The sequence below is a fragment of the Urocitellus parryii genome, chromosome 3 (assembly GCF_045843805.1).
Source record: "Urocitellus parryii isolate mUroPar1 chromosome 3, mUroPar1.hap1, whole genome shotgun sequence".
Classification (NCBI taxonomy): Eukaryota; Metazoa; Chordata; class Mammalia; order Rodentia; family Sciuridae; genus Urocitellus; species Urocitellus parryii.
In genome coordinates, this window is record NC_135533.1 from 212282265 (window position 1) to 212570622 (window position 288358).

The 288358-nt window shown below is 36.1% G+C and overlaps 5 protein-coding genes, 1 non-coding gene and 2 pseudogenes across 6 annotated transcripts; 5 read left to right on the forward strand and 3 right to left on the reverse strand.

Annotated features, from left to right (window-relative positions):
* Positions 1-4302: 4302 nt before the first annotated feature.
* LOC144253563 (olfactory receptor 7C2-like) lies at positions 4303-5157 on the reverse strand. Its single transcript, XM_077795791.1, has one exon. It carries the CDS (start codon positions 5155-5157, stop codon positions 4303-4305), a length of 855 nt encoding a protein of 284 aa, XP_077651917.1.
* Positions 5158-14405: 9248 nt separating this feature from the next.
* LOC144253891 (olfactory receptor 7A40-like) lies at positions 14406-27812 on the forward strand. The gene is made up of 2 exons (XM_077796551.1): positions 14406-14647; positions 26870-27812. The coding sequence occupies exons 1-2, from the start codon at positions 14406-14408 to the stop codon at positions 27810-27812; spliced, it is 1185 nt and encodes a 394-aa protein (XP_077652677.1).
* Positions 27813-41087: 13275 nt separating this feature from the next.
* On the forward strand, positions 41088-42017 carry LOC144253629 (olfactory receptor 7A40). The gene has a single exon (XM_077795897.1). It carries the CDS (start codon positions 41088-41090, stop codon positions 42015-42017), a length of 930 nt encoding a protein of 309 aa, XP_077652023.1.
* A 10282-nt stretch (positions 42018-52299) lies between these two features.
* LOC144253627 (olfactory receptor 7A40-like) lies at positions 52300-53229 on the forward strand (annotated as a pseudogene).
* Positions 53230-58260: 5031 nt separating this feature from the next.
* Positions 58261-59190, reverse strand: LOC144253628 (olfactory receptor 7A40-like). Its single transcript, XM_077795896.1, has one exon. The coding sequence runs from the start codon at positions 59188-59190 to the stop codon at positions 58261-58263; it is 930 nt and encodes a 309-aa protein (XP_077652022.1).
* A 23496-nt stretch (positions 59191-82686) lies between these two features.
* On the forward strand, positions 82687-193129 carry LOC144253892 (A-kinase anchor protein 9-like). The gene is made up of 35 exons (XM_077796552.1): positions 82687-82935; positions 102697-102942; positions 103466-103510; positions 107795-107848; positions 108225-108398; positions 109349-109504; positions 110276-110473; positions 115079-117439; positions 125079-125292; positions 127014-127176; positions 137546-137645; positions 138787-138879; positions 139635-139991; positions 141843-142067; positions 143120-143260; positions 143732-143835; positions 146255-146460; positions 151638-151870; positions 165978-166154; positions 166505-166609; positions 172464-172616; positions 172948-173127; positions 173514-174584; positions 176289-176429; positions 176907-177392; positions 177789-177852; positions 177985-178106; positions 178946-179137; positions 179359-179547; positions 183040-183184; positions 186949-187153; positions 189445-189530; positions 190633-190717; positions 191232-191371; positions 192478-193129. The coding sequence occupies exons 1-35, from the start codon at positions 82888-82890 to the stop codon at positions 192513-192515; spliced, it is 8697 nt and encodes a 2898-aa protein (XP_077652678.1). The 5' UTR covers positions 82687-82887; the 3' UTR covers positions 192516-193129.
* A 78200-nt stretch (positions 193130-271329) lies between these two features.
* On the reverse strand, positions 271330-279169 carry LOC144253700 (transcription termination factor 1, mitochondrial pseudogene; annotated as a pseudogene).
* On the forward strand, positions 275279-275404 carry LOC144254035 (small nucleolar RNA SNORA28). Its single transcript, XR_013343409.1, has one exon. It is a non-coding gene; the product is annotated as a small nucleolar RNA SNORA28 (small nucleolar RNA).
* Positions 279170-288358: the final 9189 nt, after the last annotated feature.

Below are 288358 nucleotides of genomic sequence, written 5' to 3' on the forward strand. Positions count from 1 at the left end.
AAAAGTGCGTCTCTCTTCATAATGGAGAGGGAGTATGGCAAGTCATTTAGTATTGTTTCTACTGTAATTTTATTCCTCTTACCAGATTATACTCAAAGGTGAATTTAAGAATGACTAAGCTTTGTTGTGAGAACATTGTGGCTGGAAACAAATGACATTATACTACGTTCAGATTATCATTCCAAAAACAGGAATTGACCTCCAGAATTTCCATTCTTTTATGCAAAAACTTTTATTCTAAAGAAAATCAGATTATGTCCATTTCTTATTAATAATATTGAGGGTAGTTTTGATTTAACATTGTTAAGAATGATTATTCCCCATGTTACATCTCCACTATTGCTATTATATGCAGAGATCTTTTTATTTTTCTTCATCGATGGAGTGTCATGCAATTTCTTAGCATTTTAGCATTAATTTTATGATGTTTTCTAAAAGTCCCCTTTGACTAAGTGATACTAATTTGTAACATGTTATCTCTTATTTCAGTTTCATTATTTTGTTTCCCAAATCCAGATCCTTGTAAAGGTTTTTTTTGTAAGATATGAAATTCTTCTATTTTTCCTTTCTTTTAAGGACATAACCCTAGAGTTTTGTCTTCTAATATGATGCTCATTCTCATATTCAAGTGTTCATATTCAATATGTAATTTTAATTTCATTAACATGCACTTTTAAAATTCCTGTATTATTTAGAGAGACTATTTAAAGACATCAATAAATGTGTCATGGCTAATTAACTATTTTGAAAACATAATCTTAAATCCAATCTGTATATCCTCAAATAAATTTCAAATATTTGATGTTGAACAAGAAACTATAGCAGCTAACTTAAGAAATCATAAGTATATACATAATATAAATTTATACAGGGACATACATTACCATGGAAAGTGGAAGCATTTCTGAGTTAATTTTTCTTGGTACAAGTAAGAAAAGTAAAGTTCAGTGATTGGATTGAAAACATCTGAAGGAGAAAAAGTGACATGCAGATAGTTAGGATGTAAAAATAACCTGGTTAGTTAAAGTTAGTATCTTAGATTTATAAAGTCTTAATGATAAATTATAGAAAGACTAATGCATTTCTTAGAAAAGGGAAGATAATATTAAAGATTCATGAAAGGAAATGTACAAAGAGTATTAAATTCTTGAGATTTTCATTCTTACCATTAATCTATGAAAGGGGAATGTATATAAGATGCCATTTTCTCTACGAAGTAGTTGTTAAAAACAGTAACTGCAAAATTCTACCATGAGAAATGGAAGTCACAGTTGAGACACAGCTACGAGTGGTGGACACTTGGTCAGGCACCGGTGCTCTTCAACGTCCAGGTGAAGCCACTCATGCCTGGCAGAGCTCAGCTGTGGGTGAGAGGATCATGGGGAATATTTACTATTTCCAGGGCCTGGGAGGTTGAATTCTCCTGAATGCTCATTAAATTAATTGTTACATTTTTATTCTATTCTCTGAGCAATTGAGTTTCCATGAATGAGGATCCAGCACTAGAAAGGTAATTGTGCATGATGCTAGCTTTGCATCCCTGGGACCATCTTGTTTGCCAGCTATGTCTGTCCTTCCCCTGGGGCTCTTGCCTCATGATGTCATTTTGTCCCTGGACTTGATCTCTACTGATGATTGTCCTTCCCCATGAGTATTTCCTCAAATGTGAGATGGATGGAGCTCCTTGGTCTCTCCCAGGCATGAGCAGGCAGTATCCAAGCCCATGTGAGTCCTACACCTCAAGTGGGAGCTGTGCACAGGACACACCAACTCCACACACAGCTCTTACAGTGACCTTGCTCTTCCAATGGCCTTGCCAAATTTTCTATGTTCACCATCACAAGTTCAGTACAGACGAAGTTCCAGGCATCTGGTTAGGAAGTGCATTGAGAGGTGGGTTGGCTGGACAGGAAAGAGTCTGTAGTCTCTAGAGCTTTGCAGTTTCGCAACAAGCTGGTTGCATGGTCCTCATTACTCCAGTGCAGAGAGTATGCCCCATCATTTACAATTCACAAGGCATTGATCTTCACACCACAAGTCAAGCATTTTAAAAACAATTCCAGATAATTATAACAGCAGGACACAAAGCATTATTTTTAGGTACACTCTTTAGTGTGAAGCAGTATTCAACAGGTGAGAGCTTCTCCCAGAAGTGAAGGCCTACCACGGGGCTCCTGATGCTCACATGTTCCAGGGTTGCACACACCTGGTCCATGCTGTGTTCCTAGATCTACTTTCCATTCTCTTCCTTTCAGGATGAAACCATCCCTTGCTCACACTTACAGAGACTTCAGTCTCTACAAAAGTGTTTCATAGGAAACAGCCTGTAGAAACCTAATGTTGGATTCAAAGAAAGAAACTCAATGGATAACGTCATAGAGTGTAATGTGCAGTGACCCCTGTTTGGGAACAATGTGGCTGACTGTTTTCATTGTCCATGTATCGGGAATGCTTGCTCTAGGGAGAACTCATATGTGCTTATTGTAGCAATGTCCTGAGTGTTGTGACACATAGTCCCCCTTCTCCCTTCTGATGTCAATGATCATAGGACCAAGTCTGTGGTCCCTCCTTAAAAGCTGTGCAAGGACTTATGGCCCCTCACTCTCAGGTGTGCCTTTGGGTTTATACTTTGTTCCTGGAAAGTGGAGGTCTCTCTGCTTCATGGTTGCCTTGTCCTCAGTCACTTTTCTCCTTGACCTCCTTCCGTCATGATGTCTGGCCTCACCGCAGCCCAGAGCTATAGTGTTGCTGACCATGGGCTGAGCCTCTGAAACTGCAAGCCCAAATAAACGTTTCCTGCTATAAGTCGTTCTTGTGAGGTCTTTTGAGAGACGAATAGGAGATTAAAAGAGGAAGTGAAATTAAAATACAATTGTGCCCTGAATAAGCACGTTTTGGTCCCTTGCCCCTCAGACATAAATGTGATCTCATACCATTTCATCACCTGGTGATATCATACTAAGCTTGTGTAGGTGGCTGTGATAAAAGGGCAGGACTTGTCCCTCCCCCATACCTCTCTGGGATCCATGTGATCTCTCCCTCTTGGGAGGGCTCCTGGCACAGCTCTCTCTACCTGGATGGGATGAAGTCAGAGCCCCCTCACCAGATATGTAGTCATGCTAATAGGACTTGATAGAATCCCAAACTGTGAGATAAATAAACTTCTTTGTAATATACCCTGTCTCTGGCACTTTGATATAGCAATGCAAGTGGACTAATACATCACATAAAGAGACATTGGGAAACCTAGTGATATGATGTGTATAAAACGTGGAAATAGTTCTGGAACATACTGAGTGTTTAATTAATATCAGCATTAGTAACTCTGAATTTCTTTTCCAGCTCAAAATATTTTATTCAACTTATAACTTTTTATTTTATGATCCATATTCTATTTTACACTTAATTACCTGCCCAACAAATTTTTATTCCATTTGATAAAGATTCAATGAGCTTTCTTAGGAAAGAGCCAATTCTCAAATTTGAGGATTCTGTACAGAAGATAAGTAGAAAAATTCAATATAATCAGCATGATGGGAAGCACAGGTCTGATATGAAGGGGAAAACTTAGAGTTATTTTTTCCACATCATTTCAGAAAACATTCCTGCAAATGAGTATTCAAGACAACATTTTCACAACACCAGAGGTACATGTCCATTCACTTCTGAGGATACATGTCACTCCAAAAGACCAGAAAACAAAGGCTGCAAGTTCTTGCTCAGGTGAGGAAGCTGATGAAGTTGATATCACACAAGTCAAGAGTGTAACAGTGGTCCCGGAAGTCAGGCAGGGTGAAGAGGAGGTTGGGTAGAGGGCGTGAAATCCAGTTGCATAACAGAAATGATTTTTAAAGTTCTACAGCACAGTAGATGGGAATGATGATTACCTTGATTTAATCACTACTCATTATACACATGGGCCCCATCAACATAGGCCAGTATTTTATATCAATAAAAATACAATGCCCAAGCCTTAGTGTAAGTAATTGCAAGTGAAAAAGCCCAGTTGTATTCATGCAAAATTACCATGACTGGGTAGATAGCGCACAGGTGATCTAATATGTTGCATAATGAAGAGTCCCTAGGTGGAAATGAGCCCAAAGGAAAATGCAAAGAATGAGGTGCCCTGAAGTACACTAAGAAGAGGTAGCCAGTGTTGGATGGAAGGGGTGAGGTCTCTGGTCTCCACCATGGTGCACACTGGGACTCAGGTGAGATGTGCACTGAGAGGAACCATCTTTCTGAGGACTCTCCCCAGGGCCACCTTGATGTCCCTGTTCCTCAGACTGTAGATGAAAGGGTTCAGCATGGGGTGAGCATGGTGTAGAGCACTGAGGCCATGAGACTCATCCTAGAGGATGGTGCAGCAGCAGAACTGAGGTAGACCCCAAGGCCAGTGCCGTAGAACAAGGAGACCACCAGGAGGTGAGACCCACAGGTGGAGAAGGCTTTGTACTTCCCCTCAGCTGATGAGATCCTCAGGATGGAGGAGAAAATCTGAGAGTAGGAGAAGAGGATGCCAGTGAGAGGGAAGACACCCAGGATGATGGCCAAAGTGTACATCACTATGTTGTTGATGAGTGTGTCAGAGCAGGCGAGCTTTAGGATTTCAGAAAGATCACAGAAAAAGTGAGGAATTTCCATGTTGGTGCAAAAAGACAGCCTCAAGACACTCAAGGAGTCTGGGAGTGTGACTAGGACGCTGACCAACCAGGACCCCAGAGCCATGAGCAGACAGAGCCGCGGGTTCATGATGGCCATGTAGTACAGCGGGTGACAGATGGCCACAAAGCGGTCATAGGCCATCACTGTCAGGAGAAAGTTGTCCTGGCATCCAAACACAAAGAAGAAGCATATCTGTGAGACGCAGCCTGCAAAGGTGATCCCTTTGCTCTGTGTCTGGATGTTCCTGAGAGCCTTGGGGATGGTGGTCGAGGTGAAGCCAATGTCAGCCAGGGACAGGTTGGAGAGGAAGAAGTACATGGGCGTGTGCAGGTGGGAGTCGGAGATGACAGCCAGGATGATGAGCAGGTTCCCTGTGACTGTGACCAGATAGATGGCCAGAAGCAAGACAAAGAGGAGGGACTGTAGATCAGGGTCATCGGTGAATCCCAGGAGGATGAAGTCTCCAGCTCCTGTTTGGTTTCTTCTTTCCATAGTGCTGGTGTGTTTGCCCAGAAGGAACTCAAAATTTACTTCAGCCAGATGCTAGGGAGGCTGTGATAGGAGGACTGCAAGTTGAAAGCCAGACTCAGCCACTTAGTAACATCCTGTCTCACAATAAAAAATGAAAAAGTGCCTGGGCATGTGACTCAGTGGTTAAGTGCCCCTAGGTTCAATTACTGGTACCAAATATAGATATATATATATCCCCAAATAGGGATTCCCATGGATGCCCCAGTGTATTTTGTTGAAATCTTGGGAACTCATGAAATCATTTATTTTATCTCATCATTTGAGTCTCTTTGCTGACAAGTTTCATTTAACACTTTTACCCCCAAAGCAACAAATGAAGACCTTCCTCTATGTCAGTTGTTCTCAAATGGTGTCCCCAAGAATACCCACCTGGGCATCACCTGGAATCTTGCTGAAAAGTACATTTTCATGCACACCTCACCTGACACCTGAACCTCCTGCTGTAGGTGTGAAGTAGCCTTCTCTGTCTTGAGAAGCCCCGTCAGGATTCAGAGGCTCACTCCTGCTTGGGAACCAGGGCTCTACACCTTGCCTGCATCCCCACCCAATCCTCCTTCCCCAGGTGCTCTGCTACGATCTGCCTGATACACATGGGAATGAGCATCTACTAGTTCCAGGCAGGTTGTCTTGTTATGGGAAGGCTCTCTATTTTACTGTGATGATTTTCTGTGATATCTACGTGTCATATCCTGTGGACGTGTGTGGTCCTTCTGCTAGAGCCCCCAACAGCCTCTGCTATTATTATTACAGTTTCCATTTCATTTTAATTACAACTTTAAACTATATGCATTCAGGAATAATAGAATTTCTAAATACAGAAATCCTAGAGCTTCTAAAAATAGGCATGAGACTTAGGCATATTTTTTAAAATCACAACAGAATATTCCATCATGGGGAAATGGCTCTTCCAATCTTACCCATTCTGGACATTTACTTCTCTAGTTTTCTTTACAAAGAAGACAGTTAAGGTTAATTTTAAGTTTATACTTTCTTCTTTTACAATAATCTTGAAAAGACTTCTGTCATTTTTTTAAAAAATCAAATATTTTCTTTTTCACATGCATATAAATGATTGACTTAAACTGACCATTCATCAGGCGGCCAAATTCATATTGTAAAAAATTGTCCATCTTCATGAGGTACTTAAGAGTTTAGTAGGAAAAGTCACCTAGCATTATTTATATCAGAATTTGATTTCTAGTTCCAGTTTATTCTTGTAGATGAATGTTAGAATCAGCACTATTGGAAGTAAAATACTATTGGAATTTTATCAGAGATTCCCTTAAAGTTTTAAATTAATTTGGAAAAAAATGACATCATAGCAACATTCAGATTCTCACATCAGTAACAAGAACTTGCCTCCATGTATTTCAATCCATTTTTAGGTAAGTATTTATGGTTTTTAAAAGAAAATGTAGATCATGTTCATTTCTTGTTGATAATATTGAGTATATTTAAGCCTTAATGCTGTTAGGAATGATAGGCCGCAATACCGTATCCACTATTGTGATTATATTCAGAAAGCATTTGTATTTTTTTTGTATTGATAAGATGTATTTTTATGAACTTTAAAAAAAAATTCATAATTTTTTAAAAAAGTCTACTTTGACTAAATAATATCACTTTATAACACCTAACCTTTTTATTTGGTTAATTCCAGATCCTTGTTAAGGTTTTGTGTAAGATAGGGAATTCTTTGTTTGCCACATAATATGATGCTCAACTCATATTAAATGGTATAATATTAACTATGTTATTTTAATACCATTAATATGCATTGCTTATCCCTGCATACTTTGAAGAAGCTTTTTGAAATTTTCGTCAGAGTGTCATGACTTACTAGCCATTTGAAAAATATAATGTTGACTGCAGTCTCCATGTTCCTAAATAAATTTCAAGACTTTAATGTGGAACAAAAGACCAAAGTAGTTACATAATGAAAACACAATATAAAAATAAAGTAAACATATACATGGTCATGAGTAATCTCTAAAAGTGGAGAAACTGAGTAAAAAATTTTTGGTAGAAGTAAAAAAAAACCTTCAGAAATTATAACTTTATATTGAAAACATCTGGAGGGAAAAAGGCACCAGGTAGAAAACTGTAAAAATAATCTACTTGGTTAGTCAAAGTTCATATATTTCATTAATAAAATCTCACTTATAAATTAACATTAATGTAATGCTTGGTAAAATGTTGAGAGAGTTAAAGATTCATTAAAGGAATATTAAAATTAAGTGTTTGAGAAGATTTTCATTCTTACCATTAATTTATAAAAGTGTGATAAAAATAAGATTCCATTTTCATGGAAGTAAGTGAGAAGTCCTTTTTTTAAAAAGATAGCCATGCCAAATTGTGTGATAGGGAAAGGAAGTAATATTTCAGGTACTGATATGTGAGGATACTTGGTCCACCTTTCTGGGCTGCAGAAATTAAATCAGCAAATAGCCCTTTCATAAATTCTACAAGAGTCACCAGCATATGACCAGGGATCTATTGAGTAGTGACATCATTGTTTCTTTTTAGATTTGTTTCTTAGTGTGTCATATAAAAACTGCAAATGAATACATATGTCATTGATCCTTAAGAAATAGCAACCTTAAAACTTAAAAAAATTGGAAATAAAAATACCATTAGGCAAAACTAAAGCAGAAAGAATCATAAAATGAAGGTAAAAGCAGAGCTAGAGAACTTAAAAGGAGAAAAATCCTAGAATAGAAAAACAAATTCCAGATCTAATTCTATAGCACCCACAACTAGAAAAAGTCAGACATCAAATGAAATGGATTAAAGGAGACAAGAGGAGGAAGGAGCAAGTGTGATGTAAGGAGCAGTAAATTCCATGCATGTGTGATTATGTAAAATGACCCCAATATTATGCATGACTGCAATGCACTAATAAAACCCTTCAAAAAGACAAAAAGTGATGGGTTGGGATTGTAGCTCAGAGGTAGAGTACTTGTATAGCATGTGTGAGGCACTGTGTTCAATCTTCAGTACCATATATAAATAAAAAAAATAAAACAAAGGTTAGAAAAAAATCTTTAAAAAAAGACAAAAAGTGAATTGAAATGTCTAGAATTAGGAATGAGGAAAATGAACACAGAGGAAAGGAAATGCTCAAACTTAAAAGATAATATTTCTTACAACTCTAAGTTGCATATACTAATTCACAGTAAGCAGGTGGGGGTTAGGGAAGAATAGATGAACTTGGGGTGAGACAGAGGGGAGTGAAGCAAGGGGAGAGGATATGGGGGTCGTAAGGAGAGTAGAATGAATTGGACATTGTTACACTATGTGCATATATGATTACACCAGCTGTGTAATCCTACATCATGTACAATCAGAAGAGTGAGAAGTTGTACTCTATTTATGTATGATGTGTAAAAATGTATCCTACTGTCATGTATGACTAATTAAAACAAATAAAAAAATAAATAAAATGAATGGGAAAAAGTATGTAACTGTCCCAGAGTAGAACTTATTTCTAGGAATTGTCCTGAGTTGATGGAGGATAACAAATCAACAACCAAGGAAAAAAAGCCAACAAATTACAAGACTTACCACAAAAAATGCTCTGGCCAGACCTTTAGGTGGGACCAGAAGCAGAATTCTCCTTTAAGTAAAGAAGAAAACTAAGTTTCTCATCACTAATTATTTGTCAATAGCCTGGAAATGCAAACCAAACCAATAGATGGAGAAAAAGGCACCAGAGACCTGATTATGGAAAATGCAAAATGTCTACTGGGGAATTATCTTGGCCAAATTCTATTGTTATATCATATGCATGTATGAATATGTACCAACAAATCCCACCTATGTACAACCAAAATGCTCATTAAGAAACAGAGAAGAGGCAAGGCGTGGTTTATGGAGGATGGAGTGGCTGCAGATGACAGATTGGTGGCTTAAGACCTATTGTAATTGGGTGTAATTTTATTAAGCCTGTTCACACAAAGCCAGTGCGTAAAGAGCAGAGGTCACTGTAGGTGGCATGGAGGCAGATAGCACATTGAGATCTTTGGCAAATATTGCTTTTTTCTATTTCTGAATTTCCATTTTCAATTTTAACCCAGAAGTCTCAGTATTCTCTTTAACTTTTCTACACATCTAACTTATTAAAAAATAAAATGTGGGCAGAAGGGGCAAAATATTGCATTTTTACATGCAGAGAATTTATTAGGAAATAGATCTCCAACATGCCAAATATTAATGAAATTTGCAATACCTAGAATGGAGACCAGAACCTTACAAACACACAGCGAATGGGAGATTTAATCTGTATAATTACTTGAGGACCTGCCTTGTGTTGTGATTTATATAACTTGATTCATTATATCATCATTGCTGTTTTTATATAACAGAAACAAAATGTGTTATGATAATGCAATGATAATAATGAGCAAGTGTAGGCACTCACTTCCTGTTAGAGAATGTTATCACTTTATCATCTGATTTACTTTCATTTCATCCCAACATGATTCCTATGAAGTAAACACTATTATGATCATTATGATCCTTATTTCATGAATATTGAAACTGAGACAAAAAACATTCGATAACATGATGTCAGAAGATGTATGGCTGGACTTGAGTTAACTATACAATATACAAAAGAAGGTACCTTGACATAATGAAGGGGTAGTTTCATACGTAAAAGAAAAAGAAGCTTCTCTGATGGAGGAGAAGAAAGTCCCCTCTAGTGGCTCCAGAACAATGGTGGAGATGTGCAGGGAACACTTGAGAGAAGGTCAGTCCCATCAGGAAGGTGAGAGATGCTCAGATCTGGGATCCAGAAAAGAGAAGTAAGATGAGAAGAGAGGGTGAGGAAGAGAAGTCGTGAGAGACAGGAGCTGACTGCACAGATGGGTCTAAGTGAGGGGCCCTCCTCACTGCAGTGTCCCCACTTGGGCCACCAAGGCTCTTCCTGTGAGGCTGTGCTGCCTCCCACCTGCTCTCACATCAGCAGCCCTGGGGCTGGTGAGCTCCTGCTCTTCCTTCCCTGGGTGATGAGGGTCAGCTCAGTTCTGATGAAGGGCAGGAGGTGGCCTCAGGCATGAGTGCTCTTCAAGGTCCAGGTGAAGCCTCTCATTCCTGGAAGAGCTGAGCTGTGGGTGAGAGGATCAGGGACATATTTACCATTTCCAGGGCCTGGGAGGTTGAATTCTCATGAATGCTCATTAAATTAATTGTTACATTGTTACTCTGTTCTCTGAGCAATTGGGTTTCCATAAGTGAGAAAACCAAACTAGAAAGATAATTTTGCATGCAGCCAGTTTTGCATCCCTGGGACACATACCTTCCTTACCCCTGGGGCCCTTGGCTCGTGGCGTTGCTTTCTCCCTGGTCTTGATCTCAGCAGATCCTTGTCTTTCCCCACGAGCATCTCCTTAATAAGTGATTCAAAGTGTGTCCATCACAGACCAGAGCAGACATTGTTTCCAAGCCCACACACACCTGTCCTAGCCCCCTCCCCCACTTTCACAGCTTCTGTCCTCACTACCAAAGGTGCAGTGTAGACAGGGTTCCAGGTGTGTGGTTAGAGAAGTATAAAGAGAGCAGCTTGTGCAGGTGGGGGTCTGCATGAATCCACATCTTCCTTAACAGGCTCACAACAAGTCCCTGTGTGGTCCTCAGTATTCCAAGCCAGAGAGTCAGGACCATCTCTAACAATTTCCAGGGCACTGCCTTTTACAGACCACGCCAAGCATTGTGAAAAATCAGTCCCACAAAATTGGAAGAGTAGGACACCAAGCATTCCTTTCACGTCCTTGTGCTGAGCATGAAGGAGTAGCCAACAGGTGAGGCCCTCAGAAGGTGCTACCTACTGGGGGCCCCCAATGCCCAGGTGTTCAAGAGTTGGAGCACTTGCTGGTCCATGCTGTACCCCTGGGTTCACTGCCCATTCTCTTCCCCTCAGGAGGGTCCTTTCCTCACTCACATAGGACACGTAGGCATCAGTCTCTACAAAGGTGTATTACAGGAAACAGCCCCGTGAAATCCTTCTATAGAGCCAAAGAAAGAACATTACTCAGGATAACGTGCAGTGATTTCTGTTTGAGATCCACGTAGCTGAGTGTTTTCATGGTCTACAGACCAGGAAGGAGTGTACTTTGAGGACTGTAATGTGCTTCTTTTATCCATGTTCTTTATCTTGTTATCAATATACTCTCCCTTCCCTCCTCTGGCTGTGCTAGATCATAGAACCAAGTCTGTGGCTCCACTTTAACCTCTGGGTGAGGATACATGTTTCATTATTTTCATATGTAAAATCTTCAGAAAAGAAGGCCAAATGCCTAGATAGACTCCCACAGGGCCTGGGGCTCTGAACTTTATTGTAATTGACACTGGTTTTTGAATGCAATCATTGAACAGGCTTTTGTTCTTTGAAGATCATACAGGAAGGACATCATCAGGATGATGAAGGAGATACCAGCTTCATCATCCCACCTAAAACCAAGTAGACACAACTATCTACACACCATAGAATCCCAGGAAGCATCTGTGACAATGCACTAGAGGTGAAAGAAAACGATAATATTCACATACAAAGGATGGCTGGTGGCATTGCCACACTTAAGATGCCAAAAGATACTAAGAACTAAGAAAAGCAGAGGCTACTGATATCATCCATGGTAGAAACCATGGTGATTTTAAGGGCATCTTGGTTGGTTCCATTGCTTGACTATTCTTAGTTGAGCTACTATAAACATTGACGTACCTGCATCACTGAAATAGGCTGATTTTAAATCCTTTGAGTATTTGTCAAGGGGTGGGATAGCTGGGTCAAATGGTGGTTCCATTCTTAGTTTTCTGAGGAATCTCCATGTGCTTTCCAGAGTGGTTGCACCAATTCGCAGTCCCACCAGCAATGTGTGAGTGTGCCTTTTCCCCCCACACCAGGGAGGAATTTTCACTTCCACAAAAAACACACTCTGAGCCATCCTGTCCAGGTGAGTCTGAGAGCCTGCCACACATTTGAGGAGAGGACCCGTGGCAAGGGAGGCTGAACTTTTCACCTACAGTCAGCTGAGAGCTGAACCAGCTTAACCCAGATCTGGGGGACAGTTGGAGCCCTGTGCTTTGTTGCTTAATTCATTCACACATTTACTAGTGATGCTGAAAAAGGAAGTCAACATTGAACCCAACAAGGCAGGGATCATTGTTAGCAATGAAATAATGGTAATATGTGCTCAATTGTATGAGGGCTTGGGAAACATATAGAGCTTCCAGTAGAAGTAGAACTATATCCAGGAAATTCTGAAATTAAGGTGAGTAGAGAAATAGATTATTAGGTGTGTAGGAATATGAAGAGATGTGGATTGTATCTTCTAAATTTTAAGGACAAGATATATTTGAATATGTTTCCATATTGACAAGAAAGTTCCAGACCAAGAGAATGCTTGTTAATGCTACCTTTTTACACCAGTTCATGAGTGTAAAAAATAGATTTCACAAAATCTTCTTTCACACTGGGTATTCACATGAAAAGAAATTAATTATTATGTGAAAAAGCATGTGTTAAAGAGCTCTACTTTGCAATTACTTCATAACCTGTGAGGTTGAAAACATGTGTGGACTTGTTAGCCATTGATTTTCTCTTTTGCAAATTTTCTACCATCTTCTGTTTTTTTTTTTTTGCATTGGGGTTAGAGTATTTTGATTTCTTTATAGTATTACTGCATTTTTTCATATAAAAATGAACACATTCACCCACTTTGATGCTGCTACTTAATTCCTCTATGCGTCTGTGGGTTTAAGATGTTTGTGTAAGGAAATGTGTGAAAATTTCTAATTTTATACCATCAAGCAATAAACACGTATAATTAAAAAAAGGAAAGGTCTCAAATAACCTAATGTCACTTTTCAAGAAACTGGAAGAACAGACTGAAAACTGAAAGACATCATGCTGAATGAAATAAGTCAGAGCCACAAAGAGAAATACTTCATGATTTCTCTTGCATGTGGAATGAAAAATGAAGCTGAATACAGAGAAACAGAGCAAGTTCATATGGGATATGACCTCTTCTGGAGACCCCATATTCTTTGGGCTACAAAGCATTTTTCAAAAGTATATTAGCTAATGTCACTCAAGGTCCTTTAAAAAAAAAACACTTGAAAACAAGATCTGTAACACCCTTGAGAGCAAGGAATGTAATTTTCTTTGAAAATGGCATGGCAGAGAAGACCTAGGACCATCCACACTTGAGTTTTTTTTTTTTCTATTTTGGGTGCTAGGGTTGGAACCCAGGGACATGCACATGCTAGATTAATGCTGTACTTACTGAGCTGCACCCTAATTCTAACAGAAGATCATAGGCTTGCTACTCAGAGTGGCCTATGGACTTGGTCCTCTAACCCTAATATGATGTGGTTAGGATGCTGAGCCTCCGACATAAAGAACTATGGCCTCATAATTCACACTTAGACTTGAATACTTGGTAATTCTTATGCATGGTGAAATTGGTCTAAAACATTTTTTTCACTATTGACATTTGGGGTCAGAATAATTATGTGTGTTGGGATTTGTCCTTTGCATCACACTTTAGATATTGCCAACTATCCCCAGGGGAAGTATATCTGTCATTGAGAACCATAGTTTGAGAACTGGAACCATTATTCCTGAAATCAAGTTCAGGCCAAATCCCTTACTCGATTGGCAACATTTGTCTGCTCCATTTCTGCACTGGAGAATGGAGTTCATAATAGCACAACTATCTCACACAATAGGATTCAAAAAATAAGATTGCACAATTCCTAGAGGGTACTAATCTCAGATTGTAGTGCTCAAAAAGAATGAAATGGATATCTTATTATTAAGATGAGCACTTTTTAACTTTTGCAAAAACTGTAAAATATTGTAGATTTGAGAAACAGACCATGAAAACAAGAAGTGTATTTCCCAAACCTTTAGTCCAGAGGACCACAATTCTCCCTCTTGTTAAAAATGGCATGACAATTTTCAAGGATATCTGGTGCTTTTTACCCACTACAGATACCTGCTTTCAAGATCCAGGAGATCCAATCAAGATGAACTCATCAGTGTCAGACTATGCGAGGAAACTGGACCTATGGAAGGCAGGTGGGTCCATGGAGGAACAATATAAACTAGTTTCACTGGACTATAAATGGGTCTCCTGGGAAAATAGAACAACAGGAAAAATTTCCTGTCTTTCTAGGCCAGTTTCCCCCAGGGTAACAAGAGGGAAATGAGCCTAGTGAGCAGATCTAGGGAGCTGTGGCTCTCTGCTGTGATGTCATCTCTCAGTGCACAGCCTTACATGGTATGGGGCTTGGTGGAGTCCTTTAAGGTCTTCAACCTGCCTGTGGACCTGACACTGACTTCTACCTGCTGTGTTTTCTGGGCACAGAACTTCAGTCACCACCAAGCCCACTCAGGAAGGACCTTGCACTTCTACAGGGAGACCTTCCTCCCAGAGCTCGTCTCCAGGTGAGTCTGAGAGCTCAGTGGACACTGCAGGAGAGCAGCAGAGAGAATGGAGCTCCAGACTCTATAGCTGAGGTCAGTGGAGAGCCAGGCTGAGCTACCAGCCTGGGCCTGGTGGGAGGGGCGACAGTGCAGGGTCCTGAGGATGGCGCTGTCCTGGCACATCCACGTTTCAAAGGAGCCCCGGGGGCAGCAAGCGTGAGCTGGTGGGTGCACAGGAGGTCCTGTCTGCGAATGCTGAGGAAGGAGCTGTCTCCTGGCTGCTGTGGAGATGCTGACATCCTCAGGAGGGGCCTTTGTTCCCCTGCCCTCTTGTGACTGTTGCTTGAGGCAGCTTTCCTGAGGTGGCTGACCCCTGAGGAGCTGCACATACTTTATGTGGATGAGAGGATAAATTCAGACACATGTGACCCTGGCTGTCCCTTTACCACTTCAGTGTCATAGATGTGCCCATCTCCTCCATGAGTGTCCCCACATCCCTTGTGTTTCTTATTTTGCTTTTTTCCCCTTTGGCAGGACCTCTTACCCTAATGTCTACCCCAACAGCGAATTTTCACCTCTATGATATTATACCATTAGTGTGGGTTCTATGCTGCACAGCAGGTGTCTGGATATTAATCCCATGTACAACTTTAACTTTACACCCTGGACACACAGCCCAAATGTCCCCTACTCCAGGCCCTGACACCACTGTTCTATTCTGTGTATCTATGAGTCTGACAACTTGAGGTATCTCATGGATGCATAATCATGCATTGTTCTGATGTCAAAGATATCCTGTGGACCAGAGTGGGTGCCTCCTCGTTTCTCTCTGTTAGTTGGGATCAGGGGTCTGTAGTATCAAGGTTTCAATTTAGCAGACAAGCACCATACAAGAGAGGAAACATTACAGCCCCATATCCTTGATGAACACAGAAGCATAGAATCTACAACAAAAGAATTGCAAAATGAGTTCAACTGTGTGTTAAAAGGATCATTCCCAATTTGGAATATATGAGCTGAAGTGCCCCTGATCTAGACTGATCTCCATAAAATCCTGCACCTCTTTTGACATTTTTTCATCTTTCTACAGAGGATTTATCCCTGGGAACATTATCACATACATGCATTTATTTTTGTGTGTTCTACATTTTGCATTATAATGTAAGGTCCAAACAAGAAGAGATTCTCCATGTTCTGTTCATTTTGTTTTTAAAGGTGCACATTTATATTGTGAAAATTTAAAGAAATACAGATTTCTACCCAGATCAACACATAGTTTCAAAACAGTATCTTTAAACTAAATTGATTGAAAATCTAAAATAAAATTTACCAGAGGTATGAAAAATTGTGCTGTATATGTGTAATAAAATTATAATGAATTCTGCTGTCATTAATTTTTAAAGAAATTAATTTAAAAATAAAATAAATTTTCCATCTAAGATTTAAAACAACAATTATTTAATTCCATCATCATGAGTAATTTGAGATTGGAAAACACCTGGATATAAAATGATAAAACATACTTTTTTTAGGAACAGAGAAAGAAGTGGAGTCCAAAGGTACAATTTCATCCTGAAAAAACGTAAGTGTGTAAAAATGTGCTTAGGACACTGGACATAGCAGCAGGAGTGATGGGGTGAGTAAAAACCAAGGTTAGAGCGTCACCTCCTCTCCCTTCATGAGTTCCCACCATGCACGTGGACCAGGAATGTCACCTGCATCTTCCCACCTATTGCCATTAGGAAGCCCATGAAGCCAGGTGCCTATCCCAACTGTGCCAAGAGGAAATCTCTGCAGATGTAATGAAACTCCTGTGTAGGAAACATGTGCTCATGAGAAGGAAACGGGAGATGTCCACTTTAATGCAATAGAGTACATTCTACAAAAGGGTGGAGGGTGATTGCTGCTCATGAAATCAGAACCAACCCAAAGGCCAAAAAGCAATAGTTCAGAAAAACCAGATGAGAAATAAGATGCAAAATGGTGTAAGAGGAACTCGATCACCATGGATCATGCAGAACTTTAAATATAAAAAGCAATGGAGGGGGGTCAGCAAGGGGACCTACTTGTAGGTTTGGCCACATAAAATTCATAAGCTCACATGTTCCCCCTCAAACTGTCAAAACATATATAAAGAACTACATGGCAAACAGGACCTTAGTGAAAATTACTTCCAATTCTATCCTTGAACTCAGAATATAAAGATGACTGTTCCCATAAAAGCAAAGAATATTTGCAATTCCAAAGAAAGAAAAAGGCTAAACACCTAAACATTTTGTTCAGCCTGTACAGCAAGATTTGAAAAATAAAGCCCTTCAATTTTCTACTTTAACCCATCAAATAAAACTTATTTCATGACCACCCAGCACGAGAGAGGATGCTGTGAGAAGTGTGTCCCCTGAAGGATGGTGGCAAGGCAGTATTTGTAATTAGCCCTAGTCTCCCCTTTGTAATGAATATGGAAGTGGCTTGAATACACTCCAGGCTGAAATTAAAGGAAGAAATGCCCTCACCTCACTGCACAACCTGCCACCCCTGAGACTCATTTTGCCCAACCTGCTACTTGGGGAGCTCCCTGGATATGTTCTCATTTTATGGAAAATACTTGATACACTTTCCCAGTCTTGTCCAATGGGACTCTGTTCCCATTATATGTTGTCAGCAATGATCTAAGCATTGCAGAGTCTGAGAGTCGCATCTCTTTTTAACATGTTAACCAGTGGCAGATGAGTGAGTCAGCACTCAGCTCTCTCAGCTCTGGGCTGGGTGGGTCCATGTTGTCAGCTTCTGTTCTTGCTGAACGTTTCCTGCAGGACTTGCCTCCAATGATGAACTGAGTGTCATGAGCTTTCCTCCTGGCCCTCCCAATTCTCCTGCTCCAGGGCACTGGTCTTCCTCCAGGCAGGATGAGGGCTCCTGGAGACGGTGGCAATGGCTGAGGAAGTTGGGGATGTTACAACTTGGGATTTGCACTGGGCCTAGCAGGTTGAGAGTGGAGAGTTTGAGAAACACTTTTCCAGACCAGAAACTTTCCAACTTCAGGGAGAATATGAATCACTTGGAGATCTGGTTGAAATGCAGGTTGTGATGGGGCAGGTTGGTGTGGCCAGAGGTTGTGGTTTTGTAAGAGCTCCCAGTTGGCATTGAGTCTGCCAGTCCTGGCTGGTGGACTCTCTTGTTTTTTGATAATACATAGTAAAATTGTGATAATGGCCTATAACAGAATGTTTTCAAGAACACATGCCCTGTGGAGTGACTGCTCCAGCTAATCATCATGTGCATCACTTCCTGTGGTTATTATTTCTGTGGTGAGACACTCGATATCCACTCACCACTGTTAAAGATTCTGTTGCTAACTATGGTCACCAGGTTGTAGGTCTCCTGAACTCTTCCTCCTGTCTAGCTGAACCTCAGATCCTTTGACCAACATCTCTCCCCACAACCCCACAAACCACATCAGTCCCTGGTGAACACCATTTCACTCTTTGTATCTATGAATTAACATTTTATGATTCCACATGTGAGTGAGATCATGCAGCATTTATCTTTCAGTCTCACTTTACCTTCCTTCGAAACTAGAATTTCCAACTGTTTTGTCACAAATGACAGGCTTTCTTCCTTTTTTTATGGTTGAATCATACTCCCTTGAGTATTCATATAGTGTTTTCTTTATCCATCCATCCATGGATAGACACCTAAGTGGATTCCATGTCTGCCTACTCTGATCAATGCTGCCCTGATTATGGAAGTGCAGAAGTCTCTGAGATGTCACCTTCATTTCCTTTGGGTGACCTTTTCCAGTGGTGGGACTGCGGGGTCACATGGTGGTTCCATTATTTTGCACTGAGGCTGTGGCCCAGGGTCAGAGTTAGGTGCAGGTGTTCTGAGGCCTCTCCACCGTGAACTATCCACTACCTCAGTTCTGAATTTAGGTGGTCAGATGTGGACCCTTTTGAGCTCAGCATCTGCCAATACAATTTGACATTTGCATCCTGAATGTTTCCCTCATGACAGGAAGTCCAACTTACTGACCGTGGCTCCTTATTTACAAACTGGGTCATTCCCCTCTTCTTTATGTTGTTTCTGTGTGAACTAAGCTGTAGGTTATAGCTCACAGGAAATGACCTACCCAGATCAGATGCTCCAGGGATAGCAGCCATTGTGACCATCACCTTGTTCCTCATTGGTTCAGGTCACTGTGACGTCACAAGGTCACAAGGGTTTCCTGGCACAGGTGCTCTACGAACCACCCTCCTGTTTTTCATGGGAATCCCCCACCTTTTAAAACATTTCTTATTTCAATCTATCTCTGCATAAGAGAGAGATCATTTGACTTGTGACTTTCTGACACTGGAGGACTTATTTCACTTAGCATGATGTCCTCCATTCTGTCCATTCACCAGAAAATGCCGTCATTGCACCCTTCTTTATGGCTGAGCAAATTTCCATTGTGTATAAACACATTATCTTTGTCTTGTGGTCTATTGATGAGCACCTGAGCTGATTTCATAACTTGGTTATTCTGCATTGTTCTGGTATAAAAATTTGTATTGGTATATGCTGATTTTACTTCTTTTGGATAAATATAGAGGAGTGGTGTTTTTAATTAACATATAATTATTGTATATATTTATGGAGTATTGTATGTATTTCTGGAGTAGACTTGCATATAAGGTGTAATGAGCAAATTTGAGTAATTAGCACATCTGTCACCTTGCATAGTTATCATTTGTGCTGAGAGCATTCAGTCCTCACTGCCAGCCATTTTGAAATGTACAACATACTATTGCTAACTATAGTCAACGCACTGTGCAACAGAACATGAGAATTTTTTCCTACTATCTGTAATCTTGTATCTATTGACTTGTATCCTCCATCTGTTAATCTCCCTTATCTTTTTAGCCTGTAGTAACCCCCCTTCTGCTTTTCACTTTCATAAGATCAAGCTTTTATAGAATCCAGAAATGACAGAGAGCATGCCACAATAGTAAGGCACTTTAATATACCACGTTTGCATAATCCACACAGAAAGTTAGGAAAACACTAGACCTCACACATTTGAGTAAATGGACCCATTATACATATACAGAACATTTTCACCATTGGCAAGAGAATACATTTTGTTCTCCAGCACACTCCCCAGGAGAGATCATGTGTTGGGCCATAAGCAAGACTTAGAAAATTGAAGCAGATTGAAATCGTATCTAGTATCTTTTCCCAAAAAAAAAAATGAGTACTGTGTATCAAAAAAGATTATACACCATGATCAAATAGGAGCAATATCCCACAATTTTTCTCACATGATGATCCTACATACACAAATCAATAAATATGACACATCACATCAATTGAATGAAGGATAAAAACCATATGATCATCTCAAAAGATACAGAAGGAGCACTTGATAAAATTTAACCTTCCTGCATGATGAAAAATACTCTCAACAAATTAGGCATAGGAGGAACATAGCTCAACACATAAAGGGTACATATGATGAACCCGCAGCCGACAGCTTAGTGAATGGGGAAAAGTTGAAAGCTTTTCCTGAAAGATGTGGAAGAAGGTGAGGGTGTTCACTCTCACCATTGTTCTTCATCAGAGTTCTGGAAGTTCCAATAATAAGGGCATCCCAACTGGACAAGAGAATGTTAGGTTGTCCCATCTGAGGTGACCTGATTTTAACACTATAGTTCTCACAATTATACATACTCATGTGATATAGTGATACTTTGATATTGTGCACAGTATGCAATAATACAATCAGCATTATCAGCCTTTCTATCACCTTAAACATGTGCTATTTATTTTGTGTGGAGCCTGCAAACTCCTCTCTTCCTAGTTCTTTATGAGACACATAATGAGATGTTGTAAAACTAAAATGAACTTACTGTGTTAGAGAACACCAGAAGTTATTCCCCTTACAAAACTATGTTTTGGTACTTCCTATCCAAGCTTCACCATCTTTTAGGTTGAAAAACTGGAAGATGTCTCTGGGAAACAATGAGAACTGATAAATCCAGGAAACCCAAAGGATACAAAGTCAACAACAGCAATTAGCAACATTTATACACAACAATAATGAAGTAGCTGAAATAGAAATCAAGAAAATAATTTAATTTACAAACAGCTCTTTAAAAACACACAATAATAAAAATAAAATAAATTAAACCAAGGAGGTAGGAGATTTCTACAATAAGTAGAAAACATTGGAGAAAGAAATTGATGAAGACACACACAGGGAAAGATAGCCCATGTTCATGCATTGGCAGTATTAATATTGTTAAAATGTTCAATCTCCACAAAACAATCCATAGATTCAATGCAATTCCTATCAAAATACCAGTGACATTCTTCACAAAAGTAAAGAAAGCAATCTTAAAGATGTTGAGGTAGCACTAAAGATCCAAACAATGAAAACAACCCTAAGCAAGAAGCATAAGGGTGAAGAAAGAGCAATATTTGTCTTCAAAACATACTACAAAGCAATAGTAATAAAACAGTACTGGCATGGGCACAGACCAATGAACAGAATAGAGAGCCGAGACATAAATTTATAAATTTAAATTCAACTAATTTCAACAAAGTTGTTAACGTACAAGGGAGAAAGAATTATATTTACAAAAAATGGTGCTGGGAACACTGGATATCTTTCTGGAGATGAAAGAAATGGGACCTATAAATTAAAAAATGCTTGCCATCACTAATGATAATTGAGATTCCAAGAAAAACTGTAATGGAGGGCTTGGGTTGTGGCTCAATAGTAGAGACTTGCCTGGCATGTGTGAGGTCCTGGGTCTGAATCTCAGCACCACATATAAATAAATAAAATAAAGGCTCATTGACAACTAAAAAAATAATTTAAAAAATGTCTGCCATATAAAAATAAAATAAAGATGTTGTGTCCGCTGAAAACTGAAAAAAAATATTAAAAAATTCTCTCTCTGTCTCTTTCTCTCTCTCCCTTCTCTCTCTCTCTCTCTCTCTCTCTCTCTCTCTCTCTCTCTCTCTCTCTTTCTCTCTCTTTTAAAAAAATAACTGCAATGGAAACCATCTAACCCCAGTTGGAGTGACTATTGTCAAACATATGCAAAAATTCTGGTGAGGATGGGGAGAAAGAGGAACTCTCTACCCTGTTAGTGGAATGTAAAATAATGCAACTATTGTGGGGAACAGTAGGGAGTTTCCTCAAACTTCTAAATATAGAACTATCTGTTTCTGCAATTCTTGCATGGGACCCGGAGTGAAGTCTTGGGAGATCTCCAAACGTGTTGATGAGTGATTCTGCTAAGGCCCTCCTGGAGTCTTTCTGGGCTAGAACTTTGGGCATTGGGTCCTGCTCCAATGCAAGGTGTCCTACTCCAACACTGAGGCCCGAAGCTCCACTAGGGGTCCCAGCGCTGGTAATTTCTGCAGAGAGCAGCTGTTTAGGGGTCCTCTAACACTCTCAGAGATGGAGTATTCTGACTAGGTGAGATTTGCTGGCTCACTCCCTTCCTGCTACCATGTTTTCCAATTCCTGCAATCTGTTTCTTTATCTGAAGATTATTTTTATTCGATTAATGCTGTCCCTTGAGTCTCATTCTCCTAAACATAAGGATTCTCCCCCATGACCTTTCTGCAGAGCCCTGACCTCAAACTAGAGGATTTATTTCATTGCTTTGCCTACCCTCCTGCAGGCTCATTCAATACACTCATAGATTCACAAGCAGAAGACATTGCTGTCCTCTGATTCTGCAATTCCCCTACCTAGGATAAATCCCATGGAAAGGAAATGAGTATGTTGAAGAGATATCTGCATTTCCTTGTTCATTTCAGGATTTTCACAATAGCTAAGATATGGAATCAACCCGAGTGCCCATTTCCAGATGAATGGATAATGAAATGTGGTATATTTACATACACATTGTAAAGTTTCAGAGCCCTGGCAATGAAAGAAATCCTGTCATTTGCAATAACATGGATAGATCCAGATAAATTATGTTACGTGAAAGAAACTGGGCACAGGAATATAAGTCCCATATCTTCTAACTCCTAAGTGGAACCTAAGAAATTTGACTTCATTGAAGTTGACAGTAGAATAGTGGTTACTAGAATTTTGGAATGGAAAGAGGGAGGGAGAATAGAAAGAAGTGTGTGATTAGGTGCAAAAATACAGTTGGGCAGAAAAGGCTCTCATCTTCTATAATACAGTAGGGTGACTAAAGGTAAAGTAATTTATGTTGGATTTGAAAAAAGCTGAAAAATATAATTTCAAGTATTTCCAATGCAAATAAATCATAAATGTTTGAGATGATGAAAATCACCCTGAATAAATCATTACACATTATGTTTATTTATAGGCTTATAAAGATAGCACACCACATACCATAAATATGTACAATTCAGCATGCATTAAAAATAACAAATGATACCCAAATAATTGGAGAGATAGAATGTGCATCTTGCCTTGGCAGTGATGCAAAAGAAATCACCACATAGTAAGTGCCTTAAAGCAACACCCATGTATTATCTTCTGGCATGTGTGAGGTCCTGGGTCTGAATCTCAGCACCACATATAAATAAATAAAATAAAGGCCCATTGACAACTAAAGAAAATAATTTTAAAAAACCTGCAATGAAACCATCTAACCCCAGTCAGAGTGACTATTATCAAATATATACAAAAATTCTGGTGAGGATGGGGAGAAAGAGGAACTCTTGCACATTGTTGGTGGAATGTAAATTAATAAATCATTGTGGGGAACAGTAGGGAGTTTCCTCAAACATCTAAAGATAGAACTATCTGATTCTGCAATTCTCCTACCTAGGAAAAATCCTGTGGGAAGGAAATGAGTATGTTGAAGAGATATCTGCATTCCCATGTTTGTTTTAGGATTTTCACAGTAGCTAAGATATGGAATCAACTGGAGTGCCCATTTCCAGATGAATTTAGGTATACATGACAGCTTTGTCTGCTCAGGGCTTCTCACACATTGGCCAAATCAAACCCCTGGCCAGGCTATGTTCTCAGCGGGAGCTCAGGAGTCTCCTCTGGGCTCATGCAGGAAATTGGCAGAATTCTGTTTTTTTTTTTTTTGCCTTGGTAGAACTAGCTCCTGTTATCTGACTGGTTATTGGACAAGGTTCACTTTCAGCACCAGGAATTGTCCTTGGTCTGTAGCCATTGGGGCCTCTCCCAACATGGCGGCTCACTATGGCAAGAACAACTGAGCAATCACCCTCTCAGGACCCCTTGTCATTGCTGGCACATTCCCTATCTCTGCATTTATAGACTTCGTTTATTTGCTGTCCCCAACCCTTTCCCCCACATTTGTAAGCCTTCTGCCTTCTTTCCCATCAGAGTGAATTCTCACTCATCCACCTTCCTCAGTATTCAGCAGCATTTCACACTAACCTCTCAAACCACTTGCTCTATCACATGATCTATGGATTAATTCATTCAGCAAGTGTCTATTGAGTACCTGCTATGTTCCAGGTACATGGAACACAGCATTCACGGTGTTTTCATTCTGTTACAGACTGCACATTTCTGAGTCCTCCTGTGTGGAGATTGGAACTCCCATTGGGCCCAATGGGGCAGACCACTTAAGCATTCTGAGACCCAATGGGTTTGAATGTAGGACAAGATTCACAAAACAGACCACAAAGAATGAGATTTTATAAAAACGAAATGAGGGAATTATTACACACTGCTAATCTCAGTGAAATGTGCATAAAAAGATCTAAATATCTCTCTTTAATTTGTAAAATTTTTATGAACATATGACCACATGATAACTTTCAGCTTGTGTTATAAGCATATTTTTTGTTTGTTTGTTGTTGTGGAAAAAGTTTCATGAAGCCAAGGGTTGTAGTAGCTTGATTCTGTATTCAGAGATCAGAGTTCATCCATGGTTGAATAGAGGAACAGTCAATTTCCTGGAGATGGGGCTCAAGCCCATGGGGACTCAAGGGGACCCGGTGAAGTAGGTTTCCCAGTCTTAGACTTAGGAAAAAACTTTTGTCAGGATTGGGGGAAGGTGTGGGAGGTTTGAAATATAGAAGGCAGAATAGTTCTTGGAGAAAAGTAATAATGACTAATTCACCTGGCACTTAATTAGTCATCTTGGGAACAGAGAATCGGCAAAAAATAAATTGCTTTTGGTGCAGAGCAAAGTCCCACAGGGAAATGATGTCTGAGTGTTGGAATAACAAGAGGGAAGTGTGCCTCATGAGCAGACACACAGGGAGTGCTTGTCTTCCTGCCCCTGTCCCCCAGCATATGTGTGGCCGTGGTCTGGGTGGAGTGGGCTTCCTTGCTTTAGAGATCTATGTCTGCTTTGGAATCTGAGCTTTGACCCCTTCCTGCAGTCTTGCCTGGCAGTGCCACTTCAGGGTCCGTTGTCAACCGTCCAGGGAGGAACTTGGACTTCCTTCCAGAATCCCATCCAGGTGAGCCTGAGAGCCCAGTGGGTGCTACAGAAAGGCTTCTGAGAGGCTGGCAGCCAAGAGCATGTTCCTAGGTTCACCCAAGTGCCAATCCAGCCTTGCCCAGAGCTGGGAGGTTTCTGTGGTTGGTTATTGAATTATTCAATAATTCACTGATGTATTTTTTTTACCATGTTGAAAAAGGAAGTGAACAGTGAGCTCAGCAATGCAGGGTCCTTGCTGACAATAAAGTGGTGACAAAGGCAGCCCCAGTAGAAGAGGGAGTGGAGGCTTTACATGTATGGTCATGTGTGTCAATTAACTAGTAAACATAGTTACTCAAGTCAACATTGAATGGTGTAGGAAACACATGTTTTCTATTTTTATATAAAATACCCATTCGTGTTGTTGTTTTGTATATTAGTTTTTTAAATTTATTCTCCCTTTGTTTTTTTTTTTAAAATATGGATATTCTACGTGTGTGTCGGCACCAAGTAGACTTATGTCTATGCTTTGATAAATGTGTGTTTCATTTCCAATTACCTTTGCTGATTCTTGTTGGAATGTAACTGGAGTTGAGATGCAGCCAGGAACAAGAAGCTCTTTCTAACAAAATTTCAGATACACCTGAGTTTAATAGACTGTTTTTATCCTGAGAGCCACTTGATTCCTCTCTTTGGTTTTATGGAGCAGAATTTCTTTTTGTTTCCTTGAATGCAGAGTGCAAAATCACCTTTCCAAATGGGAACCCACGTGTAAATGTGTGTGGCAGAGTGAGAGCTCTGAGGACTGTCTTTTCCTTTGTTGAGGAAAAATAATTTGCTGTTGAGTCTTCCCTGTCATCCTTTCATTTTAAAAAGTGTGAATAAAGGGAGAAGTACAGGGAAGACATGGGCCCAGAAGGCCGTGGATTGCAGCATGTTTTTAAGGTGTGTGTGTGTGTGTGTGTGTGTGTGTGTGTGTGTGTGTGTGCGTGCTTGCACTTGTGTGTTTGCTTTTGACTTTAGGGTTTTTAGAGGAAGGAGACCTGAGCTGAGAGTATTCCAGAAGGCGACTCATAACACACAACCCCTAGCATAAGGCCACTGAGAGAAATAAACAAGGTGCTGCCAATTCACAGAAAGCCCAGGAGGCTCCTCAAGGGGGAATCTGTGCCTTGTCACCCTGGGACACCAGCTCACGTCCCTCTCCCTCTTGCTCATCCTCCTGCCACTCTGGCTTCCTGGTTGAACCTGAACATCAGGAACAAGCCCCTTCCTCAGGCCCTCTGCAATGACCATCCTCCATTCTGCCTGACACACGTGTCTGCAGGTGACTCTGTGGCCCCCTCCCTGTCCTTCTGGTGGGGTTACATGCTGTGTCACCTAAGGGATGATCATGTCTGAGCACCCAGAAGGAAATGACACTCCTGCGGCCCTTGCTCCTTAGGAGCCTCAGTGTACTGACCTTCATCAGAATGTGGAAGGATTACTGTTTCCCCAATGAGTATTTGCTCTGACTTCCTTCCATTATTTCCCCCTCACTGGATTGCAGGGATGCTCAGTTTGTTGGGAGTGACCTATCATTGCCTAGACAGTGCCTGGACCACCATTGTCACTAACTGATATTCCTCAAACACAAGAAAGAGTTAATCTTTAGTGATCTGTACTGAAGGTTCTCTTGGGGAAAGACCGAGACAGTGAGACAGCAACTCCAAATTGGAGGTGGCCAGGGGATCCCCTAAAGAGGAACAAAGCATAGCAGTTAGTCTTGATTGTACACTTCAAAGATCCCCTTCCTTCAGGTTAGTACTGCCTAATTGTGTCAAATGATTTCTTTGTATTTTTTTTTCATTAGTCACATTAAATATTTGGAGCCAGGTAATGACACACGCATTTCAAAATTTCTACTTCTGGGAATTTCAGAGGATCCCACATTGCAACCCTTCCTCTTTGGGCTGTTTCTGTTTATGTACCTGGTTACGGTGCTGGGGAACCTGCTCATCATTGTGGCCACCATCTCAGACTCCCACCTGCACACGCCCATGTACTTCTTCCTCATCAACCTGTCCTTTGCAGACATTGGCTTCACCACAACGAGTATCCCCAAGATGCTGGTGAACATCCAGACCCAGAGCAAGGTCATCACCTATAATGGATGCATCATCCAGATATACTTTTTCATATTCTTTGGTGTTTTGGATAACTTCCTCTTGGCGGTGATGGCCTATGACCGGTATGTGGCCATCTGTCACCCCTTGCACTACATGGTCATCATGAACCGCCGGCTCTGTGGACTGCTGGTGCTGGCTTGCTGGGCCTTGACTGCTCTGAACTCCTTAATAGACATCTTAATGGCCTTGGGGCTGTCCTTCTGCACAGACCTGGAGATCCCACACTTTGTATGTGAACTCAACCAGCTGGTCCTACTTGCCTGTTCTGACACCTTTTCCATTGACATGGTAATGTATTTTGGAGCTGTCTTGCTGGGAGGTGGCCCTCTAGTTGGGGTCCTGTACTCCTACTCCAAGATTGTGTCCTCCATCCGGGCAATCTCCTCAGCTCAGGGCAAGTACAAAGCCTTCTCTACCTGTGCAACTCACCTCTCTGTGGTCTCCCTGTTCTACTCTACACTCCTGGGGGTGTACCTCAGCTCTTCCATTACCCAGAACTCACAATCAACAGCAAGAGCCTCGGTGATGTACAGCGTGGTCACCCCCATGCTGAACCCCTTCATCTACAGTCTGAGGAACAAGGACATCATGGGAGCTCTGAGGAGACTCTTCCAAGGGAAGCCATAGAGGAGACATTTCCAAGTTGTGCCTGTGGACACGGGCCTCAGAGACCCTGGACCAGACCCTGGTTCTTTATCCAGACCATGAAGTAGACCTTGTGCCTCCTGTTAATTTCCTGGAGTTCCTTTTAATCTCAACTGTGTTAATATTTAAGGAAGCTCATTAGGAAGTATCATTTTCTCTCTGATTGCCAACATTTTCTACCTTTTCAGACCTAAATTCTCAATTCTTTCCATCTCAGATCAGAAGAGATTTGCAGATTTCCGTGAGTCTGATATTCTGATGAGCTGCAGTGTCCTGTGGAATATAACCCACTGAGGCTGTTTCCTTTATTTTATGAAGGAGGAAATCTGAGACCACAGTTTTTCCATTTTCTGTTCTTTTTTTTTCCTTTCTGTGTTGCTACCTTAACTGCTCTTCCTTAATATGTAGAGGTCCACTGAGTGGTGGTTTTACAGTTGACCATGTGAGAAAGGCATGCACCAGAGTTTGTCTGCTGCCCAGGAGTGCTTCTGGGAATGAGGATTCATGCCTCAGTGGTCGTCCTGATGAAACATAATGTACTCTGTCTCCAGGTTTCCTGGAAACCCACCATGGTCATTTATGGATACCACTATCTGAAATAAATATGAACAACAAGGTAGTCAGGATTATTGCTTTTAAATATCAGAGCAAATGGTAAATATAAATGTTGCAGGTTATTCTGACTGTTTCCATTCTGCTGGCACTGGTTATGGTATCAAGCCTTTGCCATCACAAACATTATCCCAAAATAAATGATTTAAAAATAATGCATGTAGTTTTGTTTATATTGGTGTGTATGTTGGGAAATCTTCTGGCCTTTCTCCCCACCCCCCACATTTTAAAATTTTTTTTATTTGCAACATTATAGTTGCAAATTGTGATGGGATTTGTCATCACATGTTTGTAGCTGAACACAATGTAATGATTTGGCCAATATCACTCCTTATCTTCTGGTCTTTTCCATCTCTTCACATGCCTCCAGTTCCTTTCAAGGTTTGTTGTCAGGTAAGAGTCAACAGAGGACACTCTGCTAACCTTGGCTGATACTCTCAGACTTGAGGTCTTACTGGTTAGAGGCCGAGGGTGGTGATGTGCACTAGTCAACTCTGCATATCTGTAGCCAAAATACCCAAGAACAATTTAGAGGAGGGAAAGTGTTTTGGCTCCTGGTTCTAGAGATTGAGTCCATGGCTCTGGCCCAAGGTGAGAAAGGTCATCATGGCAGACATGCCTGGTGGAGAGTCAGTGCTCATCTCATGCCAGCCAGCAGACAGAGAGGGAGCAGCCGGGAAGGTGCCCAGGAAGGCTGCATCCTTCCAGGAAATGCCCCTTTGATCCGCCTCCTATAGCAATGCCCACCAGCCCAGAGCTACCACCCACTCAGTCCATTCAAACTGGGATGGATGGTTTAGGTCACAGCTCTCCCACTCCACTTTCTTTATCTCTGAGTACCCCACACAGGAGCTTTGGGGGGACACCTCATATCCAAACTACAACATATAGAACATTCTGCAAAGTTCAGTGATGGACCCTCTCCTAGTGCTCCCCTTCACTGTCCAAGCCTCAGCTTTTGGAGCCTCTGTGTCTGTTTCACAGTTTTCCAAACCCCAGGTCTGTTCTTCATCCTGCCATTCCCACTCTTGTGCCATGTATTACTCTTTCACTAGTGATGTGCATGTACTTTTATTTTATTCCAATAGTGCTAGACTCAAATATATTACTCGATAGAAAACAGTCATGCACTATATGCTTTTTGAAATGGTGTTTTCATTAATGGCATGTAATCATCCTTGATGGTGGGGTTCATCTGCATTGTCATACGTACTCATAACACAATGTGTTCCCTTTCAATCCCCAATACTTCCGCTGTTACTTCCCTCTCCTGATTCCCCTCCCCTACACTCCTGGTCCCCCTTTTATTTTTTTACATTTATGCCTTATAATTTTGTACAACTATGGTATTCATTGAGATGTGTTCATACACGCTTGCAACATCATCTTGCCAATTTCATCTTCTAGTGCCTCCTCTCTTGCTCGGTCCCCTTTCTCCACTGTGCAGAGGGAGGACAATGTGGTATACTGCAAAAAGCCAGAAGGTTTTCACCATGATGTACTAATTAAATGCTTGATTAGATAAATACAACCTGACTTGGACCTGACACAATTCGTGCATGTGTTGACCATCATCAGGAACAAAAGTGAATAAGCATATATTTTAATATTTTTGTTTTCAGCTAAATATAAATTTGAAAACTTTCAGGGACAATTGTGAAAATTGTAAAGGGAGACCAGGAGAAGGACATTATATGACCAGAAAGGGTCCTGTGTTAGAAGAGGCTATAGCAATTATAAATATCTATGCACTCAACAGTGGAGTACCCAGATGTTTAAAGCAAATATTAAAGTAGCTGAAGGGAGAAGCAGATGGCCAAATGGTGAAAATAGGGGGCTTTTATGCACCAAGTTCAGATCATCCAGACAGAAGTTATGAGATCATGAGACTTAAGTTCCACTTTAGGCCCAATGCAACCACGGCACTCATTGGACATTCCACAGAACAGCAAAACAATACCAGTTCTTCTTGAGCACAATGGAACATTCTCCAGCTGAGACCTTATATTGCACTACAAGACAAATCTTAGCAAACTCAAGAAGAAGAAAATATTATCTGGTGTCCTTTTCAACTCTAATAATGTGAAACCAGAAATCAATAATAGGAATTTCTGGGGTGTGGTGACCAGCACTGCCAAACTAGCAGGTTCTTGTGAGAGGTGATTGGAGATTGGAAGAAATAAGACTCATGTATGCAGATTGTGAAATTAACAGCTGGGATTGGGTGGAGTGCTGATCTCTGATGAAGAAGCAGGTCTAAAGAATTATGCCAGCAATCTTTATTATATATGTCTCATTAATCAGATTAAAGACTATGCAAGCATTATTCTTTGTATTCATGAAAGTTACAGAGTTAGCAACATTATGCATCTTACTCCTCAGTTACATTCTACAGTTGCAATGTGCAATGTTAGGGGCATTGTGTAGCTCTCATGAAAGGTTCAGTAGCAGCAGAACTGATGAAACATTGTAGTTTTCTTAGCAAGAGAATTCCTTCATTGCCAGGAGCTGTGGGCCTGAGAGCAAGGTGAGGCTGATAAGACTCTAGCATGGAGCCTCCCCATAAAGGGCATTGCCATAGCAACTGGGTATCTGTACCTTTGCTCAGAAACTTTCCCAGGCACCAAGGATGCCACAGCCATGAATTCATCAGGGACCCCAGTTTCAGACACTGGTCTCCAATCACTGTCACTGCTCTCCACACTTGGGGGCGGGGGTTGCTGCTCAGCAGTAGAGTGTTTGCCTAGCCCATGTGAGGCACTGGGTTCAATTCTCAGCACCATATATAACTAAGTAAAATAAAAGGTCCATTGAAAACTAAAAATAAAAAAATAGGAATTTCTGGAAATTTACAAATGCAGGGTCCTTGAAGAATATGCTCCTGAACAACCAGTGAAGAAAATAAAAGGAAATTTAAAGTATCCTGAGAGAAATAAAAATGGAAAAAGAATAAAAAGAAAATGTGTGGAGAGTGAACAAGCCTCTGGTCATCAGCTGATCCTGAAGTTTTGGCAAAAGCCAGGCCTGGGAAACATTCCTTTCCCAAAAGTGAGGATGTGAACAGCTTTGACACTTGGCTCTGATGCTAACAGGCATCAGGCGTTCCAGTACAATGGGCTTCTTGGGTGTGGCAGGGTAATAGCAGGATGTTCCTTTTATTGCAACAGTAGGATAGCTGAAAAAATGTTTCTAGCTCTGTAACTTTTAGTGCACACCATCTACAACTAAAAAAAAAAAAAAAGAAGAAGGCTCTTGGTAACTCACAAGCCTTGAATAATTTACAATGCACCTATAATTTTACTAGTTTCTCCATCAGAGGGTAGTGTCACACCTGGCCCCAGCTTTACTTAGAAATGTCTCTGTGTTCTCTTTGTTTCTGTGTTTTCCTCCATCTCCTGCAGCCCCCTACTTAAGATCCTTTGTTAATGCTGCGTAGGTCGATGCAATAATGGATGCAGTAAAATGAATTCTAAGAAGAATGTTTATAGAACTAAACAAGGACATTAAAAAAGGAGAGATTGTAAATGCAAAAACATTCTGCCTCGAAGAAATAGAAAAGGAATAAACCAACCCAAAGTTAACAGAATAAAAGAAAAACTGAAATCAGAGTTGAAATAAATGATTTAGAGAATGAAATCAACAACAAAAATCCTCACAAAAGATCAACAAAATTGGATTGTACTTTTAGAAGGTTAATGAATTGACAATCTTCTGATAGACTGAGAACAGAGAAAAGACTGAAGTAAGCCAGAAACGCAACTGGAGACATTACAAGTGATATGACAGAAATACAGATTCACAGCGGAACTGATAAAACATTGTAGTTGTCTTAGTAAGATAATTCCTTGGAACTGCTGTGAACTATTATCCACCCCAATGGAAAACCTTCAAGAAATGCATAAATCTCTGGACCTATACAACCTGCCACAAACTGGATTAGGAAGAAGCAGAAAATCTGAAAGCCTGATAATGAGAGAGGGGAATGAATCAGTAATAAGAAATTTCACATGTGGTAAAACTAGGGCCTGAGGACTTCACAGCAGAATTCCACCCAATCCTTGAAGAGCTAATAGCCACCATCTCAAACTTTTTCCAAAGGAGAAAAGAAAAGGAAGAATGGGAACTCTTCCAAACTCATTTTGCTGGGTCAGTATAATGGTGATAGCAAAGCCAGGAGAGGACACGGACAACTATACAGAAATGTCCTTGATTATAATATTTAAATTAAATTAAATTAAATTGGGATATTTAAATATCTCAATAGATGGAGAGACAACATTTGCTAAAACTCAACCTCCCTTCATGGTACAAATTCTCAACCCATTGAGTGTCAAAGGCCTAGTGTTCTCTGATAAGTGGGTGATGGTCCATAATGGGAGGTGTGTGGGGAAAATGGAGGAACTTTGACTGGGCCATGGGGAGGGAGTGTAGGGGAGGGGATGTGGGGGTAGGAAAGATGATGAAATGAGAGAAACATCATCACATGTGGTCAGACTCTACACTGTGTACAACCAGAGAAATGAACAGTTGTGTTTTATTTGTGTACAATGAATTGAAAGGTATTCTGCTGTCATATATAACTAATTAGAACAAATAAAAAATTTGAATAAAAAGATGATAACATAGTTCTCTTGTTTATCAGTGGTTGTCACTCAGCCTGAGGGCTTCCTTCTTGTCTGAGCACTGGTACTTTTAAAATTCTTTTCTGAATAAGTGAACTTTCCTGTTTCCTGGCCCCAGGTGATGCCCCGAGAGGAGCCGCCTCTCAGTCCCCTGATTTCATCTGCAGAGACCTCACCCTGCTGCTCCTGCTCTCTACTGTGGTCCTGGGCAGATGAGCTTGTGATCTTGTCCTGCAGGCAGGTGCGTGGTGCAGACAGCCGCTGTGCCCTCACCTTCAGGGGATGGAACACAGTCATGTTCCTGAGGCAGAAGAGATTTTCCTTCTGTCCTTGAATTGGTGGGTGGACGACATCAGGATGAACAGTGTGTCCTGAATTCCAGAGTCTGAATTCTCAGAGCTTCTCATCTAACTTTTTTTTAATGTTGTAATCTCTAGACAATACATATCTGCTAGGAATCTGGGGATGAGAAATGATTGGGAAATTTCCAGTCAATTTTGTCACCTTGGGGGTATCTTTAAGTCAGGAAGAATGTGGCCTTCCCACGAAGGGCATTAAAGCTGGTTATAAAAACTGTAAAGAACACAAAGTAGGACATTAAATAATGATAAAGGGTTTGATTCCACCAGAGAATATAAAAAATATTAACACATACACCCAACAGTGTTTTTAGGGTCCTGAGGGTGGATTTATAACTAATTAGAATGAATTAAAAAAAGATGATATACCATGATTAATAGAACTTATATCACACAATTTTTCTCACTTGAGGATTCTTTACAAACAAATCAATAACTGGAAAGGATCTGGGGGAAAAGTTACACTCAAACATTGCTGATGGGACTGCAAATTGGTGCAACTATTATGGAAAACAGTATGGAGATTCTTCAGAAAACTTGGACTAGAACCATTATTTGACCCAGGTATCCCACTCCTCATTTTACACCCAAAGGACTTAAAATCAGGATATTACAGTGACACAGTCACATTAATGTTTATCTCAGCTCAACTCACAATAGCTCAACTATGAAACCAAACTAAGTGCCCTTCAACAGATGAATGGATAAAGAAAATGTGGAATAAATGATGGAATATTACTCTACCTAAAAGAAGAATGAAATTATGGCTTTTGTCAGTAAATGGATGGAGCTGGAGAATATCATGTTAAATGAAATAAGCCAATCTCCAAAATCCAAAAGCTGAAAGTTTTCTTTGATATTCAGATGTTAATTCAAAATAAGTGGGGAGGTTAGGGGAAGAATAGAGTTACTTAAGATTATGCAGAGGGAAATGAAGGGGAGGGGAGGGATACAGGGGTAAGAAGGATAATAGAATGGATCAGACATTATTACTCTATGAACATATATAACTACATGACTGGAGGGATTCTACATCATGTACAACCAGAAGAATGATAAATTATACTCCATGCATTTATGATGTACCAAAGCACATTCTACTGTCATGTGTAACTAGTTAGAATGAATAAAAAAGATGATACACCACGATTAAATAGAATTTATATCACACAATTTTTCTCACATGGGGATTCTTAATACACAAATCAGTGAATGTGACACATCATGTGAATGAAATAAAGATTAAAAAATGTATGATTATCTCAAAGGATACAGAAAGAGCATTTAAGGAAATCTAACAAGTTGAAAGCTTTTCCTATAAGATGTGGAAGAAGGTGAGGGTGTTCACTCTCACCATTGTTCTTCATCATAATTCTGGAAGTTCCAATAATAAGGGCATCCAAACTGGACAGGAAAATGTCAGGTTGTCTCATTTGAGGTGACCTGATTTTTACCAGTATAGTTGTCACATAATTATACATATTCATGGGATATCATGATAATTTGATATTGTGCACAGTGTGCAATAATACAATCAGCATTATCAGCCCTTCCCTCACCTTAAACACGTGCTATTTCCTTTTGTGTGGAGCCTGCAAACTCCTCTTTTCCTAGTTTTTTATGAGATGTTGTAAAACTAAAATGAACTTACTGTGTTAGAGAATACCAGAAGATATTCCCCTTACCAAATGTTATTTTGGTACTTGTTATCCAAACTTCATGATCTTTTAGATAGAACAACTGCAAGATTTCACTGGAAAACAATTAAAACTAATAAATCCAGGAAACCTGAAGGATACAAAGTCAACAACAGAAATCGACAGCATTTATATACAACATTAATGACTAGCTGAAATAGAAATCAAGAAAACAAGCTGATTCACAATAGCTTTTTAAACACAGAGAAATAAAATAAACCAAGGGGGTAGGAGATTTCTACAATAAGTAGAAAACATTGGTGAAAGAAATTGATGAAGACACACACAAGGGAAAATATCCTATGTTCATGAATTGGAAACATAGATTGTCAAAATGTCCAATCTACACAAAGCAATCCTCAGATTCAATGCAATTCCTATCAAAATATAGCAAAGACATTATTCACAGAATTACAGAAAGTAATCTTAAAGGTTTTAAGGAAGCACTAAAAATCCCAAATAATGAAAACAATCCTGATCTGGCAGCACAGAGTTAAAGAAATGGCAACATCTGTCTTCAAAATATACTACAAAGCAAGTACTCTTAGTATAGTATGGTACTGGTATGGTACTGGTATGGTATTGGTAACCATACCAAAATAGTATGGTACACAGTTGGACCGATGGATACAATAGAGAGCCCTTACATAAATCTATAAATTTAAATCCAACTAATTTTCGTAAAGTTGTTAAGAACCTTTATGGGAGAAAGGATGGCATCTACAAAAATGGTGCCGGGAACACTAGATATCCATTTGGAGATGAGAGAAATGGGACCTGTAAATTCATAAATGTTTGCCATCACTAATTATAACGGAAATGCCAATCAAAACTGCAATAGAAACCATCTAACCTGAGTTAGAATGATTAGTCTAAAACATGCACAAAAATTCTGTTGAGGATGGGGAGAAAGAGGAACTCTTGCACATTGTTCGTAGAATGTAAATTAACACAACCATTGTGGAGAACAGTAGGGGGATTCCTAAAACATCTAAAGTCAGAACTATCTGATCCTGCAATTCTCCTACCAAGGATAAATCCTGTGGAAAGGAAATGAGTATGTTGAAGAGATATCTGCATTCCCATGTGTGTTTCAGGATTTTCACAATAACTAAGATGTGGACTCAACCTGAGTGTCCATTTACAGATGAATCGATAACAAAAATGTGGTATATTTACACATTGTAAAATTACAGAGCCCTGACAATGAAAGAAATCCTGTCATTTGAAGTAACATGTATCAAGGATATATTATTTTAAGTGAAAGAAACTGGGCACAGACATAAAAGTGTATCTTCTAATTCTTAAGTGGAAGCTAAGAAATTTGACTTCATTGAAGTTGACAGTAGAATAGTGGTTACCAGAGTCTGGGAATATAAAGAGGGAGGGAGAACAGAAAGAAGTGTGTGATTAGGTGGGAAAATACAGTTAGTGCAAAAGGCTATCATCTTCTATAACAGTAATTTATGGTGAATTTCAAAACAGCTGGAAAATAAAATTTCAAGTAATTCCAATGCAAATAAATCATAAATGTTTGAGATGATAAAATGCTAATCATCCTGAATAAATCATTAATATATATATTAATGATTATATATATATATATATATATATATATATATTTCACATCACATACCATAAATTTGTACAATTTGGCATGCATTAAAAATAAAAAAAGAAAATAGAAACAATTGGAGAGATAGAATGTGCATCTTTCTTTGGCAGTGATGCAAAAGAAATCACCACACAGTGAGTTGGGGAAAGGTGTAGGAAGTTTGATATATAGAAGGCAAGTCAGTTCTGGGAGAAAAGTAATAATGACTAATTCATCTAGCATTTAATTTGTTGTCTTGGGAACAGATAATCAGTGAAAAAGTAAATTGCTCTTGATGCAAAGCAAAGTCCCACAGGGAAATGATGTCTGAGTGTTGGAATAACAAGAGGAAAATGTGCCTCATGAGGAGACACACAGGGAGTGCTTATCTTCCTGCCCCTGTCCCCCAGCATGTGTGCAGCTGTGGTCTGGATGGTGTAGGCTTCCTTGCTTTAGAGCTCTACCTCTGCTTTGGAATCTGAGCTTTGACCCCTTCCCGCAGTCTTGCCTGGCAGTGCCACTTCAGTTTCCATCATCAACCATTCAGGGAGGAACTTGGAATTCCTTCCAGAAACCCATCCAGGTGAGCCCGAGAGCCCAGCAGGTGCTGCAGAAAGGCTTCGGAGAGGCTGGCAGCCAAGAGCATCTGCCTAAGTTCACCCAAGTGCCAATCCAGCCTTGCCCAGAGCTGGGAGGTTGCTGTGGTTGGTTATTGAATTGTTTGTTTAATTCACTGATGTGAATTAAATCTTTTCTTTTACCATATTGAAAAAGGAAGTGAACAGTGAGCTCAGCAATATGAGGTCCTTGTTCACAATAAAGGGATGGCAAACCAGCCCCACCAGAAGAAGGAGTGGAGGCTTTGGGTGAACCACCCATAACACCCATTCCTCTTCCACAGATTGCAAATCCAATGCCTCCATTTAAAATTTAAATATATAAACCCATGTCCAGAGACCTTGAGAAATGCATATTATTGAGGAGGGCCACCCAGCAAAGGGAGGGTATTATGTATTTCTGAGACAGAGCACCTTTTTGATTGCCTTGTTATTATCATAAGCCTCTTTTCTACAGTTATCAGAATTTTAATGAAATTCTCCAATTTATCATTTCTCTATTGAGTTTTGGAGTGATCTTTTTGGGGGGCACAAAATATTTTAAATTTCACTTAATATGTCTTCTTGCTCCCGAGTTTCTTGCCTTTTCCAGAATGATTTTATTCACCTGTGAACTGTACACAATGTTTCTCCAGAATTACTGTTTACTTCATTCTGTGTGGTTCATGGGACCCCTGAGAATCACCTTCCTTTTCTTCCAGATACATAGCTGTTCATGCTGGATATTGTGTAGATCTTCAAGCTTTTACTCCTCGGTTCAAAGGCAACCTTGTTGCATGTTCACTGTGCATACATATTGAAGCAGAATTCCTGTCAACAGGCATCTTCTGCATGCCCTAGCATTTGAGGAAGGTACTTTGCTATGTTCTTTAATATCTGGGCACTGACTGATTTTTCATCATTACATCTTGATAGTGTCAAATGATGTTATTGCATAATTTCTTTCACTTAATGTCTGATGCTTCATTCAATTTTGTCTGATAACACTGTTTTGAAACCACACAATTTAACCTTTCAGTTTTTGTCCATTCTTCAGAACTTTCCTTTTTCTTTAAGTTTGTTGTATATACTGCAGAAATATACACATGCCACTGTGGAAGCAGAAAGTTGAACAAAAATGCTCATTTGGGACTTGCATCTTAATGTCAAATTTATTGCAATATAATAAAAGTGTGTGTGATGTAATGCCCCTTGGGGACAGGCTACCTGCAGGATTTCATTTGGTGCCAAAGGGAGTTGTAAAAGTGCCTGCAGAATATTATAGGGTATGATCTGGAGAGACCTTTGCATGTTGCATGAAGATCACAGTCAGGATGAGGCAGTGTCCAAAGGATTTGTCCAAAGAGTTCCAAAGTAAAAGTCTGAAATAACCCAGAAAATGGAGAAATGGAGAGTCAACAAGAAAATGGAGAAAGGTGTTTGTCTCATCTGCTACTGCCCAGACAATAACCAATCTACCTTTGTCTTTCTGCCTCTGGCTTGGCAAGTCAAATGCCATTTTTTTTGCATAACATATATAGCCTTTAATGTTTTTAAATTTAAAATTTAAAACATTGAATTTCAAAAATTGATATTTTAAGAGGACACTTTAGTTATAGTTTGAATCTTTTTTATTTGTTCTTTTTAGACATTCATAACAGTAGAGTACATTGGACATATTACACTTTCATGGAGTATAGCTCATTCTAATCAGAATCCCATTCTTGTAGTTGTATAGGATGTGGTGTTAATTCACTATGTTTGTATTCATATACAAACATAGGAAAGTTATGTCCGATTAATTCTACTGTCCTTCCTATTCCCATCCTCTTCCCTTCCCTTCATTCCCCTTTGACTAGGTCAACGAACTTTTATTTTTTATTATGAAACCTGAAAAAACTTGTGCCATAGACTCACAGGGCAGAACAGTGGTTACCAGAGACTGGGGAGGGGAGAATGGGGCAGAAAGGCCAAGAATGATCAGTGGCTATAGTCTGTTGGGTTGGAGGAAGAAGTTTGGGTGAGTTATTTCACAGTAGGGTAAATATCGCTAATGATAATGGTTTATAAACTTTAAAATAGCCAGGAGAGAGGAATTTTAATTTTCTTATTATAATTAAAATATCTGAGATGGTGGATATGCTAAAACCCAGATTTCACCAATATATAATATTTCTGTCTATTAAAACATCTTGTTCCCTCTAACATTCACAGTTATATGCCAATTAAAAGTTAAAAACTTCACTTAACTCATATGAACAATGAATGTGCAGGAACAACAAGTTTTTTTCATATTTCATATAAAAATAGCCAATGTGTTGTGTTGTTTTGTATATTTCTTTTTTCATTTTTTCGTTTATTCTTCCTTTTTTTTTTAAACATGGACATTCAATCTGTGTGTTGGCACCAAGTAGATATTAGGTCTGTCCCTTGAGAAGTGTATTTTTGATTTTCTATTACTTTTGCTGGTCCTGGTTGGAATACACCTGGAGCTGGGAGGCAGCCAGAAACAAGAAGCTCTTTTTTCCTAACAAAATCTTAGACACACGGTTTTATCCTTAGAACCAACTAATTTATCTCACTCTGTTTATTGAGCAGAATTTCTTGTTACCTTGAAGGCACAGTAGGAAATCACCTTTCCAAATGGCAGCCCAAAGACAAATGTGTGTGGCAGAATGACAAATGGAGATCTCTGAGGAACCATCCTTTCCTTCTTAGAGAGAAAAATAATTTGCTGTTGACAGCTTGCTGGGCATTCTTTCATTTTAACTAGTGTGACTGAAGGTGAGAAGAACAGGGCATTGACATGGGTCCAGGACGCCTTGGATTGCAGCATGTTTTTAAGTTGTGTGTGTGAGTGTGTGTGTGTGTGTGTGTGTGTGTGTGTGTGTGTGTGTGTGTGCGTGCTTGCACTTGTGTGTTTGCTTTTGACTTTAGGGTCTTTAGAGGAAGGAGACCTGAGCTGAGAGTATTTCAGAAGGCGACTCATAACACACAACCCCTAGCATAAGGCCACTGAGAGAAATAAACAAGGTGCTGCCCATTCACAGAAAGCCCAGGAAGCTCCTCAAGGAGGAATCTGTGCCTTGTCACCCTGGGACACCAGCTCACGTCCCTCTCCCTCTTGCTCATCCTCCTGCCACTCTGGCTTCCTGGTTGAACTTGAACATCAGGAACAAGCCCCTTCCTCAGGCCCTCTGCACTGGCCATCCTCATTTTGCCTGACACACGTGTCTGCAGGTGACTCTGTGGCCCCCTCCCTGTCCTTCTGGAGGGCTTACATGCTGTGTCACCTAAGGGCTGATCTTGTCCGAACACCCAGAAGGAAATGACACTCCTGCTGCCCTTGCTCCTTAGGAGCCTCAGTGTACTGACCTTCATCAGAATGTGGAAGGATTACTGTTTCCCCTGCTAGTATTTGCTCTGACTTCCTTCCGTTATTTTCCCCTCACTGGATTGCAGGGACGCTCAGTTTGTTGGCAGTGACCTATCGTTGCCTAGACAGTGCCTGGGCCACCATTGTCACTAACTGATATTCCTCAAACACAAGAAAGAGTCAGTCTTCAGTGATCTGTAATCAAGGTTCTCTTGGGGAAAGACCGAGACAGTGAGACAGCAACTCCAAATTGGAGGTGGCCAGGGGATCCCCTAAAGAGGAACAAAGCATAGCAGTTAGTCTTGATTGTACACTTCAAAGATCCCCTTCCTTCAGGTTAGTACTGCCTAATTGTGTCAAATGATTTCTCTGTATTTTTTTTCATTAGTCACATTAAATATATGGAGCCAGGCAATGACACACGCATTTCAAAATTTCTACTTCTGGGAATTTCAGAGGACCCCACATTGCAACCCTTCCTCTTTGGGCTGTTTCTGTTTATGTACCTGGTCACGGTGCTGGGGAACCTGCTCATCATCGTGGCCACCATCTCAGACTCCCACCTGCACACGCCCATGTACTTCTTCCTTGACAACCTGTCTTTTGCAGACATCGGCTTCACCTCCACCACCGTCCCAAAGATGCTGGTGAACATCGAGACCCAGAGCAAGGTGATCACCTACACAGGCTGCATTGCCCAGATATTCTTTTTAATACTCTTTTGTGTTTTGGACAACTTCCTCCTGGCTGTGATGGCCTATGACCGATATGTGGCCATCTGTCACCCCTTGCACTACATGGTCATTATGAACCACCGGCTCTGTGGTCTGCTGGTGTTGGCTTGCTGGGCCACCACTGCTCTGAATTCCTTATTAGAATCTTTAATGGCCTTGAGGCTGTCCTTCTGCACAGATGTGGAGATCCCACACTTTGTATGTGAACTCAACCAGCTGGTCCTACTTGCCTGTTCTGACACCTTGCCCAATGTCATAGTGATGTATTTTGCAGCAGTGTTGCTGGGAGGTGGCCCCTTTGCTGGTATCCTTTACTCTTACTCCAAGATTGTGTCCTCCGTCCGTGCAATCTCATCAACTCAGGGCAAGTACAAAGCCTTCTCCACCTGTGCGTCTCACCTCTCTGTGGTCTCCCTGTTCTACTCTACACTCCTTGGGGTGTACCTCAGCTCTTCCATTACCCAGAACTCACAATCAACAGCAAGAGCCTCAGTGATGTACAGCGTGGTCACCCCCATGCTGAACCCCTTCATCTACAGTCTGAGGAATAAGGACATCATGGGAGCTCTGAGGAGACTCTTCCGAGGGAAGCCATAGAGGAGATATTTTCCAAGTCCTGCCTGTGGACACGGGCCTCAGAGACACTGGACCAGACACTGCCTTCTGTTAATTTCCTGGAGTTTCTTTTAATCTCAGTTATGCTAGTGTTTAAGTTAGCTCATTGGGAAAGGCTGTCTTCTCTCTCATTTCACCCATTCTCTCCCTTTTCAGTCCTGCTTTCTCAATGTCCTTCCCCCTCAGTTCAGAAGTGATTTGCAGATTCCCATGAGTCTGCTATTCTGATGAGTTGCAGTGTCCTGTGGAATAATGACACTTTGGCAAGTGAGAATGTTTTCTTTATTTTGTGGAGAAGAAATTATGAGATCACCTTTTATTCAATTTTCTGTTCTGGTTTCTTTCTCAATTGCTACCTTAAATGCTTTTCCTTAACATGTAGAGAACCATACAGTGGTGGCCTTATAGTTGACCCTGTGAGGAAGACATGCACAAGAGCTTGTCTCCTGCCCAGTAATGCCTCTGGGATCGAGGATTTGTACATGCAGGTTCAAAGACACCCCTCCTTGAACACACCAGTACACTCTCCCCAGGTTACACACCCATGCTCACTTTCTGATACAGTTTTCTGAAATACATTTGAACAACAAGCTAGTCATGAGTGTTGCTTTTAAATATCAGAGCAAATGGGAAAGAGAAGATAGAGCAGGTTTTTCTGAATTTCTTCAGTTTTTCTGTTCGCATGAAGAAAACTATCCCAAAATAAAGAGTTCAAAACAATGCTGTTCTTTTTATGGTCACATTGGAGTGTATGGTGGAAGTCTTCTGGCTGTTTCCATTTCTTTATGTCTCTCTGATTCCTTTATATGCCCGTGGTGGCTCTTCCATTCAAATATCACCTGGGTGATAATCTCAGATGTGGGGTTCTCTGGATGGAGTTGGAAGCTGGCTATGTGTATCACCCAACTTTGCATCACTGTGACCAAAGTACTCAAGAACTATTTAGAAGAGGAAACGTGTATTTTGGTTCCTGGTTCCAGAAGTTGTGTACATTGCTCTGGCCTAAGATGAGGAGATCAACATGGCAGACATGCCTGGTGGAGAAGCGGTGCTCATCTCATGCCAGCCAGGAGACAGAGAGGGAGCAGCAGGTGCCCAGGGAGGCTGCATCCTTCCAGGACATGCCCCTGTGATCTGCCTCCTCTAGCAGTGCCCACCTGCTTGCAGTTAGCACTGAGTCAGTCCATTCAAACTGGGGTGGACTGATTAGGTCACAGCTCCCCCAATCCACTTGCTTTACCTATGAGTCCCTAGCAAGGAGCTTTGAAGGACACCTCATATCCAATCCCTAACACTGTGGTTGGATCAACAGGGCTCTGATCCTCCTGTCTTCTCATCTTACATCAGGATAACCTGAGTTTGTCCCCGTGCCAGAGCCAGCCATACAAAGGGAGCAACAGATACCCACTTGGGACCTTGAAGCACATTGTCTTTCCATCATTTTCTGTTGGTCAACGAAAATAAGGCACTGAAGCCCAGCAAAGTTTCAGATGTGGAGAAATGGACTCCACCTCTCAAGGGAAGAGCTTCGCAGTTACATTGAAAAAGTTAGGGACATGGTAAAGGGGGTAAATTGAGGTCATCTCTGCAAGCAATCTAACACGAGTGTCCATTTCCGTTTCCTGTTTTTTACTGGAATTCTTGAAAGTCAATCGTGAGGAATGATTCCTTCCACCTCTATGGGCAGCAGCTGAGTTAATTTTTCTTGGAGAAGAGAGAGAGTGTGTCCAACTACATGTTTAATGAGAAGCTGTGGAGTTGACTTCAGAAGGTCAAGAGTCTCAGTTCTATTATTCCCCTGTCCTTCAGCCCACCTCAGCATTTCTAGACTAAGAAGAAACCAACTCCTTTTTCCCTCTAAATTCCGAGTCCAAACACCTTAAATCTGACATGGGGACCAGGAGGGATGAGGAACTGTAGTTTCACTAGGCCCATCTTACTGACCCAGGAGACCTCAGGAAGGGGTGGAGGGGAACAGGAGAGGAGCATGTTTGGTACCTGCAGAAACTCCAGGCTTCATGTGCTGGACACGGTCAGCACCATCTCCAAGTAGAACATTCTGCAAAATTTAGCTCTGGGGGCCCCTCCCATACTTGTTCTTTATCTTGCTTCCCCCACCCCCCCATGCCAAGGCTCACTCTTTCCCTGAAGAAGTACAAGCATCTTTCTTCCATTCAAATACGGCTAGACTCACATACATTATCAGATAAATGACAATACTGCACTGTGCCCTCTGCATGGTGCTTTAATTAGTGCCTTATAATCACAGGTGATAGTGGGGTTGAGTGTGGAATATTCCCCTATGCACATAACAGGTGTGTCTCCCTTTCATTCCCCATTGCTTCTCCTTTCCATGCCTCCTTCCCTCCCCTGATACCCTCTCTCTACTGGTGTCCCCTTCACTTATCATTTATTTCACATTGGTGCCTGATAATTCTGCCTATAAGAGGGATTCCTGGAGTTATTACTCACATAGCATAATTATGCCAATTTCAATCACTGGTGCCCCCATCTCCTCCTCTCCTCTCCCACCCTTGATATACCCTTAGTCTACAGAGGAGGACAGTGCTGGTGTCCTCAAAGAGCTAGGAGGAGGGATTTTGAAGTTTTTACCATGATATAATAGTAAATGTCTAGTGGATAACAATGTTTTACCTGATATGTTTTTATGTTATCAACTAAAATAAGTTTGAAATATTCCAGGCTCAATTATCGACATTGTAAAAAGAGACAAAGAAGTCCTTTGTGTGATCAGAAAGGGTCTAGTGTTAGAAGAGGACACAACCATTTAAAGATCCATGTACCCACAGTGGAGCACCTAAATATGCACGAAAATATTAAAGGAGCAGAAGGGAAGGGCAGGTTGGGAAGCCATGAGAGCAGAGGAATTTTATACACCACGTCCAGACACTTGAGACACAGAGTTAGCAAAACTCCACTTCAGACCAAGTGGACCCAAGATATTCACTGAACATTCCACACAGCTGCAAAACAGTGCAGATTCATCTCAAGCAACTGGATCATCCTACAGAAAAAAATCAAAAGCTGGGCCACAAGAGAAGTCTCAGAAAATTTAGGACTATCAAATTCATTGTATTAAACTTTCCAGTTGCAATTATTTGAAAGCCCCCATCCATGGTAGGAGGACCTGTGAATATTCACAACTGCTCCTGAACAACCCCTGGGTGAATGAATAAATTAAAAGGCAATTTAAATCATCTTGAGAGAAACAAAAAAGTGGAAACAAAACATATGAAACCTAAGGGATGCAGCAAGATCAATTCTAAGAAGAATGTTTATACAACAAGGACATCACAAAAGGAGAGATTGCCAATGAGAAACATTTTGCCTCAAGGAAATAGAAAAAGAACAAATGAAGTCTCAAGATAATAGAGGAAAAAAATCAGAGCAGAAACAAATGATACAGAGGCTGGACAAACAGTACAAAACATCCACCAAATTAGGTTGTCCTTTTAGAAGTTTAACAAATTGGCAATCATTTGATAGACTGAGAACAGAGGTAAGACTGAAATAAACCAGAAATGACACTGAAGACATTACAATGGAAACACAGAAATATAGACTCGAGGAACTCTATGAACTCTTATTATTTACCCTACTGGGAAACCTCCAAGAAATGCATAAATACCTGGGCACATTAAACCTACCATGAACTGGATCAGGAAGAAATAATAAATCTGAAAGCCTGATAATGAGAGAGGAGAATGAATCAGTAATAAGAAACTTCCCATGTGATAAAGCCAGGACCTGATGACGTCACTACAGAATTCCACCCAACACTTGAAGAGCTGATAGCAGCATTTGCAACTTATCCTACGGGAAAAAAAGAAAAGTTGGCAACTCTTCCAGAATCAGTTTACAGGGGCAACATTATGCTGATAACAAAACCAGATGGGTACCCAGGCAACTATATGGCAATGTCCTTAATGAAGGTAAATTAAAATCTCCACCAAGGAGCTAGCAAACCAAACCCACAAGTGCCAGGCTGCTAGCGATTAAAACACTCAGGGGTCACTCCAGGGCAACTGGGCTAATTGGGCTAAGCAAAATAACCACACAAGAGTCAGAAATACCTTTTTCTTTTGCTGTGATGGCTCCTCTGACTTTAAGAGTCTAAAGAAAGAGAGAGAGAGAGAGAGAGAGAGAGAGAGAGAGAGAGAGAGAGCGCAAGCACACACGTGCTGACTCCTTTTATTGAGGAGAAGCCATTCAAATGAGGCAAGGGGTCAGGTTTCAAGGGGCTGAGTCTAGCTTCATGATGTCTGCTGTCAGCAGGTTGACTGACATCTAGGAAGGCCACACCCAAGGGCAGAGTAAGAGAAGGTGTCACACAAAAGGCATTTCCAGGGAACATTCTATCCTAAACAGGGAAATGGGTAATATTACAAAGGAATAGGTGAGTACCACTCCACCCATAGGAATGTAGGAAGGCATGCCCATGCACGAAGACACAGTCACTGGAACTCTAGAAGACCAGGGTTATCTAGCAGTGTGGCAGCTGCAGGATGCCAACCTCTCATCCTGCAGTGGACTCAGTCATGTGCTAGTGCTAGTCGGTCACCCACACACAAGTATATCAGAGACTGTGCACCATGATCAGCTGGAATCTATCAAAGGGATGCAGGTGTGGTTTTTATATGCAAATCAAGAAACGGGGATCTTGAACAGAAGGAAAATTCAAATAATCTGATGATCTGACTAGATGGAGGGAAACATTTCCTGAGACTCAACTTCCTCTCATGGTACAAATCCTCAAGAAATTTAAGTGTTGAAGCCATTTATCTCCACAAAGGACGTAGATGACCAGCCCATGGCTAAGGTCACATGCCGAACTGGGAAAGACAGGCGATGTGTCCTGGAAGGTGTGGGAAGAGAAGAGGGTGCCCACTCTTAGTCACCACTGTTCTGCCCATTGTCACCATAGCAACCAAAGAAGAGGAAGAACAAGGGCTGCACATTCGGGAGGAGGAGGTCACAGGGCTCCTTGCAGATGACATGAGTGTTGAAGGCGTATTGCCCCTTGACACATCATTAGTCATATTTACAGGGAAGAGAGAGAATTTGAATTGTGCATACAAGAGGCAATGGTGAAATCAGGACTGCTGGCCTTTCCACCTCCTTAAACTCATGGATCCCAAATGTCTGCTGAGCTCTTGCTGCATTCTAAGCACCTCGTCCCTGTCTTTGTGGCCTTTGTATTCTATTATGGACTGAATATTTCTGTGTCCTCTGAACCTCTGATGTTGAGATCCTCATAGTGCAAATCACTGAGGCATTCCAAGCCCCGTGGGTATGAAAGTGCAATGAGTTCAGAGCAGTAGAGACCACAAAGTGTGGGGTTTTATGAAAACTAAATAAGAGCATTCTTAAAAGTTGCTAATATCAGGGCATAGCATGTAAAAAGATCTGAAGATATGTGTTTGAATTATCCATGTTTTATAAACCATGACTAAGTGCTCGCTCTTGACTTGGGTGATAAACATGGTATTTCTGTTGTTTTGGAAAAAAAAAATCATGAGGTCACAGATTGCAGGAGTCACCGTCATCTATCAAGGGATCCCAGTGAACCCCTAGTTGCTATCCAGGAAAATTTCTGGACATATTGGTGGTGGGGGTGTCCTCAACATAAGCCAAGCCTGGGGGAGCAATGGTCATGACAGGTTCCTTTGTCATATCCTTTGGAGAAAAATAGACTTCAGGACTGGGATAAAGTGTTAGGGTGTTATTTCTCTAGAAGGCAGAGTTATTCTTTGGGGAGTAATAAAGACCCATTGACCTGTTTTTTTTCTTTTTTTTTTTTTTACCTGGTGTCTTGGGAACAGAGAATCTGTAAGAAAAAAAAATTGCTTTTGGTGTGGAGCAATATTCCACAGGGAACTGACACCTCAGGGTTGGGATAAGAAGAGGCAAGGAGCCTAATTTGCAGACACACAGTTGTAAATCTCTCCCCTGCTGCTGTCCCTCTGTTTGTGCACAACCTTGGTCAGGATGGGACGTGATTTTGTACTTTGGGGTCCTGCATGTGAACTGTGGCTTGACCCACCTGTGCCCTCATCTGGGACAGAGCTTCAGTCTCCATGGTGCAGCATCCTGGGAGGGATCTGATTCTCCACCCAGAAACCCTCCATTCAGAACCCACCCAGGTGAGTCAGAGAGCCCAGAAGGTGCTGCAGGAAGGCATCAGAGAGGCTAGAAGCCAAGGACAGGTACCTAAGGTCACCTGAGAGCCAATCCAGCCTCGACCAGCCCTGACAGGTTGCTGAGGTGTTTGCTGTATGGTTTGATGAGTTCATTGGTGGATATGTTCACATGGTGGGAGGAGGAGTGAACAGTGAGCTCCGCAATGCCAGGTCCTTGATGACCGTGGGGTGAGGGCAAAGGCAGCCCCCTCAGAAGAGGGCTTGGAGGCTCAGGTGGTTTGAGGGTAAGTAGAGCACGTGTCCCAGGACCTTTGCAACCAATTAGGGGGAGGGACACAGAGTGAAGGGAGGGCACTTTGTATGTCTAAAATGGAGCACACTTTTTAAAATTTATAATTTTTTTTAGAGAGAGAGAGAGAGAGAGAGAGAGAGAGAAGAGAAAGAGAGAGAGAGAGAGAGAGAAGAGAGAGAGAGATTTTTAAAAATATTTATTTGTCAGATTTTGGTGGACATAACATCTTTATTTTATTTTATGTGGTGCTGAGGATCGAACCCAGTGCCCCACGCATGCCAGGTGAGCACATTACTGCTTGAGCCACATACCCAGCCCCAAGCACCCTTTTGATTGACATTTATAATGATAATCCCATTTTCTACCATTCTCCACATTTTAATTAAAATTTCCATTTTTTCCCTATATTGGGCTTTGGAATGATATTTTTGGCCTCAAAAGATTTTAAATCTTATGTAATCAAACATGTTAATCTCCTTACTTCTGAGTCATTAACTTATTCTAGGTGATTTTGTTCTTCTGTTCTCATGAATCGTAAATGACCTTTTTAGTTGATTTTTTAAAATATATTTATTTTTTAGTTGAATTTGGACTCAATACCTTTATTATTATTATTATTATTTCATTTTTCTGTGGTGCTGAGAATCGAACCCAGGCCCTCGAACATGCTAGCCAAGTGCTCTACCACGGACCACTACCCCAGTCCTTAATTGATGTTTTTTCCTAGATATGTTATTTACTCTCCTGTGGAGGTTGTTAATTTCTGTGAGGTTTTTACATATGTGAACTAGGGGACCAAATTCATTTTACCCGAGATAGATAGACATTGATGCCAGATTTTATTTTAGGATTTAAGATTTTCCCTCTCTGTTTAAACACAATATGTCACCTATTAACTGTCCAGTTTTTCAGAATCCCTGCTCAGTTTCATAAATGGGATGTGAATACCTGCTTCATGCCACAACACTCAAGGAATATTCTTCTTTGCATTCCTTATGGTGTTTGTCAATTTGCTTATTAATATAACCTGATAGAATTGAATTTTGGGTATTATATGTATTTTTTCACCGAATTGTAAAAATTCAATTCAACATTGTTTAATATAGCTTTTCTGAAACACTGGATTTCCTCTGCATTTTTTCTTTCCTTTCCTTTTTTATTGGTACACCTGATTTAACCCAGAATGGCTTAGCCACTGAGCAACATCTACAGCACTTTTTTATTTTTTATTTTGAGACAAGGTCTTGAGAAGTGGCTGTGCTGACTTTGAACTTGCGATCCTCTCGACTCAATCTCCAGGGTCCCTGGGATCACAGGTGTGAGTCACTGTGCCCAACTCCCATTCTTTTTTTATTTCACAACTTATTTTCTTTATTCTTATTCCCTATCATGAGCACATATTCCCACATCGCCATGACAACTGAAAGGTGAGTAAAGCTGGGAAATCGATGCTCTTTGAACCTACCTAGAGATGTGTGGGCACAACTCAGTGTAAGAAATGTGTGCAGAAGGTGATGTCCCCAGGGATTTGACACCAGCAGGGCTTGTTCTGGGTGGAGGGGTAGAATTGCAAAGGTGTGTGCAGGGCATTACAGAATGAGATCTGAGGGTGGCGGGGGTTGCATGAAGACCAGGTCCCTTCCTTCATTGACTCCTCTGCTATCTATTCCTGGAATTCACATGTGAACTCCATGGAGAAAATAGTGGGATTTATCTGTGGAGTTCAATTGCAAAGTCCAGGAATAGATAGCACAGGAGACAATTAAGATCGGGTCCTCTCTAATATGCTCTTGTCTGTATCATATGTGAAGGTATTTCTCCTTCACATCTGGCTTGTTATCCAGGAAACCAAATGCTAATTGGTTTCCACTGTATGCTCTATAAAAGCTGATCTCACCTGAGTAGTGGACAGAAAATGGTTACCAGGGACTGGGGGCAGAAGGGACAGGGGAGGTGGACCAGGAGCTGCAGTCACAGGTAGGCAGGAGCAGTGAGTTCTGCCGGGACATTGTTCAGGAGGATGAGCAGAGTTCACAAGCCTGTGAACTTTAAATATCCACACGAGAGCATTTGAATGTTCTCATCACAGTGAAAACTGGTGGACATGGTGGCTACACTAGTCACCCTGATTTGATCATAGTCCAATGTATGTATCTGTTGAAATGTCACCTTGAACTGTATAAATAGCCATTTTATGTATCCATTCAAAACAAAAATACCAGTGACTCAGATCAGCTGTGAATGGTGCAGGAACCCATCTCTGTTAATATTTCATATAAATTGCCCTAATTGTTCTGTTCTTTGTATATCTCCTTTTGGTTGACTCTTCCTTCATGTTTATTTTTCTCTCTATAAATATTCACTCTTTGTATTGACTTTGTTGATTGAGAAATCTGGTTTCAATATTCTATTGTTTCTGCTGATCTTCATCAAGGAGTTGGATTGCAGCCAGAAACAAGGACTTTTTTTTCTTTTTTACTGTCTTCCAGGGACACCTAAGCTTAGCAGAGCATTTTCCCCCTCTGAGTCTCCCACCACCCCCCTCCTTCTTATTGAGAAGATTGTTTATATTTCTTTAGATACTGGATGGAAAATTTCCTTGCTGAATGGAGACTGAGGATAAATGTGGGGGGAGATTTTCAACCTGGGATTTCGAGTGCCATTCAAACATTGCTTTAGGGAAAAATTATTCAATATTGACAGTTTCTCTTTTATTCATTCTTTTAAAATAGTGTGATTGGAGGTGAGAAGATCACGGTATTAAGACAACTCCCAGAGGTGATGGATTGCCGTTTTCAAGTGTTGTGTGTGTGTGTGTTGTGTGTGTGTGTTGTGTGTGTGTGTATTGTGTGTGTGTTGTGTGTTGTGTGTTGTGTGTGGGTGTGTGTTCACATTTGACTTTAGGGGTGAGAGCAGATTTCAGAGAAATGGGATCCAGGTCAAATGTATTCCAAAAGATAGCACATCATACAGAAACCAGAACATAAAGCCAGCAAGAGAAATAAATGGGAGGTGCCTTCCAACTCACAGAGAGCACCTTGGCACGCAGCTTAATGAAACACAACTTCTGGACAGAGGAATTCCTTGTGCCTTCATGCATCAGCAAAGGAGGCTTCTCAAGGGGAATCTGTGCCTTGTCACCCTGGGACACCAGCTCACATCCCTTGCCCTCTCACTCATCCTCCTGCCACTCTGTTTTCCTGGTTGAACTTGAACATCTGAAACAAGCACCTTGCTCAGGCCCTTTGCACAGACCACCCACCATTCCACAGACACACACGTCTGCAGGTGACTCTGTGGCTCTCTCCCTGTCTTCCTGGAGGGCTCACACCATGTGTCACCAATGGGCTGATCTTGTCTGAACACCCAGAAGGAAATGACACTCCCGGTGCCCTTTCTCCTCAAGACCTATGGTGTTTCTGTCACCATCTGTGTGTGCAAGGATTATTGCTCTGCCTGCATGCATCGGCTTTACCTTCGTCTGTGATTTCCCCCTCATTAGATTCAAGGGACATTCCGTTTCTTGGGAGTGACCCATCAGTGTCTAGACAGTGCCTGGACCAGCTCATGACTACTTGAGATTCCTCCAATACAAGAAGGAGTTAGTCTTTAGTGATTTGTGTACAAGACCTCGTGAGGAAAGTCTGAGAGGGAGACAGGGACTCCAAACCAGAGAAGGCAAGGCTTCCCTTAAAGGGGAACTGAATCAGAAAACAGAGAAATTAGTCTGAATACTATTAAAGATTAGATATGATTCTTATAGGTGAATATTACATAATCTGTCTCTTTCTCTGTTAGTCACATCAAGTTCATGGAGGCAGAGAACACCTCACATGTTTCAAAATTTCTCCTCCTGGGAATTTCAGAGGACCCCACATTGCAACCCTTCATCTTTGGGCTGTTTCTCTCCATGTACCTGGTCACTGTGCTGGGGAACCTGCTCATCATAGTGGCCACCATCTCAGACTCGCACCTGCACACACCCATGTACTTCTTCCTCTCCAACCTGTCCTTTGCGGACATCTGCTTCACCTCCACCACCATCCCCAAGATGCTGGTGAACATCCAGACACAGAGCAAGGCCATCACCTATGCAGGCTGCATCACCCAGATATACTTTTTCATGCTTTTGGGGGTTTTGGATAACTTCCTTCTGGCTGTGATGGCCTATGACCAGTATATGGCCATCTGTCACCCCTTGCACTACATGGTCATCATGAATCCCTGGTTCTGCATGTTGATGGTTCTGATGTCCAGCATCGCAAGCACCCTGCATTCCTTGTTACACAGCTTAATGGTTTTGCAACTGTCCTTCTGCACGGTACTGGAAATCCCACACTTTATATGTGAACTTAATCAAGTGGTTCTACTGGCTTGATCTGACACCTTGCCCAATGTCATGGTGATGTATTTTTCAGTGGTGTTTCTGGCTGGTGGCCCCATCGCTGGCATCCTGTACTCCTACTCCAAAATCGTGTCCTCTGTCCGTGCCATCTCATCAACTCAGGGCAAGTACAAAGCCTTCTCCACCTGTGCATCTCACCTCTCTGTGGTCTCCCTGTTCTACTCTACACTCTTGGGGGTGTACCTCAGCTCTTCCATGACCCAGAACTCACAATCAACAGCAAGAGCCTCAGTGATGTACAGCGTGGTCACCCCCATGCTGAACCCCTTCATCTACAGTCTGAGGAACAAGGACATCACGGGAGCCCTGAGGAGACTCTTCCGAGGGAAGCCCTAGAGGAGATATTGTCCACGTCTTGCCTGTGGACACGGGCCTCAAAGACACGGACCAGACCCTGCAGTTCTTTATCCAGAGCACAAAGTAGACCTTGTGCCTTCTGTTGATTTCCTGGAAGTCTGATTCTTTGTTTTCAACCTCTTTATTGTGTCCTAACCTCATTGGAAAGTCCCTGCTCTCCTGACACCCAACATGTCTTCCCTCTCAGGTTCCTGCTTTCCCAATGTCCTTTCCCCCAGATCAGACAGTCTGGAGGTTCCCAGGAGTCTCCCATGGTGACGAGTTGCACTGTCCAGTGGTTAGAGAACCACACTCAGAACTCAGGCTGTTTCCTTTATTTTATGAAGGAGACATGCTAAGCCTTCTGTTTTCCAGTTTTCTGTTCCTGAGTCTGGGTGTGTTGGTGCTCTTACTGCTCATGATAATCCGGGACTTCTACCCACTGGTGGTTGTACAGTAGTTCATGCTCATTTATTACGCTTACAGTGGTGCTCTTTTCTTTTCTTGGTCCTTTCCTTGTGTGTGCTATATTCTTTTGTAAAAACTACTAGTGAGGGCTGGGGTTGTGGCTCAGTGGTAGAGCACTTACCTAGCATGTGTGAGGCACTGGGTTCAATCCTCAGCACCACATAAAAATAAATAAACAAAATGAAGGTATTGTGTCCATCTACAACTAAAAAAAATTAAAAAATACTAGTAAAAAGTACTAGCCACCAAACATGCATTAAATGTATAGTCTCTCCAGAAAGGCAAATTTGCATTCATTAATTGACATTTTATGATCTTCAAGTCAGCAAATATCTTACGTATGCTAAATGTATATATTTAATCATATAAATTATCTTTTGTTGTACATTTTCTGTGAATTACCAGATTTTGATGATGTGTGTCTGCTCATTGGAATGTGAATTCCGTGTCATGCATGGACGGTCACTTCAGTGGACCTGGTGTCATTTTATGAAGTATTCCTTGCTCCATCTTTCTGTTTCTGCCCAGAAGTTTTTAGTGCTCCCTGTAATTATGCCTCTTTCCACTACCCTAAGGAAAATATTTCCCCTTATTCAAAAATTTTCCATAAACTTTAATGTGAAGTTTACCTTAATATGCACACTTCTGCATTATTCTATCTTGTTTTCTGTCTTGTCTTTGGTGTTCTGAAGTTTCTTTAATGCTCTTGAGCAAAGGATAACATGGACAAGAACTCGCATCATGCCCAAGGATTTATGCTTCAGGGGCCCAAGGTATGTCTGCACTTATCCCTGTCCTTCCAAATATCCTGGTTACCTGGAATGATAGTCATCAGTGTTCACTTTTAATACAGTTGTTTGAAGTACATGTACACAGTCAGGTCGTCATGATTATGGTCTTTGAGTATTAGAACAAACATCCAGTTTCAGACGGAGCAGGGTATTCTGAATGTCTTCTGTGTGCATTTATTATTGTATCAATGAGCTATTTATTCCTTGTAATAAACCATCCCCAAATAAATGGTTTAAGGTCACATTTTTCTTTCTTTACCTGTAGGAGCCTTGGTTGTACAGGTCTTCGGGTCTTTTTCCTGGTATGTCTCTGGCCTCTTCCTATGTATATAGTCAGGTGTGAGTCAGGTGAGATGCTCAGTTTGTCTCGGCTGACATCGCCCAGATTGGGAGGACAGCCACAGTTAGTGAAAGGGGCTCTGGTCCACACAGTCCCCATCCTGCATCAGCCCAGCCTGCATTCACTCTCGAGGTAGAGCCAGCAATGCAACAGGGAGCAGCAGGGATGCATGCAGGCACTTGAAGCACACTTGCACTCTCACCACTTTCTGTTTAACAAAGAACATTAAAACTCCTTCCACCTGCCAAGATTTAAGGTGGAGGAAAAGACCCCGTCTCTCAATGGGAAGAGCTTCACCGACAGGTTGAAAAAGTCAGGGACAAAGGAAAGGGGGCGAATGGCGGCCATCTCCTGCTAAGGGTCGAACACAAGTGTCAATTTCCATTCAGCAGATCTCTGCAGGAATCCCGAGGGATGATTCCTTGCACCTCCATCAGCAGCTGCAGAATAATTTTTTTTCTCTTGGAGAAGAGAGTGAGCATCCAACTGCATGTAGAAGGTGTAGAAATTCTACTTTGTAAGGTCAAGACTTCTCAGATATGAATACGCTCTCTTACCCTTCACCACCATCTCACCATTTCTAGACTAAGAAGAAATAAATCTTTATCCCTTGTGTCCATCTTAGCTTGGGAATCGTATGTCTAACATTCATTAACTGAACTATGGGGATGTGGACTCAATGGTACCATCTTCATGAGGCAGCAGTCACAGTAAGGGACGGAGGAAAGGAGAGCAGAGAAGGGTGGTTTGCACCTGCAGAAGCTCTGGGGACAAAAGACAGATGCGTGGTGACCAAGGTCTTCAAGTTGAACATTCTGGAAAGTTATCTAGGGTGGGCCCCTGGGATTCCCAGAGGTATACTCCTGACCTTGCTTTGCACCCCACTCCCCGCAATCTCCAAGTCTGTAGCAGGTGCTTTCCTTCCTTAGGTCTCTCTTTATCTTGTCATTCCCACTCCTATTCCAATCTTGCCGCTTCACTGGAGGTATGCATACCCTGTTCTTCATAACAAAGAATTTCTTTGCTTTAAACTCCAACAGATAACAACAATGTACCTGTATGTCAAAAATCCAGAGGAATGGGTTTTGAGTTTTCATTAAAAATAGATGAGACTGGAGATCCTCATGCTAAATGAAATAATCCAGATTCAGAAAGTCAAGGGCTGAATGCTCTCTCTCATATGCAGAAACAAGACCAAAATAGGGGAAAGACAGGGGGGAATCCTTTGAAAATAGAAGAGAGATCAATGGCGCGCAGGGGAGGGATATTGAGGGGGAGGAAGGAGGATGGGGAGAGGGAGGAATGATACAAAGAAATTGACCAAATTATGCTATGTACATAAATGAGTACACCACAGTGAATTTCACCTTTATGTATATCTATAAAGCACTAATTTAAGAAACTCTAAATAAATAAAGGGAGAGTAGTGGGAGTCAAATTCTTTTATTCCTCAGGATCTCTTCTGAGGTGTGGGATCTGAACTGCTGTAGTCCATTTGCTATCATACAGAGAGCCCAGGTAAGGATGAACTCTACACACTGAGGAAGGCAAAGTAGAAAGAATTCCAGAAAAACAGAACTGGAGGCTGAGGACTGCTAACTGCTGGTCTAAACCTCACAGATTAGAGAACTACCTTGTCTGGGGTCCATGAACCCAAAATCCCACCCCCTTTTGTTTAAATCACTTGAGTTGGTGTTTTTATCATTTGCAACTGGAAGACTTCTAACTACTTCCTACTCTATTTATTTGACTAATGGCTTTAAAAATAAATATGTGTAAGACACTGAACTACATTTTCATCTTTGATGGAGAGGATAATAAAGTATCTTTTGTAGGGAGGAAAACTAGTTTCTTACAATAATTCTACTAAATAATTATATTAAATGATATATTATTTGATCAGTCCCAAGCACTGCTTCATTATTTTTGGTACTCCCTAGAATTCATTCCATGAGGAAATTGGAGGGGAATGTTTTATTTCTATATGAAGAGTCTCAACCATTAAAAGCTGCACAAAACACAAGGACAACATTTTTCCCATTTTTTAATATCTTTATTTTTATTTGTTTATTTTTATGTGGTGCTGAGCATGGAACCCAGTGTCTCACATGTGTGAGGAATGATAGAATGAAATTGAATGAAACTGTTGAGTTTCCACGCCAGGTAATCAGCAGAGTTGGAAGGACAGGGGATAAATGCAGGAATCCTTTGGACCCCTGAGGCGTGAGTCCTCATTCCCAGGGGCATTGCTGGGCAGGAGTCCAGTTATTGTTCATGTTGACCTTTGCTTATGAGCACTAAAGAAACTTGAGAACATCAAATACAAGACGGAAAATACAATAAAGTGGATACACAGGTGTGTATTCATGTTCATTGCATGCTAAAGTTTATGGAAAAAATTTTTAAAATGGGGAAATATTTTTCTTAGAGTAACAGAAGGAATCATATTCAGAGGCAGTACTGGAAACTTCTGAGCAGAAACACCGAGATGGTGCAAGGAATACTGCAGAAGATGACACCAAGTCCTCTGATCCACTGAAGGGACCCCTCCGTGCATGACAGGGGTTTCATGTTCCAGTGAGCAGATGCACATCATCAAAAGCTTGCAATTTATGGAAAAGTTGCAACTCAGCCTAATGTATATGATTGGAAATTTAACATATATAAGGCCCTCTCAGATTTTGGGACCACAGAATGTCAACTGATTTACACAAATTTGCCTTTCTGGATAGACTACACATTCAATGCCTCTATTTATTTTTGACAACTCAGAAAAAAATATTGATCAACTGGTACTAAAGTACAAATTAATTCACCAGAAAATTAGGAGCAATTCTTTTCAGATGATCTACAAACAGTTAATTCGGTTCCACATATGTCTGTTCATTTTGAGGGCTCTGTGCTGTTGATAGCAAATTTCACCAGTACTCTCTATAGTAGAATATAGCACACACAAGAAAAGGACCAAGATAAGAAAAGAGCACCCCTGTGAGCGTAATAAATGGGCATGGTCTACTGTACAACCACCAGTGGGTAGAAGTCCGGATTATCATGAGCAGTGAGAGCACCAACACACACAGAATCAAGAACAGAAACCTTAAAAACAGAAGGCTTAGCATGTCTCCTTCATAAAATAAAGGAAACGGCACAAGTTCTGAGTGTGGTTCCCTAACCACTGGACAGTGCAACTTGTCACCATGGGAGACTCCTGGGAACCTGCAGACTGTCTGATCTGGGGGAAAGGACATTGGGAAAGCAGGAACCTGAGAGGGAAGACATGTTGGGTGTCGGGAGAGCAGGGACTTTCCAATGAGGTTAGGGCACAATAAAGAGGTTGAAAACAAAGAATCAGACTTCCAGGAAATCAACAGAAGGCACAAGGTCGACTTTGTGCTCTGGATAAAGAAGTGCAGGGTCTGGTCCATGTCTCTTCTACGGCTTCCCTCGGAAGAGTCTCCTCAGGGCTCCAGTGATGTCCTTGTTCCTCAGACTGTAGATGAAGGGGTTCAGCATGGGGGTGACCACGCTGTACATCACCGAGGCTCTTGCTGTGGATTGTGAGTTCTGGGTCATGGAAGAGCTGAGGTACACCCCCAAGAGTGTAGAGTAGAACAGGGAGACCACAGAGAGGTGAGACGCACAGGTGGAGAAGGCTTTGTACTTGCCCTGAGCTGAGGAGATGGCACGGATGGAGGACACGATTTTGGAGTAGGAGTATAGGATGCCAGCCAGGGGGCCACCTCCCAGCAACACTGCTGCAAAATACTTCACCATGACATTGGGGAAGGTGTTAGAACAGGAAAGTTGGACCAGCTGGTTGAGTTCACACATAAAATGTGGGATCTCCACGTCTGTGCAGAAGGACAGCCTCAAGGCCATTAAAGTTTCTAACAAAGAATTGAGAACAGTTGTGACCCAGCAAGCCAACACCAGCCATCCACAGAGCCAATGGTTCATGATGACCATGTAGTGCAAGGGGTGACATATGGCCACATACCGGTCATAGGCCATCACAGCCAGGAGGAAGTTGTCCAAAACACAAAAGAGTATGAAAAAGTATATCTGGGTGAGGCAGCCCGCATAGGTGATGGCCTTGCTGTGTGTCTGGATGTTCACCAGCATCTTGGGGATGCTTGTTGTGGTCAAGCCGATGTCTGCAAAGGACAGGTTGGAGAGGAAGAAGTACATGGGCGTGTGCAGGTGCGAGTCTGAGATGGTGGCCATGATGATGAGCAGATTCCCCAGCACAGTGACCAGGTACATAAACAGAAACAGCCCAAAGAGGAAGGGTTGCAATATAGGGTCCTCTGAAATTCCCAGAAGAAGAAATTGTGGAATGAGTGTGTTGTTCTTGGATTCCATATATCTGCTGTGACTAGCAAAGAATTAAACAAAACAGAAAGCGTTTGTAGTCAAGACTCTCTTTTCTAGTTTGTTTATGATTGTTTGCCCCTTTAAGGGATCCCATGCCTTCTCTGATTTGGAGTCCTGTCTTGCTCTCAGCCTCTCCCCACGTGGCCCTGTATTACAGATCACTACACACGAACTCTTTCTTGTATTTGAGGAATATCATTAGCAATGATGCTGGTCTAGGCACTGTCTGGATAATGAGGGTCCCTCCCCCAAAACGGAATGTTCCTTGAATCTATGGAAAATAGTGGAAGAAGGTAAAGTCAATGCACATAGGCAAAGCAATAATCGTCCCAAATTCAGATGGTGATGGGTACACTGAAGCTTTTAAGGTGAAGGGCACTGGAAAGTGTCATTTCCTTCTATGTGTTAGTTAAGGTCAGCCCTTAGTGACACATGATGTGAGTCCCCTGGGAACACAGGGACGGAGCCACAGAGTCACCTGCAGACACGTGTGTCAGGCAGAATGGAGGATGGTCAGGAGAGGGCCTGAGGAAGGTGCTTGTTCCTGATGTTCAAGTTCAACCAGGAAGCCAGAGTGGCAGGAGGATGAGCAAGAGGGAGAGGGACGTGAGCTGGTGTCCCAGGGTGACAAGGCACAGATTCCCCCTTGAGGAGCCTCCTGGGCTTTCTGTGAATGGGCAGCACCTTGTTTATTTCTCTCAGTGGCCTTATGCTAGGGGTTGTGTGTTATGAGTCGCCTTCTGGAATACTCTCAGCTCAGGTCCCCTCTCTCTAAAACCTGCTCTTGCCCCTAAAATCAAAAGAAAACACACAGGCTCACACACACACACATGCAGACACTCACACACACACATGCACACACATGCATGTGCACACACACACACAAGCACACACATGCATGTGCACACACACACACACACACACAAACACACACATAGCTGCAGTCCTCGTCCCCCTGGGGCCCATGCTATGCCCCATCTTTCTCACCTTCAGTTACACGAGTTACAATGAAAGGATGACAGGGAAGCTGTCAATGTCAAATTATTTTTCAACAAATTAAGGTCTGAATCACGCCAAGAATTCCCAGGTTGGTAATGACACCCACACATTCATTCTTGGGCCTCCATTTTGCAAGAACGCTTTTCACCCTGTAGTAAAAAATGAACATACAATCGGTTCAGTGGAGAGAGAGAGAGAGAGAGAGAGAGAGAGAGAGAGAGAAATGGCTCTGAGGAGAAAATGGTCTCATATGCTCAGGTGTCCATGAGAGACTGTGAGAGGGAAAGAGCGTCCCTGGATAACTGAATATAAGAAGAAAGACATAAAGAAGAGCAGGGGATTTCCATCAAATAGAATAAAGATCAGGGAGAGGGGAGGGAGGAGGGGAGAGACAGGGGAGGAAGGGGAAATACTAGGGACTGAATCAGAGCAAATATCATTCCATGATTTTGTGATTTGTTGATTATGTCAAAATGAATCCTAAAATTATATATAACTGAAAGGAAACAATAATAAAAAAGAACAGGAAAAGCTTCCTTGTTTCTGGTTGAAACTCCACTCCAATCAACCCCCATGAGGACCAGGGGAAATGATAGAAGGTCAAAATAAATAGTAGGTGAACATGATCATGTCTTGTTGGGGCCACCAATTTACAGGCTGAACATTCATATAGAAAAGCATAGGCACGAAAGAACGAGTAGCCAAAACTTCAAAAGGGGGATGTGCAGAGAGCAAGACAACTAGGGTGTTTATATGAAATATTAACAGAGATGTGTTCTTGCACCATTCACGGCTGATCTGAGTCACTGGTGTTTTGTGTTTTGAATGGATACAAAAAATGGCACCTATTTATACAGTTCAAGGTGACATTTCAACCGATACATACATTGGGCTAAGATCAAATCAGGGTCACTAGCATAGCCACCACCTCCACCAGTTTTCACTGTGATGAGAACATTCAAATGCTCTCTTGTGCATATTTAAAGTTCACAGGCTGGTGAACTCCGCTCATCCTCCTGGGCAGTGGCCCAGCAGAACTCACTGCTCCTGCCTACCTGTGACTACAACCCCTGGTCCACCTCCCCTGTCCATCCTGCCCTCAGTCCCTGGTACCACTTTCTGTCCACTACTCAGGTGAGATCAGCTTTTATAGAGCATATGGTGGAAACCAATTGGCATTTGGTTTCCTGGGTAACAAGCCAGATGTGAATGAGAAATATCAATTTGTCATTATATGGTCAGGAGCCCTTTAGACAGGACCCAGTCTTAATTGTCTCCTGAGCTATCTATTTCTGGACTTTGCAATTGAACTCCACAGGCAAATCCCACTATTTTCTCCATAGAGCTCAAATGTGACATCTGGGAATAGACAGTATAGGAGTCAATTAAGGAAGGGGCCTCACCTCATGTAACCCCCGCCACCCTCAGATCACATTCTATAATGCCCTGCACACATCATTGCAATTCCACCCCTCCACACAGAACCAGCCCTGCTGGTGGAAAATCCCTGGGGACATCTCCTCCCACACACATTTCTCACACTAAGCCCTGCCTGCACATCTTGGGGTAGGTCTGATACAGCACGGCTTTCACAGCTTTACTCACCTTTATGTTGTCATGGTGATGTGGAATATATGTTCATGACAGAGAATAAAATTAAACAAAAGAAATTGTGAAATAAAAAGAATGGGAGTTGGACACAGTGGCTGTGCCCTGTGATCCCAGGGACTCTGGAGACTGAGTTGGGAGATTTGCAAGTTCAAAGTCAGTTCAGCAACTTTGCAAGACTGTGTCTCTGAAGAAAAAACAAATGGCTGGGGATGTTGCTCAATGGTAAAGCCATTCTGTGTTAAATCAAGAATACCTAAAATAAAAAAAAAAGGAGGAGGAGGAGGAGGAGAAGGAGGAGGAGGAGGAGGAGGAGGAGGAGGAGGAGGAGAAAAACACAGAGGAAATTCAGTGTTTCAAAACAGCTATGTTAAACAAACTGAATAGAACATTTGAAGTTCAGTGTAACAATATATATAATACCAAAAATTTAATTCTATGAGAATGGATTAACAAGAAAATTGACAAACAGGTAAACACAAAAGAATGCAGCAAAGAATATTCCTTGCAAGTTGTGGCATGAAGTTGATATTCAATGCTATTTATAAAATTAAACAGGCATTCTGTAAAAGTGGACAGTTAATATTTGACAAATTTGTATATCTACATCCCCGGAAAAGCTTACATAATTAAATAAAGTCTTGCATCAGCGTCTATCTGGAGGAAATTAAGTTGGTCCTGTAATTCACATGTCAAAAAAACTGAGAGAAATTTACAACTTCCACATTTTAGAGTAAGAATACATCTTGGAAAAACAACCATTTGTTTTTCATTTGCATTTCGTGAGGGCAGCAGAACAAAATCATCTAGAATAAGATAAAGATTCGGAAGTAAGGAGACAAACATGTTTGACTACATAAAATTCAAAATCTTTTGTGGCCAGAAAAAGAAAAAATCACTCCAAAAGTCAATATAGAAAAAGAAGTGACTGAAATTTTTCAGTAAAATGTGGATAACTATAGAAAAAAGGCTTATGATAGTAAGTAGCCAATCGAAAGGGTGCCCACCTCAGAGATCCCAAGTGCCCTCCCTTCACTGTGTGTCCCTCCGTGGATGATATGCATTTCTCCTTTCCACCTAATTGGTTGCAAATTTCCAGGACACACGCTCTACTTACCCTTAAACCACCTGAGCCTCCAGGCCCTCTTCTGAGGGGGCTGCCTTTGCCCTCACCCCATGATCATCAAGGACCTGGCATTGCAGAGCTCACTGTTCACTCCTCCTCCCACCATGTGAACATATCCACCAATGAACTCATCAAACAATGCAGCAAACACCTCAGCAACCTGTCAGGGCTGGGCGAGGCTGGACTGGCTCTCAAGTGACCTTAGATACCTGTCTTTGGCTTCCAGCCTCTCTGATGCCTTCCTGCAGCACCTGCTGGGCTCTCAGACTCACCTGGGTGAGTTCTGAATGGAGAGTTTCTGGGTGGAGAATCAGATGCCTCCCAGGATGCTGCACCATGGAGACCATCTCTGTCACCAAATGAGGCCACAGGGGGGTCAAGCCACAGCCCCCAAGCCACATGCAGGACGCTGAAGTACAAAACCTGGTCCCATCCTGACCAAGGTTGTGTACAAGCAAAGGGACAGCAGCAGGGGAGAGATTTACAACTGTGTGTCTGCAAATTAGGCTCCTTTGTCTCTTCTTATCCCAACCCTGAGGTGTCAGTTCCCTGTGGAATATTGCTCCACACCAAAAGCATTTTTTTTTCTTACAGATTCTCTGTTCCCAAGACACCAGGTAAAACACCAGGTCAATTGGTCTTTACTCCTCCCCCAAGAATTCTTCTGCCTTCTAGAGAAATAACAACCTGACACTTTATTCCATTTGTGATTTCAAGTTTTCTCCAAAGTATATGACAAAGGAAACTATCATGACCATTGCTCCCCACAGGCTTGACTTGTGTTGGGGACACCCCATCACCAATATCTCCAGAAAATTTTCTCTTCCTCTCTTCAACTAGGGGTTCACCAGGATCACTTGATACATGACTATGACTCCTGCAATCTGTGACTTCATGATGCTTTTTTTCCCAAAACAACAGAAATTTCATGTTTATCACCCAAGTTAAGAGCTATCACTTAGTCTTGTGTTTATAAAAGAATGGATAATTCAAAGGCATATTTTTACAGATTTTTATATGAAATACCCTGAGGTTTACACTTTAAAATTTTCTTAATTGATTTTATTTTTTAAATACATGACAGCGGAATGCTTCACAATTCTTATTACACATATAGAACACGATTTTTCATATTTCTGTATGTAAGGTATGTTCACACCAATTCATGTCTTCATGCTTGTACTTTGGATGATGATGTCCATCACATTCCCCCATCATTACTAACCCCTGTCCTCTCCCTTCTCCTCCCACCCCTCTTCCCTATCTAGAATTCATCTATTCCTCCCAAGTTCCCTGCTCCCTACCCGACTATGAGTCAGTCACCTTATATCAGAGAAAACATTCGCCATTTTTTTTTGTGGGGGATTGAATAACTTCACTTAGCATTATCTTCTCTAATGCTATCCATTTACCTGAAAATGCCATGATTTTATTCTCTTTTATTGCTGAATAATTCCATTGTGTATGTGTGTGTGATGTGTGTGTGTGTGTGTGTGTGTGTGTGTGTGTGTGTATCACATTTTAAAAATCCATTCATCTACTGAAGGGCATCTAGTTTGGTTCCACAGTTTAGCTATTGTGAATTGTGCTGCTATAAACATTGATGTGGCTGTGTCCCTGTAGTATGCTGTTTTTAAGTCCTTTGGGTATAGACTGAGGAGAGGGATAGCTGGGTCAAATGGTGGTTCCATTCCCAGTTTTTCAAGGAATCTCTATTCTGCTTTACATATTGGCTGCATCAATTTGCAGTCCCACTAGCAATGTTTGAGTGTGCCTTTCCCCCACACTTCGTCTCCAACATTTATTGTTGTTTGTCTTCATAATAGCTGACATTCTGACTGGAGTGAGATGGTATCTTAGAGTAGTTTTGATTTGCATTTCTCTAATTGCTAGCAATGATGAACATTTTTTCATATATTTGTTGAATGATTGTGTATCCTATTCTAAGAAGTGTCTGTTCTGGTCCTTGGCCCATTTGTTGATTGGGTCATTTATGCAATTTGTGGTGTTTAGCTTTTGGAGTTTTTTTTTTATAGGCCCTAGAGATTAGTGCTCTATCTGATGAGTGAGGGATAAAAATTTGCTCTCTGTTCACCTCACAGATTGTTTCTTTTGCTGAGAAAAAAATTTTTAGTTTGATTCCATTCCATTTACTGATTCTTGATTTTAATTCTTGTGCTATAGGAGTCTTATTAAGAAAGTTGGGGTCTCATTCCACATGATGAAGATTAGGGACTACTTTTTCTTCTATTAGACATAGAGCCTCTTGATCCATTTTTTAAAATATTTTTATTTTTATTATTTATTTTATGTGGTGCTGAGGATCGAACCCAGTGCCTCATATGTGCAAAGCAATTGCTCTGCCACTGAGCCACAACCCCAGCCCTCTTGATCCATTTTGAGTTAAGTTTTGAGCATGGGGGTGAGAGATAGGGGTTTAATTTCATTTTGTTGCATATGGATTTCCAGTATTCCAAGCATGATGTGTTGAAAGTGTATCCGTTTGATGCAGGTTGAAATATTCTCTATATGCCAGTTTAGTCTAAGTTATTAAGTTCTATAATTTCTTTATTCAACTTTTGTTTGGAAGATATATCCAGTAGTGAGAGAGGAGTGTTAAAATCACTCAAGATCATTGTGTTGTGGTCAATTTCACTCTTGAACTTGAGAAGAGATTGTTTGATGAATATAGCTGCACCACTGTTTGGGGAATATATATTTATGATTGTTATGTCTTGTTGGTGTATGGTTCCCTTGAGCAGTACATATTGTCCATCTTTATCCCTTTTGATTAACTTTGGCTTGAAGTCTACTTTATTTGAAATAAGAATTGAATCCCCTGATTGCTTCCACAGACTGTGTGAGTGGTTTGATTTTTCCCAACTTTTCACCTATAGTCTGAGTATGTCTTTCCCTATCAGATGAGTCTCCTGGTGGCAGCATATTATTGGGTCTTTTTTTAAAATCCAATCTGCTAGCATATGTCTTTTGATTGGTGGGTTTAGGCCATTAACATTTAGGATTATTATTGAGACATGATTTGTATTCCCAGCCATATTTGTTTGTTTTTGTTATTTAACTTGACTTGGTTTTCCTCTTTGATTAGTTTTTCCTTTAGTGTACTACCTCTCTCTGTTCATTTTCATTGTTGTTTTCCATTTCCTCTTCACGAAATATTTTGCCAAGGATATTTTGTAGTGCCAGTTTTCTAGCTATAAATTTTTTTTTATCATGGAAGGTTTTTATTTCATCTTCAAATCTAAAGCTTAATTTTGCTGGATACAAGATTCTTGGTTGGTACGCATTATCTTTCAGAGCTTGATATATGTTGTTCAAGGATCTTCTAGCTTTCAGGGTATGTCTTGAAATATTTGCCGTTATCCTAATTGGTTTTCCCCTATATGTAATCTGATTCCTTTCTCTTGTGGCTTTTAAGATTTCCCTTCGTATCCTGTATGTTGGGCATTTTCATTACAACGTGCCTTGGTGTGGATCTGTTGTGATTTTGAACATTTGGCATCCTGTAGACTTCTTCAATTTGGATTTCCAATTCATTCTTCATGTTTGGAAAGTTTTCTGATATTATTTCATTGGATAGATTGTTCATTCCTTTGGTTTGGACCTCAATGCCTTCCTCTATCCCAATAACTCTTAAATTTGGTCTTTTTATGCTTTCCCATATTTCTTGAATGTTCTGCTTGTGGTTTCTTACCATGTGTGATCTATGTGCTTTTTGAGATAATATATGTTATCTTCATTGGCTGATGTCCTATCTTCCAAGTGGTCTACTCTGTTAGTGATTCTTTCATTTGAGCTTTTAATTTTCTTTCATTTCATAGATTTCTGTTTGTTTGTTTGTTTGTTTGTTTGTTTTTATAACCTCTATCTCCCTGTTGAGGTGATCTTTTGCTTCTTGGATTTGTTCATGTAGCTCATTATCAAAGTGATCTTTCACTGCTTGTATTTGTTCTCTTATGTCTTCTTTGAGTTCACAGAACATTTTAACCATGTATATCCTGAAATATTTCTCTGTCATTTTTTCTGCTGTAGCTGCCAATAATGATGTGTTGTCTTAATTTGTTTATGGTACTTTCATCCCTTGTCTTTTCATGTTGCCCATGTGTCTTCCTTTCCAGCTCTGTGGGTCTGGTGTGTTATTGTTTTTACCCTATAGAATTGTAGTGCTCTTGTAGGGTTCCAAGATCCCTCCTTTGTGGGGAAGGACAATGTTAACAGATCCCAATATCAACAATATATCACCTATGAATAATTGTTGTTATTAAGACATTTACAGTTTAGTCTCAATGTCCAGAAATATTGGGTTCAATTATTATTTAAAATATAACCAGCAGTTTCATAAAAAGGTTTATAGTTTCTAGCAGTGGACAATGAACTGGGGGTCAGGTATAGGATGATATGCTAAGGGGAAAAGATGTGAGGGCATACAGTTAAAAATGGGAAATGTGAAAAAAATATAATGAAGAGAGTTAGTGGCAGGGGAATAGACAGGAAGTAATTTATGGTAGACAAGTATGTGAGAAGAGAGTAGAGTACATAAAACAATCACACATATGTATTTAGAAAAATATAGGTTGTAAAAATAGTAAAATTTGGAGAGTGAAAGAAGAAGAAAGAAAAGAGGTAAAGAAAAGAGAGAAGAAAAAGAAAAAAAGCTTTATGTAACTCCTCTATATTATTCAAGTGACTCTGTCCTCAAAGTCCTATTTCATGCAAAATTCTTCGTTTCACATATGTTGGGGATGTGAGGGCCAGAGGATAAAAGGGTAGAAGAGAAAGAAGAAAAAAAAATACTTCAAAGAATAAACCAGGGCTATTGCTAGTTTTAGAGACCCGTTTCTTTCCTGCATTTCTTCTCATCCAGTAGGTGGGGTTGTCTGTTTTAAGCTGGTGTCTCTGCCCTCAGGATGGTGTAGGTAACCAGAGTGAGAAGACTGGACCTGGTGTATAGCATCTGGAAGCAGGGAGTGCAGCCCACCAATTTCAGCAGGAAAATTGCACTTCATGGGTCTCTTTTTGGGACCACTCATTTGAATTGAGCCCCCAGGTATCATCTCCCTTTCTTGCCTGGAGATTCCCCAGATCCTGGTCTCTCTGTTATGCCCCAAACTTTAGTCACCCTCCCCTCTCTTACTTAGCAGATCCCAACTGCAGGACCTCTCACCCCCAGGCTCACACTAGGCAGGCAGTGCCCTGGTTGCACTGCACACCTGCCCAACTAAGAGCTGTTTTTGTGTTGGGAGCTCATTATGCTGAGTTATTGCCTCTGGGAGGAGGGAGTTGGAAACCAGCTACCTGCTCAGATGGAGATCTCATCTAAGAGCCACGCCCACCAAATATGGCGAGAAAGGTTTCCCAAGATGGAGTTGGTCTGCTTCCAATGCCAGGGTGTCTGGTGAGGTGGGGGGAGCTGGGCGATGGCCTTGTGCTGTGGATAGGTAGCAGCCAAGTGACCTGTGTGGGAGCTGTGCACAGTCTGGAGTTCTGCAGAGGTGCTAATAGGTGATTCTGCTAAGACACTTGAGAGCCATGTGTGAGCTAGAACTCTGGGCTTTGGGTCTAGAGTCTGGAGTCCTACTCAAATGCAGAGGCTCTGATTTCTGCAGGGGGAGGGGTGTCAGAGTTCTAGTGATTTCTGCAAAAACCTGCTGTATAGGGGCCCTCTCACACTTTCTGAGATGTTGTCTTCCAACTAGGTGAGACCTGGGTCATGAAGCGACACAGGATGCTGCCTCTTTCTGGCCTGCCATCTGAGAATGTGCCCCCAGTGGGAAAATGCAGGCCCCTTTCTTGAGGCCCAGTTGGAGGACCTGGAAACCAGTGAGATAGAGTCCAAGGGTGAAGAGGACTGGGGTTGAGCACAGGAGCATCTGAGGAGAATCAGTGGTCAGTTGTGGGCCACAGTGGGAGGAATTCAAAAGACAAGAGAATCCTCATAGCAGTAATGTAGACTCTGATGGTCTACATATGTACAAGTGGTGGAGAGAGGAGGATCCCAGGCTCTTAGCCAAAAGTAGCCTGGGGATGGCTCTGTGCTTGGAAAGTGCCTGGAAACCTTGGGATCCCCTCCCCCAATGCCCATTGTAAGCTTCAGCCACGTTGCTAGGAGACTGGAGAAGACACCCCTGTCTGAACTAATTGTACTCCAAAACTTCCGCATGATGACAGGCTAAATTTTTCCCTAATTATCATTATACATTTTCTCTTTGCCTTTCCCATGTGCTGACTCTCTTGGTTATTTTGTTTGTTTTATTTTTGTTTTTTGGAACTTATGCTTCCCTATTTAAAAAAAATTTCCTTCCTCATTTTAATTCGATATATCATCCTATAGCTTATTTTTGAAATCTTACAAATCTTAAAGTATCTTTAGTTTACCCTTGTACTTGATTAAATTTGGCTGGATAAAGAATTCAGGGAGGCTGAAAATTATTTTCCCCTAATTTTTGTGACATTGATCTCTTGTCTTGCAGCTTCTAAAGTTGAGAAAGGTCATGCCATTATGATCTCTGAATTTGTTTCACCCCCCCCCACACACACACACCCTTTCTTTTAGAGCTTTTATAAGACATTCATTCACAAGTATTTATCAAGCAGCTGTGCTGTGTCTGCTTCTGTTTTAGGTACAAAAGTCCAATTGATGGAATTTGAAGGAGAGATATTTTTTTGGTTTTAAAGTGCTTTAGTATTCTATTTTCTTCATTTATTCCTTTTCCCCCACCTATAACAGTTGTAGTCAAGTGTTAGTGGCTCAGATCTTGGTTTGAATCCCATATCTGTTACTTCTTATCCATGTGATAATGGAAATATTAAGTCAACTCTCTCAGTCTCCATTTTCTTATTTGTAAGATTAATTGCTAGTATATCTATTTTACAAGGATATTATGAGGATTAACTGAAATAATGTAAACAAAACTCACAGTACCCAGTGCTATACAAACATAAAATTAATATTATCTCCCATACCTTTCTTGGTTCCTCTTCCCCAGTTTGATCCAGAGGAAGGAGTATTGAATCAGCCCTGCCACAGCAGACTATCCCCCACCATTCTTTACTATTTTCATGTCTCTGCAAGAGAAACTCTACAGAGTATATACCTTAGAGAAAGATCATGGGTTGGGCCAGGGCATTGTGGAGGTTGCTAAACTTCACTTGGAATCTTTCCGAATAGAATAGAAGACATCCTTTTTCTGAACAGAGGGGATGCTGCTTGAGCAATACTGTGTCCTTAACAAATGGGAATCTTCATAAAAAACACTTGTGTCATAGACATAGATAATATGCACCCCACCCTGAGCTATCTCCCCATAATGTATCTCAGTACTTAATCTTGCAAATAAAAGTTCAATATCAGCTTGATTTCTTTTCCCTTATGACTTTCTCATAAAGACAGAAAATTTACATTTAACTATATGATTTGCTGAACAAGAACATTAAAATAAAATGAAGTTTTCTAAGTTATTTTCTTTTTAATAAGTTCTTTAATATATTTTCTTACTTTTTAGAACCATTCAAAACATTCAAATGCTTCAACATTCATTGCCACAACTTTCTTGTTACTTTAACCCACTTTTCAAGAATGTATCTTATTTGCCTCATGGGTAATCATTATTATCTTTTATACCTTGGGAAATTATAAAAGAAATAATACTTTTTCAATAATTAAGCATTTAAATACATCTTATATTTTCTATTGATAATTAGCAATCGGTGCCGTGTGTGTGTATGTGTATGTATGTGTGTGTATAATTTCTTGTATAAATCATATATATATATGATTTATACAAGAAATTAAAAATAATTCAATAGAACAACAATTCTATTCTTGGCTCTTCCTATTCCCTAGTCCTACGGAAAATGAATAGTAAATTTTAAGTGTTGTTTCTATTTTTTGAGAATGAAGTAAGGAGTTTAGTCTATGTTTTAATCAGTTTTTTTTCATTGTTGTGACCAAAAGACATGATGATAACAATTTTAATGGAGGAAAAGATTATTTGGCTCACAGTTTCAGAAGTCTCAAAATCAACAGATGGCCAACTCCACTGCTTTGGGCCTAAGGTGAAGCATTACATCATGGCAAAAGTATGTGTTAGAGGAAAGCAGCTCAGGACATAGCAAACTGGAAGCAAAGAGCTTCACTCACCAGGAACAAAATATAAATCTATCCACAGTTACTACCAAGTTAATCCTATCAGTGGATTAATACACTGATTAGGTTAAAGCTCTTCTAACCCAATCATTTCACCTCTAAATTTTCTTGCATTATCTCACACTAGAACTTTTGGGGAACACCTCATTTCTAAGCTGTAACAGTATAATAGTGAAGCTTCAGGACCTGACCAAAAACTAGATTTTTCTAAAACATTTTAATGGGAATTTTCCAGATGCTTTAAGCAACTGAGTAGGGAGAGGGATGAGTATAGTTTTCATTTCTATGACCTCACTCTTTTCTCAAAAGGTCTCTTAATTTTTTCTTATGTGCAGGAAAGGTTATTTAATCTCACTGACTAGTTTTAATTTTGCAGTTGTGTTATTATTGTCTTTTAAAAATTATGGGTGCATGCAATAAATGCAGTGAATACTTGAAAAAATTTACCAAGACAAAATGGAAACTATTTCAGTTATCTTCAGAAAATTTCACTTAAAGATATTATACATCAGCATATTTTGAATTCTCTGAGAATTCAAATTTTGCAAATATTAACAGTTTATAACTGATCATTATTCTACTCTTTTTTTGGCTTTATTAAGATATAATAAATAAATAAATATCATTCTAATTTCTTATGCAAAGTATTACCACCTTTTAAATGCCAAAGTGAGAATAGATTATGGACTACACCCACGGACATGCAATGTGAACTACACAAACTATGATTACTAGCCACAGGTTGGTAGAGTGGTGAAGGTCAAACCTGCTTCAAACCAGGCATGATGGCCACATGGCTGTAATCCCAACAGCTCCAGAGGCTGAGGCAGGAGGATTGTGAGTTTAAAACCAGCCTCAACAACTAAGCAAGGCTCTAAGCAACTCAAGGAGACCCTGTCTCTAAATAAAAAACAAAAAGGGCTGAGCATGTTGCTCAGTGGTTAAGTGCCTCTGAATTCAATCTTCAGTATTAAAAAAAAAAAACCTTCTTCAAGTGAGTTCAGCAGAGTAGAGAAGCTGGAGACCATGAATATGAGGGGTTTTGTTGCAAAAAAGAACTACAGAAACTGTGGGATAGTTAGATGGCATAGAATCAATAGAGGTTTTTTTGTTTTGTTATTTAAGATAGGAGATATGTCATTTTTATATGCTAATGGTAATGATTCATTTAAGAGTCAATTGCAGGTGAAAAAGTATAATTACTGAAACAATACCCTAAAGCAGAAAGAGGAAAAGGGAACCAATGGAAGGATTTACCATAAATTGGAGTGAGGTGATCACTGTTAGAGGAAAGGAACTTGTACAATATGAGTACTATGCAGGTTTGTTGACTGATATGGCAGAGGGAGAATGTCAACATTTTATTATTAGAGTTATATCTACTTTCTAAGCAATTAAGAATAAAAATTATTATCTAAGAGTGAGGATCTTATAAATAGTATTGGAAGTAAGGGAAGATAAGATATGGATTGAGTTAACAAAGACAAGATAATTAACTATGAAAATGTAGCAAATTTAAAGTAAGACTGGGTAGCATAATTGAGTGTTCTGTATTAAGCCAGGTTCAACTGCTAGCATAAATTCTATTTAAGATTAGGGAGGGAGGGAGGGAGGATTGAAGGAGTTAGGGTATATGTAAAAAGTTATTATAATGACAGACCATAAATCTAAGCTGTATAATAAGACAGGAATTAAGAACATGATAAGATGCATGAAGATATGGTGGTTAATGGATTAAATATTGTGATGAAAAGAATGATTGAGAATTGGAGTCCCCAAGGAAATCAGCTGGAAAAATAAGAAGATATATTGGAGAGTGGGATACTTTTAATTGAGATATTAAGGAACAAGTTCAAGTGTTAGTAATGACAAAGTTAGCAATATAACAGTAAATGGACGACTAAGAGGGAATAAAGGACAAGATCAATGGAAGATACAAGATCAAGTAACTGAGAGGTCAGGGTATTGGAAGGGTTGCTACAATACTGAAATCATGAGAATTATGATAGGAAGTATAGTAGAGAGAGTCATTGAGGCAGGCCTAAAATCTTCAATAAATGAGGGGTTGAGATCTACAATAAGGAGGTGTTACATCTATCTAATGGCATGAATTTTAGATAGGATCATGGTCTAGGACACAGAAAAGGACAAGAGGACTTTTAGTCCACCTCTGCCTCCAGTAACATAAAGTATTTTAGGAAGCGATAGTGCCCAAGTAAGAGGACTATGGGGAAAGTGATGTTGTAGGGGAGAGCCAAGTTTTAGCAGATCAAGAAGTAAATGGAAAGAAGAGAGAAAAGGCTAGAGATATTTGGGGTTTTGCTGATTATGCTTGTGAGTTCTCAAGGGCACAATAGAAAGATTTGAGAGATAAATGAGAATGAAGGAGGAAGCAAAAGATAGGGGTTGTGTTACAGAATATGTGGGAGGTTCTCTTAAGTTACAGTGTTTGGGGGAAGAAGGAAGGCAGGAAGGAGAAAATTGAAGCCATTAGTTAGATGATTATGTTAGACAGCTTTCTATCACTATACCAAAATACCTGAGATAATCAGCTTAAAAGGAAGAAAGGGTCAGGAGCAATGGTGTGCATCTGCAGTCTCAGCTGCTTGGGAAGCTGAAAAAGGAATATCACTCAAGGTCAGGAGCCCAAGAGTTGGACACCAGCCTGGGTAAGGAGGGACCCTGTCTCCTAAGGAGAAAACAGAAAGAGTGTTGTGTGTGTTGGAGTGGGGTATTTGGGGCTCACCCTTTTGGAGATTTTAATCCATGGTTGGTTGGCCTGTTGCTTTTGAGCCTATGGCAAGGCAATATGACATGGCAGAAGCATGTGATGGGACAAGCCTGTTTACCTGAGGGCCAGGAATGAAAGAGAGGAAGAGGAAGAGTCCAGGGTACCAATATCCTCTTCAAGGGCAAGTCACTCAATGACCTAGAGACCTCCTACTAGACCCCACCTCTTAAAGGTTCTCCCACTTCCAATAGTGCCACATTGGCACCAAGTATTTACCACAGGAGCCTTTAGCAGACATTCCAAATCTAAACTATAGCAATGGTTCAGTTGTTCTACTAAAGTCTAGATTTATTAATTATTTTTAGCTCATATTATACAGATATAACTTTCATCAATTATCAATGATGAAATATGAGATTAAAGAAAAAAGATCAAAACTATATAAAAGGCTCTGTGGATTCATTTTATCCATTCTTTGTGTTTTTATCTCTAGATCCTAAGGACTGCAGATATTGCTATAATAATTTGGAAATTAAAATACACAGAATGGAAATTGTCACAAGAAATTTATTGAACACCAATTTGTTTTTCAATAACTGAATAGGTAATAAAAAGAAAAATAATCATGAAAAAGTATAGTAATACTGATAACAGAGTGTATGATCCATTTCTAATTTTATGTCATCATACATAAGGTATTTTTTTAAATCAATCCCTTGGTCAGCCTCACAGCCTTAAATTTCATCGATATGCAAACTCACATTCCCTATTGTTTAATAATGCAAAACTAATCAAATGTACATACCAGAAACAAGAACAAATTTTGTGAAATTGTTGCTTATAACAATACATGTAGTACATAACATCTTAAAGATACATTTATACAAATGGGTTACATATTTTATATTACTAGCTTTTACAGAACTATTCAGATCATCAGACTTTCTGTAAATAAAGTGAAAATAAAATACTGTCTGCCAACATGTTCAACTAAAGGCTTTCCAACCAACAAATATCATGTTGTTTTTATATACAAGAGTTGGAAACTAAAAGTGATCTATGGTGATTCCTCTAACAGTCAAAATAAATGTCTTTTGATTTACAAAAATCTATTCTATGAATACTGCCTTTCTTAGTTTTCCTCTCATAAGCATACTTCTGTTTTACATATTCCACTTCACCTAACAAAATTAACAGTAATTCTTTAACCTAGAGCTAGTCATACAAAATATCTCATGTTCTAGATTTAGATGATTGCTGTCTCACAGTGTCCTTTAACTTATTCTTTTATTGCTTGGATTTCCTATATAATAGCATTTGGATATAGAGGCTTACTTAATTAGATGGCAATGTGCTCCCTCTCTCTCTCTCTCTCTCTCTCTCTCTCTCTCTCTACTGGGGATTGAACCCAAGGGTGCTTTACCGCTGAGCTAAGTTCCCAGCCCTCTCTCTCTTTTTTTTTTTAAGGCAGTCTCACTAAGGTGCCTAGGGCCTCACTAATTTGCTAAGGCTAGTCTTGAAGTCACAATCCTCCTGCCTCAGCCTTCTGAACTGCTGGGATTACAGGTATGCAGCACCACACCTGTCAGCCATTTCTTTCTCTTTTTTAAGGCAAGAACACTGCATGGGCAGTGCTACTGCACTTTCTGTTGCATCACACCATGAGGCATTGTCTGCTTATTCCACTTTGATGATGGGTTTGATCAGTAGTTTCAGGTGGAAGAACCTTATCCCTTCATTATAAAGTTCCTGGTTAGTCTTACAACTAATGGTTTTAACACCCATTGATAAATGTTGTTCAGATTCATTATTCTGGGGGTTTACAAAAATGATTATTTTTAAATTCTATCAATTCTTCTGCACTTATCTTTTCACAATGGGGTTAAGCCACTAATTTGGTATATAGTGGGGTTCATTTGTTTCATTTTCCCTTTTTTAAGGGATTTTTTTGTTTCCATTTTTATTTAATTTCTTGTTATTGTTTTTTGGAAACAAAAAAAAAGAATTATGTACCCTTACAATGATGGATTTCATTCTTTCGTTTCTTGGATGAAAAATGCAGGGAATAAAAATTCATCAATTCTGGGGATACAGAAAGAGTTCAAATATTTTATCTTATTTTACCTATTTAGAAAAATGGTATATAGCCTATGTAAGATCTATTTTTTTAGCCTCCTGAAAAATATAAAGAAAAATTACACCCAGATTACCTTTGGAAATGGAGGCCTTGTATAAGCACATAGTGGGATGTAATATGGCCCAGGATGTTATCTTAGTTATAGAGTTACTCCAGGCACTTTGAAGATTGAGGAGCAGAGCAGGGAAGGCCTCATGGAAAATTGGAATCATGCTTAAACCCTAAGGACCTAAACTCTCTTAGTTCACAAGACCTCTGATTTCGCAAGAAGGGAATATATGATAGCATATATGATTAGGCCCACATATGCTATTCAAAATGGAGTGCTAAAATTGTTTCAAATGTTCTGCTGCTCTAACTCAACAGCAGGTTAGTCTTCTTGGTGTCACATTTTACAGTGCTCCAAACAGTTGTAGCTCAGGATAATAAGGCTGGTTTCACTCAAAACCAGCAGAAGACAAAGCACCTTCAGGGAGTTTCTGTGAGAAGAGTAACACAAAAATTAGTGGGTTTTTAACATTTCACAGAATCTTGGCTGAAACAAAAGAGATACTGAAAGACTAACAACTTGAAGTTTTCCTTCACATTTAAACTAAATACATCTTCAATATAAAAAAAAATGATATAGGCCTTTGAGACAACTCTTTGGGAACTCATTTTGTTTATATTCTGGGACTACCTAATGGTATGAAAGTCTTTGAAGACCTGAAATTACCATGCATATATTATATTATTCACTAATCAATTGAAATGTCTTAAATTGTATGCTTATAATTATGTCCTCTTTAATAGTAACACTTTAAATTTCCCAGAACATTTTATTCAATTATTGGACACTTTGAAGGAGTATTAGTTTCATTGTTATTATTTCAAAAGGGTAACCATTTGAAAACTAAACAGCTAACAAATTTGTTCTGAGTTGTATTTAATACATTCTGTAAGCATGAATTTATTCCTTTAAAAGTCAACTACTGAGCTGGGGTTGTGGCTCAGTGGTAAAGCCTTTACCTAGCATGTGTGAGGCACTGAGTTTGATTCTCAGCACTACATATAAATAAATAAAGGTCCATGAACACTGAATGAACAGTGGGTTGCAGAAGCCATCAAGGAGGAGATTTTAAAATTCTTAGAGATAAATGAGAACATAGACACAACATATTGAAATCTCTGAGATACTATAAAAGCAGTTCTAAGGGGAAAGTTCATTCCTTAAAAGAAGAAAAAGTCAACAAATAAATTACCTCACATTATATCTCAAAGCCCTAGAAAAAGAAGAACAAATCAACAGCAAAATCAGTAGAAGGCAAGAAATAATTAAAATTGGAGCTGAAATCAATTAAATTGAAACAAAAGAAACAATTGAAAAAAATGATAAAACAAGAAGTTGGTTCTTTGAAAAAATAAATAAAATTGATAGACCCTTAGCCTCGCTAACAAAAAGAAGGAGAAAACTCAAATTACCAGCATACGTGATGAAAAAGGTAATATCACAACAGATACTACAGAAATACAGAGGATAATTAGAAATTATTTTGAAAACTTATACTCCAATAAATTAGAAGATATTGAAGGCATTGGAAAATTTTTTAAGTCATACGATTTGCCCAAATTGAATCAGGAAGATATACACAATTTAAATAGAACAATATGTACATATATATATATATATATATATGTTTAAATATATATAAATTTATATGTTTATATGTATAAATATATACTTATAAATATATAAATTTATATATGTATAAATATATACTTATATATAAATAATTTATATATTCATATATATAAATTTAAAAGTCTACTATTTATTTGTTTGAAGATGCATTATGGCAAAATGGAGTAAGACTCAAATCAGATGGTTTGGAACTAGGACTTGCTAGGACTTTTGCTGCCCAACCATGGAAGGTGGTAAGTCACTTAACTTCTCATGCTTTGAGTTTTTTATTCTATAAAATGTGGAAGATGTGCCACTATGCTCCCTCCTATTTTTTTAATTTATATCTTTCACTTATATTAATTAGTACAAATCATCATAGTTGGTTTTAGCATTTAATGTCTGCTTTGTTTCCCTTCAGTTTAGCCTTAGTTACAAAGAACAACAATCACATTTACAAAAGAGCTAAATTGTAGTACCATAAATCTTTGCTTGTGAAAGCTGTGATATTGTTATGTGGATTTCTGGCAATGTGTAAAATGTCATTAATGCCTAGGGAGCATCTGTCTGACTATAATGGGAAATTGATGAATGGGAGGAATTGGAGTTAGGATCACATAGTTAAACTGAGACACATGAATGACATCTAAGAGTTTGAGATTCATTTTATGGGCAGTAGGACTCAATGGGAGAATTTAGTGAAATTTGTGTTTTAGGAAGCTAATCTGATAGAGTTATGAGGACTGGAATGTAATGGGGAAGAATGAAGCAGATGTCCTAGCCTGAATTCTTGTGATTTTCAAAATATGAGATAATAAGGGTCTGGTTTATTATGGTTGGAATGAAAAAGGACAATATGGGAAAGAGTCAAGAGACACTGGGAAAGAAAGCCAATGGGGACATAGTTCCTGATAAGCTATGATGGATGAGGAAGAGAGAAACAAAACATGAAAAGTTGAGGAGACTAGAAGAAGGTCATTGACTGAAATAGAGAAGGTTGGACGTGTTGTCACTGCAGAAAAGATGTTGGGCATAGTTTAAGGGAAGATGCTTCACCACAGGGGCATGGAAGGTCTTCAAGACCCTCCTGCTACCACATCACTACTTCCAAGACACCCAAGGCTTGATCTTGTGGTAGACAGCAGTAACAGCTTGTGAACGAGGCCCCTAGGAGCTTATTGCATTGCAGGTGATGATTAGAAATGTTCAGAGGAAATGGTACTGGCAAAGTCTTCTAAGGGGAAACAAAACCATGAAGGTGGACAAAATGGTTAAGCAACTGAGTAGATAATTACTCTGATCTACAAACCAAAGAGACAGATAGAAGTTTTCTCTAAATAATTTTGGTTTAGGTTATAGTCATATAGCAGTTTCATTACCATAGGATCTTTTATATGGATCATCTACATATTAATTTAGATTTGGAAAATTGAAGAAAGTAATCAGCAAAACTTGGCTATTTCAATTTCACAACAGATACTTTAGAAAAAGCAGGAAAAAATGAGTATATGTTTGTAAAGAGATCAGTATCAGGGATTGAACTCAGGGGCACTCAACCACTGAGCCACATCCCCAGTTGTATTTTGTATTTTATTTAGAAACAGGGTCTCACTGAATTGCTTATTGCCTCGCTTTTGCTGAGGCTGCCTTTTAACTCACAATCTTCCAGCTTCACCCTCCTGAGCTACTGGGATTACAGGCGTGTGCCACTATGCCTGGCTGCAATAAATTATTGATGAGATATTTGAAGGAATAAGACTCAGTACAAGGTAACATTTTAAACATGGTTTAGGAGTACTGCCATCTTATGGGAAAAAACTGACACCTGGCCCAGAGCAGTTGCTGCTGGTCACCAGCCACTGTAGCTTCCATCAGCCTGTGAGCATGGGGACTACCTTTGCAAATCTCTTCAAGGGCCTTTTGGTAAAAAAGAAATGTGCATCCTCATGGTGGGTCTGGATGCTGGAGGGAAGATGACAATTATGTACCAACTGAAGCTTGGTGAAATCGTGACCACCATTCTCACCTAGTTTTTCATGTGAAGACCAATAAGTACTAGAACACCAGCTTCACCACGGGGGCATGTGAGGCCTGCAAGACCCTCCTGCTACCACATTACTACTTCCAGGATACCCAAGGCTTGATCTTGTGGTAGACAGCAATGACAACTTGTGAATGAGGCCCACAGGAGCTCCTGAGAGTGCGCCAAAAATAAGCTAGGCTACTAGTGTTTGCCAACATTGTCATGGATGCAGCTTTAGCTACAGGTTTTAAATGTAATTAGTGGGTTTCCACTCAGGCTGTTTCTGATACTCTTATGCGATATTACTCAATTTTGTGCTTTTTTTTAATTATAAAAAGATAATTGACTCACTGTCAGTGCTGAGAAGGGATTTAGACATGTGAACACCTGGCATCCTGGAGCTCCTGGGCTACAGATTGGTGTTGGGATCCATTTGGTGGTTGATTTTTAACCCCAACCCAGTGCATTTTTAAAAAGTTAAAAGTACAAGATAAGGAGAACACTTGAACACACAGAAGAGAGACTACACCTTCTGTGTACATCCTGAATTTCAAACTCAAGATTTCTAAGGGTAACATTACTTCTTGGATGTCTAATTTTTATGTCTAAGCTGTATCAAAACTGAATTCTTGATCTTCAAATTTGCCCTCCTCCAAGTTACTGGCAATTACATCACTTTAGTAGCTCAGACCACAAAACACCAGAGTCATCCTTGACTCTTCTTTTCTCAAACCTCACATTCAATCTACAACTTCTATGGCACTGTTAGTTCTACATTCAGAATCTGATCCTATATCATTTCTTCTACTACTACTACTACACTATGGTTCAAATTTCCATTATCTCTTGTTTGAATTATTGCAATAAGAACAAAACATATCCCTCAGAGTCCTTTTTCCTAATAGTTGCTAGATGTCCTTTAATAACATAAGTCAGGTCAGGTCACTTATCTGCTAAGAATTTTTCAATGGCTCCTGATCTCACTCAGTAAAAGCCAAAGTTCTTACAATAACCTCCAGAATTATACAGGATCTGGCCCTGTTTCTTCTCTGTTCTACTATTTTCCTCCTTGCTTACTCCACTATACCCACCCTTGCCTCCTGCTTTTCCTTTAATATATCAGTCATACTCTAGCTTAGGGCCTTTGGATTTGCTCTTCCCTCACTTATCTTTCATCTTTTCCAAGTTCTTTATGAAATATCATCTTTTTAGGGAATGACTTGAGAGAATGAATGATGTGTCATGAACACAAATGTATGAATGGTATAACATGGTATGAATGAACAGATGCTATAATTAAGACTTAGAGCACCAATTTTACATGCTTCCTCTTTTAATGGAAGTCAACACACAACTTTCAATATTCATTGAGCACCCATTACATGTAAAACAATGTATTTGGTTGATTGCCATTAGTGAAGGGAAATATTGAATTAAACTTGTTGCTTTAGCAGATGTTCTTGAATATTTTCAAGACACACCAGAACAAATAGTTGACTTCCTCAGCTACTGAGAAAGCAGTATTCATTAACAAAAAGGAATGTCTATCAAATATCCTGGGGCTTCCTCCGTCTAGGCAATCAGAATCTACAAACACAATCTTTTAGTCCAGGCAGTATTTAAATCTCTGCACTGTTTGAAATATGATCGAGTAAATAACTTTTTTTTTTTTATCAATTCTTTGTTCCCTATGGTAAATTGTCTAACCTCATCCAATTCTCAATTCAGGTTGAGATAACAGGGCAATCAATATACCCTTGGGTGTTACAAGTTGGCAATGGGGGAACTTGAGAAAACAAAATCTTAAAATTTATAAATTTTAAAAATTAGGACTATTGCAGACTAGCTCTGTTTATGTACATTTAAGTTCTTTAAATTCTCCTTTTTTCTTTTTTAAATCCAACTTTCACTTCACACTACTTCTATGATTGAACTCATGATTCAAAAAAGGAGAAACTATCAACCTGAGACAATGCAATATGTAGTTCACCCTAGGAATGGATTTGAGGATTGGAGAGTACAGAGAAAAACAGAAGGATTAAGGGATCAGGTGAAGAGTAATGCTCAATTTATAAACACGTTTCATTTCAAGCCAACAAGTGTCTCTTGCATGCAAAGCAGTAGGCTCATCATTTCAGTAATAATGTCAAGACTCAGGATAAGTCTCTGTCATCAAGAAACTGGGAGTCCTGGAGTATTATTTAAAACATGCAGAGTAAGTGAAGAAACTACAAGGAGAGAGAGAGAGAGAGAAAAAAAACTGACTTTAAGTCAGATGTTTTAGTATACCAGGGGCAGTCAAGTACACCAACAACCCTTCCAAAAATTTCAGGTAAGGTCAGACATGATAGGTAACTTGTTTTAAGTCATTAAAGCTAGAAAGTTAATATAGATCGGCTTTGTTTCCTGCCTATTTTTCCAAGTTCAGGCTTCTTTCAGAACACTGTTGATGAACGGACGCCCCTAAGAGGTGTGCGAGGGGAGTAAATTTTGACTGGAAGTCCCAGTCACCCTGCAAAGAACAAAGAAATCAGAGCTATCTGGGGGCGGCGCTTGGGGTGGGCCTTGAAGGATGAACCCGAAATTGGGCGGGAACCAGTGTTGGGGAAAAGGGCGGGGCTCTCAGGCTAACGAAGTAACGGAGCTGTTTCCCCTGAATCCTTTGAGTCCTGGGGGAGTTAGTCTAGGTTGAAGGCTAGCACCCCGCCGCTTCCTCCCTCCCATCTTTCCCCTGGGGTTTTTCAGGAGCGTTCGCCAATTGCCCCAAGAAGCATCTGTTATTTGTGTAATTTGGAAAACCCCGGTGTTCTGGAAGCACTGAATCCCCTGCACGGTGGGGGTCGTCCGGCAGGCTGGAGCCCCCCCCCCCCCCCCACGCGCGCTGAGGACTGGGTTAGAACCTTCGGCCCCGCGAGGCCGGCGGGGCGGGGCCGGGGCGCACCTGCCAGGCAACGCGGCGTTCGAGGCGCCTGCGCGCTGTGACGTGTCTGGACTCCCGCCTCACTCTGTGTTTACGTGGAGACGCAGGTGGCGGTGGCGACCGCTGTACTCGTGTGGACGAGGACGATTCGCCAGTGATTGCAGCGACTGACTGGTTTTGTTCCGGGGGGAGGCAGCTCCCGGCCGGGCCCTGCGGCCTGGGTCGCGGAGCTAGCCGTCCCACCTCGGTCTGAACCGATTTTTCCTTTCTACCCCCCACCCCCTCCCTGTTCTTTCCCTTCCTACCCCGCAGAAGCCATGGAGGACGAAGAAAGAAGGAGAAAGATAGAAGCTGGCAGAGCGAAGGTAGGAGAGCCGGGGACCGCCGGGCCAGAGGTGGGAGGAGGTGGCCGGGAAAGGGTGGGAGGAGGCCTGGGGAACGAGTTTGCGGCAGCCGGGTGCCCTGCGCTTGGAGGGAGGTTGCTGCAGGGTCTGGGTTTCCTCCCCGCCCTCCTGTCCCTTTTCCTAGGACGTGTAAAAGCCCGGTGCTGCTACCTAGCTGAGGAGACGTCGGTGGTGATTGAATGGTGTGGCTCTTTTCTCACGACTGCCCCAATAAAACACCTCTCTCTCTCTTTTCTTTAAACCGTATTGATCATTAGGTGGTAATTAATAGCCTTTAAACCTCCAGCCCTTCACTTTTAAAGGGACTTTTATGGGTGGTGCAGGCATTGTGTTTTCCAGGGCGGGGATTTAAAGCTTTCCTTTTATTCAGTGGGGAATTTGTGCGCTGATCATCAGCTTGTCTTCCTTAGGTGGCACGCTGGCACTGGAGGACGTGTGTGAGATTGGCCTGTGACAGCTGCCTCAGCAGTGGCCTGAGTGTGCCACAAGTGCCAGCTGTGAACTTGGCTTTAGGGGCGTTTTTAAAAGCGTGTCTTTGTACGTTCCTGTTTGGAGGTCTTTGTCATGGCAGTTGGTTTTGTATCCTGTGGATTGGAAGTTCTGAAGACGGAAAGATTCCACAGAACAAAGCTTTAGAATTCCTGCTTTAAATAATTTGTTTTACGTGTGTGTGTGTGTGTGTGTGTGTGTGTGTGTAGGTGTAGTGAGTTCCGATTTTATGTGTGTGTGCGTGTGTATATGTATGGAAATTGTAACGCAAACATTACAAAACTGTATTATGCATAGATATCCTTGGGGCATCATGAAAAATTTATCGTAGACAAAATATAAATTGAATAGCATTTTTTTAAAAAAAATTACATATTTGAGCAGCTCTTTAGGCTTGCCTGAAAGGCCCCCTTCCTCCCTACTTTTTATAGGTGATATTCTTTTATAGGTGATATTCTTTTTAGAGCTAATGGATAACAATCATACTTGAAACACAATTAACTATTTTTTCCTCTCTTCCTTTCTTTCTTCATTCTTCTACATAAACAAAGGAAACCAGGTCAATGATTTCAGTAATCAATGAAAGAAAGGCCTTACTGCAGAGATGCAGTAGTAGATGTTCATCAGAAGTGTGTTAAAGGAATGTGTATGTTAACCAGCTTCATATTTCTAAAATATAATTGACTTTTTTATAATCTCCCCCTTTTAATGTTAAGACTTAAATGCTTGTATGTAAACAGGTAGATTTTGTTTTTTACTCTAGAATATATAAATGAAGGAACATTGGCATTTTCAGAAGCCCAAAATTGCTTACAGTTGTGCAACCCAAGGGACTAAGCAAACACTCTACATCTAAGGAATTGAAAGTAATTTTGTGTACCTTTTCAAAAGCATGGAAGTTCTGGTTAGATGTCTTATTTGTTACCTAAGAATGTTTACTGCCTTCTACCAAATGTATCTTTCTTAAATGTATGTAAAGCAGTTCTAGTAAACGTAGTTAACTTTGAACAGTCACATTTCATAATAATTAAATTGCTTGCTGTAAGTAGATTTGGCAAAGTAGAATTTTGATTTCTTTATGTATATATTTGTCTTTCAAAAGTCTACCTATGGGGTAAAAATCTTTTTAAGTTAATTTTTATTGTAGTTTATTTTCCTCTAGAAATGAGCCCAGTTTCCAGTAAGAGATCCTTGAGGCTTTTAAGGCAACATATGTTTGCTGCAACATTAGCTATCTGGTATAAAATACTTTACTGAGGTCATGATTCCTCAGCCATGTAAGTGCAATGGAATATTATACAATCATTAAAAGGATTAAGTCTGAGAGGGACATGGTAAATAGAGTGAAAACAACATTATTAGAAATAGTTTAGATGTTGCAGTGGTATACACCTGTAATCCCAGCTACTCAGGAGGCTGAGGCAAGATCCTGTCTGAGGGGGGAAAAAAAGGAGGGGGAGCTTAGATTATAGCTCAAAGGTAGAGCACTACTGCCCTTTATCTCCACTACTGCGCAAACAAAACTAAACAAAATATGTACATTATTTAATTTGTATAAACATATGTGCTTTTAGAATGGGATTGAAAAACTATTATAAATATAGTTATTCATGGGCTAGGGGTATAGCTCAATGGTAGAGCACAAGTTCCTAGGTTTAGTCCTCAACACCAAACAAAATTTATAAAGCAGTTCTACTAAACATAGTTAACTTTGAACAGACACATAATCAGCAAACTTAGATCAAGAGGTAGAAATAGAGAAATGGCAACAGTCTCTGCTTTCCAAAGTAGGAGAGACAGATGCTCCTGGGTAATAAGTACAGTGAGAGGTTAGATACAGTAGGATTTTGGATGTTACCCCCCCCCCCAACATTTTGTTAAAATATTTAAAATGCTACTGACTCATTTTCTAGAATATTTTATAAGGAAAACTCTCAATATCAATTAAATGCAACCTAGCATAGTGCTTTTCAAATAGCAGGTATTCAGTGTTTGGTTCTCTCCAGCTGTGCATGCTGGCAAGATGAGCTGGTCAAAAGAGCTGGCTGCAACATTAAAGTAAGGAAACAGTGAAGAAGAATCATGCAACACGTGGACATGAGTTTCTCAGGTGGAGGGTGGGCCTGCTCTGCCACCTCAAGGGTCTTCTTCCACGCTGGAAGGCAAGAGAGCGAGTGCACTTGGAACCCCTCTGTTTATTAGGGAAAAGACATTTGATAGAATGTTCCACCCAATAAGGCAGGGGATAGTGTTTCAGCAGGGGTTGCCCAATCCTGTTGGGTACCGCTCAAGCCCAGAGCTGAGGCTCTTCCTTGATGAGTGGGGGTAAAGGCCACTTGCTTGGTATAACACATGATGTGGCGTATGTTGCCAGTCCAATATCCCCTTTACTTAAGGCTTTTGGAGGGTCTTAGCTCATGCACAGGGCGGTCCCTGACATTTGCTTCTTGAATGAATGAGCAGAATGACTGAGTAAGTTCTTAATGTGCAGTGTTACTAGCTAGGTTGGAATTTAATAAGAGTAATCCAGAATTTTCCTAATCAGAAGTCTCTTATTGCTGGTATCAGAAACCACCTAAAATGATCATTTCCCAAAATTTATTCAGAGACTTGGTTCTCCAAGTATCTCATTTGTTCATAAGACTTAAGTGTTAACATTTGATAACAGTTTTACAACGTACAACTTCTTAATCTTTTCTTGGTAATTGGTCTTCTATTCCTTTCTCTCTAGATTTCTCTAAATTTCCTTTCTCAAGACCTTATAATAAATGATCATTTTAAAAATAGCTTCTCATGTATACAGTATAGTATCTAAATTTAAAAAAAGAATTTTTAGTTGTAAATGGACACAGTACCTTTATTTTATTTATTTATTTTTATGTGGTGCTGAGGATTGAAACCAGGGCTGCACATGTTGCTAGACAAGTGCTCCACCATTGAGCCACAACCCCAACCCCTACAGTATAGAAGTGTACTTTGTAAAGTATTTTATATTAACCAAAATCTGCAGTAATAGGAGAATGAATTATTTTATGTAGCCATTAAAATAATTCTACAAACACTTTTCAAGTTGGGAAAATGTCCACAGATAATGTCAGGTAAAAAAAAAAAAAAAAGAAAGGTACGTTTAAGTATTTATATATGAAGACATCTGAAAAAACATGCACCAAGATGTCAGTTGTGGTTATCTCTGGGTAGTGGGTTATAGGCTATTTTAATTTTTTTATACTTTATTTTACAAATTCTCTACAACATTATTCTTTTATGATCAGGCACAATGTTCAGGTATCATTTAAAAAACAAAGACATTACATGCAGTATGATAAACAGGTTAATGTTGTATGACTCTCATACAGAACAAGAACATGAAATGCAAAATAACTAGGTCTCCTACATTAGTGTAGTCCTGGAACTCTAATTCTTACTCCAGTACCGCTTGTATTATGTAGTCAGAATTCTATATTATTGGACATTTATGGATTGCTTTTTTTGTTTTTGTCATAAAAATCCATTTTCCTTGCTGTCAGTTTTTTGGTTTTTCCTATGAACTTGCTTGTCCAGCTTTGTATTTTCTCATTTGCCTCTTCCCCTAACTTGCTGCTTTAGATTTGTTGTAACAAAAGAACCCAGAAACTGAGGTTAATGGAATGATTTATAAGAATCAAGGGCTAATGGAACCTAGTAGAAAGGACTTCGAGGCAATTCAGTGTTTCTGATGCTTGGTAGTTCTTTGGTTTGCTGTTGGGTCCTCAGCTATCTCCTCAGTATTGATGTTGCAAGAAGCCCAATACTTGGAGATGTTAACTACATTATTAAATATTTTCAGAGCTGGGCTTGACCTCATTTACAAGTTACTGACAGAGATGGCACCACATAGGCTATCCTTGTAGTGAATCAACCAAACTATTTCAACTCCATTTTAAATGACTTCATTTTTTCCAAGTAAAATTATTTATGATTATATAAACAAAGTAATCAATTATTAGTGAACAAAATTAAATAAAGGACAGTTGTGTAGTTAGAATGAAATTAGTCTATAAATCACTTTTTGCTATATTTTTAAAAAGTTCTTCAAATGTACTAGAATTCAGCAAAACCAAAGTATTATACCTCTATAGCGTTTTATATAATTGTCATTATTTATTGAATAATTAAAATTCTTACTACATTCAGTAACTTGGAATTATATGAATTTTTTTTGTTTGTTTAACAAGCATTTTTAGTTTGTAGAGTAATGCCAGTGTTGTGTACAATGTTCTGTGTAAGCTCTCTTATTGGGTTATTGATAGGATTTTTCAATTACTGTGCTGCTGTGATAGGCAAGCTAGTTATAGTATAAAATTGTTCTTTGCATTTTCAGATATTCTGATCCACAGTGAAGAAAGCTATTCTCCCTCTCTGATTTCTTTTAAACTTTATAGTTTTTTATACTTGTGACAGGTCTTACTTAATTTTCAAAGTTACATTTGATAACAGTTTTACAACGACAATTTTTAAATCTTTTTCTGGATATAGCAATTTGATGCCTCCATCAGAGACTGGTGCATTGCTGTGATTTAAAACTAATTCATGACTTTTGGGCTTTGCTGAAATAAAAGAAAACATGGTGTTGAGGGGAAAGAATAGACATGACAGGCTTCTTGAAATGTATGTTAAATTTCTCTAAGGCAGGAAAACAGAGCATCAGTAAAATCCAGTGAAGTGATAATTTTGTTTGAGAACAATTTTTATCCCACTCCTGTTCTCATCTAGTCCCTTGGATGTGTCTTTTATTTTACTTCCTCTTTTCACTTTTCAGTTTTATTGACAGAACACCACAGACATCCTTACTGAATGATAACACACAGCAACGAGGAAACAAAAAAGATAGGATTCATCCAAAGGATGACAAGAGTGGGACAAAATTTTTTTCAAACAAAAACATTTCTTATTTTTGTTACATAAAAAGGTTTGTAGAAAGAGCTAAACTATGACTATTAAACATTTAATTTAGGCTGCTGATGATTGAAATGTGAATTAATTTCTTCTAATATGACAAATAGAAAAAAGTTCTGGTAAATTGTGAAACATTAGTGATAAGGGACATTATTTTTATTTCTTAGTAAGATTTTTCTAAAATTAAAATTAGGCATTCTATTTAATTGGTTAGCATTCTTTTAATTGGGAGCCAGGCATGGTGATGCATGCCTTTAATCCAGTGATTCAGGAGACTGAGGAAGGAAGATCACAAGTTCTAGGCCAGTCTAGGCGATTTAGTGAGACCCTTGGCCATGTAGTGAGACCCTGTCTCAAAATAATAAATAAAAAGGGCCAGGTGTAATGGTGTTTACATGTTTAGCTGTTTTCACTTAGTGTAATGTTTTGAGGTTCAGCCATTGTGTAGCATGTGTCCATGCCTCATTCCCTTTTATGACTGAATAATATTCCAGTGTGTGTATATACAGCAATGTGTTCACACTTTAATCCATTGATAGGTATTTAGATTGTTTCTATGCATCGTCTATTGTGAATAGTGCTGCTGTGAACATTTGTATACAAGCATTTGAATACCTGTTTTCATTTCTCTTGGGCGTATATTTAGAATTAAGAATTTTTCGTCTTATAGTAATTCTGTTTAACATTTTGAAGAATCTCCAAATTGCTTACCATAGTGGCTTTACCATTTTACTGTACCATTTCATTTTACATACCTACTGACAATGCATGATGATTCTAGCTTCTCTGTATCTCAACAAATTTGTTTTCTATTTTTTAAATCATAGCCATTCTAGTGAGCATAAAGGGATATCTCACTGTGGTTTTAATTCTTGTTTTCTTGATGACTAATGACACTGAGTATCTTTTTTGTGTGCTTTTTGGCCATTTGTAGATCTTCAGACTATTCAAGTCCTTTACCCATCTTGTAATTTGGTTGTTATGAACTTGTTTTACATATTATTATTAATGTGTATATATAATATATATATATATAATATATATATATATATATATATAATATATATATATATATATATATATTATATATACACATATATATATATGTGTATATATATATTATATATATTACATATATATATATGTGTATATATATATTATATATATATATTATAATATATATGTGTATATATATATTATATATAATATATATATATATATTATATATAATATATATATATATATATATGCATCGAGGGAGAGAGCATGTATGATCATGTACGAGAGGAGCAGATAATTCCAGTGGGATTATCTTCCATCTTTTTTTTTTTTTTTAAAGCTTGTTTGGCTCACCAAAATTTAAACTGGTGCTTCCTTTGAATAAGTTGTTGGTGAGTTGATTACAGTGTGATGGTGAAGTTTGAGTTTTTTTTGTGGTGCAGTGAGTCATTCCATTCCTTGACCAGCTGTTCGATAAGTACAAACAGCTGGTCAAATGGGCACCTGTTGGCCTTTTGGTCAAATGGGCACCTGTTGGCCTTTTGGCTTGATCATTACCAATACATATCAGTTATGGGGGGAAAATGACTTAGTCTTCCATAACAAAAAACCCTGTCATTTTTCTGTGTGAACACGATAGACCTGTGTATGTATTCTACTAGTACAAAGGATTTTTATTGTCATATGGACTCCCCTTTTACTTTTTGTGGTAGTTTTCACCAAAATAGAACTTAGGATATTTAATGCCCATTTAGGTACACCTCCTAAAGCTTGGTTAATTTGCTCATGGGTTTTACACTGTTCAAAAGTGTTAAACGTTAAGACTGTTCAAAAATTTAGCATTGTTCCAGGAGTAGTTTTGCCTAGGTTATTTATTTAAATCTATATTCTTTTGTTCTATGTAAAATTCCTTTATCTTACACGAACAATGTAATGCTTGTTTGCAGTTGCTGTCCTTTTTTGGGTTACTGTTTGCTCTGATTTTTATGTAATCTAAATTTTTTGTGTAATTCTAAGATTTTTTTTGTGTGTTGGTATGTTTCCCCCTTTAGAGATCATTTTTTAGAGCCTCAAGTTATTTTGATGATTCAGAACTACTCTATATATTATACAAAGTCCTATTTAAAAATTTGACTTTATAAATTGTATTGATTGATTAGATTTTCTGACTTAACAGATTTCTGAAAAACTAACAAGATCTACGGTTTCTTTCTCTAGCCACTCCCTAGCCCCTCAGCAACCCTGGGATTGAGCCCAGGGGCTCATGCATGCTAGGCCTTCTATTTCTTGATATTGCATATACTATAAAATTCCTTGTTGTTTACTAAGGATTGTTCATTGTGGGGGCTCAGTGATTAGGTTATATTTATTTCTCAGAGGTCTCAGTTTTATTCAAGTTGGTGTTTCTTTACTAGTTGTTTTCCTCAGGGAAGATAGAAAAAGGAACCAATTATAAATAAAATACTAGTTCAAGAATCAAATTTAATGTGTGAAAAGTGTGTGAGGGAGATGTGGGGGGTTGTTGCCGTAGGTGTGGTCAGTGATCTCAGTTAACTTCCTGCATCATTGATATTTTATTGAGTGCATGTGTATATGTTGATTCCTTGAAAGTTGAATAAATTAGTAGATGCTCTAAAGATTAAGGTATTAGAAAAGGTGTAAAAACTGTGTTAACAAATGTGCACTAGGAGGACATTTTTTTAAATGAAATAATGGGTTTTAGCTAAAAGTTACAGAAATTCTATTTTCTACTAATAGATAAATATTTTTGGTGTGAAATCTTTTATATTTGTCAAACTAATGTTTACTTTTGACTTGCATAAATTCCTTTTATAGTGAACTACATGTCTGAGCATTTCTAATGACTTTCATTTTTCTGCTTCAAACAACCAATACCAATTTTTAAAATAAAGTTTGATAGAAAAAGTATAATTTGAGATTTATTTTTATATATGATATTTATTTTTTGTAAATTAAAAGGATAAAATAATATTTTAAATAGGTCTCAAGATTTTAATTTTATGAAAGAAGAGTCTATACTTATTTTTTTCCTAGGATATGAACTTAAATTGTTTTAATGTTGTAAGTTTTCTCTATCTCATGCACCATCATATTTTCTATGCATAGTAGTATCTATTTCTGGACGCATCTTGGTTGAAAAATCCTTTGAACATTATGGGATTATTTTTTTATACTCATAGCCAAATCCCAAACCTAATTTTTTTTTTAATTCAAAATCTGCCTCATTCTATTCCTATCTCACACCCTAAGAAAATCAGGCCTAACTCACCTTTTATGTGCTTTTTTTTTTGACTGTTAATTTTCTCAAGTTGATTCTGTACATTGTCACTGTCTTGATCTTAAAATGTTCCTTTCATTTTGTTACTCAGGTATTTTCAGTCTTATTAATCTGTTTAATATTTTTTTAACCTCCATGCAAGTTGGTGTAGATTCAGAGATAAAAACCCCACAGGCCTGCCCCTAATGTTTTCACATTCTAATAGAGTAGAAAGTCAACCACAATACAGTAAGTGAAGTGCAGAGAATCATTTATTTACTCATTTGATAAATACATTTGTGCACTTATTGCTTGTTATATCTTGTGCTAGACTATAGAATGTGAAAGACATGGAATCTGCTAAATGCAAGCTTCATTTAGTTAGCAGGCAGAAATATAAACAGATATTTATAAATTTAGGAGTGTAATATAATTCTGGCTCTATGAAAAACACAAGGGAAGAATATCTGATTCCATTTGGCAGTTAGAGAAGGCTTCTTACATGGATAAACTCTGAATGAAGCCTTGAAGTTTCGAGAAAAACTAGGTGAAAAAGGAGAGAGGTGTGGGTAGAAACATCAGGAAAATGAGACAGGAAGAGTAAAGCACCGAGGTGTGGAACAGTTTGACTTCCTTGGGGGAAGGTATACAAGGGCTTGGTATTATTGGAGTATAAAGGTATAAGCAAGATATGGCAAGAGATGAAGCTAAAGAAGGTAGGTCTGAGCTCTATCCTGAGGGTCTTGAATTTCATGTTAAGGACATTTTTATCCTGAAGGTTGTGGGATATGTTGATGGGTTTTAAGACAAGGAGTAATATGGTTACATATACATTCATTCATTTAAATTCTTACATTTAAAAAATTATTTTTAACTGATACTTAAGAAGATTGAGTTTCAGATTGATCCATTTTGCAGCTGTATGGAGGATAGACTTGAGGGTAAAATTATTTAGAGGCTGTTGAACTACAAATGAGAGAGAGTGAAATAGGAGTGAAAGTGTAGGGATAATTAAGAAATATAGAGAGGATAAAATCAGAATGTGATTGGTTGGTAAAGGAGAGAACATGGATAGAAGGTTGGTGTTATCACTAAGAGAAAAAGAAGGAACAGTTTCAGTTGTTGACTTCAGGCAAGATTGGGAAATCAGTTTTGGATATTTTGTATTAGAAGTTCCTTATGAGACATCTGAGTGGAATTTTTCAAAAATTTGGTTGAGAAAAGTATAACCTATAGTGGCTAACCCAGATTGTCTGGGATCAAGTGTGACTTTGTCATTTAGTGGCTATATGTCTTTATGAAGTTATACTTAACCTCTCTGTAACTCAGTAACTCATCTGTAAATGTTGGTACTGGGGTTGATGTGAAGATTTAACCTTTTAGTATAAAATACTTTAGAATATTGTCAGGCTGTAATAAAAAGTCTTAAAGAATTATTAGCCATTCTTAAAATCATTGTCATGTTGGAATTTAGAAGATTAAAGCTATATAGCAGAAAACTAGAGTAGAGAAATATACTGGGATCAGATAATGAGGAGCTGTATGTATCACTTAAAAGTAGTATGAATTTTAGCCTAAATATAGCAGAAAACTTTTTTTAAGTGTGTGATATCTTAACCTCTGAAAGGGTTCTTTCCAAATAATTTATTATTTTTAGGTAGGTATGCTGCCACCAGGTGGTAAGTATGTGTTACTGTTGTACAAATGAAGCAATAAAACTATAATTTTTTTAAATGAACTATTGATTTGATTAAGATCGCTGAATATAAACAGTCTAATTCTGGTAGGACTTCTTTGTTTCAAAACAAAAACTAAGATTAGTTAAGATGAGGTAAGAGAGGGTTGTTGTAAAAATGCAGAGATTTCAGAGGAAGGACGGAGAAGTGTAGTAGGGCCTCAGAGAATCTGAAAAGCCATGGGAAATTGATGCCATTCTTGCCACCATTTCTTATCTTATTTCCATATTTTTGTATATTAACTTCCTTTATTTACATATCAGTTTGTGTATGAACAAAAATTATAGGATGAATTTCCCAACCTATGCTATATAGTGGAGTGGTTTCCCATTAAATACATTTTTAAAAATTTTTTTAAAAGGCAAAAAAATATATATAAACAGTGGAAGCAAATCTCATAAAATAAACCACTATCCAGTGGTTCCCAAATTTTGCTGTACACTCGAAGCTCCTGGTAAGCTTTTTAAAAATTCTTTTTACTGTTTAGAACACGCCCCATGCCAAAATCAGAAATATCATGGAAACCAAGTCTCACTATTTTAAAAAGATTTTCAAAGAGCAGAAAAGTTTAAAACCCATTGATAGAGCCACTTTGCATGATTTTGCAATACTTGAGTGATTATATATTATGACTTCTTATAAGCCAGGTACTTTACTTGGTGTGCTTCTGTAAGGATTATTTAATGCCAGAAGGAAAACTGGCTGTATTGGATATAGAGAAAAGTGTCTTGGGCTGCAATTTATCTTGTAGGATGATCATGTGTACTGTAATTTAGAGATCATTTTAGTGGCGTGGCTGTAATTACATGAGGATTAAGTTATGCACTAATTTTAGAATCCTTCATATAAGATATCTCTTCTCTATAACCTTTCTGGACAGCTCTGCTACTTCCTTGTTCTCTACTTTCAAGAGAAGAATCTGATTCACTTCTCTTATCAAAAGAGGGTGAAAACAGATGTTATGGATGGTAGGAGTTGTAAGTACTGGCCAGTTCCCTCAGAAGGAAGTTCTACATACTTTAAAAGTACTTCAGTGTTTCACCTACAGAAGAATGCATGGTAAATATATATATATATATGATTAAAACAAGTGAAAAAAAAGACCTCTACACCTATCACTTAGATTAAAAACATTCATGTACCAATGCATTAAAATCTTTATCTAATTCCACCCTTAGCACCTGAGCTAACTATAGTTCTGAATTTATCATCACCTTGCTTTTTATACCACATATGTGTACATAAACTATACTTAGTTTTCTGTTTTTGAACTTAATGGTTTCATTATGTGAAGTCTTCAGTGATTTTCCTTTTGTTCAATATCATTAGAGCATTTTCACTTCTGCAATAGTATTCCATTATAGAAATTTATCTCAATGTCCATTCTTATCAGTGAGCATTTAGGTCATGTCCAGTTTTGTTACTGTTACAAATACTACTACTGTGTTAGGTTTTGTCTGCAAGTGCCAAGGGTTTAGAGTCATATAGAAATCATGAGTCCTGTGAACACAGGACTTAGTCCTTGAGTACTAGAGAGTGTCTTTGAAAATGAGGTAGAAAGAGGGAGTGAAATCAAAAGCAACCTGGTGAGGCTGGGGTTGTAGCTCAGTAGTACAGCACCTGGCTAGCAGGTATGAGGCACTGGGTTTAGTCCTCAGCACCATATAAAAATAACTTAATAAAATGGGAATTGTGTTTATCTACAACTAAAAAATAAAAAATGAAAAAAGCAAAACTTGTATTTGTTAATATTATCTACATGGTTTCATTATATAAATCATCAAACAGACATCCCTGGGAACTATTGATGAACACTGGATACCCACTGACCATTAACATGGATCACTGAACTGAACAGATGTAGCAGTTCTTTTATTTTATTATTTTATTTTTTTTTAGTTGTAGATGAACACAATATCTTTATTTCCTGTGGTGGTGAGGATTAAACCCAGTGCCTCACACGTGCAAGGCAAGTGCTCTACCACTGAGCCAACCCCAGCCCAGTTCTTGTATTTTTGAGTTGATATTTCCTGCCAAAACTATATGCTTATCAGAAGGAATCATTTAAAACCTAGACTTAAAAATTAATAAATAATAAAATAGCCTGCATGACAATGAAATGAAGCAGAGGTAGGTGGTATCTGAATAACACTCTATTGGATGTGATTTCTAGTAGGTATATAGTTTTATTATTCTTTAAAATAATAGTTATTATTGAAGGTGGAATGGCAGTAGTGGGAGAAAACAGCCTGAGACATAAGCATACAAAGACTGAGTACACTATCCCAAGCAGCAATTGTAAATGATATTCTTGCTAGACATTTTCTATCAAGCATCTGAAATGAAACTCTCATATTGATTTGGATTGCCCTAGAGCCAGGAGTACTGGATTCAGTTGACTTCAGGCTAAAAAGAAAACACTCTTGTTTTCATCATAAACATAGGAACCGATGTGATAGTAAAATGAAATGAGACTCCAATATGAAACTGTAGCCACTGCTTTAGCATTTATCACTTTGTTCCTCACTTTGTCTTGGTATTCTAGTACTAATATAATTGTATTGATTCATGGAAGAAACTGAAAAGATTGTTTCATGACCTAAATTTTTTGTTGTGTATGTTTATATGTGCATATTAGATAGAGATCTCTCTGTGTGTGCATATATACTTACATGCATCTATATGTATAAAATAAGCAGATGTAAATGGAAAACATAGGCACCATAAAAAATAGTCATAGTAACACATGGAGCCATGATAATATTATCAGTGAATATTCCTTAAAGATATGTAGGGGTAGAAGGCAGTAAAGATCTTTCAAAGAAGAAAAAAATTACCTGTAGTCTCATAATCTACAAGTAAGTATTTTTAATAATTTGTTTTAATTTTTAATAGTTTGTTTCTATGCACAAATATATTTTAAAACTGCACTTGATTCATTCTATGCAGTTTTGTGCTCTTATTTTACCCAGCTTTATACTGAGAACATTTTCCCACATTAGAATTTTTTGAAAATATTTTTTGACAGCTGCATAACATTACATTGCATTAAGTAATATAGCCATGTGTAGCCCTGTACCTGAATGTATCGTCTTAGGGTTTTTTGTTTTTGTTTTTGGTTAAAGAAACTATGTAGGAGTTCTGAAGTTCTGAGAAATAATGCCTATAATTAATGCCTAGATGTGCCTCTTCCACAAAAATCAGTTTTTAAAAATTCAGCAGTTATTCAGAGCTTATATGTAGTCACTGTTCTAGACTTGGAGTGTATAATGATTGAATTTATTAAAAATCCCACCTTTCTGGAACTTTCTAGTAATTTGTTCTGAATGATACTTAATAACATGAGAACAAAATAATGTTTTGGAAATTTTATGTACTTAGATGTGATTCGTTCTGAACACTGAATCATTCCACTTTTTCTGTATCCTATACCATTTTTTAGTTGGGATTGTTTAGTAATAGCTATATATTGTTTGTTGACTTGTATTTTCAAGCAACAGTTTACAAATTTTCATAAGTAAAATGCTGGTTTCCTTAGAATTGCAGGTAAAGAAAGGAGAAAGGAAAGGAAATAATTGAAAAATTTTCTCAAAAAACCCCAAGACCTGGAGGCAAGTTTAAATGATCCTTCTAATGTATCTCTTCATTATACAGTTGAAGAAACTGAATTCTCCTTTTGTTAAGTGGCTTGTCCACTGTCACATAGCTAGTACTATATGACAGCCCAGCACTATATTATATGTAGTCCATATTGTTTTGAAATTCAAGAAGTATTTGGGTTGTGTGTATACCCAGGCCATGAAGTACACAAAATTAAGATGATTCCTTAAGCTACAGAATCTGTTTTCTTTTTAAACATGAAGGTGATTGCATTGAATGAGATTATAGGCTATAAATAGGTTTGGTCGCTCAATGATTTAAAGTCTTGTGGTCTTTTCCATTCTTGATTTCCTTAGTTTTATTTAGCACTATTTTTTTCTTACAGTTTTTTTTTTTTTGAACGGGGGGTGTGTCTTGCTGATTCTGAGGCTGACCCCAAACTCCTGCATTCAAGAGGTTCTTCTGCCTCATCCTCTCAAATAGCTGGGACTACAGGCATTCTACTAGGCCTGGTTTGTACCTTTTGGTTATTTTGGAAAATATGATTCAGAGCATCCTAAAATGTTGCTTTTATCTTTGCTCTCATTTGCCCTTCTTCAGCTGGTTTTTAGGTTAGTTGTTATGATCTTTTTGTTTCCATGGTTAGGCCACCAAAGTTTTTCTGTGATAGTTTATATACCTTCTTGTTTATCATCCATAAAGGAATATTAAAAAGGCTTAATGACAGCCCTGAAAAGAACAAATAGTCCCCATAATTAGAATTATTTGGGATTTCTTCCATTTTCTAGAGGAAAAACTTAAAAATCACTTTTTATAGTTATTTTTAAATACTATAGAGATTACCAGATTACATATTTTTGTAACATTCTCTTTGAGGTATGTGCATTTTCACGTTTGTTTTTCCTCTCGTCAAAAAACACTTGTCAGTTTGGCGATTTCATTTGTTCATGTCTTTAAAATTAATGTTCTAGGAATGTGAAATGAAAAAGGACCTAAAAATACATAGAAAGCAAATTAGTATAATGAAAGGTTGGATTTGGAGTCAGATACTCTAGTTCTGTTTTGTTTTGCTACTGATTATGATATTGATCAGGTAACATTGATTTTTTAAAATATTTTTTATTTCTACACAATACATTTATTTTATTTATTTACTTTTATGTGGTGCTGAGGGCCTCGCATGTGCTAGGCGAGCGCTCTACCGCTGAACCACAACCCCAGCCCCTAACAAATTGATTTTTATATATCAGTTTCTACATTTTTGTCTCAGTAAGATGTTTTCTGACCTCTCCCCACAGTCCCACAAATTGAGTTTCCATTGTATGCTGTCTTTAATGCATATACTTTCTCTTCAAAGCACTTTTTATAACTTGAATGTACATATTTCTTTATTTGTTTAATATTATCTTTCTGACTGGATTGCAATTCATGAGAGTTCATATATGTTATTTATCACTACATGCCCTGTCATAGCTCATGATAGGCAGTCAATAAGTATTTGTTAAATAACTGAACTATAAACTTACAACCTGACATAAATCCAATTTTTATGCTTTCCAGGCATAAAACTACAACACATCTCTTTTGGAAGGCCTTTTTAAAGAAAATTTAGGACAATACAGTTTCCTATAACACAATACACCTCTCTCTTCTCGCTGTCCATATATGTATATATGAAGGATTGTCAGGCTTAAGAAATTGTGCTTTAACCCTTATTTCTCACTCCATTTAATAATAGTTTGGCATTATACTGTGAAGTTCTACTTTTGAGACCGTGTGTTTCATTGATGTCTAGCACAGTGCCTGGCATGTAGTAAATAGTCAATGGGACACACAAAATCACACAAAAACAGACTTCAATTAGTCATTTATTTTTGAAGGAACATTATAAAAACTTGGCATGTTTTTATATATAACATTTTGAAAATGTATTGTTTTATTGAGAATGATCATTTATAAAATTATAAATATTGAGTTTAAGGAACTCAATATATTTATATTCAGTTGGTTATTCATGTTCTGGTCAAGATAAGACATTTACTTGTGATCTGGTCTACTTTTGAAAGATAAATATGTGAACATAATATCTTTCCAGTAAATCTTGCAACTATTTCTGTGACTACATCTGTTAACACTTTTATAATTGGCTTCCCTATGACAAACACAAATGGCTATAGTCTGAATTTTCAGCATGTTTTAGAATAAATGTTTTCTCAGTAATTTAAAGTGTATCATTTCAGTATCAGATGGTTATCTAATTGATTCAGATTTTTTTGCTTATCTGCTAGCTTGCCATTTTTCAAATTTAAAATAAAACTAAATAGCTATAAATAATTGAATACATGATACGATTTTATTCCTTTCACATTTTGATAAAACAGTAGTCTTGCCAGAAAGCTATTGTGGATATTATTTTTATGAGAAACTTTTTGTTCTGTTTTGGTTTTCTTGGTGGAGGAGGGAGGTTATAGTGAGAAGGATTCTTTTTATGTTCTTATTCATTTATTAGCCATTTTTGTAGTTGGTCTATTTAATAGTTACAGTAATTCTAATCATATATTTCCTCTTTTTAAGGAACAAAGAAATTTACTTAGTCTCATTCTTTTATCTTTCACCTCTTAAGAGTGATTCAAGTAATTTGAAAATTGTTCATTTTAATTTTGAAACCATGGAACATTTTAATAAAGTAGAATTAGATATGCCTTTTATATGCTCTTGCTTAGTGTGGTGACTTTTCAATTAAAAATAAATTATCCTTTTAAAAAATTCAACATAGGGGCTGGGGATGTGGCTCAGGCGGTAGCGTGCTTGCCTGGCATGCGTGTGGCCGGTTCGATCCTCAACACCACATACAAAGATGTTGTGTCTGCCTATAACTAAAAAATAAATATTAAAATTCTCTCTCTCTCTCTCTCTCTCTCTCTCTCACACACACACACACACACACTCTCTCTCTCTCTCTCTCTTTTATAAAAAATAGATAAAAAATTCAACATATATTTATTTAATATTGCTCTAGGCTTTTAATATATAGAAGTAGGGAGGAAAAAAAGTCCTTGCCCTCATGGGGTTTACCTTCTGGTTAATTTTTCTGAAAAAATAATATGACTCATAATGAATATTATAGGCCTAGAACAGTATCTTTTTAATTATGTCTGTAGAAGTGATTCATTCTAAATACTATAATGGAACTATTTCTACTTTTTATTCCATATCTGTGTGCTACTCTTTGCATTTACTAACAGATATTCTTATTTTGGAGGGTTTTTGTTGTTGTTTAAATCAAACTTTCCATTCTTTATTTATTTATCTTTCATTTTGTGCTGACAGTTGAACCTGGGCCCTGTGTGCATGCTAGGCAAGCACTCTGCCACTGAACCACATCCCCAGACCTAAGTCATTCTTTCTATAATGCAAAGTTAATAATTTTTTTCCTTTGTTATATATTTGACATTTGAATAAATATTAGATATAAATTATTGATATAATCTGACACTTGGAATTTTAAGCAAAATCTTCATCTTTGCCTTGATAAATTTTGCTGACTAAATATATTCTAATGCAGAAACATGATATTTCAAGAAGTTTCTGAAATTGAGTATAAATATTATAAATGTCATTATTAGTATTTATTTTTTGGCATTGCATTCTCTCTAAGGGATGTTTTTAAATAATGCTCCTGGATTTCTGATTCTATTTATAGATAAAGTATTTGCCAATATTCTAGTTAGTTTATTTTTAAGAATGATCTGCTAAGCTCCAAGTAGTTCAAGTACATTCCAGCAGCTTAATAATGTGCAAATAGAGGCAACTGGTCTTTCACCTGTTCCTCAATGCACTGGGTAGTTACTAAATAACTGGGAAAAAATGTTAAATGTGAAATATTTTTATACTTTGTAAGTATAATCATGAGCTATTTTTGACTTATGAATTAAATATCTTCATTAAGGGAATAGGACATGTTTATATGCTTTTCTTCATCTACAGCAGATAATTTAAGTATAAAATGTTATTTATAAATAATGTATTTGCCACATATTTTGATAGTAACATTAGCAAGATTGCTTTAATACTTTAGATAATAAGAAATTTATTTGCTGTCTTTGTAATTGATCAGGTTAATAGTTATGGTAATTCTAAGCATATATTTCCTCTTTTTAAGGCAGAAAGGAACTTACATGTGTTTTTTTTTTTTCTCTTAAGAGTGATTCAGGAGCTCAAATTAAATTTAAGAAGTCTTTGTCAGTAGTTTCTTTATATAAAAATCAGAAAACTTACTGTATTTAAAAAAATACAGTAATAGCTCAGCAATAGATCCTTTGCCTAGCACGTACAAGGCAGTGGGTTTGATCCTCAGTACTACATAAAAATAAATAAAATAAAGGTATTGTGTCCATCAAAAAAATTTTTAAGAATAAATAAATAAAATGTAAGTGAGCAATAGGAAAAATACCTGTAATCTGAACTCCAAATGTAAACAAAAGTTGTTAAGGTTGTAGTTTTCCAGAATTTACCTATGCCTATGAATATAATGACATTTAAATTCATACTGGATATAATCATTGAAAGCTATGAGCCTGAGACTTGCCTTATCTTTTTAAAAATGAAGTGTAATTTTCCTTTCATGAAAAGAAATAGATATGCAACAATACTACTTTATACCTGCTATTATATCACAAAGTCTTTAATAGCAATTGCTTGCATTGGTATTTTTAATATAAGTTCACCATAATTAGTCTAGTGTTACCTCTGGTATATAATGTGTACTTTTGATTTTAGGTGGTAAGAAAATATTTTAGGTCTTAAAAAACTTTGGATAGCATTGTAAGAAAGTTTTTACCTTTTTCAGTTTTCTTTCTGCTTATGATAACGAAAATCTGTTTGATGCTTATCTTTAACAGTCTTTTATTTTGTCCATTGTTTTCATAGCCTTCAGCAACCTCTAACTAAAATTTCAATAATAGATTTATCATTTCTTTTATTTTCAACTTATCTCTTAAAAGAAATAACAAGTGATATTAACTTTCAATTTATGCCAGAGATTACATCTCCTTTTAAAATAAATTTAAAGAAAATACACTGTTTAAAATATATTAAGTAAATGATAATGTATCGATGACTAGGGTTTGGTACAAATTCTGATGATGACAGACAAATGATAAAACACTGCTGTTTAAAATTTTAAGTTACTTGTAAGTTTCCCCCACTATAAATATGGCTGCAGTGAGCATTTGTATAGTTAATAGGCTAATTATCTTTTTTGTATAAAAAATAATTATAGACGATATCTTTGGTATAAAGTAGTAGAACAGAACAAGTGTGTTTGGAGCTCCTTGTTTTTGTGTGTATTTTCATATAATCTTAAATCCAGAGATTATACTGCGAATGAGAGTCCCTCTATTCCCCTCTTCTAGTTATAGAATAGTTATTCCCCTAACTCAGCTAATTTCCTCTTCTTTAGACTTGACATGTTCATTTCTTACCCCTCAATATTTAATAAGTTCATTCACAAGTACCTAGTTTTACAAACTTTACAACCCAAATATTCAATCCAATAGTTATTCTGAAACTGTGAAGTCATCCATGTTATTATCATCATTTTAATTTGGTGATAATTTGATCTTTTAAAGAAAGTGATCCCAAAGAAAAATTATCATTGATATTAATGATACTTTTTTCCTGTAGCTTGCCCAGTTTCGACAAAGAAGAGCTCGATTGGATGGACAAAACCCTCATAAGAAGCCAAAAAAGAAGAAAACCTCAAGCAGTAAAAATGATGTTCATGGCTTGAATATTGATCAATCAAAGAGTGAGGAGACGTTCATAAATAGTTCTCAGGGTGTTGGATCGGCTGTGATGCCTGAATCCACAATAATGAGAACTCTAAACAATGAAGAAATGCTTAAGCATGAGCAGGTCTTTTGTGTTGATGTAAGTATTCATCCAGATTTTAAAACATTCTACCTCTAACTAGAAAGTACTGGCAGTGAAAAGTCATTAGCATCCACCTGAGGGAAGCTTGACAAAGTCATTGACTTTTTAGCATCAAGAACTGATGATTCTTTTAAAGAACTTGAACTTTTCTGATGGCATGTTAAGGATTCAGTTTTATTTAAAAGAGTTACATGAATTAGAGGAATGGTGTCTTTGATGCTTTTGGCTTACAGATGACATCTACTATATATGTAAAAGTTCTTGGTACTTTTGTATTTATAACAATGCCTTGTGATAAATTTTATATGCATTATTATAAGTCATTGTAATTCATAATGAAATGAAATTTTTAAAGATTTGGATAATTTTTACCAGTTTTTTACTAGTATTTTTGTGAATTTTCTATCATTGTTACTAACAGCAACGTCTTAGTAAAGCAGGATTTTTTTTTTTTTGTAAAGTATGATATTTAGCAGGGGAAAAATGTCATAATTGTAGTCATGTTTTACTTTTGTTTTAGCCGGAAAGTGAGATTTCAACCACAGCAGATGATTACTCTTCGGAGGTAAGACTTAACATATCCCAATTAAAAACGTCATAGATAAAATTGATATTTTTTTGAAATTATTGATTGTTGGTACTTTATTTCTTATAAATTTATATGCTTCTGTATATATTTAATATAACTTAACATAATATAATATAAATGGATTGAAAAACTGAAAATTATATTTTACTGCTGTATCTTTTTCCAGTGGTTAGCTAAAGTCTTACTGTTTGAATTGCTTAATCCTTAATTATATAGCAGCCCTATTTTGGTTTTTAGGAAAGTGAGTCTGCATTTCTAGGACCCATGACCATTTTAAGATAGCCATTTAGCACAGTAAAAATTTTATAATTTAGTATGATTTTTTTTTTTATTGTTGGTCGTTCAAAACATTACATAGTTCTTAATACATCATATTTCACAGTTTGATTCAAGTGGGTTATGAACTCCCAATTTTACCCCGTATACAGATTGCTGTATCACATCAGTTACCCTTCCATTGATTGACATATTGCCTTTCTCTTGTCTGATGTATTCTGCTGTCTGTCCTATTCTCTACTATCCCCCCTCCCCTCCCCTCCCCTCCCCTCCCCTCCCTTCCCCTTTTCTCTCTCTACCCCTTCTACTGTAAATCATTTCTTCCATTTGTATTATCTTGTCTTACCCCTCCTTTCCTCTTACATGTCATTTTTGTATAACCCTGAGGATCGCCTTCCATTACCATGCGATTTCCCTTCTCACTCCCTTTCCCTCCCACCTCTCATCCCTGTTTAATGTAAATCTTCTTCTCAAGCTCTTCGTCCCTACCCTGTCCTTGTTTACTCCCCTTATATCAAAGGAGTCATTTGGTATTTGTTTTTTAAAGATTGACTAGCTTCACTTAGCATAATCTGCTCTAATGCCATCCATTTCCCTCCAAATTCTATGATTTTGTCATTTTTTAATGCAGAATAATACTCCATAGTATATAAATGCCACATATTTTTTATCCATTCATCTATTGAAGGGCATCTAGGCTGGTTCCACAGTCTTGCTATCGTGAATTGAGCTGCTATGAACATCGATGTTGCAGTGTCCCTGTAGCATGCTCTTGTTAGGGCTTTAGGGAATAGACCGAGAAGGGGAATAGCTGGGTCGAATGGTGGTTCCATTCCCAGCTTTCCGAGAAATCTCCATACTGCTTTCCAAATTGGCTGCACTAATAGTATGATTTTTATAGTAATGCTTTTTACAAATGTTTGAATACTAGATATATATATATATATATATATATATATATATATATATATATATATAATGTGTTTATTGGAATTAATGTTACTGTAGTGTTGTGTGTGTACGTGTGTGTTACTGGGCATTGAACTCAGGGCCTTGTACATGGCTAGGAAAGCACTTTATCATCAAGCTACATTCCCAGCCCTTTTTCAGTTTTATTTTAAGATAGATTCTCACTAAGTTGCCCAGGCTATCTTTGAACTTGTGATCCTCCTGTCTCATCTTCCTGAGAAGATGGGATTGACGGTGTGCATCACCATGCCTGACAATGATGATTTTTATTTTAGGTGATAAACTGTAAAATAGGCATTGGTCTCTTAAGAAATACCTGCCTTCTTTATATGTTTGCAATAAGTATCACTTTGTTATCTTATTCTTTTTAGATATGATTGTCATTTCTTTGCTCCCAAATTTAGAGTACATGGAAAATTATTCTTTACTCTGAATGTTTAAGCAACTTAGTATATTTCATAAGTCTGAATTTATTGTAGGCTTCTAATAGAAAAGCTAGGTTCTTTTTTTTTAAGAGAGTGAGAGAGAGAGAGAGAGAGAGAGAGAGAGAGAGAGAGAGAGAGAGAGAATGAATATGAATCTTTTTTGTAGATGGACACAACATGATGCCTTTATTTTATTATTTTTTTTAATGTGGTCCTGAGAATCAAACCAGTTCCCGCCCATGCTAGGCGAGCGCTCTACCACTGAGCCACAATCCCAGCTTGAAAAACTTGTTCTTAAATTAACATATTACAGTTTTTATTTTTGTTGTTTTGGTATGGGTGTGTGTTTGTTACTGGGGATTAAACCCAGGGGTGCTCTACCACTGAGCTACATTCCCAGCTGTTTTTATTTGAAACTGACTTGCTAAATTGCTCAGGCTAGCCTTGTACTTGCAAACCAGAATTATCTCAACTTTATCCATGGTGTGGTTGACTCTGAGGACCTGCCTCTGAACATCTCCCAAGAAAATGCTCCAGCAGAGCAAAATCTTGAAAGTCATTCACAAAGACATTGTTAAAATTTGCCTTGAGCTGACACAAAATAAAGAAAACTACAGGAAAAAAAAAATGTCAGAGGCATTCTCTAAAACTCTCTAAAACCTGGAAGCTCTGAGGACTCCCAATAACTACTGATGCCTTTCTGAGCTGCTTGACTATCATACCTCCCAGTCTGGAGGTGAGATCACTTTTCTGTCAAAAATATCTGTTGCCTGAAGGAGACTCAGGTCTCATCACTGATGAGAGCAAAGATCAGATAGCAACTCTGCTTTTGTGGAGGGGAGAAACAGGGCTTTCAGGTTGTGTATTGGTGAGTTTTGCATGCTGTAGCTTGGGGAATTTGGTGGGAAGGCCTGCAACTAACTAAAGATGAGGATGAGAAGAATGAAATGGAGGAGAGTGAGGTGAAGTTTGAGAACTGTTCTGCAAACTTATGAAAGAAATCTTAGATAAGAAGTTGAGAATCTTAATTATGAAGGTTGTGACAATCTCCAAGGCTGTCTTCAACCTGCTGCATTGTGACTAGCACTCAGGGCTGAACAGCGAACTCAGAGCAGATCATAACAGTCCTGGCACTTCAAGACAACTCTACAATGGGCAACATGATGGCCAGAAAGTACTTGGAGATAGATCCTAACCAACTCATTGTGGGGCATTATAAATAAGTTTAAACTGAATTAGAGGAGAACTAACTGAATATTTGCTATAGAGGTATTAGATATAATTATTATACTGGGTAAATAATTTATGTAATACTGATAATATGATATTTGACATGATCTTTGATGGATATTTACAAATATTCATTTTATTACACTGTTACTTCAAAATAGAAATTTTAGTGTGTACTAAAATCAGAATGTGTCATTTCTGAGTCATGAAAAACTAATTGAAATTTAGAAGTATTATAATTTGAAAATTATCACAAGTGACTTTATATCTAGAATTAGTATTCCTACATTCTTGTGGTTTTTCACCAATTGTAATAATGTGTTAACAAAAGTTGTTTTTTTGCCTTCCCTTTAGCTTTATTTCTCAGAGATTATTCTTAGAATAAAAGTAGAGCAATCAAACTGATTTTTTAAAAGGTTCTTAGTTAGGACCCTCCCCCCCCCCGCTTTTATTTGGCAATTGTGGGTATTGGGCCTTGCACATGCTAGGCAGATGCTCTACAACTAGGCTACATCTTCAGTCCTAGGATTTTTACTTTTTAAAGTGTCATGGCTCATATAGACTTAATCCTAACTCTAGACATTCTGACTAGTCTGACCTACATATTTCAGTGTTAACAATTTCATTCTCCTGGGTTCTATTAACATAGAATTGTGAAGACTTAAGATATGGGCAGGAATGTGGGAAGGAATGAAGTTGGTTTTTGTACTCTTAGTGGTAAAAAGGCAATTAAATGATTAATTGATAAAAAATTAATTTCCCACTCGATAAACCCTATATACATATTCTATCATCCTCCTTTCTCTTACTACAAAATATCTGTACTACAGACAAGTGGTGATATGTTAAAGAAAACCCCCACATCTGTCTGGATTGGCATGACTAGCAGTAGTACTATCCCCAGAGGAAAGTTCTTAGGGGAGTGTTCTTTACCTCTTTATTTCCCTTGGCTTGCTTACTAGTCTTTAATAAAATTTATTACCAGTAAATGGTTTTATTTGAAAATAAATAGGGCTTAATTTTAAAAATATATTTAGCTAATTTTAAGGAAGCATTTTGTAAAAGAAGATCTAGTAACTTGAAGCTTTTAGTTATCTTTCTGAAGACTAAATAGGAACTGCACTTAGAGCTTCAGTTACCTAAATGAAAGTGTCTTTTGCATTGTAAGAACTTAGATGTTTGAGGAATGATTGACATTTGATATGCCTCTTAGATACTTCAGTTAAATATAATCACCATATTTGTTTTGCTATTAAGGCATTTTCCCTAGATGTAAAAGATACACAGTTAGTAGAAATATTATTGTTAGGTAAATAAAATTTGGTCTATTATAATATATCAGGAAATTGTTTTTATACAGGTAAATGATTGCTGTAATGTGGTGAAAACAGGAAAGCCTACCAATTTATTAATGGTACAGTATATAAAACTACTCATGATACTAATGATTTTTATTATTTAAAACCATTTGACTTACTAACCAAGCTTTCTCCTGTATGTAATTCTTTCTGTATGTGATTTCTAAAAGTTACTAGATCTTCTTTACTGCTTAACAAAACAAAGTTACCTCATTTTCATTATAACATGGAATTAGAACAAAATTTGCAGGTATGCTGTTTAGGTGCTTTTAAGGTAATATCACATTAATAGCAAACCAGATTGCCATAGAAGTGAACTTCAAAGTGAAGAGTGATGTTTTAAAATGGATTTTGCTATGGAATTCAATATTCAAATTCCCCTCTCAGGAATGTTGCTAGTACTGAATTATTAAAAATATTGGATTGATTTAGGAAGAAGAATTTGGTGTCGTTGATTCTTATTCTGAACAAGGCGCACACTATAGTGAGACTCACCTAGAGTTGATAGAAAACGAATTAGTTGGGAAACCCGAACATGAGCCTGAAGAACTGAACAGAGAACTGGATGAAATGAGGGCCACCTATGGGACTGAAGGATTGCATCAGGTACATTTACCTTCTGTGGCCTTTGTTTGCTACTCACAAAAACAAAAACAGGAAAAATTTTTAAAATATTTATTTTTTAGATTTTTTTTTAGGTAGACACAGTATCTTTATTTTACATTATGTGGTGCTGAGAATCGAACCCAGTGCCTCACACATGCTACGCAAGGCACTACCACTTGAGCCACATCCCCAGCCCTCCAGGAAATTTTAATGATAGTTTATGTATTTAATGAGAATTATAGGTGTTAACTTAAGATTATCTCATTCACGAGAAAAATGGGGTTCTTGCACATAGTATTAAGAATCCCATTTTACAACTAGAATTCAACTAATAGAGGTAACATGTATGTTACTTTGTTTATTTAACTTAATAAGATAGAGTAAACTAACTTTAGTGATTTCAGGATAGATGTTTTTCTAATGAGCCTGAAAGAAAATTGTGGTATAAATCACATTTTTTAAAAAATGATGACTTAAACCCATTAAGAATATTAGCAAGTCCCTGTAAATATTCTCTGCAGTTAGAGTGACATCTCTTGTATTAAGTAATCAGTTATGAACTCAAGATGAAAATGGGACATTAATGAGGATGACAGAATAGATTTCAGTTACATCCTCTCCAAAAACAAGTTGGTGGTGTTGCCTGGTAACAGATTGGGGGAGCTCCCCAATAAAAAGGCATTTGCTTCTAGAATTAGATATATAGAAAAGCCAGAACAAGTGAAAATTTTTTGCATGTGCACATTAATTTCTTTGAGATTGATTTGGAAGTAAAACAAATTTCTTAAAGCTCATAGCTTTCAAATGTGGGAGATAGCATATAAATTGTAAGAATTCCACTAATGTGTTTTGAATCTCATATTTTTTTAAAAAGTTGCTTGTAATAATGATAATCAGTTTTATGTAAAATATAAGCCTAGAATGTAATTCTTTTCACTGATTTCCTTTAGTTACAAGAATTTGAAGCAGCAGTTAAACAAAGAGATGGTATTATCACACAGCTCACCGCCAATTTACAACAGGCAAGAAGGAAAAGGGATGAAACGGTGAGAGAATTTTTAAAGTTGACGGAGCAAAGTCAAAAATTGCAGATTCAATTCCAACAAGTAAGTATTACAAGTAGAATGAGACTTACTCGATTTTTATAACAAATTTTTAAATTTTTTCACTTTCTAGAACAAATCTGTTATAAAGCCATTTGTTTATTCGTACTGGAAAAACTAGTGAATAAGTGTTATGTTAATCAAGAATTTAATTTATACTTCTTGGGTAGTTTCTTGCTGTTGTTTTCTTTGTACTTCTTCCCTGTCTCTATTTAAAAATTCTACAAAGTCTTATCAGGTGTATTTTTGCAGAAATTAACCTGCAGTTACACCCTACTTTTTCCAACCCTGATATGGTTTTATGTTAATTAGGTTCTCAATTATAACTAGACTGACAACTGGATATATTCCATTTATCTTTAGTTGGAACTATAATCTAAATGCATTAAACAAAAGGGAGGAATTTAAGGTTAGAATCCAGGCTTGTTTATAGAACTTAAGGGCAGAAATACAATCAGAACTCTGAGAGAAATTGGAACTAGAGTTTGAAAAGTCATCAGAAATCCAGGAAGAACTTTCAGTCCGCATTTTTCTCTGCCTGTCTGCCTGTCTTATTTCTCCTATTTTCTCAGCTTTATAATGTGAAAGGTAAATTCTTTGGCTCATTACCCAAAGTGCACATTACCTATCAGCATGTTGACAGCATGGAAACTTGTTGACTGAGATTGTAAGCCTATGAAGTGAGCATAGTTTCCAGAGAACCCCTGTGGGCTGAGGGTACGATAAAGTGTCACTTCACAATTTAATATTTTGAGGTTTCTTTCTATTTTCAAGTTACAGGCTAGTGAAACTCTACGAAACAGCACTCACAGTAACACAGCTGCGGATTTACTGCAAGCCAAACAACAGATTCTCACTCATCAACAACAGCTTGAAGAACAAGACCATCTATTAGAAGATTATCAAAAAAATAAAGAAGACTTCAAAATGCAAATTAATTTCTTACAAGAGAAAATTAAAGTATATGAAATGGTATGTGTATCTTAAGGAAGCAGCTTTGTAGTTAACTTTAAAGTTTTTAATGGAGGTGTTTATCTTTTTTTATGCATATGCACCACAAAATTTCATAATTGAGACAAACTCTTTGAGTATATAAAATAATATATTTCAAAAGCATTGAGGATTTCGTAGTAATAGTTTTAAAGATGATACTACTCATTACTTTGCTCCTTAAAAGTGATCTGCCTATGTTAAACTGAAGTCTCATGAGAATCTATTTTTATAACTAGGATTTCTATCCTTTTTCCCCCCAACTAAATTTATTTCTTCTTATTTTAGCCATGATTATAAAATTCTGAAAAAGAAATTTTGTAAATTTAAACTAGAAAAAAATGTGGTTGATTCTTTTTATTCACTTGAGTTATATTCCAGTTTGGGGAAATTATTTAGTCAATAAGTGCTCCTGATAGGAAATGTATCACATGGATTGTAATCTTTAATCTTAAAAACAATTCATGCTAGTAGATTCCATTTTTTGTTTGTTTGTTTTTTGAGAAGTTGAAGTTTAGATGTGATTTGCCTGAAGCTACCCCATTAACAGGTGCCAGAGTTGAGATTCTGAGCTCCTTGCACTACACTGCACTCTGATCCTTGCCATCTCTGTCCTCTTTTTTTCTCTATGAGAGCTGAAACAAGGCAGTGTGATCACCGTGTTTGAATGTAGCTGAACATCATTTTACAGTGACTCAAATTTCTTGCCATCACTCTGTGCGTGTCTACAAATGTCTATGAAAGCACCATTGGTATGGATTTGTGGGTTTCAAATAAATTTGAGCAAGTAGGCAAATACAGAATCTGTGAATAATGAAGATGGAGAATACATATAATACAGCATATTTTATAAACTTAGAAGATTCTACAGAAAATTGAGAAATTACCAAGAAAAGAATATTGTTTGGATAACAAAAGCATTAACTAGCATTTATTAACTACTTACTCTATAACAGGCAGTATTCAAAGCCTCTTACACATATTAATGCATTGAATCATCACTACAACCCTATGAGATAAGGGTACCTTTATCATTTACATTTTACAAATGATGGTACCAAGACATGAAGGAAATAATCCAGGTGCAGAAGTGATGTATTGATAGAGCCAGATTTCAAAGCTCAGTTATCTGACTCCAGAGACTCCTCTTTGAAAAATAGGAAATGTACAAATTAAAATTATGAGAAGGGCATGCTTTTCAACTAAGGTAATTTAAAGATTATGCAAGTGTTTACAGAATACCTATTATGTAGTAACCCTTGCAAAAGATATATGATGAACCTTAAGATGTCCCCTTTCTTCACCGAACCCATGGAGAGGTGTGGCATGTACACAAGTTACCACAAAATAAAAAGTAAGTGCAGGTAACAAGTGTTACGAATGTTTTGACTAGGTCTGTTTTATGAGGAAAAGATTCAGGGTAGACATCAGCAGGGAGGTAATATTTGAGATAGATCTATAAATTGGAATAATGTGGTATTTATATTTTGTTTACCCATAAATTGGTATAATATATGGAACATAATAGCTATTCAATACCTATTTGGTAATCAAGAGAATCGTTTATGAATTCATGACAAATAGAGATAGGCAGGATATTCTTTGGGGGGTGTGGAGTGGGCATAAAGACGCAGGCTGAAATGTTGAAAATGTATAGGGAGCAAAAAATAATTTACTTAGAAAGCAATAGGCTTTGGAAGTGTCTTTCTGGAGGGTAAGAGTAGAAAGATAATCGAGGCCTAGGTTGAAAGTGCCCAGATCTAGGATTTTATTATCTCTTATTGTCACTAGGCAGTATAATTTCAGATTATCTAAAATTTATGTAATTCATTTTAGTAATGAAAATAAACTGTTTATTTGAATGTTAGCAACAATACTTTTATTGTTCTTATTATTATTATATTTTAATTTCTCAGTTTTCAAAAAATTTAATCCCTTTGAACAAGTAGTTCTGTCAGAGCAGCTGAAGTAACTATATTGATGGTCAAAGGCTCATTATCCTAATCCTCCAAACCTCCTGTGTTATAGTAGTCACAAACAGGAAGTATATTATTCCCCACTCTTTCAGGTGTAGTTCTAAAAATAGAGGATTACATCCTTGACTGAAGGGCTGTCAGTTTTGTAACATAGAACAAGTAATTGAAAACCATGTAATTTGAAAAAAGCTAAACAAAGAAAACTGTGAATTTGTGGTGTTTAATAGTTGAATGAAGAATTCTGGTTAGTTATTTATTAATCATGTTAGGTGTTGGACAGTGTTGAATTAAGTTTTCTTTTATGAGGAGTGTTCCTTTCATCTTATAGAAAATCAAGAAATAAAATTATAACAGATTTTTATATCAACGTTAACATTTTTCAAAACTAGTTATTATTTAACAGTTTAGCTAAAATTGACCATCATGAACTTACTTTACTTTTTAAAAAATTTTTTTAGTTGTAGATGGACACGATATCTTTATGTATTCATTTATTTTTATGTGGTGCTGAAAATTGAACCCAGTGCCTCACGCGTGTAAGGCAAACACTCTACCTCTGAGACCCAGCCACAGTACTGATTTTACATTTTATATAGGTTCCAAATGATTTATAAATTTCTTTCTAGTATATGAATATATTTGTATAAAGTTCAGTAAAAATAAAATACCTTAATTATTTTATTTTAGCCTCAAACACGTTCTGGGAGATAGAGGAAGTTTATCTTTATTGTACAGATAGAAATACCAGAATTAACAGATTTACTAATGTTGCATTCTAGTGTAGAAATTAAGAAGGCTCAGCACTTGGTAATAACATATGATGTAATTGGAAAAGGAATATGTGACACTAAGACAACAGCTCATAGTCTCACTCAAGAGGCTGCACAAGATAACCTTGGTTTATGTAGTGCAAAATTTGGCCTTTATTTGTTAGGCTCAGAAGTCATATTTTTTTTTCTTGAGCTATATCAGAGGTGAATTAGTTCAAGAGGTTAATGTTTAAGTCTAAATATAAGACTGTGAATTTACAATGAGAAGTAATTATCACAAACTTCAGATTTTAAGCTCATTGGATTTTATTTTTCTTTCTATGGACAGATGAATTTTAAAAGCCAGGTAATAATTTAAAAAGTTGTTTATTAAGTATTAGATGAAGGGGTGTTGGAGGAATCAGATGTTCAGTGGCATGAGGTTGAGATAACCTGTTACATCCATCTCAGAGTTGTAATGTTCATGTCTGTAGACTAAACTCCTTAAATGCTCCTTGCTGTAACTCCCAACATTGTTTTCTGCATTAAGTATGGTTTTTCGAGAGGGATCAGACTTCTCAAAGGTTGACAGTGTGTTGGTCTTCTTCCAAGAACTATACTCAATTGATCAATGCCTACATTTTCTTAGTACATTCATTCTAGGCGCCTAGAAGTCCTGTTTGGCAAGGACTCGTGTCTCCTTAAGATAACTTTACTTCCTTACCCATATTTTCATCAGTTATATGGATTTCACTTATTTCCTTGGCTTTGGGACTACAGCTCTTAACTGTTTAATAAATATGCGTTAATATGTCTTGTCTTAGCCTAATCTCCAGTTCCAAAATTGAGTCCCCAGATAGGAACTGGGGAAAATTATCTGATAGTCTTTTATATTTCTGTTTGAACTGTGGGTCTAAGCCCAAGTTGGTATGCCATAAATATACAGTAGTGGTCTTAGGTGTCACTTGATGTTCAGTCACTTAAGCATTGCATATCCCTAAATTTCTAACTCACTTGTTAGCCTAATCTCCAATTCCAAAATTGAGTACCCAGATAGGAACTGGGGAAAATTATCTGATAGTCTTTTATATTTCTGTTCGAACTGTGGGTCTAAGCCCAGGTTGGTATGCCGTAAATATACAGTAGTGGTCTTAGGTGTCACTTGATGTTCAGTCACTTAAGCATTGCATATCCCTAAATTTCTGATTCACTTAAAACAACAGGAATGAAGTTAAGGAAGACTTAAAGGAATCCACTTTAGTTCTTGTTGTTTTTCTCATTTTATAGCATTTGTCCATGAAATACCTTCAAATCACTAGAATCCAGGGGAGGACCGGTATTTATTTTTTTTGTTTGTTTCTTCTGAGAATCCAGGGGAGGACCTGTTTTTATTTTTTTGTGTCTTCTGAGAGTGTCTAGAGAGTATGTAGTACTATAACTAGCCATCAGAAATACTTAATATTTAGAATGTTGACCAGTTAATAAGAAAAATGAAAATGTGATGGTTTATATAGATATTTTAGTCAGACTGGTTTTTGTTTTGTTTTGCTTTTTTGGTGGTGCTAGAGATCAAACCCAAGGCCTCACACATGCTAGGCAAATTAGATTGTATTTTTAAATTTAAATATTTAATCACAGCACAATGTAAGAGAAATTTCTTCCCAAGAAGGGTAAAACTGTTATATTGTTTGCTCATATATACTGTCAGGTAGATAAGTCCTAGGTCTCCTTGTACTGGGAAAAACGGGGGGCAGGCCCAACAGTTGCTTTTTATAGAATTACATAAAAAGGAGACACCCATAAGAAGTTGCCAGAAGCTAATAATGTCATTCTTATATTTTCATTTTCTTTTCTTTCTAAAGGAACAAGATGAAATAGAAAAGTCAAATAAAAAAGAATTACAGGAAAAGGAGGCAATCATCCAGGCATTAAATATAAGAATAATAGAAGAAGAAAAAAAGAATCTTGAGCTAAAAGATCAAGTCACAGCCATTGAAAAATTAATGAGAGAATTACAAGAACAATTTGCAAGTATGAAATTAGAGCTGGCTAATTCTAAGCAAAAAGAAAGACAATGTTCTGAAGAAATAAAACAGTTAATGGGTACAGTTGAAGACCTTCAGAAAAGACATCATTACACAGATTGCCAGTTTGAATCTGATGTGATAGAAAGAATGGTGGAACAAGAAATGCAGAAAAGATTAGAACAACTCCGAGCAGAGATGGATGAAATGTATGGGCAACAGATAGTACAGATGAAACAAGAGTTAATAAAGCAACACATGTCACAGATAGAGGAACTTAAAGCACAACATAAGGAAGAAATTGAGAGTGTTTTAAAATCACATTTAAATATTACAATTAATGAAGATCAAATAAAGTTAATGAATGTGGCAATAAATGAACTGAATATGAAATTACAAGATACTAATGCTCAAAAGGAAAAACTCCAAGAAGAACTAGGAATAGTTTCAGGAGAAAAATCTACTCTGCAGAGACAACTTGATGACCTTTTTGAAGAATTGAACTTTTTAAGGGACCAAATTCAGAGAGCTAGAATGATAATAGCTGAACAAGAAAGTCAACTGAATGAAGCACATAAGTCCCTTAGTACAGTGGAAGCTTTAAAAGCTGAGATTGTTCTGGCATCTGAATCTAGGAAAGAACTAGAGTTAAAACATGAAGCAGAAGTTACAAATTACAAGATAAAACTGGAAATGTTGGAAAAAGAAAAAAATGCTGTATTAGACAGAATGGCTGAATCACAAGAAGCTGAATTAGAGAGGCTGAGAACACAGCTCCTATTTAGTCATGAAGAAGAACTTTCGAAACTAAAAGAAGATTTAGAAGTTGAACATCGAATAAATATTGAAAAACTTAAAGATAGCTTAGGCATTCACTATAAACAGCAGATAAATGGCTTACAAAATGAAATGAGACAAAAGATAGAAATAATGCAATTTGAAAAAGATTATTTGATAACTAAGCGGAATCAGTTGGTTTTGGAAATTTCAAAACTGAAAGATTTACAGAAGTCCATCATGGATTCAAAATCAGAAGAAATGACCCTTCAAATGCATGAACTCCAAGAGGAAATCGAAATATTAAGACAAGAAAAAAAAGAAAAAGGTACGCTTGAACAAGAAGTTCAGGAATTACAACTTAAAATTGAATTATTGGAGAAACAAATAAAGGAAAAAGAGGATGACCTTAAAGAAAAGTTTTCACAACTTGAAGCAGAAAATAACATTCTTAAAAATGAGAAAAAAGCTATTGAGGACATGTTGAAAATTTATGTTCCTGCTGAACAAGAAGAAAAATTGATTTTCATTGACTCCAGCAAGTCCATATCCAAAGATTGTAGCTGGCAAAAAGAAATGGAAATGCTTGCAAAAGAGAATGAGGCCCTCAAGCAACAGTGTATTCAGCTAAATGAAGAAATTGAAAAGCAAAGAAGTACATTTTCATTTGCTGAAAAAAATTTTGAAGTTAACTATCAAGAGTTACAGGAGGAGTATACTTGCCTTCTCAAGGTAAAAGATGATTTAGAAGATAGTAAAAACAAACAAGAATTAGAGTATAAAAGTAAACTTAAAGCACTTAATGAAGAGCTTCATTTACAAAGAATAAATCCAGCTACAATCAAATTGAAAAGTGCCATGCTTGATACTGACAAGGCTTTTGTCGCAGAGCCATTAGAAATCTGTGAAGTTGTTGAGAAAGATACAACAGAACTTATGGAAAAACTTGAGGTAACCAAGCGAGAAAAGCTAGAATTGTCAGAGAAATTGTCTGATCTCTCTGAACAATTAAAACAGAAACATGGTGAGGTTAATTTTCTCAGTCAAGAAGTCAAATCTTTAAAGCAAGAAAAAGAGAAAATTCTATTGAGATGTCAAGAGCTAGAACTCCTAATTAACCATCATAGAGCAGAAAATATAAACATGTGTGATGTTCATTTAAGCTCTTTACAAGATGGAATAGTAACTATTATAAGCAAGGATTCTCAAGGATCATTATCTAATGTAGGTGAAGATTTTGGAGAAGAATCAAAAACAGTAGTGGAAGAGAAATTTTCTTTTGAAAATGTGGCTATTAGAAGAGAAAGCAAGCAAGAACAGTTATTTTCACCATCAGTAACAAATGAATCCTCACCTGGGACAGATCAATCAAGTGAAAATGATAAACTCTATCAGGAACTTTATGTACTTAAATCAGAACAGGTATGTTTATTTATTTACATATGGTATAGCACAGTGAAAATGTACATTTCATGCTAAAAAGAGTTTTCACCTTCTTAAAACAAATTCATAAAAGAGAATGAAAGTGAATCATGTAATTCTCATTTGGATCTATCATTTATCATTTAATTTTCCTATTTTTTCTTAAACACTGTTTTTCTTTTAGCTAATCTATTATATATTCTGCTCAGGAAATAAAGCAATATTTTCTTTGTAAAGACAATAGTTTAAATATTATTGTTTAGAATCTCAACTTTACAAAAGTTATTGATTTTATAACTTAGTATTTTGTTGCAATTTCAAAGACTTTTAGAGTTTTTATTTCATACTGGCCTTTTTCAAGGTTCCACAATTGTGAACAAACTCATGAGTGTTTTAGAACCTTATGCAGTTGTTCAATAGTTATAAATTCTTTTTTCTTTGTGCAAGAAAAACACTTAAGTCCTAGAGTTTTTTGAGTTTTATACCTGAGGAGGAAAAAAATAGTATTAATTCTCTGTATAGCTAAAGAAATAAAACACATAAAATAATAGGTTGTTTCCTTTTATGTCAGCTATTGATATTAGAAATAACAGAAAAGTCTGATGTGTATCTTCAGTATGATAATGCTAAATAAACTTTTTATAATTAAAAACATCTTTTAGCTATAGATGGACATTTTACCTTTATTTTATTTATTTATAATATGGTGCTGAGGATTTAACCCAGTGCTTCACACATGCTAGGCAAGCTCTCTACCACTGAGCCACAACTGTAGCCTGCTAAATAAACTTATGTGTTTCTAAAACTTAGGTAATAAATATCTTTTGCAGATATAAGAGTTTAGTGTTGAAAGAGAGAAGAAGTTAAGGAGTATATATTTCAGTGAGGAAGGCAGGTAATAAATGAAAAAAATAAGACAGAAATATTGTTACAGTCTATGAAGAAATAAAACAGGGAAGCTCACAAAAGAAATTGAAAATGATGGGTGGAGGTGGGTGGTGGTCTGGAGCTTGGAGGAATTAACACTTGAACTGAGATTCGAATGAGAGGGAGGAAGCTGCATTATGGAAATTAGAGCAGTTGTACCATGAGTAAATTTGAGGAACTGAATTGAAGGCCTATGTAGTTGAGTTTGAGAAGAGTTTGAAGAAGGAAAAAACTCAATCATAGGGAGCCCTTATAGACTTTGTAAGTTTAGATTTTTATCCCTAAGTACAATAGGAAGTCATTGGAAAGTTTTCTGTTTTTATTTCTAATGACATGTTCGTGTTGATGATCTTATCAAATGTGGTCATACTTTACGTTTTTAATAACTTGAATAGAGCCAGGAAATTCAAATTGCTTAACTACTATTGCTATGTTAAATATTGCAAATTGTTTTTAAAACTATAAATGATGATTACTCCTAAAAAATGTCAGACATAATTTAAATTTTATTAAAAAACATTATTCGAAGAAGACCTGAATTTGAAGCACATTTGTCAAATTGGTGAAATTTTCTTAATAGGAATTTTGTTTCTGTATTGAAGATACTTGCAATGGTATTTAGATACTCTCTCCTTGAAATTAACTAAACAAAGTGAAGAAAAGCAAGTCTGTAAATTGCTCCCATTTATCATTACTAAAATAAACCCCGTCATTGATACAGAGGGGAGTAAGGTATGTATGCAGGTGGAGGGAAGCTCACAGAAGAAATTGAGCGGTGACTTACATAATGATACTGTTTACTTGTCTGAAATACTGCAGAGGCAACAAAATACTCCTACTCTCAGTATTAAACTTAGTAATTAGAGCAGATATATCTCACTGAAACCAAAATAAATGTGTCTGTTAAGAATTTTTAACTGGCCAGCTGCAGTGGCAAACGCCTGTAATCCCAGCTGAGGGAGGCTGAGGCAGGAGGCTAGTGAGTTCAAAGCCAGCCTTAGCAACAGTGAGGCGGTAAGCAACTCAGTGAGACCCTCTCTCTAAATAAAATACAAAATAAGGATGAGATGTGGTTCAGTGGTCGAGTGCCCTGAGTTCAATCCCCAGTACCAAAAAAGAAAAAGGAAAAAATAATTTTTTAACTGAAAAGAAAGAAATGAATAGTTTTGGAGTATAATTCCAGATTATCAGAGAGTCTTTTCAACATTGGGGTGCAAGAAATAAGGAGTGGCAAGAACATTATAGATATTGGCTAATTATTGATGCTGAGAGAAGCCATAAATTCAAGTGTGTGTGTTTAAAATTGGAGGTAATTATTGGTATTGTAAGAGATACTTGAGCTTAGAAACATATACTGGAGCTTAGAAACCTCAAGAGGAACCATAATATCAGTTCTGTGAGTGAAGAGACACTACTATATAGGCTATATAGACAGCTGCTATATCCCTAGTACCTAGAATAATGTTTTGCACATGATCAGCAGTTAATAATGTTTTATGAATGGACGAATGAGGGGTGAATAGGGGAAATAAACAACGCCGTTTTATCAAGAATCAGCAGTGAATCAGGATAGGCCTTCATGTTAGAATGAAAATTAGAATAGCTTTTGTCGATTGCTATTTAGCATTGTTCTATAAGCCCTAACCATTCCAAAGATAAAAAGATACATGGCATAAATAGAAATAGATAATTCACAGGTGTAATTAAGAAATTGAGAAAAAAAATCTAAGCAAATAAACCAAAAAACCTAATGTAAAATAAATGTCAAAATTAGCCAAAAATATGTAAGACCAATATAAATAAGAATACTTTAATGAAAAATATTTGAATAAATGAAAAGTCTTATTTCTGAGTGGGCAATTTTTTATATTACAGAATTTCAGTTATCTCTAGATTTATCCAACTTAAAAAGTTACGGAAATTTGACTTAATTGGTTTATAGTTCATCTGGAAGGGTAAATGCACAAGTAGAGCCATGAATATTTTTTTTAAAAGTAGAATGTATGTAACATGATATGTGAAAAATAATTTTTAGGTTTAAATATTATCAATTTAATAAATGAGATATTGAAATGAGTTAAGTATTCAACAGCATAGAAACGTGTCAAGAATATCTACATTCAAAGGAAGTAGAAGGAAGGAAATAAAGAGTAAAAATAAGAGAACTTGTAATAAACAAGTGGGAAAATTTTTCAAGAACTTTGGAGGTTTATTATTTGAAAAGATTATTTACAGGTATTAGATCTCCAAAAATATGACCAAGGGGGAAAAACACATAAGCAAAATCAAGAATGAAATAAGGATATAAGTACAGGTACCACAAGAAATTTTAAAAGTCATAAATAATGCTACAAATAATCTCTGCCAATAGATTTGAAAATATAAGCAAACTCTAGATGGTGTTCTGGAAGAATATAAATTACCAGAACTAATGCAAATAGAAATGAATAAGTTCAAATGACCATTAAATATAAATGAATAAGTCAGTAATCATTAAAGAGTTTGAAGTAGTGGTCAGAAGTTTTCCCTTTTGCCTCATCTCAAACCAAAATGCTAGACTTTTAAGACCATTTTACAAGTGATTCTTATTAACTCTCCAAGAACAAAAGTGTAATTGTCCATTAAAATAGGATTAAAGAGAGAATAGAAGAAGAAAGGAAAGAAGAAAAACTGAAGAAAGAAAAACCACCCAGTTCACCTTAGAAGGCCAATATTAATATGAAGTCCTGATAGGAATTGTAAAGAAAATAAAATTGTAGAGTAATCTAACTTGTAAGTGTGGTTGCAGAAATTCCAAATAAAATATTAGCAAGTTATACCAAGAGTGGACAAATAGCTAAACATTTGAAAAAAAATCTGTGACCGTAATCTCTACATTTTTATGTAGCAAGACAAAATCCATGATTATTTTAGTACATATCAGAAAAAAATTCATAAAAAGTTTGACAGCCCATTTGTAAGTTAAAAAAAAACTTTAGGAAATCAGGAGTAGCAGGGAAATTTTCTATGATGCTGATTTTCATCAAAATATTGACAGATTATATTTCTGATGGTGAAATTTAGAAGCATTTCCATTAGAAGCAAGTATAGGACTAGGATACATACCCATTGTCAACATTACTATTGCAACATGGTTTTGTAGTTCTTAGTGAATGCTTCTCCAGTTCTTGCAATATGACAAGAATAGGAAATGAGAAAAAATATGAACAGAACAGGCAAAACTTTAAACCCAAGATAAGATGTTTTGAGTTTTTGTTAAGAAAATTATAAAATATTGAAGGACACAAAGACCTGAATGTGTGCTAATACATATCATATCCATAATGGAAAGATACAAAGAAAAATATCAGTTCTCTCCTAATTAATAGTTCTATTCAAAATTACAATAAGGTTTCTTAATGAATGTGGAATACTGATTCTAAAATTGATATAGAAGAGTAAATAGCCAAGAATACTCAAGACAATCCTAAAAAGTATATATTTTGTTATCAAAACTTATTACAGAATCATTATAAACAATATGGTTTGATGCCAGGATGGTTAAGTAGATCAGTGGAATATAATAAAAAGCCCAGAACAGATCTATATCTTGTAAAAATTTAGTATGTGGCAAGAAGGCCCTACAAATCAATGAATCACTTAGTGAATCTCTACTACATTCCAGGCACTGTTCAAGTCATTCATAATTTAACAGTGAATAAGAATGGTCAAGGAAGAATAAAGTTTACTTTTTAGGGTTTAGATGAACATTAGAAAATACAGACAAATATTTCTGGTGGTCTTAAGTGCTATGAATAAAATTACAGTATGATAAGAAGAAAAAGATCTCCCTAAGTGAAGGGCTTTTTTTTTGCATAGGGTAGGTCAAGGAAGACTACTTTCGTGAGATATTTGAGCAGAGACAAAGGAAATCAAAAAATAAACCAAATTAGCAGAAGAAGCTTAGAGTATTCAAAATTGTTTGGGAGAAAAAAAAAAAACAAAATTGTTTGAGCACAATTGACTTTTGATACTAGAGGTTAGAAGTTAGGGAATTAGATCCTTGTTGCTTTAGGGAAAAAAATCAGGTTGGTTAAAAATGTACACATAAGAAGAAAATAGAATCTTAAGATAGGGAAAGACTTTTAATAAAGACAAAGCATGGGAAAAGATTTAAAATTTTTATTGTATTTTTTAAAAACAATAATGTAAAACAGATTTGAGGACTGGGACTAGATATTTGCCATGTATGTAAGTTGCAAACAAAAGCTATCAAGAATATAGAAAGAACAATTAATGTAACAAGAGGTCCAAAAATAAAATAATGGCAAAAGATGTGAAAGTCATGTGCCTGAAAAGGAAATCAAAGTATCTAATAAACATGGAAATATTCTTTCAACCTTACTATTCAGTGTAAAAATAAAATAACATTTTATACCCATTAAGTTGGTGAAGTTAGTCTGATATAAAGAATGGTGAGGATGTGAGTATATAAGTACTCAACCTTCTGGTGGCATTGTAAATTAGTACTGTCATATAAAAATAATTTGATCAAATCTAGCACAGTTAAAAATGCACTATCTGTGACCTAGCAGTTATATTTCTAAGTAGTTCTCAAAGTGTGGTTCCTGACCAGAAGCACAGCATTACTTGGTAACGGGTTAGAATTCAAAGCTCTTTGACCTCTCCTAAATCAGAAACCGTGGGGATGGGGATAGGTTCCTAAAGTAACCTGTTTTAATAAGCATTCCAAGTGATTCTGATGCATGTTACATTTGAGAACCACTAATTAGAAAGAAATTAGCACATTTATCTAAGGGCCTGTGTAAGAATTTAACAGCAGTATTTTTTTAAATATCCAAAAATTAGGAATAAGCCAATTTATCTCCTGAAAGGAAATGGACAAATTTTGGTATAGTCATAATACCACAGTTAAAATGAATTAACCTGTTGCCTACATGCTGCTAATTTTTTGTTTGTTTGTTTGTTTGTTTGTGGTACTGGACATTAAACCCCCGTTACCTACATGGAATAATACCAGAGACATATTGAATGAGAAAATAAATTTGTAAAATTAATATTATTTGTGTAAGTCCATAAAAATACAAAATATACAGAGCATTGAGAATGCAAAATGTATTGTAATGAGAAGTGATAATGTAAGAATTGGACTGGATTTGTAGCAAATTATGATTATGGTTGCCTGTGAGGAAGGAGTGATGAGAACATAGAAGTGTATAGGGAGTATAGAGAATGAAAAAAATAGACAAAATGTTATAGTACTTGTTAATTTGGGTTTTGAGTTTATTGCTTGCATTTTTCCATATTTAAAATAGTATTTTAAATCCAGGCATGGTGGTGCATGCCTGTAATTCCAGCTGTTTGGGAGGCTAAGGCAGAGGAGGGTTCTAAGTTCAAGACCAACCTTGGCAACTTGTTGAGACCTTGCCTCAAAAAGGGCTGGGGTTGGGATTGTGGATCAGTGGCAGAGCGCTTGCCTCACATGTGAAGCACTGGGTTCGATCCTCAGCACCACATTAGAATGAAAATATTGAAAAAAAAAAGGGCTGGAAATGTAACTCACTGGTAGAGAGCACCCCTGGGTTCAATTCCCAGTGCCATGAAAATAAAATATTATTTGAAAATAAAAATGAAAGATAAGGAAGAGCCAAGACAACATGAGAGAAATTGGTATGAAAATTTGTTCTCCTGGTCTCCTTGGCTAACTACTCTTACACAGCTGTAGTCGATCCATTGCTGATAGTCCTCTTAGGGTTTTTAATTGGACCCTGCATCTTTAACTGTTTATTTAATAAGATGTATAAAACAAAAAATACATTCTGTAAAACTGATGGTCCTCCATACTCACTACAGTATCTGTAAACCAATGATGATTAATTAATGATTTGATTAGTTCCATAAAACCAGTGGGGAATGTTATAGGCCAGGCTATATGAGCAATGACCAAACAGACTTCATTTTACCCTGAGACTCCATATTACGTAAGAAGTGTTTCTCCCATAGGAAAGCCCCATCACTGTACCACATTACCAATTGCCTAGCATAGCCTACTTGCAATACAGAATAGCAATTCTTACACGATGTAAAATTGTTCTCTTTGGTTCCCATTTTCCTTGGGCAGTGTACCTTATTGGGGAATAATTGATTAGATGTTAGTAGCCATTCTTTAATTTGTATTCAACTAGGGTCACTTTGATCCATATCTCTTTTGATTATGCAAAAATCCCAGGAGAAATGAATGAGATGAAAATTTGATTAAGACATTGCATTGTTTCGCTAATGGCTTTATTCAGCTTCTGTACTACTTCTTGCTTGCTTGCTTGCTTGCTTGCTGGTTGCCAAGTCAATCTGGATGTGGTTTTCGCCTTTAAATATCCTAAAATGTTGAGGCTCTAGGCTGTTTCCTGCAGAGACAACTTGTTCCTGTTAGGGAGCAGTCCTGGACAGTCAGAATAAAGACTCTCCAATATGGACAAATCATAAGCTATACCAAATATCAAAATTTGCTATAAAATTGAGGTAATGATACTACTCTCCTTGAAAAAGTAAGTAGCTCAGTATAACTGAATGAAGAATGAAGAAAAAAACGTCATTGGTTCTCTTATGAAGTTTTAAATTATAATTTATTTCTCCTCTTGTTTTAGTATAAGCAAAAAGTAAATAATTTTATAGTAAATTATTTTAAATTTTTCTAATATATATTCACTTTCAGAATGATTTAAGGCTACAAATGGAAGCTCAGCGCATATGCCTTTCACTGGTTTATTCAGCTCACGTGGATCAGGTTCGTGAATATATGGAAAATGAAAAAGATAAAGCTCTTTGCAGTCTTAAAGAGGAGCTTATTTCTACTCAAGAGGAAAAGATCAAGGAACTTCAGAAAATATACCAGTTAGAACTACAGAATGTAAAAACACAAGAAACAGGTAAATAGTTTCTGACTTATAATTACCATGAAGCATCACTTAGAGTCCACCATTTCATAATTCTGTCCTTAGAACTCACAGGGGAAGGTGACTTGTGTATCTAAGCCCTAGTCTTATTTGTTCATATAATCATTGGATATTCATTCAAGTGCTAGAGAAAACTAAAATTACTGAGTCATTTTCCCATAAGAAATCATAATCCATTGGGAAAGCATATATAAAATAAACTGAAAATTTCTGAAATGTAAAGAATGGAGGGAGAAAAAAGAGTCTTGTCTTTCCTGGGGAGATGAGTAGGATGAGGGTATGGACAGGAGTAATTGGGTTGGAAATTTGGGGAAGGCTATGGAGTCTTAAGCATTGAGCTCTATCTAAGATTGCATCCATTTGGGAGAACTGGGAGTTCAGGTTGTGTTAGCTAGATAAAACTGGAGAGATTGGAAGGAGCTTGATCAGGAAAGGTTTTATGTACTCTGATGAAACATGTTTATGTTTTATGCTATTGGTGATAAGACCTACAGCAGGATTTTAAATAGTGGGAGTAACAATAAGATTTTTATTTTAAGGTGATACCATTAGGATCAGTTGGAAGGGATGAAATTATTGATGGGAAGACCAGCCAGATTGAATTGAGAATGATAGAAAGTTAAGTTCAACACTTAGAGTTAGGCTCTAGTTTGTCGTTAATGTTAGCAGAAATTAAGAATGATACCCAAGTTTCTAGCTTAAGAAACTAGAGTATGGTTCTAGTCATAGAAAGGAACCAATCTGTGAAAAAAATAATAAATTCAGTTTTAAATACATTGAGTTAAGAATAGAATACTTATTGACTTTGAAAAAATATATAGGAGTTAGTTGAAAATAGAAGTCTGAAACCTGGGAGAAAAATTTAAGTATGAGGTAAAGATTTATAATCAGCATGAATGTCAAGGACAAGAGGTCAAGGACAAGAATGAGTTATCCTGGGAAACTAGAGAGTGAGTTAAAAGACCAAGATGGCATAATGGGAAGCAACAATGTTAAGGGACCATACAATGAACCATAAACAATTAGTCACAGTTAATGTTTTTCTTTCATGATTATTTGGCCAGTTAACTAGACTTCTTGTGTTCAAGGTATCTCTAGGCCTTCACTTTTGCTTTTAGTAATGAGTTTTATTATTGGAATTGCTTTGGGGAACAGAATAGAATTTCAAGCATATCAGATAATACCATGCTTTTTCACTTCAGGGGTTCTTTGAATGTAGTAATATTTTAAGTTTGTATTTTTTTTAATTGATATCTTCTTGAGATAGTCTGTCCACTATTTCCCAAATTGCATGTTAACTAATGGCTCATTTAATTGGCAAAAAAAGTTAGTTTAGTGATTAACTATCAACATTTTTTAGAAATAAAAATAAAAGAGGAAAATGAAAGGTGTGAACTACTCTCCTCTGGTCCCTTTTCAACACCTCTTTTGTTTCATGTTTCTGAATTGTTTTAAAGATATAAAATTGTTGAATTTAGAGATACTATACCATAAGGATAGGAGAAATGATCTTGAATCACACTGTTTTCTTGTTTTTATCAGTCAGAATGAGTCAAATTAAAACCTGAGTTTCACTCAAAACATTTTTCAAAGAATAAATATTTTTATACATTGAAATAAAATAATTGTTATTTCACTGAGAAGTTTGTATTGAAATGTGTATTGTCTTCTCTTCCTGTTATCTTCTCTGTAAGATACCAAAAAAATTAAACAACTTGAAGAACAAATTCAAGAATTAGAAAACTTCATATGCTTTTTTCGCCAACAATTGAAAGAAACTGAAGAAAATCATAGGGCAGAAATTTATTCTCTACAGGAGAAGCTTCAAGCCATTAGTGAGGCCACAGTGGACACAAGGTATCTATTTACTTAAAACTTCATTCAGCGGTATTTGTAGCTTAGTAACAATGATAGTATCTTCTGGAATGGTTATTTTAAGAATAAAATATAACTTTAACAAAGAGATAGGATGTAACATTTTTAAGAAATAAGAGCAGGAGATAATTCTGTATCTTTAAAATGTGTGAAATAAATGTTGGTATAAATCAAAGACATTTTATTATAGGAATTATACTTTTATAAAGATGTTATTATTAATCTATTTTCTGAATTATAATAAGTCAGGTAGTAGACATTTACTTGTTTATTCTATGCCTAGGCTTTGATATGTTGATGTGGTGAATACTTAAATAGTCTAAGTATGATCATTCCACTATGACTTGAATATACTCCATTTGATTGTCTAATGCTCAAATTCATCATGTCCCAAATAGAATCCTGATCTATGAGGAGAGAAGAAATGATCCTGAATTACCACTATTTATGTTTTCTTGGATCAGGATCTTCTAAAATTTGCTCCTTCTGTAGCCATCTTCATCCATCACGACTCCTTTCTGTCATAACTCTCTGCCATTCTATGAAAAAAATCTTGTTTTTTTTTTTTTTTAACCTTCAAAGTACATCAAAGCTGTGCCACTCCTTACTGCTCCACTGGTCCCTGCCATTGTGTGTTTCACCTGGATTACTCAACTTCTGTTTACAGTCTGTTCTCTATATAGTCAACACAAGTGCCAGAACCTTTGCTTTTATAATTTCAGTTACAGCATGTTACTCTAATCCTCTTCTGCTCTTTACAGTCTCACTAGGTCCTGAGGACCATGACATCTTTGACTTTCATTTCCTACTGACTTTCGTATCACCTACTATTCTCAAACCATATAATCCCATGGGGTTGGGGTTGGAGCTCAGCTTGCCTGGCTTGTGTGAGGCCCTCGGTTTGATTCTCAGCACCACATATAAATAAATAAAGGTCCATTGACAACTAAAAACAATTTTAAAAGATTAAAAAAAAACCTCATTCAACCCCACTGTGATCCTCAAATATATCACATATCAGTACGCTTCTGCTTTAGGGATTCATTGGCTTTTTCTTCTAACTAGAATGATTATTCTCCAGGTATTTGTATGCCCACACCCTCATCTCCTTTGGATCTTTACTTAGATGTCATGTTCTTACATAAATTAAAATTTTCCCCAAAGAGTCTGTGTCTTACTTTTCTACTTCATTTTTTCTTAAAATTATTTGTTTTATATGTACACATACATTATAATCATTGTGTGTGTGCATGTATGTGTATATATAAATAATGTATGTATGCACTTTATATATCCAAATGTATATAAATTTAGAGGAAGTATTGTTTCATTTTGTTTGTCTTCCATTAAGGAATTTAAGCCTTTTTAAAAAAATATTTTTATTAGTTGTTATTTTATTTATTTATTTATTTACATGCAGTGCTAAGAATTGAACCCAGTGCCTCATACACAGCAGTCAAGTACTTTACCACTGAGCCACAACCCCAGCCTAGGAATTTAAGCTTATCTTTGTCTATTTAAGTCACTGATATATTCTAAATCCACATGATTCCTAAATACTAATCTTACCTTATTGTTATAAGATTAGACATTTTAAGAAAACATTTTTACAAAGTATTGAATGCTTATATAACAATATAGAATTCAGACATACATACCAAAAGATATGTGGGTAGATAAAATTAAAATTAAACTAATTGTAAGTTAAAATTAAACTAACTGTAAGTTAAGAACCTTCTCTTTACTGTTGCCACATTTCATTTCCAATATAAGCAATCATTGTTACTTTTGATATGTATTCTTTCAGACATTTCCTATTTATATAGACATATGTTGAAACAGGTTTTTAATGCAAGTGAGAATTTATAAGCTTTTTTTAACTCAGTAATATATCTTAGATATATCTTTATATATATACATACATGCACGCACACACACTCATATATATATATATATATATATATATATATATATATATATATATTTTTTTTTTTGGTATCAGGGATTGAATGTAGGGGCTCTTAATCACCGAGCCACATCCTCACGCCTCTTCTTTTTTTTCAGAACTACTGTTTTTATTTAAAATAACTCATGTTCATATCTACCACATACCAGTTGGGTAATGTTAGACAAATCAAATTTAATGAACTATTATTTCTATATATGTAGTTTCAATAACTAATTTTTTTTTTAGTTCTAGCAATTTTTTTTCTTCTAACTAGTTATCTAAGACAGTAGGATGCATTTTGACATATCATACATAAATGAAGTATAACTTCTCATTCTTTGGTTGTACATGATGTAGAATATGTGATGTAATCATATATGCACCTGAGGTAATAATATCTGATTCATTCTACTGTCCTTTCTTCCCTCATAACCCTTCCCCTCCCCTCATTGCCCGTTGTCTAATCCAAAGTATGTTTATCCCCCCCTACCCCATTGTGAATTAGTATCCGCATATCAGACAAAATATTCAGCCTTTGGTTCTTTGGGATTGGCTTATTTAGCTTAGCATGATATTCTCCAGGTCCATCCATTTGCCACCAAATGCCATAATTTCATTCTTCTTTAAGGCTGAGTAATACTCCATTGGGGAGATATACATCAAACTTTCTTTATCCATTCATCTGTTGAAGGACACCTGGGTTGGTTCCGTAGTTTAGCTATTGTGAATTTAGCTGCTATAAACATGATGTGGCTGCATCACTGTATTATGCTGATTTAAAGTCCTTTGAGTATAAACCTAGGAGTGGGATAACTGGGTCAAATGATGGTTCCATTCCAAGTTTTCTTAGGAATCTCCATGCTGCTTTCTATAGTAGTTGCACCAATTTGCAGTCCCACCAGCAATGTATGAGTGTACCTTTACCCCCACATGCTTGCCAACATTTATTGTTGCATATTTTTTTCTTTCTTTCTTTCTTTCTTTCTTTCTTTCTTTCTTTCTTTCTTTCTTTCTTTCTTTCTTTCTTTCTTTCTTTTTTTTTTTTTTGTGGTGCTGAGTATTGAACTAAGGCCTTGTGCATGCGAAGCAAGCACTCTACCAACTGAGCTATGTCCCTAGGCCTGTTGCTCGTATTCTTGATAGTTGCCATTCTAACTGGAGTGAGATGGAATCTCATTGTAGTTTTGATTTGCATTTCTCTAATTGCTAGAGATGTTGAACATATTTTCACATATTTGTTGATCAATTGTATGTTTTCTGTGAAGTATCTGTTCAGTTCCTTAGCCCATTTATTGATTGGTTTGTTTTTCTGGTGTTTTTATTGTTTTTTAATTTTTTTTTAGTTGTCAATGAACCTTTATTTTTAAAATTTATTTATATATGGTGCTGAGAATCAAACCCTAGGTCCCTCACACATGCCAGGCAAGCGCTCTACCACTGAGCCACAACCCCAGTCCCTGGTGTTAAGTTTCTTGAGTTTTTTTATATATCCTGGGGATTAATGCTCTGAGGTGTATGTGGTAAAGGTTTTCTCCCATTCTGTAGGCCCTCTCTTCATGTTATTGATTGTTTGATGTGAAGAACCATTTTAGTTTGAATCTTTTTATTGATTCTTGCTTATAGTTCTTGTGCTCTAAAAGTCTTGTTAAGGAAGTCAGTTCCTAAGCTGAGATGGTAGAGTTTGGACCTACTTTTTCTTCTGTTAAGTGCCTGGTCTCTGTTCTAGTGCCTAAATCCTTGATCCACTTTGAATTGAGTTTTGTGCAAGATTAGAGATAGAGGTTTAATTTCATTTTGCTTCATGTGGATTTTCAGTTTTCCCAGCACCATTTGTTGAATAGGCTATCTTTTCTCCAGTGAGTATTTTTGGCACCTTTGTCTAGTATGAGATAACTGTATTTATATGGCTTTGTCTCTGTGTCTTCTATTCTGTATCATTGGTCTATGTGTCTGTTTTGGTGCCAGTGTCATCCCATTGTTTTTGTTGTTGTTGTTGTTGTTGTTGTTGTTGTTGTTATGGCTCTGTAGTATAATTTAAGTTCTGGTATTATGATGCCTCTTGCTTCACTTTTCTTGCTAAGGATTGCTTTGGCTATTCTGGGTCTCTTTTTTCCAAATGAATTTCATGATTGCTTTTTCTAGTTCTACAAAGAATGTCATTGGAATTTTAATAGGAATTGCATTAAATCTATATAATGCTTTTGGTAGTGTGGCCATTTTGACAGTGTTAATTCTGCCTATCCAAGAACATGGGAGATATTTCTGTCTTCTAAGGTATTCAATTTTTTTTTTTAGTGTTCTGTAGTTTTCACTGTAGAGGTCTTTCACCTCTTTTGTTAGATTGATTCCAAATATTCTATTTTATTTTTTGACGCTATTGTGAATGGGGTAGTTTTCCTAATTTCTTTTTCAGTGGCTTTATCACTGATATATAGGAATGTATTTGATGTATGGTTGTTAATTTTATGTCCTGCTACTTTGCTGAATTTCATTCATTAATTCTAGAAGTTTTCTGGTGGATTTTTTAGGTCTTCTAAATTTAGAATCATATTGTCGGCAAATAGTAATAATTTTAGTTATTTTTCTGTTCGTATCCCTTTAATTTCTTTCTTCTGTCTACTTGCTCTGGCTAGTTTCCAGGATTATATTGAATAAAAGTGGTAAAAGGAGGGTATTCTTGTCTTACTACAGTTCTTAGATGGAATGCCTTCAGTTTTTCTCCATTTAGAATGATTTTGGTCTTGGGTTTAGCATGTATAGCTTTTACAGTGTTGAGATATGTTTCTACTATCCCTAGTTTTTCTAGTGTTTTAAACATGAAAGGGTGCTTTATTTTGTCAAATGTTTTATGTACTCCTATTGAAATGATCATATGATTCTTCTTGAAGTCTATTGATGTGATGAATTACATTTATTTATTTCTGTATGTTGAACCAACCTTGAATCCCACTTGAATATGGTGCACTATTGTTTTAGTCAGCTTTTTTATTTCTGTTACTAAAGGATCTGACCAGAACAATTTTAGGAGAGGAAAAGGGCTCATGGTGTTATTTGAGGGCTCATGGTGTTTAGACGTCTTAGTCCATAGAAGGCCAGCTCCATCCCTTGGGCTTTGAGGTAAGGCAGAACATCTGGAAGAAGAGTGTGGCAGAGGGAAGGAGCTCACATAGTGATCAGGAAACAGAGAGACAGAGACTCCACTCTCCAGACACAAAATATATACTCCATACAGAGACTCCACTCTCCAGATAAAAAATGATACTCCATAGCCATCCCCCCAATTCCCATCTCCTCCAGCCATACCCTACCACTTCATTTAATTCCTATCAGGGGATAATTCACTGATTGGGTTAGTCATTTCTCCTCTGAATCTTCTTGCATTGTCTTATGTAAACTTTTGGGGGATACCTGACGACCAAACCATAACAACTATATTTTTAATGTTTTTATACGCGAGTTGCCAGAATTGTATACAGAATTTTTGCACCTATGTTCATTAGGGGTATTGGTCTGAAGTTATCTTTCCTTGATGTGTCTTTGTCTGATTTTGATATCAGGTGATACTAGCTTCATAGAATGAGTTTGGAAGAGTTCCCTCCTTTTCTGTTTCATGAAATAGTTTGAGGCTTATTGGTGTTAATTCGTCAAAGGTCTTGTAGAACTGGGTAAGAATCTGTTTCATCCTGGGCGTTACTTAAATGGTTGGCTTTTGATGGCTTCTTCTTTTTTATTGCTTGAAATTGATCTGTTTAAATTGTGTATGTCCTCCTAATTCCATTTGGGTAGCTCATTTGTCTCTAGAAATTTGTTGATGTCTTTAAAATTTTCATTTTTATTGGAGTATAAATTTTCAAAATAGCTTCTGATTCTCTACTGTATTTCAACAGTATCTGTTGTAATATTTTTTGTGACTATGAATTTTAGTGATTTGAGTTTTCTGTCTTTATTAGCACGATTGAGTTTATCAATTTTATTTATTTTTTTCAAAGAGCCAACTTTTTGTTTTGTTAATTTTTTAATTGTTCCATTTATTTCAATTTCATTTATTTCAACTCTGATTTTAATTATTTCCTGTCTTCTACTGCTTTTGGTGTTGATTTGTTTTTCTTTTTCTAGGGCTTTGAGATCTTATGTTAGGTCATTTACTCATTGACTTTCCATTCTTTTAATGAAATTAGCTTAATAGTGTCCCAGAGATTTTGACAAGTTGTATCAGTTCTCATTTATCTCTGGTAAGTATTTTAAAAATTTCATCCCTGATTTCTTCTTCTATCCATTGGTTAGTCAATAGCGTATTATTTAGTCTGTAGGTGCTGGAGTAGTTTTTATTTTTTATTGTGTCAATGATTTCTAATTTCATTCCATTATGATCTGATAGAATGCAGGGTATTATTTCTTTTTTTATTTCATAATTGTTGCTTTGTGGCATAAGATATATAGTCTATTTTAGAGAAGGGTCTGTGTGCTGCTGAGAAGAACATGTATTCGTTGATGGATGTAATACTCTTTATATGTCTGTTAAGTATAAATTATTGATTATATTATTAAGTTCTATAGTTTTTTTTGTTTAGTTTTTGTTTGACGATCTATCCAGTAGTGAGAAAGGTTTGTTAAAGTCACTCAGTATTATTGTATTATGGTCTATTTAATTCTTGAAATTGAGGGAAGGTTTGTTTGATATATGTAGATGCTCCATTGTTTGGGGCATAAATATTTAACATATTATGTCTTGTTGATGTATAATTCCCTTAAGCAGTATGAAATGTCTTCTTTGTCCCTTCTGATTAACTTTTGGCTTGAAGTACACTTTATCTGACATGGGGATAGAAACCCCTGCTTGTTTACTCAATCCATGGGAGTGATATGTTTTTTCCTGTCCTTTCATTTTCACTCTGTAGATGTCTTTGCTTATGAGGTGAGTCTCTTGGAGACAACAGATTTTGGGGTTTTGTTTTTTAATCCAATCTGCCAGTCTATGTCTTTTGGATTTATTAGTTTAGACCATTAACATTCAAGGTTATTTTTGAGATATGATTTGTGTTCCCAGTCATTTTAGTTTATTTCTGCTTTTTACTTTGAATTAATTTCTCCTTTGATTGATTATTCCTTTTGTATGGCTCCTCCCTTTGTTGATTTTGACTTTTTTTTCCATCTTCATGGAATATTTTGTTGATAATGTTTTATAGCACAGATTTTCTAGTTGTGAATTCTTTTAACTTTTGTTTATTATGGAAGGTTTTTATTTCATCTTTAAATCTGAAGTTTTATTTTGTTAGATATAGAATTCTTGGTTGGCATCCATCTTCTTGCAGAACTAGGTATATATTATTCCAGGACCTCCTGGCTTTGAGGGTCTGGGTTGAAAAATCACCTGAGATCCTAATTAGTTTCCCTCTATATATAATCTGATATTTTTTTCTCTCATACCTTTAAAGTTCAATCCTTATTTTCTATATTTGACCTTTTTCTTTATGATGTATCTTGATGTGGGTCTGTTGTGATCTTGTACATTTGAGGTCCTCTTGTATTTGATTTTCCATTTCATTCTTCAGATTTTGGAAATTTATTCATATTATTTCATTGAAAAATTGGGCATTCCTTTGGTTTGTATCTCTATGCCTTCACCTATCCCAATAAATCTTAATTTGGTCTTTTCTTGTTATTTCATCATTCTTGGAAGTTCTGTTCATGGTTTCTTACCATCTTCCCTGTGTAGTCAACTTTATTTTCAAAATTATATATTTTGTCTTCATTGCCCGAGGTTCTATCTTCTAAATGGTCTAATCTATTGATAATACTTTCCATTGAATTTTTAATTGGTTTATTGATTGTTTCATTTTGAGGATTTCTGGGGTTGTTGTTGTTGTTGTTGTTGTCATTTTCTGAGAATCTCTGCCTCTGCAATGATCTTTTACCTCCTCAAATTTATCTCTGATTTTATTCCCTTTATCATTCTTTATGAACCAGGTCAGTCTAATATGTACTTTCTAAACTCCTTTTCTACATTTCTTTTACTGTGTTGTCTATGGGTTTAATTATTGGATCATCTTAGTTTGTTTGGGCCACTTTGTTCCATTGTTTTCTCATGTTGTTTTTATGTATGCCCTTCTAGCAGTGTGGATTTCAGGCAGTACAGTTTCTACCCTGTAGATTCATAGTGTCCCTGAAGATTTCTAGTACCTCGCCTTTAAGGAAGAGACAAATAATAACTGCACCCAATACAAACAATATACAGCCTTAAACCAAATAGCTCCTATTAAGGCATCCACAGTTTTGTTCCATTAAACTGAAATGATGTGTTCAATCATTGTCTACAATATAAACAGTAAGTTTGCAAAAAAGTTTTACAGTTTCCATTGGTGGACAAAGAGAGAACAAAAGTCATGTAGGATGTTTATGAGGAAGGATCAGAAAAGATAGAAGTTAAAAAATTATAGGAAGAATGAAGGGAGGACTTAATAGAGATTGGGTGTTAGCAAGAGAAAAGTGAGAAAGAGAATCCAAGGAAACAGATAAATGAGAGGGAAAAAATATATATATATAGTAAAAAATTTTTTTAAAGAAAATAATAAACAACAAAACTGTAATGTAGTATTCAGATATCCCAGTCCTCAATAAACTGATCCATGAAAAATACTTGGTTTCAAAAATGGTAGACATGTGAGAGAAGAAAAAAAAGGAATCTGGATGAAAAATTGAACACTTTTTTCCATTGCAGTTCAAAAGTTTCTCAGCTTCTCTTCTGAGCAGTTAGGTATGTTGTCTGGAGTTTGATGCTAGCTCTACCCTCAGGGTAGTCAGGGTTGCTAAAGTGAGAGGGTTAGTCCTGGAAGTGGAACTACTAGAGCCAAGGTGTAGGCTTAGGTACGTTCCAATCTCTTCACTGCGTGCCTATTGGTCTGAAGATTTTAAGTCATCACACCTCCAAGGCTCAGCAGTTGTCTGTCCACATTGGAAGACCGCACCTGGGGAACCTCCTTTAGGTTCTACACATGTGATGTAGGAATCTGTTCTTAGCCCACTACTTTGCCTGCAGACCCCATGAACCCTGATCATCATTTGGTCTCCAAACTTGATCTCTCCTTTGCCTGTCCTTTCAAATTCACAGTCAGGCACTTCTCTTCCAGCCAGTACTGCAAGCAGCTGATTGGATGGGGAGGGGAAAGCCAGGTGGGTTTCCTTGATCAGTATTCTCCTGTGTAAATGTCCCTCCTTGCCTGATTTTCTCCTGGTCACTTTGGAACACTCTTTATCACACAGCATGGGTTTGCCTTGCACATTTTTTGGGCCAGACTTTGGTCTGCCAATAATTGACTCACCTAGCTGCAGGCCCCCCAGCCACTGCTTCACAATGGTTCTTTCTGCTATCCTCCATGCATGCCGCCAAGAAAGCTGGTGGCTTCCCTCCTGTACACAGATGCTGTGCAGCATCTGTGCACAGGATTTTTTGTTTGTTTATTTGTTTTTTGTTTTTTGAGCAGTATCTCTGAGCTCTTAAGCTCTCCATACCGCAAAACACCTCCGTTTTCCTAGGAATGGGGGTTCCTTTAGTTCCTTTATTGCTTTACTACATTCACATAGGGATTATTCTGGTTTGTACTTCCAGCTATTTTACAGCTGTGGAGTTGGGGATCTTTCCCCCTTATTTTATTATACAAGATCTCTTGAGTCCATGATCTGTTTTGAGTATCCAGTTAAGTCCTTCCTAGTTCTGAACCATTCACCCATCTTGTTGAAAAGTGGCCTTTCTGCTTTTCTTGGTTCACTCCACAGATCAGGGAAGCAAATACTTTATTCAGCCATCTTCCTGCATTTCCAACCCTTTTTTTTTTTTTTTATTTTGAAAGAGAGTCTCACTAAATTGCTAAGGTTCGTCCTGAATTTTTGATCATCCTGCCTCAACCTCCCAAATTTCTGGAGTTGCAAGCACGCACCACTGTACCTGGCTCTTTTAATATATTTAATCCAATATAATCTATTCTATATTATTATATGTTTTGTGTCTGTGTAATTTAGATATCCATGTAATATGAATAATATGTATCATATATCTTAGGGGTATATAAGTAGTGTGTAGTATCAGTATATATAGTATGTTATATTATGTACACTGTTGCTATATAAGCATATCTAAGATGTTATTTTTAAAAGACTTATTAAAAATGTTTTTTACATAATAAATTTTTTATCATACATTTATTCTGAAATTCATTAAATGACATAATATTCATTGTTACTTTTAAATGGAAAACTTGGTCAAAAATGTTTTAAGTTACAATACTTGTAACCCTGGAGGAACTATCATTTTTGTCTCTCCACTGCCTCAGTACACGTTATGCATGGTAGAAACTTTGGATAAAACACACAACACTAATTTTTTTATACTTTTTCATTTATATTTAGCTTCTCTGTTGATTCAGTGGTAATTAAAGAATCTGATGTACAGAAATCAGTAGTACATCCTGGAAGTTGTCTAAAAAAGAATATTGATGATTCAATAGAGGTATGTTATTTTTAATCTTCATTTTTAAACAGTTATGTACACTGATACTTTTTCTTACTATCAATTTTATGTCTTCAGTTTTGTAATTATGTGGTAAATATTTGGCTAAGATTAAGCATAAAGCATGAGGATAATACCTTATATAAAAGATCCAGAATGTCTATAGAAATATTTTCATAGCATAGGAAAAACACAGAGAAAGTTAAATTTGGGAATTTTCCTCCCTTGTTACAGTTTAAATTTTTTCTTTGTAACATTTCTTTATGAACTGTGTAACAAATCAGCTTCAGTACCATGGCCAACATAGTCTTTTCTTCCCCTTATGGAAGCAGAGGGTATCTTCAGAATGGTGTATAGGATTCCCTAAAATCCAAGGTGCTAGGGCTGGAATAGTGGATCAGGCTGTCTTCCAACAGAAGTAATGATAGAAAAACGCTTTTTTTACCGTGCTTGCCACTGAACCACTCTCTGCCTCTCCTCAACATTGTATTATTCAAAACTTTTTTCAAACCCCCAACTGCATCTTCATCTTCACTCAATAATTCTAAATTCTAGTAAAAATTAAAATCACTGCCTATTGCCCTTTCTCATTCTGGATATTAAGAAGAGATATGAGCCACACTCATCCCTTATTAAATGTCTGTTGGATGAAATTCAAATAATTGGTAAATAAACAAATACTTTCATGTTGACAGTACATCTACATTTCTAAAAGATTTATTTTTTAATTGATAAAAATAATTTGTATGTGGAAAATTGTGTTCTTTTAATAAATACCAAGAAGAAAATTTGCTCATAATTTCATTATCAAACATAGCCACTTGTTAACATTTTACTTAAAATAAATATACATTTATACATATGTCTTATTAATTATATTTAAGTATCCTTAACCCACCCTAGAATTTATGCTAATAATTACAGATATGTAAATATATTTCTCTCTTTGCATCTTTAAGTTTATAATAAGTGTAATTATTTCGTAGGATTATTAGATTAATATTTTTAGTTAAAAGATAACTGAAATTTATTTTTATTTGAAAGTGTCCAAAAATAGTGATATTTTTGGAATATTGAGTACATCCTTAAAATTAATGGTATAAAATCAGTGTAAATTATCATATTTCACCCTTTAATTTAGTTTTCTAATGAATGTGGAATGAAACAAGAAACAAATATGGTTAAATTGTTGGAAAAACAATACCAAGAAAGATTAGAAGAAGAAATAGCTAAGGTAAGTTTATAGTTTATCTGGAAGATTTTCTTGGTTTATAGATTTTCTTTATCTTTGAACTATCAAAAAAGCATAGATTTTATTGATGGTATGCACTTTGTTTTTATTTGTAAGTTTCATATATAGTTCATCAAACAGTTGTGTAACAGCATCAACTATAATTGCTGCTTCATAGAATGTTTTGCGGTGCTTTTCATTGAGAAGAACATTTTTTTCTTGATATAGAATAGTAATTACAGTTTTTCAGAATGCTACAAGTTTTTATATTTGTGTTACATTGTAAATAGTTACCTTGTGAAGGAGTTTGGCATTCTAAAAATGAGGGAAAAGTTATGAAGAGAAAAAGTGATTGTATTGCCCTGATAAATTATTGTAATGTTAGATAATAACTACAGATACTGATGGAGGATTGTTACGGAACATTATCACTCATGGCCAAGTGAATTTTCTTGGAAGGAAGAAATATAAAGACTTTTAGTTTTTTTTATTTTTGTACTGAGCATTTATTGATGTTATAGTTAGAAAAGTTTTGCTTGTTTTATTTTAAAAGGCAGGCAGTAAAACACTTTGATGTTAAATTTATTGAAAAATAGCCTATCTCTGTATCACTTTATCAGAGGATTTATTTTTGTTTTTAAAACTATGAGGCCAGGCTTTTTTCTAATTCATATACTTTTGAGTAATGACCCACTTTTTAAATCCAGCTGGTATTTATAAATCTAATCCTTTTTTGTTTGTTTGATTGATTTCTTTAGGTCATTGTGTCAATTAGCGTTCCATTTGCTCAACAAACTGAACTATCTAGACTATCAAAGGGAAAAGAAAATACTATGTCATCCAAACAAGCACTTACTTTCTGTCAGCAAAATGAAAAACATTATTTTAATGAAATGAAATTATCTCAGGATCAAATTGATCTTCAGACCTCTGATGCATTGGACATGAAATTTAAAGAAGAATTTAAGCCACTTAGTAAAGAGTTAGGAGAAGATGGAGAAGTTCTGTTACCAAACAGTGATCATCTTGATGATTTAGTAGAATCAGAGGTCCACCAACTAACTATTTCAGAAGAAATGTTCTCCAAAGACAAAACATTTATAGTTAGCGAATCTGTAAGTATGCTTCTTTGAATATAAAAAAGAAAAACTTATAAAAATATCTTCAGTTTAAAACAGTAGTAATAATGCTTATTAATAGAGAATGAAAGTATGAAGTCCAGTCTTGACTTTAATGTGTTTTATTAATTATAAGGTATTTGATTAAGTGAAACAATATTGGTGTGAAGTATAAAATAAGTCAGGTCATAGTATTCTTGGTTGTCTTATGGACATAGTACATGTTAAGTTCTCATTGTAAATTATACCTGTGTTAATTTTAAATTAATTGAAGATTAATTATAACTAGGTAATACCTGTGGCCAAAAGATTTGCTCAATTAAATGTAAGAAAATAAAAGGAAATTGCTACAAATTCAAGAAGACAATTCAAAGTATCTTATTATCTATATACTAATTCTTTTTTCTTGTTAGTTGAGGATCTGTTACCCCAACTAATTGTAGCCTTTATCAGAAAACAATAAATTCGGGGCTGGGGATGTGGCTCAAGCGGTAGCACGCTCGCCTGGCATGCATGCGGCCCGGGTTCGATCCTCAGCACCACATACAAACAAAGATGTTGTGTCTGCCAAAAACTAAAAAATAAATAAATAAATATTATTTTTTAAAAAAGAAAACAATAAATTCTACTTCTTTTAAAATTATCTGAATTTCAAATTTATTTTTCACAATCGATATATCTTGTTCAGAGTAGTATTCAAATAAAACTGTCAGCTTTTTATGTAATGCAAAACTTGTGAAATGTTTATGAAAACTAATTTAGCTGTAGCTGTTCAAGGCAGAATGATTTTAATTAGTATCTTAAGGGATTGAAGTATTCATAGAACCTATTGACTTGTCATGAGTGTGAGAAACTCATAAATGTAAAGCATTTATTTCCAAATAAAATTTATTATAATTTTTCTCTGAATAAGCAGTTTTCTATAATACTGTGATGACCAATGAATAAAAATTAAATAGGCAAAATTCCTTATATTTTGTGAACTTAATTTTTAAAAATATTTTTCTAGTTGTATATGGACATAATACCTTTATTTTATGTGTTTATTTTTACGTGGTTCCCGGGATTGAACCCAGTGCCTCATGCATGCTAGGCAAGTGCTCTACCACTGAGGCACAACCCTGGCCCTATAAACTTTATATATATATATATATATATATATATATATATATATATATTTTTTTTTTTGTTGTTGTTGTTGTTGTTTATATTATTTCCCCATTATAAAATATCAAGAAATATAAAGGAGTTATAACTTCATTAAGAGAATGGGCTGGAGATATAGCTTGGTAGTAGAGCACTTGCCCAGCATGTGTGAGAGGCCCTGGGATCAATCTCTAGTATGGGTGGAAAAAAAAGTGGACGGGGTGGGGGTTGGAAGGGATGGATAAAGAATCTTGAGTATTTTGTTTTTCTCTGTTAGAATTAGATTTTAGCTAAACTATCTGGTAAGTAGCTGTTTTCTTTTGGAAAATAACATATATGGTGGTAATAAATTAACTTCATGTTGTTTTGGAATTATAAGTAAGAAAAATACTTTTTTAAAAAAAGTGATTTATGGGCTGGGATTGTGGCTCAGTGGTAGAGCGCTTGCCTTGCATGGGTGAGGCACTAGGTTCGATCCTCAGCACCACAAAAATAAATGAATAAAGGTATTATGTTCATCTACAACTAAAAAATATTTTTTTAAAAAGTGATTTATGCTTTTGTTTAATAATAAAACTAAAACTCAGATGCTTTATGTTGTTAATAGAATTGTTTTCATATTCAGTTAAAATATCAATGCTGACTAATTGCCACAAAATATGTTATGATTGAGTTTTTTGCTTGTGTTTTTTCCTATCCAAGATTCATGGTAAGATGTTGGCATCAAGCATGGATGCTTCTAGACAAATGATGTCAAATGAAGAACAGTTGGAAGATACGAGGCAAGAAGTTGTACGACAGTATGAAGAACATCAACAGGCCACAGAACTGTTGAGGCAGGCACACATGAGACACATGGAGCGACAGCGGGAGGAACAGGAGCAGCTACAAGAAGAGATTAAGAGACTTAATAGACAGTTAGCCCAGGTATGGAACTTTAGAGTCTCTTTTCTCCTCAATTGAAATAATGGTATTTTTTATGTGGCTTTTTTTTAAAGTCAAAATTATTTTTCCTAGCTACAAATAAATTACAAATACTTAACATCAGGAAGTTCCTGGGATCAACTTTAGACCTTGTTAGGCACACCTAACTCAACTGGTATAATGTGCATTATCATTTTATTTAACTGCCTTTCAGGCACTGGAAATGTGACTACAATATAAATTTAAAAATTCTATTGACCATACATAGCTAAAGCACTTTGAGAATTTTGGAAATATTATACTGAGGTACTTGAGTATACAGTTGCTGTCATTCACTTTTTCCATGCTCATTTATAATTCTGTGAGTCTACCAATTACCATCTCCAAGGTTTATCTTTATCTATCTTTAATCCATCTTTTTAATCATGAATGGAAATCTTCTGAAGTAATCTGTTTCTAGAACTCTCTCCAAGGACACATCTCTTGTTGATTAGAGAAATTCAAATTTATATAACATTCTTTTCTAAATTTAAATATTTCATGGTATTTGGGAGCTATATTCTTGTCAACTGCTATATAAAATATACTCACAAAATTATTGCAGAAAAGCAAGAAATATTTACATGAAAGTTCTTATTAAAACAAATTTATTGAATTTAATTTTGAAAACTAAAACAACATGTATTTTTTAAATATAAAATAATAGGAAAATTGATATTTGAGAATAAACTATATCATTTGAAAAATCAGTTTTGCTTTTCTTCATTACATTTTGTGAATTTATTCTTCTAAAATTTCAATGCAAAAATTGACAGAGAAAATATTACTTGAACTATATAAATTCCTGAATATTTAAGTTTAAATAACTTTTTTTCTAAAGTTGCAAATTTTGCATTGAACTTCATATGTGCTTTTAATCCCTAATAATGAAATATGAATCATAAGGTAGAACCAAGGTCTCTTGGTCCCAAGGGGTTAAAAGAAATCTGCTTGATGTTTCTGCTTTTTACCTCTATCACAATCAATATTCTTCCATGACCTTTTTTCTTATTTAGAGATCCTCATTAAATAACGAAAACCTGGTTTCAGAAAGAGAAAGGGTGCTTTTAGAGGAGTTGGAAGCACTAAAGCAGCTGTCTTTAGCTGGAAGAGAGAAGCTGTGTTGTGAGCTGCGCAGCAGCAGTACGCAAACACAGGTAGTATTGACTTTGGTGCATTTAGGAACAGTAGATCAACAATGCAGTAGGATTTGTTTGTCTTTATTGTTGGTGGGAGACGTATTTTTATAGTTACTAAGCTTAACATATTGGTGATCACTTAGATGTAAGGTAGGTGGAGTCAAAATGCCTTGCTTTCTGTTCAAGATAATTTGAATCTGGCATTGCTGTAGGAGAAACTGTTGTTCTACCAAGGAGCAACCTGACAACCCTTATTGTCACACTATATAGAGTGTATTAGTTTGAAGCCATTCAAACATTTTTCATCTCTACACTTGAATGTTTTATCCTTTTTTTGATAATGCTGATCTCTTGATAAATTGTAGTTAAATATTATTTCAAGCACTTTCTGTTTCACATCATACCAGTATAGAAGAATGATATGCTGTTTCTAAGATGATAGGTTTTCTTTCTGTCTTGTCCTCTCTGCCGTTGCACAAACTTAAACAGAATGAAAATGAAAACCAAAGGGAAATTGAGGAACAGACGTTGAAAGAAAAGGAAATGGACAGAAGACCTGAAGATGTACCTCCTGATAGTCTGTCCAGTGAAAGGTATACAAAATGTGTATTTTTTCAGTGCAAAGTCAATTAAAATGGTTGTTCAAATGTAATAAACTTTATTCATCCTTATTTTTATCTTGTACATGTGTATTTTCTTAAAAATACTATCTTGTGTATGAAACGTGTCATATATTTCTGTGTATGAAACATGTCCATATATGTGTAATATATAAAAGATTATCAAATTTTAGACATTAAATTACAAATTTTTAAATCTTTTTATGTAATAAAAATTTTAATTGGCTTTTGATCATAAACTTGACTTTAAATGTTTAGAATTATTTTGACATCAAACCTTTCTTGATTAATTTTATTCTTCTTAATGCTGTTTTGTAACCTAAAAAACAAAAAAGCAGTTCTACCTGTGAGCTTTATTCCTTTTTTCCTCCTTCAGTGTATGGGCCTGGATTCAGTGTAAGCTATTCTCTGGTTTGTTTATGTTGAGAAAAAAAATTACTACATATGTAAATATTCAACATTTAGTTTCTTTCATGCTTTCATGGCATAACAGGTGAGAACTTTTAATACATATCCTAGTTTTATAAAGTAATAAATTAATGACCCAATGTTAACAAAACGTTCCTTACATTCATTTTGTAGATGTTAATATTAAAATGTACAAAACTATACTATAATTATCCCACATTAATATTAAGCACAGTATCTAAAATTTATTTTGTTCAAATGGAAATAATTTTTTAAATTTTAATTAGAACTAATATCTACTAACTTAATTTCCTCCTTTTCCAATTTCTATGACTGTCAATCCTTTTGTGTCCTCCTAACCTCCTTCCTCAGCTTGCATGGAGGAATTTGGCCCCTAAGATTTTGGCTTCCCCATTGGATCATCAGTAGGAACATAGTCAGTATGGAACTCAAACAAGAAAGACAGTGTATGAAAATTAGAGTTACCATGCCAATATAAAATAAACGTCTTGCTCATCTTTATTTCTTTTTACCATTATATCAGTTTTAATCACATTATCCAACTCCTGGGATTTAGGACTTGAACAAAACTATAAATAAAAGTTAAGGAATTAAAACCCTTACTTCCCGATAACTAAATTATTTGGGGTTTTATGTTTAAACATTCTTGATTATGTAAGCAGAGAATTTGATCTAGATACAAAAATAGAACTCTCTTTCACTTGACAAATACTAAAGGAAAACTTCTCCATTTATTACCTGATCTTAAAATAGGTCTGTCATGTGCCTGTGAAACAGATACCCTTTCAACCAGATTGTTGGTAATGTGTCAAACAACATGTGAGGTTGAGAAAGAAGTCTCTTAGGCCAGGGGACCTTACTATGAAGTTTCTTATTGTATCTTACATGTATTAAAAATAAAGATTATAACCATAGTATCCCTGTTGAATTAAACTGTTGAGTGAGTTGTTTAGTTATTCATAAAATTAACCATATAATCTTTTGAATCACCATTTATGGAAGCACATTTTTTCACATGGTAAAATGTTCATGTTAAGCTAAAAAGAAAGCTTACAAAACACATTGTCCAGTATGATCAGTTTTTGTTTTTAAAATGTATATATTTTTGAGTGAAGCAGAGGAGGAAAAAAGTCTAGAAATATAGGCATTAACATGTTCATAGTGCTAAGATATTTTGAAGGCTGATTAATGTATTTCTTATCTCTAAAAAGACAAGCTATTATTTCTACTTAGTTGAAAATATGTTTTTTTCCTACTGGCTGAGTGCAATGTGTGTAACTAGAGATATTTTTGTCTTTGGAGCAGGTATAATAACAGCCTATGATATTTCCTGTGGTGTTGACTGAGTAGTTTCACTGAAAGCCTTTTTAAAAGCAGGTCTTTGCCAGTTCTTGTAATTTAAACATCTAGTTTATCACCAAGAAATTATACAAATACTACCACTTTTTTCTAGTTGGATTCTTAATTATATATTAAAATATTGTTGTCTGACACATAAAAAGATAAACCTTATATGTATGTAAACATGAACAGTATAACCAAGACAATTATGTAGATATTGGTATTACCACACTTCTTGAAACTCAAGTTTTATGTCTCCTTAAAGTTTTCTTCCAATTTAATTACTATCTTAAAAAATATAATTATTTGATTTCTTTCAGGTCAATAAAATGCACCTTTAAAATGTTATACATTTGTTTTCTAAACAAATCACTTTTTTAAAAAATAAATTAAGAGTAAGAAGCACTTCATTGTAGGTGCTATTGTGTTATTTTAGTAGAGCAAATCTATATGATATTTTTCACCAAACACATATTTTGCATTGTGTTTTTGGTGAGATAGTAGCAAAGGCTTTATCCTATAAAAAGATTAAATATTTTAATAAATAAATATTTTAAGATTAAATGTTTTATAAAGAGATTAAATATTTTAATAAATGTGGTTTTTTTTTTAATCTGTATAGCTTTGCCCTCCAGAAAACTAATAACAGACTTCTGAAGATCCTCTTAGAAGTTGTAAAGACTACCATAGCTGTTGAAGAAACTATTGGCCGCCATGTTCTTGGGATTTTAGATAGATCTAGTAAAGGCCAGTCATCAGTCAGCCTTATTTGGAGGTCAGAATCAGAGGCATCTGTAAAGTCAACTATCCAAGAGGAACACATAAGAGGTAATACTAGTTTCATACGCTTGTAAAATAATCATCTTCAAATGATCTTGCTGAGTTCAAGGCACTTTTTCTGTGTGTAGAATATATAGGAGAGAGAATATTCAAGTATTTTTCAACAAATGCACCTCTAAACACAAAGCCACTCTGTTCCAAGCACTATATGTGTTATTGTATAGCATTTGCAAGTGAATGTTTTAGAGTTGCCATTATATACCTTGGTATGCCTACACAAACCAAGAAGACTCTTTCATTTCTCCACTTATAAAGGAAAAGTTCCTGTAAATCAGGAAAGCTTAAAATAAAGAACTTGTAGGAATCCAGCACCAGTTTTCATTGAGGTAGATAGAAGAATGTGATTATAAGAAACCAAAGACTATCCTCTGTTAGGTCCTTTCTTCCTTTTGGAAAAGTGGTTTGACAGTTTTTGTGTGTAGATATAATGATTAGGTCCTGTTATGAGATGGCTTTTTTCCTAATTCTGTCATCTTCGTGTAGCTGTGTGGGTTGGGCTCTTCTTTTAATTTCTTTTTTAATTTTATTTTTTTTAATTTTAATTTGTTATATATGACAGCAGAATGTTTTACTATTCATATTACACATATAGAACACAATTTTTTATATCTATGATTGTACACTCTTATTTTAAATTTTTACCATCACATTGCTGACCTCCAATCTGTCTTGTTTTTTCTGTTCCTTTTTCCTTGCTGGAGAAGATATCAGGAAATCAAAGAGGGGAAAGGTTAGTCAGGTGCTTCCAGAGAAATAGGCCCTGGATTCTTAAATTAGAAGGTCAAGCCTATAGTTCACTATCATTTCACATCCAACCACTTCTGCTCAGGTAGAGGGAAATATTCTGAAATGCCAGAGCTTTACAATTTTTGAAACATTCTAGTTTTTAAGCTTCATGGGGAAAAATAGAAAGTATTCCAATTACAGAAGGTTTGCTTAAGTACTAGTTAGCCATCAGTACATTTTGACTACAGAGAAAAGATTGATTTGGAATTTAAAATAAATTTGAATTAAAAACACTTCAGGTGAGTTCAAAAATAATTTTCAATGCCATTTTTAGTAAAATGCAAGATGAAATAATCCTGAATTTTAAAACCCTTTATTCCACATTTACTCTTTTCAAACTAGGTAGATATATTTTTCAAATTAACTTACTTTTGGTTAAGTTCTCAATGAAGGACTATTATGTCTATATATGGATCTTGATGTATTAAGAAGAATTAGGTAATGTTTGAAAATACCTAAAACTTATAAAAGTGACTACCAAAAAATTTTTAAGGTAATTAATTGGTTTCACTTAATCATCTAGGGAGGAATTTTGCTGTTCTGTTGGTAAGAACTGTACTAGATTGACTTCCATATTCAAAAGACACTCTAAGGAATGTTCTGTACATTGCAAAAATATTTTTTGCCTTTTTGTTAGCATTTCTCATAGATATTTCTTAAAATGGCTACTGAATATTCAGCAAACAACAGCAACTACTTAAGCAGCAGTATGCTGAGTTATAAAGACAAATTGATAATTGAGATCAAGCAAGCACAGAAGATAATGTTTATGTTCATTTTCTTGGAGAAAGCAGATCCTCTATCCACTATCTGTATCCATAGATAGTGTCTATTTTAACATATCTAGCAATAGTTTGTTAATTATAAGCAACTTTATCTGTTCAATTCTATAAACACTTATTCAGCAATTTCTGTATCATCTCTGTTTTACAGTAGTTCATAGTCTAGTAAAGGAAACACTGAGATTACTGTTCAAGGGAAGATTAAATCATACTTAATATTTTACTTACAACCATTTTGTACATAAATGAATTGATTATGATTATTATTATTGATTATTATTATTGATCTTTAAAAATGTTAACTGTTGAAATCAACTGTTGATTCAGAAAACATTAGAAGAAAAATTCAATCCAAAGTTAAGAAATACATTGTGTAAAATATTGTGGCACAGATAATTCTGCTGGTCCATTTAATTAACTCAATCTTATATTTTTGTATTTACAAATCATTCTTTGGTTTGATTTGGTACCAGGAATTGAACCCAGAGACACTTAACCACTAATCTGTAACTCAGCCCTTTTTATCTTAAGTTGTGTAGAGCCTGGTTTAAGTTGCCAAGGCTGCTCTTAAACTTCCCATACTTCTCCTGCCCAGGTTGCTGGGATTATAGGCATGTACCACCATGCCTGGCTATGTTACTTTTATTAATAAAATTAAGTATCATTGAGGTATACTTACCTAGTTTGCATCTTTAAGGATATATTGAATTAATAGAGTTTATGATTTAAAACATTTATTTTATGAAAATACTGGCTTTAAATATTGACAATATGCCCCATATGTAAGAAGTTCTTTTGACATTTCTTCACATTCTTAATGGAAGCATTTCTGTAAAAACTAAAATGCACCTTTGAAAGATTGGTGTTATTTACCATAACAAAAAAAATTAAGGCTTAATCTGATTGTGAATCAACTTTTGTTGTTGTTTTTTTTTTTAAAGTATCACTTGTGATGTAGTTTCCGCCTTCAAGCCTGAACTTGTTTAGGCTTTAAACATGTATGAACTTGTTAACACTTGAAAATAATAAATGATTGTGCTAATATTCACTTCCTCGTAAAAGCAAACTAGTTTATGAAATTGAAAGGAAACTTTGGCCAAATGTCAAATCACTTGAACCTGAGTGGATATTAGATCAGTTCATAAAAATGAGTTCCCTAGGTTATTGAAAGAAAATTTCTTTTAGGTCTGCAGTGTGATATTTTAGGGGTAGAATGCTCATCTTTCCTCTACGAGTCCATGGATTGAAGTTTGTTTGCTTCAGCTTCCTTTTGCAGCAGTGGGAAGTTATAGAAAGAATACTGGATTAGTAATGAGAAAGCTTCATTTTTTTTTTCTGCCCTAATGTGACTTTGGACAAATTTCTTTAAGTCTCCACTCCGTATCTTTTAGTACAGTTTTTATCTGTCAGACACTTGGGTCAAGCTTGATTCGCATGATTTCCAATTGGAACCATAGAGGTCTTCAGTGAGCCACTGAGGCTGGGAAGACACTATGATATTGCTCACCCTCCTTTAACCTGAAAAACTTACCATTATGCATCTGGAAATGAATGGTATAATTCATAAAGTATATGACTAAAAGACTTGATTAACTATTATTTGCTGTGTTTACAACATACATCTGAGTGGTTGGTTCACCACCCAAGTGATTCTGTTCACCAAATTGCCTGTTCTTGATTTCTGTTGGCATGTTATAAAATAGCCCTTCTTTTTTTTTGTCCTCAGATTTTTTTCCCCCAGACTAGTCATTATGGGTAATTATAATTTTGCTGTCTTTCTCTTTTGTTTCATAGGAACAAACAAATTTGTTTCTTTAATGGAACATATTCAGATTATTTCATATAATTTCTATCTTCTATTTGTGTGTGTGTGTGTGTGTGTGTGTGTGTGTGTGTGTGTGTGTGCATGCATGCTAAGAATTGAACCTAGGACCTCTCTCAGGCCAGGCAAGCACAAGCACTCTACTACTGAGCTACACCTCCAGCCCTGAAAAAATACATTAAGCTGATTGACATCTTTATCTTTTCTAGGTGCTTTATTACCTATTTTTGTTGTTGTTGTTGCCATTCCAAAAAAAACTAACACTCAGTGATCATTTATAAATGGCTTTGTTTCACCTTGTGCTTGTGTTTTCTGTAATTTGTGTTTTAGATTTATTCCCATGTATACACAGAATCTTCAGTCATTTTCTCACCATTGTTTACTTCTCTGTACCACAAAATGTCATATTGTACCATAAAATTTCATTTTATATTCATAAAAATAACTATTTGTTTCTTTTAACTTACACACACACACATCCTGCAAGGTAAACTTCAGTATACTTCATAAGAGAATAAGCAAGAAGAGACTGGGCTGGGGATATAGCTCAGTGCTTGCCTAGCACCTGTGAGGCTCTGGGTTCAATCCTCAGCACTGCATAAAAAATGTATATATAAAATGAAGGTATAAAAACTTAAAAAGAATAGACTAACTCTTGCTTTAACTGACTATAGTTTCTGTTCTTATAGTACCAACACTTCTTTCTGAGGAGAACAGTGACTTTTCAGTCATTAAATTCATAGCATAATCCTTGACTGTTTGTATTTCTAGGCAAATAACTTCGCTAAAGTCTTTTCCTTTTTGAAATGTTCTCTTCTAGAACATCCCTTTCCTGTCTATCTGATATTTCTTATATGGCTTCTTTTATTAGCTTATGATATACAGAGGCTCCAACTTTGTTTCCTCCTTTCACTAAATATCACTCCTAAAACAGATGTAACCACTTTCAGTGTTTACACTCTTACCGTTTTACAGATGACCCCTAATTCTGCACCCACATTTCTAACAGTTTATGTATCTCCACATATTCCATTAATACTCCTCTGTTCAGTTGCAAAGCTTATCATCTGCCTATGTCAACCAGATTTTCTTACGTAAGATGTAACAATAATGTTGATAGTATGGTAACAGTGTCTGTAGTTAAATTAGCACTGCTCATCATCCTAATTTCTTCCCAATATACTTTTTACAAAAATATCAAGCTACAAAATTATCTGTTTCTTTTAATCTGTAGCCAGAGCAGGTAATGTTCAAATATGTAATGCTTAAAAGTCAGGTTACTCCAAACAAATTAGGAGCACTTATTCTATTCTTCAGTAACCTGTTACATCCCACTGCACAATAGAGTTTTTTTTTCCTTATGTATATATGTGTGTTGTTTCATTATACTGTAAAGTCCTTCATGATAGGAACCAGATTTTGTCTCCTTTGTGTCCCCATTTCTTAGCAAACTCTACGTGCTTGACATTTGATAAATATCTATTAAAAGTTATCTTAAAAAGTTTTTATCAGGTTGGGAGTATAGCTCAACAATACAGCACATGCTTATTATGTGCGAGGCCCTGGGTTTTATCCCCAGTACGCCCCCCAAAAAAACCCCAAAACTTTTACTAAAGAAAAATTACTAAATAACCCAAATCTTAAATTCTGCAATTTTATAATGCTGTTATTAAAACACATGTACTTTGAAAAATGATTTCAATTTGACTAGATTTTAAAAATTTAAAGTGAAATTATTGTTATTAATGTATGCCTTTAACATTTTGTTATTCTAGTTATAGACAGATCCATACCCCCTTATTCTGGAAGTGATATGCCAAGAACTGATAATAGCATGTGTTTTAAAGTAACTGAGGAAGGAACAGAATTATCACAGCACCTTATAAGGATTGGTTTTGCTAGAACTGAAATAGATCCTGAAAATGAAGAATTAATGCTGAATATTAGTTCTCGACTACAAGCAGCAGTTGAAAAAATACTGGAAGCTCTAAGTGAAACTAGTAGTCAGGTAAACTCCTTAATTATTACTACCTACTGAATATTGCATAAGGCATAAATGAGTAAATATTTCTCTCTACTGTCCCACAGAAATTTATTTAGGCTTCTCTTTAATAATTGGCTGTGTTTGTGATAACAATATTAGTTTTAGTAGTCTTGTTTTTGGTGGTGAAGGGAATGTAATGATGAGCTCTTCCAGTTCAAAAACTCATTGATGTTTTAATATCCAGATTTTCTAGATTGTTACACATTACTTTTTTTTATATCAAAAGAGATTTTAACTTCACTATTGTGTGAAATGTTCCATTAAAATGTTATTTAATACTATAAGGAATCTCTAAAACTATATGTTGTAGTGGAAATGTCTAAAACTATATGTTGTAGTATGTCATAACATACCATTATTGTATTACATATCAAACTTGCAATTCCTTCACTTGATTTTTACATTATTTTTATAAAGATGAGTAGATTAATTCGCCTTACAAATTATCTCTTGGTAGGAAATTAGTATGAGCAATTTTTCCTTTAAAATATTGTTCTTTACAGGCTGGGGATGTGGCTCAAGCGGTAGCACGCTCGCCTGGCATGCGTGCGGCCCGGGTTCAATCCTCAGCACCACATATAAACAAAGATGTTGTGTCTGACAAAAACTAAAAAATAAATATTAAAATTCTCAAAAAAATATTGTTCTTTAAATATTAAGTTTGAGAAGTTGAAAGAATGTCTTTGAGCTCTTGTTCTGATGACTGGCTTTTCTTTGGTACTTTTTTCTCTAATAAATTATTTAATATGGCATGTTTCTGCAATAGCGGTGACTATTAGATATAGTAACTATGACAAATATATATTTTGCATTTTAATACCTGATTCATTTCTATTAGGGTTAAATTATTGACTTAAGCTGTTTCTTCAATTATTGACATTTAAAATGATTCGTTTATTCCCTACTAGTTGGTTAACTTCTCATATCAATCTACTGTCCCACCCCCTGATACTTTTAATATGCTGCTTGGATTCAATGAGGAAGGAATTATCAAAATAACATACATTTCTGTTGAAATATTTGTTCTTTGAATGGTCTTCAGATATGACACTTACCCAGAATTTTCTCCAGGTATTCTTTTCTGTTTGGAAACAAAATAAACCTTTTTTCTGTGATAGAATATGAATTATACCTTGAAAAGACTCTTGAGATACCACATATTGTAAGGGGAATTCACTAACTTGTCAGGGAAATTCATCATAATGTATTTCCTGTTATATGGCTCAGTGGTAGAGCACTTGCCCCAGTATATGCAAGGCCCTAAGTTCTATCCCCAACACTGGGGGAAAGGATAGGGAATAAATAGTTAGCTAAATATATCTTCTGGTTTGCACCTTGATTGGCCAAACTAAAGCAAACATATGCCTTATGTAGTTCCCAAAAATGTTTTCATAGATTAATTCTGAGGCCTGTGGTTAAATAGCAGATGAAATTTCTAACCTTGGGCAATTCTTGTTTCTCGAGAGCTTTCTTTTGTAGCATGTACAGAATGATTAAAGCATCTATTTCAGTAACTCAAAAATTTACTTGAGCATCACAGAGAACCAAAGACATAATATTCTTGAAAGCTCAAGAATATTATTATTTCCTACTCTTGGCAAATATTGTTATTTGCCAAGAGTAGGAAAAATGATTTAAATTTTTTAAAAAATCAGTGGTGGTCCTATATTCAAAGTTCTGAAGAGTTATTTTATTTTTCATTATCAACATCCTAAGTATTTGTAAGGAAATGAAATGGTACCCATAAAATTCAGCTTCATTTGTATTATTAAGACATTAATTTTACACTCTTGGATCAGAGAATTTTATAGTCACCTTTCCTTTAGCCCAAAGTTGAGCAGACTATTTAAACTCAAACATTGACATTGTAAATGTTGTGTTGAAATGTGATATTCCATAGTTAACATTAAAAAATACACATTTTTACCAAGATTTACTATATTTTTAAGTCTTATAATTAGCCTAGGTCTGCATTCTCTCTCTTTTAGAATGCTTATCCGTAAACCACTTCTAGAGTATGCAGGTCCACTGAGTCAGTTGAGTCAGTACTTAAAGCTTGAATGCATATGCATCTTAATTATCCCTTATATTCTATGAAAGTTGTATAGTATAGATAATTCTATATTAAATTCTTCTTTTTGATTTGTTTATGCTTATTTCAGTCATATTAGTGTTTATATTCTATGATTTATACTTTTTCTACTAGGAAAACAATTGGTAATACTTTTTCTTTCTTTCTTTTTTTAATAACCTTATTTTATTTATTTATTTATTTATTTTTTAATGTGGTGCTGAGGATGGAACCCAGTGCCTCACACACGCTAGGCAAGTGTTCTACCACTGAGCTACAATTGCATTCCTACTTTTTCTTTCTTGATCCTTATAACATACTTTTGACCTGGAACTTGACCACTGTTGATAGTGTTGCTACTCTTCAATGCCACTATAAATTATGCACATTATGGTTTATGTACTATAGTATTTATCTTTTGATAATCACCATGGAAAATGACAAGTGAGCAGTGGTTTCTACAGATTATTTGCTCTTACAGACAACTAGAGAAAACTTCGCCATAGTCATTAAAACTGCCATTAGTCAACAGTTAAGTGTGTGGGATCTTCCTGAAACACTCAGTTTCCTAGGTCAAGTCCATAACACATGACAACTCTCTGTTTATGTGACTAGGTAGTGATGTGCAGTAAGAGCCTGGTCACGGTATTTTCCAAATGAGTCTCAGTTTGTTAAGTGCTAAAGTAAGGGAATAGGAGCTTTGTGACAGTTTTTAAAACTAACTGCAGATCAATTATTAATCTTAACCATGGATAGATGTTTAAATCCAATGACTTCTTCAGAATATTGTTAATAACTAAAATATTATGAACCAAATGAATAATTTAATCGTTAAATTGACACAAAATAAAGTGTAACATCTTTGTGAAATAATTAGTATCCCATTTTCCTTTTTAATATATTATCATTTGCTTCTTCTTCCTTTAACCTTGATTTATTTTCTTCATTTTTATAACAAAATGGCACTGTTATGATATCTTTGTGCTTTCAGTTAAATACAGGCAAATAGCTCTGCACAGGATACTCTGAATAGCATCTGACAGTTTGGGGTAAGGTGCAGGCCGTAAAGCTTACTGTGGGATTTGATGTTTGAGATAAGTCATTCATTCATTCATTCATTCAGCGAAGTTTTGAGTGCCTACTATATAACAATTATTGTTCTAGATATTAGAGATACAGTGATAAGGGAAATGGACAAAATCCCTGCTCGAAGGAGCTCATAATTTAATGGTGGAGGCCAATAATAAATAGATGCACAGATGGTAATAACTGCTGTGAAAAAGAATAAAGGGAAGTACAGCATAATGGAAGAAGAGAGTATTTTATCGAGGAAAATTAGTAAAGGCCTCTCTGATAAAGTGATATAAATTCATATTCCTTAAAGAAGAGTGGGAGGCTAATACACAGGTAAATGGGAAAGAATGTTTAGGCAGGGGAATAGCAATTAGAAAAGCCAGGGGGTGTGCTTGACAGAGGACAGGGCAGCTGGAGCAAGGAGAGTGGAAAGAGGCATGGGAGAGAAGGTCAGAGGGTATCTGGAAACCAGATTATACTCTGACCTCTTCTCTCTTTAACTCTTCATGTTAAAGTCATAGGGGACAGTTTTTAACTTTTCATTCTAAAATAACTTTAAGCTTACAGAAAATTCTAAAACTATGAGAGTTTCCATGTACCAATCACTCATTCAGCTTTCCCTAACATTAACATAGTGCATAACTATAATATAATTATAAAACTAAGAAATTAAAATTGCTGCAGTACTGTTAACTAAAGTATAAACTATTTAGATTTCATTGGTTTTTCCTATAATGACGTTTTTCTGTTCCAAGATTCATTCCCAGATCCCACATTGTACTTAGTTGTCATGTCATCTTTGGTTTCACCAGTCTCTGACAATACTTTAGTCAGTTATTTTTTAGAATGTTCCTCAGTTTGGATTTGTCTGATGTTTGTTGTGATTATATGAAGCCTGTATATTTTTGATACTAGCACAAAAATGCTATGCCCATCTTGTGCTTCATGCCTGGTTATGTGAGTCAATATGTCATTATTACAGGTAATGTTAATCTTCATTGCTTGTGATATCTGCTGGGTTTCTCAACTGTAATGTTACTGTTTTCCCCTTTGTAATGAATAACTATCTTGGAGGAGGTACTTTGATACTATGCAAATAACCTTTTCTCCTTAACTTTCTTTTATCTAATATTCTTACATCCATTGTTGGATCTTGCATGCAGTAATTATTACTATGGTGTTCTAATGGTAATTTTATACTTTCCTCGTTGTTTTATTTATTTATTTAGCTATATGAGCTATATCTTCACTTCTAATCAATATCAGTATAGACTCATGACTAATTTATCACTTTAGTTGTAACCTAATCCTTTGTTTTGTTTCAGCTTTGGCATTAAGAACTTTTTGAGGTACATCCTTTTGAAGTGTACTTGCTTTTTTGAGTATTGGTACTACAAGAAGCTTCAAACCCATCTTGTATTTTTCCTACCCTAACTTTAGAATCAATCACTTCTTCATGAAATTCATATTTCTTTTATTGGAAAATACTATCTAGAAACCAAGATCTAGGTACTAGATGTTCTCATTGTTACTAGGATGTCATTACTTCTAAGCCCTGTTAGTGGATAGTTTAAAAATATATCTTTGTATGCTAATCCTTCTATCTATACCTGAATCTCTCTGTATACATGTATAATTTAAAAATCCATAAATTCATTCTGAGCCCCCAGTTCTGGTACCACAGCATTTGTTTTGCCCTGCCCTTTTTTCTTAGTTACTTTGTTCTCCAACAGTGAAAAAGAGTCTCATGTTCAATTGCATTTTTATTTGTTTGCTCAACCATAATATACACATATGTAATTTCAGAATTGCTATCCTACACCCCTGTGAAAAACAAATTCTCTAACTAGACTACATTATTTGTGTGTAGTACCTTTTGTTTTTAGCCTTATCATATACAGTCAAAATATTGTTTTTCAAGTACCTTAGTTAACTCTTTTCTCTCTCACCCTGTTGGTGTGGTTTTTTTCATATATGAATACACAAACACACATACACACACAAACACATTCACATATATATCCAAATATATATGAATATAATACATGAATATTTATATATAACAGTCATAACTCATTTGTAATTTTTATTCATATATATAACAGTCATAACTTATTTATGATTTTTTTATTCCATTGAGTTCCTCATTCTTATTAATATATGAAAAAGATCATTCTGTGGACAGTTCTTTCAGTTATGACAGGTGTGTAGAGTCATCTACATCACTTACAGTCATGATATAAAATAGTTTCATCACCCCAACATTCCCAGGTACTGCTCTTTTATAGTCAGCCACTCTGTTACCTCCTGCCTGTGGTAAACACTGGCTTGCTTTCCTTTCCTACAGTTTTGCTTTTTCCAAAGTGTCATAAATGAAAACTTGCATCATGTAATTTTGGGGTCAGGCTTTATTACCTTAATAAAGTGCATTTAAGAATCATCTATATTGTTATGTCTAATAATAGTTTGTTCCTTTTTAATAAGTGAGGGAAATTGCAGCAGTTTGTTTATTCATTTACTGTTTAAAAGACATATAGATTGTTTCCATCTTTAGATAGTTAGAGAATCTAACTTGTATTTTCCAAAATAAACACTTTGACTATCGTTAAAAAATAGAATAGAGTAGGTAGAGGGTGGTGAAAGTACAAGGAGAGCAGAAACATAGAAACCAGTTAGAGAAGTCATTTGCCCAGGTTTATAAGTTAAGGAGAGTTAGAGTGGGAACCCAGGTTAGTTTCAGAATCCATGGTCTTAACCACTACTACTTCTGCCTTCTGGGAATCTGAGGATTAAAGAGCAGACTAAGATTTTTGTTTAGTTATTCTTTAGTTTTAATCATAACTATAACTGAGAAATGAATTTTGAAATCCAGAGATTGTTGGCAAACTTAACAGGAACGATTTCAGTGGAGTTTGGTAGTTTTCCAATTTGTTGGAATAGCTTTCAACGTAATGTGACAAAACATGCTTAGAAAATCTTCTAAGGCCCTTAGAAAGATAACCCACTTGAATCAAACTGTGAAATATGATGTATTAAGAACTATGTAATGTTTTGAACGACCAACAATAAAAAAAAGAAAGATAATCTCTATAATACAATCTTTATTTAGTGGTCTTTCTCCAATTCTGCAGAAAAATTATCTTTGAGAATCAGTTCAAAAACACTTTTCAGTTAGGTGGAAATAGAAACGTCTGTTTTACGGGAGTTAATCTTTCAACAATTGAAGTTTTATGGAATCCAGAGGTTATTATTTAGAGCCAAGGAGAGTATTTACCAAAAAATATTTCTCTTAGGAAGTCTTTGGGGGAGGGGGGGTTTCAGAGAGGAGAAATAATTTTTGGTGTTCTATTACACAGCATAGTGATAATAGTTAACATATATTTCAAAATTGCTGAAGGAGAGAATTTTTAACCACAAAGAAATAATAAATATTTGAGGTGATGGATGTGTTTGATTATTCCACAGTGTGTGCATGTAAGAAAACATCACTTTGTACCTCAAAATATTCAATCATTATTTGTCAATAAAAGATAAAACTTAATGCAAATAAAAAAACAATTCCTTGGAAGAAATTAATGAATAATTTATTCTCTCAGAATGATTTTCATTATAAGGCACTATTGTGAGTTTACTAGTTCTCATTTTTTAGAATAATGGAATCAAAGCTACATGCTTCTATAATTTCTCAAAGGGGAATCTGAGAATTAAATATCAGGCTAAGCTTTTTGTTTTAATCATAATTATAAGTACTGAAACACATTTTGCCATCAAGTATTGCCCCCAGTGTGCTTAGCATTGGTCAGGTAATGTATGCAGGAGTTAGTCACTCCATTAAATAATTTAGAGAAATAAGTAAATAAAGTGAAGACCAAAAGACAGCAGCAGAAGTGTTTTACAATTTGAAGGAAATAATTTACAGGGAAAAAAAGGTTAAATGGCTTGACATTATATGATTAATGTAAACCTTTTTCATTGGGGAAATGTAGCTCAATGCTGTCAATTAATAGCCTCCTGTATATGGTAAAGTCATGATCTTCTGAAACCCGAGGATAAGGAGATAGTCTGGACAGTTAAATGTGTTTCTAGAAATTGAAGTCATTGTATTTTAAGTTTTTAATTGCAGAAAGGTTTATATGCTTTTAAACTAGAGGAAAAAGCAAAATTGAATATAACTTGAATTATTGTCAGAATCACCATATGCCATCATCCAGACTCTTCTTTACTACTTTTTGAGTCTTTTTTCATTCATTTTTAACAGTAGTTAAATTTGTAGTTAGTTTCTTACCATGACCCATGTTCCTAGTCATAAGAGGACACACCTTACTTATAAAGATTTTTGTTTTATGTTAATGGAAATAAGTTCTATGTGTTTCCAAAACTGGGGTGAAAATATTAGTATATCATTTAATTTAAAGGTATTTTATTGCTCAACTTATTACACATTTATGTTTTCAATTCTTTCATTCTTCAAAGATTTACCTATTATAGGTAAAGCAATGGTGTTTTGTTTTTGCTTTTTGTGCAGTTTTTTGTTGTTATTATTTTATTTTGTATTCTTTCTGAATATCAATTAATGTAGTATGCCACTAGTTAATATATTATTACAAAGACTGTTTGCCACATTCTGGGTCATCTTTATCTGTTACTCTTTGAGTCTATTTTTCTCCTTAGCTATTCTTTCTTTCTTTTTTCTTTCCTTGTTGTTAATTCTTATGTTGACTTAAATGCTGCTATTTATGAATAATTATTTCTTACCCACACTTTTGTTTTTACCTCAAATGAGAGAAATTGGATGATTATCAAAATAACTAATTTGCAAAAGAAGCAGAGAAAGAGTATTTTAAGAGGTATCTCATAGGCTAGGTGTGGGATCCACCAGTTCATAAAGTGTGAACAGCTAGGGTTTTGATGATTTTACGTCTGCTGGAGCTTCATTAAAATCACATTTAGCTGCTTGGGCTGGGGATATGGCTCAAGCGATAGCGCACTCGCCTGGCATGCGTGCGGCCCGGGTTCAAGCCTCAGCACCACATACAAACAAAGCATGTTGTGTCTGCCGATAACTAAAAAATAAATATTAAAATTCTCTCACTCTCCCTCTCTCACTCTCTCTTTAAAAAAAAATCACATTTAGCTGCAACAGTCATAAGGTCAGGCCTCCATCTCATATAGGTGTTAAAACATCTTGACAGACTAACTGCAGGATATAAGAAACTGTAATAAACAAAATTTTTCTTTAAGAAGCAACTGCCCCTCCCCAACTACATCTCCTTGCAACTTTGGGACTTGTATATAAAACAATTTCATTTTCTCTGCCTCAGTTACTAGTCTGCTGAGAAGGGTTTAAGTCCTAGCTCTTAGAAACTACTTTATGTAGTCAGAGTAGCTATAAAAGGCCTTTTTAAGCCTGTCACTTGCTTTAGTATGTTTTTTTTTCCATTTAGATAAAGGCTTTGTGGGTTTAGGATATTCAGTTACCAGATGGGGAAAAAAGGCACCAAAATGAAAGTCTTTTCTTTTATTTAAAACAACTTTAATCATTGAGAGTCTTTTATTAGTAATAAGTAAGTTATTTATCTTTTAAAATTATGAATGGCTGGTTCATTCAGTATTGCTCAGGCTTCTGGAACAACCTGAAGCTAACTATTATGGACAATTTGTCGCTTTTACATTTCAGTCAGGGTTCATAGGCTACCTTAAGTGGTGTAATTATCGACTTTCAAAGTGGCTCTAAAAAGAATTTTTTCCTTAATATGCACTCTATAAATAAGTCAATGTGAAAATAAGTTATAACTGAATTATCTATATTTAGCCTCAGTGGCTGCTCAAAAGTATTACATCTAAGGAATTATCAAAAAGAAATTCTAATTTAATTTCCAGAAATAATTATGATTATTTGATATGCTTGAATAGCTGATTAGTAATGTAAACTCAAACATTTTATTCACATTTTTTTAACTAAAACAATTTTTAGTAGGGTGGAAAAATACCAGCTTATCTTAGACACATTATTATAAACTTCTCTAAATAACTCTTTCAAAGATCTGACGTGGAACTTGGATCCTGTTAGGCAGGCTTTTTTTGTGGGCGTATTAATTCACATTCCACCTGTCAGTGCACATATAGGTAAAGACATTAAACCACACCCTCTGTTCTGACCTTTTCCTCAGGGGACACTCACTAGAATCCTCTGGCTCAGCCTGCAAGGCTATTTGAGCAGCTCCGTTTGGAAGAGCTTTTCCTTTTAAATAGGGCGAAGCTGCAAGACCAAGGGAAATAATGTTGCAACTACGTTTCTCAAGATTGCTACTATGGAGATTTAAAACCTGACCTTCCCTGCCAGGTTCTGCTTGGAAGGCTTACTTATTACTACAGACAAATTTGATACCGAAAGCAGTTTTATTGCTCAGCATATTACACATTTATGTTTTCATTCTTTTATTCTTCAAGGATTTACCTACTCTAGGTAAAACAGTGGTGTTTTGTTTGCATGCTTTTGGTTTTTGTGCAGTTTTTTGTTGTTTTATTTTGGATTCTTCGGATAAAGACTGGTAGACATTTAGGAGTCTTTCTGTTTTGTTTTTGTTTTTTAGATTTGTAGGTCCCCCCCCCCAGACATTTTCACCCTTTTTATTGTTCAGTAGTATGAATTAATTTTTTTATGTATTTGATAGCACTAAACAGAATGGAATATCTTGATAAACTAAAAGGAACTTTTTAAATGTAGTAGAAAACTGATAATTGAAGAAGCTTGGCTCCTTCATCTTCTAGAATGGATTCTTACAGGACCTATTTGGCAACTGTAAAACTCGATGGCTCTTGGTTGGAAGAACAAGATGAAGATATTTATGAGGTTGAATCTCGAGTGCCTTTACCGTATCCTTTTCCTTTGTGTGAACATTTGGATGAAAATAACTCAGTAATTATTAATACTTCTATTTTCCACTTGATTCATAAAAGAAATGGGCACATATTAAAGCTAATTTCTAAAATTTCACTGCCTACCCCTCCTTATTCAGTAAGTATAAAATATTAATTTAGTTTAACAAATAAGTATAATGAGAAATGAAATTTTAAGTATTGTTAATAAGGTTAACGGAATAGAACCTTATTTTGTTATTGTTTGGTATATACTGCTGCCCATTCATCCTAAATGTATCAAAGGGCTCAATTTGATCTAAAAGTCCCAACTTGGCTGTGTTCTTAATTCCAGAAAGCAGAATGAGATAATATTACATTTCTCCAGTGCCAGGTGAATTGTTTAAAAAATATTCTGCTTGTCTTTAAGATTCTTGTTTTTGTATGTTTATGAATCCAATCCTGAATAAAAATGGGAATAAAAATGGAATGATTATATCTGAGAGAATAGGTATTGTGATACCTAGACCAGCTAAATGAATTGTTTACATCCATGACATACTGACAGTAGTTCCAGGCAAGGTAAAAGCAAACTTGGATTCTAGATTTTCTTACACCATAAGGAACTTATTTTTAGTTTTCTATATGTCAACTAATTCTGTAGAGAAATATCTTTTTTCTGTTTTTAATGTGAAACTTATAAACATTGCTAAAGGTGTTTAGCATAAAGATACCTGCATATTCAGTATTCCAGGTTTATTTGATTCTCAAACATGTTGTGAATGATTGACTACAAGTTATTCAGCACTTTTTATGACTTTGGTGACTTTAACTGTACATGCTAGCTAATATTTAACAAACCAGATGGTTTTTAGAATAGTGTTGTTACCCCTTCTACAACTTTTGTTTTAAGTGTCATAATCTTTACTAAAGCTTATCCGTACTTTAAGTATAATGGTGAGTTTACTAAATACTTTGAAAATATTGAGTTTAAAATTTTTATATAATTCATACTATTATAGATATTAGGAATAAATCATACCTTAACTGGATAGAAGGTATTGTGTAAAGTATGTAAATGAGAATTTTAAGGGGGACTCTTATCCCAAATGAAGTGGATCCCAACTGCTATTGTAAATAAAATATATTAGGCTTACTTATTTGATTGCTTGAGGTTTTTGCTTTGTTTCTAAAACTGAAGGTTTTTTTCATGATTTCATGGTAAATATATAAATGTATGTGAAGGTGGTTTAGATCTTGTCATGAAATGGAGCATAAAGGCAAAGACTTATTAAATTTATCTAAAGCAAATATTTATTTTATTGTAAATATTCTATTGAATTTATGTAGTAAATTTGGAAAATAGTTCATCTTTTTTTTTTCTATCATGTGTAATTTATATACAAAGAGTATAAGAAGTTTCAGTTGGGTTTCAATTACAGTATTATAGTACCATAAAAAACATGAAAGTATTTCATCTTATTAAAGTGGAGTAATTTCTCTAAATCAAAAATTGTATAAGGGTTGTTTCAGAATGTGAATTTATAAAAAGGGTTAATGGTTAAAAAAGAGATATAAATAAGATTCAAGATGTGGAAATATATTTTAATATAAAAGGTTAATTGAACTCTATATTTCATGTATTTTCTTGGAATTTTATACCCCTTAGTATATTTAAACTGTTCCTATGAAGGTTACCCAAAGCCTCTTGGCTGTATCTAGTAATCACCTCTCTGTCTTTAATACTACTCAACCATTTGGAGACACTCATTACAGTCTTCTATAAGTATCTCCTTCTCTTGACTGCTGTGACACACCTACTGAAGAGTGTGGTCTCTCTCCTCCAGTATTTATTTGTCTTCTGCCTACCCAAAATAAATGAGGGGTGCCTCATGACTTAGTCTTAGAGTCCTCGTTCTTCCGTTTTTACATTTTCTTCCCAGTCATCTGTAAATTGCCCCACAGTTGTTCCTTTATTCCTAACATCTCTGTTGAACTCTGTACTTGAATTTTCAACTGCCTACTCTGTCTCCACATAGATGTCTCATTTTTAACATATCCAGGAATCATATTCTTGGTTCCTGATTAGCCTTTATCAAAAAGACAAGAATAAAATTATTCCTTCTTCATCTCAATAAATGTTGTGCCTTCTAAATCATCTTCTTTGCTAAGTTCTAGAATTCTTCCTCAGTCCCACTCCTTCTCAGCCCTGATCCCAAACCATTAATAGATCAGATTTATACTACATCTTTTTATTCTTTTCACCTTTATTCATTTCCCTGTGTCTTAGTTGTCATTATTATTTGCCTATATGTGTGAGGTGGCCTCCTGACCAGTCTCCCTGCTTCTACTCTGTCACTCCCACTGTCCATTTTCCTCATACAGAAAACTCTACATTTATTAAACAAATGTTACATGGGAAATATTATACATATTTATACATATATCACATATATATTTCTAAAGATGGCTTGTCCTGGTTATAAAGAGATTGTGCTTGAGATAAGGCAATCCCAGTGTGGATCATGGCTGTGCTATGTAGTAGATGTGTGACAGTAACTAAGCTACTTAACCTTTCAAATCTATTTATTCATTTCTAAAATAAAGACAGTAATAACTCCCACTGCATAGCAGTATTAGTGTGGCCCTTAGTGAACACTTAAATTCAACTACTATTATTTCTGAAAGTAATTTTATTGCTGAAAATTATCTACAATTTCTAAGAAGTTTACTTGATTCATTTCTCTTAAAAGTACCTCAATGAAGAATAAAATGCCTATAAGTTCATTGTAATGAAATGTTAAATCTGCTAGAATAGAAGTCATCATTCCCCTTGTTTGTAGTCATTGCCCTTATTTCTAACAAATGTATTTTTAGCTTTTGAAAAACAGTGACTTATTCATTGAAACTCAAAAGATAATTCAAGATCTAGAACTTTGACTGCCATTTTCTACTATATAATTTTTTAAAAAATATTTGAAAGTTGACCTATCTCGTTCATGAAACTTTAAGGTATGTTTGAGTTTCCTCAGGAACACGGTGACCCATTTGTTCTCTGCTTACCCTGCCAGAACTAATCCCAGCTTCTGATTTTCTGAAGACCCAAAAATTCCAACTGTGAATACATATTATAATATGCCATTTCATTGTACCTGTTTTATAGCATTTTCTCATGAACTTAATCCAAAACTTAGTCAACCTATTATTCTCAGTAGCTTTATTACTGTTAAAATTTAATCCTGTAATTATAATTAAGCTTGCATTTTTTTAATGTTCTGAATAATGATTGTCATTTTGTATAATTGCCTCCAAGTATTTCACTGAATAAAGGTAGTATTCTTTTATTTCTTACCATCACTTATCTTTTTAGGAACATCCTCTCCCTCTTGATCAGAACTAATTTCATAAATTATCTTATTAATCCTTCCTGTATTCTTCTATCACAGAGCCATTGAATTGAAGGCACTTGCATATCAGTCTTCAGGGATAATTTCTGGGATGTGTCATCATTTATTTTGGATGCAGGAGAAACTATTAAGACACTAAATGTACAGCTCTCTCTTACCACCCATCCTCATCTCTATTCTGGGATGGTGCAATGTATAGATTGAAAGTGCTTTGTAAATAACTATTATCAAAAAGTAATTCATGAAAGATTTTTTTTCAGGTTATCTTACTTCACATTCTGAAAGCAAGTCAGTAAGTACTCTACAAATTTGCCATCTTTAAGGACATAGGTCTTAGTATGATTGTACCATTACTAGATAATTCAACATTATTCAAAATGTGGTTTTCCCCTCTTCTTAGCTAAAGTCTTAGTCTTAAGAGAAAGAAATTTTTCTAAAAAGGGTTGAGCAAAAGCAATATTTGTTGTTTACTAGTGCTGCCTAGTTCTTATCAACTTGGGAACTATCAACCTTTGTTTGAGATAATAGTTGCTATCCTTATAAAAAATGAAATTAATATAGCATTTCAAAATGTTTTATGAAAAAAAATGATTTTTGAGATGAATTTAAAGTTATGAACTTTTCAAATTTTTAGATTTTTTTTTGTTTATTATATTTTCAGGTTGAACAATTAACAAATAATCTAAAAGAAAAAACAGACAAGTGCAGTGAGCTGCTTCTATCAAAAGAACAGCTTCAAAGAGATGTACAAGAGAGGAATGAAGAAATTGAAAAGCTAGAGTTCAGAGTGAGAGAACTGGAACAAGCCTTACTTGTTAGCACAGACAATTTTCAAAAGGTGTGACATTTTGAGTTAACTTTATTAAGTGTTTTAATGAAGAAAAGTTTGATACACAAACATCAGAGCTTGAATAAGAAAGCTTGAGGGTGGGGGCAGATGGGAAAGAGCCTTCATTTTTATCTGAGAAATGCATTTTAAGTGTCAAAAGTTCCTGTTTGACTCTATGAATGTATTCAAGACTGAATATCTGTAACTTTTTGATATTTACTAATGTAGAGTTTGTCCTCCTAACTGGTCAGAGAGAATTGCAACTTATCCAAAAGGAAACACAAACACACACACACACACACTCTGAATAATCAGTATTTAATGTCTGAAAATTTGAGAACATTCTTATATATTTAAAGGTAGAGGACCAGAAACAATTTGGAGCCTTAGAAGCTAAAGCAGAATTGTCTCTAGAAGTGCAACTGCAAGCTGAGCGAGATGCTATCTACAGAAAAGAAAAAGAGGTAAAGACTTTTTTTTTTCTTTCGTGTGTGTGTGTGTGTGTGTGTGTGTGTGTGGATTAGATGTAGATGGGCAAATATCTTTTGTTTTATTTACTTACATGGTTCTGAGGATTGAACCCAGTGCCTCACACATACTAGGCAAGCGCTCTACCACTTTATTTTTAAATGACAAAATATGTTTTGAGTTATTTTAAAATCAGTTACCTTGAAAATACCATTTGAACAAAATAAAGTTTGTGATCTAAAACCAAAGTATAGGGCTGGGGATGTGGCTCAAGCAGTAGCGCGCTTGCCTAGGGCCCGGGTTCGATCCTCAGCAGCACCACATACCAACAAAGATGTTGTGTCCGCCGAGAACTAAGAAAAATAAATAAATAAATAAATGTTAAAATTCTCTCTCCCTCTCTCTCTCTCTGTCCCCCTCTCTCTCTCACTAAAATAAAAATAATAATAATAAAATAAAACCAAAGTATAGACTTTCTCAATTCAGTGCCTAAATTGATCTTCAAGACAATAAACATGTGAACTGATAAGCTTATGAAGGAAGTGTATTCCAGGTTGAGAGGATAACTAGTGTGAGCACCTTGAAGCAAGAAGAAATTTAGAGAGGGAGAAAGGACAATTTAGCAGGTATGGGCTGAGTGCAGAGGACAGTGGAGAAATGTAGTAGTTAGGACAAAAGGCAGCATCTCTTTTCTCCTGTTCGTGCTATGGGCATTGAGTTTTTGCTCCTCTCTACTGTGAATTTGGGTTTACTTGCTTTCCTTTTTCTTTTTAAACTTTTCCCTGAGAATTGATAGTATTGTTTTACAACATATGAAGCTTGTGCTTAAAAGATTAATAATGAACTAGGAATGGGAATTTAACTCAAAGTGGGTTTGAATCTGCAGCACCACAAAATAATAATAACAAGAAAGTAACTATAAAGTTATCCTGTGTTGCCTTTCTACCTCCTTCTTAAAGAGAAGGATCCAATTAGGCATGGTGGTGCATGCCTGTAGTCCCTGCTTCTCAGGACTCTGAAGCAGGAGAATGAATCACTTGAGCCAAGGAGGTTAAGGTCAGCCTAGGCAACATAATAATACCCCTGTGAGAACAAGAAAAGAAAATTTACCTTTAGAGCTATAGTAATTTTAACTTTCTTTGTCTACTAATAGTTTTCCTAAAACATATAATACTCAACATTGTATAGTAGTAAATTTTAAATGTTTAAAATGTTTTTAATTATGTTTTTGTCTCTTTCCATAGAATTTTTCTCAGAACATTTAAATTTATTTTAACAAATACTTATTTTGCTTAAATATCGTAGAAGTATTTGTTAATAAGTACTTGAAAATCTGTTTACAAAACTAATTTAGACATCAGCTAAAATGACAGTTCAGTGAATTTGTAGTTCAAAGAAGAAAAAAGGAATCCATAGAAATTACTATAGTTGAAATGATCCGTGAGAAGGATCGTTTTCCCATTTTTATGTAACATCTGAGAAGTTCTGGTTTATTAGGTTTGGAGTTTTCATGGAAGCAGTGAGCACATTTTTTTGTGTGTAACTATTTTTGTATATTTGAAAGGAATTAATACTTAATGATTTATCTTAAATACTGAATAATCTCCTCCCCCCAAAAAATGAACCTTCACAACTGGATCTAAAAGTAGTGGTAGTTGATTAAGGATACTTGATGTAGCTTACTAGTTGTTTCTCTTCATTTGTGTGTGTGTTCTGGGGCTCAAAGGGCCTCACACAAGCATTCCATCGCTGAGTTATTTCCTTAGCCCTAATTCTATACATACATACATACACACACACACACACACACAGGTTTTTTTGTTTTTGTTTTTGTATTTTGAGATGGAAGCCATTAAGTATAGTGCCAGGCTGACTATAAACTCCAAATTACAGGGTTCAAGCAATCCTCTCACATCAGCTTCCTGAGTAGCTGGGACTACATTCATGTGCCACCATGCCCTATTATTTTTATTATCTTTTGAATGTAATATATATCTACTAACACCTTAATTTCCTGAATTAAGTTTCTAATAAACATCTACCTTTTACTCAGGATCATGGTACTAGTAGTATAGAACTATAAGAAACCATAGAGAGCATCTGTTAACTGACTTTCAGTTTTTACAGATAGAGACCCAGAGCCAAAGATGTTGAATGAATATATACAGATTAAAATAACAAGCTGACCTTCATTTACTTGCTTTAAATAACTATAATGAGTATTCTATCAGAACTCACTCTCTTACCTATAACTGAATAATGGAGGTATGAATGTAGAATTAAAACATATGTCTTTTAATGAAAATAACTTAAGCATTCTATCCTGAAAACTAGGCAAATGTTTTCAGATGTCCTATTGAGTATAAACATAAACATATCCTTATGTATCATTATAGTTGAGACGTTCAAATACTCCCAAAACCTAGATTTGTATAAAACATTTTTTTGAAAGTTCATTAGACTATTTAGAAATGTGGGATGAATAAAAAGAAGAAAACAGCTTCTTATAGGAGAAGGAAATATTGTGGAGACAATAGTTATTTTGAGAAAAGGATCAGTAAGTTTTAGCTCTCTGTAGAATTAATGAGCTCTAGTTTATAGATAGAAATAGTAAATAATAGTTAACTTTGCTGAGGGCTGAGTGCTAGAAAGTATATTAAATGCATTGTCCCATTAACCCTTAACACTCTCCCTGGGAATAGGTTCTGTTCTAAAATCTCCTAATTTGCCAATGTGTGACCTGATCCTTAAGAGAGGTTAGTACTTAGTACAGACAGAAAGAACTGATTCTGGAACCCTATGATGCTATGATGCCAGAACACTGAATATATTTTGCTTGTTAGTGAAAAATGTTAAAGACTGTCTTTCAACATTCATTATTAAGCTGTTTCTGAATGTAGAGCACTTTTGTTCAGTTGTGAAATCAACACCAGACTTCAAGGAATATGCTATCTAATTAGTGGAACATATATAAGTTTTTTTAACATTTTTTTAAAGTTGTTGATGGACCTTTATTTTATTTTTTGATTATATGTGGTGCTGAGAATCGAACACAGTGGCTCACACATGCCAGGCAAACGCTCTGCCACTGAGCCACAACCCCAGCCCCTATACTTTTTTTTTTAAGAGAAAAAAAAAAACACTTAAAAAATAAAATAAGACTCAAATAGGTACAAATCAGTGTCATCCAAATAGTCTAGATATCAATTGGTAGAAAAGTAAAACAAGTTTAAACCTTTCTAATGTTCTTCTGGTTTGGGTGTTGTTATAAGACAGCCTGAAACTAGAGTCTGCTTGAATAACAAGAATGTTCCATAGTGTCATTTGGAGAAACTAAAGTCTGATGTGATGTCTCAAGTTCAGCTACTTAAAATAAAAATGTTAGTACTTTAAACCAGTCCTTCTCTGCATATGAGTCAGCTGGGGATCTTGTTAAAGTGCAGGTCTTTTTTTTTTTTAATCTTTTTTTTTAAATTTTTAGTTGTAGAGAAACTAAATACCTTTTTTTTTTTTTAAATGTGGTGCTGAAGATCTTGTGCCTCACACATGCTAGGCAAGCGCTCTACCACTGAGCCACAACCTCAGCTCCCAAAATGCAGATCTTGAGTGCAGCACAAGATTCTGTGCATCAAACTTGCTCTCACATGATGCCTATTCTGCTGCTCCAGAGACTACACTTTGAGTAGCAGGGCTTTTAAGACATAGAGCTAAGAATTTGACTATTAAGTGATGTCACAAGGAAAAAAAAAGGTCATGTGAGGTGGGGCAGCAATTTTGAACTTAAATAACTATGTGTATGTTGATTTTATAATACCTTGTCATTAAAATTTGTTATAGAAGAGAAGAATAGATGTAAATACTGTCAGATAATTTTGAAGACGATACAGTCATCACAATTTTCAATAAACTAACCTGGAAATTATATATGTACCACCACTAAATGTATTTTAGTGTCTACAGAGTTCAATATCAGTGTTACAAAAAATTTAAGTAGAGGTCTTAGACATTAGTTATTAGAAACAGGAGGGGCTGGGGATGTGGCTCAAGCAGTAGCGTGCTCGCCTGGCATGCGTGCAGCCCAGGTTCAATCCTCAGCACCACATACAGACAAAGATGTTGTGACCACCACAAACTAAAAAAATAAATAAATAAATATTTTAAAAGAAAAAAAAAAGAAACAGGATAAATTATAGTTTAGGACTGGAACTCCCCAGGTTCAAAAGGTGGTTTCACCACATAGTAGACATGTGACCTCAGGACAAGTTACTCCTTGCTGTAACTCCCTTCCTCACTTCTGAAATGGGGTTAATCATAGAATAGAGCTCCTAAGGTTGTTACAGGCTTTTTAAAAAATAACAATATATAAAGCACTTTGTACCCATGCCTAGCAGTAATTCTCTATAAATAATAGCCATTATTTAGTATTGATACCATTTCTGTTTAAGAAATATTAGGCTGATTTTTTTTCCTTGCTGATTTCTTTTTTTAGGCTGATTTTTAAGGCCTTGCCTTGCCTGTGCTAGAATGATTCTAATTGTATGATGTATCAGTATATAAGCAAGATATGCCCCTTTTCAACTTTTAGGCACTAAATGATTTAAAGTTGGCTCTGAGCCAGTTACTACTAAACACTGCTTCTGCATCTTAGGTTGCTGTTAATGCAACATTTTTGATCATCAAGTAAATATATGTTTATAAATTCATTTATTAAATATTAAGTAGCTGTGAAGCAGTGAGCTAAAGTGACTGCTAATGTTCTCAAACCCATTTTTTTAAATAGAGCAATAATTAGCTCTTAATATTCGTCATCAGGTTCATTTTTTTTGGTATAACCATCAAAGAGGATTATTTTACTTTTATTACTAATAATCCATCTTCAAAAATTAAATTTCTGTTTTCCTATAAGTAAGAGCTCTCTGATTTTCTACTAAAATTATTTTGTTAACTTACTCTGCAATTCAGACCTAAAGATCTCTTGACCTTATTGTGTATCTCTGCTTCCATCTGCTTAATCAAACCACAAAGCAGCCAGGGCATTCAATGGATTATAATTAGATATTTGTGGGACTATATTAAGTTAGTTTTATTTGATACTAGAATAACTGAATTAATTCTACAATTTTTCTAAGCTTTTCAATAGCAACTGACTTAATTCAAACTGAATTTAACATAAGAGTTAGCATGTGGACTCTTTCTGTGACTCTTTCTGCTTATGGTAGAAAATATTTCCTGGTGTCCTTCTTTAAGGTATCTTCTGCTTGGGCAAGATAGTTTAAGAATGTGCAGTGTGACAGGCACGGTGGCACATACCTATAATCCCACAACTCAGAAGTCTGAGGCAGGAAGATTGCAAGTTTGAGGCCAGCCTCAGCAACTTAGCAAGACCCTAAGCAACTTACATAGCATGACTGTATCTAAAAACTATAAATTGAAAAAAAAGGCTGGGGATGTGGTTCCATGGTAAAGCTCCCTTGGGTTCAGTCCCCAGGGCCAAAACAAAAATAAAATAAACAAACAAAAAAACAAAAAAAAAGAATGTGCAGTGTGAGCATGTCTAGGAACCATACAGGTATGGCTGGCTTAGAAAACCACTTTATTGTTATGAATTAAGCATATGTACTTTATAAAGCAAATACAACATTCTTTTTTTTAATTTTTTTTTTTAGTTGTAGTTGGACACAATATCTTTATTTTTATGTGGTACTGAGGATCGAACCCAGTGCCTCACATGTGCACAGCAGGCGCTCTACCACTGAGCTACAGCCCCAGCCCCAACATTCTTAATTCTATCTTGACAAACATCTGTATAAAGTTTTTTTTTCTTTACTTTTCATAATTTTGATATTAAAGATAACAAACTTAGAAGAACAACTAGAGCAATTTAGAGATGAGCTTGAAAATAAAAATGAAGAAGTTCAGCAACTACATATGCAATTGGAAATACAGAAAAAGGAATCCACTACCCGTCTACAGGAACTTGAACAAGAAAATAAATTATTCAAGGTAACTGTTTTAGAAAATTTTTTTTCTATAAAGAGATAATAAGTTTTGCTCCTATGTAGTTATAATAAACATTTACTAAGTCCAGATCTAAATAATACTCGAAGAACACTAGTAAGCAAATAGATTTGCATGGAACTTATTTTCTGTTCATAATTAAATTTTTGAGATCTTTTATGAAAATATTTCAAGAATTATTGATCTACATTATGTCTAATTTTTTTTACTTGTACATTGTAGGAAATGTATTTTTTATAAGACTTAATTGAAACAATGTTGTGAAAAATGCCATGTCATGAATACATCCAACTATGATGGTTATTTTTGTCACTAGGATGAAATGGAGAAATTGAGATTTGCCATGAAGGATCCTGAGGCTATCTCTACTCATGACCAGCATATGCTATTTGGGAAATTTGCTCAAATAATACAGGAAAAAGAGGTAGAAATTGATCGATTAAATGAGCAAATTAGAGACTTTCATCAACAACTTAGACTTACAACAGATAACAAGGTATACTCATTTAAAATTGGTTATTATCTGAAATCTAATATAGTTAAATAGAGTGATTAGCTTTGGATGCCATCTGTTAAAGACTTAATTCAGTATTTTATCCTTTCCAATAAAATGTACTAATGTTGACATTTTCCTAATAGAGAATCAAATACTAAAAGCATAAGCCACTTATGTTTAATAGAACTTCCAGAATGATGTTCTAAATAAGGTCTTTGTTTGATGTGATAAGGGAGGTGTTGGTCTATATTGAAAGTAACATAATGTGTCTGACAAGCATACAGCTTTTGTGCCTGATCATCTTTAAGTTTTTACCCTAAAATAAAACAAAATTTTAAAATATGAATACATACTTTTCTGTGTTTCTCTTTTTCATTAACTAATAGGATTTTGAAGAAAAAAATGAACTGATAAGGGATCTTGAAGCCCAAATAGAATGTCTGAAGAGTGATCAAGAACGTTTGAAGAAAAATAGAGAAGAAGAAACAGACAAGCTCAATGAAGTGATTGAAAAACTTCAGGAGGAATTGTCATATATTGAACAGAGTATGTTGGTGGATACCAGTTCCCCCTCAGAACAAGAGGACAGCTTGAAACATCAGTTGGAAAAGGTTATAGCTGAAAAGCTGGCTTTGGAACAGCAAGTAGAAATCACTAATGAAGAAATGGCCTTCACAAAAAATGTACTTAAAGAAACCAATTTTAAAATGGATCAGCTAACCCAAGAATTAGTCAACTTGAAGAGAGAACATGACCCTAAGGAAAAAATCCAAAGTATACCAGATGAAAGTGTTAGCATGACTATAGATGATATCAGCAAAGACCAACCCGAACTGGAAGTAATCCATATTGAAGATGTTCTTAAACCCCCTGAGAACAATATGTATCTCAGATCTTTTGAAGAAAGCACCAAAGTTTCTAAAAATTTGGAAACAAAACTGCTACAGCTTGAGAGCTCTGTTAGCGCAAAGGACTTAGAACTTACCCAGTGTTATAAACAAATAGAAGACATAAAAGAACAAGGCCAGTCTGAAACAGAAATGCTTCAGAAGAAGATTGTAAACCTACAGAAAGTACTTGAGGAGAAAGTAGCTGCTGCTCTTACAAGTCAAGTCCAACTTGAGGCAGTTCAGGAATATGTGAAATTCTGTCAAGATAAAGGAGTAGCTTCATCAGAACTTGAAAAGGAAAATATGCAGAATTTAAATCAAATAACAGAAAACAAGATGGAGTCAGATATGTCTGCATTAACCTTGAGAATATCAGACTTAGAAAGACAAGTGATTGAAATGCATATTACTTTGATTTCAGAAAAAGAACAAGTGGAAACTGCAGAGAAAAATGCTTTGGAAAAAGAAAAGAAGCTGATAGAATTGCAGAAGTTATTGGAGGACAGTAAGAAAAAACTAGAAGGAAAAGAAAGGAAAAGAAGCCCTCATGGAGATTTTGTTCTCAAGGTTAGTTTTATATTTGAGTTTTTCACATAAATACCCTAAGAAACTCTTTTTTTTTTCCTTTGCTTATTAAGCTGATTGGTAATTTACTAAGTCAAACAGTTCTGCTGACACCTACCAATTTATACATAATGGGATTTTATTTAAAAAAACATACTGTTCTTAAAGAACTTTAGACAAACTAAGGAGTTTGTTTGAGCAAAAAGTGCTACATGCATTGTGCAACACTCAGAACCAGAAGAGATTCAAACAGTTTCACTGTGCAACAGTGGGTGGTATTTAGAGGCAGAACTCACAAATGAAATTCAGAAATTGCTTGATTGGTCATGGCTAGACCTTGTTTGGATGTGATTTGATTGGTTGATTGCCTATGATTGGCTGAAACATAGTTGCCTACTATCATTGGCTGAGACTTAGTAGTTGATTATACTCTGTTCATTTGATTTCCTACCAAGTTACATTGCAGTTTCTTACACAGAAACTCAAGGTATAGAGACCAGATTAAATTTAACACTATAGGGTCATTTTATTATCACTAGCATAATGGGCCCAAATTATATTTTGTGATCTTCAAACATCTTTATTCAATCAGGGTTGTCATTAATTAGAACAGTTCAAATAAATATGGAAACATTAAATTTAGCAAATGTCCTCTAGAATTTCTGTGGGTATTTTCCCCCTTAATGTACCTCTACTAAGTATGTTATGTCATCATCTCTTTTAAGTACCATAGTGCACCCCATAATCATCACCACCACAGTAATGTATATTCATGAGTATTCTATACATTCTAATCTTGCACCGAAGACAGTTTATTAATAGATGATTTTTAATTAATACCAGCACAATTTTTTTTGGTTGGGGGAGAGCTTCATAAAATGGTCATACCACACTTTTGCAAAAACAATTTTGGCATAAAATCTGTGAAAGTTATGTAGGTGAGATACAATTATAAAAATATCAAAATATATTCATATTGAATTAATATGAGTAACAAGTTATTAGCTTGGCAAATTTTATGCCTCATAATAGATTTTATTCTTCTTAGGAAAAATTTGTAACTGACCTAAGTCTACTTACATAAAGATCAGAAATTGCAGTTATTTCTTAGTGTATGACAGACATGACAAAGACTTTTTTCCTTCAAGTTCCCTCTCTTAATAAACTTATAATTTCAAGTACCAGAAGTTCAGTCTTATCTGCCCCAGAAGATTAATTGATACATTGGGATTTTATGTCTACTTAATTTATATTTGCAAAGGATAATAATTTCATTCACTATACTTTTTCTTCCTAGCTCATTGGAATTGCATATTACTGTAGGTAATAATTATTAAAATATTAATATAACTTTTTAGGTATAACTTATAATAATTATCTTTGAGCTGATATCTTTTGAGGAAAGTAATATAAATATGAAACTTTTGAGTGTCACAAAGAATATTTTTATCAATAATTTATAAATGTTTATATATATATATATTAATGGCATGATTTGTCTTTCATTCCCAGAAAATCTTTCTTATTTCCTTAAGAATACAAAATGATGGGTTCTTAAAATGTTTCACTATTTGTTGAAAGAGCATTTATCACTAAAACCCCTAGGCAGTCAGTCTTGGAAAAGCTTCATTAGAATGTGTAAATGCTTTGAACTTAGCTTTTTAAAAAAAAAATGGTGTATTTCTTATGTTTTTTACTGTTATCCAGACAACTACTGAGTTAATAAATGCCAGTGGAGAAAGTGGATTTTTTGAAGAACTTGAGGCTCTTAGAATCGAGTTGGTGGCTACCAAAGAAGAACTTGCCACTTTCAAAGAAAGGACAGAAAAACTTCAAAAAGAGCTTTTGGTAAGACAAGTAACATAACTCCTAATTCATTCATTTCTACCCATCTTAATTCCCTTTCAAAATGTCCTATAGAAACAAGTCCAAAGCCATAACTTAAACTAAATTTACAAGTCTTTTTGAAAAATTCCATTGTTATAAATCTATTCACCATCTCCTTGCTTGTTTTGCTAGGAATCTTTATATTAGAAGAATGCTTTTAACCTCTAGTCTTCTAGTAAAGGAAGCGGAAAAACTGCTGTTACAGAGAACTTAAATCCCTTGAGAAACAAAAGTAAAGGCTAATAAAATTAGTTCAATTTTGTAGTAACCTGTGACCATACATACATGCAAAAGTATATATGTATTACAGTTTCCAAAGTGTTTTTCCTATTATTCTGAGGCAAGTGAACATATAAATGAAATTATACTCTTTCCCTCTCCATTGTAAGTTCCTCATTTGATGTGCAAGATTTTCAACTTAATTCATCTGTGTTTCAGGTAAAAGAGACCAATATGGCATCTCTTCAGAGAGATTTAAGCCAAGTTAAGAATCAACTTGATGCGGAAAAAAAGAAATTATCCCACTTCTTATTAAAAGAGGATAAGTCTGAAGTACCAATAAACAGAAACATCTGCTTAGAGCCACTTCCTATTGAAGTAGGTAAAAACACTGCATCCCAAACGGACCAAATACTCAAGGTCAACATGAGCAACCAGACTCCACAAATTCTTGTTAAAAATGCAGGAATTCAAATTGATGTACAGACTAGCTGTTCCTCAGAAAAAGTCTCTGAAATAATTAGGCAATTTACTGAAAGAATTGAACACATACAAGAACTTCATGCCGCTGAAATTTTGGATATGGAATCCAGACATATTTCAGAAACTGAAACTTTAAAGAAGGAACATTTTGTTGCTGTTGAGTTACTGACAGAAGAGTGTGGTACATTGAAGGCAGTGATACAGTGTCTGAGACCTAAAGAGGTATTTATTTTGTTGTTGTCATGTGGGGGGAGTTTCCACTGTTGTCAACAAAATTTAAGCAAAAATTTTAAAAGAAATTTGGGAAATATCTCTTCTTTATACTATTAGAATTTAAATCTCCCCATTGTATTAGATAATAGAGTTCTTATGTAAATTTACAACTTGTTATGGTTCCTTAAATAATATCTCTTCTTACTATGGTAATATCCATAAGGAAAAAATTATAGACTTGTTATAAATCATAGATAGTTTCATTTCAAGTATGCTTAGATTGAGTTTTTTTCTTTTCTTTCCTTTTTTTTCTTTTTACAGCATTATAACAGCAAAATAGTTCATTGGGTTCTGTTTTTATTAAAACAAAAATATTTATGTATGTTGTTTCTTTTTTCTAATTAGGGATCCTTGATGCCTGAACTAATGTATTCTAATGCTTACCAAACTAGAGAAATATATTCCAGTGGTAAGTTATATAAAATTCTGAAATGTTTATAGTATTTGATTAAAACGTGTTATTTTTGTTTGGAGAGGGTATTTTTTTTTATTTTTGTTTGTTTGTTTGTTTAACAACAAATGATTGTTTTCTTTATTTTAGATTCTGGATCAGACTGGAGTCAGGGAGTTTATCTTACACAAAATCAGGGATTTGACACAGCATCAGAAGGACGAGGAGAAGAAGGTGAAAATTTAACAGAATCATTTCCAAAGAAAATAAAGGTACTAAAAGATAAATATTACTGAAACATAATATATTTTAGTAAACTTAGCCTGTATAATTTCTATGTTGAACATAGTAGTTTATTTAAAGTTATATACTGGATCTCTGATATAGCAAGAAAGATCGAAGAAAGGGAGAGAGAGAGGAAGAAAATATGCTGCCCTCCACTCCCTCCTTTCTTCCAGGATCAGTGACCAGATCTTTTTGTCAATTCTCTGTTAACTAGATATTGAGGAAAAAGGATGTTGGAAGTAGCATCCCTGGTTGCTCAAACAAAGTCTAGTACAGTCACCCATCAAATAGAAGCAAAGGGTAACACTCACCTCATGCTTCAAATGAAAACAGGCTAAAATAAATGACTTAAAAGAAAAAAAAATCCATGAGAATCTATTTCATTTTATTCCCATATTCCACAGATAATAAAATACAATATATTAAATAATTATGTTATGAAGATTTAAAAAAATAATTTTTATTATTGGTGTTTTTGTTTGCCAAAATTATAAAAGCAGTCTCAAGGAATGGAAGTTTTTCTCACAGTATTTATTTTGGTCAAATCAATGGCTAATCATTAAATCTGGGAAGAGTACATTAGCTAAACTGAAGGAACTTAGAGATGAAAGCTATGGAAATCATAGACCATCTATTGCAATTGACTTAGCTCTCCACAGGAAGAAGGCATTTAGTAAAGGTGCCTGGAGTTTCTTTTCTGCAGTTGCTTTTCTAAATCTATTTTGCTTCATAATGCTATATTGCTTAATATTTGTCTTTGTAGCTCTCATTTTTTCAGTATTTGGAGAAGTTGTCATAACTTTGGCTTTTGGATTTTGGTTTCTAGGGATTACTGAGAGCTCTTCATAATGAGGGCATGCAGGTGCTTTCTCTCACTGAGTCACCATCTGGTGATGGAGAAGATCATTCTATTCAACAGGTTTCAGAATTTTGGCTAGAAGAGAGAAGAGCTTACCTTAATATCATCTCATCTCTTAAGGATTTAATTACCAAAATACAAGTGCAAAGGGAATCTGAGGTACTCAAAGAATATTATATTCTATGTAGCATTGTTATTTTTAATGACAATAATGAACTTTGTAAATTAAATTCTTTTTTATATGAATTTTCACATAAATTATTGTATGTATTTTCAGACTCAAAAATACATACGTTCTTTTAAATACCTATTTTGGTTAGTAGAATGTTTTAAAAACATGCTTATTTGAAACCTAACTTTTGTTATTTATACTCTGCTAGGTTTATGATAATTCTCAATCTCAAGAGAGCCTCCCGGACTGGCGAGGGGAATTTCTACTTGCTCTCCAACATGTTTTCTTAAAGGAGCGCAATGTTTTGCTAGCTACATTTCAGACTGAACTGACAGCTCTAGGCACTAAAGATGCAGTTGGATTATTAAAGTGTTTGGAACAGCGAATACAAGAACAGGTATGGAAACAAAATTTTATTTTAAAGAATACTATTTTTAATAGTAATAAGAAAATCAGTTGCTGATTTGTTTTAGAGTCTTAATTTAAGTATGAAGATTAGCATTTTTAACAGGGGCCACTAAGAGTATTTAGGAGAAGAACATTACCTTTGTCTTATATTAGAAAGTAAGAAAAACTTAAAATTAATGAGATAGTCCTCAAACTTGGAAAGTTAGAAAGAGCAGTAAAACCTAAAGAAAAGAGAAGGAATAAGATACAGTCACTTCTCATTATTTGCAGTAGTTATATTTTATAAACCTACAAGGAGTCATTGCTCCTGTGGGAAGTACAGGAATAGGTTACTGCAAGCCTCAATCACAATATTTTCATCAACCAATCAATACATGATCTTATTTTCTGTGTGGTTGTGTTTAAAGAAATCTTATATGGGAGGGGAGAAGAGATGTATCTCAGTGGTAGAATGCTTGCCTAGCATACTCTTGGCCCTGGGCTCAGTACTCAGTGCCATTAAAAAAAGAAAAAAGATACCTTCTGTGTTGTATATTATTCATTAATGTTTAACACGGCCAAGAGCAATCATACAGAAGCTTATCTAACACACTTTTCTTAAAGCACGTCACAGATTTCTTGCACTTAGGAACACCAAGCCCTTCACTTATGGGCCATTTAAAACCATGAAATTGGGCCTGGGGATGTGGCTCAAGCGGTAGCGCGCTCGCCTGGCATGCGTGCGGCCCGGGTTTGATTCTCAGCACCACATACAAACAAAGATGTTGTGTCTGCCAATACCTAAAAAATAAAATATTAAAATTCTCTCTCTCTCTTTCTCTCTCTCCCTCTCTCACTCTCTCTTTTAAAAAAAATTTTAAAAAAAAGTTCAAAAAATAAAAAAATAAAACCATGAAATCGTAAATAAAAAGCACAATATGGAAAAACAAGTTACTAAACAGGACATTTGTGTACAATATGAGAGCTAAAATACAAAGGTAGAGTATGCCCTTGTTTAACTCAGCCAGGAACATGTGCATGAGGAAATTTAAATTTTTTACTACTCTAACTATGTCTGACAAAGCAATACAAGTATTGATTTGAGGGTTACAAAAACTTTTTATCAGGTAGACAAATCTGAAAACACAGGATCCATTAATAATGAAGGTTAACTATAATAAAGTAAAAAACATTAATGAAATGTATAACCAGTACAATATAGAGGATAAAACATTAAAAATTGGTTCCTTGAAAATGCTAATAAGAAAATCTTTTCTGGAGAATTCATTATGATTTTTAAATGTTATAAATGAAGATGAGATCATAATTAAACATGCAACAAATAAAATAACAAAATATTATAAATTATTTTATTTATACAAATAAAAAAATTGAGGTGGAATTTTTTTTAAAAATCACTTATCAAAATTCATGCAGGAAGAAATAGAATACCTGAAAAAGACCTACAACAGAATCAAATCAGTAGTTAAAAATCTTCTCACAGGGCTGGGGTTGCAACTCAGTGTACATTGCTGGGTTAGATCCTTAGCACCACATATAAATAAATTAATTAATTAAAGGTTTTGTGTCCATCTACAACTAAAACAAAATATTTTTTAATCTTCTCACAATACTTAGTACCCAGGACTTGTTTTTTTAAATACGTTATCCATTAAAAAGAATTAGGAATCCTTTTGAATCTGGTGATTCCAAGAATAGAGTTAGGAAGACAATAAGGTAAACCTGGAATCCCTCATTTTGCCAGCATTTTAAGAATTATTCAAAGAAATAAGGGAATATGTCAGAAGGTCACAGAAGCCTGTTGAAGGTTCCCTCACTGGCCAAAATTAGAAAATTAAAAGATCAAACAAAATGAAAGTGACAGATTTTAAAGTTAAGAGTAAAATAAGAATTCATGAGCTCATATAGATGGATATATATTATCACAGTTGAATGCCAGCTATTAAATGTATAAGGAATGAAGGAATTATAAGATCATACTTTATTCAACAATATAGTAACGATCAATTCAGCAATAATCAACAGTGGATGCTAAAACTAATGTGAAAAAGTTGATAAGAAAAGTAAAATTCCTAAAAGATTATTTTTAACTACAAAAGGAAAAACACTAACTTTACACTGGAGAAACCTTGCAAACCCCACCCAAATGATCAGAATCAATATTACCAGTAATGAGGAAAAAAAGACATCGAGTACTTCCTAATATGAAAGAATTAATTTGTTGTACTTCTGTGAAATGCATAATCAGAATCTACTTGAGAAAATATGAGACCACAACCAACTGAGGCCACCATTCATCTATTAGACTGGGCACAATAAAAAATAGTGACACCACCAAGTGCTGGTAAAGAGGGAGAGAAACTGCATGTCACATACATTGCTGGTAGGCAGTGTAAAGTAGGACTGCTACTCTGGAAACTAAATCTGGCAGTGTCTTGTTAAGGTAAACGTACATCTGTTACACAGCCTAGCAGTCACACTTGTAGATATTTAATCAACAGAAATGAAAACTTGTGTCTATTTATGGAACCTATTTATGAATGTTCACAGTAATTTTCCTTGTAATAACCAATACTTGAAACAACCCAGATGTCTTCCAGTAAGTGAATAGATGGAGAAACTGTGATATATTCATACAATGAAATACTATTCAACAATTAAAAAAGGAACAATCAATACCCTAAACTTCCTGTGTGTTATGCAACTTCTAAAAATGACAAAATTATAGTGATAGAGAACATATTAGTAGTTGCCAGAGGTTAGGATTAGGGAGAGAGGGTAGGACTACAGAGTAGTCTCTGTGGTGATTGAAATAATATGTACCCTTATTGTGGTACATATATATGAACCTGTTCAAGTGATGAAATTTCATAGTACTGTATGCCAAGAGAAAAAATGAGTACATGTAAACAAATGAAATTTTATTAAAACCTATAATTTAAATAGAATTGTATCCATGTCAGTTTCTTAGTTTTGATAATGTGCTCTGATTATACAAGCTATTATTGGGGAAAGCTGGCTGAACCCCTCAAGTACTTTGACTTACATTAGTCCAAAAAAGTTTTTTTAAATTAATGGACATGTAACAAAATAACCTGTCTGTACTCTTCAAAAAATTTAAGATCACAAAAGACAAAGGAATGAATCACTTTTTTTTTCTTAAAGAACTTTTGGCAAAATTTGAATAAACTCTCTATACCAGATAATATTATGATAAGTTAATTACTCTTTTAATCATTGTACTGCAGTTATGTAAAAGAGTGCTCTTATTTTTAGGAAATACACTACAGTATTTAGAGGTAAAGAAGCATCTATCTGCAAGAAATCTTCCCATATTTTAGACAAGAAAAATAATGAAATTTTTAAAAGAAAAAAACTTTAGCATGTGTGGTTCATTTGTTCTTCAGACTTCTTGTTGTTAATTTTATTATCTTTACAACTCTCTTCACTTGATTTTTTTCTTTTCCTTTGTTACAAAAAGGGTATTGAATATCAAGCAGCTATGGAATATCTCCAAAAAATAGACAGAAGAAGCTTATTATCTGAAATTGAAGTACTACGTGCTCAAATTAATGACAAGAAAATGACCTTGAAAAGAGAACAAGAAAATGATAAACCAAACCTAGGTATGTTACAAAACAGATTCATATAATTTCACAAATGGGTGAAAATATTTCACTCTACATTATTATTACTCAGTTAAAACATTTCCTTTTAGTGGTATTGATTTCTCATTTTCATAACATTAATTGTATTAATTACTATAGTGGCTAGAGGATTGTCAAATTGGTTTTAAACAGCTGTATCTAATTTTAAATACAGTAGCCTTACCTTGACCAAGTTAAACAAATTAATTTCATGGTCTCTTTTTGTTTCTTTGTTTGTTTTAATTAGTTATACATGACAGTAGAATGCATTTATGCACTTTGATATATCATGCATAGATGGGATATAATTTCTCATTTTTCTGAGTATACATGTTGAAGAATCATATTGGTCATGTAGTCACATATATACATACAGTAATAATATCTGTTTCATTCTACTATCTTTCCTATCCCCACATTTCCTCCCCTCTTCTCCCATCACTTCCCTCTACCTAATCTAAGGTAACCCTATTCTTCCCTACTACCCCCCACCTTATTGTGAATTAGCATTCACAAATTAGAGAAAACATTTGGCCTTTGGTTTTATGGGACTGGCTTATTTTGCTTACCATGGTATTCTCCTACTCCAACCATTTTCTGGCAAATGCCATAATTTCACTCTTCTTTAAAGCTCTGAATAATATTCCATTGAGTATATATACCACATTTTCTTTATCCATTCATCTGTTGATTGACACCTAGGTTGGTTCCATAGATAAGCTATTGTGAATTGAGCTGCTATAAACATTGATACAGCTGCATCACTATAGGGTGCTGATTTTAAGTCCTTTGGGTATATAAACCAAGGAATGGGATAGCTGGGTCAAAGGGTGGTTCCATTCCCAGTTTTCTGAGGAATCTCCATACTGCTTTCCATAGTGGTTGCACCAATTTGCAGTCCCTCCAGCAATGTATGAGTATGCCTTTTCCACCACATCCTCGCCAACATTTGTTGTTGCCTGTATTCTTGATGATTGATTGCCATTCTGACAGGAGTAAGATGAAATCTTAGAGTAGTTTTGATTTGCATTTCTCTAATTGCTAGAGATGTTGAACTCTCTTAAAGCTGTACATTAAGAAAGGTGTTTTACATACTAGAGGATAACTACCTAAAGGAAAAGGAAATCCATAATGAAAGTAGCCATTTCTTTTTTAATCCCTCTTTTTAAAAATTTAACTATAACAACATACAGAAAAGTGAACAATTCAACTCTTCAGTATGACATTCTTTTTTAAATTTTTTTTAATATTTATATGTGGTGCTGAGGATTGAACCCAGGGCCTCGCACATGCTAGGCAAGCACTCTACTGCTGAGCCACAACTCCAGCCCCAGTATAACATTATTATATGAATGTCTGTGGAGGAGACATTGCTTGTGTTAAGAAGTAGAACATTGCCCACATCCTAAAGCCACCCCCTCTTTAGAAACTTAGAGGTTATCCTGATTTTTCTTTAGTTTTATTACTAATTTATATATTCCAAAATCATGTTAGTTTTTCTATTTTTGAACTTTATCTGTATATTTTATGTCTTGCTTCTGTCACCTTCCTGAATTATCCCAACTTACTGCATTTATCTATAGTTCATTTTTGTTACCATATAGAATGCTCTTGTTTGGATATTCTACAACTTATATAATATTTCATTCTGTAGTTGATTAGATTTGGATTGTTTCTGCTTTTTAGCTATTAGAGTCAATGCTGTTGTGGACACTGTTGCAAAGTGTCCACAATTTCTGATGCAATTGTACTTCTGATGCAATTGTACTTATGTCTTTCTAGGAGTGAAATTGCTGGGTCATAGGATTCATATCTTTAAATTTATTAGAGAACACCAAACTATTTTAAAGAGTAGTTTTTTTTAGGGGCTGCAGTTGTGGCTCACAGGTAGAGTGCTCACCTAGCACATTGGAGGCCCTGGGTTTGATCCTCAGCACCACATAAAAATAAATTAAAAATAAAGATATTGTGCCCAACTACAACTAAAAAATAAATATTTTTTTAAAAAGTACTTTTGTCAATTTGTGCATGCACTAGCAGTATGTGAGAGTTGTCTTATATACAACTTTGCCAACTTTCCGGTATTGTTAGACCTTTGCTGCCAATCCGTTTGGCGTGCAGTACATAATTGTAGTTTTAATTGATTTTAATTATTCAAGTGGCTTAGTGCTTTTTCATATGATTATCAACTATTTGGATTATTGTTTTTGTGATATGCTTGCTTGGATCTTTTCCCCACTTTCTGATAAAAGTCTATTTAATTTAACTATAAATGGAAATCGTTATTAAATTCTTATCATATCTATTGAGGACACATGCATCTTTAGTAACTGTTTCATGTAGTAATGATAGAAACACCTGTGCTTTTGCAGACTTTAAAATCACAACACAAGCTCAAAATTTGTCATTGAAAAGCTGAATCATGTTAAAATTCTTCAGAGAAAACAGGTATAATAAGTTAAATTAAACATATCCCTGTAGACAAAGGCTTAATTGAAAAGTTTTAAAGGGAATTAATATTGTTTATATAGAATGCTATTGAAGTCTTATCTCTGTAGATTCATGTTTATATGTGTAAATTATTAACCTCTACCCCTAAGAAATAGTTTTAAAAGCTAAATTAACATGATTATCATCTAAAGTCAATGTTATGTCCTTCTTGTAATATAATTCTTACTAATTGTAATGTCTGTTGATGAACTTTGCTAAAATTTAATGACTATTTAACACCCAAGTAAATATGTCTACAGACCTTTTCAATGTGCATATGTACATAAGTATATTTTTTGTCATAAAAACAGGATCCTGATGCATATTTTGTAACCTGTTCTTATTTAACATGTCTAAGATTTTAGTTCAGGCATTGAACTCAACCACTGAGCCCTCTTTTATATTTTATGTAAAGACAGAGTCTCACTGAGTTGCTTAGCACCTCACCATTCCTGAGGCTGGCTTTGAACTCATGATCCTCCTGCGCCACTAGGATTACAGGCTTGCACCACCACACCTGGCCGAGATTTAAATTCTTGAGTTTGTTTTCATTGTAACAGATGTGTATTATGGAGGTTTTGGTTCCTTTTTATTGAAAAAAACAAGATCTCAACTGGAGTTTGGACTTCTATTTCTGGAACAATTATAAAAGTAAAGTTCCTAAGGACTGTCTGCAAAGAGAGGCTGAACAAAAGAAGCAACCATTATAGTCATAGATACATGAATAACTCCTACAAGTACTATGTGTGATTTTCAAAAGTTCTTGGAGGGCTGCGGTTGTGGCTAACTGAGTGAGGCACTGGGTTCAATCCCCAGCACCACATAAAAATAAATAAATAAAAGTATTGTGTCCATCTACAACTAAAATTAATAAATAAAGAAAATTTTTTTAATTTTTTTATATATTTTAGTTTTAGGTGGACACATATCTTTGTTTTTACATTTACGTGGTGCTGAGGATAAAACCCAGTGCCTCATGCATGCTAGGCAAGCACTCTACCACTGAGCCACAACCCCAGCCCCTGTTGTTAAACTTTTATTATTTTCATAAATACTTCTGAAATCTTGGCTACTACCACTATGAGGAAAACATGCATAAAGTTTATTTGTATTAAACTTTGGGGACTGTAATCCTTTCATGATTGCTTTGCAGTTATCTCCTATGTTACAAATCAGTTCTTATCAATAAAATATTTATAAACCAAATAGGAGTTACTAGGTTAAATTATAAATATTGATCATTTTTTCTTTAGAACTTTTGGAATATACTATGCAGCAGAAGCAGTCTCAAATTCTGGAGATGCAAGTGGAGCTCAGCAATATGAAAGACAAAGCAAGTGAACTTCAAGAACACCTGGTAGTTGCTGAACTAAAAAATGAACTTGCACAAACGGAATTGGAACTTGAAACAACACTCAAGGCACAGCATAAGCATCTAAAGGAATTAGAAGCATTCAGGTATACCACACTTCCTTATTATAAACGTGTATTAGTGAAGGAATTGGAGTACTTTTGTCATAAATATTATGCAGATATTATAAAAATAAAATACATGTTGTTTAAGTAGCATGTGATTTTGTTATTTATAGGAAAAAACTACAGTAGAGGGTGAAAATCCCCAATTTTTCCAAATTATAAGTTTAAGATTGTTTTGGCCCAAACAGTATTGTGGCCCTCAGTTCTATTTGAGACTTGTATAAGATATACTTGTGATCTTTATTTTACCTCCAGCCAATATGAACTTAATCTTTATGATCTCAATATGTTTCAGAATTTAGTTAGCCAAAATACACAGTATTTGAAGATATAACGCTTATGAAAAGGATATATTTGTTGGTGTAAATACTAAGGGAAGAAAAAAAAAAGTTTGTATAGGATTTCTTTGCCATCCCTAAAATATAAATTTCTCTCTGGGTTTTCATCCTTTTAGCAAGGACTCTTTATTCTGTACTGTGTAAATATACCCTTTGGAAAGGGCCTTCTTAGGTACATGCAGCTGGTGACTCAAACTGGCACATCCAGTCCAATTGTCATTTTTTAATTTGAATAGACCCATGAACTAGCTTATACATACATAGACATAAGAGAGATCATAAAAAGGAAAAGTTTTTTTTTTTTTTTGAAAAATCACACCTCAGGCCGGCATACATCTGTCTTCCTTTCCTACTAAAATAACCTGTTTTTTACCCAACTCTGGAAAGCCCTGGTCTACCTCTGCATTCAGGTCCAAGGTTGGCCTTCAGGGATTCTGCTAGTGCTTTTGTCACTCTTTTCCTAGTAGTTACAAGCTAGGAACTTTGGCATTCATTCCATATGTGGTTGAAACTACCTTGTAGTCATGAACCACTACTGTCCTCTTAACTAGTAGATAAGATAATCGGGGGCTGGGGCTGAGGCTCAGTGGTAGGGCGCTTGGCTAGCATGTGTGAGGCACTGGGTTTGGGATGATCCCCAGCACCACATAAAAATAAAGGTTTGTGTCCATCTACAACTAAAAAAATAAAATAAATTTTAAAAAGATCACTCAGACACTTAAGCTTCTCCATGTGTTCCCTCCTTTTTATTTCTCTGAAACTCAGCAGAGTCCCAAAGGAATTTTGTTTCTTAAAGTAGTTCTTGCCAGGTCACATTTGATGCTTCTTCAAAGGATTTTGCTTTTTTTTCTTCTTCTTCTTCTGAAAAATGTGAGTTTTGCTTTTGTTTCTGTGTTTTTAAACTGGAAACTTGAGTTTCCTTAGTTCCAAATGTCAGTTCACAAATGAGAAAAACAGGACAAGGAGGGGTTATTATAAACCCAGTAGGGACAATTAGCCTGGTCTCTCTATTGCACCCATGCTGGCTCTCTAAAAGCAGATCAGGTCTTCCACCGTGCCTGCCTCTTCTACTTATTGTAGTCTCACACTCCAGTTTCTCCTTTCCCACTTCTCATTCCCAACATCACCTTGTGTCTGGCAAACAAAGGGTAATCACTGGCAGATACATTGATGAAAAAGATGTAATACCTGCCTGAAATCCAAAGACAGCTCACTTTCTGTTGGGGAAGGGCCATATACTCAGAACTTAGGAGACACTCATGTGAAGTCTCAGGAGTTAGCCAGTCATTTTGATTAGAGGAATTTGGGGAGACTTATATTTTGACTCTCTTAAAATTGAGTCTTGAAACAGACTGGTTCCACAGTGTGCTTTCACCTTCAGAATTATGATCCTGACAGAGCCCTGGCACTCCAGAAAGCTCTCTAAGCCAAGATGGGCCACACAGCAAACCTAATGCAGCTGTATGATGACATTAATACCCCCATTCATTTAAAGCCAGCATTGTTTTTTGTTCCTGGTCACATGGCCTCACCCATCCTCCAGCTTTCCCAGCTCCCTTTTATGGGTCCTTTTATTCTTTTTTCCTCTCATCTACCTATCATCCACTATTCTGTTTCCTGCGGCTACTTTCTTTCTGTGTATTTTTTGCCCTCCATCTCTTCCTGTCTCATTAATCTGTAAAGCTAGAACCTGATTCTGGCAACACCAAAGACCTCTGTTTCCCCTTGGAAATGAGGTGAGGGGAGCTTACAACTGTGTTCTTCTGTTCCAGTTAATTTTGCCATCAACCCAGGCGCATGTACATAGTTTTGGATTAGGAAATTGTGATTGTTGAAATCTGATCTGTGCTCATATTTAAATGATTTTTGTAGAAAGTATATTTTATGATCTTTATAGATATGCTCTGATGTCTTATCTTGGAATCTTTTTTTTAGAATGAAAATTTTGGTTCAACGGTGGCAGCAAGTCACAGATTCTGGTTCTACCAATGTTAACAGGGATGGCTTTGAACTGAATCCAGGTAAAGTCAAAATAGCATATTTCTACATTTACAGCCCTCTAAAATTATTGAAAATGTAATATCTTCCAAATAGCAAATTCTGAAGCCAGTGTTTTCCAAAGATAAAGGAGCTTATAACTAACAAGGCTAGGGACTTCACTGTTTTAAAGAGAATAAGAATTGCTGATTTTTATGGGCGCTGGTCTATACTAAGCCCTGCTTTTTTCATATATTCTGCCAATCTGATGTAATCACAATTACTATTATTCTCACTTTACAGATGAAAAATTGAGCACTGGAAAACACATGGTATTTGTCCCAGATTACCCAGTAGTGCTGCCCAGTAGGGGCACTTAAGGCTCTGGGTTCAAGAGAGAATAGCTATTAGTCATGTAAAACAGTTATGGTTTGAAGTTTTCATGATCTAATAATACTCAAATCATTTGAGTTTACTACTACGTTGTATAAAAATAAGAACAGTTAAAATTCCTTCTCTCTACACCTAGAATGAAGTAGAAAGAACATTAGGGCTTGAACATTTGGGATATAAGGATGAGGTCAAAAGTGGGAGAGCACAGAGTACAGAGAAAAGGGAAATTTCCATGAAAGTATTTTGAAATATAAATGCTTGCACTGAGAAATTTTTATCTGTGTCATACCAAAAATTAGCAAATCTTGATTTCAATTTTTTTCCTATAAAAGGAGAGTGGAGTCATAAAGGACCTGGTTACATTAGTCTAATTTTTCTTTTCCACATTATCTTTTCCCCCAAATGATAACACATTCAGAAACCCTAAGATTGAGGTCTTTTAGAAATAAAATACTCCAGTTCAGTAGTTTTTCTTTGAAGCATAGTTCAGATACCAGAAATACTCAATTTCAATAACAATATTGAAAGCTTAAGTTTTATCTCTTCTTTAGCAAGAATAATTGAAAATTATCATTATAAGTAAGACAGCATGGTATAATACACTATATACACATGGTATAATACTGTTTTGTAGAAATGTTCAAGGGCTTGGTTTTTAGTTTTTGTTGTGTTTTGCTTTGTTATCTTAACATCTTGCATTACATTAAGATGCTGAAAAGACTGACCCATTTTATCATTCTTCTGGTGAACTAGAACTAGATGGAGAACCAAGACCAACAACATACCGCTCAAGATCAGATCTGGATTCTCCTAGGTGCCTTTTACCGTTTCAAAATAGGTAAGAATTAAATGTATTAATATTTAACAGAGAAAGATGGACACTGATAGGACTTTGGCAGATGGACATCTTTAGTTGTAATTTGTTTAACCTATGGCCCAGAATCAAAGCTAGGTTTTAAATTTGTAAATGGTTTCTAAGGTTAACGGAAACAGAGCTGATCAAATGTTGCTTACTATATGCCATAGTTAGACATTGGAAAAAGTGTTGATTAAAATTGATAAGTCCCTGGCCGTTAGAGAAAATGTTAGTCTGCATGACAGATGCATTTTTACATATCCAGCATTTACTGACAAACTGACAGGTTTTATACTTGGCATTTTCATGAAGCCCTAGCTTCTTTGAATTTATTGAAGACCAATTTCTTTCCCATCCCAAACTTAGAAGCATGGGGGATATAGATCATATAATATGTACTTGGCCTGCCTTCCGGGGTGGGGGAGGATGCAGGTGTGTGATGTGATTGCACTGTTTCTGGGTAATTTGGTTCATGTACATTGCTTTTAATCCTTAGGTCTCCAGGCACCCTAGCTGATTTAAATCCTGGTTCCACAGTGTGCTCTCACCTTCAGAATTATGATCCCGATAGAGCCCTGGCAGATTATATCACTTGGCTAGAGGCACTACAAAGAAGACTTGGAACTGTACAGACAGGTGCTTAAGTTTAACCACTTATTGGTAGTGCCATAGTGCTAGACCCACAGCTCTCCTCATTTTGAAACTCCTTAACCCTCATTGTTTAGAATAAAATCTACTTCACTTACCAAGTTAGGTAAAGCTTAAACTGTGTAACCAGCAGCGCAACTAACTTTAGAGTATTCAAGACATGATATATCACCTCAAATCCTGCCCACCCCCAAATAATTCCCCTACAATCTCTTCATTCAGTAGATTGCTCATAGAAAATACATGATTGAAGACTAATGTGCGAAGGTGCTCTGAGGTAATGCATGGTAGAAAGTGGTGAGGCATACAGATACTGGTGAGGAAGAGGATTGATCACTTAGTACAACCATTATCCCTACTACTGCCTGGTGCTTTTAAGAGTGATCCAAAAAAAAAAAATTCCTAATTTTCTTTCCTCAAAAATATACCTGAAGTGTCATACTTGATAACAGAAGTGGATTCTCTATTCATTATGAGAAAACTTCTTTTCCCTGTCTTCCTTTAGTTCACTTCTGATCCAGAGATTTTGAATCATTTTAGTTTGAATTGTATTCAGTCTCCTTTTATAGTTTTTTTTTAACTTTTATTAATGATTCTCTTTTCCTGCTAGTCCCACAAACTCTGTGGACTAATATCAGATTGAGTTAGTAGTTATCTCTTCATTCATTCATTCAAAAAATTCATGTGTTTAACACAAGTAACTTGTAATACTAGGAAACTCTCATTATTATAGTTGAAGTCTGTTTGTTGGTTAAAGGTTTGTTTTGTTTTAAGCATCCAAATTTCATAAGACCCAGAATCTGAAGACCAAAATATTTTTTAGGATATACGAAAAATATATAGAACTTCAACCTTTAGAACACTTTATATTAGCATGATTCTTAATTCCTTGCTTTAGAACCACTCTTGATGACTTGTAAGTATAGTCAAAATCTCTTTAAAAATCAGTTGAACTATGAATAAGACGTTTAAGGAACAAAGGGCATTTTTTCTGATGGAGAGTTAAGAGTAATCTTTTTGTTATCTATACCAGCTAATTTATATAGAACAATCTAATTTAAAATCATGCAAAATGTCTTGTTTTTCTCTTACAGGTTCAACTACTACATTTCATAGTGGTATGAGAAGATAATACTTTAAAAACATCAAAAGTTGAAGTGATTTTAAACAAATTCTCTTTTGTAAATCGAAGATTCTTTTGTGCTTTTATATTGTGAATATTTAATGGGACCAAAACAAACACAGCTTATGATTGTATCAGATCTCTTGCACATGAAAACAAACTGGAATTTGTACATACAAGCATTGTGTATGTATTCATGCACAATAATCACTAAATTACATGTATATTTGCGGAATGTTAATTTAAATGATTAAATTATAAACATTGTGTATTTATCAAATGGGTGAAAAGATTAAACTTTTGCCGATATGATACTGCTGAATGTGTAGCTTGCGGTGTCCTGCACTTTTCATTTAAGGCTACTGAAATTACATGTTTCTGCTTAATATATTTGCTACTGGTGATGAAGACAGAAGATATCACTTGTAGACACCTATTTTTGTATAATGGTAGAAGTTTTGAATTTTATGGGGTATTTTGTCAAAGCACTGAAAATAAAAATGACTTCACCATTTTCACCACACTGTATTTGAAACTTCTTCATTTTTAACTGAGCCATATAGTTCCTGGTGCATATCCTCATAAATTACTTATCTTAAATATGCAAGACCTTAGGATTCAAACAGAAAGTTGTCCTTATATAATTGGATATTAGGGTTTTGTATGAAGGTTTTCCCTCTGCCTTTCCATCAACTTATATCTAAGGATAATATTTCTTAAAAGCCATATTTATTCAATTACATTTGGTGTTACATGTATGTCTTTACAATCTGTGGCCCACTATGACACAAAAATCATTTAGCTCAAATAATCTAAATTTATTAATTAGATTTCAGCAGAATCAAACAGAATTCCTGCTGCCCAACACAATTCAGACAGGGAAGCTGTCACAGATGTTGTTTCTTTATCTAGACTGTTCCAATAACATGGCAACTCACTAAAACAGGAATTGTATTTTTTGCTGATGTCTGGAGGATTTTGATGTCCTATGATTTAGATCAACACAAATAAGCATAGTAACGAGTTGTACATTCTTGGAAGTTTCAATATTAGCAGCTGGGCTTCAGTATGAGGATTTCTAAACATAGCAAAAGTATCCTAAAGCTAGTGGAAGGGGAGAGTTGTGGGTAAGAACCAGAAGCTAAAATGATTGCCATTCAGGACTATTTTGTTGTAGACACATGACAAAAGCAGATGGACATAAGGGGAGGGAGGGGAAAAGAGAGGAGGGAGCAAGAGAGGGATAGGAATGATGGTGGAATGAGTTAGACATCATTACCCTAAGTACATGTATAAGACATGAATGGTGTGAAAATACTTTGTGTATAACCAGTGTCTTGAAAAATTGTGTTCTACATGTGTAATATAAAATGAATTGCATTCTGCCATCCTGTATAACAAATCAGAATAAATTTTTAAAAATTTAAAAAAGAGCAGATGGACAAGTACTTAGCAACAGCAGTTCTCTCCAACTGTTGACCATTAAGCCTCCTTATATTAGGCCAATGCAGTCACACTACTCATGATTCTCAATAGTCTGTAGTTTAAAAACTAAATCCGTAGTGCTTCCCTAGCATACACAAGGCCCTAGTTTCAAGCCATAACACCATAAAGCAAAACTGAAATCAGACTTCACTAACAGAGCAGCTTTGCCTAGGGTTCTTAACTTTTTTCTTTTTTAAGTTGTCAATGGACCTTTATTTTACATATTTATATGAGGTGCTAAGAATCAAACCCAGTGCCTCACACATGCTAGGCAAAGTGCTCTACCACTGAGCTCTACCCTGACCCACCAACTCATGCTTATCACATAGTTAATCCCACCAACATGGATCTCTTTAGCCGTCTGACAAAGCTATCAATCCTGATTTTCAGAATGCTTTTAAAGACAATATAGGTATATATATACATATGATTCCAAAGAAAACCAATTATACACAAATAATTACTAAACTTTTCAAGTTGTGATATAGTACATATTAAAACATTAAAGTGTACTATAAGCCACCTATAATCCCAGCTGCCCAGATCCACCCACACCAACCTACCCAGGATCCCTGCTCTCAGTGGTCCTGGTTCACTCCTCCACAAGCAGGGCAGACACCACCAGAGTCTAGCCATTGGTGCAGGACTTCCCCTTCCAACCAGCAGACTACCACAGGAGGTCAAGCCCAGCGGCCCAGACCCACCCATTCCAACTTAAGCAGGACCCAGATCCAGGATGTAGTAGCATTTATTGAGGACACCAGCAGGGTCTGGAAGCCCAACATCAAGGTGAGGTGAAGACATACTGCACAGGTACCACAAAAATATAGAAAAGAAACTAACATCTCAGATCCAAACTGCAAGAAAGGCAGACACACAGACAACGTAAAAAAACAAGGGAGGAAAGTGCCCCCAAACAAACCAGGACACTATAATATCAGAACCCATAATATCAGTGAAGTTGATGAAATGTCAGAGAAGCAGTTCAGAGATTTCGTTCTTCTGGGTTAAACCCTTCCTTTGCAGTAACCGTTTTCATTTTTAGGTTTCACTCTGTTTTCTCCTATATGGATACATGTAGTTGGAACTCTAAATCAAACACAGTTTGTGCTAGCTCTTTGAAACTGGGCACAATAAAGTAGTTCCAAGTTCTATCTCTATGGTTTGTTTCCTATTGAAGTAGCCCCAAGCATAGACTAACGAGACTCACTTTCATTGAAAGTGGTTGCCAAGCTTCCAAAAAACTACGAGTTTCCTGAAATCTCAGCAAACATTTTTTCACCCAATCTTGATGATACTTGCAGGTAATGATCAGTACACCAATCCCACTTGGCTCACCAAATTTAATTCTTCTGGGTTAAACAGTTCGTTTGCAGTAACCGTTTTCATTTTTAGGTTTCACTCTGTTTTCTCCTATATGGATACATGTAGTTGGAACTCTAAATCAAACACGGTTTGTGCTAGCTCTTTGAAACTTGGCACAATAAAGTAGTTCCAAGTTCTATCTCTATGGTTTGTTTCCTATTGAAGTAGCCCCAAGCAGAGACTAACGAGAATCACTTTCATTGAAAGGGGTTGCCAAGCTTCCAAAAAACTACGAGTTTCCTGAAATCTCAGCAAACATTTTTTGACCCAATCTTGATGATACTTGCAGGTAATGATGAGTACACCAATCCCACTTGGCTCACCAAATTTCATTCTTCTGGGTTAAACCGTTCGTTTGCAATAACCGTTTTCATTTTTAGGTTTCACTCTGGTTTCTCCTATATGGATACATGTAGATGGAACTCTAAATCAAACACGTTTTGTGCTAGCTCTTTGAAACTTGGCACAAAAATAAAATAGTTCCAAGTTCTGTCTCTATGGTTTGTTTCCTATTGAAGTAACCCCAAGCAGAGACTGACGAGAATCACGTTCATTGAAAAGGGTTTCATTGAACTCGTAGATCCAAAAAACTACGAGTTTCCTGAAATCTCAGCAAACATTTTTTCACCCAATCTTGATGATACTTGCAGGTAAAGATCAGTACACCAATCCCACTTGGCTCACCAAATTTAGTTCTTCTGGGTTAAACCGTTCCTTTCCAGTAACCGTTTTCATTTTTAGGTTTCCCTCTGTTTTCTCCTATATGGATACATGTAGTTGGAACACTAAATCAAACACGGTTTGTGCTAGCTCTTTGAAACTTGGCACAATAAAGTAGTTCCAAGTTCTATCTCTATGGTGTGTTTCCTATTGAAGTAGCCCCAAGCAGAGACTGAGGAGAATCATTTTCATTGAATGGGGTTGCCAAGCTTCCAAAAAACTAAGAGTTTCCTGAAATCTCAGCAAACTTTTTTACACCAATCTTGATGATACTTGCAGGTAATGATCAGTACACGAATCCAACTTGGCTCACCAAATTTTGTTCTTCTGGGTTAAACCGTTCGTTTGCAGTAACCGTTTTCATTTTTAGGTTTCACTCTGTTTTCTCCTATATGGATACAATTAGTTGGAACTCTAAATCAAACACGCTTTGGGCTAGCTCTTTGAAACTTGCAAGATAAAATAGTTCCAAGTTCTGTCTCTATGGTTTTTTTCCTATTGAAGTAACCTCAAGCAGAGACTGACGAGAATCACTTTCATTGAAATGGGTTTCATTGAACTAGTAGATCCAAAAAACAACGTGTTTCCTGAAATCTCAGCAAACTTTTTTTCACCCAAACTTGATGATACTTTCAGATAATGATCAGTACACCAATCCCACTTGGCTAGCCAAATTTCGTTCTTCTAGGTTCACACGTTCGTTTGCAGTAACCGTTTTTATTTTTAGGTTTTACTCTGTTTTCTCCTAATTGGATACATGTAGTTGGAACTCTAAATCAAACACGGTTTGGGCTGGCTCTTTGAAACTTGGCATAATAAAGTAGTTCCAAGTTCTATCTCTGTGGTTTGTTTCCTATTGAAGTAGCCCCAAGCAGAGACTGAGGAGAATCATTTTCATTGAATGGGGTTGCCAAGCTTCCAAAAAACTAAGAGTTTCCTGAAATCTCAGCAAACTTTTTTACACCAATCTTGATGATACTTGCAGGTAATGATCAGTACACGAATCCAACTTGGCTCACCAAATTTTGTTCTTCTGGGTTAAACCGTTCGTTTGCAGTAACCGTTTTCATTTTTAGGTTTCACTCTGTTTTCTCCTATATGGATACAATTAGTTGGAACTCTAAATCAAACACGCTTTGGGCTAGCTCTTTGAAACTTGCAAGATAAAATAGTTCCAAGTTCTGTCTCTATGTTTTTTTTCCTATTGAAGTAACCTCAAGCAGAGACTGACGAGAATCACTTTCATTGAAATGGGTTTCATTGAACTAGTAGATCCAAAAAACAACGAGTTTCCTGAAATCTCAGCAAACTTTTTTTCACCCAAACTTGATGATACTTTCAGATAATGATCAGTACACCAATCCCACTTGGCTAGCCAAATTTCGTTCTTCTAGGTTCACACGTTCGTTTGCAGTAACCGTTTTTATTTTTAGGTTTTACTCTGTTTTCTCCTAATTGGATACATGTAGTTGGAACTCTAAATCAAACACGGTTTGGGCTGGCTCTTTGAAACTTGGCATAATAAAGTAGTTCCAAGTTCTATCTCTGTGGTTTGTTTCCTATTGAAGTAGCCCCAAGCATAGACTGACGAGACTCACTTTCATTGAAAGGGGTTGCCAAGCTTCCAAAAAACTACGAGTTTCCTGAAATATCTGCAAACATTTTTTCACCCAATCTTGATGATAATTGCAGGTAAAGATCAGTACACCAATCCCACTTGGCTCACCAAATTTCGTTCTTCTAGGTTCACCTGTTCGTTTGCAGTAATCGTTTTCATTTTTAGGTTTCACTCTGTTTTCTCCTATATGGATAGAATTAGTTGGAACTCTAAATAAAACACGGTTTGTGCTAGCTCTTTGAAACTTGGCACAATAAAGTAGTTCCAAGTTCTATCTCTATGGTTTGTTTCCTATTGAAGTAGCCCCAAGCAGAGACTGACCAGAATCATTTTCATTGAATGGGGTTGCCAAGCTTCCAAAAAACTACGAGTTTCCTGAAATCTCAGCAAACTTTTTTACACCAGTCTTGATGATACTTGCAGGTAATGATCAGTACACCAATCCCACTTGGCTCACCTAATTTCGTTCTTCTGGGTTAAACCGTTCGTTTGCAGTAACCGTTTTCATTTTTAGGTTTCACTCTGTTTTCTCCTATATGGATACAATTAGTTGGAACTCTAAATCAAACACGCTTTGGGCTAGCTGTTTGAAACTTGGCAAGATAAAATAGTTCCAAGTTCTGTCTCTATGGTTTTTTTCCTATTGAAGTAACCTCAAGCAGAGACTGACGAGAATCACTTTCATTGAAATGGGTTTCATTGAACTCGTAGATCCAAAATCAACCAGTTTCCTGAAATCACAGCAAACTTTTTTTTACCCAATCTTGATGATACTTGCAGATAATGATCAGTACACCAATCCCACTTGGCTTGCCAAATTTCATTCTCCTAGGTTCACACGTTCCTTTGCAGTAACCGTTTTTATTTTTAGGTTTCACTCTGTTTTTTCCTATATGGATACATGTAGTTGGAACTCTAAATCGAACACGGTTTGTGCTAGCTCTTTGAAACTTGGCACAATAAAATAGATCCAAGTTCTATCTCTATGGTTTGTTTCCTATTGAAGTAGCCCCAAGCAGAGACTGAGGAGACTCACTTTCATTGAAAGGGGTTGCCAAGCTTCCAAAAAACTACGAGTTTCCTGAAATCTCAGCAAACATTTTTTCACCCAATCTTGATGATACTTGCAGGTAATGATCAGTACACCAATCCCACTTGGCTCACCAAATTTCATTCTTCTGGGTTAAACCGTTCGTTTGCAGTAACCGTTTTCATTCATAGGTTTCCCTCTGTTTTCTCCTATATGGATACATGTAGTTGGAACTCTAAATCAAACATGGTTTGTGCTAGGTCTTTGAAACTTGGCACAATAAAGTAGTTCCAAGTTCTATCTCTACTGTTTATTTCCTATTGAAGTAGACCCAAGCATAGACTGAGGAGACTCACTTTCATTGAAAGGGGTTGCCAAGCTTCCAAAAAGCTACGAGTTTCCTGAAATCTCAGCAAACATTTTTTGACCTAATCTTGATGATACTTGCAGGTAATGATCAGTACACCAATCCCACTTGGCTCACCAAATTTCGTTCTTCTGGGTTAAACCTTTCGTTTGCAGTAACCGTTTTCATATTTAGGTTTCACTCTGTTTTCTCCTATATGGATACAATTAGTTGGAACTCTAAATCAAACACGCTTTGTGCTAGCTCTTTGAAACTTGGCAGAATAAAATAGTTCCAAGTTCTGTCTGTCTGGTTTTTTTCCTATTGAAGTAACCACAAGCAGAGACTGACGAGAATCACTTTCATTGAAATGGGTTTCATTGAACTCATAAGATCCAAAAAACAACGAGTTTCCTGAAATCTCAGCAAACATTTCTTTACCCAATCTTGATGATACTTGCAGATAATGATCAGTACACCAATCCCACTTGGCTCGCCAAATTTCGTTCTCGTAGGTTCACCTGTTCGTTTGCAGTAATTGTTTTCATTTTTAGGTTTCACTCGGTTTTCTCCTATATGGATACATGTAGTTGGAACTCTAAATCAAACACGGTTTGTGCTAGCTCTTTGAAACTTGGCACAATAAAGTAGTTCCAAGTTCTCTCTCTATGGTTTGTTTCCTATTGAAGTAGGCCCAAGCAGAGACTGACGAGACTCACTTTCATTGAAATGGGATTCATTGAACTCACAGATCCAAGAAACTACGAGTTTCCTAAAATCTCAGCAAACATTTTTTCACCCAATCTTGATGATACTTGCAGGTAAAGATCAATACACCAATCCCACTTGGCTCACCAAATTTCGTTCTTCTGGGTTAAACCGTTCGTTTCCAGTAACCGTTTTCATTTTTAGGTTTCCCTCTGTTTTCTCCTATATGGATACTTGTAGTTGGAACTCTAAATCAAACACGGTTTGTGCTAGCTCTTTGAAACTTGGCACAATAAAGTAGTTCCAAGTTCTGTCTCTATGGTTTGTTTCCTATTGAAGTCACCCCAAGCAGAGACTGACAAGAATCACTTTCATTGAAAGGGGTTGCCAAGCTTCCAAAAAACTACGAGTTTCCTGAAATCTCAGCAAACATTTTTTCACCCAATCTTGATGATACTTGCAGGTAATGATCAGTACACCAATCCCACTGGGCTCACCAAATTTCGTTCTTCTGGGTTAAACCGTTCGTTTGCAGTAACCGTTTTAATTTTTAGGTTTCGCTCTGTTTTCTCCTATATGGATACATGTAGTTGGAACTCCAAATCAAAAACGGTTTGTGCTAACTCTTTGAAACTTGGCACAATAAAGTAGTTCCAAGTTCTATCTCTATGGTTTATTTCCTATTGAAGTAGCCCCAAACATAGACTGACGAGAGTCACGTTCATTGAAAGGGGTTGCCAAGCTTCCAAAAACCTACGAGTTTCCTGAAACCTCAGCAAACTTTTTTTCACCAAATCTTGATGATACTTGCAGGTAATGATCAGTACACCAATCCCACTTGGCTCACCAAATTTCGTTCTTCTAGGTTCACCCGTTCGTTTGCAGTAATCGTTTTCATTTTTAGGTTTCATTCTGTTTTCTCCTGTATGGATACATGTAGTTGGAACTCTAAATCAAACACGGTTTTTGCTAGCTCTTTGAAACTTGGCACAATAAAGTAGTTCCAAGTTCTATCTCTATGGTTTTTTTCCTATTGAAGTAACCCCAAGCAGATACTGACGAGAATCACATTCATTGAAATGGGATTCATTGAACTCACAGATCCAAAAAACTACGAGTTTCCTGAAATCTCTGCAAACATTTATTCACCCAATCTTGATGATACTTGCAGGTATAGATCAATACACCAATCCCACTTGGCTCACCAAATTTCATTCTTCTGGGTTAAATCGTTCGTTTGCAGTAACCGTTTTCATTCATAGGTTTCCCTCTGTTTTCTCCTATATGGATACATGTAGTTGGAACTCTAAATCAAACATTGTTTGTGCTAGGTCTTTGAAACTTGGCACAATAAAGTAGTTCCAAGTTCTATCTCTACTGTTTATTTCCTATTGAAGTAGACCCAAGCATAGACTGAGGAGACTCACTTTCATTGAAAGGGGTTGCCAAGCTTCCAAAAAGCTACGAGTTTCCTGAAATCTCAGCAAACATTTTTTCACCCAATCTTGATGACACTTGCAGGTAATGATCAGTACACCAATCCCACTTGGCTCACCAAATTTCGTTCTTCTGGGTTAAACCGTTCGTTTGCAGTAACCGTTTTTATTTTTAGGTTTCACTCGGTTTTCTCCTATATGGATATATGTATTTGGAACTCTAAATCAAACACGCTTTGTGCTAGCTCTTTGAAACTTGGCACAATAAAGTAGTTCCAAGTTCTATCTCAGTGGTTTGTTTCCTATTGAAGTAGCCCCAAGCAGAGACTGAGAGAGAGTCACTTTCTTTGAAAGGGGTTGCCAAGCTTCCAAAAAACTACGAGTTTCCTGAAATCTCAGCAAACATTTTTTCACCCAATCCTGATGATACTTGCAGGTAAAGATCAGTACACCAATCCCATTTGGCTCACCAAATTTCGTTCTTCTGGGTTAAACCGTTCGTTTGCAGTAACCGTTTTCATTTTTAGGTTTCCCTCTGTTTTCTCCTATATGGATACATGTAGTTGGAACACTAAATCAAACATGGTTTGTGCTAGCTCTTTGAAACTTGGCACAATAAAGTAGTTCCAAGTTCTGTCTCTATGGTTTGTTTCCTATTGAAGTCACCCCAAGCAGATACTGACGAGAATCACTTTCATTGAAATGGGATTCATTGAACTCACAGATCCAAAAAACTACGAGTTTCCTGAAATCTCTGCAAACATTTTTTCACCCAATCTTGATGATACTTGCAGGTAAAGATCAGTACACCAATCCCAATTGGCTCACCAAATTTCGTTCTTCTAGGTTCACCTGTTCGTTTGCAGTAATTGTTTTCATTTTTAGGTTTCACTCTGTTTTCTCCTATATGGATAGAATTAGTTGGAACTCTAAATCAAACACGGTTTGTGCTAGCTCTTTGAAACTTGGCACAAAAAAGTAGTTCCAAGTTCTATCTCTATGGTTTGTTTCCTATTGAAGTAGCCCCAAGCAGAGACTGACGAGAATCAATTTCATTGAAAGGGGTGTAAAAAAGTTTGCTGAGATTTCAGGAAACTCGTAGTTTTTTGGAAGCTTGGCAACCCCTTTCAATGAAAGTGATTCTCCTGAGTCTCTGCTTGGGGCTACTTCAATAGGAAACAAACCATAGATATATTACTTGGAACTACTTTATTGTGCCAAGTTTCAAAGAGTTGGCACAGAAGAAAATTTGGTGAGCCAAGTGGGGTTGGTGTACTGATCATTACCTGCAAGTATCATCAAGATTTGGTGAAAAAATATTTGCTGAGATTTCAGTAAACTCGTAGTTTTTTGGAAGCTTGGCCACCCTTTTCAATGAAAGTGAGTTTCGTCAGTCTCTGCTTGGGGTTACTTCAATAGGAAACAAACCATAGAGATAGAACTTGGAACTATTTTATTTTTGTGCCAAGTTTCAAAGAGCTAGCACAAACCGTGTTTGATTTAGAGTTCCAAATACATGTATCCATATAGGAGAAAACAGAGTGAAACCTAAAAATGAAAACTGTTACTGCAAATGAACGGGTGAAGCCAGAAGAAGGAAATTTGTTGAGCCAATTGGGATTATTGTATTGATAATTACCTGCAAGTATCATCAAGATTGGGTCAAAAAATGTTTGCTGAGATTCCAGGAAACTCGTAGTTTCTTAGAAGCTTGGCAACCCCTTTCAAATAAAGTGATTCTCGTCAGTCTCTGCTTGGGGATACTTCAATAGGAAACAAACCATAGAGATAGAACTTGGAACTCCTTTATTGTGCCAAGTTTCAAAGAAATTTGTGCCCATGGACCAAGACAAGTTGTCTGTGTTTCTATTATCTTCTACCCAAACACATGGCATTTTCTGACTCTTCACCAGTGAGAGACATCTTTCTCTTTACAATTTCCTCACATTTGCTTATCCATTCATCCGGATAGCCATGTTTTCTGCCCTGCTTTCTGGCAGGCCTTGGGTCAGAAGAACTTCAGGGCATCAAAAAGTCTGGTAAGCTAGCTAACCACAGCCCTGATGTTCAGGAGTTTTGTACCCACTGGCCCTGGGTATCAAAAGCATCAGGGAAAGAGGGATCCAAGCAGCAATTGCATTGCATGCTAAAAAAGGACAGCCACTTCAATAAAGGGCAACAGTTTACACGAAGCACGGTAAGAAATTCCCTACCACCACCATCACCTTCCAAATCTGTCTCTTGTTTTAAAATGCAATCACTGTGCTGGATTTCATCATCCTCTTCCCTGCTAAGATAACTCCTAACAGGATATCAAGACAGTTCTTGGTGAACCCAGTTAGATAACATTGTGTTGGTTTTACTTTTGCCACGTGCAATGAAAGGCAAAGGAGGAATGAGGGTGATACAAGATACTGCCACCCCAGGCTTATGTTGTCTCTCCATTCTGAAGACTGAACTATGGTACATGGCAAAATGATAAAAACTCAACCAGTTACCATCACACTCAGTTATCACCTCTAGGTCAGCATTAGCTCCATGCTTAGCAATTAGTTGGAAGAGAGAGAGAGAGAGAGAGAGAGAGAGAGAGAGAGAGAGAGAGAGAGAGACTCCTCTTTCCTTTCATTTTCAAGATTTTTGAAAGGAAAAAGAAAGTTTTAAAAGAACTGAAGATAAAGACCAAATGATAAAAGAAACAATGGTTAATGTTTGGCAGACATTTTCTTCAGATTCACATTCATATCTTTATCCTTATTTGGTAAACCTCCAAGATCTCACACACCCCCTCCTCTCTGCCTTTCCATCATCCTAACCCCACCCCCAAGTTGGAATGAAACTCATTCTTCTCATGTTCCCATAACATTTGGTTCAAATAGAATAGATTACATGTCGCTTTTTTTCTCTCCAGTGTGCCTTGTAATAAATGTTTGTTAAATCAAATCAAAGATCATTAAAAACACTGAAAATAGGTGAATCCCTACTGCGTGGATAGGATATTTATCATGAATAGTCTTAAAACTGGAAATTGTCCCTATGTAAGGTACATAGTAAAAGCTATGGGAGAGTGGTGGATGGATCTAAAGTATGTCAGATTAGCAGGAGGAGGAAGAGGAAGAGGAGGAGGAGGAGGGTGATGATGATGATGATGATAATAATAATAATAATACAGAATCATATTCAGAAGCCAAGATAGACCTCCTATTCTCCATGTGACTGAGAGTCTATTAAAATTTAGACTGCATGGGATGTTTCTAAAGTAAATGGGTACAGCTAAGGAGAAGCAGTTTAGAGTCATGGTTAAGAATGCAGCCTTCAGCCAGGTACTGTAGTGCATGCCTGCAATCCCAGCAACTCAGGAGGCTGAGGTAGGAGGATTGCAAATTCAAAGCCAGCCTCAGCAATGGCGAGGCACTAAGCAAGTTAGTGAGACCCTGTCTCTAAATAAAATACAAAATAGGGCTGGGGATGTGGCTCATAGGTCAACTGCCCCTAAGTTCAATCCCTAGTACCCGCCCCCCTCCCAAAAAAAGAATGCAGGCTTCAAATGTAAACAGTCTCTAGTGGCCAAATTGGGGAATGTTCAAACAATAAAATAAATGATAATAGTGATAGATTATAACTAATAAAATAGAAATCCATGCAATCCCCACTGACAAAAATAATGATGACTCTTCCTTATACTAGAATGCAACTAATAACTACAGAAGGAAAGAAGAGAAAATCACAAGATGGCAGATATCACTGTCTCATGCAAGTATCATCAATAAATGCTAAATTTCATTGCAAAAGTATGATGAGAATGTCTCAAAATATCATTTGACAGCAAATGAGTGAGACTTAGTTTTTTGGTTGTTTTTTAATTTTTATTTTTAATTGTAAATTGACAAATTATAGTTATATATATTTATAGGGTGCAAAGTGATGTTATAATTTATGAATACAATGTGTTTTTTTTCAACAGTACTCACATTGAGCACATATCCCACTTCCTATACTGGCTCTTAACAACTGCAGACTTTTTCAAAAATTCAGCCTCATCCAAAAATATATTCAAAGAGATGTGCTTCAGACTCAACAACAAAAAAGATAATAAAATAAAATAAAAACAGTTTTTAAAAGGTTCCAAAAATACTTTGATTTATAGATGGAGTTTTGAAGTAAATAAATAATTTTTCAAGAAAAGCACTTTGAAAAAGCATCCACATTTCAGATATACAGATTCTGGACTCAGATTTTTAAAAGTTAGATTACATTTTAGACAAATTTTATCTTTGTTATAACCAGAAAATCTTATGAATCAGATAAACAGCAGTTTCTGCCTTTTTGTACTTGGAACTATAATTGCAGCTCTTTATTTGACTAAAACACACACATATAAGTCTTATTCCTAAATGTTTTATGGCAAATATTTTATTTTTAGGTACATTTAAATTGGGGGTGCCCCGTTATAGTGCACAGAACCTCTTGGGTTCACCGGTAGCACTCTGGGATTTCACAAAATCCAAGCTGGAAATTATAGTCCTGAAGTAAGACTCCAGCAACACAGGATTATAGAAAGTCCTGGTATTATTTCAAGTCAGGATTTTCTTCCATATCCAATTTCACCCAAAGTCGAGCATTAGTCAGCCTGCACCTTTCATATAGCAGAAAGGAGATTTGATTAATGTGATTTCTTTGTAGAAAAATCTAAGAAGATTAAGGCACAATGATATAGGGAAAGCATGCCCTTTCTCAACGTGACATTCTTCAGCACTATATAGAGGTCTGAAGATCTTTCTAGTCATTAGATTGTTCACACCAGCTGCATCTGAAAGAGAAAAAAAATCTATCATCAGGGAAAACTTTCAATTTTTCACATTTTAGTTTCTGTCTCACGAACAGGTCAACAAATCTAGAGGTCGGTATTGATTTCATTCTATAACTAGGCAGGAAAGGGCATCTTTCAAGGAAACATTTTCAGATTGTTCCCCCATCCACCCCACCCCTCCTTTTGGAACTGTTTTGTGATGGTCCTTGGGGAAAAAATTAGAACCTTCTAAATGACTTTTGTACTCAGTGAAGCATAATGCAAAATAAATCCCGTTGGGGATTTCCAATAACTATTTTCCATCTGTGCATTCTGCAAATCTAATACTAACCAGGAGGCATGCTTTTCTGATATGAGAAAATTAATTCAAAGCTGGTTTTAAAATATATATATATATATACATATACATATAAAATATCATCTGCCTTTTCCACTTTTAATTTTATATGTTTTTGTGAAAAAATATATTGAGAAAAAAAGAATAAAATTAAAATACTTTTCCCTAGACCCTCTCAACTTTCCGAATGAGTATTATACTCCCTCTGCTTCGCTCAAATGTAGGGCATTTGAGAATGTGATAGATAAGGAAGTAAATTACTTTCAATAGACCATTTCCAAGGTTGTTTTCTCCTTGGACTATCACATGTCAATTTGGTGGATATGAATCTGAAGATTCAGTTACAATGGAAAGGGCTACAGGGTCAGAACTCACTGTGCAGCCGTCTTTATACCTCTCAGCCACCCAGCTAAGACACCTCAGTGCTCACAACTTAAAGAACCCCTACTGTACCAGTCAGGGGCCTCTTGATCCCACACTCCTCTTCAGAAATCTGACAGCCCACACAAAGCTACCTAAATGGACATGAAAACTACCTTAGTTCTGGGGAGGAAGGAAACTGATAAACCTGGCATTTAACATCCATATCTTCAAATATACTTTATATGCACATATAATGTTGCTGACACTTAACTCCTAAATATTAAAACAATACAGACTTTTGATAGTCACTGTTATCACCATCTTAGCCAAGGAATCTGTAGAATATTAGTATGTTAGTTAAGTAGTTACCTTAAGAACTACTCCTAATTTTGATGCATGAATCCTAGTGTTGGTAAAATATGAGAAATAAACTACAACATAACTCATCTCAGCGAAAGCAATAAAATATTTTGAATGGAACAAAGTCACCAAACTCCATATATGTTCTCAAGGAAAATCCTAAGGTTTTATTCTTAACATCACAAAGAAAAAAATACAAATCCAAGAATTCTCATACTTTACAGTGAAACAATAACTAGAATGCATCAATAATGCCCTTATAGTTTATTCCTAGTAGGTCAAACCATATAAAATTGTCATTTTAGAGGTTAAATACCAGAAATTTTGTGTTGCCACCTAACGCTAATCCTGCACTTCATTCAAGTAGATCTAGAATGAAGCCACTTATCTCCATTTCTACCACTGCCCTAGTTGAATCCATCATCTTTCCCTTAGTCAATTTCAATAGCCTCCTAACAGATCCCCTTGCTTCCATTCTCCTCTATAGTTTATTCTCTCTTCTTCAGCAATAGTGATCCTTTTTTTAACTTTTGAAGATTAATGTACATAAACAAAACGTCAAAAAACATGAATTTCAACTTGAGGAATTCTCACAAACTGAACACATCCATGTAACCAATGCCCACGTCAAGCAATAGAATATTCACATAAATGGACTCATGCCATGTACCTTTTTTTTTTAACTACATATTGTATTTGTGATGTGTTCTCTCAGAAATCTGACCACCCACATAAGTTTAGCTAAATGGACGCTATACCTACCTTAGTTCTTGGGAGGAAGGAAACTGATAAACCAAATGTATAATACCCATATCCTTAAATACAATTTGTGCTCACCAATGATGATGCTGACACTTAACTCCCAAGTTTTACAACAAGACCTTCATGTATAAACAATAAGATTGTTACATAGAGCAACAAACCTTTCATTCTCATTGCCACGTAACATTCCATTGTATCACAATTTCTTTCTTTCCACTGTGGATGAACCAAAGTCATCTTTTTAAAAATGTAAGAACAAGTAGCTTCTCCACTTAAAACTCTTCATTTGCTTCCACTTGCATTAAAAGATCCAAAGTCCTTACCATGGTGCTGCCCCACCTCTACGCCCCGCCCAAGCCCTCTCTGCCCCACGATCTACCACACAGCCTTCTTTCTATTGCCTCTCTCTGTTACATGCTAAGCTCTTTTTCATTCCTGAGTGGTTCTTTCTGGCCACTACATCCCATCTTCTACCCACCCGATTCAAAGCCAAAGGTGTGGGGTTGGCTTGGTCGCATCCTTCCTCTTTAAACTAAGGTCGCCTTCTCAGAGATGTCTTCCGTGACCTTCTTGTCTAGAAGAGCACCACCTTCTATTTCACACCTTGTTTCATGATGACTTTCCACTTTGACTCTGAGAGGAAAATATTAAGGATAAAGTGCCAATATTATCGATAGCAAAGAAGAACTATAATTCAGTTCAGGGTTCCACCCGGGGAAAAATGGGGGTAGGGTGTTAACATCTAGGGTACGGCCAAACCTCAATTCATGAAATCAATTCAATTTAATAGAAATATCATTCTAGCCAATTTATACAAGATAGAGTTATTGTTTTTTTAAATGGTTAACTATTTAGTTTTTTAACGTTACTTTGGCATCCTAGACCGTCCATATAGAATTAAGGGTTCCAAGATGTCCACAACTAAAGAAACTCAGAGAGCAAAATCTTCCTATCCCATCTCTGGATTCCTAACTAGACTTCTAAGGTGCCCTGCCACATGCCTCACCGGAGTGTCTCCCCTGCAGGAAAGTGGCACAGACTTCCCACAAAACTGTTAAAGAGTTCCAAGAACAAAATCACTTCATCTGCAGAAAGGGAGGTTTTATATGGAAAGCATTTACAGTGTTTTCTACAAAGCACAAAATGTTTCTACAAAGAAAAACGAAGCAAGTTTTACTCAGCTTTTCAAACTAAGCCAGAGTTTTCAATAAAGCAACTAGAGAGAGTAAACCAGTGCATTTATGCAATTTGCAAGTCCGGGACACTCCTAATTAAGCAAAGAAAAGTGGTATATAAAAAAGTAATGTATTTTTAAAGGGTAGTAGAGAAATTAAATGTGTTGAGTTTAACGTCTTCATGAAATAAGCTTCTTATCCTGGTAAGAAATGGGTCACAGCAATAAAAGTATGCTGTAAATTCAACTTGACAAATGAGAAAATGAATTCCTGAGGGTAAGGCCTATTAAAGGAATATTTCAATTTAATCATGCAATGAATATTTTTGAGTAGCTTCTATATACAAGAAACTGCCTTACATACTTTAATGAGGTAAAACATAGTGTTAGTTAATATAGTAATTTGTTCTATTACTAATTTCTCAGTCAGAATATAAAAAAGATCAAATATAAGAAAAAAAGTTAAAACCCTATATAGAGATGCCAGCTTCCAATATTTGCTTATAAACTTCAAAATTCAATGTGCTACACCCACTGCTTAAAGACATGAGCAGGGCATTAGTCATTTAAGTGAGCTAAAGCGACCTGCCTCTTCAGCATAAAATGTGATATGATGCCACCTTATGGCTGAAAATACAACGTTTTGGTTTGGGATGAATAAACAATCATTTTCAGATGTATGTTTTCAGATCCCCGGAGGAAAAGGTGCCGAGTATGACTAAACCTGTAAAATTCACAATTCTAAATACCCAGAATCAACTTAATCTTGGAGGAAAGGACAGAACAGTGACAATGCCAGGGTGCAATGTCTAGCTTACAGGAAGAAAGCCTCTTCAGGTAGCCTTCTGTCAAGGGGCTGCTCACCCACCTGCCCACTCAAGGTATTTTCATAACCAGTGTCAGCTGGGTTTATTTTAATTTTTTTTAGTTGTAGATGGACACAATATCTTTATTTTATTTTTTTAGGTGGTGCTGAGGATCGAACCCAGTGCCTCACGAATGCCAGGCAAGCGCTCAACCACTGAGCTACAACCCCAGCCCCTCAGCTGGGTTTTTCTAGTTCAATATTTATTGTTCTTTACTTCCAGGTTCATACAAACAACAAAAATATAAAATGCAACCAAATCGAAATTTTTGGAATTAGCCACAGATAGCTTACTAGTAGGTTGAATCATATGAAAGTACCATTTTTGTGGATCAAAAATTGTCAGATAAGGGCTGGGGATGTGGCTCAAGCGGTAGCGTGATTGCCTGGCATGTGTGCAGCCCGGGTTCGATCCTCAGCACCACATACAAAGATGTTGTGTCTGCTGAAAACTAAAAATAAATATTAAAAAATTCCCTCCTCTCTCTCTCTCTCTCTCTCTCTCTCTCTCTCTCTCTCTCTCTCTCTCATTTAAAAAAAAGTTGTCAGATACTAGAAATTCCATAAGGTTCCTTCAATATGCACCTTAAGCATAAATGGCAACTTAACAAACTCAGACAATAAAATTAATATAATGGTAGTGTTTACCCAATATTAAACATCAAATCCTTTCTCACTAAATAACTAATGAGACTCATATTTGGGAGACCTGATTCTACCCAAGGCCATTCATCAATGGCACTTCTCTATGGCAAACTGAATCTCTCCTTGGGCACCACTGGGCCCCTATCTGCTCCACTGGTCTACCATTTACTTCCTTGTAAGCACTGTAAAAATTCCCCACTCAGTCTGCAATTGCTCTAAGTTCCAACTTTCAAGTCAAGCATCATGATCAACCAAATTTGTGTAGACCCAGTTAATCCTGTTTCTATTTACTATCAAACAACTTCTATGTACTATCAGTAACTTCTAGAGATGTAGATCTCATTTAATGCATGTTGTAGAAAATGGCTGTTTTCAAATTTTTTTATCATCTTAGTATTGTTATAAAGCCTCAATGGTTCCTGAGAGGATAAAGTAAACTAAAGAGATCTTCCTTTATTCTAAAGTTGTCTTGTCACACTATCAAATATTCCTCTTCCTTCTGCCTTCTCCAACAGTGGTAACTGTGGTTAAGACTCCCCGGTGACTTTATAATGGAAATTTTCAGTGCTCAACTGTGGAATCTTTATCATATTGGAAGATTATTCGATCTTTCCTACATTGGAAAGGCATAGAAACAAACTCATTTGTAAACAAGACATTTAAGGAGCACTCATGTACATAAAATTATTGTAAAATTCTGGAAATCAAATATAAAATGTTAATATTAGGAGACACTGTGAGAGGGATATATGGGAACTCTCTAGTTGTCTTTACAACTCTTCTATGTATCTAAAATTATTCCAAGACAAAAGGTTTATTTAAAGAAAAAACAATTTAGGAAATCCGAACTGTAATCAACTGAAATCAGAATGTATCATTTTGTTGTCTCTCCAATAGCTTTACCATATTGGGGTCTTCTTTCGCTCCTTTGCATTTTTTGTGTATATTTCATACCAATGGGCTCCTTTATATCTAGTAAGGGATTGGAGCTTTGAATTACTGCTGAGGAAAAAGGCCAGCTTGATGGCTCCTGTTTCAAAGTTTCCTATTCAACTACCAATGTAAAAATAGATACGATTGCTCTGTGAGCTTGGTCAAATCCATTCCCTCTCTGTGCTTTGCTTTCCTTTTGCCCAAAGGAACAGATAATCCATAACTCTACCTTCACAAGAAAAGGAAGGAAGGCTAACACAGCTATCTGAACATATTTTTAAGTGTCCATTTCATCCACAATACACGCTATGAATCTTAACTGTTTTTGTCAACCTTAGAGAGTAGGCTCCTCGGGGAAAATTCTACTCTTTACATCACAACAGACAAGCTGGGATCCCGTCACAAATAAGAAAACCAATCCTGAGTTAAAATTTCAATTCAGTTTTGCAGTCACCAAGAGTACATCAATCTTAACAATGTACCCGTTTTCCTGTCCTGAATATTTGTTTTACTTCTCATAGAGCACAAAGATCTAACAATCTACCTTTTGAACACTGTTTACATTCCAGGAAAGGACTTGTGCCCAGAATCACATAATAACACATAGATATCTGTTCAAGGGGCCTCTTGGACTCTCCCCTTTGGCTGCCATTTCACTCCTGCCACTGTCTCTGTTTAACCTTTTGGCTCCTTGAGAGAAGTAGCAGAAGCCACAGCATGAGGAATGGAGGTTCTTAGAAGTCGCTGAATTCAAAGGGTCCACCCTGCATGAACAGCATTTCTCTCTTCCTGGGTCGTTTTTGCTACCGCTATCTGGTGGGGAGAGGAGGAGAGAGAGGGTTGTGTTTCTTTCTTTTCTTTTTTTTTTTTAATCCTTCAGAGGAGGAATTTAGAAGTTTCATCACTAGAAAGAATGTATAACTTAATGGTGGCTGGTGATGGATACAGCGTATGTGAAGGAGACAGAGCCTAAAGATTCCTAGAGCAAATGAGACACCACCGCCCAGACTGTGTATGAACAAATCAGTTTAACAAATGCTAGCTTCCTGCCCACCTCTTTCTTTGACGGAAGATCTGCCTTTCTTAGGAAATGATCCATCTTTCTCTCCTGTAGGCCCAGACTGTATGTCATTGAGCCTCAGGAAACTGAGAAATCCCCCAATGCATCACCAGATCCCCTTCCGACCTTTGCAACTCCAAGATACAAGTTACTCCTGCTTTCCAGAAAATTCTCAGGGAAGATGCCGGCCCCTCTTCAGAGAACTCAAGAGCAGAAAGAGACAGCTACCTTGGAGGTCAGGAGAAGTCTGAGCCCACTACATCTCCGTGTCCACAGCTGGCTGAAAATCCTCTTCATCAAAGACACAGTGAGCAGTGCATACTCACTGAAACCCATTAATCGGTATAATTGATATGTGCTGATAAAAATGATTTTTAAAATTTTTAAATTTAAATATGCTTAAAAAGGCATAGTGAGGACCATCAGCATGTGGGAGGACCCAAACACAATCAGAATTTAAGAAAACATATGGAAATTTTAGAACTGCAACGTCTAATAAGTAACCACCAGCCACATGCAACTATTTAAAATAACTTGCATTAAAATAAATTAAAAAATAAGTTCCCTAGTATACAAGCTGATTTGGGCTTTTGCATTGAACGGCCCCAAAATGGAGCATATCCATCACTACAGAAATTTATACTGGACAGAACTGATGCAGACAGTACAGGAAGGTACCTTTGGACCCTTCAAACCCTCAAATATCATCTTTAATTCATTTTAGTAAACATTGAGCATCAACATCATGTAAAACTTTGTACAAAACACAGTGGCATATACGAAAATGAACATGACGGTAATTGACCATCAGGAGTTTATATTTGAGATGTAGAAATAGATGTGGACATATATTATAAGACAGAAATACATAATGTGGTGGAGGAGCAAGCAAATTGCTGTGCTCACACAAGTAGAGACGCATGAAACTATTTCACACTGATCTTTGGCAGTCTCGGGATTCCAAGATAATGAGCACTTTCCTGATTGAGAAACTGCACATTTCCATGCTGTCAGCTCCACAGAAACAACATTTGGATGTGTTCCATTAAAACTGCTTTGAAAACTGGTCCAAAAAAAATTCACTTTGGTAAGAAGAAGACATAAGAAACATAAGAGGCACCACATGCTAATGGAAAGAGCATAAGATTCAGAGTCAGAAGATCAGTTTGAGAGTTTATTCTGTCCTTACTGGCTGTGTGATCTTGGGCAAGCACTAAACTTCTCTGGGCCTTAGAATCCTCGCTGTCAAAGTGAATAAAACATCCCTACCCTGTATGCTCTGTAAACAAATACTATAAAGATGAATAAGAAATGGAAAACACCTCAGAAACAGTATAGTGTTATACTATTATTATAACTGGAACTTTGTAAGACGTGTAAATCCTCTGCAGCCATGACAATCTTGAACTGCATGTAGAGAAGCTTAAGTTCTGCACAAAGAATGTAATCAAATTCTCGATCTGTAAATCTTTGCTTAGATTTAAAAGCAAAAATACATACTCCCTGTCAACACCCCTATCTCTTCTACTGCAGCCAGCCCAAGTTCACTACATCTTAATCCCAGAAGACAATTTGCCTCGTGCCCATGTGAAGAAGGCCATAACATCAAGAGTAAACTTACACTGAATGACAAATAATTAAAAATTCTCTTGCTAAGGTAAGTCATCCAAGAAGGAGAAAAGGCATATTCAATATGGAGAAGAGAATGGATTGGTGGGATTGTTGCTAATGCTGTCCAAATAGGAGGAAGGGAGGCCTTGGAACAATTGCTAAATATGTGTTCTCTTGATTTCATGAGGAATCTTAATAAGAATTTCACACTTCGTAATCACAAGCTTTTGAGTCCATCCATGAAAATACTGAATGCTTCTGTAAACGTAAAATGACACCACTTTTACTTTCCCAATAGCGTGGGATGATTTCTTTTTCAGCAGAGAGTACAGCTAGATATTCAAGGAATGGTTTCAATTACCTGGTGCCATGCTTTAATTTTCGAGCACCCCCACGAACCTATTGGGTTTGGCAGCTCCAACAAAAGAAGGGAACCATGCAGGGGCCTTCCAGTCAGCCAAGCTATGGTTTCACCAGGCTCACCATGGAGCTGGCACAGGCTCGGGTGTAATAGAGTAAAAATGCTTATGCTGGGACGCAGGGCACTGAATTTTAAACAAGGAGGTCTCAGGTTAAAATAATAAACTTTAAATGATGTATGCCACATGTGACATTTTGGTTCCAGACGTAACAAAACCAAACCCAAGGACTTTTGCTTGACAATTTCAAAACAATATTACTCCGCTAGGTTTCTGATTTTGATTTTGCCTCAATTGCTCACAGATTAGACTCTGGCAAACTTGGGAGACAACACAATACTGTTTAAAATGCCTATGCCAGGAAGCCTGCATGATGATCTGCACTAAATCATCCCTGAATTCTTCGTTTCTGTGGTCACCTAACCGTTTCCACAAATGTGGCATGGATGTTTTTTTCTTCAGGAGGAAAATTTTAAAGAGTAACTATAAGTAAATAGTACCATGCACTCTTCTCCCTTCACAAATAAAACAATAGACATCTGTTCTTATATAATTGACCATTTATACCAGACCTTAGCAATTTATAGCTCCCTTGTCTAAAACTGAAATTGCAACATTTTAATAGCAAACTATAGACTTATCAGTCATGGAAAAGTCCAGAAGTGGGCTTCAAAAATCCCAAACTTTGGTACACATTTCATAACCCAGTTGAAAGATCCAATAATCTTTTAATTTCTTCACTATTTTAATATTTTATTTTAAAACTATTTTGAAGACTTTGAAGCCTATATTTTATCTTGAAATGCTTCATTCTCAGTGTCCATATGTTTAGGAGTATAAAACAATCATGGGAATAACTACTACTTAGTTTTCTGTTCAGTCACCATATCTTTATTGAAGAAGACAGGTTTATTGATAACCCTCCCTCATTATGTTGTAGTAAGGTTAGTAGAAGACCCGAGATCACACAAGGGATTAATAATGAAGCCAAACAGTGGCAAGTATCTGGGGACTTGAAATCTAATTTATTTGAAAATATAATAATGATGTATTTATACTTTAGTTTAACTACAAAGGCATAGATAAACTTAAAATTAATATACTATATAACACAATAATAAAAAGTCATCCAGGCTGTCTACACCATACAGTTATTGTTGCTAGGAGGCTAAATGTTGTTTTGTTTTGTTTTGTTTTGTTTTTCACCTCTTCAGCAAAAGTCCTTAAAGGGACAAGAAGAAGGGAAGAAGTAAAAATCAAATGTAACCCAGGTACACCCAGATGAAATCTAAAGGAAGTAATGCTTTGTGGGAGAAAAGCCAAAGGAAGGCAAATCACCACAGAGTTCCAGAGCCAGAAGGACCGAAGAGAATCACCTATTCTACCCTAGCACTTTACAAATGAGGAAAACGAGGCCCAGATAAGGAATTGATCAAACTGAGAATGGAGTTGAAACTATAGTCAGGTCTCTTCCTCCTATTCAACCAATGTTCATCCTCCCTATTCGTCGATCCTGGTTCTGGCCACGATAATTGTCTGTGAATAGCACACAAAAAATCCTTCCATACCTCTGACTTTTCCTCTGTAGGACAGGATACTATCAACTCTCCTATTGTCTTCATAAGATGATTGTGCAATATCATTATATAGGCAATTAGCATAATAAAGTGCATACACAAAAAGAATAAAAAGGGAACATCAAAGCAGTTTGTTTTCTAAAGATTATTTGAAGTTACAAACTGATAGGAAATTCTCAAAGCTCAAGGCCCTAAAGAAGGTTAGAGCCAGTAAATGTACAGGCCAGTCATAAAACAAAGACATTTTATCTTCTTTCAAATGCCTTTCCAAAGTTATCCAAGCAAAATGATTACAGAGAAGAAAAGAACATAATGGCATCTGAATTAATAAGCATTAGATTTGAAACGGAACTGCAATAAATGTGCAAATATAAATTTGGGAATTTTCCTTTGTGTATGCCTCATAGTTATTCATGATACAGGCAATATCATTTGCAAGCAAAGATAAATATTCTTTACTGATGCCAGCAAACATTCTTTGTAGCAGAAACTTACTAATGAACATCTTCTCACCAGTGGGCCCCTACCTCCTACCAAGAAGAAAAACCAACTAATTATTTTTCTTGACTTTTTTTCAATTCTTATATTATCTTTTATATATTAAACAAAAAGATGACTGAAAGTCTATGAGCCTTTTGAATCATATTTTATTGCATTTCTTTTCACCTAGTCCTATTATAGGAGGAAAGAAACCATTCTTATGGGTAATTTATGAAATATGCCAGTATATGATTACTTTTCAACTCAAATTACATTGAAAAAAATTGGCATACGAACAGGTTATTAGCTCATTTCATCAGAATTAATGTGCCTTTGGTGACTGAAGGAAATAAGGGTTCTACATGACCTTCAACCTAGAGGGATTCTTTGTACACAGGAAAGTCATGTTTTTTTTTTTCTGATATATCCAGGCCTTCCCAGCCTAAGAACATGGAATAAGCATAGGTTCTGTTATGGTTTCAATCTGAAATATCCTCCAAAAGCTCGTGTATTGAAAGTATGTCCCCAATACAGCAAGGTTCAGAGATGGGCCTTTTGGACAAGGACTGGATCCTGAGGATGTTGACCTCATCAGTAGATTAATCCATTTGATAATCAAATGAGTTATTGATATTGATAATTAAATGGGCTAATTCACTGATAACTAAATGAATTCCTTGGGGATGGGACCTATTTTTAGGAAGTAGATCACTGGGGGCATGTCCTGGAAGACTTTATCTTCTCTTCTCCCAGTATCTTTCTCTCTCCATACCCTCTTCTTGTCTGTCATGAGATGAGCAACTTTCTTCCACCATGTCCTTTCACCATGGTGTTCCTGCCTTGGAGTCAGCTGACCATGGACTAAGCCCTCTGAAACAATGAGCCAAAACAAACCTTCATCCTTTAAGTTGTTTGTCACAGTGACAAAAAACTAACCCAGATTCCAGTTTTTCCATTTATAACCAATATAAATAACTAATAAGTTGTTTAAAATCAAAGTTGATTAGAAATGAGTTTTTTTAAATGATCCCATCACAGAGACTAACATGCAATCATTTGTATGGTCTAGAATCAAACAGACCAAGCACAAAGTTGTAAGCATTGTTTCAGCTAAGGGCAAGTTCATTCTGTTCTGTTCCCTAATGATAGACTAATTCTCTGATCCATCTATCTTCCTCCTCAAACCCTTAGTCACAAGAGAAACTTGGCAAGACTCTGTAGTGAAAGCAAATCTCTTGACACTACAGTATTGAAGGGGGCCATTCTTCAAAGTGGAGGCCCTATAGTAAGGCAGTAGGGACTGAATGTGGGAAAGGACTTCCACTTCTGGCCACGACACAGAAACCTTTTCTCTTAAACAACTATAAAACTTGACAAGACATATGGAATAACTTCTCAGATGTTAGTCAACAGGCAATCCCTGAGAGAAAGGAAACAAACAAGGTGATCCCAGAAATACTTGAGACACTTTGGTGATGGGAACTAAGGAAACATTTCAGAATTCAGGGTGACCAAGGCAGCTGGAATTCATGGGGTATGAAACTAAAGAGGAAGGGGATGTGTAATCTGCTTGTACAATATATAATTCCAATTGAGAAGAGTGCTCTAAGTGAATGAATAGGAGTTCCATAAACCTGCATCAGAGTCTGAATCCTTGAACGAATACTGTGCAATAAGTATATAGAACAAGACTCCACAAAGCCTAGGAAAGAACAACTACCAGAGATCCCACAAGATTCAACCTGCTAAAGTAGAGAAACCTCATCAAACACCCTAAGCATTCAACAAACCCTAAGGCCCTAAAGAGGAAGACCACCCTAGGAAGACCAAGCAAGTCACTCTACCTCAAAAGGATCAAACTAATGGTTGTTTGGCAAAACATACCATATAAACCCTCTAAATCAAGGTGTTAACCATTCTGCTTGTCATTAAGTCATGGCCAGTGTGTGTTTATGTTGTACAGATCAGACAGGCTTACTCCAGATCTATAAGCAAAAATCCTAAGTGATCAAGAAGTAAATGGGTTGGGAAATATATGTGGACTCTGTGCTCCATCTGATTTTGTTTTGAAAATTTAGGAAGGCCGTTGATGAGTGCTTGAAACTTATCTCAGTATTTTCATCAATCCCTCAAGCACCATCAATGGCCCTCCCAAATTTCTTCCTAATAATAGTTAACATTTAGGGTGCTTATTGGTGGGTAGCAATGTGCTGAGCTGTAGATATGCACCATCTCATATCAACAACCATATGAGATGGGCTTAATGATACTCTTATTTACAGATGAGAAAACAGAAATTTAGTATAACGTGCTAAATGTCACACAGATTCTAAAGGATGAAGGAAGTTTCTAACCCTCAACTGTAGGATGCAAAGCCAGGCACTCAATCATAACATTCACCCCTTTCCCACACAGACATTAAACACATGGATTCTACCTTTAGATACTCTCAGAATTCATTCCCACACAAATACAGCAATCAGGTAAGTAAATAAATGCCAGACTTTCCTTATGTTTTTTGACTGATTCTTCCACATCCCAGAGAGCTGGGATAAACAATATTATAAGCACTTTTGTTTTGATTAGGGCATGGGTGGAGGTATCTTAGCATTTTTAAAGCATAGGATCTGAAAAACTATTGTGGTATTTTTATCAAAAATGTAAATTTCCAAAGTAGGCCAGATTCTTTGATATTGATTACTCAAAACACTCATCTCTAAATTATTCTATACATAACTTTCCCTGTTGGTTTGGTTAATCATTTAAAGACGCTATAGACATTCATAAATGTTTAGACTTTCATGAAAGACCTGATTCCTACAAAAGCTCACAGTGTAACTTTACACAAGTCAGTAACTCTTCCTGGGCCTCCATTTCCTTATCTATAAAAGATGAACCTTGAATTACATTGGAATTTTCTGAATGAGGAACCACAGAACACCAGTCCTAAGGGATATTCCCTTCAAAAAAGAAGTTCCAAGGGCTAGGGGTGTATCTTTGCAATAGAATGCTTGCCTAGCAATATGCAAAGCTGTGGGTTCCATCACAATACAGGGAGAAAAAGAAAGAGAAGGAGAAGGAGAAGTTGTTCAGGGCCAAATATGTAGAAGGAAATCTACAAGCAATAACCCCCATTTAAGATTCATAGTCCACTAGTAATAGATAATCTGTATTAAATTAGATAATCTGTATTAAGATAATAGATAATCTGTATTAAGTCCACTAGTAATAGATAATCTGTATTAAGACCCCAGAAAGTCTTTCAGTAAAGAAATCTCTTTAACTGTTTACTCTAAAGTTTTCCAAACTCAATGACCATGAAACCATATCCCTTGGGGGGAAAAATGTCTATAAACATCCCATGAAAATAATCCCCATTCACAAACTTAAAAAAAACTATCCATTGATTGTCTAGTAGACACCAAACATTGCACTGTGTATTGGAGATACAATGGTAAACAGAATATATATTGTTCCTGTTCCCTCAGAGCCTGTAGTTTAGTTGGGAAGACAGACAATAAAAGTGTCAAACATGATTCCAAGTCAAGAAAAGTGCTTAGAGACACTAATATAATTAGTATCATTTAAGATATTTGAAGAATGAGAAGGGATATTCATGTGAAGAGTAAGGCAGGCATTCCAGGCAAATTATCTGCATCTGTGAAAAACACAGGATATAAAACTGCTTAACGTGTTCAGAGAATTGAAAGATCAGCGGGCTGGGGCTGTGGCTCAGTGGCAGAATGCTCGCCTAGCATGCATGAGGCACTGAGTTCAATCCTCAGCACCACATGAAAATAAATAAATAAAGGCTGGGTTTGGGCTCAAAGGTAGAGTTCTTGTCTAGCACGTGTGAGGCACTAGGTTTGATTCTCATCATCACACATAAATAAATAAAGTCTATTGATAACTAAAAGAGATATTTTAATTATGTAATTGAAGATATTCTGTCCATCTATAATTTTAAATTTTTTTTAAATGCTGGGGGTATAGCTCAGTGGTAGACCCCCATTGTGTTCAATCCCTCATGTCATAAATAAATAAATTAATAAATAAACAAATACTATTTTTTTAAAGAAAGAAATATAGTATCTGTTCCAGGGTATCTTGTTAGTGACTCATCACATTCCATAGCATAGAGGGAATGTTAGTATGTTATCTATTTCTAGATTGAAAAAAAAAAAATTACCCCAAAGTTTAGCATCTTAAAAAGAAAACCCAGTTTTGACAGATCAGAATCTGGATGTGGATCTTCTGGGTCTTCTGCTTCATGATCTTTTATAAGGCTATAATCAAGATGTTGGCCAGGGCCCTCAATTAAAGGCTCAACCGGGGAAGAATCCAATCTCAAACTCAGTTGTATAATTACTGGAAGGATTCAGTTCCTGATGTGTTGCTGTACTGAGGGCCTCAAATACTCACAGGCCATTACTCTTTTCCACATGGACCTCCACACCAAGGCAGTTTACTTCATCAAAGCTAGCAAGAGAGATAAAGTCTACTAGGAAGTCATAATCTATTATAACTTATTTGTAGAAATGGCATCCTCTTAGCATCACCATGTTCTACAGGTGAGAAGCAAGTTTAAATTACACAAGGATTATAGATAACAGGAGGCAGGGATCACTGGGAGCCATCATAGAGTCTGCAAAACACACTTTGGTATTGAAGAAGAGGAAGAAGGACGAAGGACAAAGAGGAAGGAGGAGAGAAGGGGGAGGGGAAATACAAAGTGAAAATGGAAAGGAAGTGAGAAGGTGACCTTCACATCAACTTTTTTAGGGCAGCTGTAGAGTGCTCTCAGGAAAGGTGATTAGAAAACTAATTTTGAGTTATTAAAAATAATAATGATAAAAAGAATGACTTGAGAAAGATTGCAAGCCAGTTTGGAAGTAACTTGTAAAGTTGATAGCAGGAAAAAAAAAGATTAGGACAAGTTATTTTTAGATATTTTTAGTTCAAATTAAGAAGACATTTAGTAGAAATGGAACAAGATATTATATAAAAAGAACAATAATATTTTGGAAAACATTTCTCAGTTTTCCATTTCTTAGCAATAATGAAAAATCATAATAAGTGATTACTAATGGAAATATCTTAAAAATAAAAAGGTTTTAAATTCCACAGTCTTGTATGTTATCTTACACATTGACAAAAATAAATAAAGAAATAAAAGTATAAATAAAGACAAGAAGCACTCCCCTGGTCTTCTCTTTGTTCTTTTCAAGAAGCATTTGTGACTATGTCTACAGTCTTCCTTTTCTCCATTCTCTTCATTTCTTCAACATTAGAATAACCTGAATATTACTTTAGGACTAAAAGCCTTATTATTTCAATTTTGAAAAATAAAGTTGGCACTAATTTCAATAACAAATCAATATAGGTTCCATGGGTTGAAACAAATGTGCCATATTAATGTGTTAACGAAAGGGCAAACTCAGTACAGAGTACATGGGAAATTTCTGTGGTATCTCCATAATTTTTCAAAAACTATCCCAAAAATAATGTTTATAAATATTTTAAAAAGTGAATCAACACATCAAAAGATTATATATTATGATTCAAGTGGGCTTTATCCCTGGCATACAAGCCTGGTTTAACATATGCTAATCAATCATTGTAATAGATCACATGGACAAAATGAAAGATGAAAACCACATGACTATTTCAATTGATGCTGAAAACATGTTGAACAATTTTCAGTACTCCTTCCTGATAAAAGCTCTTAACAATTTAGGTATAGAAGAAAAGCTTCTCAACATAATTAAAGTCATTTATGAAAACCCACAGCTAACATCATAATCAGTGGAAAGTAACTGAAGCCTTTTGCACTAAAAAATAAACAGTATCCAAATCAGAAAGGAAGAAGTAAAATTATCTCAATATGCCTAATCTATTTGTAAAACACCTGCTAAGTTTTCATACACAAAAACTGTTAAAACTAACATAAATATATAGTTTCAGTTTATAAAATCAGTGTATAAAAATTAGTAGCATTGAAGCCAGGTATGGTGATACACATCTGTAATCCCAGCAACTTGAGAGGCTGAGGATTGCAAGTTCAAGACTGGCCTCAGCAACTTCATAAGGCCCTAAGCAATTTAGCAAGACCCTGTTATCAAATCAAAAAAAGAAAAGGGTTGGGGAGGTGGCTTAGAGGTTAAGCACCCCTGGATTCAATCCCCAGTTCAAAAAAAAAAAAAAGAAAAAAATCTGTAGCACTTCTACACACAAATAACAACTCTGTTAAAAGAGAACTCAAGAAAATAATCCCATTAATAATAACCTTTTAAAGAACTAGCAATAAATTTAACTGAGATAAAAGATTTGTACACTTAAAACTAAAAAATGTTGAAGAAAGAATAGAATAAAACACAGATAAATGTAAAGAAATCCCCTGCATACGAATAGGAAGAATTAATAATATTAAAATAAAAATGGGAGTTCATAACCCACTTGAATCTAATGTATAAAATATGATATGTCAAGAGCTTTGTAATGTTTTGAACAACCAATAAAAAAAAATGAGTATACTGGGCTGGGGTTGTGGCTCAGTGGCAGAGCACTTGCCTAGCATGTGTGAGGCCCTGGTTTTGATCCTCAGCACCACATAAAAAAATAAAATAAATAAAGGTATTATGTACATTTATAACTAAAAATATTTTTTAAATGCCCATACTACCCAAACCAACATATAGATTTAACACAATCTCTATTAAAATTCCAATGACATTCTTCAAAGAAATAGAAAAAAATCCAAAAATTTATATGAAACTACAAGAAAACCCAAATAGACAAAGCAATATTTTCTGGCAGCATTACACTTCCTGATTTAAAATTATATTTCAGAGTTATAGTAAAGAAAACAGTATGGCACTATTATTTAAAAAAAAAAAAAGGAAACAGACCAATGGAACAGCACAGAGAGCACAGAAGTAAATCCAAAGATAGAAAGCTAATTTTCTTTTTTTTTAACCATATGATTTATTTTTATTTTTTTTAGTCATGCATGACAATGGAATGCATTTTGATATATAATACATACATGGAATGTACATACATCAATCATATTGTCTATTCTATTCTGCTGCCCTTCCTATCCCCCATACTCCTCCCCTCCTCTCCCATCCTTTCTCTCTATCCAATCTAAAGTGACACACTTTTTTTTTCTTTTTCTCATCACAACATCATATATGTATTCTGTATAATGATGAGGTTCTCCTTCCATCTTCCATGAAACTCCCCTTCTCCCTTTTTTCCCCTTAGAAAGCTAATTTTCAACAAAGGCACCAAGCAGACACAATGGGAAACTGAATCTCCACATGCAATATAAAGAAATTGGACCTTTATCTTACACCATACAAAATGAATAAAGGGCTTAAATGTAAGACCCAAAACCATAAGCCTCCTAGGAGAAAACCTAGGGGGAAATTGCTTGATAATGGCCTTGGCAACGATATTTTGTATAATAGACTTAAAAGTTCAAAAATGCTTTATTAGGGGGGCTGGGGTTAGATATATATTCCCCCCCCCCAAAGAAGAAGAAAGAGCTCCTGCCATTGGCCACAACATGGCTGGTCCTGGAGAACATTATACAAAGTGAAATAAGTCAAAGAGAAAGAAAAATATTTCACCATGTTACTTATATGTGGATTTTTTTAAAAACTCAAATATAGAGAGATAATGAATAAAACAGTGGTTACCACGGGTGGAGGTAGGATAAATGGAGAGATGTAGGTCAGTGGATACAAAGCAGCAGATACATACAACGAGCACTTCTAGAGATCTGGTGTACAATATGAGGCCTATGCTTAATAAAATTGTTAGGCAGAGCTGGAGTTGTGGCTCAGTGGTTGAGTGCTTACCTAGCATGTGTAAGGCCCTGGGTTCAATTCTCAGCACCACATATAAATAAATAAAATAAAGGTCCATTGACAACTAAAATATATATATATATATTTAAAAATGTTAGGGATTTTTGTTAAATAAGTAGATTTTAGCTACCTTGTCACAAAAAAAGTAACCATGTAAAATGATAGATGTGTTAATCTGCTTCTCTCCAGTAACCATTTTATTATCTACATAAGTCCCATAACATTATGGTGTGGTAAAGGAAGGTAGCAGGCTGGTCTCTGCCTCGTAGATTTTCCATCAGACTCCAGATAACCACAAAAGATATATATCAAGTTATCCTTACCATCTGTTAAATCTCCTGTCTCTTGATTTGAAAAATACACTCTATCAAACCACCTCCTTGCAGAATAATATAGGCCTGAGCAAAACTCTCTCCAAAGAAATCCTTAAGATCTTAAGATCATTCCCATCCTCTCTACCCTTTTATGACCTGTATGTGGGTAAAGGATCCCAGAATCCTGTAACCAGTTCTTAGTTTACTCCTTTGGAAATTCTGCATAAGAACTACCTCCTCCTTTAATATGCAACACTAATTATGTCTTTGGGTTTGGGAGGAAATTTAAATTTTAACATTGTTACACATGTGAACAACGTCCATCACATATTTGGCAAGGGAATAAAATTGAAAACTGCTGCAACGTTTTCATGTTTCTAGAATTCAAATGAGAAACATGAGCCAAGTCCAGTGGTGCACACTTGTAATCCTAATTTCTTGAGGAGCTGAAGCAGGAGGATTTCAAGTTCAAACCAGCCTGGGCAATTCAGTAAGACCCTATCTCATAATAAAATTTTTAAAAGGGTTGGAGTGCACAAAAATGGGAATTTATACCCCATGTATGTATGATATGTCAAAATACATTCTACTGTCATGTATAACTAAAAAGAACAAATTTTTAAAAATTTTAAAAGGGTTGGGGTATAGCTCAGAGGTCAAGCAATCCTGGGTTCAACCTCTAGTATCATTAAAAAAAGAGAAATATGACCCCAGGATAATCATAGGTAAGAACCAAGGTAATATTTTTATACACAAAGAACTTTGAAGGATTTAGAGGAAAGCAATCAAGATGATTAAGGTGTTTAAAAATTAAGGATAAAAGAATTATAGTCTCTTAAAAGTAAATGCCTAACTATAGCCTACACACATAAGAATGACTAACCCAAAGGGTTGGTGTCCGAGCTATTTTATCTAAACTCAGAATAAGTTTGACTTGGTTATGACAAAACAAATGAACTTAAATCTTGGCAGGAAGAGTTATTCAATATTTTAATGGGTTATAGATGGAGGTCATGGTTCCTTCTTTGGAGTTATATTTTAAAACAGAAGAGCTTCTCTTTGAAGTAGTTAAGCAGAAGTCTTGTTCTAAAACAGGGAAGTGACCTCTTTAATATGCTGTGAAATTTCTGTAGTGTACGACTCTTGCTGATTTTTTTCCACTCTAGTTTTTTTTTTCTCTTATTGGTGCCCTTTGCTCCAATCTTCTTTCTTTTATCCTGTACACCTCCTGTTCCAGCATCTTGTGCAAGCTGTTTCTAGGAGGCAGGATTACTGGTAGTTAGCTTTTGACTACTGTTTAGGAGAAGGAGTGAAGACAGACTCTCAATCCATAACTAAAACACAGCTCTGTGCCTGGATCTATGATTTTGAAAGACCTTGAGATGTTTTCTCATCTTTACCACCCACAGAATTTCCTTCTAAAGTCTGAACTTAATTTTAATATCCTATAGAATTCTGTAAAGAGGAAGCCTTCAAAGGTTTTGAGAGTCTGCCAGTTTATGGAAGGTTTTTATTGGCTGCAAGTTATGATTGAAATTATCTACTTGCTATTCAGTTTAATATGTTAAGAGAGATTTCTAAATGGGCTGCCTCGGGTTTTGCGGTGCTGTCTAGAATGATAATGTAAAAACTGTACAACAGCAAGGGAGACAAAAGATAAAGTCAGAAGAAAACAGCTCAAATGACCTCCTCCAAAAATTTAATAAACACTCTATGCTTTTGTTACACATTCCCTGTGTCCTTCAACTCTAGTGACAATTATCTCTGCATATGAAATTTCCAAGTGTTTAATGAATTCCGATGTGTGTGTGTGGATATAATAAATACATGTATATAACATATATATATGAGTTTGCTGGCACATGAGACATATCATATTTCCAAACCTCAATGAAGAAGAAAAAAATATTTTTGGAGAAGGAAACTGATATTTGCATATAGATAGATACACGAATATCAAACTCCCAGCTTACTATTCCTTTCATCACTCTGAATCCCTGCAGCCAAGGTATGGCCAGCACTACAGACCATCTTTTCTCCATCTCAGGAATTCCAGTTATTTAATATGTAGAAAATGAAGCATATTATGAGTTCATAATGCAAAAACCTTCATGTGTAGGAAATGCAAGTATTTATCATTATCTTCAACAGAACCAAACAGATCACACAGGGAAGGACATTTTAAAAACCTGTGACAAGGTATTGACTGAGAAGATTCAATGATCCAACCTGATATTTCTGCAAGAGCTAATTCAAAGGACCAAGGTATCATTCCAGAAAACCAACTTGAAAAGAAAAGAGGCTTATTTTTGTAATCAATCTTTCTTCAGTTGGGTTGGTTTCTATAGCCACAGGCTTTTTAGATTTTTAGCCAGCTGGTCTGGCTAATGATGACCCTGGGGAGGCAACAATATGGGTCTACATTTCTCCACCCTATTTGCAAAACACAGCCAAATTAGTTCTAGAAGTTGTCTGAGAAGGAGACTCTTTTTCAAGTGTGGACAATACTCAACTCTCAGGTCAGCAACATCCTCTGGAGAGGAGTAGACAGTAACTGTTTGTCTGTAATCCAATACCCCCATAGGAAGCAATAATAGTGCCATGGAATCCTCCTCAGCCTGAGGAAAAGGAAAAACAACTCTTCCGCCCCCTTGTCAAACAGTTAAAATGGTTTTCACTGATACTCAGAACTCCCAAGTTTCCTTTCTGAACCTTGACTGCCTCATCAGTAAATTGAAAGGCTTGCTCAGACCCTCCCTGACCCAACACCCTGTGATTCTGCTCCCTGACCTAACAATTTTTGTTCCACCATACACATTTTTCTTCATCCCTTCTCTTCAATTTCTCTTTTTTAATGCTAGCTATAGACCCACTTTCTAGCACCCCTAAATGACACACCTTTGATTTATTAAGCCAAAAGTCACATAATTTCTCTGCCTTTGTAACTCAACTGCCTCCTTTGTTTTAGCTCTTGATTGAATTGGAAACTAAACACTCAAGCTATAGAACACTGAATTTATCAAAATGTGTCTCATTTTAAATGCACAGTAATGTCTTTGTTGATCCTAATGATTTTCCATGCTACTTTTGAATTTCTCTCCTTTTCTGACAAATTTAATTATACAGTCTACACATCACCTTTCCTACTGTCACTAAACAGTCACCAAGTCTCTTCTTAAACACCTCAGATTACATTTCCTCTACACTCCACTGAAATATCTATCTTGAAGGTCACTAATGACTAACTCTTGAAGCTAAAACAAATGAATTTTTCTCAGTTCTCGTTATCCTTAATATTTTTTCAGCATTTGACACAGCATTATCAACATTTAATGATTTTTTAAAAATTATTTCCTCTCTTGAATTCTCTGACACTTCTATCCAGATGTTCTCTTCTGTGGCTACTCCTTCTCCATTTTCTTCACTGGTATAGCTGTTACCTCTTAGATTCTGCAATTTTTCACACTCAATTCCTCTAAAAACTTATCCAAAGTGGTACCTGTGATTTTCAAGTCTATAGCTCTGAGCTCTCAGGGCTCCATAGACAGCTATTGAAAACTCCCTTCATTAAATATTCTCTTGTGAATTTTCAAATCAACATACCTAAACATACCTAAAGTTGAAGGCTTTATCTTACCAGTCCTCAAACTAGTTACTCTCTAAATCTTCTACCTCTCTAAATATTCTCTACTTAGTCAGTAAAAACATCCCCCTAGAGACCTAGAAACATTCACTTACACTTTAATGAAGATGGATTTATTGCCTTTTTTGTGATTCATCAAGTTTATGATATAATATGCATGAATACATAGGTGCAGACTTCATCATTAATTCAAGGCAGTGTATAATAAGAAATAAACAAGTATGTGGATTGAGTGGCCTCCAACCTTTTTTATTTTGCAACCCATTAAAATTTAAAACATTTTTATCAAAATATATGTAAAGTAAATAAAATACATATTTCATAGAATATATATTTATAATATATATTTTTTCATCATTAAACTTGTTTATTTTGTGCTTTTTTATTTATATATAACAGAATGTATTACAATTCTTATTACATATATAGAGCACAATTTTTCATATCTCTAGTTGTATACATAGTATATCCACACCAATTCATGTCTTTATATATGTACTTATATAATAATGATCATCGTATTCCACCAGCATTTATAACCCTATGCTTCCTCTCTTCCCCTCCAACCCCTCTGTCCTATCTAGACCTCATCTATTCCTCCTATGCTCCCTCTCCCTATCCCACTATGAATCAGCCTCCTTATATCAAAAAAAAAAAAAAAACATTTGGCATTTGTTTTTTTGGGATTGGCTAACTTCACTTAGCATTATCTCCTCTAACTCCATCCATTTACCTGAAAATGCCATGATTTTATTCTCTTTTATTGCCTTTTTAATGTCAGGCATAATCATCTGAGATAGGACAAGAGAAAATGGCTCAGTAGAGTTTTAGTATGAGCGCAGGGAATGAGAAGCTCAAGATGAAAACTGGGAAAGTAGAAATGGGTCCCTCAAATATAAAAATCATGGTATATGCTATAGTTTTAATATCCTCTCCAAAACTCATGTTAAATTTCAATGGCCATTTTAACAGTATTAAGAGGTGGGAATTTCAAGAGGTGATTAGTTCATGACAGCATAGTGGATTCATGAATGGATTAATGTCATCATCAGAGCAGGTTTAATTACCAAAAAAGGGTTTTCAATCCCCTTTTCTTGTCTCTCATGCACACTCACTGCCCTTCCATAATGTTATATCACACCAAGAATGCCCTTACCAGATGCCATTAAAGTGCTCCTGGACTTCCCCATCTCCAGAAATGTGACCCAAATAAACTTGTATAGTTAACAAGTTGCCCAGTCTGTGGTATCCTCTTTGAGCAGCAACAAATGGCAAAAACAACATATTGCAGGTTCAATCATGTCCTCCAAAAAGATGTGTTATTCACAGTACTTGTGACTTTACTTGGAAACAGGCCTTTGTAGATGTAGTCAAGTTGAAATCATTAGAATGAGCTCTAATCCAATATGGCTGGCGTCCTTATAAGAACAGGAAAATACCATATGAAGATAGACATACAGGGACCATCCCACAAGACAAAGGAATCACAGACAGAAGTGTTCAAGCTGCAAGTCAAGGAACTCCTGAGTAACCAGAATCTAGAAGAAGCTATCTAGAAAGGATACACCCCTAGAGGCTTCAGAGGGAACAAGTCACTCCCGAAAATTTGATTCGAGGATTTTCTGGCCTCCAGATACGTGAGAGAGTAAATTTCTGCTGTTTTAAGACACCAAATTTATGATACTTGGTTACAGAAACCCTAGGAAACAAATAGAATGTAAATGATAAGAAATGTACATTCACATCCATTTTTATATTTATTTTATTTATTTTTTATGGGGTGCTGAGGATTGAACCCAGGACCTCGCACATGCTAGGCAAATGCTCTACCGCTGAGCCACAACCCCAGCCCCCCACACATCCATTTTTATGTCCCATTCTGGCACCTTGCATAGTAACTGGCACCTTGCTAACATATTGGTCAATAATTATTAATTTCTACTTCCAGTTCCTCATGTCAAAATTGCTCTAATTTAACTATTCTAAAATGAAAATTTTGTACACATTTTAATATTTCTGAAATAGGCAAACATTTTATATTCTATAACATTTAACCCTCAGTGATGTCTTATAATTGCTGTTGTTCTAGATTGAAGTCAGATTCTTCTAGGTCTTCCAAATCTTCCAGAGAGGATTTGCTTTTGCATTTGTCAGTCATCAACAGCACTACTATGCTGAAATTTTTAAAATTCAATTCTCTGTTTGAGGTTTGTGTTGTTATTCTTGATGATCGTGGTTTATTTATGTCATGTGTGTGGATGTTTGTCTATGTGCTCCTCACTGTTAGGATAAATTAAGATAAGAAACCTGAGGGGCCAGGGTTGTGGCTCAGTGGTTGAGTGCTTGCCTACATGCATGAGGCACTGGGTTCAATCCCTAGGACCACATAAAAATAAAAACAAACAAAATAAAGGTATTGTGTCCATCTACAACTAAAAAAAGAAAGAAAGAAATCTGAGTGAGTCACTGGTTAGTTATTTAAATTCTGAAAGGATTTTATTCCCGTCATATCATGTCAAGTTTATAAATTTAAATAAATAATTATAATTATTTGTATAATGTGTAAGGAATTATATATGCTGTGCAATTATGTATATGTAACATTTTCTTGCTGTCCTTCCATGCATGACAAACTTATTTCTCATTTTCTATTAAACTGAAAGCTTAGCCTTCTAGTGTCTCAGTTATATGTAGGAGTCTCCCACTAGAAATCCTAACATGAGTACTTTTTCTTTTTTTAATAATAAATATAGTATTACAAATAGTGGTACCTTCTGTTTGCTGAAATATTCTATGGTGAATGCACCATCTCCTTTCCAATCTGCTTTGAGAGTCTCTACTGGACTAATGTTCCTAAATCAAAGCTACCATTTCATTATCCCTACCAAGTTGCTATAATAGTTCCTTATTGTCCTTCGTCAAGTTTAGTTTCTGAAAAAGCAACAATATGGAAGAGTAAAAGTTACTTGACCTTGAACCCAAACTAGTTTCTGTGTGTAACTAGTCACACCAAAATCAGTGACTGAAAACAACAAATCATTTATTTTGCTCACAAGTCTACAATTTGGTCAGGAGCTCAATGGAGAAAACTTATCCCTACACCATGAGACATCAGTTGGGGCAACTCAAAGGCTAGGAGTTAGAATCATCTGCAGGCCTAATTGGCTGTTGGTTTGACCTCAGTTGGCATCTCTCCTTATGACTCCTTGGCTTCATTACAGATAATAAATTGGTTCCAAAATCAAGTGTCACCAAGTGGAGGCTGTACCACCTTTTATGACTGAGTATTAGAAGTCACTTACCACTTTTACCATATTATATGGTCAACTCATGACTAAGATCAGCCCAGACTCAAGGAGAAAGAACACAGAGTCCATCTCTCAATGGGAAGAGTGTCAATGAGTTTTTAGATATGTTTTAGAACCTATAATGTTCTAATAACAGGGTTATTATGACAATTAGGCAGGAAAACTTATATTAAGTTCCCAGCATTTTGCCACCCATCCTTACTCTCTGAGTGCACTTCATAAAATGGCAGAGTTTAGACTGTGGGTTCAAAATCCATGATGATTCTTGATTCTCCCTCTTACTGGGTTGGTGATCTTGCACAAGTTATTTAATTACATGCCTCTGTTTCTCTGTGTGTACAGTGTAGATAATATTACTTTCCTTGTGGGGATAAGAGGATTAAGTGAGATAATGTGAAACACTTAGCACAGTACCTGTCACTGTTGTAAAAATTGTTTTTTATTGTGCGATTGTTGTTACTGTTGCTATTAATGTTACCACTATCCCCTGTCAAAACATTGTCCAAAAAGACCCAAAGGTAGGCTAATAGATGAGAAATCTAAGTATTGAAGAGAAGGTTGGAACAGCTCCAGGTAACTGGACAATAAAGCAGGGTTTGAGGTGAGCAGGCCAGAACAATGGCACAGTAAGAAAACTACATTATATCATGAGGACAGAGAAGCTTGCAGTGTCATTGGAATAGAGGATGAACCAAGCAGTGACTCATGAGACCAAAGTGAATGGAGAAACAGAAGGTAAATAGGCACCATTTGTTGTTATCAAAGACAACAACCTACACGATTTTCTATGGGCTTATATGGAAGAATACTCCCTTCTTTTCTGTCCCCTTTCAAAGTAATTGGGGACTTTTATGGTGGACTTAGTTAATTATAGGGAGACAAAGGTGGACTTCAGATCTCACAAGGCTGGATTCTGTCATCTTCAAATCTATTTCTGCAAGAAGTAGTCCTCTTTAAAATCATCCTACACACCACAACATTGCCCATTTTGGTTATCCCACTTGGAGGGGCCTGTCCCATAGGATCACAGAATGAAAGGGAACTTTGGAGGACATCTATTTCAACTTTGTATTCAAAAGGCTGACTTCCCTCTGATGATGTTCCTAATTGTGATCAGCCAGCCTCTATCCAACAACACTTGGTGATGCAACTCACCTCTCAACTAAGCAACCTGTCCCATCAGTAGCTCTCACTGCACTGTGGTAGACAGAGAACAAGCCTACATGTCTAACTATGAGACATCAGTTGGGACTACTCAAAGGCTAGGGGCTAGACTCATCTGTAGGCTTTCTCACTCAGATGTCTTGCAGGTGATACCGGCTATTGGCTTGACCTCAGCTGGCATCTCTCCTTATGGCTCCTTGGCTTCCTTACAGATAATAACTTGGATCCAAAATCAAGTGTCACCAAGTGGAGGCTGTATCACCTTTTATTAGAAGTGCTTGGGTTCAAATTCAAGTTTCCTTACTGGCAACATTTATAAGCTGTCCTCTTGAAATTTCAGTCTCCTTTTCTATAAGACTCTACCTCATCAATACCACAAATGGCAAAAACTTTATCTGCTTTTTCAGTTATATTCCTAGACTTAGAACACAGTGCCTGGAACATAACTAGTCTTTTAAAAAAACAGTTCCTAATTGTATTGATAATTATGATGATTAGACAAAGAAGCAGCTTATGAAATGCTGTTCAGTGTGGTGCCCAGTACATAGTAGCACTCCTTTCTCTCCCACTCTGTTAATCAAAATATGCTTCCCAATTACTTCTATTATTTAAACCCAGTTGTAGCCCCTGAAGGAACATAAAGAAATGTAATTCCATTTCTACCTAAAAGCCCATCAAATATTTAATCACTTTTTAAAGTAATTGGGGGCTTCTATGGTGGACTCAGTCAATTATATTTAAGGATACTTACTAGATTCTCTGAAACTTTGTCTCTTCTAAATAAATGCTTTCTCATAGGAAGAAATGTAGATGAGAACACAGATATAAATCTGTCATATATATTCACAATATAACAAAACTTTTTTAAAAGTTTTTGAATTTTGGATACTACAGAACAACAAAATCTATATTTATTGTAGTATTGCCTCCTAAAAAGGGGGATGGGCCTTCTATTTAAGCTACTTCTAATTTCTTTCTTCAAAATAACTGAATAAGTATCTTTGATGTTTAACCACACACAGAAATTGAAATATCAATTCCTAGAAAGATTAATGGAAAACAAGAACAAAAACAGATGTTTTCAAATCCTCCTTCCAACTTAACACAAGGGATCCTTACACATTCTGATGAGATTTTTCAAGTAGTCCAAATTGTATATCAAGTCTAATAGCCTCCTTTTAAAAGCAAAAGATAGTGTGATTTTGTAAATGAGGTGAATGCACTTAAGGTAAAGACTTACGAGATAATCTTGTGTTTGGGTTTTGTAAACATTAATATGCTAACATCCACAAGTGTTTTCCTACTGTACAGTTAGTTCCTGGTACAGTGGAAAGCATAAATGTCCCTTTCATTTGTTCACTGAGAATTTACAACTTAACAGGGGAAATTTTTCTCCTTCATATTGGTCCTACTTTTAGGTTTTCTTTGTTTGTTGTCATTTTGCTAAGGTAAATAATCCTGTAAAGATGCATTTGTTATAGTGTAGGTTTGGGTTTTTTTTCCCTTAGTGCAATCTAAAAACTGAGCACTGAACTTCTAAATCACTTATTGAAGATATCTTCTGCTGGTTGTTCTAAAAGTTAAAATATTTAGAAGAAAAAAATCTAAAATGAATGGCATGATTCAAAAGGATTCTATTATAATCAACATTTTTCCTGGGCATTTCATACTTCATTAAAGAAAGAGAACTTCCTTGGGCTGGGATTGTAACTCAGTGGTAGAGCGCTTGCCTATCATATGTCAGGCACTAGGTTCAATTCTCAGCACCACATATAAATAAAATAAAGGTACATCAACAATTTAAAAAAATATTTTAAAAAAGAAAGAAAGAAAGAAAGAGAACTTCCTCACAATGCCCTAAATGAATCCAGTTTGCGTACTGCCATCTCAATTTCAAGGTTCTTCTCTGACTAGATCACTCTGTCATGTGCCCTACAATCCTGCAGTGTGACCGCTTCAATCCATTGGTCCTAACACCTTCTCACTGACCTGGCCCTTCTCTCCTTACCCAGTCTAAATTCCAGAGTCAACCACTAAATCACTTTCCTTTACAACCAGCTCCTATGCCTCATCCTCTCTTCTCTTAGTCATCTGTCATAATATATTTCCTAATCAAATCATTGTTCTACTCTTCTAGGCAACTGCATCATGATCTCTCTTCTATCTTCTAGCACCTTCTTCCTCATCCTCACTCTAGCTGATGACCGTGGTCCCCATTTCAATGAAAGAACCATAATGATTACTTCAAAACATAAATCAGATAAAAACTTAAAATGCTTAAAAGTCTTCAGTGGTTCTCCGCCTCTCTCACTAAATGTCCAAGTCCTTACAATAATCTACATGATTTGGCCCCATTACATCTCTGACCTCATCTCCTGGACTCTCCCCTCCACTACTGCTCCTGCTTTACTGGCCCCTTTGTGGTTCAGTTAAAAACGCTAAGCACTCTCCTACCTCCGGGTCTTTGTACTTGCTCTTTCCTCTACCTAGAACACTCTTCCCCCAGATACATTTACATGGCTCACTCCTTTGCCTTCTTTTCTTTGTTCAAATATCACCTTTTCATTGAGGTCTTCTCTAACAATTTTATTTAAATTTGAACCCCTTCATTCTCCCTGGAACTTCCTCTCCCCATTTCCTGTTCTCTTTTTCCTCTATAGCACTTGTCACCATCTGAATACTATATGTTTTACTCATTTGCTTTGTTTACTATCCATATCCACCTACTAGAATGTAAGCCTATAGGTCAGAACAGTGGCCTACTTTGTCCACAGTTTTATGGGTTATTTTAGGTCCCTATTTTAGGGTTTGTTGAAACTCTGGAACCTAGAAAAATACCTGATAGATGGAGGGTACTTAATAAATATTTGTTGAAGGAACAAATGGCCAAATAAATGAGTGGAGCATCTTCATCCAAAAAGGCAGGTCAAAGCCTTGCCTATTGACTTGCTAGTTTATATAAGGTTGTTCCTATGTAAACATTAACAACAAACATTAAACACATACGATATAAACTTATATTTGGTGAACAGGAGAAACTGATAAAAATAACAAAAACATAATTTTACTCTGCTAGGGTAGAGTAGCTGTGGCCAATGCTGTGCCTAGCAGGAGTATCTGAGGACAGTGAGTGTCCTTCACCCAAAAAAGAGGAGCCACTGTAGCCCACTCTCAGTCCACAGCTCAGAATTAATGGCTGACAACTCATGGCTGTGTTTTCTTTTTTTAGAAAATCATAAGACTCACAAAACATATATTAGTCATGAAAATTTCATAATATCAACATTACTCACTCTCAATATCAAGATTACTTACCTCATTACAAAGGTTAATGGAATCTCTAGGCAATGCAAAAAAAAAGTTAAAATGTTATCAAATCTTAAACATAACCAAAATTTATTTTGCCATAAAAATCACCCAAAGGCTTTCTTATATCCAAGTTTTAAAGATAGCATCATATATGTCCTTATAAAAGAACAATATCCTTAATAAATAACAATCCGTTATGTTATGTCCATGTATGTATAATGTAACAAGAAGCCCACTATTATACACCGATTTTTAAAAAATTTTTTAGATACATTACAATCTAGGGCCTTGGGTTAGGTTTTAATTGAGTAGTGGTTCAGGAAATTTTTGAAGGAAAAAAAGTAAGACCAACTTTCACCTTGCAGACTTTATTAGGAAATATGAATGTCACATATATTACTTGCTTTATAAATCATGTTTTAAGTTCCCTTTCCCATCAGTACTTGAAAAAAACCAGGAAATTGCTGAAAAAAACTCCACAAATTCAAACCATTAAAACAAAATCACTTCTGAATGTTTGAAAAGATTTACAGTAAAAATATCAGTTTAATATTAAGTCAATAAAATTAATCATTCTTGGCCATGAAGGAGAAAAATGGGGAGAGGTGGGATTGAAAAACACTACAAAATTTAAAGCTGATATAAGTAAAGGGATTTGGGGAATTGCTATTAACTCACCACAGCTAAATTCAAATATAAGCTTTTCTTTGTTTTTTCATCATCAAATTAGCCAAGAAATAGCCTCTAGAATTTTTTATTCAATTTATTAGTTGCAAAAGCTACCTAAAATCTACATATATTTTTAAGAAAAATAGATGATTTGAATGTGAACTTCCATGACAGGCCCTGATTGTGTTTTATAAAGATGCTGTGTTGCAGTTGATAAACCTGGTTGTGAAAAATAGCAAATTTTATCATGCCTTCTACACTAGCCATCTGCTGATTCCAGAATATACAGAGCTATGTGGCATGACAGAGAGTGCTAAACTAAGACAGGCAACTTTCTGCCCTCCTGCAGCATTTACAGATGGAGCTGTGCAACTCAGCCACCATCTACCATCATTCTGTTTTGTGGATGTATATTTTATCTCCCGCAAGATTGCACCTAGAGCAATGCTAGGAGTTTCCTATCTCCTCTAATATGCTAGGAGCCCCTTAAGATTAAGATCATGACCGAGTCACCTTTAAAAGCATCACAAAACTCTTCAAAAGACAAAAAATGTGGTCTGATGAATCTTTATCCCCTAGCATGGCACTTTAATCCTAGTTGGCACTGAATAAATGAAGATTGACTCAATGTTGAAATGAATGAATGAATAAAAAATGAACAAATATCAAATATTCTAAAACCTCTTGATAACAGGCCTGGGGGAATACACTTTATATAGCAGAGCAACTTTGTGGTCCAAGCCCTCCCGTTCACATTGCCTCCTTCAGAGATGGAGAGACCAGAGCTATCTATGCTGCAGCAACCTCAGGAGGTGGTCTATTCCTGGAAAAACTTACAATGAAGTATGATATCTGTGTCTTAGTTAGTATACTTCCAGCTGGTAACATGAAAAAATCAAAATTCTCTGGCATAGTCATAATTGCATTTTTAGCAAAACTTCCATTGGCCACTAGATGGCACTTGTATTTGTCATGTCCCCAGTTTGGGAAGGGACATGAGCCCAAAAGTCTTTTGTAAGTATGAAACTTTGAAACCATCCATTTAAAAACGAATAAAAGTAAAGGACACTCCCCAGAAAATTTATGAATGCTAGTTAAATTTATATTATGCCTATATTACTGCAATTTCCTAATAGAATATTAATCATACAATATTAAACTATATAGATTAAAATGTACTATAATATGCCATGTTAAACTTTGTTACAATATTTTCTAAACTGTGGTTCTAAGATCATGCAAAAAATAAATATGAAGCTAAGCACAGTGGCACACCCCTATCGTCCCAGTGGCTCAGGAGGCTGAGGCAGGAGGATCACAAGTTCAAAGCCAGCCTCAGCAATGGCAAGGCACTAAGCAACTCAGTGAGATACTGTCTCTAAATAAAATACAAAATAGGGCTGGGGAAGCAGCTCAGTGGTTGAGTGCCCCTGAGTTCAATCCCCAGTACTAAAAATAAATAAATAAATATATACATGCTTACATACATGCATACGGAATCCAGAGCTTCATCCTAGGTCTACAAAATCTAAATCTTTTCATGAAGCCTAAAATTCCACATTGTATTAAACTCCTAAGGAAGTTCTTGTAGAATCTCTCCCATAGAACATAATACCACTTCAGACCATGTTCCTACGGGAAAGTCATTCATAATTTCTGCTAAGAATCCAATGAATGCATTCCTCACCACAAAAGCACCTTCCTATTACATTAAAGATTTCACATCCCTACCTATGCTCCAAGTTGTCAGTGATGATTTGACACCTGAGAGCTTCCAACAGAGCTCAGGTAGCAATGAGAAACCTGAAGAAGAAGAGTAGGATATCTAGAGGTAGAGATGAAGGGATAATAGGCATTGGTGGGTATTATGGTTTAGATATGGGATATCACCCAAAAGCTCCAGACAATGCAAGAATTTTCACAGGTCAAAATAATCAGATTATGAGGCTATAACCTAATCAGTGGATTACCACTGATATGAATTAACTGGGTGGTAACTGTAGGCAGATAAAGTGTGGCTGAAAAAAGTAGTTCATTGAGAGTGTGCGTGCCTTTGGGGTTATATTTTGTCTCTAATGAGAGGAGCTCTCTGTGATTTCTGACCATCATGAAATGAAGTACTTGTCCTCCACTGGGCCCTTCTGCCATTATAGTCTGTGTCATCTCGGGCCCAGAACAATAGAGTCAGCTATCTATGGATTAGACCTATGAAACCATGAGCCCCAAATAAACTTTTCCTTCTTTAAGTTGTTTTTGTTGGGTATTTTGGTCACAGTGATGCAAAAGTTGACTAAAACAGTGGGCCAAGACTTCTTGCCACTGTAGGACTACAGGAACATTCCATGTATATACCCATTTCCTAACCACCCCCCCCCTCTCAGGCCAGAACCACCTCATTCCTAACCACCTATTTCTTCACCACTTTCCACTGACCTTGAATACAATTTCCTCTGCCTTCCTCACTACAAAACAGGCCTCAAATCCACAGCCTCTGCACTTCTGTCACTAAACACAGTGGTATTTAATGCCTATCTAATTTCTTTATTATCAGCAGCCAAGAGAAACAAAGAACAACTGAAAACTAAAAATACATTAGCCTTTATTCACAGTCAGCTTTTAAGCTGCTGTGACAAAAAAAAAAAAAAAAAAAAAAAAAAAAAAAAAAAAAAAAAAACCTGACAAGAACAATTAAAGGAGGAAACGTTTATTTGGGGACTCATGGTTTTGGAGATCTTAGTCGACTCCATTCCCTAGGGCTCCAGGCAGAACTTCATGGTGGAAGAGTGTGGTGAGGGAAGCAGCTCAAGTCATCCACCAGGAAGCAGAGAGAGATCTCTACTCAGCAAAGACAAAATATAAACCCCAAGTCATGTCCCTTTTGATCCAACTCCTCAGCCATACCTTACCTGCCTACAGTTACCACTCAGTTAATCCCTATAAGGGGATTAGTTCACTAATTGGATTAAGGCTATCATAACCCAATCATTTCACTCTCTTGCATTGTCTCACATATGAGTTTTGAGGGACACCTCACATCCAAACCCTAACAGACTCTCCCCTCCATATTGCCTTATTTGCTGTAGGTAGGAGTGCCAAATAAAATATAGGACACTCAGTTGATTTCAACAAATAATGTTTCAGTATAATATGTCTCAAATACTGCAAGGGACATAGTTATATCAACGACTTGTTCATTACTTGTCTGAAATTCAGAACTCTAGCTGCAGAAGATGAGAAAAGCACAGAGAAGTTAGCGATGAGGTGATGATAGCAAATCTTAGGCACCTACAGGCCTGAAGTGAGAAACATGAACATCTAGACTCAAACTCCCCTGAATATCTCACTGTAGGAGCAGAGGCTCTGCTGGAGATGGAATACAGCCTCCCAAAACTAGAGATGAGACCAGTTTTGAAGCAAAGGAAATGAGAGAGGAGGAGAGAGAACAGAGAAAATACCAGAGTGTACCACATTTTGTAAAGGTAATTATTGTTTCCTTAATAACAAGTATGAAATTTTTGTATTTGTAATAAGTACTGGTATTGAACCACCCCATAAAATATATTTTTATTGGCATTTAATCAGAAAGCTTGATAAAGTTTGCTGTGGGCAACCTTACAAAGGCAGCCGACCTCAGTGCCTGACTGTAAAGACATATGTGAGTGGGGAAATATCTACAGGAACAACTTACACAGTTCCTACTCTCTAGTACATATCTTTAACATAAGTGATCTTGAAGAATAATCTTCTGTGGCAGAGACTGGCTCCATTCTTTCTTGGCAAATTATTAGCTCCCAGATGCCCTGAAGCTCAGTGGTATCATGTCACTGGTTCTCACCAATGTAATGTAGAGGAGGGGAGATGTACGTCACCTCCAGTGAGGTGGTTAAGAGAATGCATAACTTCATGCTCTCTCTTCACTTTGTCCAAAGGCTGGATTCAAGCTAAATGTTAAGGCTGTAGAGAAGAGCAGAATGATTTATTATAAAAGGTCTGGGTCCATGCCTAGAGTAAAGTTCCAACCTTCTCCCAATAACCTGTATTGGCTGTAACATAAGTGAGAAACCATCTTTTATTGGGTTTAGCCACATTTAAAGTTTCTCATTTCAACACTGAACTTAACTACAAGATTTTTTTATTTATGCAGAAGGCAGATACCACAATTGCAATTATACACAAGTCAGTATAGCTTGTTACCTGAATGGACTCTATAAATGTACACAAGATTTGAACAAGTTGCAGCAGTACTGTTTTTCATTTAATTAGCATAATGACTTCATTGACAGTTACTCATTACCTGTAGTTCTGTAATTATGAATGTATATTAATAATATTACCAGTTTGTTCCTGAATTTCTTTTCCATGCTTTAATTTTTATATGAATCATAATAGGAAAATAAAGGCAGTCTGTATGGTTTGTCTCACACACACACACACACACACACACACACATGGAATCATCCATGCCAGAAGGGTGAAGAATAAATTATTTATACATGATAGCCTTCGAAATAATCTTACCAAAAAATACAATTCTGTAGGCATTTAGCCTCATTGTCTTTTTTGATAGGGGATTAACTCCCCAAATAAGTAAGTTGTAAAAGTAATCAAATGAATTAATTTACATTGCTGCCTATTTTAAATCCTCATCACCTTCAGGATAAGGTTGGAACATAGCTTATGCCCTTTGTAATCTTGTTACTTCCCAGTCTTCACACCTTGAGATCACCCAAAAGCTTATTTAAAGTACAGATTTCTGGGCCCCAGTGTTAAGAATCTTGCTCAGTAGATTTGAGATGAAATTCTGGTCTCTGAATTGTAATAAACATCTCCAGTGCCTCTAATGTAGGTGAATTATAGTTTAATAGTTTCATACAAGTGATAAAAATATCTAATTCTTTAAGGTATTTTAGTTGTTTTTTGTTTTTTCAGTTGTAGAGCCAAGGCGTTGCACAAGCTAGGCAAATGCTCTACCACCAAGCTACAACCCTCAGCTCTGGAGAGATTTTACATGACTGAATTTTTTCTTTTTTTTATTGATTTTTTAAAAAATAAATGACAGTGGAATGCATTACAATTCTTATTACACATATACAGCACATTTTTTTCATATCTCTGGTTGTATATAAAGTATGGGAACACCAATTCCTGTCTTCATACATGTACATTGGATAAAAATGATCATCACATTCACCATCATTGCTAACCCCTTGCCCCCTCGCTACCCCTCCCACCCCTCTGCTCTATCTAGAGTTCCTCTATTCCTCCCATGTTCCCCCTCCCTACCCCACTATGAGTCAGCTTCCTTATATCAGAGAAAACATTCTGTATTTGGTTTTTTGGGATTGGCTAACTTCACTTGGCATTATCTTCTCCAATGCCATCCATTTACCTACAGATGCCATGATTTTATTCTCATTTATTTCAGAGTAATATTCCATTGTGTATATATGCCACATTTTTTTATCCATTCATCCACTGAAGGGCACCTAGATTGGCTCCACAGTTTATTGTGAATTGTGCTGCTATAAACATTGTCCCTGTAGAGCACCTCTGCCATACATGACAGAATTTTAACATGGAAAGGCTACAAAATTCATTTGTTTCTATTATTTTAAATGTAAAAGACAAGATACTCATTTTATTCATGCATGAAAGAATAAATAGGTGGTACATTTCTAAAATATCTATGAATTTATTTCCAAAAAAACTACTAAAGTCATTTTCTATTGTAAGTACCAACAACTAGTCTACCTTCAACTGCTGTACTTTGAAAAAATAATATGAATCTGTATATTCAAAAACAAAATATTGGTCAATTTCTATAAGATTAAGCTAATTTAAAAAAAATAGATAGCAGCAATATAAATGGATAACATTACCCTCTGACTCCTCAGGAATGAACAACCACAGGTTAAATCCAGTGGGGGAATAAAAACAGCCTCTACCTGCCAGACCTCACAGGTTGAATCAAAAGAAAAATTCACTTTTAAAATTAAATTTTAGTCCAGAGGACAATTCCATACATATGAGCTAACCATGCGTTATTACAACTTCTTGACAACTAGTTTAGTTCCAGAGCTAGTGAAACTTGGAAACAGATGTTAACTTTCATTCCTGACTTTACTTCAATCTATGAGATATTTTTATAAATCCATTTCCCTCTCCTTTTTATATTCCCCATATATCAAATAAGACTAATGTTTGCCAATAACCTTAAGATTTTTAAAAAATTACCATAATCATGTTTCTAACAAAATTTGAGACTCTAGGAAATAAATCACTAGATATATCTGCAAAATGTAATTATCCTGCAAGTTTTCCCTGCTGCAGAATTGGCAGAGTACATATTTCAAATATAAATATTGAAAAGGCTCGTTCTTATCATTACCATTAATAAATATTTATTGAGGTGCCTATTGGGTATTTGGCAATGCACGAGTCAAGAGTCTTACATCAATATTGTAATAGATTCACATTGCAAAGAAATAACCCAAATTAGAGGGTCCAAAATTGGAGACTGGCCACATTCTCCTCGGCGGGGGGGGGGGGGAAGAATTCAAGCACATGAAGACTGACTGGCTACTTGAGAACTGGACATAAACCTCAATGGCTAAGCTGAACCACTTCAGCCAATCCTACCAGCAACACTTTCACATTTCTCCTATAAAGTGATGCAGCCATAATCCCCAGGGGACCTGAATAAGCACCTCCTTGAAGTCTAGGGCTTTCTTCTCTAATGTCTGTGAACCACATCAGCTTCTTCACCACAGCCCTCTAAAAATTGTAGCCCCAAAGCATCTCAGTTTTCGTAAAACCTCAAGCCTCCCCACTGAGTATTCTCTGTTTAGAATTTTAGATTTGGCTTCTTAGATTAAGAATTCTTTTAAACAATTTGTAGAGATTTAGTCAAGACAAGAAATAACATGTTGCCAAGCAATTATGCCAAGAACTCTGTGTCAAAGGCTCAAAACCTCATTCTACCTCTGATTCACCCTGGGACTTGTGAAGGTGACTTCACTTCTCTGGAACTCTTTTCTCTCATCTAGAAAAGGGAAAGATGAATAGTTAAATGCTTTGATCATAAACTTGTTATATGGGGGAAATACATTTGTAAAGGTCTTTGGAAAATACAAAGAGCTATAGAAATGTGAAATAATAGACATTTTGTCTAAGTGAGACTGGAATGGCCACTTCATTTTCATCATCTGTTGAACCACCTTCCTCTTCAGGTTACAAAAGAAAAAAAAAACCCATATTTCCTCCCTAAGGAAGTTTTTTAAAGCAAAATTCTAAATGCCTTTTACAATTATGTTTCAAGTTCTTCTGGAATTGGCTTTCCATGACATTATACATGCAAGATAATAAGGAATTCAGAAGAACCACCTGCTGATGAAAACATCCACAAGCTAGCCCAACATCCAACAAGGATGACTCTAGCCATGGGAAACGGGAGAAATCTGCCTCTTTCCACACAATAAATTGCATCCTTCACGTTTTATCATATATTTAAGGCACTCAACCTTTAACAAATTCTCACAGAATAGGAATATCTTTCCCAAGGGATTTGAATTTGGGGATTGGTTGACTTCCCTGCCATCTTGGCAAGCTTTTCCTTCTCTGATTTACTTCCTAAGAAAAATTCATTTCCTTCTATCTCATAATTTACAAATCACTTTGGTATACTTTAGCACAAGTACAACCAATGTAAATAAGAGAGAATATAGCCATGCATATATATGAATTTGTCTATCTACTTAAGTAATAAATGGATGCTCATAGGACTAGGTGATGAAAGACAATTGTTTTTCCCTGCCCTCAAACTTCATGGTCAACCTATTGGTATTGTGATGGCAAGGAGAAGAGAAAGAGTCAAGCCAAGTTACTTATAACATCTAATTTCATCCATCCTGAAGCAAACTAAAAACATAAAATATAAAAATAAGATAAAATTTTCAGTTCTAAGGAAAAGTATTGCCTTAATTCTTTTTAACCAATCCAGAAGTACCAAACAAAAACTTGTCAGAAATTTTCATAATTTTTCATATGTGAATACTTAGGGAAAAAAGAAAAAAAACTAGAAAAAACCTATGGCATGAGACAAAACTTAAAATTCCTAAAGTGTTCACATACATTATTTTATTTAATCTCACAACAATCTTGTAAGTAAGCAAAACTGTTATTAGTATCTCTATTTTTCAAATGGGTAAACAGAAACTCATAAGTCTAAAGACATGCCCTTGCCTGTTTAGTAACAAGTGGTAGAGCTAAAAGTCCAACCCAAGTCTGGGCTTTCTGTACTGCACCATGCTGCCTCAGTTACTTTAGGAAAAATACAAAATAAGATTAGAAAGGCAGGCAAGGGCCAGATCACGGAGAGTCTTAAATGTCAGAGAATGTAAATCATTCTACGGCAGTAATAGTTTTGATATTGTTTCTTTGGAGGGAGAATTTTTTGTTGGTGTTTTAAGTCAGAGCTAATTAGACTAATCCAGCAGAGGTTATATATAATAGATTAAGGAAAAGACAGTATATCCTTTTGGGTTTATAGGGTATTCAGAAACTACATAGTAATTTCAGTAGGGGAAGATTAGCAGAGAATCTTCTATGATAAGGTAGTAAATGTAAAGATGTAAAAGTACTCTAAAGGAAACTCTATGTTTGATGGAGCTTCAAAAAGAATAGACTAAAGACCTCATTGGAAAAGATATGGTTCCAGCACACTGGCAAGTGGAGACATTTGTTGAGTCGTTGGGTTGCCCAAGTCAGACTTGGTCTAAAGTTACTGGACAGCAAGACATAAAAATAAAAAGAAGAAAAAGAAAAGAAATCTCTACTAAGATAACACTCTAGGGAGGAGGAAAGCCAAAGCTGGTAGGTGGGCACACACAGAGAGTTGGGGCACTTCTGCTGGTATGAGGCCTAGAACACAGGGTGTCCACAGCAGTACATTACAGTAAACAAACTTCTGGAGAACAGCTAAACCAAGGCTGGAGGGCAGATGCACAGAAGAAATCCAGGCACCACTGTGCCAGCATGAATATCCACGTTTAGAGGATTGTAACAAGGCAACCACCAACCAGGTCCAAGACAGGCATGCAAAGTCATTAAGGAACTGTGCATTCTGGAGCACATCTGAGGCAGAGCACCAGTGAGTGGCCCTGCACACACAGACACACACACACACACACACACACCAATGACAGACTCTACATCAGGAACAAGGAAAAGCAAAATGCAGCACACACGAACTAGGAAGAGAAAACCCTGTCCTCCTGGAATTCTTTCTCTCCATCATCTCTGCAGATAAAGCTTAACATTGTTCTCACTGTGACAGAGAAATACCTAATGAATCGAATCCATAATTCCAGGTATTAAAAAGTATATCTGGAGCTGAGAGACAATTGATAAGTGGCGCAGATAGACTTTTCCTTTATTAGAACCATTAGTAAGGGTCCTACAGCCATTTCCAAGGCCTATATCCGAGTTCATGTAACCATGACTTTCAATAGGTTCCTTAAAAATATTATCCTATTACATCTTTCATAATTTTAATGTAAGACTCTAGCTCTTCAAAGGCTTTATAAATCTTCCTTTTGGGAGAGAAGGCAAATAGGAAGAGGGAAGAGTAGAAAGGAAAGGGAGAGAGAGCATCTAGAGAAATGGAGACTTTTGTTCCAGCATATTGTCCTAGACCACTGAAGATGTCCATGGTTGTATGATCATTTTAAAGCAACTGAGACTTCAGTTTTTAAAAACTTCTCTATACAGCAGTGACTGATCCTTACCTACTTGACAAACCTTTTTTGCTTGAAGAACAGGGATCAAAAACCGTTTCTCATTGATCTCTTCAAGTTTAGTCACACTCATTTAGGGAATGAAAGAGACCAAAGGGAAAGGGGAATTAAGGTATATAGTCCTTATTAAGCAAGCATTGCAAAAAGAATGTTCTTGCTCATAGGTTGGTAAATATGAGGCTATCTAGTATTAAGTTTCTCTACCCAGAATGTTTATAAATGGATCTTTTAGAAGCTCTTTAATGTTTAGCATTCTAAAAGTCTCTAATGGGGGAGGAAAGTAAATCTGAAATGGGCATAATAAAACAAAATAATACAAAATGTGAGTTCTTCCATCTAGGTAGAAAATGCACTGTCTTTTCCACAAGCTACCAAACCATTAACTTTCTTTTCCTTTTAAAGTGATTCATCTTTTACAGTAAGAGCACCTCCCAAAATTTCATAACACAAACTAATCAATAATTTTAAACATAATCCTATTTTTCAATGAAGCAATTCCTTTTGATTTGGTTGACCACACATTTCTTCTAGTGAATTCTATAATCTCTCTCCTAATTTTCCTCTTACCTCACCCTTAAACATTGGAATTTCTCAGAATTCTGTGGTAGGCCTCTACTCTCTGCACTCTACTCACCCATCTCCTCAGTTATCAAATCTGTAGTTTCAATTACCACCTACAGTCCGATGATGCAAATATGTTTCTGCAACCTAGACCTGTCTTCTAAGCAACAGACCAATATCTCCAGCTGAGTGAAGATAAACACAATATGAGTGCCTATCAGGCACCTAAAAACCAGTATGTACAAAACTAAAATCCCTGCTTTGCCCCCAAGCCCTTTCTCACTACTTCATTCTTTATCTCAGGGAATGGCACCATTATTCATCCAGTTATCAAACTAGAAACCTACAGTCGTTCTTGATTCCTCCTTCTCCTCAACCCCTGCAGGAAATTCTACCTCCTAAACATTTCTGAAATCCACCCATCTCTCTCCATCCATCATGCAAAACCCCTAATGAATGGCACTATCGTGTGATGCCCTCTTCAGAAAGATGTGTTTACATGCAACTCTTCTCCACACAGCACAGCCAGAGACATTCCTACAAATCAGAAGTAGCATCATGTAACTCCATGATGAGCTTAAAACCCTTCAGTTATTCATAGGATAAAGTCAAACTTAACATAGAAAGTTCCACCTCTCCATTCCCACTTTTCCTCCATCTTCCTTCCCAAGCACCTCCAAATTTTTTTTTCTTTCTTGCCTCTGAGACTCTGTATATGCTGCTGACTGTGCAAAATCCTCTTCCCTTCCACCTAGCCTTGTACTCTGGGCCTATTTTTTCTCGTGCTAACGTTAAATGGTTCATTCCATGAAAAGCCTCCTCAGACCCCTGATTTATGAAGTGACCCTATATTGTAGAATCAGAGCACACTATTCTTCTTCCAATCTACACATGTATCTCAATTTTTCTTTACTTTTTTTTAAATCAGGTTTTAGATATAATTTACACATAACAGAATTCTCCAATTTAAGTGTATAATTTAATACATTTTGACAAATATATAAGTTGTTTAACAACTAACACAATCAACATGTAGAATATTTCTATCAGTCCAGAAGTTTCTATTGTGCATTTTTCAAATCTAAAATCACCCCACATCTCTGGTTTCAAATTAATCACTGATCTTCTCTCATTATAGTCTTGCCTTTTCCAGAACATTATATAAATGGAATCATACAATACATAGATAGTCATTTGTGAGTAGCTTCTTTCATATAATATAATGCTTTTGAAATTTATCCATTGTATTGCATTTAACAATAATTCATTCCTTTTTGTAAAACTGTTGTCTTGCATTCCATTATATAAATATAACCATTTATTTATGCATTCATCTATTGTTTCTAAACTGTTTTCAGTTTGGGACTCTGAGCAATGAGCCTGCTATGACTATTTGCTTACAAGTCTTTGTATGGACATGTATTTTCAATTTTCTTGGGTAAAGACCTCTAAGTATATTGCTGAATCATATGGTAAATTTTATATATTAACTGTGCTTACCTTTATAAGAAACTGCCAAGTTGTTTTCCAAAGTGGTTGCTTCATTTTGCATTTTAATCAATATATGAGAGTTCTAGTTGCTCTGCCTTCCTTGATTATCCTCAGTATGGTAAGTCATTTTAATTTTAGCTATCCAAGTATTTGTGAAATTATATCATTGTACATTTAATTTGCATTTCCATAATGCCTAATGATGTTTAACATCTTTTCATATTTATTTGCCATTCATATGTCTTCTTTTTCAGGGGAGGAGAGTGTAACTGGGGATTGAACTCAGGGGCACTCAACCACTAAGCCACATCCCCAGCCCTTTTTTAAATTTTATTTAGGGACAGAGTCTCACTGAGTTGCTTAGCACCTCGCTTTTGCTGAAGCTGGCTTTGAACTTGAGATCCTCCTGCCTCAGCCTCCTGAGCCACTGGGCATTCATCTATCTTTAGTGAAGCATCTGCTCAAAATCTTTTTCCCGACTTTCATATAGGATTCTCTGACTTTTTAACTTGAGTTATAAGTTTCTCTATATATTTTGATACAAGTCCCTATTAAATATATTTTAAAATATTTTCTCCAAGTTCAAGGCTTACCTTTTCTTTCCATTTTTTTAAAGAGCAAAAGATTTTATTTTAATGATGTTCAATTTATTCACTTTTTAAATATCACACTTTATTCCAATTGCTTTAGTAATTGCCTTTCTACTACAGAAGCAGCTCAATGAAGAAAGGTCACATGTTTCTCTTGCTTGCTATTTTGTTTCCCATGCCTGACATGTAAGGCACTCAAAAACATAAAAAGATGGAGGCTCAGCTAAGTCTACTGTTCTTGACAAACTGATCACATTATCTACCACACTCAGCCTGTTTGGCCATCATATTTTGTATCATGTGGTTCTATCCTTTTTATCCCCCTCCTTCCTGACTACATATTATTGGCTAGAAAGAAGCAAGGACATCCAAAACCCAGGCTGACCATATAACTCTATAGAACTCTTGATGAAAATTCTGCTCAAACAGAGGCAAGTTAGACCACTCAGAGCCAAGTTATTGGGTATTTGAATTGTAAAATACAAAGAATAGGCAGATGATAGAGAAATATGAAACTAAACTGATACAGAGAAAATGACCATAAAATCAAGCACAAGCCATTAGGAAAGTGATATTCTAAAGATGAATCTGTGAGGTATGTAAAAGAAACCAAGTGAACTATGGGGATTATCAACCTGACCACAAACCTGAATAATTTGAGAAGGTACTTAAAAACTCAGTCTACTGGGCCCCATCCTATGTTAGTCACCAACTCTACAGCACATGAACTGTTGGGAGAAAACCACATCAAAGACTTTAAGGCTTATAACCTAATGAGGGCATACACAGTTAAAAAATAAAATACATGTTTCTGTGTACAGGGAGAAAAGTCAGGTTACAAGAAGAAAGATACTGTTTATTAAGTCGGATTATCAAAAAGACATCTCTGTTCAGATGACATTTGCAAGGAGAACTGGAAAGTGTGAAGGAACAACCAGGCAGGTCTTCAGGGAATGGGTATCCCAGCAGAGAACAGCAGCTACAAAATCCATGTGATGCTTGGTGTGGTAAAAGACTAGCAAGGTGGTTCCTCTGGCTGGAATGGAGTGCAAGACAGGAAGAGTGATAGGAGATGAGGTGAGCAAATCAGTGGCACCTTTAAAAAAAAATCCTTAAATTCATTAAGCATATATTCTAAGTGAGAATTTAAGAGATGGAACTAAGCATATGTATTTTTTAAAGCTCCATGGATGAGTACTACTCAGAGTTAAGAACTACTGAGTAAGAGGATAGTTGGAAGTACAAAAAGGGAGAGGGCAAAGCAAGGTCACCAAAGGTTGCTAAGTTTCATTAAAGGCAGAGATCTGTTCTAAAGATCTGTGAACTCCTGGTGCTGAGGTCCAAAGAGCCACCTGGAATTTTGTTCCAGCTTTGCTGGGACTGCTTTCCCATGAGTCTTAGCTTCTCCCAGATTTCTGTGAGGCCTGCCTGCTTAGTGGAGATTCCTGATTTATTTACCTTCTACCTCATTATTGGAGGTTACTTGAAAGTTTCTGTTCCTTAGAACAAAAATAAATGAATAAAAAAATATATTTATTTATATTTTTATAAAGTCATGTCCTAAACTCAGATCCCTTCTTTCCCTAGATGAAAGGGAGATGAGTAACAACAACATGCCTAGGCCATTCCAGGCTTTCTAGTCTATTCCCCTAGACACTGACTAGGGACCAATAACAACTCAGAGCAGTGCCAAATAGAATACTTAAGACAGTACCATCTGCACATGAGCATCCCATCTGAGTAAGTCATTCCTGTTTGGCTACTCTGGTTTGACTGTTGGCCACTAGTCCTGGGGTTTTCAGGGAGTCTGGCCATGTGAGCACTGGCCTTGCCAAGACCCAGTTTAGTCCCCTATCCCGAACATAATTTCCTCCAAGTTGTTGATTAATTCAACAAATATTTCTTGAGTCCCTAATATGTGCCAAACACAATAATAGTCATAGGACAATAATGGCCCCTACCTCACGAATCTCTTTAACTAGAAAGACAAAAATAGGGGAAAGAGTAAACAAAATAATTTTCAATTTTTATAATAAAAAGTCCTTTTAGAAGGACTGAAAGTAGAAAAAGAAAAATAAAAACAATGAAACCAACTCTAGGTGGGTGGGAGGTATGACTGAAGAGATGGTATTTAAGCAGGAAATATAAAGGATGATAAGAATCCAAGCATGGATTTTTAAAAATAGGAAATTTATAGCCCCTAAGGTAGGAAAAACATGACTTGGTTGAAGAACTGAAAGAGCTCCAAATTGTAAGGAGTTAAGATGACACCATTTGACCAAACAATTCAATCTGTGGTGTTCATTTTGTTTAAGAAAAAACGGTTTCCTACAACAAATTTCAGGATACCTGCTCATTTTTTTCCAGAACTTTGTTAATTCAGGACTGTTCAAATAAGTGAATATTCTATCATAATTGACCATTTAACATTCAACAAAATCAATTCACCCATCTATGGTAACAGAGAAAAGGAAGGCCACAGAGACTTTCATGATTTGAATGCCAAAACTCGGTGGCTTTTCCTACATTTTACTAGCCAAAGAAAGTCAAAAGGCAGGCTAGATTCAAGGAATGGGAAAACAGATTCCACCTCAAATGGAAAAAACTTTAAAGCCACACTTACTGACCACAGTGGGTACCAAAAGACCAATAATTGTGCCTTTGATACACAAAATCCACCTCAGCTACCACCTCTGCATACAAACTCCTAACTTGCTCTGCTTCCTCCACTGGAAGCTTCCATTCTGGAGTTATTCTCTACAGCTGGATCTCTCTTCTGAAGATCTGTCCTGCCATCATATACCAACTGTTATTATGAGTCCATTCCCACACAACATTTCCCAATGCCTTTAATGGACCAGCAGGCCTCCTACTACAGTTCAGATGAGTTATAAGAGGCTTATAACCTCAAAGCCCTGTCTCTGCCAAGAGAACAAACCTGAGCTACCTTTGAGGATGAAAGACCAACCTACATTCAGCAGACATAAAAACATGTGAGCAAACCCAGTCAGGGTCAGCAGAACCAACTACCCCACCCATAGCTAGCCATAAATGCATAAGTGAGTCGAGTTAAGAACAGAATAACTACCTCACTGATCCACAGATTCTATGACTACCCCACTGGTTCACAGACTTCAACTGACCCTGACCTGATTATAAGTAGCAACTATGGAAAAACTGCTATCTTATAGACAAGATATGATGATAGCAGGAGGTGGAAGAAAGCAGAACTACAATTTAATGCTATCATGAGAATTTAGTAGCAGTAATCCCTAGAATGAAGAGTGGCAAGGAGATTAAAAGGACTAATTCATATAATAATTTAAGGTCCTAAGTATTGGCAGGGGATGATCATAAGTATGATTTTGGATTACTTGATGAAGATGGTAAGGATGTTTGACAACAGTTTGAAAAATTGGAGCTTGGAAAACAGTTGGGAGTAGGTTATTTTGCCAAGAGATTAGAGGAAGTAAAGAAAGTTTAGTTATTAGTCCTGGGTAATGGACTACATTAGATAATATAAAAAAGAATATATAAAAAGTCAGTTTTTAAAAAAGATGAAATAAACAAAAAATATCAGAACATGATAGTATCATGGAAGACATGAGAGCAGAGAATTTCAAAAAGGAGGTATTAGACATTGTCAGAAATGCAGCAACATGAAAAAGAATAAGAACTGAAAAATCCTTTCTTGGGACCAGTGAATAAAAATGAACAAACATTTTAAGACTGACTTATAGAAGTACATTGAAATAAGGTATTTAATTTACAATTTTGAAATATTTAAAGTTTCCTTAATGTCATGTAGGACGAATATCTACAGAACAAAGTGCATGGGAAACAAAGTGACCAGGAATTTAGCAAGCTTGTGTGAGGACCTTAAGGAAAAAAAAAGGAGTTTATCAGGAAAATATAACCACTGTTTTTCCCAACTCCCTGCTATTGCTTGTAAAAACCACTCCTTGAAGTTTAAAAACATTTTGAATGTGCTTAATTCTGTGGATTTGGAAACAGTGCCCTAGAGAGGGCTCAGTTTAAATGAAGAAGATCCAAAAGAAAAAAAATCAGATTGCATAAGAAGTCAAGTATAATCTTTCTTTTTGATGGCACTCACTGGGCGTCCTCTGAATTTACAATCAGGAGCTTCTAATTGATAAAACTTTGATAGCACAAAAGGTCATCAAGGATTACTCAGTCCTGTTGTGCAACATACTGTGCTCTTCACAAACATTAGCAATTAACTGCAATAAATAATAGCATGAGTCACCTTTCAAACACAGGACAGCATACTGAAGCCCCTTACCTGCAGTAAACAGCACTTGGAACTGGCCTTTGTTGTAAATACTGATTTTCAGTTGCTCTCCATACCATAGTTAAATTCACCTCTGAAGCTTATGTGATATTTTTCCCATTTAACATACATACCATAAATTGGGATCTAATTATATCTCCCACAGGATAAGAAAACCACATTTTAAAAAATATCTCTGCATCATAACCAATATATTTATATGATCCTGCCATTTTTGTAAATTTCTTTAAATGATTCTTCCTTTTAACCAAGACCTTTTATTGTTCTAATGATTTATTATTTTAATTCAATCCAACTGGCAAGAAGGAATTAGTTGCCATTCTGTTGTAACATGTCTCGTTCCCATTCCAATTCTGTTCGAAATAAATGTGTTACAGTTCTTCCATTGGCAGTCAAGGAAACTTCATACAAAAGCAGCATTTACTTGCAGTTACAACAGAGCCAAGCAATACATATGCTATTTGACAGTTTGGAATATCTGTTTTCCAGCATTCATCTGGAGCTGTTATTGGAACCATTAAAATTATTTTTTTACAGTTTTTAAAGGCCTAAGACATATTAATTTATCCTGATGGATGGTATAATGTGTTCATGTAGAAGAAAAACAAGTGTTACATAAAACATGACCAAACTGTCATGACCAAACCTCTTTACCTTTCATTTATTCTCCATTGAAAATGGCAACCAGTAAAAAAATCACCCCAATTTTTATTTACTCTTTATTTTTTACAGCCCTCATCACACTCCAATGCCATTTTTTATTCAAAATAAGACTGAAACTTTTGCTTTCACACAAAAGTAAACACAGATGGTCTGATAATAGAAGACTTTATACATACGGCCTCATTTAAAGTAGGCCCAGTTAGTGCCTTATTTCATTAAATATGGTCTGTCTTATATCAGTCAGGCTCTCCTTCAGAAGATAATCTTTATCGGAACGTGTGGCTTGTCTTGTCTGTCACTATAAAAGACTGCCTTCTTTGTACAGGGGCAAATATTAAAACTAAAGAGCAGGATGGGCCTCTTTAACCCAACCAGGCCAATCCAACTTACAAACAGATTGCATTCAAAGGTTTTTTTTGTCAGTCTATTGTGAGATTTTAAAAGCATTTTACCATAGAAATGACGTTAGACATATCGGTTAGATTTTTAGGAAAGGCCATAAAAGCCTAATTAACCCACCACATAGTTGTGCTGATAGTTTAATAGGACCAAAATATACCTGTGCTAATAATATTATACAACAATACCCAATAATGTTTCTATGAGAAAATTCATTAAAAATACCAATCAGCAATATCTTCCTCACTTTCTCTTGCAAATCACCCAAGCTGGTGACAAGGCATGGTCACCAGCCTGTGGTACTATTGGGAGGTGGTGGAACATTTGGGCCGTCAGGCTTAGTGGATCAAAGTTAGGTCACCAGGGAATGTGCCCTTGAGGGGGTTTGGAGATGGTAGTCTCTTCTCTCCCATTGCTTCCCTGCTGCCATGAGGTGAACAGGCTTCCTCTACCATGTGCTCCTGTCATGATGTACTGTGCTGCTACAGGCCCAAGGCAACAGGGCCAAGCAAACATGTACTGAAACTTGAGCCAAAATAAACATTTTCCCCTTATAAGCTGATTTCTCAGGTATTTTTTTTCATAACAATGGAAAGCTAACAAACACATAGGGTGCCAGCATAGTAGAGTATTCTCTCAACTGGTAATGAAGATGGAGAGCCGGCCTGAGAGGTCAAGGTGTGAGACAGCATCTACAAGGTTAGGGCAGAAGTCTCCAGCCAGCATATACTTCAGCCACACTCCTTGGTCCAGCCCATGCTAGACCATCTTTCTTTCCTTCCACCAGCTCTGGAATTGTTCTGAGTCCCCTTCAATTGCTCCTACTTATTGCTTCCACCAAAGCTTCACTCTTCCTCCTGGTCTACTACACCTCAGAACACCAGTGTTGGCTTTCTCCTTTGTTCCTACTTCTTTTGAAGTTCCCTAATCAGTGTTACAGTTGCTAACAAAAGAAGTCAGGGGACAAAAGAACTCTCCTAAATTCACCTTCCAAGTCTTTTTTTTTTTAGTATTATTTATATTAAGTTGAGAAAGATGAAAGTATACCTGGATGATAACAAAAGATTTGGGGGACAAAAGGAGGTATGAATTTGTTTTACAACATTCAAGAGCAAAAGAGGTCACATTAAGTGACTATGTTCTATTTGGAAAAAAATATGGCTCTGCCCCTACCAGCCAGAGGATCAAGTTATTCTAACTCACATCTAGGAGACCACCTTCTCTCCACTTTTTGCATCCTAAAACTGGGGGACAGGGTATTACAATGAAAACAGGGTAAATCTCTCCTTCTGATCCTCAGGCCATCATGCTCATACATGAGTGATTTCACTTCCTAAGCCCATCAGTGTACTCAAAAATGGGCCACACCATCCTTCTATGATAGGAAACTTTTAAGTTAGTTTTATGATATTTGTAAATATTCACTGTCCACATCAACACAGCTGACTCAATTCCCCATCTTAAGACTTCACTACAACAAATTAAAATATAGAAAAAATTAAAAAAACTGAAAAAAAAGGAGTTCACTACAAAGGCAAGGGGTAGGTTCCAATCACTCATAAAGCAGTCACTTACATTGGCCCCCATTTCTGAAAGCTAATCCCACTTCTGCCTTATCTTCTGCCATCCCCCCCCCCAAAAAAAAGCCTACCTTCATGTTTCCATTACTACCCTTTTCCCCACATCCCTAATATTCAAAATAAAAACCTAGGTGCTTGCTGGAATTTTATTCCAGGAACCAAGAAACTCTCATTTTCATCCATATTCTTTTTTAGGCCTACCATATAAAGACTATTTACAACACTCTGAAATTAGGAAGACCAGAATCAGAACGTAATAGCTTCTGGGGATGGTGGAAAGAACAAAAACTTATGTCAATTAATTATCCTGCCAAATATATTTCAGAGGAACGCCTAGCCTCAGGTTTTCCAGTTATATCATGATCTGTGTTTGCTGGGAAGACCAAACCAAGACCTTGGATGTGAGTACTGAGGAAATGACATGGAGAGTGAGGGTGCTACAGAAGAGAACACACCAGGCCCAAAAGACCTCACCAATAGCAGGAGATGAAGGAAAGCTTTACTATCCCTCCTCCTTTAAATCTTCTTTTCTCTGATTTATGGCTTCATCATTCATTCATCTGTAATGTAAGTTCTAGAGCCAACATTTATAATAGGTTTACCATATGCCAGGCAGTACAATAAATTATTAATATTATTTTAATCAATTCTTACAAGAACCCAGTGAAATATAGTATTTACAGCTGAAGAAACTATCTCTTAAATCTCAGGTAAAAAATCATTGTATAAATTTATAGCTAAAAGAGATTATATAAATATAAATAAATGATTAAATTAAAGGAAACATACCAACCATATGGCCAAAAAAAAAATCAAAGTGATAAACAGAAATTATAATCTGAAATACAATGTTAGAACAAAGACCAAAAATATCTGTCATATAACTAAATGTATTAAATTTTATTTAAAGTTATGTGATAGTAGACAAAGGTGCAAAAAGCATATGTTGGCAAAAAGGTAGCCTTTTTAACAAATGGTGCTGGGAAAACTGGAAATTCATATGTAGTAGAATGAAATTTAACCCCCATCTCTCACCCTGCACACAATTCAATTCAAAGTGGATCAACAACCTATGCATTAGACCAGAGACCTTGTACCTACTAGAAGAAAATGTAGGACCAACACTCAAACATGAAAGTTCAAGAACTGACTTCCTAAACTCTTAAGCACAAGAAGCAAAATTTTAAAAATCAATAAATGGGATGGCATCGAATTCAAAATCTTCTTCACAGGAGCTTGGTATATAGCTCAATCAGTAGAGTGCCTTCCTCTCATGCACAAGGCTCTGTATTCAATCCCCAGCATCATCAAAAAACAAAACAAAATAAAAAGGCTTCTTCAGCAGCAAAGTAAACAATCAAGAGAGTGAAGAGAATGGGATAAGATCTTTGCCATCTGCTCCTCAGTTAGGGCATTAATATTCAGGATACACAAAAAAAATTAATACCAAAAAATAACCCAATCAATAAATGGGCAAAGGAAGAAAGAAAAATTTCTTCCAAAGAAAAATACAGTCAACAAATATATGGAAAAATGTTCAACATCTCTAGCAATTAGAGAAATGCAAATTAAAACTACATTGAGATTTCATCTCACTCAAGTCAGAATGACAGTGATCAAGAATACAAGTAACAATAAATGTTGGTGAGGATGTGGGGGGAAAGTTATACTCATACATTACTGGTGGGACTGCAAATTGTTGCAACCACTATGGAAGGCAGTATGGAGATTCCTTCGGAAACTTGGAATGGAACCACCATTTTAACCACTTATCCCACTTCTCGGTTTATACCCAAACAACTTAAAATCAGTATACTACAGTAACACAGCCACATCAGTGTTTATAATAACTTAACTTTCACAATAGACAAGTTATGGAGCCAGCCTACAACAGATGAATGGATGAAAAAAAAACTGTGGTATAATACACAATGGAATTTTACTTAGCCATAAAGAAGAATAGAAGTATGGCATATGCTGGTAAATGGAGGGAACTAGAGACTATCACACCAAGTGAAAGAAGCCAGTCCCAAACAAAGTTTTAATATTTTCTCTGATATGCAGAAACTAATCCAAAATAAGGGGGGGAATAAAAAAGAATAGGAGAAATATCAGTGAAAAAGACAAAGGGGAATAAAGAGAAGACAAAGGGGAGGAGGGCTGCGATGGGGAAAGATAATGAAATGATTCTAACCTAACTTCCCATGTACATATATGAATATACCACAATGAATCTCATCATCATGAACATCAACACTATACTAATTTAAAAAAACTATAAGTAAATAGCAGAAAGATCAGTAAAATAGAAGGAAGGGAAAGGAGAAGTACTGGGAACTGAATTAGAACAAATTATATCCCATGCTTTTGTAACTATATCAAAGTGAATTCTAATGTCATGTATAATTTAAAAGAATCAATAAATTTTAAAAAAAGAGTTCTATTTTCAATAAAGTTGTCTAGGGTCTGGCAGCCTCACTCAGAGTTGAGCTTTGCTTGTTTTGAGGGTGGTTGCTTTCTAGAAGTATTTAATTGTTCTGAAAGGAGCAGCTGAGAAGCCAAGCAAAGCTTTGACAGCACTAGTCTAGGGACAGAAGCTAAACTACAGAGCCTAGAGGGAAAGGAGGACTGATGAATACTCACTCTTAGTTTTTGTTTTTGTTTTTTCAGACCAAGAAGATATCCTAGTCTTAAAGGTAAACCTGAACTAAATAAACCTTCACAGTTTTAAATTGTCTCAGTCCCTAAAATTAGATTGCAGTAATCACAGGTCCCTAGTACAGACTGGCAACTGGCATAAATAAATCTTCTATGAAAGAAGTTAACATCATTCTATGTCTCAAATTATTTCTAAAACTATATCCTACATGTTTCTAAAGTGGTATACAAAAAAGTTATTCTTATATTCCTTTCAATAGAAATTCAATAATAGGACCATTAATTAGGACAAGTTCAGTAAATTTTGGTACATCCACACAAAACTATGCATCCATTAAAAATTATGAAGTAGTTCTTTATATGCTAAAATAAAATAATCTCTAATATTTGATAAAGCAAGTTAAAATAACTGTATATTCTATACTACAATGTCTATTAAATAACAACATATATTTTATACTATGATTTGGGAGTTAATATAGGCACATGTCTTGTGTAAAAATAGACTACCTCTGAAAGACTCCACAATAAACTACAAAGAATTACCTATGGAAAGAGGAATTAGGTGAAGACAGAGATGAGGGAGACTTTGCATTCTAAATTCATCTGTACCTTCAGAAATGGTATGGGTGGTAATGATCTATTCAAACAATATTAAATGCCACAGAAAGTTCCTCAAGAAAATACTGAAATTTGTCCAGTGGAAAGGAAAATATGGGTATTATTAATGTTGGTTTCAGTTTGAGCCACATGGCTTATGAAAAAAGGAGATCCTCTGGGCATAGCTTCAATGGGAGTTGTTCATACAATGATGATTTAAATAGATGTTCAAGATCAATTAAGAATCAAATAACAAACTTTGGCATTGTCCTCTGGAACCTGGAAAAGAGGTGTAAGACACTAAGGAATTAGAGTTTAGAGAGATGAACCATACAACAGAAAGCTAGAGTCTATGAAAAGGCACAGATAGTGAAAAATTTCCTGGAGTATAAAATACCTGGAATTTTCCAGGAATATATTTAATAAAAATTAAACAGACAGCTCACTAGATGATTGTAATGATCTGAATGGCCAGGTTTTAGAACTATTGTTGCAAGTGGTTCCTAAGCAGACAAATGAGTCTGAAGAATAATAGGTATTTTGTTACAAAAATGAAAATCTGACTAAAATATACTGATTATGTATTAAAGTTATATTTTTATATATTGGGTTAAATTAATTTCACCTGTTAATTTCCTTTCCCTTTTTTAATGTGCTTACAAGAAAATTTAAGATACCCATTTGGCTTGCATTTATGGCTTTCATTATATTCTACTGGACGGTGCTGCTACAGAGTATTTCCAGCAACTTCTACCTAGTCTATTGTCACTATCATAATTTATGTCACCATTTCTTTCCTAGACTATATAATAGCCTCTTTACTGATTTCCCTGTTTTTCAACTGTCCCATTTCAAATGATTCTTCTCATAAGATTTCATATTATTGAAATATTTTTTTAATGTAAATCCCATTGTATTTCATGCTTTCAACATATCTTACTGGTTTCTCCTGGTCCTTCAAATCCAATTTACCTCCCATGTGCTTTGAATATGATACAATAATCTAGCTCTCTACAACTTTACCACTTCTTCTAACCTATACTTTCCCCCATCACTCATTTTTCTCCAGCAGCACCTGGCATCCCTTAGTTTTCTAATACATTCTAACCTAATACCCACAGGGCCTTCATACCAATTATTTCCCATGTCTATGATGCTCTGCCTGGCACTTTGTCTAATTCTCATCCTTCAAGTCTCAGCCTATAAGTTAGCTCCCTAAGAGGCCCTTCCTAATCAGCCAGTCCAAGGGTTTCTGCCCTTTATTCTCCCCAGAACTCTGTTTCCTCTAACACTTTTCTCAATCCATAGTTACATATTTATTTGTATGTTTAACTATTTATTGCCTCTCTTCCTCTGCTAGACTATAAGCTCCATAGTAACAAGGCAGATCTCCTACAACCATTTCAGACCCAATGTTACTCAAAGAAGGGCACTTTAAAGAGCACATAAAAGTAGGTGTTTTAGTAAGCTTTTTCGCTGCTGCAAGTAAAAGACCCAACCAGTACAATTGTAGAGGAGGAAAAGTTTATTTGGGAGCTCACAATTTCAAAGGTCTCCACTCATAGACAGCAGACTCCATTCCTCGGGGCTCCAGGTGAGGCACAATACCATGGCAGAAGAATGTAGCAGAGGGAAATAGCTCACATGATGATCAGAAAGCAGAGAGAAAGAGAGACTTCATGCTCCAGATACAAAATATAGATCCCATAGCCATGCCACAAATGAACCACTTTCTCTAGCAACACGCCATCTGTCTCCAGTTAACACCCAGTTAGTCCCATTAGGGATTAGTCCATTGATTAGGTTAAGGCTATAACCCAATCATTTCCCCCTCTGAACCCTCTCCCACTGTCTCACTGAACCCTCTCACATTATTGTCTCATTTTGGGGGAAACTTCATATCCAAACCATAACAGTAGGAATTGGTTAGAGATAAAAAGATTAGAGAGTGGGGGCAAAAAAAAAAATAAAAAATGCTTAGAAAAATATATAAGAATTAGAATTAACTGATGATCCAGCAACCCCACTACTGAGTGTCACCAACTGTCCATGGGTTATGTGTGGGTCACCATGCATTGAAGTCTAGTGGATAGAAACATATGGTGTCTGGGAATGACCAGTGGACCTTTTCTCTAGTCAATTGCCCCAAGACATTGTGAATTTCTATCCTGCTCTGCCATGACCACACAGCACTTGAGATGGGTATGGCCTGCCAAGATTCCAATCAACCTGCTGACTGCAAGACATCATGAAGCAAGACTCTGCCCTTGAAACCTTATCGCTGCCTTTGATGCACCCCCTTAAATAAACCACCGGAGCATCTTTCCTTTGTCTAGTTCCAGTTCTTGTATGGACTGGATAGGGATCCACATTTATAAATATATTTCTGGCTCTTTGTGTTTTGTTCTTCACTAATTATTTTAAACTTTAAGTTTTCAGATGGCTTACACTCTCCTCAGCAGGAAGAAGAAACCCTCAAGGAGACGCTGGGCATCACCCCGATTAACTGGGTCTGTTTCCAAAGGTACTGGAATCAGTATGTCAAGGAGATATTTGCATTCCCATATTCATTGCAGCATTATTCACAATAACCAAGATATGAAATCAACCTAAGTATCCATCAACAGATGAATGGATAAAGAAAATATGATGTACATATGCAATGGAATATTGTTCAGTCTTTAAAAAGAAGGAAAGCCTGTCATTCGTGAAAAGGTGGATAAACCTGGTGGTCATTATGTTAAGTGAAATAAGCCCGGAACAGAAAAACAAATACTGCATGATCTCACTTGTATGTAGTATCTAAAAAAAAAAAAAAAGACAAACTTATAGAAGCAAAGATAGAATGGTGACTTGGGCAGATAGGAGTGGGGATTGTGGAGCTATTGGTCAAAAGATTCAAATTTTCATTTAGATAGGAGTAAGTTCAAGATCCATTGTATAATTATAGTTAATAACATGTTATTAAAATGGTCAAGAAAGTATACTTTAAGAGTTCTTGCCACACAAAAAATAAATGTGTGAGCTCATGCATATGTTAATTCACTTGATTTAGCCTTTCTACAATGTATAATTATATGAAAACGTTATATTTTCTATCATAAGTATTTATAATTTTTACTTTTCTATTAATTTTTTTAAATTAAATTATTAGAAACTTCAATTCTGGATCATTACTGGAGAAATTAGATTTGAATATGCAATCCAGCATTCTAATATATTTTCTTTTTTAATATTTATTTTTTAGTTGTAGGCAGACACAATATCTTCATCTCATTGTTGTGTGGTGCTGAGGATTAAACTCAGTGCCTCATGCGTGATAGGCAAGTTCTCTACTACTGAGCCACACAACCCCAGCCCTCTAATATATTTTCTTTCTAAATAGTCCAAGATTAGCCAAAGGATCCAATCATTCTTTTTGTCATGGTAGAAACAAGATGGGAATCCCTTGAACAAGCCCAGAGCATAACACCATATGATGACCATTTAATCTCACACAGGCCTCCTAGGAAGCCAGTGCTCTTCCCTATTGTTTTCAAATGGCACATTTCCTTAACCACTGTGAACCAAGATTGTCAAGTCTCCAATATACCTAAAAACAGGTTATAAACAGTGTGTGATATGGAAGAATGCTCATCATATATTTATAAAAATAGGTTTAAAATAATTACATAACAATTCACTGTTAAATACAATAGTGCATAGTTTAACAAATATGTGTTCAATTAACTAATTTTAGTTAGAAAAGGGATTATAGGCTGGGAACAATGATTCATACCTATAAATGCACTGACTTTAGAGGCTGAGGCAAGAGGATCATAAGTTCTAAGCCAAACTCACTCAGCAACTTGGCAAGAACCTCAGAAATATAGCAAGACCCTGTCCCAAATTTTAAAATAAAATTGAAAGGGCTAGATGCAGCTCAGTGGTAAAGTGACCCTGGGTTCAATCCCCAGTACTACTCCCCATACATGGAAAAAAAAAGAAAGAGATTATACGCATTTTCTAAATGTAATGTATAGAAAAACAGACAAGAAAGTTATATAACACCATGTTAACAAGTGCTATTTCTGGCATTAAGATTGTAAGTATTTTTTATGTGTTTGCTTTCCTGTATTTGCCAGTGTTGTATAACCATATGATAACTTTACAATCAGGAAAAATGTTTTTATAAATAAACTAGTAAACTATCCAAGTTACTAAGGGTCCCAACATCCTTAATTATAACAATGACTTCAGATTGTGGCAATTATATAAATAGATGATGCCCAAATTAAGATGGTTTGACTTGTCATTTTTCTACTTTACAATGGTATGAAAATGATACATATTTAGCAGAAAGCAGGCTTTGAATTTTGATCTTTTTCCAGACTAACTATGCATTAATACACTCTTGCAATGCTGAGCAGCAGCAGCAAGTCAAATCTCCCAGTGAGACATGTGGTCACCTTGTGAGACCCAAGATACTCAGCAATGCACTGTGTTGCAAATCTATGATGTTCTGTAGATGAGATATATCAGATGCATTTTAATTTACTCTATTAATTTATTATTTATCCAATGTAAGTCAAGGAACATCTGTATCAGTTTAACTGGAAATGGAAAGGGGAAGAGGATATACCTAGGTTCTTTGAAGGTCTTAGTTGATCAAGTTACCACCAAGAGATCTCCCTTGCTCACTACCTCTAGGGAAGAAAATAAAGGAGCAGAAGGTAAATTTTACTTAAGTAAGTACTGATTTCAGACTGGGGGACAGGTGTATGGAGAAAAGGAACCTTCTCTATCCAATGACTATTCCATTCCAGAGTCTACTGTCAAGGCTTCAGGTAGAGTGTGACCAAAATTCAACTTGATGAGGGTTTAATGCAGACAGTAAGACATGATATTATTTAACTGCAGCAGTTTCAACCTCTTTGTAGCTGCAAAGCACCTAAGACATGCTTTATTCCTATGGTGCTTTATAATACAGATATTTTACTTTGATTTCCAATTTCATCATTCTAGAATTGTTCATTCAATCATAGTTAAGTGGGCCAAGATCATTAAATCAGCTATATTAGATGCCATGAGAGACTCAAGAATATACACATTTGTATTTGCAATGTTTTCTAAGTGATGGAGAAATTAAGTATATCTTATAATGTGTCTATTTGTTCTATAACATTCTCACAAAAAAATCTGATTCCCACACTTCAGATATCACAATTAAAATTTTTATTTTTTTTTTAAAAACTTCTTAATCTCTTAAAAAAAGTGAAAAAGGTAATATAACTGCTAATGATGAAGAGAACATGCCACCTTATGTTGGGGTTTGTACAAAGAAACACAACAAATACCAGACGTTTTAAGGTGAGAGTTAAGAGCAAAGAATTTGAAAGCACATAGTGTAAGCATACTGCTGTATATTTTTAAGCATTAAGATTATGTAACAAACAAAAAGTTTTAAACCTACATAAAAATGCAAAAGGCACCCTTAAGTACATCATTTCAGAACTTTCCAATTAAAAAGTGGTATTTGTTTTTAAAAAGCAATAAATAATCATTAAAAGAAAAAAATTTTTGCATTCCTTTAAACAGGCATTAAATTAACATGGGAAAATATGAGAATATCACTGTATTCTCTTTCAGCTCAAAGCTGACAAAACTTACAGATAAAACAGCCTACTACCAACCCTCTTGGTATTTAAAAGATGTTTCTTAGTATGAATCATCAGCCAGACACATAGCAAGCTGACTTTAGAAAACTGTATAGTCAAACTGCTGCCTAGAGTTCCCCCTGCAGTTCACGAAATTCAATGCACAAATAAACACAGGGTGATTGAGATCTAATTTTAATCTATCAGTAATCAGTAGTAACTTGTTAAATTTTGTTATGAGTTTTTCATCACAGACTAAATTCAATTTTAATTCTTGAATAGTTTATTACATTAAGCTAAAATGACAACCTGTAGTCATATATGAAATGCAGTCATATAGCCTCAGTCAGGAGAAACAGGTATTCTGAAGAAACTGAGCAGTTCTGAGAGGTACGGCCCCATATAGTAAGCAGAGAGGGATAATGTGGACCTAAATGCATTTATTTAGTTACAGACACTTTAGTTAATACTCAGGGTACAACAAGTAGTGTTCCCTAACTGCAGGAAAGCAAAAAGAATGGACTGGGACTGGGGTTGTGACTCAGTGGAAGAGCACTTGCCTAGCATATGCAAGGCCCTGGGTTCGATCCTCAGCACCACATACAAATAAATAAAATAAAGGTATTGTGTCCAACTACAACTAAAAAATAAATATTTAAAAAAAAGACTGCCTCCGACTTGAGTCCTTGCATCCTACTTTTCTTAGAAAAGGAATATGTGTGCTGATGAAAGAGAAAACCCAGGCAGGGGCTTCAAAAGACCTCTTGTGAGATACTGGGAAGATGGCAGAATAGAGGGGTCGCTTCCTTGGTAGATTCATGGTGTGAACCAAGAAAAGCAGATAGGCAGCTTTTCAACAAGATGGGTGAATGATCCAGAGTTAGGGGGGACTTTACTGGAATTTAATACTGGACACTCAGAACAGATCAGGGTCTCAGGAGATCTTATATAATAAAACAAGCAGAAAAGATCCCTAGCCCCACAGCTTCGAAAGCAGCTGGAGCTGCAAACCAGAATAGTCCCTACATGCATGCAATAAAGCAATAAAAAAATTAAAGAAACCCCTATTCTCAGGAAGATTGAGGTGTGTCAGGGTACAGAGAGCTTAGAGATCAGAGATGTTGCTTAAAAAAAAAAAAAAGTAAGCTGTGCTGCACAGTACCCATGTACAGGAAGGAAGCTGGCAGAGTGCACAGAGGATAGCAGAAGGAACCATTTTGCAGCCACAACATGGAAGTCAGCATCTGGGTGAGCCGATTGCTGGCAGACCTGAGTCTGGCCCCCCAAAAATGAGCCAGGCAAACCAACGCTGTGTGACAGAGGGTATACCTAAGTGGTTAGGTGAAGGTCAACCATGGAGAGAGGGTTACATATAGGAATACCTGGCTTCCCCCTCCCCCTCCAACCCAGCTGCCTGCAGGACCAGCTGGGAGAGAAGCACCTGATCAGGAATTTGAAAGGGTGGAGGAGAGAAAGATCAATTTCAGAGACTGAATTACAGACCATAAATAGTGGGGTCTGCAAGAAAAACAGTGGGCTAAGAACAGACTCCTAAACCACATAAGCAGAACCCAAAGGAGTTTCCTGGGGTTCGATCTTCCATCATGGACAAACAATTGCTAGGCCTTGGAGGTGCACTGACTTAAAATCTCCTGACCAATAGACTCCCAACAAAGAGACCAGAGCATTCCAAAGCTTAAACCCCACCTTCAGGAGTTCTGCCTCCAGGACTAACCCTCTCACCCTAGCAAACACAACTACCCTGAGGGTGGAGCTAGCATCAACTCCAACAACACCACCTAACTGCTGAGAAGGGAAGCTGAGAAACATCTGAACTCCAACAAAAACAATTGTTCAATTTTAATCAAGGTGTGGGAGGGAAAAGGGAGGAGGCAGGGGATTAGCAAGAATGGTGGAATGTGATACACATCATTATCCAAAGTACATGTATGAAGACACAAATTGGTGTCAACATACTTTATATACAACCAGAGATATGAAAATTGTGCTGTATATGTATAGTAAGAATTGTTAATTCATTCTGCTGTCATTTATTTTTAAAAAATCAATTAAAAAGGGGAAAAATCGAAAGATGTCACAAAGTATTATAAACTGAAAAGAAAATTATAAAATAGTATTCTAGAATGATTCTATGTTCACATATATGCATATCTATGTGTAAATAAAAAGATATCTGTAAGGACACACACCAGAATATTAAGTGATTATCATTGGGTGGTGAAATGTTTTTGTTAGTATATCTTTATTTTCCAATTTTTCCTTAAATGGTCTATGCTATTTGTGTGTGTGTATGTGAGTCTCTAAGACAATTATGACAAAAATTTTCTTATATCCATAAGCACTAAAAATATATCAAAATGTTAATGATAGTAGCTGTCTTTGTGAGGTGTCACTGGGGGATCAGTTTTCTTCATTTTACTTATGTGTCTTCCAAACTTTCTATAATGAATATATATATTGAATTTTGTTAAGTTTTAAAAGGTTGAAGAATGGCAGGGACCAGCTTTCACTTTTTAATTTATTCATTTCTGTATTATTTGAATATGTGGTGGCAAGCATGTATTATTTTGCAATGAAAACTAATATCAAAATGTATTTTGGAAAAATTCTTTTTCAAATAAAAGGTCAATCATCCACATTGAGAGAGAGAGAGAGCGAGCGAGCTCTTGCTTTCATGGGACAGAAAGATCAAAGTCTAACTTTATCTGAAATCCAGGAATAGTGAGAGCAAAAAAAGGTGCACCTGCTTTCCATGTAAATTCCATCCCATTGGTCCTAATCAAGGTCCAGGAAGTCCCCTAGAATGAAAAGGAGCCCTGCACCTAATTCAGGCCACAGCTTAACTTGAGTATAGGTCATTCAGGATAAGGCCAAGGTAAGGAAAAGCTTCTGGACTCATAGCTGCTTTGGGGGGAGTTTATCCTGGTAAACAAGTATAAATCAATCAATATTTTTTTTCAAGATGGCTTCCACAGTCTCCCAATACCTTTACTGATACTGTTTAATTCTTGATATGACATAGAAATATAAATTCAAATACATTTGATTAAGATAGTTGAAGAAGATACAGAAACATGCACACAGAGACATTTAATTTATTATCAGATAATGATGGAACTTTTAAAATAATTTTTGTATGGTACTGAGGATTGAACCCAAAGACAATCTACCACTAAGTTACATCCTTACCTTATTTTTAGTTTATTTTTATTTTGAAACAGTTTCTTGATAAGTTGCCAAGGCTAACCTCAAACTTGTGATCCTCCTTCCCCAGCCTCACTAGTCACTAGGATTTCAGGCACGTGCTACCATACCCAGCATAATGATAGAACTTTAAATCAGTATTAAGCAAATGAATTGTTCAACTTCACTGAGGTATAAATGAAGTATACTAAAGCAAACATATTTAAAACATATAATTTGAGGGCTGGGGATATAGCTCAGTTGGTAGAGTGCTTGCCTCACCTGCATAAGGCCCTGGGTTCAATCCCCAGGACCACAAAATAAAATTTTTAAAACCATCTAATTTGATGTTTTGACATATGTATACAATCACAAAACCATCACCACAATCAAAACAATGAATATATACATCGCTCCCAAAAGTGTCCTTGTACTTCTATGTAGTCCCTCCAAAGTATCCTCTCCCATCCAAACACCCTGATCCCCTAACAATGATCTGCTTTCTGTCATTACAGATGGGTGAGAATTTTCTATGAAATTTACATTTCATATAAATGTAATTATATAGATTGTACTCTGCCTCCTTTCACATTTCATACTCTGGCTCCTGCATAATTTGAGATTCACCCATGCAGTTACATTTATCAAAATGCTTTAAGAGAAACCTTTATGCTGATTTTTTACCAAAAAGATACAAGTCAAAAGCTTTTAAATAAGCCTTTACAACAACTGTGTGAACAATCAGATATGAAAAAATTGTACTTTATATGTGTAATATGAATTGTAATGCATTGTGTTGTCATATATAACAAAATTTTTAAAAAATGGTTTTGTGAAACTGACATTTAGAGAACAATACAATAATGCAATATTCAACCTTTATATTTTCTAGAATAAACTTCTAATTTATAAAGAATGCCAATGGATTAAAAATGACAGTATAACCTATGGAATGTTAAAATAATCCAGATGAGATGTTTAAAATATTACTAAAATTCATTTGCTCTGCACAATGGTGAGAGATTGAGAAACTACGGTTTATCCAGCAACAGAATTTCATTATACAACCATTAAAAACCACGTTAACAGGTGAATACTTACTTGATCCTTTAATACTGAAAATTATGTAATATGTTTAGGATTTATTAGGACAAGAAAAATTATAATAATCCAATATCAACTTAAATATATACACTACATACCTACTCATATTACATCTAAGTACAGATAAGTTCTGCAAAGAAAAACAATAGGAAGAGCCACCAAAATATTATCTCTGGAGGTTTTTTCCTTCTTTTTTGTGATTTATTTTCCTATTAGCATGGATTTTCCTTTCACTTCTGACCAAAAAAAATGTTACTTTTAAAATGATCAAGTGTTGTATTATATTTCTGTTCATCCTACATTCTCCTTGGGCACTTGCAACTATTGTTTCTATACAATTTATCTCAACCCAAGTGAAATCCCCATGACCTGCTTATGCCAAAAAACTTTTACCTTCTCTGCCCATCTCCCTCAAGTTCCATATAAATTTGTTAAGATTCCCAAGAGAGATACCTTGGGAAATTCTTCCATACAACTCCAAAGACAACGATTTAATACTTTGTGTTTCAAGCTATAACAATAAATTTAATTCCCAGCAATACTATTGCATCCATATAATAGAACACTATTTGGCAATAAAAAGGAATGCTGACATGAGCTACATGAATGAAACTTAAAAAGATTAAGTGAAAGTGATCACAAATTATGTATGTATGATTCCATTTATATATAATGTCCAGAAAAGCAAACTTATAAAGACAGCAAGATTTAGGTTTTGCTTAGTGCTATGAGGCTGGAAGGGAGAAAACAAGATTGGCTGCCCATGGGTACCAGTTTCTTTTAGAGGACACAAATTCTAAAAATTATACTGTAGTGATGATCGTATACGCTATCTTAAATTGTATAACTTAAATGAATAGATATTTTTAAAACCTTGAATTATATAAATTAATAAATTACATGGTATATGAATTAAATATCAATAAAGCTGTTTTTTAAAAAATACTACTGTAACTTATTTTTCTTATCCTTGACTGAACAGCTTTTATATACAAGAAATCTTACAGACCTTATATAATTTGATTTTTACCAACTCTGAAAGGTTTTTAATTTTATAAGAAAACAAGTTTAGTGAATTATTTACACAAAGTTAAAGACATATCACTCTGAAGAAATGTCTCTACAAAGATCATGGTTTCTAAATTATGCCAAACTTGCTACCAAAGACCTTACTGGAGATCATTACAATACATATAAATGGCTTTGGCAAAGCAGGCACTTTGTTTCTACCAATGGTACAAATTAGTGGGGTGGTTTCTTGTTGTTGTTTTGAGGCATTAATGAAGTTATGTGACTCAATTCAAAACCCATATTTAGAAACCAAATTACTTCGGAAAATAATCTAAAGTAATTAAAGTCATAAAACTTGTTCCTGGGGCTGGGGATGTGGCTCAAGCGGTAGCGCGCTCGCCTGGCATGCGTGCGGCCAGGGTTTGATCCTCAGCACCACATACAAACAACGATGTTGTGTCCGCCGAGAAATGGAAAATACATATTAAAAAAAATTTAAAAAATAAAACTTGTTCCTCCTCAGTTGCTATTAGAGCTAGATTATTAATATGTTCAAAATATAGTCATGATCTAATTTGTAATTTTTAAGTCAATGCCTCCAGAAATTCCTGTTTATTTATATTAAATGAAATGCCAACAAAATATAAATATACATGACCACCATTTCTTTAAACTACATTCAGTAGGCAAAAATATTCCTTTATTTAGATATTTACACTTAGCTTTTTATCAACACATTTAGATGTCATAAACACTAACATTAGAAATTCCAGAAAAGTAAATTTTAATATAATTTACTTATAAGAGGAAGAAATAAAGAAATAATAAAAGACCACATTTTGTGACATCCTCCTTTAAATACAACTAATCAGTTATTAACCTATTTGCTGCTGTAACAAGTTATCAAAAATTCACTGGTTTAAAACAACACAAATTTATTCTGATGGTTCTGCACATCAGAAGTTTGATACTACTCTCCCTGGGCTAATATCAAGGTGCCAGCAGCCCTGCACTTCTTTCTAGGGGCCCCAGGGCAGAACCGGTTTCCTTGCCTTTTCCATTTTTTATAGGCCACCTGCATTCCTTGCCTCATGGCTTCTTCCTCCTTCAAAGCCAGCAAAAGTGGTCAAGTGTTTCTACATTCCACCACTTTGACCTCCTATTTGCCTCTCTTTTCCACTTTTTGGGATCCTGTGATTCCACTGAGCCCATCCCAATTAATCAAGATAACCTCCCCATCTCAAGACCCTTAACTTAATCATATTTTAACATAATCACATCTATAAAACCCATTGCACTATAACATACTCATGGTTTCTGGGGACCTTTAGGTGGCCATTATTCTTCTATCTACCACAGTTGCCCTTGTCAGGGCAAACTCATGGTAAATCCTAGGTTGGGAGACACATTAATGGTTTGAACAGAAAATATGGAATTTGGAACCGAGAAAATCCCTCCTTTCTATTCTGTCAGACTTTTACTGATGGACCATAACTGATTGCACTGGAATAACAGAAGAAATAGCTTGCCATTCAAAACCATGAGGGAAGAGAACTATTTGAATGAATGTCAATTTTTTTTTCTATGCTGGGGATCAGTGTTGGACATGACCTTATGAATTCTAGGCAAGCACTCTACCACTGAGCTATATCTCCAGCCCAAATCTGTTGATTTTTCAGTCCAAACAAAAGCTTATTTTCTGCATTTGTTTTACATGGCATTCAGGAACTACCACTACTATATAGCAGCCATTAATTCAAAATACAGTAGTAGTTAGGAAGACTACACTTAAGCATGCCAATATTGAGTTCTTATGAACTTTTAAAATAAAATACCCAAAGGATTATTACATGTTTGTGGTGAAGAAATCAAAACTGTCCTTTCTGAAAGGCCCAAATTCAAAATTAAATTATATAAATACATTATAAGAATTTTTTAACAAATATTTTTTCAGTTGTAGATGGACACAATACCTTTATTTTATTTATTTATTTTATGTGGTATGAGGATCGAACACAGTGATTCACACATGCTAGGCAAGTACTCTACCACTGAGCCACGACCCCAGCCCCAAGACTTTTTTTTTTTTTTTAACTCCCCAGGCACTGTTCTAGCCGTTTAATTTTTTCCAGCTTAGCTTCAAATCTTTTTTGACTCCAAGATAGAAGAGCAATGTTAGAGACACTCAAGTTATAGCCAGCATGTACCAATTCTTTGATTCGACTTTTTAAAGTACTTATGCTTGAATCCAGAACCCGAGGACTTTCAATTATTTGTAAAATACTAATTTTTTCTTCTATGAGGCAGTCTATTTTATCATTAAACTTTTTATCTGCCAAGAACATCATATCTGGATAGCTTAAGACAAATTTCTGTACCTCTTCTTCAGTACATCCGAGAGAAAACAGCTTCTCTTTGATATTTGTATAATTTCTTTTGGCACATTCTGTAGAAAGGTCTAGAATTCCAGCTCCTGGACCACATAGCAGTTGCAGCAGTTCTTCCTTGTTCAAGTTGAAAGTTGACTGTAAAAATTCAATGTTAGCTTTCACCCGTTTGGTGCTCTGAATTAAGATGAAAGGATTTTTAGAAATTATCTTCCTGACAAAATCTGTGGGATCATTGTGACCTAAGAACAAACAGACTTCCTGCAAAACTTCAATCATCTGTTTATTCAAATCAAGACTATTAGAAAAGGTGCGAGGGGCATTGGCTAATAATCGACATAGGCATTTCTGGGACAATCCAACTGAGTAGAGGAACTTTATATTATTTTCTAAATTTATATTATTATTGGACCGAAAAAAGGATTCAGGAGAACGTTCCAAAATATTTACAATTTCAAGGTCTGATGTCATAATCTTTCTCCACAGATCCCAACGTTTTGAAGGACTTTCAGAAGTGCGTGTTATAGCTCGTGGATATCTTGATATGATGCTAGCAATCACTTCTTTGCTAGCTCCTTTGGACAAAAGGAACATCTTTAGGTCCTGCTCATTAGTAACCATTCTATTAAAAACTCCAGGCTGTCGTTTCTTTGCCATGTCAATATCAACCCCCATAGTAAGTAAGTTGTTCAATAGGTCCTCATTCTCCAAAGGCTCTTTGTCTCCATTATTACATGTCACACCAAAAAGCCTAAATGAAACTTATTTGAGGATTTCAGCTGAATAGCGAATCATCCAACATCTTGAACCAAAGAAAAGGTTACTTCTCATATACCAGAGGTTTCTTGATGCCATAATGGTCAGGTATCCCAAATCTTTTGGAAAGCTGCATAAAATAACACATATAATATTACACAAATATCTGCATTAAGTAACTAAATGACCATATTATCATCCTACAAGCATCACAGTCCTTTTTATAAGAAAATACCTATACTTTTAGCTCTCTTGGTGCTAATGGTAATAATTCAGCACTCTTCACTCCCTAGCTCACTGCTTCTGTTAGTTATCTGTGAACCCAGGGCTGCTATCATTTTTAACATAAAGAAGAATGTGATGGCACCATCACTGCCCTAGAATTATTCTTGTTTTTTTTTTTTTCTTTCTCTATTTGATCTTATTTGCCTTCTCTACCCAAAACCAGGAGTCCTTCTCCATCTCTACTTTGTCCTCCTGGTTTCTAAACCTTTGGTTTATTCCTAATAAATGACATTTTCATTTCTGCCTTGTCTTCCAACTTCCCAAGTATTTGATCTTTCCCTGCCCTTAGATACCAGGCTTCTTTGCCTCTGGTCTCCTGTTTTCAACTTCTAAATCCAGCCCTGAAAGCCGATACCTCAGATTATCTGATTTCTAGCTAAATATATTTTACTGGATTTATGCTATCCTTGAAATCCATGCAGGCTTTATAGCTTTAATTCTTACCATATAAAGACCTCTGGTCAACAGCTCCTGATTCTAATATCCATCTCATTCACTTTACCTGATTGTCCCCTTGGTTGTAATGCAAAAATTTAAAACAATTTTTATGTTCAAAAATATGCAGTTAGGGAACTGGGTGTGTACTTCAGTTATACAGTACCTGCTTAGCATGTATGAGGCCCTGGGTTTTCAATCTCTAGCACACATTCACATAAATACACACAAAATCTAGTTGTGATAATTAATCCAAACACTCCACAATGAGACCTCTCTATATTGCTCAAATTCCCAAGTTCAAGTGATCCTCCTGCCTCAGCTTCCCAAATAGCTGGGACTATAGGCATAAGCCAATGTGCCCAGCTTTATATAAACATTCAAATGTAATTTTTACCATTTTCCTCTACCCCATCACCATATTACACAAGACTAACCCAGGACTGTCTACACCTGTTTGACAACACTTTCAGCTTCTATCATGGGATTAAAACCTTTTTTTAATATTTATTGTTTATTTTTTTTAGTTTTAGGTGGACACAGTATTTTTATTTTATTTTATTTTTTATGTAGTGCGGAGGATAGAACTCAGTGCCTCACACATGCCAGGGAAGTATGCTACCACTTGAGCCACATCCCGAGCCCCATAAAACCTTAATAACTACGAACTTATATATGATTATAATCATAGGTCCCTATTAAATGAGCACCTTCATTCACAGGAAATATTTTATTAGGAAAGCAAGAGAAAATCGTTCTTCTATTTCTTAATCTATCAGAGGATTTGTTCCTATAAACTACTTAAGTTCTGAATCATACAACACATAGATTTGTTCCTAAACTACTTAAGTTCTGAATCATACAACACATAGATTTTTTTTTTAAAAAACTACTTTCTCTTTTTTAGAATATATGACTGCTTGCAAGCAACACTCTATGACAGATTACTGAAACTGTCTGATACAATTTGAGCTTGCTATAGCAAGAAAGTGTAACCTACTCCAGTGTTCTCTCTTCCATGAGACAAGCTGTTATATAGGCTTAAGCAGTATTTTTTTTTAAATAGAATATATGGCTGCAACAAATTTAGTTCTTGATTTCTAATTCCTTACATCGGTATCTTACTTAGAGGAGGTATGTCCCTTTGCCCCTTCTCTCAATTATGCATAAAATAGAAAATAAAGATAGATAATTCCAACCCACCACTAAAATTCTTGCTTAACATACTGCTTTTAGGATCAATTTCAATGAAAACCTCTTTGTATGTGTTTTTCAATTACTCCAATTTGAACAAAAACTTAGATTGTGCCTACATGCTAGAAACATTCCTGTGGCTCACATAGTCTACAGATTCTCAAAAGAACTAGGAAAAGTCTAAAACTATAGACTCGAGTAACATTCAAACTCAAAAGGCAAAGCATTCTCAAAGCAAACATCAAACAATAAAAACAAATCTAAACTCAACTGAGCTTACTATTCTTCAGTTCTCCATAACTCCACATACTATTCTATAACAACATTTCTTCCAAAAATGCATTAATTTAGAAATTCAGAAATAAAATCCTTCTTCTAACTCAGGAATAAAGACTACCTTTCACAGCTCAACAGCCTGTTCTCTCTTCCATGCTCAAAGGTGACCTCTACTGGAGAATGGGACAGAACACTGTCAGCTAGATATCAGACCAACATTTCCTCAGAGGGTGCAAGATAATCCAATGGAATGTAGGGGGAAAAATACTAAAACTCTAATGTATTCGTGTCTTAGCCTTTGAAAATGTACACTTCTACATGCTGTATAATGTATACAACATAATGGTACTATAAGACAGGTATAAATTACTATTTGTGAACTTTTTTATTGATAGTATGTACAAGTTGAAGTACTACTAACATAAACAGAGCTGAACAAGGCACAGAACATTCAGCAGAAATTCTAACAGCAATTCAAAAATAAGAGAAAATAAATGCTGAGTCTTTAAAAAGTAACAAATCTTTCACAAGTAATTTCATCTCTCAGTGAAACTTAAGAGAGTCACCCATGATAAAAATCTAAGTGAACTTTGCTTTCTTCCTCTTCCTCAACCGTCATCAAATCATGTAGATTCAGCTTCATCTCTGAACTCCAATCTCTCTACTTTTTTCTGTTCTCATGCTCTTAAGTCTTCATATTCTCTTCCACAAGCCATACCAGCTAACTAACTTGCTTCTTACACCAGTCACTCAAAATTGCCACAATACTGATATTTGTAAAAGAAAGATCTGATTATGTCCCTCATTCTGTGATTAAAGACCTTTTCAGTTCCCTCTCAGAAAAAAATAGACTCCACCTTCGAAGCCCCCACCACTTAGTTCAAACTACTTTTCCAGCTATCTCTTCTATTATCTTCAATCAAACTCACTGCCTAGCATCATCACCTCTCAGATCTCAGAACCCATTCTAGTCCCCCTATCTTTGCTTAAGCTGTCCTTTCTTTCAGAAAGGTTCATATTCCTGATATCTACCCATCATAAATAGTTTTCCCTCAAATCTTTAACTTAAAATATTTATTGTTGAAATGAATCACTTGATAATAATTTATTATTACAGAACTGAAATATGAACTGGATTACAACACTAATATGAAATAGTGACCTCAAAAATTGAATGAGCAGTTCTCTGCTAAACCGAAAATCAATAGTAATTAACAGTACTGACCATTAGTGAACATATGAGAAAACAGGAAAGTCTCAAATACTATTATTGGAGGATAATTTAGCCCCATCTATCACAATTTTAAATGTTCATCTTTTAACTCAACATTTCCACTTCTTTAGAATTAAACAAAGGGAAAAAAAAGGACAAAAATATAACAATATTGTTATAAAAAAGTATGCCCATCCTAACATTTGCTATAGCAAAAAGAACCCCAAATGCCCACCAATAGTAAAATTATTTAACAAATTGTGGTATGCTATGTTACCATACAGGTGCTAAAAAAAATCGTAGCATACCTAATGCAATTAAAAATATCCAAGATATTCTCAGTGGTAAACTGCATAAGAATGGATTATACTTTTAAAGGAAAGAAACGGTAATACATACAGCAAAAGGAAAAAGTGAAATTACATTTCTGAAAGATTAATGGGGGCTCTATCATTTCAGAAATATTATGATTTATTTAATGAGTATGTGTTATTTTGCAATCAGACAAAAAATGTAAACAAATTAAACTGGTCTAGGGGTGAATTATGCAATGGAAACTGTGTTACCTTTATTTTTCAATTTATAACACAAAAAATATCAGACTTCAAAAATACCAATAATTTTTACATTAGCAGCTCTTCTCCAGTCAAGTACTCATATAATATCTAGCAAGGTGAATAAACAGCCTGTTACAATTTGGATCTGGAACCCCCAGCAAAGGCCCATGTGTTAAAGGGTTGGTCTCCAGCTGGTGGCAGTTTCTGGAAGATAGTGGAAACTTCAGGAGGTAGGACCTAGCTGGAAGACATAAGTCAGTGTGGGGAAGGGTATTTTTGAAGGACATATTTTTGTTCCAAGACCCTCCTCTGCTCTAAGGAGCAATTATTCTCCACTAGGTGCTCCCAGTCATGATGTTCTGCCTCACTCCAAGCCCACAGTGATGGAGCCAAGTGATCATGGTTTACCTCTGAAACAATGAACAAAACAAATCTTTCCTCCTTTAAGTTGTTTTTCTCATGTACTTTGTCATAGTGACTCACACAGCCTGTTATTAACTTCCTCAATCAACAAATTACAAAAATAATAAATATTTCATAATTGTCTTCAATTTCTCTCTCAAACTGATTCAATTTCTCAAAACCATATATTAAGGGCTAATGTCCAAACTTAACATACTGAAAATCTCTGTACTTGTAACTTGTGAGGTCCAAGAAATAAAAGAAGAGGAGTGGGACTGGGCTTGTGGCTCAGTGGCAGAGCGCTGGGTTCAATCCTCAGCACCACATAAAAATAAATTAAATAAATAAAATAAAGGCACTGTGTCCAACTACAACTAAAAAAAAATATTTTTTAAAAAAGAAGAGGATTTATGTTCCCTTCTTCTCTACAATTGGCCTATTAAGGGGCTTCTAATGAAAATGGCTAATCACAGGCCCTAAGGCAACACATTCCAGCTGATCTTCTTTTGACACAGCAAGATAAGTAAATATGGAGTTCTTTGGAACAATGCATTTCTCCCCTTACTGATCTTAATTGGACTTTCATCTCTCCAGAAAAGCAGAAATCACTGTTGCTATACATGGCACACCCCCCCCCGCCCCAAAAAAAAGAAACGGCAAAACACTGCCAAGAATTCATAATAAAGAACAACGCATGATACTTCTGTAAGATGCATTACCTCATGTAAACTGAATATTTCTCAGTCATACTGAGAAGAAAACCGCTAGTATGCGACTAACAAGATGGGGAAGGGTAGTGAAATCTCGAATATATTTTGTAAAACCAGAGCTAAATGCTTCATACACATTGTCTTAACCCCATGTACAACACCCTAAAAAGTATTACTTCTAAAATTACAAAATCTAAAAGGGCACCGAGTCCCCTTAGTTTGCGTAGAGAGTTTGAACCCTGCTTCATCTTTCTTAACTCAAAAACCACAGCAATGACACATCAGAGGCTCTTCTCATCCCCCTTATTCCCCCAGGGGAAGCTCGGCAAGGAGTTGAGCTTAAACCAAATACACCCAGGCACGCTTTCAAACAAAAACAAAAACCGGTCAGCTCCCAACTCACCTGAACTGTACACAGTAGCAAGGATTAACATAGATGCCTTCTACTTCCGCGTCAGGAATCCTGAACTGGACCGAGGAGAGGAAGTGGAGAAGACTAACTTCCTGCTTTGGGCCGCGCGCATATGTGACCTCATCGGCCCTGCGCCCCTACGGCCTTGCTTTAGTCCTCAGTAGCCCGACTTGAAGAGCCCTGCAGAGGGCGGTAAGAGACCGTTGTGAGTGCCGGGATTGGCGTGACTGGGCCGGTTTTGAGGGCGTGACAGGGCGGAAGCTACTCACGGGCCAGCCTATTTCTCTATCAATGAACCAATTCTGTTTTATCTTCCGCTTAGATTTCTCATATTTGTTGTCACTTTGAATTAACTTTGTTTTGTTGGTTTTTAGGATGAAGATTTATCTTTGCGAATGGAGTCACTAACAATCAGTTTATCTAGTAAGTGAAACTACTTACTGCTTTTCTCCAGGTTTAAAAAAAATTGATACTGAAAAAATTAGAAATGACTCCTGTGTGCATTTGTAAAGTCTACTTCTGCGTGGAAGTGATTCCTATGTCTGCATTAACGTTTACCATTACATAAAAATATATAAATTTAGGTATATAAATTGCTTTACAATCATAATGTAAAACAAAATCTATTTTAGGAATCACTAAGTTCCATACTTAAAGAAGGCCTTTGAGACTATGGAGCCACAGTCTTCTCATTTTACAGATGGGAACATTGAAACCCTTTAGAAGAAAGCAAGAGAATGTATGCTTTGGGGATGGGGCTGTAGCTCAGTGGCAAAGAGCTTGTTTAGCATGTTTGAGGCCTAAGATTCAATCCCCAGGACCACACAGAGAGATGGGGCATGTCTTCTGTGTTTTATACCACATGCCCTCTTGCACTGACATTTTATAAAACATTTCTTCAGATCAAGTAACAGGTATAAGTTTGTTTTTGTGATCTCTTGTGCATAAAGGAAATTGGTTCTTCTGAAAATAAGTTTCATATTCCATCCAAATTTTTCTGAGTTCAGATATGCTATAATTACATATTATAAAATATTTAAATAACAATAAAAGTGAGTAATGGCTGGGTTAAGATGGTATGTTATTAATTGGGATTTTTCTTCTATTTCTGCAATGATTTTTTGAAATGTGCTCATTACTTCTAGTAAGAGCAGTGACTAATACCTTTCTGTTATTTATGGAGCATTACAAAAGAAATGTATATACCTTGCCTGTATTTTATTCATTTATTCAATGAACATTTATCAAGCACCTGCATTCTAAGGCCCTGTTTCCAGGCTTACAAGCCTTTATATATAGTGGAAAACAAAACAAAGTTCCTGCCCTTCTGGACCTTAGCTTCTCAGACTGAGTGTCTTGTTCCTCTACTTGCTTCTCCCATCTGCCTTCCAATAGTTGACTCAAGTCTCTACTAAAGTAATGAAATTAAGAAAAAGAAAGTGTGATTGAAATATGGAAACATTTGAGGGCTGGGGGAAAGACCAAAGGCAAAGAGTAAAAAATGAAGGAACAAAGAGGAAAACAGGATGAAACAAACTCATAGGAACATGGTGAAAAAGAGTTTTTCCTATAGACTGTTCTAAAGTCTTCATCTTTCTGAGTGTTTTATGAAGGCTAAAACAATTCTAATTTTAATTTCAAATTTATATTATCATATTACATCTCCCTTACAAATATTTTTCTTTTCTGAAACAATGGTATTTTTATATGGTATTTATTTTTTATTTTATTGTAGCAGTAGATGGATAGAACGCCTTTATTTTATTTGTTTATTTTTATGTGGTGCTGAGGATAGAACCCAGTGCCTCATGCATGCTAGGCAAGAGATCTGCCACTGAGCCCCAGCCCCAGCCCTGGTATTTGTTTTTTAAATGATCTTTCTTGGGAAAAAAAAAAAAAAAAGGTCAGTATCAGCAATACCACCACCACCACCTTTTTAATACAAAAAATGGTCACAGAGGAAAGGCACAGACTCTGGAGCTCACCATCCCCAAAATGGATTTAGAACTCAGGAGCTAGGCCAAAAGTCAAGTTCACATGCAGAATCTGTGCTGTAGTCTAAATTGTCTCCTACCATGTTACAACTAAAGACTGTTCTGTTGTGTCCAATGTGCCTGCCTGTCTTGCTCTGCCACAGAGGTTCACAGATCCTCATTAGACCACTCATATTTGAATCTCAGCAGACCCAATTAAGGTCAGAAAGGAAGTCACCCTCCACTGCCCATGCTGTTGATATTACACACTGATGGGACTCCTGGATTCAATAAAAAATGTATCCCTTACCTCCTCATCAACTTCATCTGTCAGCTTCCTACAGTCTCACTTGAGTGCCCTCAGAGGAATGTCTTATCTCTACGCAGGACCTACTCTCTTCTCTTGCCTGTGGCTGTTTTTATACATATGAAAACAAATGAAAAATCTACAAGGTGGTCAAGGTTGATTAAAATAGTAGGTAAAAGTTGCCCTGAGATTTTTTAAAGTAGTTAACACTATTTATTTTCAAACAAACAAAAAAAGATAGCTCAAAACTGCCTTCCTTTTCAAAACAGTTGCTTTTTAACAACCTTACGTTTCTAATGATTTTACTTCCTGCAAATTTCTTTCTCTGAAAGACTTGCTGAGTCAGCTTTCCTACTCCCACACTCACTACCTCAAGTGTCTGTGGCAAAGAACTGGATACTTAGCCTGGCAAACTTGCTGATTCTGGACCAATATGATCCTGGCTTCCCATGGAAGTTGGATTGCCAATACCATCAGGACAGAATTGTCCAGAAGAAACAGAATAATCTTTTGAGATCCCATTCAGTCTCAAGTTTAAATACCTTTGGAACTGTTTTATTCTACCACACTGTTAGTCACCCTGAAGTGATTCTTAATCATTGGTAGAAAAATTATCTCACTAGAGAGCTGGGAATTCCCCAAATATTCAAAAAAATGAAATAAAATCTTTCTTGTCCAGAATCATCCTTCTTCCTTTAAAGATTTATTCCTTATTATCTATACTGTGGTGATTTCAAATTGCAAATATATTTGAAAGGGGAAATGTATTAAGCCAATGTTGGGCAAAATTTTTATACAAAGGGCCACATAATAAATATTTTAAAATTTGAAGGTCTATGTTGCATATTCTTTCTTTTTTTCTTTTTAAACAATGCTTTCAAAATGTAAACACCATTCTTAGCTTGAGGGTGGCCTACCCATGAGCCATAGTCTGCCAACATCTGCACTAAACTATAAGGAGCTACACTCATGTAACTGTAGCTTACTGTGTTGACCACTGTATTATAGGCATCCAAAGAATAGGAATCTTAAGAGAAAGAACATAAAAGAGGAAAATATTTAATAATATTTGAAAACATTCATCCAACACTATCTGCCAGGTACTATTCTTATTACTTCACTTATATTATTAACTATTTAATTCTATGATGGAAGTATTAGTATCTCCATTTTACAGATGAAGAAACTGAAATAAAGACTAAGTACTTAAGCTCACACAGGTAATAGAATTAGAAATAGAGCTTCAGAAGTTGGGCTCCAGAGTCTATGATCATAATTGCAACTGTATGCCTATGCCTATACTCAGGGAGAAATAACATTTTAATTCACTTTTTAAAATACAAATAAGTTTTTTAAAATTATCAAAATATTCACCCACAATTCTATCACCTTGAAATAACAACTATTTACATTTTAATATTATTTTGGTTTATATTATTCCAGAATATTTCTGAGTATAATTCTTCTCCTTAGTCCACTCTATTAGGTAGGTATCATAGTTTTACAAATGGGAAAACCGAGGCCTAGATGGATTAAGTAACTTTATCAAGGTCATAAAGCTAATATGTATGTGGAACCAGGATTTGAACCCAGGCTGCTCTTCTAGAACATGTTCTCTTACCCTCTGGTAAGAGCATTTCAATTTTTACTTACTTGCTGCAATCTCGTTAACTTCCTGTTTATTTTATTTGATTGTGGTGCTGGGCATCAGACCCAGGGCCTCTCACATGCAAGACGAGTACTCTACCACTGACCTATATCCCCAGCCCTGCCCCTGGGTTTATAAAGAGCAGTCACTCATATCTTCTACCAGTACTTTCATTACTTTTTTTCTTCCCACATTTTTAATTGGTGCATTATAGTTGTACATAATGGTGAGATTTGTTGTTACATATTCCTGTATGCACAAAATATGACAATAGAATTTGAGCAATATCACTGCCCAATACTTCCTTCCCACCCCTGGTCCTTTTCCTCTACTGATCTCCCTTTGATTTTCATTAGATCCTTCCCCCCACCACACCACCTTTCTTTTTCTTTTTCCTCACTATCTTCCACATATGAGAGAAAACATAAAACCCTTCACCTGAATTTAGAATATTTCATTTAACGTAATGGTCTAAAGTTCTGTTCATTTTTCTGTAAATGACAGAATGTCATTTTTCTTTATGGGTGAATAAACTCCATTGTGTATGTATAACATTTTCTTTATCTGTTAATCTGTAGATGTACACCTAAGTTCCATGGTTTGGCTATTGTGAATTGTGCTGCTATAAACATGAGTAGCACTATAATATGTTGATTTTAGGACAAATAATGAGGAGTGGTATAGCAGGTCATATGGTGATTCTATGCCTAGTACTTTGAGAAACTTCCATACTGATCTCCATAGTTGTTGTAATAATCTAGAATCCCACCAGTAGTGTAAAAATATTCATTTTTCTCCATTTCCTCCTCAGCATTTATTATTTGCATTCTTGATGAGTCCCCTTCTGACTGGTGTGAGAAGACATCTCAGTGTAGTTTTTATTTGCATTTCCCTAACTGTTAATGATGCTGAATATTTTTCATATATTTGTTGGCCATTTGGATTTCTTCTTTTGAGAAGTGTGTGTGTTGAATTTGCCCATTTATTAATTGGGATTTTTTATAGTTTCCAAATTCTTTGTATATTCTAGATATTAATCCTGTGTCATAAGAGTAGCTAGCAAAGATTTTCTCCCATTCTGTGGGTTCTCTCTTCACATTCCTAATTGCTTAGTTTTGGCGGGCAGGTTTTTAATTTGATGCCATTTCATTTATTAACTCTCAGCATTATTTCCTGAGTTTTAGTGGTCCTATTGAGAAAGTTGTAGCCTGTGCCTGCATGCTGGAGCATTAACCTACATTTTTTTCTAGGGGATGCATGGTTTATGATCTAATTCTGAGGTCTTTGATCTATTTTGAGTTGACTTTTGTGCAGTTTGAAAGGTAAGAGTCTAGTTGCATTATACATAGCAATAACTAGCTTCCAAGTACCATTTGTTAAAAAGGCTATCTTTTCAGCAGGGCCCTCGGTGCACACCTGTAATCCCAGTGGCTTCAGAGGCTGAGGCAGGAGGATCGAAATTTCCAAGCCAGCCTCAGCAAAAAGTGAGGTGCTAAGCAACTCAGTGAGACCCTGTCTCTAAATAAAATACAGAATAGGGCTGGGAATGTGGCTCAGTGGGTTGAGTTCTCCTGAGTTCAATTCCTGGTATATATAAAAAAAAGCTATTTTTTCTCCAGTGTACATTTTTGTCACCTTTGTCAAGGATCGGATGACTATAAATGTATGGGTTCATTATTATTTTTATTTGTTTTTCCTTTAAATCTTTGAATCATCTGGACTTTATTTTGAGACAAGAAATGAAGTAGAGGTTTTATTTTGTTTTCCAAATGCCTAGTTAATTGTTCTAAAATTATTCAATGAGTAATGCTTTCTTTGCACAAGTTTGAAATGTCACATTTATCATGTATTAAATTATTTTTTTACTTGAGAAAATTTACATTTATTTAATGTCAAACAACATTAAATTTTACACTGCATATTAGATATTAGTGAAATGCTCATTATTAACAGGTTTACACAAAGGCATGAAATGAAAAGCAGAATTTTTTTAAAAAATATTATTTTAGTTGTCAATAGATCTTTCATTTATTTATTTATATGTGGCGCTAAGAATCAAACCCAGTGCCTCACACATGCTAAGCAAGTGCTCTACCAGTAAGCCACAACCCAGCCCCTGAAAAGTGGAATTTTGCTGAAACAATTTACATTTCATTAGAACTTTATCATAAAGTAAACTAATTACAAAATATAGACAGAAGGAAGAGTTATATTTGTTTTATGTTATTTTTTTAAAAAAAGAATAGTCACCTTTTGTTTACTAGAAAGTCTGTGAGAAGTGCTCAGTGCCCTCTTCGAGTAAACAAAGGGATGACATAGTCTTTTTATAGATTTCAGCACATTTGTGTGAGGAATGGCATAACTGACTTCGAAGAGTTTTCTCCCCATAAAACACATTCTTTAAGCAATTAGAAATTTAAATGTAAGACTAAACAATAAGTGGTCAAAGGAGAACACTGTAAACAAATAAGTGAAAATATATATAGTTTACCATAAGAAAGGGTAAGAAAAAACAAATAAGTGAAAATGTATAGAATTTACCATAAGAAAGGGTAAGAAAAAGCATTTTATAACATGTGCAACGAGGAAATTTTCTCAATATTTTCTTCAAATTATCTTAAAGAAAATTATATTTCAGTTAGACACAATGTATTTATTTATACCCTATCAAAAGAACATTTTTTTTTCATGAGGTTATTTCATTGTACAATTAAGAAAATGTACAAAATAAAGCCTATGGCTTGATTGCTAGTGGCCAAACATGTTTTCAATCTTTGCCCTAATATAAAAGATTTTTTTTTTCTTCAAAATCATTATTTTTTTTTATTGGTCGTTCATAACATTACATAGTTCTTAATACATCATATTACACGGTTTGATTCACGTGGATTATGAACTCCCCCTTTTACCCCGTATACAAATTGCTGTATCACATCAGTTTCCCTTCCATTGATTGACATATTGCCTTTCTAGTGTCTGATGTATTCTGCTGTCTGTCCTATTCTCTACTATCCCCCTTCCCCTCCCCTCCCCTCCCCTCCCCTCCCCTCCCCTTTTCTCTCTCTACCCCTTCTACTGTAAATCATTTCTTCCATTTGTATTATCTTGTCTTACCCCTCCTTTCCTCTTATATGACATTTTGTATAACCCTGAGGATCGCCTTCCATTTCCATGCAATTTCCCTTCTCACTCCCTTTCCCTCCCACCTCTCATCCCTGTTTAATGTAAATCTTCTTCTCAAGCTCTTCGTCCCTACCCTGTCCTTGTTTACTCCCCTTATATCAAAGGAGTCATTTGGTATTTGTTTTTTAAAGATTGACTAGCTTCACTTAGCATAATCTGCTCTAATGCCATCCATTTCCCTCCAAATTCTATGATTTTGTCATTTTTTAATGCAGAATAATACTCCATAGTATATAAATGCCACATTTTTTTTTATCCATTCATCTATTGAAGGGCATCTAGGCTGGTTCCACAGTCTTGCTATGGTGAATTGAGCTGCTATGAACATCGATGTAGCAGTGTCCCTGTAGCATGCTCTTGTTAGGGCTTTAGGGAATAGACCGAGAAGGGGAATAGCTGGGTCGAATGGTGGTTCCATTCCCAGCTTTCCGAGAAATCTCCATACTGCTTTCCAAATTGGCTGCACCAATTTGCAGTCCCACCAGCAATGAACAAGAGTGCCCTTTTCCCCGCATCCTCTCCAGCACTTATTGTTGTTTGACTTCCTAATGGCTGCCAGTCTTACCGGAGTGAGATGGTATCTTAGGGTAGTTTTGATTTGCATTTCTCTGACTGCTAGCGATGGTGAGCATTTTTTCATGTACGTGTTGATTGATTGTATGTCCTCCTCTGAGAAGTGTCTGTTCAGGTCCTTGGCCCATTTATTGATTGGGTTATTTGTTATCTTATTGTCTAATTTTTTGAGTTCTTTGTATATTCTGGTTATTAGGGCTCTATCTGAAGTGTGTGGAGTAAAGATTTGTTCCCAGGATGTAGGCTCCCTGTTTATCTCTCTTATTGTTTCTTTTGCTGAGAAAAAACTTTTTAGTTTGAGTAAGTCCCATTTGTTGATTCTATTTGTTAACTCTAGCGCTATGGGTGTCCTATTGAGGAATTTGGAGCCCGATCCCACAGCGTGTAGATCATAACCAACTTTTTCTTCTATCAGATGCCATGTCTCTGATTTAATATCAAGCTCCTTGATCCATTTTGAGTTAACTTTTGTGCACGGCGAGAGATAGGGATTCAGATTCATTTTTGTGCAAATGGATTTCCAGTTTTCCCAGCACCATGTTGAAGATGCTATCCTTCCTCCATTGCATGCTTTTAGCCCCTTTATCAAAAATAAGATAGTTGTAGTTTTGTGGATTGGTTACTATGTCCTCTATTCTGTACCATTGGTCCACCCGCCTGTTTTGGTACCAGTACCATGCTGTTTTTATTACTATTGCTCTGTAGTATAGTTTGAAGTCTGGTATCGCTATACCGCCTGATTCACACTTCCTGCTTAGTATTGTTTTTGCTATTCTGGGTCTTTTATTATTCCATATGAATTTCATGATTCTTTTATCGATTTCTACAAGATATGCTGTTGGGATTTTGATTGGCATTGCATTGAACTTATATAGGACTTTTGGTAATATCGCCATTTTGATGATGTTAGTTCTGCCTATCCATGAGCAGGGTATATTTTTCCATCTTCTAAGGTCTTCTTCTATGTCTTTCTTTAGGGTTCTGTAATTTTCATTGTATAAATCTTTCACCTCTTTTGTTAGGTTGATTCCCAAGTATTTTATTTTTTGGGGGGATATTGTGAATGGAGTAGTTGTCCTCATTTCCGTTTCAGAGGATTTGTCGCTCATATACAGGAATGCCTTTGATTTATGCGTGTTGATCTTATATCCTGCCACTTTGCTGAATTCATTTATTAGCTCTAATAGCTTCTTTGTGGACCCTTTTGGGTCTGCTAGGTATAGAATCATATCATCTGCAAATAGTGATAATTTAAGTTCTTCTTTTCCTATTTTTATGCCTTTAATTTCTTTCGTCTGCCTAATTGCTCTGGCCAGTGTTTTGAGGACTATGTTGAACAGAAGTGGTGAGAGAGGGCATCCCTGTCTTGTACCAGATCTTAGAGGGAATGCCTTCAATTTTTCTCCATTCAGAATGATGCTGGCCTGTGGCTTATCATAGATTGCTTTTACAATGTTGAGGTATGATCCAGTTATCCCTAATTTTTCTAGAGTTTTGAACATAAAGGGATGCTGTACTTTGTCGAAAGCTTTTTCTGCATCTATCGAGATGATCAT

Bases quoted from the DNA above. Each gene is read 5' to 3' on its own strand.
- LOC144253563 (XM_077795791.1), bottom strand. From the start codon at position 5,157: ATGGAAAGAAGAAACCAAACAGGAGCTGGAGACTTCATCCTCCTGGGA.
- LOC144253628 (XM_077795896.1), bottom strand. From the start codon at position 59,190: ATGGAATCCAAGAACAACACACTCATTCCACAATTTCTTCTTCTGGGA.
- LOC144253892 (XM_077796552.1), top strand. From the start codon at position 82,888: ATGGAGGACGAAGAAAGAAGGAGAAAGATAGAAGCTGGCAGAGCGAAG. The intron at 102,943-103,465 runs GTAAGTATTCAT...CTTTTGTTTTAG, and splicing joins AGCAGGTCTTTTGTGTTGAT to CCGGAAAGTGAGATTTCAAC. The intron at 179,138-179,358 runs GTACTCAAAGAA...ATACTCTGCTAG, and splicing joins AAGTGCAAAGGGAATCTGAG to GTTTATGATAATTCTCAATC.
- LOC144253891 (XM_077796551.1), top strand. From the start codon at position 14,406: ATGAGCCTAGTGAGCAGATCTAGGGAGCTGTGGCTCTCTGCTGTGATG. The intron at 14,648-26,869 runs GTGAGTCTGAGA...TTTTTTCATTAG, and splicing joins CTCCCAGAGCTCGTCTCCAG to TCACATTAAATATTTGGAGC.
- LOC144253629 (XM_077795897.1), top strand. From the start codon at position 41,088: ATGGAGCCAGGCAATGACACACGCATTTCAAAATTTCTACTTCTGGGA.